The 216,463-nt window shown below is 48.0% G+C and overlaps 2 protein-coding genes and 1 long non-coding RNA gene across 6 annotated transcripts; 2 read left to right on the top strand and 1 right to left on the bottom strand.

Annotated features, from left to right (window-relative positions):
- Nucleotides 1–1,623: 1,623 nt before the first annotated feature.
- Nucleotides 1,624–38,421, bottom strand: LOC130859441 (uncharacterized). The gene is made up of 3 exons (XR_009055200.1): nucleotides 38,275–38,421; nucleotides 5,178–5,516; nucleotides 1,624–1,729 (listed from the first exon to the last, which is right to left on the bottom strand). It is a non-coding gene; the product is annotated as an uncharacterized LOC130859441 (long non-coding RNA).
- Nucleotides 38,422–47,885: 9,464 nt separating this feature from the next.
- On the top strand, nucleotides 47,886–58,781 carry NEU2 (neuraminidase 2). Of its 3 annotated transcripts, XM_057746769.1 has the most exons (4): nucleotides 47,886–48,240; nucleotides 52,750–52,954; nucleotides 54,177–55,118; nucleotides 57,336–58,781. In XM_057746769.1, exons 2-3 carry the CDS (start codon nucleotides 52,754–52,756, stop codon nucleotides 55,113–55,115), a joined length of 1,140 nt encoding a protein of 379 aa, XP_057602752.1. In that variant the 5' UTR covers nucleotides 47,886–48,240; nucleotides 52,750–52,753; the 3' UTR covers nucleotides 55,116–55,118; nucleotides 57,336–58,781. The 3 variants fall into 3 exon arrangements, with proteins under 3 accessions (XP_057602752.1, XP_057602753.1, XP_057602751.1); XM_057746770.1 differs by having other exon boundaries at nucleotides 52,778–53,551; nucleotides 54,177–58,781; XM_057746768.1 differs by having other exon boundaries at nucleotides 54,177–58,781.
- Nucleotides 58,782–80,091: 21,310 nt separating this feature from the next.
- INPP5D (inositol polyphosphate-5-phosphatase D) lies at nucleotides 80,092–202,910 on the top strand. Of its 2 annotated transcripts, none has more exons than XM_057745968.1 (27): nucleotides 80,092–80,325; nucleotides 95,442–95,505; nucleotides 132,048–132,198; nucleotides 134,522–134,690; nucleotides 137,939–138,079; nucleotides 145,809–145,896; nucleotides 151,206–151,286; nucleotides 151,436–151,507; nucleotides 152,540–152,663; nucleotides 162,027–162,133; nucleotides 164,087–164,189; nucleotides 166,436–166,632; nucleotides 167,036–167,153; nucleotides 170,967–171,063; nucleotides 171,611–171,749; nucleotides 173,250–173,358; nucleotides 173,527–173,615; nucleotides 177,887–177,968; nucleotides 181,028–181,117; nucleotides 183,832–183,945; nucleotides 185,264–185,346; nucleotides 187,785–187,872; nucleotides 191,675–191,824; nucleotides 193,914–194,010; nucleotides 195,928–196,194; nucleotides 200,018–200,657; nucleotides 201,701–202,910. In XM_057745968.1, exons 1-27 carry the CDS (start codon nucleotides 80,192–80,194, stop codon nucleotides 201,701–201,703), a joined length of 3,597 nt encoding a protein of 1,198 aa, XP_057601951.1. In that variant the 5' UTR covers nucleotides 80,092–80,191; the 3' UTR covers nucleotides 201,704–202,910. The 2 variants fall into 2 exon arrangements, with proteins under 2 accessions (XP_057601951.1, XP_057601950.1); XM_057745967.1 differs by having other exon boundaries at nucleotides 134,519–134,690.
- The last annotated feature ends 13,553 nt before the right edge of the window (nucleotides 202,911–216,463 follow it).

The raw sequence follows: 216,463 nt of genomic DNA, 5'->3' as shown, positions 1-216,463 counted from the left end.
CAAGAAAACACATATCTCTGTCTTGCCTTTGGTGTAGATGCCCCTCACTCCCTGCTCAGCCTCCTCCCTTTGTCTCCCATGCAGACCATCAGCCAGCTCACCTCTAGAGGGCTCCAGTCGCTGTATCCCCCAGATTTGAGATTTCAAAGCCCCCCTACCTCTTGAAGCCCCCTCACCGGGGTCAAGGTGAGAGGCGTGATGGTTAATTTAATGTGTCAACTTGGCTGGGCCATGATGCCCAGATATTTGGTCAAATATTACTCTGGATGCTTCTGAAACGGTGTTTTTTTGATGAGATTAACACTTAAGTCAGTGGACTTTGAGTAAAGCAGATGACCCTCCATAATGTGAGTGGGCACCAATTGTTGAGTAGGCTTCAGGGAAGCTCCTTAAAGGAGGGCAGACTAGGCTGGCATGTGTCCCCCTGTCCCCCACTTTTCTCCTTCCCTGCACCTAAACTGTGGCTCTGATGGCTGGAGCTCCGGCAGTCATTTTGACAGATGGCAGAGGAAAAGCTAGAAGGAGCTTGGGTCCCTGATGGCATGAGAAGCTGCTATCACAACCCTCCAGACTTCTTTCACACAAAAGCCAAATAGACCTCTGCCTTGTTAGGCTGTGATTTTTGGTTACAAGCAGCTAAATTCAGTCCTGATATAATATCCAAACATCCAAACAACAGGAGCATGATTAATTAATCACAATCCAACCATTCTATAGATTATTTCATAGTCATTACATGATGGTGAAGAAAACTATTTAGTAACATGATATACAGGCATACTTTATGTTTTTGCACTTTGCTTTATTGTGCTTCGCAGATATTGGGTAGGGTTTTTTGTTTTGTTTTTTTTTTGGCACACGGGCTTAGTTGCTCCTTGGCATGTGGGATCTTCCTGGAGCAGGGATCGAACCCATGTCCTCTGCAGTGGCAGGCAGATTCTTAACCACTGCGCCACCTAGGAAGCCCCAAGGGTTTTTTTTTTCTTTTACAAATTGAAGGTTTGTGGCAACCCTGTGTTGTGAGATGATGGTTAGGATTTTCTAGCAATAAAGTATTTTTAAATTAAAGTATGTACATTTTTAGACACAATGCTATTGCACACTTAATAGACCGCAGTGTAGTGTAAACATAACTTTTATATGCACTAGGAAACCAAGACATTCTTGCGACCTGCTCTACTGCAACATTCATTTTACTGTGATGATCTGGAACCAAACCCTCAATATCTTCAAGGTGAGCCTGTATTGTTAAGTAGGTTTCAAGACAGCATGTATATAAGATCCCATCTTATAAAGAGAAAATATGCATAAAACATATAGAAAAAAAAGACTTAAAACAGTTACAACACAAAAACCTCTGGTGGCGATGCAGTGATTTTTCTTTTCTACCTCTCCATTTGTGTAGTATCTAAAGTTTTCTAGTTTTGTGAAAGGAGATTAAGAGTGGGGCTATTTTTTTTAAAGCAAATTGTGGAGATTTTAAAAATATGAACAACTTAAAGTTATTATTATTTTTTAAACACAAGACACCCTTGTAGCCCCATTAATACTTTGCAGAATGATGTCTATTATACTGTATCATGAACTGGCCCCTCATTATTTGCTGTCTCTCACCTTGCTCTCTTGGCTCCTGGGTCTGTCCGTGTTGGTATTCTCCAAGGATGTGTTCTGCTCTGTGAGCAATTCAAGTTCAGGGGCTCATTTACAGATTTCCCATTTTCCAGTGAATCTGTGATGTGTGAGAAATGTAGGAGTTAGGAATGGGCATCTCCCCTCCTCAGGCAATTCTCTCTAGAGACTAGGAAAGTAGCAACTGTCACCCTGAGAGGGAGTGAAGAGAGGTGTCCTTCCTCTCACACCCTGGAAGGGAAATTTGCCACTCCTTGTGCCGTATTCAGGGACCTGGAATGCCATTGCCATGAAAATTATAATTACCACATGAGAAACTTCATAGCCACGGGTGTATCCATCCACCCATCCGTCCATCCATCCATCCATGCATGCATAGTGGAGAAAAAAATATTGGAAATGAGCTTGAAAACTTGGATACAAACCTGGTTAATGTCTTAGATTCTAAGAGTCCTCTAAGAGACTATAGAACCATAACCACTGGTGTTATTGTTTCTACTGGACAAAAATCATTTGCAGCTTATCAGTTGTTTAACATCTAACTTTACAATGTCTGAGTCCTAATAGATACTACATAAGTCACTTCCCCTAGAGTGTCAGATCAGCCATAGATGGGGTTGTTAGTTAATGTTCTAGCATGACTTTGAAAGGACAGTCCTTGGCAGATGAGATGGAGATGGTTCTCACCTTCCAGACCCAGATCACAAACCGTGAACCCAAAGTGCCAGCCTTCTTTCCTTGTTAGGGGGTGAACCGGAGAAGCCCAGTGCTGGGTGGCCTATTCTGTCTGCTCCTCAGCAGAACCGTGTTTTCTCCTTGGACTGTGGATCAGGGGATGCTGGGCTGTCTTGAGAGTTAACTCCAGCGAGGTGAAATGAGGAAGTCACTTTACAAATAAAACTTCAAGTCTCTTGAGAGTATTTATTATGGTCTGAACATAAGTGGCATCTTTGGCTGCAGGAGGGCGTGCCGTGGTCCCTGTGTCTATACTGGAGTCAGCAGCCTCCACTCAGTTGGAGGCCACAAACTTGAGGCTCTTCCCCCATCAGCCCTTTTTCCCTCTCCAGCCTCATCCCAGGCACAGCCCCACACCCACCTTTTCTCCTGCCCAGAAAGACCCCCACCCTGCCCTTGGGCAGCTGTATCTGCTTTTCTCTCTGCTTGCAACACTCTAACCCTGCGAGTTCCGATGGGGTAGCCGCTAGACATGTAGGGCTGTTACATACTTGAAATGTGGCTCGTGTGACTAAGGAAGTAAATTCCTCATTTTTTAAAAACATAATTTAAATTTAAATGTAAAAACTGATAGTCAATTTCATTATTGGAAAACTTTTGAGGATATTTAGAGTAATCTGGGGATTATTTCTACTTTAACTTTTCTGGCTGTACATTTAATAACTTCTTTGGCTGTAAATTACTTCTTTGACTGCACATTTTATGAGATCTATATCCAGATCAGGAATTTCCACTGAAAATTTAGTATGCAAATTGAGAGAGATTATATGTATAAAATATGCAACAGGTTTCAAAAACAGTACAAAAAAAGACTATAAAATATCTCATTACTAATTTTTATATCAACTATTGACTACAGGATAAAATGACAATATTTTGGATGTATTAGGTTAAATGAATTGTTAAAATTAATTTTACTCATTTCTTTTTATTTTTTAATGTAAAAAAACTTTAAATGACATATGTGGCTTGCACTATATTTCTGTTGGACAGAGCTACTCTAACCCCCTTCTCCATCTGCGTGGGTTTTGGGACTAGAAGAATCTGAACTGTGGTTCAAGCCATACCACTCACTAGCTGTGTGATTTGGGGTAAGTGATTCAATCTCTCTGGGCCTTGGTTATTTTTTTTTTACTCTGTAAAATGGGTAAGGTAAGAACCACCTTGAAATGCCTGCCTACCTTAGGCACTAAGTACCCACAAGTTCTCAGCCAAATTAGCTGCTATTCTTTCTGGCCATGTCCTGATGCATCCTGCCAGGCTCACCTAAAATATCATCTTCTTTGGGGGTGGGGGGACCTGCCAGAAGGGTCTAGGGTCTAGTTTTTTTCCTTTACCTCTCTTGTAAACTTTGACACACTGCTTGCAGTAAAATGACATCATTATAATATTTTGGGTTTTGCAAGAGCAGAGACTTCTGCTTACTCATGTGTGTGCATTTAACTCTTATGGAAATTTTCAAACATACACAAAATTTGAGAAAGTAATATAATGTACCCACCACCCTACCCCCGTGACTATAATATTCCCATCATTGTATTTCTCTTGCTTTGCACTGTTCTCAGCACAAAATTCTGTGTTTGTGGTAGGTGGCAGAGAACCACGCTTTCTTTGCTGCTCCTCACATCAAGCAGTGGAGTCATTTTCTCCATCTGCTTTTATCTGGACTGGACCTGTGAGCTGCTTGGACCAACAGAAGGTGGTAGAAGTGACTGTGCAAGCTTTGACTACAGGTCTCAAGAACTGGTGGCTTCTGCTGCTGCTGCTCTCTGGGAACCCTGCTGCCATGAGGACAAGCCCGAGCTAGCCTCCTGGAGGATGAGTAACCACATGGAACAGAGACAAACAGTCCCAGCCGAGGTCCTCATGGACCAAGCAGCTCACTAGTGGCCAAAGAGGCTGTCCTTGACCTTCCAACCCCAGATGAGCCATCAGCTCACTGCAGAGGTCAGACAAGGTGGCCCAGACAGAGAAGCCACCCAACCAACCCCCTGAGTCAAGAGAAATAATAAATATCGTTGTCCTGTCTCTATGTTTTACGGGTAGTTTAACATGAGGCAAAAGGCTACTCGATAGAGTTTAATGAAAGTTTCTGTACCAGTTCATGTCTCCCCATCACATGCAGGGCAGCGTGCTGTCTGTCCAGTGGCAGCTGCCGTACCCTAGGGACTAAGAAAGTGTCACACACTCCGCAACCCCAGCATGCTGCCTGCTCAGCCACGTGGGTGTCACAGGGGAAGAAGGCTCAGCTCTGACAACCCCCATTTGTAAACGTTTCTGGACCCTATTCTCTTCAACAAATATGCTTTGAGCAGATAAAATGTGCTAGGAACTGGTTTAAAAGATTAAGGGTTCCTGCTGCAAAGCTATTCCCAAGGTATTAATCTCTCCTATTTTCAGGACAACAGAAACTCTAGCCATCACGGCAACGGTGAGAGAACAGGATAGAACCTCATCTCTCAGGAAACTCATGTTCCCAGATATCCTTACATGTAGATAGATCCAAGCCTCCCTTCTAGAATGCATGGAATCTGGGGGGTTTGCTGAGTCCTGGAACAAGATGTCTCTTTTAAATAGAAGCCAGTCTTATTGTATCATTTGGTTCAGCACTTTCTCCTGAAGTATCCACATTATCTTATTGGGGGAATTTGAATTCTTTGGATAACGGCTTCAAAATGTTTCACCTTACTGGACCTGTCCTTGATAATTTTCAATGCCTTTGATTCTCCTTTCATTTAAGTGGGGGTCTTTCAGTCCCGTGGACTCCAACTGGATGTCAAGGAGCAGCTGTGACAGCCATCCCTGGTACTGACCTGCTGGGTGTCCGGCGTTCCACTCGGGAGTGCCTGTGGCTTTGCCTTTGCTTCTGTGTCTCACAGTGCGATTGAAGATGGAGTTTCTCTGGATTGGGGTGTAGCAATGGGATGCTTTGTCTTGCGTCTCCTGGTCGGCATGGGGCTTCCTGTCTTCTGAGAGGACCTCAGATTTCACACTGACCGGCTCATCAATCTCCCGTGAACCACTCACTGATTTCTTCTGGGGCTTTTCCAAATCCTCAGAGTCCCTGGTCTCCATGGAAATAAGTCTGATTGCTTCTTAGCAAATGACTGGAGATCAATAAGCTCCCTCAAACGTACCTGGTTTTGAGTGCTCTAGAACAGAAAGAGAACAGTTTTCAGTCACAGTCGTCAGGCTAAATTTGCCATTCAGAGTATGGAATTCCACACCCATTCAGATCTGAGGAAATTTCAAATAATCTGTGCATCCCGGCGACTACATCTTTGTCAATGAAAATTGGAGTTTAATCACTGCAATTTGGGTGCATTCATGTATCATTTTATAATTGAGGTTTGTTAATTCTATTCAGAGGCTATACTTGTGGGGAAAATGCTGAAAGTGGCTTGTGTAACTAACTTTCAAGTCCTGTAAACATTTGCTGAATAATTCAGGAGAGGGTAGCAAGCACAGTGGGGGAAGCTCCGGGAAGCCAAAGCAGGGGAAAGGAAGGTGTGTGGCCACGAAAAGGAAGAGTTGTGGGAAGAATAGGAAGGGCTCTCCGTGAGTGACAGGTCCCAGGACAGTAAATTTAGAGATGGGAAGTCTTTTTTATTTTCTCATTATTATTTACCTATTTTTTTAATTGAAGTATAGTTGATTTACAATGTTGTGTTAATTTCTGCTTTTTAGCAAAGTGATTCAGTTATACATATACATATTCTTTTTTTTTTTAATATTCTTTTCCATTATGGTTCATCATAGGATACTGAATATAGTTCTCTGTGCTGTACAGTAAGACCTTATTGTTTATCCGTTCTATGTATAATAGCTTACATTTGCTAACCCAAACCTCCCACTCCATCCTTCCCCCAACTGCTTCCCCTTGGCAACCACAAGTCTGTTCTCTGTGTCAGTGAGTCTGTTTCATTTGTGTCATATTTTAGATTCCACATATAAGTGGTATCATATGGAATGTGTCTTTCTCTTTCTGACTTACTTCACTTGCTATGATAATCTCTACTGGCACCCATGTTACTGCAAATGGCTTTATTTTGTTCTTTTTTAAGGCTGAGTAATATTCCATTGTATATATGTACCACATCTTCTTTATCCATTCACCTATCGATGGACATGTAGGTTGTTTCCATGACTTGGCTGTTGTGAATAGTGCTGCCGTGAGCATAGGGACGCATGTATCTTTTTGGATTAGAGTTTTGTCTGGATATATGCCCAGGAGTGGGATTGCTGGGTCATATGGTAACTCAATTTTAATTTTCTGAGGAACTTCCATACTGTTTTCCATAGTGGCTGCACCAACTTACATTCCCACCAACAATGTAGGAAGGTTCCCTTTTTAGAGATGGGAGGTCTTGAACCTTGCGAGGACAGCCTCTTGCCGTCCACCGGGGGCCAAGTCTGGTTGGTGGCTTAGAGGCCTCTCCTATAGGACAATGTTGTATGGCAGCTGCAAGAAGGAGAAGCCCTCCTGCATCCCACAGCTACCTCAGCGGTTGGAGTCACAGAATGGTTACCTCCCTCCGGGGTGACCCTAAAAGATATATCATCTGAACCAGGACACTTTTCATAGGAAAAACGGGTATATTAGGAATACACCAGGACTCCCAGGCAAACCCCATTTCCCTCCCAACACAGGCCTTATTCGAGGGTACGGGTCTTAGAGTGGAGCGGACCACATGCATCCTTCGAGTCAGGTATAAGCTGGTAGGGGGGCTGCCAGACAGGGGGGCCACGCTAGGAATTCTTTGTGGTTCCCCACCCATCTGAGGGTTCAGAACCTGGGGTCCCATGGGTCCTGGGGAGGTTTAATGGGAACACAAAATGTGTGGAGAGGCTGTGTGTGTATGTGTATATACGTTTTTCTTGATTACAGGTCCAGAACCTCTATCATGTTCTCAGAGGGCTTAGAGACTCTGGAAAGAACCACCTTAAGAACCAACTTCTGTCTCTGTTTTCTTTCTGAGAACAGAATGAATGGACCCTGGACTTGAGGGCACACTCCCCTTTCCCACTGCACCCCTCTACTTACAACCAGGTGCCCTGGCTACCTCAAGCCCTGCCCCTGGAATTCCCCATAGGTGGGTTCTCAAACACTTCTCCTCCCCCACCCCAGGCCAAACACATACCAGGATTTCAGGGCAGTTGTTCAGGTGATCTTAGAATACTCAGGAGGGGCGTGGGCTTCCCCCATCCCTCAGGCAGAGAATATCCTTAGTTATCTAAGGCAGGAATTCAGACTTTCTGGTTAGAAGAGATTTGAGGATCCAAGACCATTCTGCTTCCTAGAACTATCTGCATAACAGTGCAGAGCAGAAACTCACTCTGGGATACTGCCTACCTGCCTGCAGGTCTGGTGATATGAGATTAATGACCTGCCCAAGAATAATCAGCCTAGAGAACCGAGCATTCAGGTGTTAGAGACTGAGAAACCTTAAGACGGGGTCCTGCCCTGAGGCATCTTGGTTGGGAGCATGGAGAGCTTCTTCACTGTCAAGATCAGCTGTGCAACCCCAACAAGCCTCTTGTAGACCTGCGTCCATGTCCTGACTCATAAATGCTGGGTGTGCCCTGCCCTATGGGATCTGTTGGACAGGTCCCCATCCTGCTGGCTAATCCAGACGTCACTTGGAGAGGCAGGCTGCAAATTCTGGCAGCCAGAGAGGAGAGCACAGTGAGTAAGAGGTCACATTTAGGTGCTGGATAATTAATAGGACACCCCTCCCAGGAGCACCTGGGAGGGCATCGCTTATAACAAACTTGGCAAGGAACCCACAGCTGGTGGGCAGGATGGGCGATTTTCATTGAAAACATGTTTAGCCTGAGTCAACAAGGAAATGTCACTACAAAGAAAGCTAAACTGTTCTTGGACCACGTCATGGAATGAGAGAGATGGGGAGGATGCTGTCCTGGCCAGATGAGTGGGGGACCCCTGCTCTATGCTCTGGTGAGAACCTGCCCAACCAAAAAGGGGCTGGGTGGACAGGCCGAGAAGACCCAGGAGTGACAAGGTCAAGGTCGTCACACATATGCCCCCTGGGGTCTGGGACAGGAGGGGGTGGGATTAGGACCGCCACGGGCAAGGACAGACTTCAGCTTTGGATTTCAGAGCTATCCAAAGGTGGCTTTGAATTCCTTGTCACTGGAGATGTCCAGAGAGAGACTGTTGGGATTTTAGGAATCAGTGATTCTGACCTATGCCCATGACATATTCTCTTTTCCCTGCCCTCTGGGCCTCCCAACTGGGTCCAGACTCCTATACTGAGGCTGTTCTCAGCTCAGAATTGATCTGGGGGCAGTAAGTGGGCAGGGATCCCCTGGGCAGGTAATGCAGGAGTTAATTCTGTGTTGGGGGGTCAGTCTGAACTGGGTCCGGGAGTTCCTATCGCATCCTTGATGACTGTGGTGAGAAGGTAGCGGGATCCCCCGGAAGCTCTGGGCCGGCTGGGCCGGGAGGCATCACACAGGTGTATCACCCAGGTGTGGCAGGTGGCGGCGAGGGTGCGGAAGATGTGTGAGAGGAATGACTGGATCAGTGACTCAAGGTGGTTTTGGGAGGAGCAGGGAGGGGGCCGTCCCAGTGGCAGTTGTGGGCCAAGGTGACGGCGGCTGGTGTGGAGTGGGAGAGGAGCCAGCCTGGGGTTGGAGCACACTGGTTTCAGGGAGGTGCCGTTGGAAAACCTCCCAGGAGGGGAGTCTGCCGTTGGAAATCCTCAGCAGAGGCTGCCCGACTGTTACACACAGGGCATCTCCTGCTCTGACCACAAGGCACCTCGAAGTCCCCTACCGCATCCTGGCCCTGAGCACGTACTGTTTTTGGCGTTCAAGGTTATTATTTTTTAAAAAAGGTTATTATTTCTGTCATTATTGTGACCATTATTATTTTAGGCTGTTTGAAAAAATTAAGATAGGGACCTCCCTGGTGGCACAGTGGTTAAGAATCTGCCTGCCAACGCAGGGGACATGGGTTCGATCCCTGCTCTGGGAAGATCCCACATGCCACGGAGCAACTAAGCCCGTGCACCACAACTACTAAGCCTGAGCCCTAGAGCCCACGAGCCACAACTACTGAGCCCGTGCCCTGTAACTACTGAAGCCCACAAGCCTAGAGCCCGTGCTCCGCAGCAAGAGAAGCCCCCACTTGCCACAACTAGAAAAAAACCCATGTGCAGCAATGAATACCCAATGCAGTCAATAAATAAATAAATAAATAAAATAATAAATAAATCTTTAAAAAAATGAAGGTATCATTTATATACAATAGAATGTGCCTTCGTTAAGTGTATGGTTCTGAGTTTTGACGAACACATCACAGTTCACATAACCTCAGCTGGGATACAGGACATTCGATCATCCCAAAGTTCCCTTGTGCCCTACTGCAGGCAGCCCTTCCCATGCCCCCAATACCCAGAGACCACCGATGTGTATCTGTTCCTCTAGTCTGCCTTTTCATGACTGCCATGTAGACAGAACTATAGCCTTCAGTATCTGGCTTCCTTTGGTTGGCGTGATGCACTTGCCACCCAGCCTGGCTGTAACAGCAGTGGTCGCCAGCGTTGTGAATTCATGGACACCTGCACAATACATCGTGATGGGCACTTGGCTGGGAGTCAGGGACTTGGGTTCGCATCTCCATTTCTTGCTGCCTGTAATCACCTACTTACACTGGGCGAGTCAGGGCCTCAGTTTCCTGTCCAGGAAACGTGGGTTTGGGTGGGTGTTCTTGGGGGTTCCTTAGCCAGCTCTCAATTGCTGTGACCCGGGGAGACTCTGAGAGCCCTAGAGGGAAGCTCGTGGTAACAAGAACCCTTGGGATTGCTCCCAAATGTCCCTATCATTTTCTTTAAATGAGGGGGCTCTGAAACCCTGAGAAAATATGTTCCATCCTGAGGACATCACGCGTGCGCGCGCACACACACACACACACACACACAGTTTGTAAAACCTAGAAAAACAACTCTGATTCCACCTCAATTATTGCCTATTTCAGGCAAATATGTTCTAAGTCTACAATATGTTTATAATCATTACCATTCTTCTAATCCATTAACTGCTGGAAAGACCAACAGCCCTCTCCCATCTTCTAATGTTATTCTTAAAGTCCCAGTAGCAGAAGTGTGTGGGGGAGGCTTTATGATGAGAAGGGGGCTTATCGCAGAGCTGCGTCTGCACGGTATTCGTTTGTTCACTCACTCACTCACTCATTCACCAAGCATTGCTGCCATGTCGTGGCGTCTGGCACCTGCTGGCATGGTGTACACATCTTTGTTCCACGTCTGCCCACATTCCCTCGTCAGGAAGCTCCAGAAGGGCGGGTCTCGGTCTGTTTTGTTCTCTGCTGTTCCTGGTGCTGGGCACATAACAGCACTCTGTGAGCACGTGTTGCTCATAGCAGTGAGTGAATGGATGAGCTACCTCCATGAGGCTGTTGTGATAACTAGCAACATTCATAGATAAGGAAGCTTTGGTAGCTCGCCTGGGATTGCGCAGCTGGTAAATGTACAGCAGAGATCACACCACATCTGTCTGGCTTGCTTGCTGGGGGAACCTGTGATGTGGTCAAAAAATATTATTGTAAATACTGGCTGAAGGCTGGCCTGGGTGAATGAGGCAGGAGTCGGGCTTGTAGTCTTCGCTTTCCGTGCTACCTATGCGGCTTCAGGCACATGAGTCAACGGTGACTGTTAGGACTTCCAGCACTGGGCCGAGGGCCAGGGGGCCTCCCTGCATGAGTCAGTTGCCTGGGAGGTCAGGACCCATGGGAGTAGGTGGTGGGGAGGGGAGTGGGGGAGCTGTCTGCAGGCCCGGCTGGGACGACGCAAGCCAGGGGCCAGGGGCCGGGGTGGATGACTGCATGGTGGGCACGAGGAGACCAGTCCCCTAGATCAGGGTTTCTCCGGCACGCATATGCAGGGGCTCTTAGGATGCAGATTCTGGCTTAGGAGGCCCAGGGTGGGGCGCAGGAGGCAGTGCTGCGAGTCTGAGGACCAGCCTTGAGCAACGTCCTAGTGGAGCGAAACCACAGCACCCTCGACAGCTGTGGGAGCGGGGCCCTGGGGTGCTCCGCCCCTGCTGCCCTGCACTTTGGCCAGGTTTAGGCGGCATTGCTGCAGGTCAGAGGCAGAAGACAGAAGTCTTGGTGGAGAGCAGGGCTGGGGCAGGGGTAAGGAGGGGGGAGGGGCCCTGAAGCAGGTGCTGTCCCTTCACTGTCCCCTTCTGCCTCTCATAAGGGAAAGAAGTTGGGGCAAGGAGCGGTGGTGGAAAACAAGAGGATATGGAGGAAGAGCTCTCCCAGGGGCCAGGGGATGAAGCACATCTATGCTCTAGATGAGAGAGTTGGGCACCTGCTCTGAACAGTCTCTCTGGGTGTTGGGATGGTCCAGTAGGACCTGGTCATGCCTTTCTGCAGCTAACAGGGGCTACGGGAGGAAGAAAATTCTACAGGGCAGAGAGGCAGTGAACAAGGAGGCCAGTGGAGGGTCCTTTGCAGGGAAGCGTTGTGGTGAACAGATCACAGGGAAGCCTGGGTGGGGGAGGTTCGTTCCCACACCAGTCAGAACATCCTGAAGGGCCGCGCAAGGTCAATGTCTGGAGCCGGAGCCTCGGGCTCGGGCTCGCGCTCAGCCAGGCAGGGGTTAAACAGGAGGAGACCCCGGCAACTTCAGGCAGAAACACTTGGGAAAAACTCTCAACAGATGACACTAAAGACACTCTCATCTTCAGGGAGGAGCCAGGGCACTGTGACCATGGGATGTGTTAGCTGTCCACGTGGCGGGGTGGGGGGAGTAGAGCTGGGAAATGTGGGCTGCAAGGGGTGGGAGGATGAAGGCCCTTCAGCTGTGACATGGCAACAGGAAGGGCCTGGATGCACTGACACACAGGCAGGTGAGATGGAGCCCCTGAAAGGGAGGCAGGCCTGGCTCATCCCAGCTCACCTGCATCATCTCATTCCTGTCCTAGAACTGGTACCTTAGTCTCTTCCCAGGTAAACAACAGTGTTTGACTTGAGCCATAAACCATAAACGCTTTTTTTTCCCCCCTTTCTTTTCTTCCTCTCTCTCTCTCTCCCTTCCTTCCTTTCCTTTTTTTTTTTTTTTTTTTCTGGAGCAAAGAAGGAAAGCTACTGAGGAAGATTTTGGGTAACAGAGGAAAAACATGAAGTTTCTGGTTTGGTAAAAAAGCTCCAGCAAGAAAAGGAGTTAGGAAAGCTGCCCCAGAATCTACTCTGCTGTCAGGACGACTTTCACTGTGAGAATCACAAGTGTAACACATGACAGTTGTAGAAAATATGGAAAAAGCAGCCGACTGCACAGAGGACAGCTGTTGCCCTGCCCTTGGAGATGCCACTGGGAACGTTTTGGTGTCCTAGAGGGAACAGAGGAGAGGAAGGGAGTGGGAGACCCAAAGAGAGCAGGAGCCTGGGAAAATCTGAAGTGGGAATTCAGAAATTGGGGAACAATGGTGGGAGGGGCCAGATCTGAAAGGGAGTTTGAGAAGGGCAGCTGGGAGCCAGGCCCAGGCGCCCAGAGGGCTCTGCACACCGGGTGAGGTTCAGCTGCGGTGTGGTCAGTTGGCTTCAGGAGGTGTTGGGGAGGGGGGTCCCTGCAGGACTCAGACCAGGACGAATAGGAAAAACAAGTGTATAGAAATAACCATGTGGGGCGGGGGTGGGCAGGGTGGGGCGGGGGTGGCTATGTTCAGTCGGGTGGCCTCCCTGAGGGCATGTTTGGGCAGAGGCCTGGAGGAAGCCAGGGAGCAAGCCCAGGGGGAGACAGGACGCAGAGCTTCCAAACTGGATTTGTTGACTTACTTTTGGCTCAAGAAGGAGGAAAGTAAAAATGAACCCTGGTTTTCCTTTAAGGCTGTTGAACTGAAACACTGGGAAAGGAAGCAGGAGTTTAGGGCAGATATTGGGCCTGAGATCAGAGAGAAGGCACATTTGGCAGGAAGCTGGACTTGAACATGGTCCTCCGTGACAGGGGCTGAACCAACCAGAAGTGACCAGGAAGGCTGAGTATCAATTATAGTAACGACTCACTGAGCACCAACTTAACAATAACAGTTTCTAATCCAAACAACCCTCTCTTTAGAGACAGAGAACACTAGAACACAGTGAGGTAAGGAATGTTCTCAAGGCCGCGAGGCTGCTGTGTTCTTCTGGGGCAACCCGCTTCCCACGGCGCCACCATCAGCGCTGCATCCTAGTAGCCCAGGATACACACAAAAGACGGGAAGTGCGTTAGACACAGCGACAAAATTCATGTACAGGGTGAAATAGATTGTGATAGGTCAAGTGTGAATGGCACTTCTTTTCCCAATGATGGAACAGAAATTGGTGAGATTAATCTTAAACCTGGGAACTGGGCAGTGGTATAGAGAGGGTGAGTGCATTTCTTTTTTACAGGGTGGCATTTACATGCCAGAGAGGGGTGTGGCATGTATATGCATGCAACTATCTATCTATCCATCTATCTATTCATCTATCTATCTATCATCTATCTATCTATCATCATCTATCTATATATCTATCTATCCATCCATCCATCCATCTACCTATCTATCCATCTATCTACCTACCTATCCATCCAACCATCCATCCATCCCTCCCTCCCTCCATCCATCCCTCCCTCCATCCATCCACACACACTTAATCTGCAACACGAGGGAGGAAGAAAGCCAGAGACTAAAAAACCAAACTAGCTATTCATGCTGAAAAAAAACAGTCAGTGACAGCATAAGGGAGCAGAGATCCAAGTGCGACTGAGCTGCGTCAGTGGGGGCGATGGAGAAAGGAAAGGGTCAGCTGAAAAGCCTCCAGGTGATGCCTGCAGGTGGTGGCAGGCACATGGGAGGGCAGAGAAACTGCAGATAATGGAACTTAAAAAAAAAAAAGAATAATCCTTTCACTTTAGAGTTACAGAAAAGTTGCTGACAATGGAACTTTTGGTTCCTCCTAAAGGAACCAAAGAGCTCTGAGTCCAATATGAAGTAGTTCACTCTTTGGAGGTCCTCACCATTCAGTGGGTGTTCAGAGTCAGCAGTCAGCAAGGAATTGGGAGAGGAGCGTAAGGGAGCGTGCAGCGGCGGGTGAGAAACCCCAGCCACAGCACCACTGGCTGGAGGGGCAGGGGCTGGTCTGGGTCGCAGGGCTTGAACAGCCAGGAACGGAACCTCCCCCGTGGCTTGAGGTCTGCTCCACGTGCTCTTTCCTGCTCTCTTCCTGGCTCGTGTAGAGCAGAATTTTTCCTGTTGTTCTGGAATTGCTGCTAACGCCAACCAGGGCGTAGTCCTATTCACATTTCCGCTGCAGCTTGTGCCAGCCAGCAAGCCACCCCAAGGGATTACTGAAGGATATATGCCTCCTCACTGCAACCCACCTTGATAAAAGAAGAAGAGGAAGAGGGGAGGAGCCTGGCCTCTGGGGGCACCGCATTCCATGCAAAGAAGAAAGTGGTTCCAAGGGAGCCTTGGAAAAACCCAGGAAGGGGAGGATCCCAGCTAGGAATCGCAGGGCTGTGGCACCCATGGGCCTGCTCCAGAGTCTATTGCGAGAGGGTTCTGAGAGCCTGCGGTGATGGTGCCTGGTCCTTTTTGTCATCCCACCTGTTCTTCCTGAGGTTTGGGGTTACACTGAATGTGGGACTGGAGATGGCTTCGGGTCGGAGGATTTCTGAGGGCAGGGGCCTCACACTGTGGGGCTTGAGGGGACCGTGACCTGATGTGTCCTAGAAGGAGGTGAAGCATGCCCACTTCATCCTTGTTCTCCATGGTGTTCAATGCAGCCCACGAAGAAGACCCCAGAGTTCCCTAAATTCCTGAGAGCCCAGAGGTTGGCAAGAGGTAAGGGTGGGGGGCTTCCCAGGTGGCCACTTGGCCAAGCCATGGGATACCCAAGCTGGAGAAAAGGTTGGGAGCACGCATGTACCTAGAGGACCAGAGGGGGATAGGGTGGCCTCTCTGGGAGGGATGGTCTCCAGGTGGGCAGGAAAGGAAAGGGGAGGAGTTTCAGTTGAACACTAGCCCAAGCAACCTCGAACATCCCATCAGCAGAGGCGTCAGAGCCAGGCTGAACCACAGGGATGCCTGCTAGCATGAACAGGCAGCCATGGAAGGAGCCCTCCGCTAGCTGACCCCTGCTCCCTCCCCGGCCCCTGAGGAAGGGAAGAGGGTGTGGAGGTGTGGAGGTGTCTCCAGGCCAGGCCTCCCACTCCACACAGTCTAGCCTGCGCTAGAGGGAGGGGAGAGAAACTCTGAAGAGTGTGATGTTGAACTTTGAAATTTTAAACACAGGTGAAATGGGTAAAGTATACAAACAGATAGTTCACAGAAAATACAAATGCCTCTCAATAACCGGTGAAAGATTTTCAACCCCATGTCTCGCAAGAAGAGGGGAACTCCACTGAGATCTTTTTTTTTTTTTTCACTTATTATGTTAGCAAAAAACAAAAATCAAAACTTTGAAAAGCGATTGGCGAAGCTGAGGGGCAACAGGTATCCCCTTCCCCTCATCATTGCCGGTGGGATTTTTACATTGTTTCCATCCCCATGAGGACAGTTTGGCAACCTCTATCAAGGTAAAAAGCAAGTATGCTTTAGCCCAGCAATCCCACCTGCAGGAATTTGGCCCATGGATCTGCTTGCAGGGAGTGGCCTGTATACAGGTGACCCCCTGCAGCATTGCCTCAAGGAAAGAGATTAAAGATGGTACAATTTCTTTCAATCAGGAACTGATCATACCAAGTAGAAAAGTCTAAACATTTCCATCAATTGAATAAAATGCAGTTGTACTGATCAAGAAAGAATCCTAGGCTATCTCAAGAAAGCAAAAGAGCAGAAGAGTATTATGTTTCCACCAGCGTAAAAGGGGAAAATATATTCGAATTTATTTGGATGTACCTAAAAATTTCGGGAAGGGGTTACAAAAAGTTAGTGTCAAAGTTTACCTATATACATATTTTTATTAGAGGAGGTAGCCTGGGCAGATGGGAAATAGGTTTGGGAGGGAGGCAGACTTTAAAGTACATACCTTTTAATAAATTCTGATTTTTAAAGGTTATGTCAATGTGTTAACATATTTGAAAATTAAATATATAAATCTTTTAAGAAAAAAATGAGGACAGAATCTTAAATACAGAAATAAATCACTTCTAAAAACTGAAAGAGACAGGGAAGTTATGGGATCTGACCAAGAAGCCACTGAGAGCCCTGCTAGGCAGCAGGGCAGTGAGTGTGGACAAAAGAAAATTGGTAGCCATAGCAGGGAAAAATAAAGCTGTTTTATGTTTATACCTTCAAAAACTGAGCTTTCCAAAAAAATCAGATACAGAATAAGAATGAACTGTTAAATAGAATGTTTTAATTCCTGAATTAAAACATTTTTGGAGTAATTTAATAAAACAGAGGCAATTCATAATTATTAGGCAATCTTAATATGATGTAGCATATCAGTGGGTTAGCGACACAATTAAACACGAATCTCCAGGAAAGACCCTGAAAAATAAAACTAGAAGGAAAATTCATCATGATAAAGAATACTGTGTGTATCTCGAATGCAGTGATGCTGAAACGTCAGAGCTGGATGTTGCTCTCATCGTTAATAACCTGTTTCTTGGGGGTTTAGCCAAAGTAATGAGACATAAAACAAATGTTGTCAGAAAGGAAGATGAAGTAACCATTATTTGCAGGTGATTTGTATGCCTAGAAAGCCCAAAGAACCAATTAAACTATTGGAATTATGAAGAATTCAGCCCAGGGCCAGAATAGGATAGATTTACTATATGTCAAAAATAACAAGAAAATAGAGAGCTTCCAATCATAGCAGAAAACAAAACCAGAAAATACGGGATAATTGTATAAATAAATACAACCTATATAAAGGAAAAGCTTGGGAGATGGAAGGAGCTTGCATCTTTAGAGAAGCACTTAAGCTATGGGTTTTTCTTGGATAGGAAAATGGAAAATTAAAAATATGTCAATTCTCACCAAGTCAATATAGAGTTTTAGTGCCATTCCAACTAAAGAATTCTAATTAAAAAAACCCTCATTGGGACATTTTGATAAAACGATTATGAAGTTCATAGGCAAGATTGGAAGAAAGGCAACACTAGCTCAAACTTTTTGAGAAATATGGGTAATAAAATCTGCTTCTCCTAAATACCGTAAAATGCTACAATAATAAAAGGAATGTGGTACTGGCACAAGGTAGTCAATCAGTAAAACAGAATGGCCAGAAGAGGCATCACAAACATAAAAAATGGAGGGATTGTAAAACCAGACAAAAATGTCACAAGAAAAGAAAAATATAGACCGATATCTGTTGTTAGTATAGATGAAAAGGACCTCAACACCAGGCTAGAAAACTGATATATAACTAAGATATATCAGCTATATCTTCTTATAATCAAGTAGAATTTATCCTTGGAATGCACGGTTGGTTTAACACATAAAAAGCAATTAATGTAATGCACCATACCAAAGAAATAAAGGACAAAATTACATGATCATCTCCATAATTTGGCATCAATTAGCAGTGGACAAAGATCCAACAATCTTTCCTGATAAAAGTAGTCAACAAACCATATAAAGAAGAAAACTTCCTCAACTTGATAAAGGGCGTCTATGAAAACCCCGCAGCTAATACCATGCTTAGTTGTGAAAGACTGGATGTTTTCTTATAAATTGGGAGGAAGATAAGGATGCCCACTCTCACCACTACTGTTCAACATTGCAATGCAGGTTCCAGCCAGAAAAATTAGCCAAGAAAAATAATTTAAAGACAGATTGGAAAGGAAGGAGTAAACCTCTATTTGCAGATGACATGATCTTATATTTGGAAAGTCCCAAGGAATTCCCTAAAAAACCTGTTGAAAATAAATTCAACAAGGTTTTATGATATAAGATCAATATACAAAAATCAATTGTATTTTTATACAGTAGGAATGAATATACCAGAAGCTAAGAAAAGAATTCCACTTGTAATATCATCAAAAAAATTTAGGAATATAATTTAACAAAAAAAAGCACAAAATTTATATTCTGAAAACTATAAAATATTATTGAAAGAAATTAAGGAGTACCTAAGTAAATGGAAAGACATTCCATTCTCATAGATCAGAAGAATTAATATTGTTAAGGTGGTGTTGCTCACCCCAACTGATCTACATATTCAACACAATCCAAATCAAAATCCCAGCTGGCTTCTCTGCAGAAATTAATAAACTGATCATAAAATTCATATGGAAAATTCAAGAACCCACGCCAAAACTATCTTGAAAAAGAATAAAAGACTTACATTTCTTGATTTCAAAACTGACTACAGAGCAACAGTAGTCAAGACAGTGTGGTACTGATACAAGGACAGACATATAGATCAACAGAATAGAATTAAGAATCCATAAATAAACCTATCCCTCCATCCGAGATTAACTGATTTTTTAAAAAATTTTTTAAAAGAAGTTTTATTGAGATACAGTTAACAGACAATAAACTGCATATATTTAGAGAGTACTATTTGGTATCCCAATCTCCCAATTCATTCTCTCCCAACCCTCCCCGCTTTCCCCACTTGGTGTCCATATGTTTGTTCTCTACATCTGTGTCTCTATTTCTGCCTTGCAAACTGGTGATTAACTGATTTTTGTCAAGAGTGCCAAGGCCATTCAATGGGAAAACAATAGTCTTTTCAACAAATGGTGCTGGGATAACTGAGTATCTGCAAGCAAAAGAGTGCATTTGTGTCTCTACCTCATGCTATATACAAAAGTTGACTCAAAATGGATCAAGGCCTAAAGGTAAGAGCTAGAACTATAAAATTATCAGCAGAAACCATAGGTGTAAATCTTCTTGACATTGGATTAGGCAATAGTTTCTTAGATATGACACTGAAAGCACAAGCAACAAAAGAAAAAATAAATTGGATGTCATCAAAATTGAAAACTTTTATGCTTCAAAGAATATCATCAAGAAAATGAAAGAATACCTCAGAAAAGAACAAAAATCTTGCAAATCATATATCTGATAAGGGTCTTGTATCTAGACTATATAAAGAACTTGTACAACTCAATAATAAAAATAAATAACCTGGGCTTCCCTGGTGGCTTAGTGGTTAAGAATCGGCCTGCTAACACAGGGGACATGAGTTTGAGCCCTGGTCTGGAAAGATCCCACATGCCGCAGAGTAGCTAAGCCAGTGCGCCACAACTACTGAAGCCTGCATGCCTAGAGCCTGTGCTCTGCAACAAGAGAAGCCACAGCAATAAGAAGCCTGTACACTGCAAGGAGGAGTAGCCCCCGCTCTCCACAACAAGAGAAAGCCCGTGCACAGCAATGAAGACCCAATGCAGCCAAAATAAATAAATAAATAAACAATAAATGTATTTAAAAATAAATAAATAACTCAATTAAAATGTGGCAAAGGATCTAAAGAGACATTTCTCCAAAGAAGTACAAATGGACCAAATGCACATGAAAACTTGCTCAACATCATTAGTCATCTGGGAAACACAAATCAAAACCACAGTGAGATACTACACCACAGGATGGCTATAATCAAAGAGCAGTTAAGTGTTGGTGAGGATGTAGAGAAATTGAAACCCTATACACTGCTGATGGGAAGGTAAAATGGTGCAGGCATTTTGGAAAAGAGTCTGGCAATTCCTCAAAAGGTTAAACATAGAATTACTGTATAACCTAGCAATTCTGTTCTTAAGTATGTTCTCAAGAAAAATGTAGGACTTCTGTGGTGGCACAATGGTTAAGAATCCACCTACCAAGAATCCACCTTCCCTGGTCTGGGAAGATCCCACATGCCGCGGAGCAACTAAGCCCGTGTGCCACAACTACTGAGCCTGTGCTCTAGAGCCTGCAAGCCACAACTACTGAGCCCATGTGATGCAACTACTGAAGCCCGCGGGCCTAGAGCCCACGCTCCGCAAGAAGAGAAGCCACCGCAATGAGAAGCCTGTGTACTGCAATGAAGAGTAGCCCATGTACTGCAATGAAGAGTAGCCCTTGCAACTAGAGAAAGCCCATGCACAGCAAAGAAGATCCAACTCAGCCAATAATTAATTAATTAACTAAACTAAAAAAAGAGAAATGCAAACATTTGTCCACTCAAAAAGAAGTTGTACATGAATGTTCACAGCAGCATTATTCATAACAGGCAAAAAGCGGTAAAAACCCAAATGTCTATTAATGGATGAATGGATAAACACAGTGTGGTAAATCGGTGCAATGGAATAATATTCAGTTACAAAAAAGAAATGAAGTATTAATATATGCTACAACATGAATGAACTTTGAAAGCCTTTTGCTAAGTGGAAGAAGTCAGTGATTTCCAAACTTTGAAGAGCCTGTTTAATGTAAGGATACCTGGGGCCTGGGACTGAGTAGGGCTAATGTGGGTCCCAGGAATGTGCGTGGCAGAGACTGTCCTGGCTGATGCATGGGTTCCAGCCTGTTCATTCTAGTAGATGGTCTTTCTCCTGGACCCACAAGGTCACACATGCAAACAGGGTTCATCAGACTCTTTTTCCTCTGTGCCTCCTTCCGTGTAGGCTGATGGCTTCACAGAAAATGCAACCAAGCAGAAGTGATTCTGAAGGGGACACGGAAGGCTTCTGCCTGATTGGAGGAGATTTTAGAGGAGTTTTGGAAGGAGGTGTGGACTTGCCACCTTCTCCTTGGTGGAGTGTACGATAAACTTTTGGAGGGATCGTCTGAGCTGGAGCTCCTGGGTAAGTACCTAGAGGTGGCGCGTCTGGTTGTCTGTTAGCTTCCTACACAGACAAGGGGGTTGGGGAGACCTGACATCCTTAAGGGTAGTATCCCTCCAGGAGGGCCAAGATTTTCCTCATAAAGAACACTGCTTTGAGTCTACTCTAGCCCACAGGCAGATGGGCCACAGAGCCACAAAGCTGCATTCTGTGGTTGTCAAGGTTCCAAAATGTCTGGCCTGGAAAATTCCTTGGCAGGTGAGGCAAGATTCTTCTTTTGGCCTCCAACCCACCCCCCAACCCAGAGTCAAACATCCACAGAATGTCTTTCCTTGTGCAACATTATTTCCTGGTATCTCTTCCAAAATAAACGCTTTGTGAAGGTAGCTGAATGAGGGAGCTTGTTCTCTGGAAATATTACCTATAAACCAGGGGCAAAATTGGGAGCAGCAGCATTGACCAAAGACGGCAGCATTAGTTTTAGACATGTCGATCTACAGCTCCTTTCTGCTTTTAATTAGTCAGCTTGTCCTGTCGTCTGTTGAGGCCACTTTTAGGTTGAATTCATAAAACCTTATTGGCCAAGGATCTAAAAAGGCCCAGCTTTTTATTCTCTGGAGCCAGGAGTGTACCCCCCACATCATCCAGAAGTGACTTCAACCAATTGTTAGGCTGTACCATGAAGAGGGAGGTGACATTTCTATTTCACCCTGTCGTAGCGTTAAAAAAATTTTTTTTTTAAATCTAAACACAGTAGAATACAGAAAGTGCCCATATTCTAAGTATAGATGTACAGTGTTTACACACTGTAACCACACCCAGACCCAGAAGGAGAGCCTCACCACTGCTTCTGAAAGCCTCCCTGCCCCTTCCTTCCCAGCCTCTGAGGGTAACCTCAGACCTCTAACAGCATGTACTAGCTTTGTCTGTTTGGTCTTTATGTAAATGGATTTATTCAGAATGTGCTCTCTTGTCTGACTTCTTCCTGCGACGTGAGGCCCGCGAGACCCATCCATGCTGTTCCACAGCAGCGTGTGGACAGTTTGCTCTCATGGCTCCGTGGTTCTCACGCGGCAGCGGCCTCAGAATCACCTGGAGAGTTATGCCCAGTTTGCTGGACCCCAGCCTGGAGTTTCTGATGCAGGAGGTCTGGGATGGGGCCGGAGAATTTGTGTTTCCAACAAGTTCTCAGCTGCTGCTGCTGGTCTGGGGACCACACCTCGAGAACCACCCCTTTAATCCAGCAAGTCCCCTTTCCCCTGGAAAAGGACACTATTGCTGCCTCTGGAAATCATGGAGAGGCGACACTGACCCACAGGCCTGGGAGTGGGACAAGACAGTGAGGAGGCCAGAGCTGGTGTCCTGAGCTGTCGCTAGTCGTCAGCTGGGGTGGGGGAAAGGATTTAGATCCTCTGCTGTCCTGTTCCTGACGGGGGCTGCTGTGGTTTACGACTCTTGGTTTACCAGCTGGGCACATCCAAGCCAGGGCCTTCTGGCTCCTTCAGCAGTGGGAGGAATACCGTGGAGGTTTCCAGACTGTCAGCTGGTCAGACACTGGCCAGAGGCCCCAGCATCCAGCCACACACTGCGCCAATCTTCTTCTTCCCTCCCCAACTCGTGCCACTCTCGCGGACTGGACACCACGCCTCCCCAGCCCTCAGAGGGGCCTCAGGGGAGGGCGCTGCTTCTTCCTCTTCCCTCCAATATCTGGCATCCCCCCCGCTGGAGACATGAGTGGACCAGGGTCCTAGGGCCCTGCCTCCCTCTCTGCTAACAGGTCACGTCCACTCCTGTTTCAGCATCGTCCTTGACCTCTTCTCCTGCTGCCCCTTCTTGGGATCTTATCTGCTTCTGGGGCCTTACCCGCTGCTCCTCCCAGAGGCAGCTGTATCTGATGGCCTGAGGCTCTGCCTGGAATCACCCTGCAGCCACCCACAGGTGGACCCACATGGAGACCCACAGGCGGACCACAGGCCGCAAGTCCTCCCCTATGTCCAGGAGTGGCTGCCCGACAGGACAGGAGGAGGCTCCCGGTCACCCCCAGCCGCCGCCCCACCCCGCTCTCTGAAGAGGACAGGACTTGGGCTTGAAGGGCGGAGGAGGACAGCGGTGACCTGGGCCAAGAGGTGGTGACTGAGGCAAACCCTCCCGGAAGGGAAATGCTCTGAGTTGCAGACACCGTGTCCTTGCGTCTCAGAGAGGATCAAGTGTTGTTTTGTTTCAGGCACTTTCCCTTTAACTCATTTGATTCTCACACAACCCTGGGGAGGGAGGGTACTATTTATTAGTCACATGTTAGAGATGAGGACTCCGAAGCTCAGAGAAACTCAGGAACTCGCCCAAGGTCACACAGCCGGTACGTGTCTGAGGCAGGATTTGAACTCTGGTCTTGCAGGTCCCAGAACCCTGTTGCCCCTGGGAGGAGAGGAAGGAGTGCAGGGGAGGGTGTAGAGACTGTCTTGGGAGGCGGAGCACGTGCTTCGTGAGCAAAGACCAAGGACAGAGCCAGGAGCCAGGACAGACCAGCCCTGTTCTGTCGGGGGGCGGGGCCAGCAGGCTCCCTGGGGGCTCACGTCTCCAGCCACACTGTGTGGAGCCTTCTTCGTGGGGCACCCTGGGCAGTGTGGGGGCAGAAGCTCAAGCCATGAGCAGAGGCACCTTCCCCAGAGTGGCTGTGGCCCACAGCTACACATTTACAGGCTTCTCAGGGAGCGGTTGGTGGGCAGGGTGGGTGGCCCCCTACCAGCTCATTTCTTGTGCATCCCAACTAGTGTTGGGTGGTCTCCTCCCTTCCTCCGGGTAAAGAGGTGTGCCCTCCCAGCACATCCTGGCAGGGCTCTGGGGACAGGTCTCCCGGGGCCCTCGACACACCCTCGACCCTAAGCTCCCCGTCTGGAGGGTGATGGTACACGCCAGGCTCACATGGGCTGAACTGGTCAGTCACGTGCTCGGTGGGTTCCATCCACTCACACACCAAGCCCGTCTGCGTCTGCCCTGTGCTGGGCTCTGGGTCATGAGACAGAGGGGGCCCCCTTGCTCAGGGCCGCAGAGAGCAGGCAAGAGGGAATCTCCTAACATCCCCTGTCATCCCAAACATGAGCTCGCCCCTCCTCTGGCTTCTCTTTCCTTCTGGAAGCATCTCTTATTTATGCAATGATAGTGCAGGAATTAAATGGGATTATAGCCGCTGGCATCACATCTACACCCACAGGGATACTCCCAGGCTGCTCTTTCTACTCTTTGCAACTAAATGAATAATCCACTTGTTTAAATTGTTTTTACATTTTGGTGTTAAAAAGCCTCCAAGGTTATAAAATGTATACAACGTTCAAAATAAAAAACAGGTATAGAATTTGAAAAGAACGGATCTAGGGTCCATGAGAGCCTTGGCTCTGTCCGGGTGAGCGGAATCTATGCCTCGTCTCCGGGGACCGGCTGGCGGCAGCTCCTCAGAGTCCTGTCCCCTCTGGGCACCACAGTGACAGCAGCCGCTCTCAGCTCAGCGGGGGAGGAGGGAAACCTACTTTCTCCGAGTGAAGCAGAAGCCATCTGCTGCGGGGTTGTCCCGTGGTTAAGAGGACTTTTACCTATCTCGCGGACACGGACCCTCTGTCCCCCTCCCCCGCCACCAGACAGGCTGTGAGCAATAGGAGACAGTGAGCTGGGGACACGGGCCACTCCTCCCGGGGTGAGTGGCCTTGGTCGGCCACCGCCCTTGGCAAGCTCCCGCCCGCCTGCGGGCCAAGGTCTGTGGACCAGCCAGAGGGAGGCGGGCCAAGGCGGCCGAGCTCTCAGTCACAGTGCACAACAGACACTGCATAAAAGTGGGCAGTGTCATCTTGGCGGCCAGACAGGGCTCTTTATGGGTGGGAGCTGCCCTCTCTACACGGGGTCTTTGTTGGGTTCCAGCAGTGGGGCCATTTGCACGGTGGAGCTGCCGTGAACTCATCTGTCGACCCGAATTCTAGGAGGGTTTATAAAAAGCCCTGCTAAAAATGACAAGACCAACACTGCTGTCTTAGTCAGCTAGGGCTGTCTTAACAAAATAACATAGGCTCAGGGCTTAAATAACAGAAATTTGTTTTCTACCCATTCTGGAGGCTGGAAGTCCAACATCGAGCATGGTTGGGTTCTGGGGTTCTAGTGAGGGCCCTCTTGCTGGCCTGTGGATGACCACCTTCCTGATATGTCCTCCTGTGGTCTTTCCTGGGTTGTACATGGGGAAAGAGAGACAGAGAGAGAGAGGAAGGAAGAAGGGGGAAGAGAGATGGGGGGTGAGAGGGGGAGAAAAAAAACCTGTGCTCTTCCTCTTCTTATAAAGCTACTAATCCCATCATAAGGGCCCCAGCCTCGTGACCTCATTAACCCTAATACCTCCCAAAGGCCTCCTCTCCAAATGCGGTTACATTGCAGGTTTGGGCTTTAACTATGAGTTTTGGACATGAATATTCAGTTCATAACAACTGGCAAAGGGACGAAGAGGGCACTTGCATCTCTGATTGGGAAAATCTCAGTCCTAACCCGATTTCTCAAAATGGTTCTGGGGAGCAGGTATTTGTACAGAAGGCAGCCATCCTTCCCTCCTCCTGCTCCAGAACCTCTTCCTAGGGTGTTTGCTCCATCCTCAGCCCTGGAGGGGGAGGACCCTGAGTACCATTGCCCCCAGCCTCCTAGCCATAGCTGACCAGAACAGAGTGGACCTTTGACCCCGGAAGAGTCAAGCCAGAGGCTGGGCAGAGCCAATCAGATTCCCTCTCCCAGAGATGAGGACTGAGATGGAGGTCAGTCCAGTTAGCAGGGGATCTGGGCTGGATGGCCACGGGGCTGGGGGAGGTATTTTGAATTGGCCACGACGGGCCATGTATGTGTGTAGCAGGGGCAGCTGGCATGGAGAGACAGACAGATAGACACACACACACACAGAGGGAGGGAGAAGTAAATTTCCCATTTCCCATTCCTAGTTAGCCCTCAGCAGGCTGGGGTCTTTGTTTTATTCCACAGTTCCTTGTGCTTTCCCAATAAAATCTCTTAAAATTGTTTCTTATTGTAGCTTGAAGGGTTTCTTCTGCATTACTTCTCAGTCGTCAAAGCCGGACTTTCCTACTTATGTAGACCTGGGTTTTTACGCTTATTTAGGACATGAGGTTGAACTGGTAAGTGTGTCCTTGTGGGTTCCGTCCACTCACTCGCCGAGCACGGCTGTGTTCTCCCTGTGCTTGGCCCAGGATTTTGAGACAGACGTGGTCTCCTCTCTGACGTGGGCCCCAGAGGCCCGGCAGGAGGGAATTTCCCGACATCCCTCATCTGTCCAATGTGCCCCTCCTTTGGCTTCTCTCTCCCTCTGGCACCTTCTGTCATCTATGCGATGCTGGAAGCATTCCAAGTGCCTTTGCCCACCTGCTGGCATGACCCTGTGATCTCCCCACAGCCCTGTAGGTAGCAGGAAGGTGATGCAGGCCCCGAGGAGGTTAGGTAAACTGAGGCACGTGGCGGTGTGGGCTGTTGGGATCAGGACCCTCAGAGAGTGCCTGAGCCTTGACGGTGGGCAGAGAAGGGGTAGGAACAACCAAAGAGAGCAGAGGGCTGGAGGAGGTGGAAGGCCACAGAGCCGTGGGGGCAGCCAGGGCAGAGGGGCTGGGGTTTCCCTTTCCATTTGGGTGAATGAGTAATTCAAGAAGGAGATATTTTAAAAAACAGATAACAATGGCAGAGTCATTGGGGGACTGTGATTTCTTCGAATTCTCTCTTATCCAAAATATTCATGGGATTGGCATGCATCTAGACAGTGCCTTCTGCTCCTTCCAGCTGCATGGGATTTGAACCAGCGGCTGATTTTTAGGAGGTACCACAGTCAAACATGCAAAAACATTAATGGTTACGTGTTTTATGTATTTTAAAAGAAATCCAATTAGCACATCAAAGCTGCGACTTCATAGGTGTCCATGCTTAGGAGGAAAACGAATAGAGAATTTAATTTAAAGCCAATCTGCAGACAGTCTGAATAGCGCAGGTGGTACATGGATGTGTTAAGAAATGTAAATGTGGAAAGTAAATGATTGACATTCCAGGGACACTGACTTGAAGTGACTTGGGTGAACCAGACACCACATAGTTCCTTTTTCTTTGAACTGAAGCTTTCTTCTCTCTCTCTATGCCCGTGGTTCCTAAAACATGGTCCACTTTGAGCAGCAGCAGCAGCAGCATCTGGGAAATGCAGATTCTTGGCCCCAGCCCAGACCTACTCCACCAGAAGCCCTGGTAGGGGAAGGGTGCAGGGGTGGGGGATGGGCAGTAACAAGACCCCGGGGATCTGATGAAGCACTGCTCCCCCTCGGCGAGCCTGGAAATCTGGAGTCGTGTTCAGGAGTGTCTGTCTGCAGGGTCGACCCAAGTGGACCGTCTCCTCCAGCAGACCAGGGCCCAGGGGGTGTGGACGCAGACTCAGAACAATATCAAGTGAAAGAACTCCCAGGCCCTCTCACCAAAACAGAAGTGATGGGCCAAGGATTGCCTCGGGGCCAGGTCACTTGGACCTCTGCCCCCAAATGAAGGCCTGGGAAGTTTGTGAGGGTGACACCCTTCCCATTTGCTGCCCCATCACCCTCTAGGGGAGCTGGAAAGGGCTTCAGCAGTCTCTCCCATTTTAGAGATGAGGAAGCCAGTACTCCACCAGCAGACCTGTTCAGGGGCACACAGTAAGGCACAGCTTTTTCCCTGGGTTCCCAAGCATCGATGTGCTTGCAAACCTTCTTTCCTATTGAGAATGGAAGGTCAGGTGTACACGGACCACCTTTTCCTGTTCCTTTGCCGCGCCAGACATTGCTAATCAATCATGGCACTTTTCTCCTCAAAGCCTAGATTTGGCCTTGTCCTCAGTAGGTTCTTTGGCAGTTAACAGCATGGATCAGAGCCAACATGTAATGGATCCTGCCTGCCATTTCTGGAATACGGACCTGTAAGCTAATCAGCCCTTGGACTGCCAGAGCCTCGCACTTGACTTCCTCATCCTCTCCTGAGGCTAATGGGTAAACCCCATCAGCCTGGCCTGAGCCTTCAAGCTTCCCCTCCAAGCTTCCCTGTTTGTTCTGGGCCTCCGAATGTCCTGTGGTTACAACAGGGGCAGCTGAGCTTGCAGGACAGCTCCTCTGATGTGTCGCCACGTGGGGGATGGAGTGAGGCAGCAGTGCCCATGAAGCTGTCCCTGCACACTGTAGGCACAGCCTTGAGCACCAGGAGGAAGCAGGCACACTGCCACACACTTCCATCCAGGTTCTTAGTGAGAAGGAAGGCTTTCCTGACCCCATGGATTGCTCCTCCGAGGTTGGAATAAATGTGCTTTTACCGCACCCCCTTCTCTGAGAGAACTAAACCCTAGAGGTGTCACAGAAAGACCTCTTTGGGGCTTAGACTGCTTGGGATTGGGCAGAAACATGCTCTGGGCATGTTCAGATGTTCAGGGGACAACAGGGTCTCAGACATAAACACTGAAATTGCCAGAGGGTGTCAACAAAACAGCAGACAACACAACCCACATTTGTCAGCCAAAGTTAAAAAATACAGATCTGTGTAAACGTGAACGTTATGTGACGCTCATTGCAAACAATCTATATTACATGCTATATTTTATTTTTGACTGCATGGCTTTAGCAATTTAAAAAATTTCAAAAAGTCATCCGTTGTTTCCAAACATGGCAAAGAGATATTTAAGAAAACTCTCGTTCTCTTAATGTTTTGATGAATAATGCCCACTTGCCCACCCCACACCAGAATGTTCATGTCCGCATAGCTGGGACCTATGAATACCTTACCTTATATGGCAAAAGGGTCTCTGCAGATGTGGTTAAGAATTTTGAGATAGGGACTTCCCTGGTGGTCCAGTGGCTAAGACTCCACGCTCCCAATGCAGGGGGCCTGGGTTCAATCCCTAGTCAGGAAACTAGATCCCACATGCCTCAACTAAGAGCTTGCATGCCAGCAACTAAGAGATCCTGCATGCCACAACTAAAGATCCCACATGCCACAAGGAAGATCCCGCACACGGCAATGAAGATCCCACGAGCCATAATTAAGACCCAGCGCAGCCAAATAAATAAATAAATATTAAAAAAATTTTTTAGATAAAGAGATTATCCTGTTTTATCCAGATGGGTCCAGTATAATCACAAGAGTCTTTATAAGAGAGGTCAGAGAGAGATTTGAAGCTGCTACGCTTCTGGCTTTGAAGATGGTGGAAGAGGCCACAAGGCGAGGAATGTGGGCAGCCGCTCAAGATGGAAGAGGCACAGGAAGGTTCTCCCCTAGAGCCTCCAGAAGGAAAGCAGCCCAGCTGACACCTTGATTTTAGCCCAGTGAAATCCATTTTGGATTTTTGTCTTGCAGAGCTATAAGATGACACATTTATGTTGTTTTAAGCCACTAAGTGTGGTCATTTGTTATAGTAGCAGTAGAAAGCTAGTACAGATGGTTCTTCCACTATTGAGTTCCTCAAATTCCTTTCACACCAGCATCTACTAAAATAGTTTTTTTTTTTAAATATTGGAGCATTGGAACATCATACTCAATGGTGAAAAGCTGAAAGCATTTCTTCTACAAAGGATGCCCACTCTCACCACTTTTATTCCACATAGTATTGAAACAGCACATAAAACATTGACTACCTTAAACTGGTTTTGCTTCCTTAAAACAGATTGCATAATCCCTGGAGTTATTTTATAGAGACAGCACTGCGCGTGTGCAAGACAAGAACCCATGTCTCCAGGAGGACCCCAGAACCAAGAATATTTTGTCTATGGAACTCAAAGAATAGAAATGTTGTCACAAGAGCTCTTTACAAAATGAGAAGTCCTTTAATAAGGAAAATCTGGCTTCCAGCAGCATTAGCAAATTATACGGACTGATTCAAGACCAGCCAATTAGCTTCCAAGTTTGAAATTCCCCTAACTTCTTAAATTTCACCCCAAACCCTGGATAGGGCAGGCAGATTTGAGACTTGCCTCCTGTCTCCTTGTGGGGACACCTTGCAATAAAGCTCTTTTATCAAAAGCCAGTGCCAGAGTATTGGCTTCTGTGTGCATGAGGCAGCAAGCCCTTGCTTAATAACACTATTGGAAGTCCTAGCCAAAGGAATAAGATGAGAAAATGAAATAAAAGGAATCCAAATTGGAAACGAAGAAGCAAAACTATCACTGTTTGCAGGTGACATGAAGCTATACATAGAAAATCCTAACGACACCACAAAAAAACTACTAGAACTCATCAATGAATTCAGTTAAGTTATAGGATACCAAATTAATATACTGAAATCTGTTGCATTTCTATACACAGCAAACTATCAGAAAAATTAAGAAAACAATCCCATTTACAATTGCTTCAAAAAGAATAAAGCACCTAGGGATAAATCTAACTAAGGAGGTAAAAGACCTGTGTGTGGAAAACTATAAGACATTGGTGAAAGAAATTGAAGGTGTCACAAAAAGATGGAAAGATATACTGGGTTCATGGAATGGAAGAATTAATATCGTTAAAATGACCATACTACCCAAAGCAATCTACAGATTCAGTGCAATTCTATCAAAACACTTATGGCATTTTTCACAGAACTAGAACTAATAATTATAAAATTTGTATGGAAACACAGAAGACCCAAATAGCCAAAACAATCTCAAGAAGGAAGAACAAATCTGGAGGTATCACACTCCCTGATTTCAAACTTTATTACAAAGCTGCAGTAATTAAAACAGTATAGTACACATAGATCAATGGAACAGAATAGAGAGCCCAAAAATGAACCCACATTTGTATGGGCAATTAATCTACAACAAAAGAGGAAAGAATATACAATGGGGGAAAATATAGCCTCTTCGATGAATGGTTTTGGGAAAACTGGATAGCTACATGCAAAAGAATCAAACTGGACTACTCTCTCACATCATGCACAAAAATAAATTCCAAATGGATTAAACACTTAAATGGAGGACCCAAAACTATAAAACTTCTAGAAGAAATCATAGTAAGCCCTTTGACATTGGCCTTAGTAATATTTTTTTGGATATGTCTCCTCAGGCAAGGGAAACAAAAGCAAAAATAAACAAATGGGACTGTGTCAAACTAAAAAGCTTTTGCACAGTGAAGGAAACTATCAACAAAGTGAAAAGGCCACCAACTGAATGGGAGAAGATACTTGCAAATGATATATCCCATAAGGGGATATAAAAATATACACAGAATTCACACAACTCAACATGAAAAAAAAAAAAAAAAACAAAAACCCAAACAACCTGATTAAAAAATGGGCAGATGATCTGAACAGACATTTTTCCAAAGACATACAGATGGCTAATAGACATATGAAAAGATGCTCAACATCACTAACCACCATCAGGGAAAGGCAAATCAAAACCACAATGAGATAGCACCTGTCAGAATGGCTATTATCAAAAAGACAAAAAATAACAAGTGATGATGAGGATGTGGAGAAAAGGGAACTCTTGTGCCCTCTTGGTGGGGTTGTATGCAGTTCCTAAAAAAATTAAAAATGGAACTACCATACAATCCAGGAATTCCACTCCTGGATATTTACCTGAAGAAAATGAAAACACTAATTCTAATATGCACTAGTATGCACCCCTATGTTCATTACACCATAATTTACAATAGCCAAGATATGGAAGCAATCTAAGTGCCTATCAATAGACAGATGGATAAAGAATATTTGGTATGTGTGTATATATATGTATATACATATATATATACACACATACACACAATGGGATATTACTCAGACATAAAAAATGAAATCTTGCCATTTGTGACAACATCGATGGATCTGGAGAGTGTTATTATGCTAAGAGAAATAAATCAGAGAAAGAACAATAGTGTATGATTTCATCTATATGTGGAATCTATGAAACAAATGAACAAACATAACAGAAACAGATTTATAGATACAGAGAACAAACAGGTGGTTGCAGAGAGGAAGAAGGTAGGGGAAGGAAAGAAATAGGCAAGGGAGATTAAGAGGTACAAATTTCCAGTTGCAAAATAAATGAGTTGGTACAAAGGTACAGTATGGGGAATACAGTCAGTAAGTATATAATACCTATTGACATATTGTAACTAGACTTATCACAGTGATCATGTTAAAATGTATAGATCAAATTATGTTGTATAAGAGGAACTAACATAGTGTTGTAGGTCAATTATACTTCAAAAACAAAAGACAAACTCATAGGAAAAGAGATCAGATTTGTGTTTGCCAGACGTGGGGGGTGCGGAGAGGGGGAGTTGGATGAGGGTGTTGAAAAGATACAAACTAGAAGTTATCAGATGTAATGTACACCATGATAAATATAACTGCTGTGTGTTGTATATGAAAGTCGTTAAGAGTAAATCCTAAGAGTTCTCATCACGAGGAAAACTATTTTTTATTCTATGTCTTTAATTTTGTATCTATATTAGATGATGGATGTTCACTAAACTTACTGTGATAAACCTTTCGCAATCTAACAGAAGTCACATCACTATGCTGTCCACCTGAAACTGACACAGTGTTGCCTGTCAATTACATCTCAATAAAACTGGAAGGAAAAAATGTTGGAGCATTAGGTTTTTGCCAGAAACAATGCCTCCCCTTACCAAGAAATATTTACTGGAGGAAAATAATCATTGAATCTAATGCGCTGGCACCTTGAGGGAAACTGCTGAGTGTGTGGTCTTCCTAGCTGACCGCAGGCAGCGTGAATGATGGCGTTGAGGAGGGGAGTTCCCCAAAGTTGGAGGAGCTCAGAGCCCTTGAGGCAGATTGGGACAACTCTTCAAAGGAATCCCGTTCTCTTCACATTTGAGGGTTCTCGTGTATGCACTCGTGTTTTGTGCTCAATTCTCTAACTATGTGAGCTGACAGATTCTCTCCCTGCTACTTACTTTTTTTTCTTTCTTTCTTTGTTTTTTTTTTTTTTTTTTTTTGGCTGCACCGCTTGGTTTGTGGGATCTTAGTTCCCTGACCAGGGATTGAACCTGGGCCGCTGGCAGTGAAAGTATGGAGCCCTAACCACTGGACTACCAGGGAACTCCCTCTCCCTGCTACTCAAAGTCAACCCCTACATTGGAAAAAAAAAAATCCATTTTCTTTCTCAAGGCCTATTGGGATAACAGTAGTGAGAACCACACTCTACTCATTGAGTAGTTCATCATCCATTCATTCATCGTCTCACTGAACACTCAGGGTGAGCCTATATGATCATTACTGTCCATGTTCCAAGTCCTCCATTTTCACAGTAGAGAATGTGGAGGTTCAGAGAGGTTAACTGACTCAGCCAAAGTCACACAGCCAGCAAATGGTGGAGGCAGCCTGGCTCTGGTAAAGTGATAGATATTGACCCAGCCTGGGCCCCATTGGTTACACGAGTGCCACCTTGGCCTCCACACTCTGTGGCCACCATTAAAAGATGCTGCACATCTACCCAGGCTACTTTACTTTGGCAATTTCTGTGATATTTGGCCAATGGATACACAAATCAGCTATAATAATGTTTTCCCAGACATAGCTCAGGTGGATCTGTTTATCTTCAATTGAGCATGAAGATGGCTTCATTTTGACCCTGAGCTGGAATCTCTCCCTGTCACCCTTGAATTGGAACCCATATTGGCTGACTGCAGGTGACTTTGATCTTGACTCTGAAGCAGTTCCAAAGAAGCCAGAAACTGTAGAAAGTTCCAGGCGACTGCCCGGATATTTCAGGCACTAGGAAAAATTGTCCATGGACCAGATGTCTTTTTAATCCAGAAACAAAGAACCTTAAAATCATTTTTAAGTTCAAAGCTAACTTCCTAAAAAGGAACTCGGCAGAAAAGAGGGCTTTCCTCCAGCATTCAAGAATCCGTCAAGGAATGTTGTCACTCAGATGAGAGCAAAAATATCTGTATAGATGTACTCACTTTCATGAGCGGATTTATGTTTAGAGAGCATCATGAAAAATAAAGCCCATTATGCCAAGGTTTTATAAATTTAAAATACTTAGAAGCTTTCATCCCATTAGTGGGATTTAATGGGAATCTGTTTTGGCTCAAGAAAGCCAAATGAATCAGCTGTGAGTAGGAAACTGGGTTTTTGTAATTTACTTATTTGGACAGCAGTAAAGGGGCGGAGGCAGCTGAGGGGCCTGGAATGAAGGTGGGGAGCTTGGGAGAAGGGCAGCGGCTCTGCCCATCTTATCACATCTTATTGCTGCTGGCCCAGGGCAAGCGTGCCGCAAACACCGAGTGGCTGGATGAGCACACTCTCACAGTGAATTGAAATACGGAGAAATATGCAGGTCGTACAAACTAGCACGTGGGATTGAACAATGCTCCCTGAGTCAGCTATCCACGACCGACCCTTGCCACTTCCAGACGGAGCTGGGGTCAAGGTCCTCAGGCTCAGCTTGCCTGCCCTCCTCATCCCAGCAGGTCCCTGCCCCAGGGGCTCCCAAGCCTCTCTAAGCCTTTTAAGGCATGGTCCAAGCTGCTTGTCCACTGGAAAGCCTATGTTTTGAAGGGTTTATTTCTGATAGGAAACATAGTCATTAAATAATAATGAATCAAGGTCCCATTTTAAGTTCCTCAAAGACCTGGATGATTGCTCAGAGCTCCTAGCTGTGGGAGACACCAGTGCTGGTGCACAAACCTCCAGCCAAAAGTGAAGGCGTTGGAGACAAAGCCAGCTGGTGCTGGAGTGTGGAAGTGAGGCCTGGGTGCGCCCTAAGGCATGCTGGCCATATGGGCCCCTGCTGAGATATCTGGGGAACTTCGGGGTCCAGGACTCATGGATGGGGGACACCCCCCTCCACCTTCCCTTTGCTCTAGCAAACCTGTTCCATCAACATCCTTTAAACAGGCCTCCTGCTTCCTCAGGTCCAGGCCCTGTGGGGCTCCCATTTCACCTTATTAAAACCCTGCTGTCCCTTCCTTGGGAATGTGCTCTCAGTAAAAGAGAGCTATTTAAAGAACTTGCAACGTTCAATTAGGGTTAAGTGCAGAAAAATTACTACCTTATTTTCCAAGTTAAGGAGACTTACTTCATAATACATAAAACTCTATTCATCAGCTCTTCTCCTCTCATAAAATAATTAAGAAGTGATGTAAGGTTGTTTAGTGATGCCCAGCTCAAAGGCCACCTCCTCCATGCAGGCCTCCCTGATATCCCTCCAATGATCCCCATTTTTTTCCATTCCAAAGGTAAGGCCAATTAAGGTAGACAGATTGAGAGGTGGCCTGACCCAGGTTCCTAGACACCCACGTCCTTAATCAGCTTGCCTGAACTGTTCTCCCAAAGGAAACCCATTAAGCGATTCTCCAGGCATATGCCCCTCTAGTGCTCAAGGCTTTTGCCCAGACCCAATCTGATCTCCCAGGGAGCTGGGCCTCAAGAACCGCTGTCAACCAAGGAAAGGAGTCAGAGTCCTCTAGATCCAGAGGCAGAGCCCCACCCGCTGGGCCTGACTGCTCCAAAGTGGTAGAAAGTGAGGCCAAGGTGAAAATTCCTCCTGCAGCCAAGCTGCTCTGCCCCAGCAGTGCCCTGAAGATGCCAAGAGGGGCTCTGAAAAGAAATAGCCCACAGTCTCAGGCTGAGATGTAACTCCTGCTCAGTTGGCCAAAACGCCTCTTAGCCCCAAGACCCCATAACTGTCCTTGCGTGGGTGGGGGCATCTGTGCCTCCTTTATGGAAGAGGGGCCTCTATCCTGGTTCTCCTCTGGCAGCCTGAGGGCCACCTTGGTCCCATATGCGCCCCCAGCCCCTTTCCAAACCCTCACTTGCCTCAGGTGCTTGGCGATTATTTGATGAAAGAACAAAGGAAGGACTTTTGTCATTGTAGCGTGGTGCTGGGGTAACCTTAGAGCATCAGCGCTGACCCCTACTTAGGGAGCCAATGGGCTCACGGAGGTGGGGAAAGGACCCGTCCTGGGAGATGGACTATCTGATGTAGGACTGGCGGGCTTGCTAACTGCTGAGACAAACAGTGGCTACGGTGTCCATAGTGGAGCCAGCAGGGCGAGTTTTGGCCTCCTCCAGCCTCTGGGCTGGTTTGTCCACCGGTATAAGCTTCCTGGGCTGTGCTTGTGGAGGCCGGTGACGTCTTCCACGGGCAAGTTCTTAAAGCAATGGTCTTCCTCCATTTCTGGTCACTGTCACTAGTGTGACCCTTGCCTTTCCTGTGGGAAGCCCCTCCAAGAGAGGTTTTTCAAGACCCTTTGGACCCCAGGAAGGGGTGGAGTTGAGAGTGTGGTCAAGGAAGATGGTCTATTGTTTTTTCTCGTGGGCCAGAAAGCTTAAGACACCTCTGGAGATCTTGGTTTCTACTGCTGCAAGGCTAAGCAATGCCAAGGGCAGCCAGGACAGGAGTGAAAAGGGAAGAGAAAATCTGAGTGCAAAAGCTGAGAGGGAGAAAGGAAGGGGAGGACAAAGATGTGATTGGGGGGTGGGTGCGTTGGGACATTCCCACCAGCCTTAACATAAGCATTTTTCCAATTACCATTGTCAGAACTCGGCAGAACTGTTAGAAGTACAGGAATCACAAGTCCCAGTTCTGTTTAGCCAGAGACTGTGTGAATATCCCAAATTTTATTTTATTTTATTAACATTTTTTTTGCTAGTGCAATTGATACAATAGATCTCTTTCCAAATTGAAGTATAGTTGATTTACAATGTTGTGTTAGTTTCAGGTGTACAGCAAAGTGATTCAGTTATACATACATGTATATTTTTTCAGATTCGTTTCCCTTATAGGTTATTATAAAATATTGAGTATAGTTCCTTGTGCTATACAGTAGGTCCTTGTTGGCTATTTTAAATATAGTAGTGTGTATATGTTAATCCCAAACTCCTAATTTATCCCTCCCCCCTCCTCCCCTTTGGTAAGCATAAGTTTGTTTCCTATGTCTGTGTGTCTATTTCTGTTTTGTATATAAGTTCATTAGTATCATTTTTTTAGGTTCCATATAAAAGCGATAGCATATGGCATGTGTCTTTCTGTCTAGCTGACCTCACTTAGTATGATAATCTCATGATCCATCCGTGTTGCTGCAAGTGAACATCCCAAAGCTCAGAAAGAACAATGACCATTGCCACATCCAAGGAAACCGTGTCTCCAGACATTTGAATTGCTCCAGGCTTTGGCCTGATGCCAGCTGGGGGTGCACGTCTGGAAGGTTGGGAGGGTGGGGCCCTCTGAGATGGGACCCTGAGCCGCAGGGGGGATGGCGGTGGGGCAGCATTGCAGTGAGCTGTCACTTCACTGCGGTGACTTCTGTTCCCCAGGTGTGCTTCCTGACCCTGAGATTTGAGCCATGGGCACAGAGTAATCACAGTTTGTTTAGCACGTGCATTTATGTTTTAGGGCTGGAGTCGTGGGCATGTGACCTGTGCAGTCACACAGGGCGCTGCCCTTAGAAGGACCCTTCACTTAGTTTAACGCTCTGCTGTTGCAGTTCTTAATAATTTTAAGGGACTTCCCTGGTGGTGCAGTGGTTGAGAATCCGCCTTCTAAAGCAGGGGACACGGGTTCAATCCCTGGTTCGGGAAGATCCTACATGCCTCGGAGCAACTAAGCCCGGGTGCCACAAGTACTGAGCCCACGCACTACAACTACTGAAACCCGCATGCCTAGAGGCCATGCTTCACGACAGGGAGAAGCCACCGCAATGAGAAGTCCAAGCACTGTAACAAACAGTAGCCCCTGCTCTCCACAACTAGAGCCCTGCGTGCAGCAATGAAGACCCAAGGGAGTCAAATAAATAAATAAATATTTAAAAAAAAATAATAATAATTTAAAAATTCTTCATTCTTGAAATTCTTAATAATTTTTGAACAAGGGGCCCCCTTATTCATTTTGCATGGAGGCCTGCAACTTCTGTAGCCAGTCCTGTTCATTATCTCACTTGCTCCTGTAGCCTTCACAGGAGAGGAGCCTGGAAGGAATCATTACTCCATTTCACAGACAGTAAAACTGAGTCCTGGAGGGGAGAATGGTGAGATCTGGGGCTGCTTCCTCTCTTGAAGCTCTCTCTCAATAAAGGGGTGAGTGGGGCTGCCTCTTCCTTCACACACCTGCCTGGGGTCTTCCCTATGCTGCCTGGGACGCAGCCCCCATTCCAGCTCTTGTTTCCTCTCATTTCATTAAAAAAAAAAAAAACAAAACCATTTGCTTACCTGCCAGTGAGGAGCTCCTGGGGGTTGGAGCCTCCTGGATGGCTCTTGCTCTCCTGCTCTGTGTCCTATTGGGGTCTCAGAGTAGGCCGGTGTGCTCGGAAGCCCTCCACTCTGTCCCAGAGAGCCCTCAGCCAGAGGCTTGGCCTCTCCTGGAAAAGGCTCCCTGGGAAGCATTCCTGACCTTCAGACCCGCCTGACCCAGTGCTGGCCCGATGCCTGTGACAATTACTTCCTGCCTGGATGTTTACCTTCCTGGGTCCCATGGGCCCAGCCAGGGTGGCAGCCACACACCTGACCCAGAGGCTGTGCAGGAGGAAAGGCAATATCCACGGTGAAGGCCTGGAGCAGCTGGTGCAAGGTAAGCTTGGTGGTCCCTGGGCACCTGACACCTCCCCTCCCCATCCCCTGGTCTTGGCCAGGCAGCCACACAGCACTCGACTTGAGACTTGGAAAAGGCTTGTGGTCCTCCAGGGTTCCATTCGCTTCTTGCACGTGACATCATGACTCAGCTCCATCCCTTCCAGGTACGGGACACTCACTGCTTTGTGAGGCATTTGCTCTGTTACTATTACTGTAGTTATTATTATTACTTTACATAATCATTTTATGTAATCCTTGTACTATCTCTATGAGCAGAGAATTATGCCCATTTTAAAGACAGAGAAACAGAGGCTCAGAGAAGCTGATCATCTTACCCAAAGCCACACAGCTAGTAAGTTGGGGATCCAGGATTCAAACCCCATCCAATCAGTACCAAAACCTGGGCTCTTAACCCCTACCATCATTTGCCAAGTCTAACTGCCAGACTGTCTATTTTTATATTAAACTCAAATCAGCCATTGTATTAGCTATCTGTTACTGGCAACAAACTAACCTAGCATGTTGTGGCTTGAAGCAACACACATTTGCTATCTCACAGTTTCTGTGGGTCAGGAATCTGGGCACAACTTAGATGGGTTCTCCGCTCAGGGTTCCTCCGAGGCTGCACTCCAGGCACCACGGGACGGAGATCATGGCTCAAGGCTCCACTGGGGAAGGATCTCCCTCCATGTCCCCGAGCTTGCGGGCAGCACTCACTTCCTTGTGAACTCTTGGACTGAGGGACTCAGCTCCTCACTGACTGTTGACCCGAGGCCCCCACAAGGGCCCTTCCGCTGTGGCAGCTTGTCACCAGCTTGTCTTACAATAAAGAGTCCGGGAAGATGGAAGTCACTGGCTTTTGTAGTCTACTCACAGAAGTAACATCCCTTCACTTTCACTACATTCTACTCGTTGGGAGGAAGTCATCGGGTACAGCCTGCACCCAAAGGTAGGGGATTACACACAGGCATGAATCCCAGGAGGCAGGGATCGCTGAGGGCCAGCTTTGAGAGCTGTCTACCACAGTCCTCTGACTGCCATGAAACTATGCTTTCAGTTTTGCCTCTGAAGCCAGATAGACTTGATCTCTCATCCACCCACCCACCCATCCACCTACCCATCCGCCTATCTGCCCATCTACCAATCTATCCACCCATCCATCCACCCACCCATCCACCCACCCATTCACCTATCCATCCATCCATCCATCCATCCATCCATCCATCCATCCATCCATCCATCCATCCACATACCCCTTCATTCATTCAACAAACATGAGCAGGACTCTATAAACCAGATGCCACATTAAACTCCGAAGATACCAGAATAAATGCAGTTATTCCCTCCTCCCCTCACTGTCCCCGACCACCGAAGGCTCCCAGTGGAGCTTTTGCATGTGCAGGGTTTGGGGGAGAGGTGTCCGTTGAATGTTCTGTTCTTCGAGAGGATCAGCTCTCTTTCCTGCACCCGCTCCTCATGTGCCGCAGTCCTGACTCCTTAACCTCTTGCTAACTCTCCTTCATTGTCTCACGCATGTAGAAAACCTATTTTAAGCACTCCCTAAGTGCACAGTGTTATGATGGCAGGTGCATGCATGTGCATGCGTGAGTGTGTATGTGTGTGCAGGGTTATATCTGATTTCCTTGGGTCTCGTTCCCCCTTTCCCATTAGTTTTCCTGTCTCCCCTTAGGTCCCGAGGGAGGCCAGGCCCATGGCTTTTTGGAGACACCCCTTCCCTACCACATATGCACAGAGCCCAGCTCAGAGGGCGCCTGCAGTGTGGCAGGCTGTTGGTGGGGGGCATGGTGGACCGAGGGCAGTGGGGCAGGGCAGGAACGAGTGCTGCACGCCTGGGTGGGCAGGGCCAGAGGGGCACAAGAGAAACATGGGCCCTGGCTTTATCTGCCTGTGGACCCTGTCCCCTGACCCTGCCTCCCAGAGCCCAGGGCTGGGTGAGCAAACTCAGAAGAGGGTCACAAGGTCTGTGGGATTAGTGTCTTGAGTTGCCCAACAGATGGCTGTAGGAGCTGGTGTTCTAAGTCTTCTACACAGGAGACCATTCATTCTGTACATTTTTGAGCATCTAGCAGGTATAGGTACTGTGCTAGGCCCTGGGGGTACCACTGGAAGCATCTCAAAAATAAATCTAATTTCTTTTTTCCTTCTTCAGTGTATCTCACTGCTTTAGAATAGGCCCCCATCAACTCTCACCTGTACCATTGCCACGTCCTTTAAACAGGTCTCCTGGCTTCAGTTTCTCCCAATTACTTCCAGTCCTCCCCACCCCATCCCACGCAATACGCCTTGTGAGCCTGCTGACACAGGCCTGAACCTGTCACTTCCTTGCTCAAAAACATTTTACATAACCTCTGTTAACAGTTTCATGTGTATCCTTCTAGAAATGTTCTCTCTATACATAATCTCTCTCTCTCTCTCTCTCTCTCTCTCTCTCATGCTGAGGCACACGCGCGCACACACCCACACACACGCCCACATCTGTATCTTTGTTTTACTTAGGCAGGGCCCCAGCATGTACATACTGTCCTGTATCTCTTGGTGGTTTTCCAATTCAGCACACTTTAAATCCTTCAGTCTTTTTAACGATTGCCTACTATTCTGCTATGGGAATATTTGGGGCCGAAACTGAGTATCATAGACTGAATGTTTGTGTGCCCCCAAAATTCATATGTTGAAAATGATCCCCCAATGTGATGGTATAGAAGATGGGGCCTGTGGGAGGTGATGAGGTCGTGAGGGCTCCGCCTATAAGGAATCTATGGGTCCTTATAAAAGAGACCCTGGAGAGCTCACTTGCCACTTCCACTATGTGAGATACAGAGAGAAGACATCCACCTATGAACCAGGAAGAGGGTTCTCACAAAACACCAAATATGCCAGCACCCTAATCTTGAACTTCCTAGCCTCCAGAAGAGAAGAGAGAAATTTCCGTTGTTTCTAAGCTCCTTTGTCTATGGTATGTAGCAGTCTGAATGGACTAAGACGCTGAGAAATCCCTTTCAAGAACTGGGATACCCTTGACCAGAAGCTTTTGTGATATTTTCAGGTGATTATTTCTGATAGATCATTCATGGACTTAATAACCATAAGCCAATTATTTTAAAGTGATCATTATAATTGTGCATTGGCAGGAATTGAATATTCAAGTGTAGGAAGTTCAGTTCATTATAAGAGAATTTCTTTTAAGATTATCTAATAATTTCCTGTATTGAGTTTGCTTTTGGGAGTGGGGAGAGGAAAGGAATTTAAAAGTCTAAAGTTAAAAAAATTGTTGTGGTTATTTGAAAAATATTTGAGGTATATAAAAGTGATGGACTAGGTCTGGTCAAGAAAAGAACAGAGCAGAAGCAGGAATAATTATCATAGCATTTATTGACCACCCCTTGGCTAGGTTCTGTTCTAAGAACTTTACATGAATTAATTTGTTTAATCATCACTACAAACCACCTCCTGGAGTAATGGAAATAAAAACAAAAATAAACAAGTGGGACCTAATGAAACTTAAAAGCTTCTCCACAGCAAAGGAAACTATAAATAAGACAAAAAGACAACCCTCAGAATGGAAGAAAATATTTGCAAATGAATCAACAGACAAAGGATTAATCCCCAAAATATATAAACAGTTCATGCAGCTCAATATCAAAAAAACAAACAACCCAATCAAAAAATGGGCAGAAGACCTCAATAGGCATTTCTCCAAAGAAAACATACAGATAGCTAAGAGGCACATGAAAAGCTGCTCAACATCACTAATTATCAGAGAAATGCAAATCAAAACTATAATGAGGTATCACCTCACACCTGTTAGAATTGGCATCATCAGGAAATCTACAAACAATAAATGCTAGAGAGGGTGTGGAGAAAAGGGAACCTTCTTGTACTGTTGATGGGAATGTAAATTGATACAGCCACTATGGAGAACAGTATGAAGGTTCCTTGAAAACCTAAAAACAGAATTACCATATGACCCAGCAATCCCACTACTGGGCATATAACCAGAGAAAACCATAATTCAAAAAGAAACATGTACCATAATGTTTATGGCAGCACTATTTACAATAGCCAGGACATGGAAACAATCTAAATGTCCACCAACAGATGAATGGATAAAGGAGACGTGGTACATATATACAATGGAATATTATTCAGCTGTAAAGAGCAATGAAATTGGGACGTTTGTAGAGACACGGATGGACCTAGAAACTGTCATACAGAGTGAAGTGAGTCAGAAAGAGAAAAACATATATCATTTAGTAACCCATATATGCGGAATATAGAAAAATGGTACAAATCAACCAGTTTGCAAGGCAGAAATAGAGACACAGATGTAGAGAACAAACATATGGACACCAAGTGGGGAAAGCGGGAGAGGGGTTGGGGTGGGATGAATTTGGAGATTGGGATTGCCATATATACATTGCTAATAAGAAAAAAAAATCATATTGTACACTTTAAATACATGCAGTTTATTGTATGTCAATTATATCTCAATAAAAGTTCTGAAAAAAAATCATTACTACAGTCTTACAATGAGGAAGCCAGACATAGAGAGGTTAAATAGCTTGCCCAAGATCACATGAAATTTCTTAAACACACAGAAATGCTGTAAAAATATAAAACCATATATATGTAATATAAATATATATTTAATCTCAAGAGCAAGAAAGATAAATCTCCAGGTGTCATAAGTAAATAGGTTATTCTTAGGTCATTCTATATCTACCCTGGTGATATTGTTCTTTAGGGACTATTACTCACATGGCCAGGAGATGTGTTTGTTTTAATTTAACAACTATGGGGGAATAACAATCAAAGCCTTTAGACGTGAACACAGCAGGAAGTTTAGAAAGAAGTTACGGCTCAGAAGTTAAAAAAAAATGTCCAGGCCATGAGTAGAAATAAAATCCTTTAGAAACAGAGGATAATCTGGGTTTGCACATGGGGTCCAAATTTTTACCACTCACAAAGTACAGAAAGTCTATGATAGAAACTAAGAAAGAAAGTTGAGAAACTGAACCCTTGAGACTTAGGTAGAGACAATTAGGGGAGATATTAATCTGAGGCACTAGTGGGAATGCCACCACCCCATTACCCAAAAGATAATTCCCATTGAGGGTGAGCTCACACACAAAAATTATAAAACATTTGGGGAAGTCCAGTATGAAGAATAGCATCCCACAAAAATGGGAGAGGTGACACATGAGGAAACAGAAATAATAGAATATAGAAGACTTAAAAAATAAGTATGTTTGGAACTTCCCTGGTGGCGCAGTGGTTAAGAATCCACCCGCCAATGCAGGGGACACGGGTTCAATCCCTGGTCCAGGAAGAACCCACATGCTGCGGAGCAACTAAGCCCATGCACCGCAACTACTGAAGCTCACGTGCCTAAAACCCATGCTCCCCAACAAGAGAAGCCCGTGCACTGCAACGAAGGGTAGCCCCGCCTCACCACAAGTAGAGAAAGCCTGTGCACAGCTAGGAAGACCCAACGCAGCCAATAAATTATTTTTTTAAAAAGTATGTTTAAGGTGCTTAAAGAGAGAAAAGAGTAAAATTCATAAAATAAGAATAGGAAATCATTTTTTTAAACTGACTTTACTTTTTAGAGCAGTTTTAGCTTCACAGCAAAATTGAGGGGAAGGTAGAGAGATTTCCCATATGCCTCTTGCCCCCAGCAACTTGCACAGCTTCCCCCATTATCAACATCCCCCACCAGAGTAATACCTTTGCTGTAATTGATGAACCTACATTGACATGCCATAATCACCCCAAGTGTATAGTTTACATTACAGCCGACCCTTGGTGTTGTATGTTCTGTAGGTTTAGAAAAATGTGTAATGACATGTGTCCATCATTATGGTATTATACACAGTATTTTTACTGCCCTAAAAATAATCTATGCTTCTTCTATTCATTCCCCCACCCCCATCCCCACAAGCCCAGGCAACCACTGAACTTTTTACTGTCTCCTTAATTTGCCTTTTCCAGAATGTCACATAGTTGGAATCATACAGTATGTAGCCTTTTCAGACTGGCTGCTTTCACTTAGTCATATATATTTAAGGTCCCTCCATGTCTTTTCAATGGCTTGATAGCTCCTTTCTTATTAATGCTGAGGAAATTAATTTTTAAAAAATTCAAAGAAAAACTAAGTAGAAATCATAGAAAAAAAATATTACATTTAAAAAAGTCTTAGCTAGACACAACTTTAGATTTAGTGATTTGGAATATGTATCTGAGAAAATCACACAGAATAAAGCACCAGAATGTGAAGAGATGGAAAATGTGAAAAATAAGTCAAAAGACATTTGGCGAGCAAATCAAGAAAACCCAAGTAACATTTCATAGGCTATTCTGAGGGAGAGAAGAGAGAATGGAGGAGAGGTAGCATTCAAAGCATTCATGATTGAGAAATTTTCAGAATGGAAGAAAGACACAAGTTCTGAGTTTGAAAAAGTGTGCTGAGTCCTAGACAAGGTAAATAAATTCACACTTGGACAACCCGTATCAGGACTGCAGAATATTAAAGATAAAGAAAATTCATAAAAGCCATCAGAGAGAAAAAAAACTGCATTCAAAGTCCTGATGGTCCTGACAAGCCAGGTGCCCTCCCACTGTCCCCACGCACATTCATCTCCGGACATCCTCTGCCACTTCTTCCAGCGGAGGAACCCACTAAGTGCTTTCTGCTCTCCTGCTAAGATGTTCTAGTTCTACCCTGTAGGTTTCACTTTTCCTCCTGGCCCAGCCGAGGTCCAGAGGTCTCCCTGGCTACCCCCATTCTCACCACTCCCCCTCCATCCCTTAGTCACCGCCTTCATCACAGTCTGCCTAGCACCACCCGGTTCCTGCCTTCACTGGCCTCTGTTCCTTGTGTGCTCAACTTGTTCCCCCACATAAATAACAATTGCTGGGAGCTCTGGGACCGTCTCCATGATCTTCCTCTCCATCTCCTGCCCAAGTGAGCATGGTGTTGGCTACTTAGGATGGGTTTAACAAATATTTTTCAACACTTCATCAAGTGATCCTTTGGAGTCAAATATAAGCTGAATTTGCATGCTGAGTCAAGCCCATTTTTACAAGTTCTTTATTTTAGGGCCTTTTGAAAGCATATTTCCCTACTTGATGATCTGTCCAGGACAGAGTTAATAGGCACTATTAAGCCACATTGAAAGCCTTTCATTATATTATGTACCATTATTTTTAAAATAATGCCTTTTTAAACTAATAAAATTCATATGTGCCTGAAAGAGTACAAGGAAGTAAATAAACATCACTTGTAGTCCTCCTAGTCAACATTAATTACTGGAAATTATTTATTCATTCTACCTTCAACAGATATTTACTAAATATCTGTTTTACTCCAGCCATCATGCTAAGTTTTGGGGGTGGAGAGATACATTATTTTGATATAATTTTTGTTTATTTTTTAATATAGATTTCTGAGTATATGATATACACATTTACAAAAGTGGGATCCTTCTATGCCATCTTGTATCCGATTTCTTATATTTTACAGCAGCCCAGCATTTTCTCATGCATTGTCTAATCTTTAAAATGTGATTTTAATGAATTGGTGCCTAAGATTCCATTTTATGGACATGTTACAATCCCACCAATGAGTCACTACCTCTACACTTCACCCACTTTTAAAACACCTCTTCTGCAGCCCAGTGAACTAGCTGGAGAAAAACAAGAATGTAAAGGCGTTGCCTTCAAGGGCATTCGTGGGCCTCTGGTGGCATGTGAGTCAGAGCTGGAGGTGGGGGTTTATCTGGACTTCACAGTAGGCTGGTCTTTGGGTGGGGCTTTCAAAAATAAACTTTGAGGCCAGGTGACCGTCTCTCTGAGAACTAGTGAGAGGGCCAGACCAGAGCAGAAACAAGAGGGCCCCAAACCGCCATCCAGGGGGACACTCTGACCTGGGGAGCTGACCTCTCAGGAGAAAGGCGATGGGGTATGTCTGCACTTGACTCTGAGCCACAGGAACCGTCTAGAGCTAGATACGGAGAAAGGACTGCGCCCAGAGGAGGGAAGGGGAAAAAATTAGGGAGACCGCCCTCACCTCTGGGTTTAGACTAAGGCAAGAAGTGCACTCTGAAGTGAATGGGACTGGCTTTTGACTTTTCCAGCTCCTGCAGCCTCACCTACAGTGGTGGTGAACTAGGGTGAGAAGGGTTATATTTTCTGGCTGTGGACCAGCAAATGACTCCTCCTCACGGCCCCTGGAGACTTAGACTTGGTTGTGGTGGGTGCAGAAGGAAAGGGCTCATTGCCAGGTACCAGCGTCTGGTGGGCCCCTGCCATATGCCGGAGGCTGGGCTAAGAGATTTGGCTGGGTTTTCACGTGCAATCCTCACGTTGTCGGCTCTGCCTGGGAAGGCAGCACCACCCGTTCCCTCAACTGATGAAGAGCACTGATGAAGTGTCAGTGATGTATCAGAGGCGCTCTTTTTTTTATTTTTTTTATTTTTTATTGGAGTCTAGTTGATTTTCAATGTTGTGTTAGTTTCAGGTGTGCAGCAAAGTGAGTCAGTTACACACATCCTCATATCCACTCTTTTTTAGATTCTTTTCCCACATAGGTGATTACAGAGTATTGAATAGAGTTCCCTGTGCTATAAAGTAGGTCCTTATTAGTTATCTATTTTATACACAGTAGTGTGTACATGTCAGTCCCAATCTCCCAATTCATCCCTCCCAACCCCCTTATCCCCTGGTAACCATAAGTTTGTATTCTACATCTGTGACTCTATTTCTGTTTTGTAGATAAGTTCATTTGTACCCTTTTTTTATATTCCACATATAAGTGATATCATATGATACTTGTCCTTCTCTGTCTGACTTACTTCACTCAGTATGACAATCTCTAGGTCCTTCCAGAAATGCTCTCGATTCTCTTGTAGTAGCAGACGAGACGTGTGCTCTGTACTCATGCAGCTTGGCGTCCACTGTGATATTTTGCTTTAATTTTGCAGAAGAGGAAACTGAGGTCCCATGAGGTCAAGGAGTTGTCCTGCTCACCCAGCTGCAGAACCAGTACGGGAGCTGAGTCTTGCGTGGCTCCAGCCCTTCGCCTTCCCCGTCTCTGCACTTCCTGACTCTCCCAGGCCCTGGGAAGTCTGTTTCCTTCCGTGTGCACATTTTCCCCGATGCATCCATTTAAGAGGCAAGCTGGACTCATGCTGCCTGTAGCTCATCCTGATTCAGCACGACTGGGTAGAGAACTGGACAGATTGCTTCCCGGCCAATGAGAGGCAGCATCCTAACTAGGCCAAGCCTGGATCTGTCCAGGAACATTGCCTTGGAGCAATGAGTGGTGAGTGGGTGGCAGAAGTCGGGACCTCCCTTAGGTGTTTATAAGCATAAGCAGGACAGAGGAGGCCTTGAGACTCCAGGTGAGGCTGGAGGAATACCGAATCTGCACTGTTCTAGAAGCTGGGTTCCCATGGCCTCTGCTCTCACCTGCTGACGTCCCCCCAGGCCCCGGGATCCACGCTGGAACACAATCCTAGAGATACAGCTCCTCAAGGAGCTGACCCACCTGTTTCTTTGCTGGCCTAAAGAAGAGTTGTTCCGTACCAGGTAACTATGGGGCGGAGGTGTGATATTTGGGGAGGCCTCGAACGATGCCAGTCTTAAATAGCGTGCCCGCTCCCAGCCCCCAACCCCCTGCTGTGGCACCCGCTCTGCTCTCGGGGTGTCTGGAGGACAGGTCAGAGGGTGAACGTGGGGAGCAGGCTAAGCTCAGGAAAACTCCTAATTCTGCCCTCGAGTTATCGCTGGTCTGAACTTCCAGAAGGATGCTCGGTGTTCTTGTACTCAGCATCTTTCTGGAAGGAGCCTCCTTGTGGCTGTTGAGACAGCTCCTCTCAGCTTGGGGTGGAATCCCAGCAAGCTGGGCCCAAGTGGAGTTGTTGAACCCTCTGGAAATGGGGTTTTCTTGGGCAGAGGCTGCCCAAGCTTCGGGCTTCCTGCCCCACAGCCTTGCTCTGCTGGTGCTGTTGGCAGATAGGTGCTCCCAGCTGCCTGCTCTTTGGAGAGAGGCGTTATTTCAGGGTGGCAGCCAGCAGGCAAATGACCCACCCCAAACTGACCGAAGACCAAGGCTCTTCCTCTGGAGGAGCAGCAGTGTGCCTTTCTCCTGCTCCCCAGGTTTACTGGCTCTCATTGTTCTGGGCTCCCGGAGGGCAGGGACAAGGGCTTATCTGTTTATCTGTTTCTTGGCACATGTAAGGAACTCAATACAGATTTGTAAACTGTCAAAGCATCTTCCTAAAGTGGGCAGGTGAATGCTGACAACAGGGCGCCTAGATCTGGACGGTGCCCATGAGGCTGTGCCCCCAACAGGAGAGAGAGAGACAGGCAGGGACCCTCCACTGCTTGTTTTTTTCTGAGGAAGACTTTCAGACCTCAGAGTCCTGACTGCGGGTCTTATGGCAGGCAGTCCCAGTGGTTAGCAGCATGGGTTCTGGAATCCGGCAGATCCAGGCTGAAATCCACCCGCCTCCACCGACTCCAGGAAGTAAGGCATCCACTGCCTCCCTGACCCACTTCTCAGCTCCGAGACGGCAGCGCTAAAGCCAGCCTCGTGAGCTGTGTGGAGACAAGTGAGCTTCCTTGTATGAGATGCTTCGCTCTGGGCTCAGCACCCACAGGGCCACAAACCACGCCAGCTGTTGGTAGCCTCAGGTGGGACCATCTGAAATCGCTGCTCTTTAACTATTTTTGACATATGAAATGGCGGGTTCCTGAAGTTCAGCCTGACGCTGTCCTCTCCCTGATTACCGGATGCTGGAGGGTGAGACTGGGGTGTGCTGAGGGCATGCCCCTCCCCCAGGAGTCAGGTCCCAGCTCAGCCCCCCTCCCTGGAGACGGAGGGGCCAGCACGGCATCCCTTACAGGTCCCTTCTTGCCAGGCGGGGCGAGGTAACCCAGGGAGGTGGGTTTTTACCTGAAGATCCACACCTGTTAGGAATGGACCTAGGACCAGAATTCACATTTTTTGACTCCTAATTCAGTTCTCTTTCCACTAAGCCAGTCTGAGGCCGCTGCCAGTTTGGAGCCAGAGCTGGCTCCAGTGGGCCAGCTACCTATACAAGTTGCCAAACCATCACTGGAAACATAATGAGATGCAGGAAGATGGCATTTTCCAGAACTCCTCTCAGAGGCAATATTGCATGGGGTTAGAAGTGTTTTTAGCTGGATGAGCTCAGTTTCATCATCTATACTATGGGATAATAATAATGCCTATGCCATGGGGGTGCCATAGCATTAAATGAATAAATATTTGTAATTTGTGTTGTAAATAAGACAGTTTGTAAATACAATTTACAAACCATTTAAAAAATATTGTAGGGTATTTAAAGAGTGTCCGGCACTTTGTAAGAGCCACTTAAGTGTTTGCTGTTATTATTATGAATACATCTGGGGATTGGTGTTGCCGGTGGGTGTGCGAGTCTGGGCTAGTGGTGAGTTGCTAAGGGTAGAGAAGAGTCCTTAAGTGGACACTGAGGGCCCCTTTTCCCTCCTTACCCCCGTCCTGTGGCGGCTTTGGTTCTAAACACGCACATGACAAATACTTACACTAGCAGCTCGTAGGGGCTGGGTTCAGTGTGTGTCCACAGCTATCCTGTTCCACGCCAAAATTTCTTCCACAGGGGCATCGCTGTCGGCCTCACAGGTTTGACAGAGCAGGTCATTTTTGGGCGTTTGTGAGGTCAAATAAGGCCATCCTTGTCAGGTGCTTGGACAGATCCCAGCCCTGGTGACCACTATTTGGTTTGGGGCAATAATAGTAACCCGCCCATCCCTGCTAGAACACAAACTCCTCACGTTCAGGGATCGCTGTTTTATTCACGAAGCATACCATGTTCCTAGAACAATGCAAGGCAAAAGGTAGGAACAAAATACACTTTCTCAATATGAATGAGTAAGTTTGTCCCCGCCCTAAAAGAGATTAGAGTCTAAAAGAGGAATCCAGAAAACAGTCACAGACTGTGGAAATCAATTCAGACTGCTTTAAACTGGGACATTCTCAACTCCTCCCTGATTTGCCCTCCCAATCCTATTAATTCTACTGCTTCCCATCTCTAAGAGTCAGGCTCCTCATCCAGTGGTCACTGTCTCTGCTTCATCCTGGCTTTTATTTTATCTCACCTGGAAAATGGCAACAGACTCACCTTCTGTCCCCTTGTCCCCTGAAGCCAAAAGACAGACTTCCTGAAAAGTATCTATAAATCAAGTGACATCACTCCCTTGTCTAAAGGAGTTTGAAATCTTCCCATTGCCTCCAGGCAAAGTCCAGCTCCAATGGCCAATAAGTACATGCAAAGATGCTCAGCACCATTAGTCATCATTGCATCAAATGCCAAGCAAAACCATAGTCAGATACCACTTCACACCCACTGGCATGGCTGTTATCAAAAAAGACACAATAACCAGCATTGATAAGGATGCGGAGGGATTAGAACGTGAATACATTGCTTGTAGGAATGTAAAATGGTGCAGCTGATGTGGAAACAGTCTGGCAGCTCCTCAAAAAGTTAAACATAGAATTACCATATGACCCAACAACTCTACTCCTAGGTAAATACCCAAGAGCTTAAACAAACCCTTGATCAATTTTCTAGAGGACACCGTGGACCTGAGTCTTTCTCCCTTGTTTTCATTTCCATTTTTAATCATATGTCTTTCATAACGAAATGTCAAGTTAGCCACTGTTATGTCTTCCAAGCCCCATTTTCTTGGACTGCCCTTTGCAGGTCTAGATTTTATTGTGAAGACCTTTTTCTTCTACCCGTGTTTATGCAACCATATATTTTTACACTGTCTGAACAATAATATTCATAATGGATTGAGTAAAATACTGATAGATTACATTTCTTTCTCAAAAATGTTAAGTTTTAAATAGCAAATACATGTGCACGGTAGGGAAAAATGCAAGCAGTTGGAAAGGGTATACAAAAGAGAGGCTGTGTGACTCTTAGGGCTCACCCCAATTTCTACTTTCCCTCCCCAAACTTGCGTCATAGGTGGGGCTCCCTAGGAAGCGGGCCCTGACACAGGTAACCTGTGGGGGAGCCTCCTGGGGTCAGTGCCGTGGAAAGCAAGGGAGGGCTGCAGGAGGGACAGAGGGAGAAGCTGTCTGTGGGTCTCAGGGAAGCCTCAGCTGAGCCCACAGGGAACCTTGGAGCTGGGACCCTTCAGAGCATCCAAATTAGGACAAGGGGGCTGGGTCTTTATACTCTTGGCAGGCCAACCATCAGATATAGTCCTTTCTGGGGTATGACCAGGAGGAAGCTATTTTCAGCCCCCTGAGGGGCCACAGGTGGCCCAGCACAGAGTCCACTGTCATGCATGGTCACCAAGTTATCTCCAGCCTTTGCCACCCTTTTTGGCCAAATGCTTATTTTTAATTTTTATTTTCTTGTAGCTCTGAAGGATCCTCTTGAATCTGGGTGAGCTGTCAGGGGCCTCCCTTTTCCATTCCCAATGCCTGGTCCCTGCCCCAGGGGTGGAGCCCACACAGTGGGGCAGCTGGGCCTTAGCCTCAGGCGGCCTAGGGAGGAGAACCTCAAGAATTAAGGCTTCCCCCCACCCCACCCCACCCTTTTTTTTTTCTAAGACAACTTTCTAGGGCTCTGGAGTTATAAAAAGCTCCCGTGTGTCATTTTCTGGCAGTTAGACAGCTGTAAAACATCACTCGGCAAGCCCTCCCATCCCACCAGAGCTCAGCGTGTGATTGATGTGTTGGGTTTGGCAAAGCAGTTGCAGCTTATCACAAATCTGTCCTAACGAAGTTTGTCCACTTGTAATAAAAATACAACACAAGATACGCGTTTCCAAATACGCACTCCTAACATCTCATGGACAGAGGTGATACCAAACTTCGTGGGAGGCACGTGAGAGTCAGGAAACAGGGGCTTGCGATGTAGTAAAGCGGAATGAGCCCCATGTGGGAGGAGGACAGGCCACCCAGCCTGGGTCAGCTTGCCCATGGGGTGAGCTCCAACTGCCCGGGAGTGTGGCTCTGCCCCATCTCAGGATGTGACTGCAAGGGACTCATTTTCTCTTCCTGTGCCCTCCTGCAAGCCCCATGGCGTCCTGCTCTGTCCTGCAGAGGGAGAGAGTGTTCCACTCTGGAGCCTATGTCTACAGGATTCCCAGTCTGCTCTACCTGCCTCAGCAGAAGACCCTGTTGGCCTTTGCAGAAGAGCGGACAAGCAAGAAGGATGAGCATGCAAAGTTAATTGTCCTGCGCAGGGGAAGCTACGACGCGTCCACTCACCAGGTCTGGGTAAGGCAGGATGTGGCTGCAATTGCTCTGCCAGGAATGTGGAGACCAACCCGTCCTTAGATGGCTGAGGTCTGGTGAACAAAGGGACCCAGGGAACCATCAGGAATGGGGCAGAGAAGGTATCCCCAAGTGATCTCCCGGATATCACACGAGTTCACCCTGAACAAGTCCGGTTGGCTTGGCTGCATCTACTTTATTACAAGTCAGTTGGGGAAACCGACTTTGGAAAGGTTTCCTACATCTTTGAGAAACTGAGGGAGAACTAGTTCAGCATCACATAATTGGGAGGAAGTTGATCCTTTGAGTGAAATTAACCTGGGGTGGGCGGTTGGGGCAATTGCTTGCATCCTGAAGTTCTAGCATGTAGATCAAGTAATTCTGATGAAGACACCCAAGGCTGGCTATCACATGTAAGGATTTAATGTTATTATTATCTTTACTTTGTGGTCATTATTTCCTTGTAGTTGTTTAGAGCATGGGTTTGAAGCAGATGGACCTAGATTCAAGTCCTGGTTCCACCGCTTACCAGAAGTATGGCCTTGGGCAGCTCATCTACCTTATCTAAGCCTCTCACTCTACAGATGTAAGATGGAGATGGTAATACCTGTCCCCCAGGAGTTAGAAGTTAAGGTTAGATGAGACCGTGGACATTAGACTCTTGGCACAGTGTCTGCTCTTAGAGTCGCTCATTGGGGGATGGCTGTTAATGAATAGGGATGGACAGCAGAGCTGCAGCATCTGTGACATAGACCCAGGGACTAGGGAAGTTCACTTTGAGTCCTAGTGTCATGGTGCCGCCCCTTCCTATGCTGCATTATTAGAGGATGATGTATAGAAAATGGGAGGTGATTGTCATATTCTGTCCCACACTGGCAGACTATTGTAGTTATTCCTAGGGCTTTACTTTTCAAGTTGAAGGAGCCAGGGTGGAGCTGGAAATGGTTGGTGCCTGAATCATCTTTGTATGTGGGGTCTAGCACATCGTAGTTGCCCTGGATGTATGTTGGTGGGATTGGGTGGGGTTGGGCTATCTTGAAGGGAGTGAGGTAGAGCCCCGGCTCCCACTCTGGGAGGCGTTGTGAGGGTGAATGAGCGCTGGACCAAGAGTTATCCTCCACAACCCTTGATCCTAACCTCATGAGACGCACCCACCCCCAGAGTGCAGCCACTATCACTGTCACTGGCCATTTCCAGGCTGTACTTCTTCTCTCCTCACCTGCAGTGGCACACGCAGGAGGCAGTGGCCCAAGCCCAGCTGGAGGGCCACCGGTCCATGAATCCGAGCCCCCTTTATGACGAGAAGACGGGGACCATTTTCCTCTTCTTCATTGCCATCCCTGATCAGGTGTCAGAGCACCACCAGCTCCACACCAGGGTCAACGTGACGCGGCTGTGCCAGGTCACCAGCACTGACTACGGGAGGTCCTGGAGCCCTGTCAGAGACCTCACGGAGTCCGTCATCGGCCCGGCCCACAAGGACTGGGCCACTTTCGCGGTGGGCCCGGGGCACTGTTTGCAGCTGCACAACCAGACGCAGAGCCTGGTGGTGCCGGCCTACGCCTACCGCAACCCCACATCCCCGCAGGTGCCTTCCCCCTCTGCCTTCTGCTTGCTCAGCCACGACCATGGGCGCACGTGGGTGAGAGGGAACTTCGTGGCCCGGGACACCCTGGAGTGCCAGGTGGCCGAAGTCGGGGACGTGAAGCAGAGGATGGTGTATCTGAACGCGAGAAGCTCCCTCCGAGCCAGGGTCCAGGCCCAGAGCACCAGTGACGGGCTCGATTTCGGGGAGACCCAGACAGTGCGGAAGCTGGTGGAGCCTCCCCATGGCTGCCAAGGGAGCATCATCAGTTTCCCCAGCCCTCACGCTGGGTCAGAACCCCCAGACCGATGGCTGCTCTACACTCACCCAACTGACCCACGGAGGCGATCCAACCTAGGCGTGTACCTCAACCGGCGGCCCCCCTCACCCTTGGCCTGGTCAGAGCCCACCATGCTGGCTCCGGGCAGCTGTGCTTACTCAGACCTCCAGAGCATGGGCGCCGGCCCCGACGGGTCGCCCCAGTTTGGGTGTCTGTACGAATCGAATGATTACAAGGAGATCATCTTTGTCATGTTCACCCTGAAACAGGCCTTCCCAGCTGAGTTTCTGCCACTCTGAGAGGTGAGCCTGCGGGGTGCTGCCCAAGAGGGCTCCCCCCACTGAGAGGCTGGCGGTTTCCTTCCTCCCGGTGCCCTCTGGACCTGGGAGGCCACTCTTGGTTCCCTTCATTGAAAGTGCGCATGTGCGCATGTGCCCCTGGGCTCCCTTCCTCCTGTGCTGTCTCAGCCTTCCCAGAGGATTCTATTTGCAGCCCAGAAGCTGAAGGAACCTGGCTTCCCGGAGCCCCTTGGTTCAGCCTGCCTGCTCCCCACCCAGCCCAGGTTTTCTGCATGTCTTGATAAATTATCTAGTCCAGCCCATTTCTTCTCAGCAAACGCTCATCATGTTTCTGGGCAAAGGCTGAGACAAAGATGTAAATTAGCAAAGATGTGTGTGTATGTTTGCATGTCTGCCTATCTGTCCACGTCTCTGTGTGTGTCCTCAATGCCTTAGAGCTGGGAGCATGGGGAACAGCTCTACAGGGAGGCAAGGCAGAGTCTAGGAAAATTAAGCTGGTTTATGTCATCGTGTTACTTTCCCAGGGCTGCTGTCACAAAGGACCACCAACTTCGTTGCTTAAAACAACAGAAATTTATTCTCTCACAGTTCTGGAGGCTAAAAGTCCAAAATCAAGGTGTCCAAAGGGCTGTGCTCCCTCCCAAGACTCCACGGGAGAGTCCTTCCTGGCCTCGTCCAGCTTCTGGCCCTTGGCTCGTGGCCGCATCACCTTCCTGTTTGCCTCCATCTTTATGTAGCTTCCTCCTCCTTCCTCTCTGCTTTCTCTTCTACATCTTTTGAGGACACTTGTCATTGGATTTCGGGCTCATCTGGATAGTCCAAGATGATCCTTCACTTAGTTACATCTGCAAAGACTCTTTTCCAAATAAGGTCCCATTCACAGGCTCTGGGGTTAGGACAGGGATATGTCTTTGGGGGCCACCACTCCACCCACAACAGCCATCTTAAGTTATTCTTCCATAGGCAATGTGACTAAAGGTAGGAATGAAATTCCAATGAATCAGATAATTCAGAAGAATGAAGAGGGCAGGAGGGGGTGGGCTGTGGATGTACATCTGTGGCATGGAGGTGCTCTAGGGCCCTCAGTCTTTGGGGTGACATACCTGTGACATACCCCCTCCCCTCTTAGCCTCATGTGGAGGCTAAGAGGGGAGGGGGTGCTGTGCTGTGTAAAAAGAGCAGGAGAAGTCTACTCCCTGTCATCCTGAGGTGAGAAATCGAGAGGACCCCTCCTGAGTGGAGGAGGCTGACTCTTGTCTGACGTCCGGGGTCTTCAGGGACCTTGGTCACTTGTGCCTGTGGAAGAGTGGACCTGCTCCCTATCCCCATCAGAGCCCCTCTAATCGGCTCTTTTATTGATGACACCAGTCTAATGGTTTGATGATGGGGATCAATGGCCAGTGGCCGTGGGTTCCTGCGGCTTAGCTGCGGCTCTGTGTGGCCAGGCAGTGGTTAGATGGAGTGTTCACAGCGTGGGGAGCTGGAGATGTGGCTTTAGTTCTGGGTGCAGCTCCTGCACTGGCTGCCCTGGTGCTGCTTCTCTGTGTGGGATTTTCTGGCTTCTAGCTGGAAGGATGAGGAATTAGGGCCTGGTCATTGCTGAGATGGAAAGTTAGGCCCCTCTGTTTGGGCGATGCCCACCTGGTGGCTTCCAAACCCCACAGGGTAGCTGTAAGTGGTGGTTGGGGGGCGCTGAGGCCAAATCAGGAGGATGAGGATGAGGGCTTGCAAGCTGGGGGCAGGGTACCTTCAAGAAGTTTAAAGGTGGGGGAGGACAGCCCTGTAATGCATTATCCCAATTGGGACAATCTTGAGAGTGAAAGGATGATGCTATCAATAGTTATAGCAAGACAATGGGCATTAACCAGGACTGTACCAGGCACCCCAGAGATTTAAGACGGAAAGACCCACTAAAAATTGTGCCTGAGGCTGACCTCTGCTTATCATCCTGGAAGAGTCAGTTATCTGTTGAGGTCTTGAGATGAGGCAGGAATAAGATAAGGCATCTGGCCACTGCCAAGCAAAACATCACTCTCTTAAACTCTCTTCTTTCACAGAGGTCAGTGGGAATCAAATCTAGCTGCTTATTAGAATTCCCTGGGGAGATTTTAAACTGTGCTGGTGCCCAGACATCGGTATTTTTTCAAAATATCCTTGTTATTTTAGTGAACAAAAAGATCAAGAACCACTAGCACAAATAATCTCTAACATTCCTTCCAGTTCTAAATGTATACAAATGCCAAAGTCTCCTGATTTGAATGAAAAAAAAAAAAAAGCAACAGTTAATCAAAGCTGAGCTGACCTACTCATCAGAAGACACTATCAAGAGAGTGGAAAAAAAGGCTATAAACAGGGAGAAGATATTTCTAATATGTGTATCTGACAAGGGACTTGTATCCAGAATATATAAAGAGCTCCTACAAATCAATAAGAAAAAGACAAACAAGCCAGTAAAAATGGGGAAAAATCTTGAACAGTCACTTCACAAAAGAGACGTCCTCATGGCTGCCAAACACATGCTCATCAGGGAATGCAATTTAAAACCAGGAGACACTTATCACTAGAACGACTAAAATTACAAGGGTTGACAACAGCAAGGATTGTCAAGGATGTGAAGCAACCAGAACACGCATACATCTCTGGAGGAAGCGTAACTGGTACAACCACTTTGGAGAGCTGTTGGTAATATCTAATAAAACTGAACGTGAACTACTCCATGACTCAACAATTCCACTCTGAAGTATATTTCCAAGAGAAATGAGTACATACAGCTGCCAAAGACTTATATACGAATGTATTTAGTGACTTCATTCATGAAAGTACCAAACTGAAAACAACCCAAATGTCAATCAAATGTAGAATGGATAGCTAAATTGGGGAATATTATACAACAATAAAGCAATGACCTGCTGGACTTACTAGGTGGCGCAGTGGTTAAGAGTCTGCCTGCCAATGCAGGGGACACGGATTTGATTCCTGCTCCAGGAGGATCCCACATGCTGCGGAGAGACTGAGCCCATGTGCCACAGCTGTTGAGCCTGCACTCTAGAGGCCGTGCACCGCAACTATTGAGCCCGTGCACCGCAACTACTAAGGCCTATGCACCTGGAGCCCGTGCTCCACAGTGGGAGAGGCCACCACAATGAGGAGCCCGCGTACCACAGTGAAGAGTGGCCCACGCTTGCCGCAGCTAGAGAAAGCTCGTGTGCAGCAACAAAGATCCAACGCAGCCAATAAATAAATAAAAAAGAATGAACTGCTGCACACAATAGCATGGATGATTTTCAGACATTATGTTGGGTGAAAGAAGACAGACTTAAAAAAGGGTACACACTTTATGATTTTATTTGTAGGAAATTCAGGAATAGGCAAAAATAATCTATGTTGTATAAATCAGGAGTGGCCAGCTCTGGTGGAGGAGAGCTGCTTACTAAGAAGGGGCTAGAAGGAGACTTCTGGGTGCTGGGGACATTCTCGTGTTTGATCTGGTGCTGGTTGGGTCGGTGAATCCATATGTTAAAAACTCAAGGATCTGTGTACCTTACTCTATGTATGTTATATACCTCAATAAAAAAAAAATTCAACTGAATAGTAGATTTACTAGTTAAACCTCCAAATCAATATATTGTATTCAGCTGTAAAACTTCAGAACTGTATATTTTTAATAAACTTTTTTGGGGGAATAATTTTAGATTTACGAATTTGCAAAGATAGTATGGAGTGTTCCTGAACACCCCACACCCAGTCTCCCCTAATGTTCACATCTTACATAACTGTGGTACAGTTGTCAAAACTAAGAGGTTAACATTGGTACATTACTATGAACTAAACTCTAGGCTTATTCAGATTTCACCAGTTTTTCCACCAATGTCCTTTTTCAGTTCTGGGATTCAATCCAGGATTCATTTAGTGAAACTGAATTTTTGCTGTAACTTGTGTCCTTAGAGGTGCACACACACACGATTGATACGCAGTTCCAGCAGGCCCCTTCCCTCCTAATTTCCCCTAAAAACCACTTGTCAAACCGATGAATAAACAAACAAACACGAAGAATGTGTGCTTCAGACCTGGACTGCTGGGGTGAAAATGTTAGAAACAGTTCAGACTCTGAAGGCTGGGGAAGGTGGCCCCCAAATCAATTTCACAGGGCCAGGCTGTGCCACATGGGGGGTGGGGGCCTTGGCCAGTTCTGAGCCCAATACCAGTGCCTGGGACACCTGGTGGCTAGTGCAGTGTGTGTGTGTGCACACATGCAGGCCCTTGTGCATGGTCATTGTATATCCACTGATACAAATGGCGCCCGTGGGATTTAAGGCCTGGACCCCAGATGAGGGTGGTGGAGGGAGGGGTTGGCAAAGCTTCTCCTAGCTCAGGCTTTTTCTCTGCCTGCAGAGAAGGTACGGCTGGGCACTCCTGTCTCACTTGGTCAAAACAATGAGAGAAGGAAGTTCTTTGGGCCTGGAATAAAGGTCCACGGGGTCTCAAGGAAACTTCCCTTGGTGTCATCCGTGGGTGTGTAGCCCACTCGTTTTCTGCTGATCTCTCACAGCTGTGCTGACCTCCCAGCACCTCTTCTGTTAGCTGTGGTCCACCCCTCCCCCTGGTTCAGCCAACGCCTTTCCTCTTTCACAAATCCTTGTGCTGAACTACAACATCTGTGGGCCCTTGGCAAGCAAGTCTGGTCCTGCCTTGGCCATTCTGTAGCTGAAATATACATTTCTAATTAGCATAGCCTGACAGAAAGGCGGACAATGAATTTTTACAAGATTCTAAAGTCATGAAGCTATGCAGAGAGCTTCTGCAGTCTTTGTGTGTGAGTCTGGGGTAAAGCCTGGTGTGTAAGGCCTCCATCTGGGGGCCAGCCCCTTCCGCTCCTGGCAAGTCCAACACCTGCCTTTGTTCCTCTTACAAACACATGTGCCAGGTGCAGGAAGACCATGGGACAAGAGCTTAATGAAGTCAACCACTGGACAGCCTGTCTCATGACAGTGGATGGCTGTCTGAAATTTGTCAAAACCCAAAATGAAAAAGCCGCAAGAGTCATCTTTTGGTGTGGCTACGGCAGTCTGCCTCCTCCCCTAAGAATTTTAATCATGTCAAAGCCACACACACACACGCACACATGCACATACACATGTACCTGTATGCAGACACTCACACAGAGTTTCTCTGCTATCCTCTCCTCCCCCAGGGACCAGCTCTTCATGTTGACTTCCTCAAGACCAGGGGTCCCCAATCCCCAGACCACGGACCAGTAGTGACCCATGGCCTGTTAGGAACCAGGCCACACATCAGGAGGTGAGTGCTGGGTGAGCAAGCAAAGCTTCCTCTGTATTCACAGCTGCTCCCCATCGCTCCCCATCACTCACCTTACCGCCTGAGCTCCGCCTCCTGTCAGGTCATGAGAGTGTGAACCCAGAACTTCCTAGGTGGTGCAGTGGTTAAGAATCCGCCTGCCAATGCAGGGGACACGGGTTAGAGCCCTGGTCAGGGAAGATCCCACATGCCATAGAGCAACTAAGCCTGTGCACCACAACTATTGAGCCCATGTGTCACAACTACTGAAGCCCACACACCTAGAGCCTGTGCTCCACAATAAAAGAAGCCACCACAATGAGGAGCCAGGGCACTACAATGAAGAGTAGCCCCCGCTCGCCACAACTAGAGAAAGCCCGTGTGCAGCAATGAAGGCCCAATGCAGCCAATAAATAATAAATAAATAATATTTTTAAAAAACACAAAACTTAAGCTCTTAATCACTACCCCCTGAAAAAAAATAAGAGTGTGAACCCTACTGTGAGCTGCACACGCAAGGGATCTAGGCTGTGCGCTCCTTATGGGAATCTAATACCTGATGTTCTGAGGTGGAGCTGAGGTGGTCCCATCACCTCCAGATGGAACTATCTAGTTGCAGGAAAACAAGCTCAGGGCTCTCACTGATTCTGCATTATGGTGAGTTGTATAATTATTTCATTATATTTTACAATGTAATAATTATAGAAATAAATGCACAATAAATGTAATGTGCTTGAATCATCCTGAAACCATCCCCCACCCCAGTCCATGAAAAAATTGTCTTCCATGAAACCGGTCCCTGGTGCCAAGAAGGTTGGGGACTGCTGCTCAAGACCACACAGCAAGTTGGAGGCAAGGCCAGCGGAGCAACTGGTTTTCTGAGCCCAGACCAAGGTTCCCACATCTGTTCTGAGTCGTCCCATCATCTCTTCCTGAACATCCAAAAAGTTCAAAGGGGTTCGTGCGTGTGGGTTCTGGGACGTGGAATTCTGCTTGGCCCATCTCCAGAGCCTGTGTCCTTAGCCCCTGGGCACCGTGCCGCCATCCCCAGCATTCCCCCATCGCCTGGCCAGAGCAGGCGGGAGATGGGGCTGGGAGGTCAGCCCTGGTCTGCAGACTTGCCGGCCTGGGGTGCCTGAGAAGGCGGCGATTCATGCAGGGCCTGGAGGAGCTGGAGAGCTCAGTGCTCAGAGGCCCCTATGCTGCATCGTGAGAATTCAGTGACGGGGCCACACTGCCACCCGCATCTCATCCCCACCACGTGAAGATGAAAGGAAGGAATTCAGCATTTAAATGTGATACTTAAATCACGCTGCTCCAAGAAGAGGTGAGAAAGCTGACTGTACTTTTGGCAAGGTGTTGCTTTTTCAAATTCCATTTTTGTACTGTTTTTAGGGGAGGGTTTCAAAGTAATAGATGCCAAACATTTGGAAGAACAAAGAAGCAAGAAAAAACCCACCCATAATCCCACTAACCGGAGGCACATTTTCTTCCGGTCTTTTATCTGTGAACTTTTCTTTTTTCCCCCAAACTGAGATCATGCTGCAAAATCAGTCATGCTTTTCACCCCACTTGAGGTTATATCATAAGCATTTCTTCCATATCATTTTCTTGCAAAGAATAATCCATTAGAGAGGTGTGCCACAAATTATTTAATCATTCCCTGATTATAGGAAATTGAAGTTACATTTTTTCTGTTATAAATACCCTGAGATGAATACCTTTGTGGGTACATCTTAGTCCCTATCTATGGTTATTTCAGTAAATTGAATCCCCTGAAAGGAATTACTGAGTCAAAGATAAACAGTTGAATTCTTCTGAAATGTGTAGTTTGTGAATGTAAAGCACAATCCCTACTATAAGCTTAAAATGCCCTGAAATGGCTTTCTTCTTTTATACTTTTACACGGCTGAGCTCCCAGAAAAAATGATTGTCATGCGTTTGTTCTTTAATTCATAAGTTGTGGTTCCTTCTTTCTCCCTGATGTGGTTTACAACCTGGTTAAAGACCAAAGGTAGACACACATATAGAAAGTTCTAGAATTGCAGGGGTCAGAAGGGCCCTGCATATTTTCTGTCGAACTTTGTTCATCTGATGAAATCAGAACAGAGACCTGAGGACACAATGACTGGCTCAGATTCGCACAGTCCTAGCCTGGGCTGTATCAGGCCCCTGAGGGTACCCCCACCCTGACCCCTGTCTTAGACCAGAAGTTCAAGGGTCCCAGCAAAAGAAGGTGGCATCCTGACCACTGTCACCATGTTTCCTTTTCCTTCACACCTTAAGGGCCATTGGTTGAGCCATCAGACCCTCCCTTCTGCCCAAGGAGGCTCTGGGTCAGAGGGCACTCAGCTAGCCCTTATCATCTGAATCACATTCCATCCATGTGTGAAGCATTTTCCTTCTTTCTAGATCTTTCAGTGACATTTTAAGTGTGGTTTTTGTAACATCAGAGCCAGTGGTTTTCAGTGAGAACCTAAATTTCAATGCACTAAATACTTATATTTTTTCTTCTTTAATCCAGCGAGAGAGCAGGTATTGCATACTCATTGTGTGTTCGGCACTAAGCTGAGGGTATGTAACAAAAATGAACGTCTTTTGAGGCCTGACTGTGCAGCAGGCATTATTCCAAGCCCTTTGCAGGCATTCACTCATGTAATCCTGTGAGGCAGGTCACTGTTATCAACCCCTATTTTACAGAGGAAGAGAATGAGGCAGAGAATTAAGCCACTTAACCGTGATTTTTCAAGTTGGTAAGTGGCCAAGCCAGGAGGTCAGGTTCCCGGGTCCGCCCTTTTCCCACCTGGCTGGGGAGGAGTTAGACTGTGGGTGTGTCACAGCACAGGAAGGGTCCCAACCTAAAGCGTACGCTCCAGGACGGCAGAGGGTTTGTGCCCTGGGGTCTGGGACAGTGTCTGGGCACATGGCAGGCTTTCAGTCAATGTCTGTTAAGTGAATAAATGAAGGAATGAATGGACACGTGCGAGGTCCCGATGTGTTCGTAGCAGAGCTGTAGCGAGTGGGGGAGAGGATGAAAAAGACCAGGAAAAGTGGGCAAGCCAGAGACCTTGAAGGGCTTGGTGTGACCTGCCAGAAAGCTTCCGTTTCATCCAGCATTATGTTATTAAGTTATCGGGGATTTCACCTGGAGGAATGGCATACTCAGATTTGCATGTTAGAGAGAAAGCCCTGGTAGAAATGCAGAGGACAGAGCAACAGGTGTGGGTGGGGTGGGACGGAACCTGAGGGAGGACAGGCTGGTGAAGGCCCTCTTGAAAAGTCCAGGGGACAAACTGTGCAAGAGTGGAAAAAAACCAAGGCTGGGGGGGGCTGCACTGAAGGGAGTGGATTCCAGAGGGTTCTATGGCTCAGGGATCCATCAGATGTGGGTGGGGGGAAGATGTCACTTGGATTCTGGCTTGGTTTGGAGACAGTAATCTAGATAGATAGGTGATGCATGTGGAAGGACAGCTTTTTGATATAAAGGTGAAGAACTCAGATGGGGTGAGGCTTGCACATCCATTGGATATGCACGTAGGCAGCAGGGAGTATGGACACCAGCTCAGGAAGCAGGTCAGGGCGGGAACGGTAGCTTTGGAAGCCATAAGTCGGGAAAATGCTCTGAGAGTATGCAATAAACAAAGAGAAGTTCAAGAACGCAAGCTGTGGAAATAGTGTATCAGAGGGTGGGGATGAGATGGGAGGGTCGGAGAGGAAGACAGAAAGCTGGAGGAGCAACCAGAAGAATTGTAGGGAGGTGGGAGAGGCCTGCAGGTCATGTGCTGTGACGAGGACTTGGGAGAAGGAAGTCTTTGGAGGTCTGCATGAGAAGGTTTCAAAGGGAGGCGATGACAATGTGACAGTGAGTGAGGACAATTTATTCCAAAAATTCGTGCGTTAAGGCAAAGAGACAGGGTGATACCCAGGCAAGGAGGAAGCAGGTGGGTGCCTAGTGCTCAGTCGTGGTGCCCAGGGGACTAGCCAGGGGATGTCTGCTCCCCAGCAGAGAGATTGCTATTTAATTGGTCTGGGGTGGGGCCTTTCAAATACACAGTCAAGGCTGGGAACGATTGGCAGGGAAGATTGCTGTGTGTGTTTTTTTTAAGATGGAAAAATGTTAAGCTTGCTTATAGGGGGAGAGGGGGAAGTGAGATAAAGGGAGAGGAGAAAATTCAGGAGGGTCAGGGTGCCTTTAGGAGCTGTCCCAGTGGGTGACTAGGGAACCCTGGAGAAGTACGGGAGGATGTTGGGGCTAGAGGCAGACGTGGATGCGTTGGAAGGTAGCCTGAGAGACCCATCTGCTGCTTGGGAGCAGAAAAAGGAGGCTGGTTTTGTGTGTTTGTTTGTTTGTTTGTTTGTTTCTAAGTTCTTTATTGGAATAGAATTGCTTTACACTGTTCTGCCAGTTTTTGCTGTACAGCAAAGTGACTCAGCTGTATTTATACATATATCCCTATATCCCCTCCATCCTGAGGGTGTTTTTAACGAGCTGCTCTGAAGAGTGTGGAGAGGTGAGGTAGGAAAGCAAGGTCAACTGGAAAAATGCAGGATTTGGTAGGGCAGCCAAAAGACAAGGTAGAAGTGATGTCTGAAGGCCCTGGCCACCGTGCTGGTTGGGAGCTGTGGGTTTGTCCTGGCGCTAAGCTGCCTGGAGGGGGATTTGTCTGGTGAGGGTCAGCAGCCCCATCAGGAGGGAGTCTGGCTGGAGGTTTTCTGGGAGGTGTGGCAGGAGGAGAAGGGTGCCGAGGCGACTGAAAGCCCGAGGAGAGGAGTCTAGGGCGATAGAGGCTGAGTGTGTGGACGTGGGGAGGGGAAAAGGTGGGGTCAGGGCAAGAACTGGGGCTTCTGAGACGTGGAAGGGAAGGAGATCTTGGTCTGAGGGGTGGAGCTAGGTCCAGAGGTCAAGGTTTAGGTTACATGCATTTCAAGCTCTGCAGCTGTAATGGGCAGAGTGGGAGTAGATGCCAATCCAGACGTGGAGGAAGGAGGACCCTTGCTGGGCCCCCGGGAATGGGATGGGAATAAGAAAGAAGCAGGTAGTGGCCAGATTAGAGAGTCTTTGCAAGAAAAGGATTTTGGACTTTGTCCCTATAGGCAGTAAGAAGTGTTTGAAGATTTTCAGCAGAGGAGTGATGAGACCAAAGCAAGATTTTAGGAAGATGCACCTGGAAGTTCTTTGCAAATCATGACTTGGAACTGTAGATTTGGGACATCAAATGGGTCACAGTTACAGTGAGAACAAGTACCTTCTGGTGGGAAGGGATTTGGAGTTTGATGGTCTGGTGGCCAGCCAAGGCCCCCTCTACCACACCTCTACCAGGTGGTCATCAAGTCATATTTGAGTTCACAACAAAAAGCGCAGGGGATTGGATAAGACTACTTCATCAGGTTCTATTTTACCAGGAACCTGTTCTGATTCCATCATCCACACACATCTCCAAGGACCCTTAAAATGGTCATCTGAAACTTTATGCAGGGGACCATCACCCAGGCCTGGAACCCAGCTACTCCTGCATCTGTGCTGCTTCTAACAATGGCCTGGGTAATTGTTGCAACGGGGGCCCAAGGGGCACAGAATTCTGAGCTCATCTAAATCAAAGTGTGGAGCATGCATAGTGGTTATGAGATTGAGCAAATATGAGCTAGAATCTCAGGTCTGCCACTAACTTGCAGGTGGATTATTTCACCTCTCTTGTTCTCAGTTTCTCTACCAGTAAAATGAAAATAATGATAGGACTTCCCTTATGGGGTATCACAATGATTGAACGAGGCAGTTCATACTGATAGCTTAGCACAGTATCTTACATGTGGTCGCCAGTAGAAAAACAATCACAGACTATTGTTATAATTCAGCAAATATTTAGTGGGTACTGCTATGGACTGAATTATTTCCCCACCAAATTCATAATGTTGAAACCCTAACCCTTGATGTGACTGCATTTAAAAGTGGGGTTTTTAGGGCTTCCCTGGTAGCACAGTGGTTGAGAATCCACCTGCCAACACAGGGGACACGGGTTCAATCCCTGATCCGGGAAGATCCCACGTGCCGTGAAGCAACTGAGCCCATGTGCCACAACTATTAAGCCTGAGTTTTAGAGCCTGCAAGCCACAACTAATGTGCCCAAGTGCCAAAACTACTGAAGCTCGCATGCCTGGGGCCTGTGCTCCGCAACAAGAGGCCATGGCAATGAGAGGCTCGCGCACCGCAGCAAAGAGTATCCCCTGTTCGCCACAACTAGAGAAAGCCCACGAGCAAAAACGAAGACCCAGAGCAACCAATAAATAAAAATAAAAAATAAATTAATTAATTAATTTAAAAAAGAGAGAGAGGGAGAGACGTGAGAGACATATATATATTACCAATTGTAAAATAGCCAGTGGGAAGTTGTTGTATAACAAAGGGAGTTCGACTCAAGGATGGAAGATACCTTAGAGGACTGGGAGGGGGAGGATCGGGGGGACTCGAGGGAGGGTGGGGGGGGGGAGCTGAGGGAGGGAGGGAATACGGGGATATGTGTATAAAAACAGATGATTGAACTTGGTGTACCCCCCCCAAAAATAATAAATAAATAAATAAAATTTAAAAAAATAATTAATTTTAAAAAAAGAAAGAGGGAGAGACATGAGAGATCTCTCTGCAAGAAAAAAAATGGGGTTTTTAGGAGGTGATTAAGATTAAATAAACTTTCAATTCCACTCCTGGGTACATATTCAAAAACCCCACTAATTTGAAAAGATACATGCACCCCAATGTTCATAGTAGGATTATTTACAATTGCCAAGATATGGAGGCAACCTAAATGTCCATTGACAGATGAATGGATAAAGAAGATGTGGTATATATAGACAATGGAATATTACTCAGCCATAAAAAAGGATGAAATTTTGCTATTTGCAACAACATGGATGGATTGGAAGGGTATTGTGCTTAGTGAAATAAGTCAGACAGAGAAAGACAAACACTGTATGATATCACGTATATGTGGAATCTAAAAAATCCAACAAACTAGTGAATAAAACAAAAAAAGAAGCAGACTCGCAGATGTAGAGAACAAATTAGTGCTTGCCAGTGGGGAGAGGGGAGAGGGAAGGGTCAAGATAGGAGCAGGGGATTAAGAGGTATAAACTACTGTGTATAAACTAAATAAGCTGCAAGGATGTATTAGACAGCACAGGAAATATAGCCAATGTTTTATAATGACTATAGATGGAATATAACCTTTAAAAATTGTGAATCACTATGTTGTCACACCCAAAACATATAATATTGTACATCAACTATACCTCAATTTAAAAAAAAGATTGAATGAGTTCATAAGGAAGTGGTCCTAATCCTGCTGGGATGGTGGCCTTATAAGAAGAAGAGAGATACCTCTCTCTGTCTCTGTGTCTCTCTCTCACTTTCTCTCCATATACAGGTACTGATGAAAAGCCATGTGAGGACGCAGAGAGAAGGCAGCCATCTTGCGCGTCCTGACCTTAGGCTTCCAGCCTCCAGAACTGTGAAAAAATAAACGTCTAGTGTTGAAGCCCTGCAGTCCGTGCTATTTCATTACGGCAGCTCACGCTGACTAAGATATCTACTACCTGGCAGTGTGGGCCGGATACTGCAGCCCTGAGGGATGAGAAAGAGAAATGGGGATTCTTGAGGAGGTGATAATTAAGGAGGAGATAAGAGAGGTACACACAAAACAGTGCAAGTCGTGATAGGAACTGCTCTGAACAAGAGCAGGCGCAGTCGTGCAGGCTCCAGGCTTGGGCTCGGAGGGATGCGATTCAGCAGGAGCGTCAGAAAAAGCCTGGGCTTCCAGCAGCCTGGAAGTCTGGAGCAGTCAGGGAAGAGGGGGTGCAGTGGGGGACGGTGGAAGGAAGAGTGGGGCAGACGGGCAGTTCAGAGATGACTTTCATGCAGTTTTAGGAGCCGATTGAAAGGCAAGGATGTCGTTAGGACCCCCAGGGTTTCCTGAGACCAGGGATGACCATGCAGGAGGAAGAATCTCACATGAGGACACTGGGCAGAAGATTCTGTTGGGAATAAAGCTGGAACCAACAAGGTGGTTTTGGTTTTGGTTTCGGAGCATCAGCTAAGAGAACTTCTGGCTGTTGAGGCAGAGAGGAAGAGGAACAGAACAGGAAGCTGGGAAGGAGCTGACACGTAATCACCGCAGAAAGCAAGCGGCTGTGGGCAGAAGACGTATTCAGGAAACACGGTAACAGGCCCTGCCAAGGGAGGGTTGTCACGATTCAGGCCTGGGAAGTGCCCGGGGCCAGAACAGAGGTTGAGCTGGCACGGGGGCCTAGGCAGCGTAGCTGCCCCCCCAAGACATGTCAGTGGCAGCCAGGTGGCAGGGTGGCCCAGGCAGGTGTACCCGAGTCTGAGGGCTGGAGTTGCTGTCTCCAGAGTCTGGCAAATCTGACCCTGGTGGCAGAGAGCCTGGAGGGGTGGGCAGCTGCTCTAGCAACTCAGTTACTTTAGTCACTGGCTGCCTGGCTTTACACACTAGGTGTGGGCTTAGTACAAGGAAGGTGCAAAACTTCTGGGGCCTCTGAGGCCCGTAAAGCAAAATAAAAATGGAGTTGGTATTGCTAAGAAAGCCATCTAAGATGGAACCAGGAGAGTTCCCTGGTAGCCTAGTGGTTAGGATTCCAGGCTTTCACTGCTAAGGCCTGGGTTCAATCCCTGGTCAGGGAATTGAAATCCCACAAGCTGTGCGACATGGCAAATGACATGAAATGAAATGAAGTGAAATGAAATGAAATAGCCAGGAGGCCATTAAGGAGGTATGATTTAGGCACATCTCAGCCTGGATGGAATCAGAACTTTCGATCTCATGAAGTCATCAGAACACGTGCCAGAAACTCAAGATACTTACCGGACCCTTACCCTAAAGTTGGTCTTAATTTCGGGGTATATATCTTGCAGATACCTGACTGCACAGAGCCCAAAGACGAATGGCCAGTGTGCAGGCTGTCACGTGGTTTGTGACAGCAAATATTGTTAACAATCTAAGTGTGTGTCAACAGGCAATTGGTACAATATGCTGTTGCTGGGGTATAGGAATAGTATGCTGGCTTTAAAAAGAGTGTGGTAGATACAAAAAAATCTCCATGAAATGTTCAAAAACTTCATTAAGTGAAAAAACCAAGATATACAACAGGGTAAAAAGAAAAGAAAAGAGGCCTTGCAAAAATATGCTTCACGTGTAGGGTAGAAAGTTTTGCAAGAATACATAAGATGCTGGCCCTGGGGCAATGGGCGGGGGTGGGGGTGGGTCTGCAGTGGCGGGAACGCTTACTTTGCATTGTGCTGGTTGACTTTTTACTCTGCATATAGTACTTTTCAGTTAAAGAAAAGAGGTCAGTCGCTTCCTCACGAATCCCAAGGGAGGCGCGCTAGGGGAGGTGTTGTCTGGAATGTGACCAGCCGTCCACATAAAGCCAAGCTGTCCCTCAGGATCTCACACACACCATCCAGAACCAGTGCTGTCTTTTTATTTATTTAACTTTTATTATCATAAAAGTAGTATGCGGTCCTAAAGGATAAAGTAGAAGGAAGACATGCTGCCTAACTCCGCATTCTTCATATTAGGTGATTTCCCAAGATAAAGCTTTTTCCCTAGTTTGGAATCAATATCTCCAACCAGTTTCTTGAGTTGTTTTTGTTTTTTTTTTCCTTACCCTGTATTACGAATATTTTCTGGTGTCCTTAACAATCTTGGCAAAAGACACAAGTTGTTTTTTGTGGCTGTCCCTCGCCCAGTTCTTCCCAAAGTCGAGCTCATTCTCCTAGTTGCAGTTCAGGTCCATTGGATTTTCTGACCCCTTCAGTGGAAGGGGAGGGCGGCTCACTGCCCGGCCTCTGGTACTCCCGGGACATCCTGGAGCACAGTTCATGGATGCCGTGGGCCCCTGGACCCTTGGGAAATTGTTTCCATCCCTGCTGGCATCGTTACTATGGGAACATGTGAGTTGGGGCTCTCAGAAAGTGACAACCCCGGCAGCAGGTCACACATGAACTCATGGCTGGAGGGCAGAGTTCGAGGCTCCCCCTGGTGGCAGGGAATCACCAGGCTCAGAATCTGACCCATTTAGGTTATTTTTAGTCTCCGGTGAAAAGCACTTTTACAGAATCCTGTCCTCTTTCAAGCCAGGGTTGATAAACCAGCAGCGAGCACCACTGACACCACCTGCCAATTGGAGCCCACCGAGACTCTGCCCCCCACCGCCAGGCACCTTGTAGACCTGCAGGATTGACAGCACCTACCTCGCCAGGCACGTTGCCTAAATCCACAGACACTCTTCAGGTGCCAGGTATTTGTGGCAGCGTGAGATTCAGGCCCTGGCCTTGCCCCGATGTGTGTAATTCAGGGCCTGATTTACACTCTGAAACAGAGTTGTCAGAGACGTGGGGGAAAGAGGGTGGGCAGTGCTGTGAGATGAGGCGTCACCTTCCTACTCTTCAGGAGGCCCGAGGCTCGAGAGCCTGGGAGAAGCCCAGCAGAGCGTTCAGAGGACTGTTGAACCAAATGTGAACCAAACTCTTGTCTGCAGGGATTCGGGGAGAGGATCTGGAAAGGTCAACTCAAAGATGCCAGTAGCAGAAATGGAGGAAAGGCAGATGGGGGGAGCCAGGCATCCTGACAGACCCCAGAGCAACTGGGGAGGGAGGTTAGGAGAGAGAGGGCTGAGAGGGCAGCAATCGTTCCTTCCCAGCAGAGGATCAGGGGGTATGATACCTCAGCAACAGTTGTCCTTGGCCTTTGACTTGGGAGGGGCCAAGGGGGGGAGGTAAGTTCTCAGGACAGAGGAGGGTGTCACTCCTTCGAGGTGTGGGTCTGACTCCCTTGCCTTGGGCCCCTGGCACTGGGAGGGATGGTGCTTGATCACTGGAGGCTCGGGCCTCCTGGTCTTACCTGGTTCTCTGTGAGTGGTCACGCCATCCCCTTCTCCAGCCTAAGATGCCTTTCTATGAGGTCTGGGGTGAGGGAAATTCACTCCTGATTACACTAGCCAAGTGAGCCACTTTCAAACTTCATAGTCGAGTATATCCTGGTCAGGTATTAGGGTTCTCCAGAGGAATAGTGTCAACAGGATGCATAAAGAGAAGTATTTTAAGGAATCGGCTCACATGATTGTGGAGGCTGGGCAAGTTCAAAATCTGCAGGGTGAGCCTGCAGCCTGGGGACCCAGAGAGAGTTGAGGCTGCAGTTTGAGTCTGAAGGCAGTCTGCTGACTGAATTCCCTCTTCTTTGGGGAACCTCTGTCTTTTTCTATTAGGGCCTTCAATGGATTGGGTGAGGCCCACCCACAGTATGGAGAGTAATCTGCTTTACTCAGAGTCTACTGACTTAAAGGCTAACCACATCTACGAATATCTTCACAGAGATATCTAGAATAATGTTTGACCAACTGTCTGGGTACTGTGGCCCAGCCACATTGACACATAAAACTGACTATCTCAGCTCCCTTTGCTTTTGGTGACTCAGTGACTAGCCACTTTCACTCCCTGACTTCTTTCCCACAGGAATCAATGGCTGACATCTGTTCTGCCCAGGCTGGTGGGGACTGGGGAGCCCTGGGGTACAGTAAAGAGCTTTGATGCACACAGGAGGGAAAGGGAAGCATGGTGATTAATACTTAGAAGTATTGTCCCACCATGTATGGAGTGACCCTGCATCTCTGTCTCCTCCCTACCCCCTCATCCCTACAGCTGGAACTTCATGGTCCCTCTCCTTGTTTGACCCATTCTCAGACCTTGAAACCCACTCTGTTTCCTGTCCAGGGTGGAGGAACCCCTGAACAAGTAACTTGATGGTCCAATGGGATCGTTGCACCTCTTTCTTGGTACTAGCCTGTCCCTGTCACTGCCCCCACTTGAGATTTCAGAAGCAGAATCCTTCCTATGCCTTGGTACATGTCATGTAAGTTCGTTTCTTCAACACGGAGGTTTTAGTCTATCCTTCCCAGACCTTCTAGAGATACTCTATTCAGACCTTCTGCCCATTTTTTAAATTGGGTTGTTTGTTTTTTTGACTTTGTATATTTTGGATATAACCCCTCATAGGATATATTGTTTGCAAATATCTTCTCTTATTTTGTAGGTGGCTTTTTCATTTTGTTTTTAGTTTCCTTCTCTATGCAAAAGCTTCTTAGTTTGATGTTGTCTCATTTCCCTTGCCTGAGGAGACAGCACCAGAAAAATTACTAATACCAGCGTTAGAGAGCATACTGCCTATGTTTTCTTCTAGAAGTTTCAGGTCTCACATTTAAGTCTTTAATCATTTTAAAAGGTTCTTTCTGCATGGTGTGAAAGAGTAGTCCAGTTTGATTCCTTTGCATGTAGCTGTCCAGTTTTCCCAAAACCATTTACTGAAGAGACCATCTTTTCCCCATTGTATCTTCTTGTCTCCTTTGTCATAGATTAATTACCCCTATAAGTGTGGGTTTATTTCTGAGCTCTCTATTCTGTTCCATTAACCTATGTGTCTGGTTTTGTGCCAGTACCATGCTGTTTTGATTACTGCAGCTTTGCAGTGTAGTTTGAAATCAGGGTGTGTCATACCTCCAGTTTTGTTCTTTTTCAAGATTATTTTCATCATTTGGGATCTTTTGTGTTTCCATGCAAATTATAGAATTATCCTAGTTCTGTGAAAAATGCCATCAGCATTTTGATAGAGATTGCATTGACTCTGTAGATTGCCTTAGGTAGTATGGTCATTTTAAAAATATTAATTCTTCCAATCTGTGTTCACAGTGTATTTTTCCATCTTGTTTGTGACATCTTCAATTTCTTTCGTCGATGTCTTATAGTTTTCCAAGTACAGTTTTTTGCCTCCTTAGTTAGATTTATTCCTAGGTATTTTATTCCTTTTGATGTGATTATAAATGGGATTGTTTTCTTAGTTTCTCTTTCTGATAGCTTGTTGTTAGTGGATAGAAATGCAAAAGACTTCTGTATATTAATTTTGTATCCTGAAACTTTACTGAATTCATTGATGAGTTCTGGTTGTTTTATGGTGGCATCTTTAGGATTTCATGTGTATAGTATCATATCACCTGCAAAGAATGACAGTTTTACTTCTTCCTTTCCAATTTAGATTCCTTTTCTTTCTTTTTCTTGCATGAGTCCTATCGCTAGGACTTCCAATACTATATTGAATAAAACTGGCAAGAGTGGGCATTCTTGTCTTGTCCCTGATCTTAGAGGAAATGCTTTCAGTTTCTCACCATTCAGTATGATGTTGGTTGTGGGCTTGTGAAATATGGCTTTTATTATATTGAGGTATGTTCCTTCTATACCCACTTTTTTGCCAGTTTTTATCATAAATGGATGCTGAATTTTGTCAAAAGCTTTTTCTGCATCTATTGAGATGATCATATGATTTTTATTCCTCACTTTGTTAATGTTCATGTTAACAGTGATTGATTGATTTGCAGATATTGTACTATCCTTGCATCACTGAGATAAATCCCACTTGATCATGGTATATGATCCTTTTATTGTATTGTTGCATTTGGCTTGCTAATATTTTGTGGAGAATTTTTGCATCTATGTTCATGAGTGATATTTGTCTGTAATTTTCTTTTAAATAATATCTTTGTCTGGTTTAGGTGTTGGGGTTATGCTGATCTCATAGAGTGAGTTCAGAAGCATTCCTTCCTCTGCAACTTTTTGGAATAGTTTGAGAAGGATAGGTGTTAAGTATTGTCTAAGTTTTTGGTAGAATTCAGCTGTGAAGCCAACTGCTCCTGGACTTTTGGATTTGGGGAGTCATTATTATTATTATTATTATTATTATTATTATTATTATTACCAGTAATTGGTCTGTTCATGTTTTCTATTTCTTCCTGATTCAGTCTTTGGAGATTGTACATTTCTAGGTATTTGTCCATTTCTTCTACGTTGTCCTTTTTATTGGCATATAATTGTTCATAGTAATCTCATGATCCTTTGTATTTCTGTGGTGTCTATTGTAACTTCTTTTTTATTTCTGACTTTATTTATGTGGGCCCTCTTTTTTTTTCCTTAATGGGTGGCTAAAGGTGTATCAATGTTGTTTATCTTTTTGAAGAACCAGCTCTTGGTTTCATTGATCTTTCTTAGTTATTTTGTTTGTTTGTTTGTTTGTTTTGTCTGTATTTTATTTATTTCTGCTCTGATCTTTATAATTTCTTTCCTTCTACTTACTTTGGGTTTTGTTCATTCTTTCTTTTTCTAGTTTTAGGTATAAGGGTTGGTTGTTTATTTGAGATTTTTCTTTTGTCTTCTAACATTCCTACTAGCTTTATCAGTGGTTGACCTACTAGCTTTACTGTATGTTTGCCTTTACTGATGAGATTTTTCCTTTCATAATTTTTCATATTTCTAGTTGTGGCCTTTTCTTCCTGTCTAGAAAAGTCCCTTTAACATTTCTTGTAAAACAGTTTAGTGGTGCTGGACTCTTAGTTTCTGCTTATCTGTAAATCTATTGCTCTCTCCTTCTAATTTGAAAGGTAACCTTGGGTAGAGTATTTTTGATTGTAGGTTTTTCTTTCATCACGTTGAATAAATTGTGCCACTTGCTTCTGGCCTACAAAGTTTCTGCTGAAAAGTCAGCTGATTGTCTTATGGGAGTTCTCTTGTATGTAACTAGTTGCTTTTCTCTTGCTGCTTTTAAGATTCTCTCTTTATGTTTAATTTTTACCATTTTAACTACAATATATCTTAACATGATCCTCTTTGGGTCCATCTTATTAGAGACCCTCTGTGCTTCCTGAATCTGAGTGTCTGTTTCCTTCCCCAGGATAGGGCTGCTTTCAGTTGTTATTTCTTCAAATATGTCCTCTCTCTTCTTCTTCTGGGACCCCGATAGTGCAAATGTTAGTATGCTTGATGTTGCCCTAGAGGCCTCTTAAACTATCCTCATTTTTTAAAATTCTTTTTCTTTCTTCTGTTCACCATGAGTGATTTCCACTACTCTGTCTTTCAGATCATTGATCTGTTCCTCTATATCATTTGTTGATTGCTTTTAGTGTGTTTTTATTTCAGTTATTTTTAGTTCTTTCTTATATTTTCTAACTCTTTGTTGAAATTCCGTGTTCATCCTTTCTTCTCCTGAGTTTGGTAAAAGCATCTTCATGATCGCTACCCTGAACCCTTTATGGAGTAGATTGCTTATTTCCACTTCGTTTACTTCTTTTTCCAAGGTTATGTCTTGCTCCTTCCTTTGGCACATATCCCTCTGTTGCCTCATTTTCCCCAATTTTCTGTGTTTGTTTCTGTGTGTTAGGTAGGTTGGTTACATTTCCCAATCTTGGAGATGTGGCCTTATGTAGAAGTCCTATGGGGCCCAGCAGCAAGATTCCCTTTGGTCACCAGAGCTACATGTTCTAGGAGTGCCCCCTATATGGGCTGCATGTGCCCTTCTGCTGTGGTGAGGCCAACTATTGTGGGCACACTGGTGGGTGGGGCTGACCCCTGGCCCAGCTGGCTGCAAGGCCATGCCTTATGTGATGGTTGTGGGTCAACTTGAGGGCAGGGTAGGCTTCTTGTATGGTTGGCTGTGCAACCTGGAGGGGTGTGGGGCTGCTGTTGGCCCACTCGTGGCGGGGGGGGGGGGGGTTAGGTCCCTGCATGGCTATCTGTGTGGCCCAGGGGGTGAGGTGGGTTGGGGCCTAGTACCAGCTCACTGGTGGACAGGGCAGTTCCCCAACACTAATATGCTAGAGGGAGGACTCCAGAATGGTGCTTGCCAGTGCCAGTGTTACTGGGATAGAACAAGCTCCCCAAAATGACTGCTGCCAGCATCTCTGTCCCCAGGGGGAGTTCCAGTTGCCTGCTGCCTCTCTGGGAGCCTCTCCAAGGTCAGCAAATATGCTGATCCAGGCTCCTTTCAAACTACCACCTCTGCACTGGGTCTCAGAATATGTAAGATTTTGTGTGCATCCTTTAAGATCAGAGTCTCTGTTTCCTACAGCCCTCTGGCTGTCCTGAACGTAAGCCTTGCTGGTTTTCAAAACCAGACAATCTGGGGGCTTGTAATCCCACTTTAGGACCCTTGAGCAGGAGAGTCCAGTGTAAGGCTCAGAGCCCGTGCTCCTCGGGGAGAATCTCTATAATTGTGTTACTCACCCCATTTGTGGGTTGGAAACAGAGGTGTGGGTCTTGACTGTACTGCATCTCTGCCCCTCCTACTCATCTCATTGTGGTTCCTTCTTTATGTCTTTAGTTGTGGAAAATCTGTTCTGCTAGCCTTTGGGTTGTTCTGATAGATAGTTGCTCCATAAGAAGGTATAATTTTGATGTGTCTGTGGGAGGTTCAGTGTCTTCCTATTCCACCATCTTGCCACCTCTCTCGTGAGCATTTTCTGGCATGCTCTGGGTAAGACCTGCATTTGTGGGTATCAATGCAGCAAAGGAATAGCCTCAGAGGAAATCATTGGAGGCCAGTATTCACAGGCAGCACAATGGATGAAGCAGTGTCATGAGTAATGGCAGAACCAGCAATAAATGAATGGGGTTAGGAAATGCAGAGGGAAGAAGAGCTATGTTGTCTCGAAATGAACAGGTTCTGAAGTGCCACCGCATTGTGAGTAACGGCCACTGCTACCCTCATCTTGCTGTACAAGATACAAAATCAGCCAGGAATGGTGCATTTGACAATAATAAACAAGACCTGAACAGGAAGAGAGGTCCTGGACATCACAGACTCTTCAAGTGCACTGATCGGACACTGAACTACATAATTACCTTCTCTCTATCCATTACTCTAAACCTTCATTGATAAATCACTACCTTACGGACTTCCCGGGTGGTGCAGTGGTTAAGAACCCGCCTGTTGATGCAGGGGACACGGGTTCAATCCTTGGCCTGGGAAGATCCCATGTGCCGCGGAGCAACTAAGCCCGAGTGCCACAATTACTGAGCCTGTGCTCTAGAGCCAGTGAGCTGCGACTATTGAGCCAGCGTGCCACAACTACTGAAGCTCGTGTGCCTAGAGCCCATGCTCCACAACAAGAGAAGCCACTGCAATGAGAAACCCGCGCACTGCAACGAGTAGCCCCTGCTCACTGCAACTAGAGAAAGCCCATGCACAGCAATGAAGACCCAAAGTAGCCAATAAATTAATTAATTAAAAAAGAAATCACTACCTGACATGGTTCCCTGAATTTTAAAATACAAGTTTTAATTAAATTGTTTATATAGACAGGGGCCCTGCAATATGTACTGAGGCTCCATTCTCCATAAGTGCAGCCCTAATCTAGAAGTTGGAGTTTTCTGAATGTCAAGGGCAGAAGGGCAAGTGAACAAGGAAGCTGACCGTGTTAGATGGCTTAGGAAATTGGGTTGGGAAGGAAGTGAAGATGGGATGGACCTTAAAAATTAGGGAAACGTGTATGACATGTATGTGTCTTGTATGTGTTGTGTGTGTGTCAAGGAGAAATCACACTGGATCAAATGTCAAGGACAGTCCCACTGGCCACCCTAACCCTGCTGAACTGTGGGACTCAGTGGGAATAGAGGTGTGGAAGGCAGGGTGGGAAGCTGGAGAGTGTTGTGGGGAGACAGTTGTAAGTGGAAGGGTCTGGGATGTGATAGAGGTTCCCTGGGGATGAGCTGGTCAAGGTGCTACGGGGCCAGAATTGTGGGTGGATCCTCCTGGTGGGCCCTGGAGTGACCCCGGGGGCTTCGAGGCAGATAGCAGGGAGGAAGTTGGTAGAGGTCAGTAGGGAAACGAGAGGAAGGCTGCAAAGTATATGGCGGGAGCTTCTGAGGAGCAGGGCTCTTAAGGAGAGGGTAGACTCCTTAAGTGTAGAGCTGAGCTGGCATTCAGGGAAGGAGCACTCTCCCCGGGGCTGCTGGGGGGTTGGCATCCAGGGCTGAGCCAGCTTCAGGAGGCCAGCTCTTATTTCCTCCTCAGTGTCCCCATGCCTAGCTCAGGACCTGGCCAGAGGGCTGTGATGCATGCTTGCTGAAGGCTTGGGAGTTCGTCCCTGGGTTCAGTGGGAGGAGCCAAAGGAGGGACCAGTGGCTGGGGAGAGGAAGCTCAGAGCCGCCTGGGAGGAACTGGCTTTGGGGAGGTGTGAGGACTGGGCAGTTTGCTGGGCTGAGTTTCCAAAAGGAACTTCATTTGGAGCCAGAGAAGGCCTGAAGCAGGGCGGTCACGCCTTGACCATGCTGCCCCCACGCTGAGCCCCCTGATTGGGCAGAATTTCCTGGCCTCAGGCCTGAGTTAACCACCTCCCCGGCCCCGCCCCCCATCTTCCCTAAGGCGGGAGGTGAGACCGGTCCAGGAGTCAGTCCACCTGAATCAGAGCGCTTTCCTTTGATTTTCAGAATCAGCTGTTGCACGTGCTGTCGCAGGCAGCAGGGGCTGGGGGTCCTGGCACACACGAGCTCCTCTGGGGGCTTCTCACCTTAAGGCGGAGAAAAGGAAACTGAGGCTGGGAGAGAGAAACCCAAGCAGCTCCTGCAGCTCGAATACAGAGGAGCTAGATTTGAATGGAGGCTTGCCTGGGCCAGGCCCCTGGATGTGGCTTCTCTTGTCGGGGGGCTGAGGGCTGAGGCAGGACAGGGCGCTTTGTGCAATAGGTCAGCACCTGCCCTTTTATCCTGGTGCACTGACCCGAGGACTGAGGACACTTCGTCTGTGGTCCAAGCCGCGTGTCCACTTCAGAGCCCTCAGAGTCTGCTCATCGTGGATGGTGGTCCCCCTACCCCCCCCAGAAGGCAGCTCCCTTTTGAGCTGTGGGCAGAGGCAGCCCTGCCCAGCCACCTCCAACTCTGCGGACATGTGGGACTCAGGAAGGAACGTCGTCTTTGCCAGGTGACCAGCTTTTCCCTGGGGATGTGTGAGTTTCCCAAGGGTCCCAGAAAGACCCAGAGGGGAAAACCCAGCCCCCCGCATCACCTTGTAAAAGGTCCATGTCTGAGACCCCCACGCTCCCTGTGTGTGTCTCTAAGCTGGGCTGCAGGGGTCAGAAAGCACTGCCCTGGAGAAGGGCTGCTATGGGTTCCTTCACAACCACTGGCCCCAGGGATGAGTGTAAATGTGTCACAGAGCTGTCACCTGGGCCCTGGGAGCCTTAGGGTGGTGTCGCCTGAGGTCCTCCCAGTGCCCAGGGCTGAATGATGTCTGGATTGCCGTGAGTCTCCAATATGGGGAGGGGGCTTGGCTGTACCCTTCCCCTCAATTTTGCTTGGCCCTGGGGCAGGCCTTAGTCCCAGCTGAGAAGCTCTGCCCTGTGAGCCTCTGTTCCATGGACAGGGAGTTGAAAAGTTCTGGGGCTGGGCAGAGGGCTGAGGCTGATGTCCAGGGCGTGGCCACCCCACGGGGGCACTGGGCCAGGCCTCAGAATGGCCGTTGCTGTGGCCATGCTCCTTCAGAAGCCAGCCATGAACCTCCTGATGCCAGAGGAGCTGACAGTTTCCCCCAGAAGGACTTGAGCCAGTGTTGGCCCCTCTGGGGACTGAGACCCATTAAAGGAAAGAGAGAGGGCGGGGGTGCGGGGGGGTGCGGGGGGGATGGAGAGGGAGGGGGTGGCGGGCAGTGGGCAGGCGGGTGGGGGGAAGGTGGAGGACCTCTTTTGCTTGGTCTCTGCAATGAGGAAGTTCTCTGCAGCTCGTTTCCTCTCCCTCACCGAGTGCCTGAAACAGGAAGTCGGTCAGTGCGCTGGTGGCAGCAGCTGGGGCGGCCGAGAGGGGACCAACGGCGGGTCGCGGTGCAGGGGCCCAGCTCCCCTCGGCTGTGTAGGTCCTGTGGGGAGGCCTTCGGCCCAGCCTGGGGAGGCCCACACCCGCCATGATCCCCTGCTGGAACCATGGCAACATCACCCGCTCCAAGGCGGAGGAGCTGCTCTCCAGGACGGGAAAGGATGGGAGCTTCCTCGTGCGCGCCAGCGAGTCCATCTCCCGGGCGTACGCGCTCTGTGTGCTGTGAGTACCGGGCCCTGCCCACCCCTGCCCCTCGCCCCGGCTTGGCCTCTCCTGCCCAGGCAAGGAGGTGATGGAGGTGCCACTCGGCAGAGGGGAAGCCGGCTCGGGGCTTAGCCAAGGGCCCGGCTCCGGGATGGGTTGTTTTTATGTCGAGTGACCTTGCACGCACCCTAGGTTTGTTGGTGGGTCCAGCTGAGGCCCATCGTGGACCTGCTCAGCCTCAGAGTTCAGGTTTTGCAGGGCTGGAGCCCTCCAGGGCCAGCCTGGGGCCTGGTCACACACTCCAGCTACTGGTGAGCCATGGGGTCAGGGGCTTCCTTGGGGTTCCATGGTCCAAGAGACGTGGACCAGGCTCTTTGAGCTGGGCGGAAGCTCAGAGCTCCATGGTGGTGGGTGTGTTAGAAGGCAGCTCTGTCAGTTCAGGTGTTGGTCAAAGATGCCCAGTTTGGAAACCCTCCTGGAAGAGCAGAATTGGCAAGAGGTGACCATTCCTGTGCCAGGCTTTGGGCCTTTGGAGGAAGCTGTTGTTTGGGGAGCCATGAGTAAGGTGCGGGGGGTGGGGGGGGGATTATCAGTTCACCCAGAAGTTGTATTTGGGGCCCTAGGAGCAGAGGAAGTCACATCACCAACAGCAGGAGCCTCTTCTCTCCCCTCCTTAGCCCTTGGCTGTGTACCCACCTGTTTGGGCCTCTCTGCCACCAACTCCCCCACTTCTCCCAGCTCCGGGGTGTTGCTGAATGCACCAGTTGTCCTAAAACCAGGGAACTGGCCACTCGCTGAAGGTTCCTTTTTAAAACACCCTTCTCAACCAATGTCTGAAAGAGGCCCTCGGCCCTCGACCCTGCAGCCCTGCGGTCTAACCATCCCCACTGGGGCCTCGGGCAGCTCCCGGTGCGGTGGGGAAGGGTGCGTCCCCCTGCACCTCTCAGGTAGTGCCCCTGGGCTTGCAGAAGGGTCCTTCCGAACAGGCAGCTCCTGCCGCTGTCCACGCAGTGGGGGGACGTGGGTCATGGACATGGGACTTGTTTGGAGCGTTGAGTCTGAGCAGTTGTCTGTGCATCGACCCATTTCATCCTCATGACAACCTGAAGTGCAGGTCCTTTGGTTGCCCCAATTTGCAGATGAGGAAATTGAGGCTCAGACAGGTTAATCGAATGATGACAGTCAAAGCCAAGGCTGTCTGCCCCCAGAGGCTGCACCCAGACAATCAGACTGCTGCCACCCTACTCCTGTGCCTGTCAGGCGGGTGTGAGCATGGGTTCCAGGTGACAGCAAGAGAAGGCGAGGCGTTTACAGGGGCAGCTGGGAGCATTTAGAAAATAACCCTGGCTCTCAGCTGGCCGCCTGGCCTGAGCTCTGACTGCATCAGAGCCTGCTCCCTCCCAAGGCCGGCTTCCTGAGCCCCCCATTCTCCCACCCGAGGGAAGCGAAGCAGACCCTGTGGGGACCTGTCTACGGGGCTGTAGAAATGGTGGGGAGAGTCTGATCTGTCTCTACTCAGCCCTCGTGGAGCTCTCCCCCTCCCCTGGGGGCCTCGAGAGCTGCCAGGCTCCAGCTCACTAATCTTCACAGCAGCCCTTTGACCAGGGAGCTGTGGTCGTGCTCAGGCTACAGATTGGAACGTGGGTCTCTCTGACTCCAAACTGGAAGCCTTGTCACAAGCAGGACTAGCAGAGGCCTTGGAACCTCTAGTCCCACCGCCCCTGACTTTGCAGGTGGGCAGACCTCAGAGAGCTTGAGGCCTTTGTCCACGCTGCCCTGCTGGCCAGTGGCAAACTGGAATCCAGGATGGTGTGCAGTACTCGTTCCTCCAGCTCGCCTCTTCCCCCCGCTCTCCCCTGCACTGAGTTACTCTTGGAGCCTCTTAGGGAGGGGGTATCCGTGTTCCCCCTGATGTCCACCATCCTCTTAGCCCTGGGCTGGGCTTCTTGTCAGTCTCCTAGACCCCAAGGCCCCTTTAGCTCCAGACACCAGGGCTTGGAGCCCCACCTAGCACGCCCGGCCTTGAGGCCAGGCTCTAAGCCTAGGCCCAGGGCTCCCCTTTCTCCTCCACTCTGTGGGGGAAACCACCCTTCCTGCAGGGTCAGGAGCCCCAGTAGGCTGTGGGATACCACGAATCACCAAACTTTCCAAAGCCCTGGGAGACCTAATTTTGCCGCCATGCTTAAGGTTGCCAATTAAGGAGATTTAAAAAAACTAGCTGAGTGACAACTAACTGCAACCTTTTAGCATCTCATTTCATGAAAGAAAGTGTCCTTTAACACCAAAAAGGCAGGAAGAACACGTTCTTAAAAAAAAAAAAAAGAAAAAAAAGAAGCCAAAAAGCCAGTCCTTTAAATCATATAGGTTTAACTTCCTGAAAAACACCGCCACCCACTCCATCCTCACTTTTCTCTTTTCCTGGGACTGTGAAAACCTCACCCCACACCCTCTTGGTCTACAGCCGGTGGTGGGAACCCCAATGGGGTTTCACAAGCGTGAGTTTCACAAACGTCAGGCTTCATCCTCTGCTGTCTCTCTGGAAGTTGCTGAGAGTGCAGGACCCCGAGTGGGGCAGCTGTGGGGTCGGGGCCTTTTAACGACCCTGCTGCAAAGTGAGCCAGGATGCAGAAGGAAGCCTTCAGGACGGACCGCCTGCTCTAGAAATCTCCATATGGGAAAAGACCTCGGGGCCCAGGTGCCCAGACCTGTGCTGCCTGGACCCCAGCAGCTGGAGTATCTTCCCGGCCTCTCCAGCAAGTGAAGGGATCGTGGGGGGCTTCCCACCCCTGGTTTAGGCAGGTGTGTTTGGAGCTCGAGGAACTGAGGGCAGCTTCCTCGGGAGTGGCCTTCGTGCTCAGGAAAGAAGACAGAATTTGACTATTTAAATGGAACTAGGGAGGGGTGAGGGAGACACCAAAAGACAAGGCCGCGATTCAGTGTGGCCCACGTGACCTAGGAGTGCACGTTCGCCCCGGGCCTAGCAAACCCACACTTCCTCTCGGGAGGTCAGCCCTGCCACCTGCCACTGGGCAGGAAAGCACAGATCTCTCCTCAGCCACTCAGAAAGCCCCACTTTAGGGAGATCCCGAGGCCCATCTCGGGGTGCAGAGAGCTGGAGGAGGAAGACCCCAGGAGCTGACCGCATGGATTGAGTCTGGCTATGCCTTCTTACAGCGAGTGCCTGAGAACGTGAGGGGCAGCAGGCTCTTCTGCGTGGGGCCTATGTCATGCTCACCTGGCCCCACTCAAACCCACCAGCAGAGTCGGCCCTGCTCAGGGAGGCTTGGGGGCTCCTCAAGGGGGCCACCCGGCCCCTCTTGTATGGAGGGTGCTAAGAGGCCATCAAGCTCGTATCCTCCTCTCTGGCGAGAACTGTGCTTCCACGTAGGGGCCAGCACACCTGTCAGGTCCATCAAGGTGAGGGGTCACCGGTCAGCCAGGACCAGCCTCTCCTTGCCCTGGCTGTGCAGGCAGAACTAGAACAATGGCGCAGTGGTGTTGGGGATACACCTCCCTCTCTGTAAGAGCAGCCTGGGCCCCGAGAGCAAGCCTATATACGACTGGGTCCATCAGCCACCATCCAGGATGGAGCTGCTCGGTCGGGTGGCGTTCCCACCAAACCACACCAGAGAGAGTTGGCTTCTCTCCCAGGGGAGGGGGCAGGCTCGTGCTGCCTGTGACTCAGAAACCAATGCCTGGTCCAGCCAGCTGTGGTGGGGATACGGTCTTGGTTTCCCTCAGCACCTGGCCCTCCACAAGCTGCCCAGGAAGACCTATGGGCCTCTTTCCTAGGGACGGTACACCAGGCAGCCTGGACTTGGTAGCTTTGTGGGCGCAGCCAGAAAGGTGAAGAAGCACCAGAAGGACATTTAGTCACCAAAAGTGCCCTCAGAGAAGGCGTTCTACTTGTTGGGAATAATGTGACAGCGCACTTGCGGTACAGCAGGCCATGAGACTTGCTCCACAAACCTAAGGTAGTTGCTAATCTGCTCTGCCTAAAAATAACACCAAAAGACTTACAAAGGGCACCTGTGTGCCGGGTTCTGTTCTAAGCTCTTTGCACATATTAACTCACTCATGGTCCACAATGGCCTTTGGAGGAAGTGTGGTTATTATCCCCACTTTACAGATGTGGAAACCGAGGCCCAGGGAGTTTAGGTAACATGCCATGTCTACAGTACTAACAAATGGCAGGGCGGGGACTTGAACTTGCTGTTCTTGGAAGGGAGAAAGAGAGAGAAGCCAGCAAGTCTGGGTGTGGGTAGGAGACACAGAGAAGGGACTTGGAGAGCAGAGGTGTCCAGAAGGGGCGTAAAGCCATTTATTGCGGTGCAAATGGGTGTGATGTAATCCACCTTCCTCCAATCCCCTTTCAAAGTTTAGTAAAGTTTACACAACTCATGAATTACTTTTGTGCAAATGCAAAGAAAAACACTGTTTTTCCTATCTGGTATTGACAAAGCTGGGGGGGAAAGGCTGGCACAGACAGCGCAGCTCCTGAAATCTGGTTTACATAAGAAATTGTCCAAGGACAACTGTTCTGAGCATTCCTTCTGTGGGCAAGACTGGGAGGGAGTGATGTGCCCTGGAAGGCCTATGTGTGTGATGGATTCCTAGTACCTTCTATGTGCAGTGATTCAGAAAACCTGTGGTAAATTAGAATGTCTCCAGGTTTTCTGTGCCTTTGTCTAGCTCCCTGGAGCAATCCTTCCAGAACCAGGGTAGGTTCTGGCTTTGGTGTGTTTTGCAAGCTTGCCTACCTGACAGGTGAAATTCACCTGTGCACTGACATCGGTGCTTCTCCTCTGAGTGGTCCCATCTCCTGGGGTGTGAACACCAGCATCATGATGAGAGGTGATGCTTCCTTCCTCCCTGCCCCAGCGATGGAGTGAGATGAGCTCCGCTCTTCCCTCCATAATTCAGGCCGTGTGATGCAGTCCTAAGGGGCAAGCACTCTGTGGTTGGCTAGACATAATGTGAATTCTAGCCTTTGGGAGATACTAACCTCCCTGTGCCCACCCAGCATCCTCATTGGTGAAATGCCCACTCGTTGGGTTAATTTTTTTATTGCAGTATAGGTCACATCCCACAAAATCACCTTTTGGGTAGTGTACAGTTCAGTGGTGTTTAGTACCTTTGTGATATTGTCCAACGATCACCACCAGCTAATTCCAGAACTTTTTCATCACACCCCACCCACCCCCGCAAAAACCCCTGGACCCATTAGTAGTCGCTTTCCATTCCCCTTCCTCCCAGCACTTGGCATCCGCTGATCTACTTTCTGTCTCTGACCATTTGCCTATTCTGGGTATTTCATAGAAATGGAGTCATACAATATGTGGCCTTTTGTATCTGACTTTTTTCACCTGGCATAATGTTTCCAAGGTTCAACCATATTGTAGTATGACTACCATTGGTTTTTATGGCTAGAGTTTAGCCCATTATATCAATCTACCACATTTTCTTTAGCCATTTGTCAGTTGATGGGCACTTGGGTTGCTTCTACTTTGGGGCTCTTACGAATGGTGCTGCTCTGAGCATTCATGTACCAGTTTTTCTGTGGATGTGTGTTTTCAGTTGTCTTGGGTGGAACTGCTGGGTCATATGGTAATTCTATGTTTAACTTTTTGCTGAACTGTCAAACTTCCATGGCAGCTGTGCTGTTCACATTCCCATCAGCAGTGTAAGAGAGTTCTAATTTTTCCACATCACCACCAACACTTACCTTTTTGATAATGGCCATCCTAGTGGGTGTGAAGCAATATCTTACTGTGACTTCGATTTATATCTCCTTAATGATGAATGATATCGAGGGTCTTTTCGTGTGCTCCTTGGCCATTTGTATACCTTCTTTGGAGAAATGTCTATTCACATCTTTTGCCCATTTCAAAAAAATGGGGTGAATTGTCTTTCTGTTGTTGTCATTGGATTATTGAGAGGATAGAATGGGAGAATGTGGGCAACATGTGTACAGAGTCAACACCCGCGGAACACTGGCTGTTACTTTTTTACCAGCTACGAGGTGAGTGGTGACATCTCAGAAGCAGAGGCGTGCAGGGCCATCTGTGTGGAGCATTCCACAGCAGACGGGAGGAGCAGAGTGGTGGCTGAGTGTCACTTCTGGAGCTTCCTGGAGGCTGCGGGAGCCTCCGGGAGACACTGAGCTGTCATGCAGGGCCTCCTCAGAGGAAGTGCTCAAAGAGATGAGGCAGGAAGAGGGCTTGAGTGACACCCGAGTGGCCAGCGGCTGCTGGGGCCCAGGGCACGCACCTGGAGGCCTGAGGGAGAGAGGGGTCAGGGGCACAGGTGCCGGGAAGAACCACGGAATGAACAGGGAGATGAAGAGAAAAGTTGAGAAGCGGTGGCCATCTTAAGAGTGATTACCTACCAATGTAGGGGGTAGGGACTGAGGGAACTAAAGTCCTAAGGGTCTGAGGAAGCTCGACAGCCCAGCAGGTGGATGAGGTGGGGATGGGTGTCGACAGCCCAGGCCCTGGGCAGTGGGCAGGGCACACCTGCAGCTCTGTGGACCAGATCCCTCCTCTCTCCCCTGCTCGTTTCACACTCCCTTTGTTCCATTGATTTGAAAAACGTTGCGTTTTCAAGTGCCAGGACCCAAACCATTTGGGTTCAATTACTTTTATCATTAACACCAGACAGGACTGGACCCCAAAGGATCAGCTGGCCCAGCCCCCTCACTTAAACCAGAAACCTGCCCTCTTGAGGGGAGAGGCTTGCTGAGGCCATTTCAGGCATCAGTGGCGGTGCAGAAATAGACCTTCTGATAAACAGGGCGTTCTTTCAAGTAACTTTAAAAAATACAGTATTAAGTATAACATACAAAGAGTTCAAGGTGTAAGGGAAGAAAACAATCACCCAGTCACTGAGATGAGAGACTAACATAAATATTGTTAATTTGTTGGTGTATTTTCTCATTCATTTTCTCTCTCTCTGTCTCTACACACACACACACACACACACACACACACACACACAAGCTCCATAATAAATATACCTAAAGCTATGTGATTTTACCCTGTATCATATCTATAGCAACATTAGCATTTTCCTACGTAGTTAATCTTTCTTCCTAAATATCATATTTAATGGAGGCACAAATTCTATTACATGATGTGCTGTAATGTATGGAGTGATTCTATTGACAGACATTAAAGTTACTAACAGTGTTTTGTTGTTATAAATATGACAGTGATGAAGGTCTTTGTGCAGATATGTGACATTTCTGGTGATAGATTCCCAGGGGTGGAATTACTGGATCAAAGGATAATGTTTTTAAGGCTCTTGATGCAAAATGACAAATTGCTTCCCATAAAATTTGTTACAATTTATGCTCTGGTAAGCAGTATCAGAGGGTCCCCACCTCATTCCAGTCTCCCTACACTGAATATTTTCATTAAAAAAAAAATTATTAAATTGCAAGGTGAAAGGTGGCCAATTTCTGTTCTTTTTGATTTGCATTTCTTGATTGCCGTCATGGTAAACTTGTTTGGATTACCTACCTTCATCATTTCTCTTTTTTCCATTCTCTTTGCCATTTTTCTTTTGAAATTGTAGTTTTTCTGTTATCTATTTGTATGAATTCCTTATCTCACATTTGAGGCAAATATTTTCACTGTGGTTTGCCTTTAAACTTCATGACTTTTTTTTTACATTCAGAAATTATAAATTTTTGTAAAGTCTATCAATCTTGTTCTTTTGTGACTTTTTCCCCCTTTGCTTTCCACTGTAGGGCGTCCCTCTGCACACAGAAATTTTGTTCTTTTTCTTCCTGTGGGAGGCAGGGCCTTTGGAGCTAATAGGATTGGGCTAAGGGATGACTCTGCCTTTCCAAGCTCTGGCAGCTTGTCTAGTTCAGCGGGGCCTTGGTTTTCTCATCTGAAAACCTGGGATAAGAATACCCATGTGGCAGTGTCGTTGGATGGATTGAATGAAAGTGTGTATCACATGCTCAGCATAGTATTTGGCAAGAGCAGACAGAGAGAGTGTAGGTTTTTTGGTTTGTTTGTTGCTGTTGTTGTTTTACATTGAGCACTTTAACCTCTCTGGAATTAATGAATGGTGTAAAACAAAGGTTTATGTGTATTTTTCTCACGTAACCATCTTTCTCAAAACCTCTTATTGAATAACTTGTTCCTCTGCCTTTGTGATTCCTCTCTTACCATGTATTAAGTCTTAAATACCTCTTTTTTGCCTGTTTACCCTGGTGCACGTTTTTCTGCTTTTCTTACACCAATTTCATACCAAATGCATTACCACAATTTTATAAACTATTTTATTTTAGGATTTGCATATCTACTCTTTTTTTTCCAGGTGAAATGGATAATAATGTTGTCAAGTTGGAAAAAAATAGTATTGGGACTTTGTTTGGAATTGCATGAAATCCATAATACAACTTGTGAAAAATGAACATTTTACTATTATTTGGTCTTAACAATAAATATAGCTATCTCTATTATTTTAAGTTTAGTAATTTTCTTTATAGATCCTATGTATTTCTTTTTATGATTACTTCGGATTATTTTATAATTTTGTTGCTATTGTGAATACCTTTTCTTCTAGGCTTACTCTTTTGGGGTAACTGATAACATACAGAGAAGTTGTAGATTTTATAAATTCACCTTTTATTCTATCACTTTACTCCTCATTATTTAAAATTGTTTTCATTTACTTCTCGGATTTTCTTGCTAAACAATCAAATCATATAAAAATTATAATTATTTTGTGGTCTACTTTCCAAATACTTGTAACTCTTATTCAGATTTCATAACTTATTACATTGGTCAATATTTCTAAAATATTACAGTGAAAGGTATTGGGAAGAGAAAATGTCTACCTCAGGCAGAACACTATGAGAATCAAACATGATACTGCTTGGGGGGGCTTCATATAGTATCTGGCGCATAGTTAGCAATTGAAAAAAATTAGCTGTTTTTCTTTACATGTCATAGAAGGAGCTGTCTTTTCCTAGTTTTGAAGAACTGAGTATTAAATTTTATCAAATGACTTTTTGATAATCAATTGAGATGATTAAGCTGTTTCCCTTATTTCACTAACTGGTAAATAGCTTGATTATATAGATTTTCTAATATGAACCATTTTTTGTGTGATTAAAGTGAACTGTTCTTGATTATGATAATTTTATTGTACTCTGAATTTTATTTAGAATTTTTGTATGTGTGTTCATAAGTGAGATTGACTTTTTTGATTTTGATCATGTTATGATTTAAAAGTCTTGTATGTTTTATAAAATATCCTGGAGACATTTATGAAGAGTCATCACTATCTGATTTTTTTAAATATAAAAGAAATTGGCAAAGGTGCCTTTCCTCAGAGCCATTTATAGAGATAATTCTTTAATATTTACTTCAGTTTCTTCTTTGGTATTGATTTATTCTTGTTTTCTATCTCCTCTCATGTTACTTTTTAAAAAATTTTTATTTTATTGGAGTATAGTTGATTTATAATGCTGTGTTAATTTCTGGTATACAGCAAAATGATTCAGCTATACATATATACACATTCTTTTTCATATTCTTTTCCATTACGGTTTATCACAGAGTATTGTATATAATTCCCTGCTGTATACAGTTGGACCTTGTTGTTTTCAGGTTACTTTTGATAAGTTACATATATTTTTCAGTAAACAGTCCATTTGTTGAGATTTTTCAAATTTCCTGGCATACCGTAATGCATAGTTTTCTGTAATTTTAAGGTTTCTCTTTCACTGCTGTTGTTACCTTCCTTTTCTCATTACTGGTTTTGCTTGCTCGTTGCGTTTTCCAGGATCCCAGCAGGAAATAGATGGCATAACCCAAAGGGGTGCTAGGCATGGGGTCCTGAAGCAGCCTGGGGCTGCAACCACGGGAAGCCATTCCCACCCCTGGCCCTGAAGAGGCAGGGCCATCTGCCTTGAGCCGTGGCCTCCCGTGGAGGAACTCAGCCATTGCTGACCTTCAGTGGGTAGCATGGGGTCAGGGGAACATATGCCCCCATCTCACCATCCTCTCACTCTGCCAATGCCTCACATTAGCTAAATGCTGGTAAAGCAGCCCACACGGGTCAGCCTGCTGGACACAGGGCAGGTGGAGAAGGATAGAGAGCGGGTCTCTTGGGGGTTGGAGGGCAGGGTGAAGGACGATGTCCAGCTCACTTGCATTCTTTCCTTTTTGCTATTCTGTTTGTCAGAGGGTTGTCCGTTTAATTTTCTGCATTTCAAGTCATATGCTCTTAGCTTTATTTTTCTGCTCTGCTTTTTCTTTTTATATTAGAAAGCTCCTATGCGTTCAGGGACCCCTGCTGTATATATGTTTGAGAACAGAGTTGTGTCTTCTGTATTTCTCATCTTCCCTCTCCTTCTGTACCGACTTCCTCAAATTTATCTTCTTCCTTGCTAAAGTGCTGCGGAACATGAGCTGCTATTCACTACCTATCTTGGGGTGTTAAATGCTGACCATAGACCTCTAGGTTTTTCACTTCTGATCAGTTTTTCTTGTCTCATGTTGCTCAGTTTCACAACTGATTTTTCCAGTTTCAGAGATGCAATTGTCTCTTAAATCTTACCAAGTTCACAAGTCAGACTTCTCCAGAATGTCTTTTTCCTTTTTTCTTTTTTCAGTGATTCTGTGTAACATGGAGATATCACTTTGAGTTCTTGAAAAATTATCCCCTCCTTTTGAGTGGCGATGTTTTTGATAGGTCTGGTGATTTTTCTTTTCCAACAAAGAACTGTCAGGAAAAATTGGATTGGATTTTCTTTTAGAGATTGGACTGGGTTTCTGCCCAAATCTTCTTCCCAAAGATAAAAGGATCAGCAGAGATGGGGGTGGGACCACCGGATCCAAGAACCACCTGATGGGGTTGAGAGATGTGGGGGTGGTGTGGTACCCGGATAGGTGGGCTTCCCCCCAGGGGTCTCATGCCAGGAACCTGCTGGACCCCCAGGCTGCTGGGGGAGGGTGCTCGGCCAGCCCCGAACTACACTCTGGATGTCTCATCCCCACCTCTCCCCTGGCCCCCTGGGCTGCCTCCTCTTGCTTTCTCTTCTGACCCGATGGCCTCTTTTTCTTACTCTCTTTAGCTGGGATTCTTTAAGGTTTGGGTGGTGAACTGTGAACACCATTGGCTCTTAGGGCATGCACAAGTTTTCTCTTCTTTCTACATTGGGTCCAAGTGGCTTTTTGAATGCAGAAGTTCCAACCCTTGTTCTCCCATCCTGTCTTGTCCAGATGTCTGCAACGCTCAAGAAGAAAAAAAGAGAAAACACGAACAATTAGAAATTTGAACTGAAATATAACAAGTTACAAAGAGGTTTAAAAACAATTATAGAACATGCTAAGCTGATCAGCATAGTGAGACAGACACTGATGAGGTTCTCGAATTTCAGAGTTTGTCCCCCCCCCCCCATGAGACTCACCATAGTAAAGGATGCTTCTGGGCACACTTGTCAGTGGTTATTTGGCTAGGAAGAGTCACACTATGAAATAGTAGTATTTATCGGAGAGAATAAATAAAATGCCATGAAGTAGCTTCTTCCTATTTCCATTTGCTTATCCTCTTATATTCAAGTAAAACTTCCCAAACCATGATCTGAAATTGCCCCTCTGGGGAAGCATCTTCCTGCTTAGAACAGTGTACGCACCTATAGTCTAGTCACCCAACAGCTGTTGGGAGTCACATGGGAAATTTGCTGTAAACGCCACTGCACTCGCAAGTGGAGGCATCTCACATGCACCGGGGACGCGGGAGACTGGGATGGCCCGACACCATCCCAACCTGGGTCTCCAATGGGAGCATTCCGAACACACTTGCCCTGAAATGTGACCCAGTCACTGGAAGGAGTAGCAGCTGAGGACAGTGTTAGCACCCTAAATGGTTACTAAGTCACCATAAAGAGGTGGGAAATTGCTGGAGGGGACCATTGCCCCCAGTGAGCACTGGAACATTATGTTCCAGTGCAGTAGTTGTCAAAGATGATTTAGTTGTGGCATCTTCCCTTGAAACATTTTACATGTGAGATTTTATGGGGGGGGGGGGGGTGTGTGTGGTGTGTGTGCATACGTGTATATGTGTACACACATGTATGTGTATGGATATGTTTATGCATGTAGGACCAGGTGAAGTGCAGCTGCTGGTGAGTGTGGAAGGCCGAGGGGTGCCCGCCTCCATCTCCCTGCAGAGCCCCCAGCATTCCTGGTATGCTCTCCCAGGGGCCGTGTGTGGCAGGGTGAGTGGTGGTGGTGGTAGTGGTGGTAGTGGTGGTGGTGGTGATGCTCTATGCTTTCCCTTAAAGATCTACTGATTCTTCCCCAGGGATGATGTGTGGGCCCCATGCCTTGGAGATGCTGAGATGTGACTACCCAAGGGGAAAGTATCCTCTCTTCCTGTTGTGCTCCCTTTTGAATTCTGATCTGTTTGAGTAATACAGCATTGTTTCTTTGTTTCAGTGTTTCTAGAACATCTTTGAAAAAGCCATAAAGTCTTGTCTGCCACACTCGATTAACTAAAGGGCCTTCCTGTTCTGTGCCGCTGTCTCTGTACCTCTCCTGGTGACTCTGTGTTCCTTTCTTTCTGTTTACAAGCTGATGTTTGGGGCCTGTTCAACCTCTTCCACAAATTAGCTGCCCTCAGCCAAATAAGAGACGGTTCTCGCCCTGGCCTTATTTGCATATCTACAGGAGGAAGTGTCATGAGAACAAGCAATGAAAGATAAGAGCAGAGCAGGCTTCCAGCTGTCCTCCAGCCCGGCATGTGCCTGGCAGGCTCTGCAAAGGGGGTTGAGGCTGCAGGGGATGGGGATGGGGGAGTTAGGCTGGGTCTGGGATGGTTCCCTGATTCCGGGGACATCTCCTGGAGCTGAGGTGGTCCTAGACTACATGTCATCCTGGCCATCTCTGAGATAAGCCGATTGTGGTATCAGTTCAGGCTCTAAAGACAGGAAGGGGAGCGGAAAGATGGGAATTAAAGGGATCAGAGGAAGAGAGGAAATTTTCCTATGAGAAGTGAAGAGACGTGTGAAAGTGAAATTACCCAAAACAGTCTCCAAAATTTTCTTTTAACATTCATTGTTTCAAAAGGCATTAAAAATTGTAAAATTAACCACATAAAATTGTAAAACTTCTAAACAGCTAAAAAAGAAAATAAAATCAATAAACATTGTTAAAAATAAATAACTTCAAGATATATTTTAGCATACATCAAAGTCTTAGAATAAATAAGCAAGAGATAATTTTTAAAATGTGAGCCAAAGAAATGAAAAGGAATCCACGGAAAAAGAAATACAAGTAATGAAACATACGAGAACACGTTCAACCTTTCTCATAAAGAAAGGCAAATTAAAGCAAGCCATCATTTTTTTTTCACCTCTCAGATTTGCAAAAGATTGAAATGTCTGATAACAGCCAGTTGGCAGGGTGTGGGGAAATAGACACTTTCATATCCGGTTAGTAGGAGACACAATGTGAGAACTTCACTGGAAGGCAATTGTTCATCTCTATCAAAATATAAAGTGCCTGCATCCTTCAGCCCAGCTGTTCTCCTTCTGGTGATTTATCCACAATCTCTAACAAATGTCAGCACCTGTAGTGTTTGGTGTGTTTCGGGTGCTAGTCTAAATGCTTAATCTACACAACAGGCAGATGCTGTGTTATTATTCTCCCCTTTTTACTGATGGGGAAACTAAACTCCAGATTCACCAATGTACACAGGAGGTTGGAACAAAGATGTTCACTGCAGCATTATTTATAATAGCAAAAAGCCCAAAGTAACTACCTGTCCATCATCACAGTCTACTCAGATGATGGCACGGCTACATGGTGGAACGTGACTTGGGCATATTGCTAATATTTTTTTGGAGAAAAACAGCAAATTTCAGAACGATGTATATAGTATGATGTTATTTGCATTTAAAAGATATGCATATATAAGTTTGTGTGTATGTTTAAACCTTTTGGAATGATTTACAAAAAGGAGTAGAACTCTAAGGAACTCACAGGAGTCAGGGAAGGAGACATTTATTTTTCATTTTTTATCTTTCTGTGTGGTCTTACATTTTGTAAACTAGTGTATAATTTTAATATCTAGTTAAACAATAACATAAATGTTTAGTGCCAGGCACATAGGAGGGGTTAAATGACTGCAACTTTTGTACTGAAGCATTGCCTTCACCACAGAAACAACATGAGCATCTGTGAGTTGGAGTGTGGCCCCTGCCTGGGGGTCCAGCAGGGGTGGGCAAGTTTTCAAGGTCTGTAAGAATCCCAAGTGGGGGAAATGGGGGCGGGAAGTTTATGGTGGGTGAGAAAACAGGCCAGCCATTTCAACTGAGAGTGTAAGATCCAAGTAGCATTTCCCCCAAACTCTTATGCCTGTGGGCTCAGCAGCAGAGCCAGTGGACCTCCATGGCCACCTGCTGCCACCAGGCTCTCTGCAGGCTGGGTCCTCCAGCTGGACCACCCACCAATAGGTCCCTTTCCCAAGGTGCTCAGACAAGACAACGTTTGCTTCCTCTCAAAGCTTTTAGGAAAGTGAAAAATAGCTCTTCTTCCTGGAGACCTCTAGACCAGAGAAAGAGAAGAGAATCTGAGATTCCTTGCACTTCTGTGTTAGAAGCAACCCTAAGGCTCACCCACCAGCTGCTAGGAGAATCCAGATCTCTGAAGGGATGAGGACCGGCCTTTGGGAGAATGAAGCTATGGGGCAAAGTCTCCAGGGGAGGCAGCCACAGGGAACTCCGCCCAAAGCTGAGTGATCCTGGCCCTGGCCAGCGCCGCCCCTCTGTGGCCGTGCCCACCATGCATTTGGCATGTGCCCACCGTGCTTAGCCCCACTGGAGTCTCATTTCTTCTTGAAACACCCCCTCTGGCTCCATTCATCTGGCCAGCATGACAGTCCAGAGGTGGAGGAAGCCCTTTCAGATGGCAGCCTCCTTTACATCAGACCACACAGCTGTCAAGAGCCAAAGGAAATCATGTCCCAAAGACCCCACCTGCCTTTCCCTAAGGCTCCTTGAATGCTGGGGGCTGGAGGAAGGGGAAAAGCAGTGCCTCTGCCCAGGATTGCTTGATGTCCAGAAAAAGGAATGCATAGGTTCTAATTCAGCGTTTGGTCTATTTCAGGTACCGGAATTGCGTTTACACGTACCGGATTCTGCCCAACGAAGAAGATAAGTTCACTGTTCAGGTAAGCCTTTTATAAAACTTGAAACCTGACTGTGACTGGAACCTGTATTGGCAGAGAAAGAGTGAAAGAGAGGAAGAAGGGAAGAAAGCAGGTGTCCCAAGCAGCCTAGACCTGGGGCTTTGGCTAAGCCTGTCTTTCTCCTAGAAGAACCTGCCTGGGGCTGCTTAGCGGGTAGACTGTGACCTGCCTGGGACATGATGGAGCAGGCACGACAGACATTATTTGTGTTCATGGCTGTGAAGGGGCAATAACGGGAAGAAGAGTGCTCAGAGATGAAGGAAAAATGACTGTGGCTTGTTGATTATTTTCTTCAGTGCGTTCAGATGCGTGAGAGTAAGTGGGCCAGGAGGAAGAGAAGGGAAGGAACTTGCAGGAGAACAGATCGTAGTTTCTGAAGGGCTAGAAGAGTGTCCTAAGGATTAGCACAAAAAATACCTCTCAATCCGTAGAGATCTGTTCTGTCAAAGGCTGATGCTCATGGCATCTGATTTCACCATGTAAAGTCCAAACGTATAAAACTTGCACTAAAGGTTAAAGAGGGACTTCCCTGGAATCCAGTGGTTAGGACTCGGCGTTTTCACTGTTGAGGGCCTGGGGTTTGATCCCTGGTCAGGGAACTAAGGTCCTGCAAGCCGTGTGGCACGAACAAAAAAAAGAAAAGAAAAAAAAAGTTTAAAGAAAGTCATACTGGGTGCTTCAAGTCTGGGAAGACCACCCCCGCATGCAGTTTGACCGACACCACAGGTGTTGTGTGACCACAGAGCGTGACAGCTGAGTGCTGTGGGGGCCAAGGGAGCTATTTTTAATCTGGCTGCACCAAGAGAGCGTGGGTTGGGCAGAACAAAGGGGGCGATGCTCTCAGTGTCCCCCGTGGGGGCAGAGGAGTCACGGTCAGTTCTTGGGCCCTTGGTCAGAGGCACCAACAGGCAGAGGGCCCCACTGCATGCCAAGCAGAGCAGCCTGAATAGACGAGGGTTGGGACACCATGTCACAGAGGAGCAGCAACAGGGTCTGTGGGGTTTAGTTGAAAAGAAAGTAGAAGTGGAAGGGGTGAGGTGGCGCATAGTCACTGATTCCGGAGGTGAAGGGAACGATGCCTTTTGTGCAGAACAAGGATGCAGCGGTACAGATGCAGCTGGACTCAAGGGCAGGACCACAGGTTGGTCCCTGGGGCACAAGTCACTGGAAATGTGTCAAGAGGGAGAAGTTGTGTTGAGAAGGAAGTCTTTGGGAGGCTATTTATGGGGATCAAAGAAATCACTTCAGTGAGGCACTAGGGACAGAGACTGAGACCCTCAGGGCCATGCGTGAGCCAAACCAGGTGCTCACGAGGCTGCCTTCTCAGGAGAGTGGGGCTGTGCTGCAGGGCTTCCCTGGGGATGCAAGTTTGGGCTCAAGCGGAATTGCTTCACCTCACAGAGGTCAGGCTGAGCATCGCCTCTGGCTTCTTCATCCTTCCCGTACATACGTGCATCTGCACCAGCATCTGAAGAACATCCATTTGAATGGTTTTGGATAGTCCGGGACACCCACGTGTCTCAAGGAGCACATGTTGGTACCCTGCTCTCGGACGGTCCTTCCAAGACCCAGCAGCCGTGTCGAGATGGTTGCCTTTCCTGTGGGCTCCTCACCAGTCAGGGATGAGGCCACCTGAGGGGAGACCTGCCTGGGCCAGAGGATGGGGCTCAATGGCCTTGAATTTTTTCCACGTCTAGGACTGCATGAACTTTCCCACAAAGGTTAGCATCCTTGATGGGTGGTTTGCTAAAAGGAGTCTGAACTCTCTTAAGTTAAAAGTTAGTCGGTGCTTTTGATCTTTTTTTCCCCTTGTGGTTTCTTCTATTCCTTCAAAGGGAAGAAGACTTTAAGTATGACTAGGCCTTAAGCTGGAAAAGGCATGACTTTGTAGCTTCTGGTATAGGGTTTGTGCTCACGTCTCATAAAGCTCCAGACTGCGTCGGAGTCTGTGCCCTCCAGCCCTCACCTCTTGCTGCTGTGGCGCCGCGTATTCCTGGGAACAGCTGCCCGTCCTGCAGCAGCCGGGGCCTCATCGAGCTTTGGGGGTCGAAAGGAACAGAGACTCACTTCAGCTAACTAGTGCAAGGTGGGTTGAGCTCGTGCAAGGCGGGTTGGCGGCCTTGGTACGTTCGGGGCAAGGAGGGAGAAGGCTGGGGCCTGGGACCAGAAGGGCTTGGGGCCCTGCAGCCCAGGGGCTACCTGTCACGACTCAGCCCTTCTCGGTGGGTCTGCCCATCTCCCTCCAACAAGCTCGCTCCTGAGTTGCCAGTCCCAAGAGGGAACGTGGTTGGCTCAGTCATCAACAACTTTCCCTGCAGGGGCCCCTTCAGGTCTGTGTATGAATCGGCTGTCTTGGAGCGGGGTCCCTCCCACGGCTTGGAGAAGGGGGTAGAGTTGTGGGGACAGAGCATGGTCACCTGAGGCCCACGCTCAGCCAGGGTGATGGGCAGAAAGTTTTCATAGAAGAGCTGGCGCCCTGCGGGACGCATCTGCCCCCAACCCCGGCACTGGGCCTGGGACCTCCTCGGGGGCCAACACCAGGTAACCAGGATACAGAGAGCTGGGGGACCTGGGCAATTTCCACTCCTAAGGGTACGCCTTCCTGTAAAAATACAACACCTCACAAGGTGATCAGAGTAGCTGTGCACCCAGGAGCAGGTTAAAGCACACGCACAATTAGGCCGGGGTTGTCGGAGCTTCAGCAGTTACCCATCAGGGTTTATTTTAACTCCAGTTCCTCTTTTCACGTAGAGGCAAAACCTCACACTCTTTTCTGAGCTTAGCCACAGTTTCTAAATAACTCACTCCCTACACCTGAGTCTGTTTGGTGCCACCAGAATAGGAGGCTCCCCCAAATAAGAACCTGGCCTGAAACATTGCCAAGTGAAGCAGCAAAAGCTTTCATCTTATTCTAATTACCTTAGCTCTTCTCACTGGGGCCTCTGGCTTTTTGACAAAACCAAAGAGCCACTCTGTCTTCGTTCCCTGCAGAGTGACCTCATGAAGTTGGCCGCGCATCGTGGCCGGTCCACATAGCTCAGGACGAGGAGCAATCCTGACCCTTGGGGACTTTATTCTCACTCCATCTTTTTCTCAGACTTACAAAAAGTCAGGGATGGGAGGGAAGCATGCAAGCTGTAACTTCACTCAACCCCCGTCTTTAAGTATGAACGTGGCTGAGCCCTGCGGAAGCGGGGCCTCACACCCAGTCTCCAAACCTGCCCAGCTAAGCCTTCTTTCTTCGACCCCAGAAAGTGTGTCCCAACCTGGCTGGGTGTTGAATCCCTTAGAAGAAGGACAGACTCTGCGCCAGGAGGACAGGGAGGCAGGGAGATGTAGCCTCAAAAAGAGAGAGGCCTCTTTTTCTCCCATGGTTGTAAATAGCATTTGATCACATGTCACATTTGGCCCTTGGGGTAAATCAAGGAGGCACCTGGAACTCAAGCAGATCACCCTGTTCCCAGTAGGTTCAAGTCAAGATTGTGCCAACTGCGTGGCCTTGGGCAAGAATGTGCCTCTGCTGGAAAGTGGGAATCACACACACACACTCCTCCCAGGGTGCATGTAAATTACCCAGCACAGGGGAGTGGCCAGCATGGGGGAGGCACGGCATGGCCCTGACTGTCTTTCTTTGCTGTGAGAGGGAACAGACCTCTAACGAGACGATGGAATCTGAACCAGCGAAAGTCAGTTCTACCTTGTGCTCCGGTGAGGGAGGAGGGAAAAATAGGGGGAAGTGGGATGGAACGAGAAGGAAAAAGACAATGAAGAGAGAGGAAAGAAGGAAGGAAGGAAGGAGGAGAAAGGAGAGAAGGAAAGAGAGAGCTAAGAGGGAGGAAGGGACAAGGAAGAAAGAAAGAGGGGGGTAGAGGTGAGTGCAGGGGTGTTCCGACAGAAGAAAAGATGGAGACAGGCCTGGGGCACAGAGGCAGCAGAGGGGGGAGGGGGAGGCACACAGGCCGCGTCTAGACGATTCCAGGCAGTGCCTGGGGGTGGCGGGAAGGGGGCGGGTTTAGTGGTCATCAGGCTCCTCAGCTCTGCTCCTTGGGCCGTGGATTTCCACAGTTTCCTCAGCAGCCCGTGGATTTGTTAAGTAGTTGTTCAATAAACACCCTCGACCCGAGAACGTTGTGGACTGGAGGCTGAGCTGCTGGTGCTGGGGATGGGAAGGCTCTGAGCAGCCTGTGAGGCCAGAGGAAGGAGGATGGGCCCAGCCCCTCAGCCCTGAGCTTCCCACACCGAGAGAGTGGGTTTCTTGTAAGGCCTGGACGCCCTCCCCGCCTGGAGAGGGAAGTGACTATCCTCAGGATGAGCTGTGAGGCTCCCGCTCTCTTTGGCAATGACCCTCCTCCCTGGGACGTCAAGGCCAAGTTCAAGGCAGCATGGGCCGTCTCGATGGGCCAGCTTGAGTGGGACTGAGGGAGGTCCCAGGGCTGCCACATAAACTACCAACGCCTCAGTCCAAGTGGACGTCAACCCTTGCTGCTTCTCTGACAAACTTCCTACCGAGAAGAATAAAGCAGAAAATAACCGCTGCCCCTGGTCCCCCATCATGGTGATCTCTGCAAACTTCCTGTCTTTTCTGGGGCTTGAGAGTCTACACAGGATATTGACTGTCCACGTCAAGACAGGAACACACACAGGTTTTAAGGCAACTTTAGGTGAAGAGGGAATTTGAAACCATCATCCTCATAGATTCCTGGTCTTCTTTCCTCATTCAGAAGAAAACCCCCGTGGTTTGAGCCATTCGGGTGAGAGACTCATGACTCAGTTCCTGGTCCCTGACGGTGGCCGTCACGTTGCTCTGGTCAGTGTGGCTTTTGGAGAGAGAAAACAAAACAACTTTCTAAAAGCCGTTCCGTCACAAATGTCCGGGAGGTTTGACGGTTGAGCCATTGTTATAAAGCTCAGGAAGAGGGTGGCAGCTGTTATTGTTCTGAGTGGTCACCAAGTGAAGTAAAGATTCCGTCTGAGCCGCCGGGCGAAGGATGTGGCTCGAACACACACTTCCTGACATTGCACAAGAGGGAGCTGAAGAGGCACAGGCGACAGAAGCTATACACAGCCAGGGCCGCCTTGCAGGACTCTGCAGCCACGCTGAGGGCAGGGGGCCTGGCAGGGTCCACAGCAGCCAAAGAGTCCCTTTAGGCCATGACTGCCACATTCTAGAAGCCTGTAATAATTACATTACAATCATTTCATTTCATTTCATTTCATTTCAATCTGCTGTAGAACAAGGACAGGTCTGTTTTCCAAGCTTCTGAATATCTCAAAATGTTTTCCAGTTGCCTTCAGATTCAAAAGGAAATTTGATGGAGGTAAAATTCTTGGGGACCAAAATTTCCCTCAAAATTCTATAGAGGTGGTGTTCTACTGCCTTCAGAAACTTACAAAATACAAATAGCCCCAGATACAAAATCCAAGGCCAAGCTGATACCAGTTCCGTTATAGGGAACCAGGTTTTTTTCTTTTTCTGCATTGAAGCTGGTGGGAATTCTTTAGCACCCTTGTCATTTTCCTTTCTTCAGTAGTTCCTGGAATGTGTTCAGCCTGTTCACTTTGCAAACCTGGGTCTTTCTTTGGCTCAGAAGGCTTTCTTCTGTTTGGTCTCTCAGTAAGTTTTTATTCCAGCTCTTGTGGTTTCTACTCCAGCCCTCTCTACCTCCAAATGACTGTCTTTACTCTTTTCCCCTCCCCCTGGCCATCTTATCCCTGCTTCTCAGGCTCCAAGCCTTCTGGTCCACCTTGCCCCAGGACATGGGCCCATTTCCTCTGTTTCCCAAAGCAGAGCCCACAGTGGGGCCAACACTAGCTGTGGCTGGTAAGTTTAGGCACAGTGATAATGTGATATGTTGTACTTGATATGGTAGGATGCAATCCTAACCAATGAGATGTGAAAGGAAGTGTTCCACAGGGCTTCTGGTAAAGGGTTTTTTTTTTGTCTTAGAAGGAGACACAAGGGTGAAATGGTCCCTCTTCTCCCTTTGGAAGCAGTTGTAGGATGTGATAGCTGGGCCTGCTGCCCCCATCCTGCAACCAAGAGGGGGAGTAGCTGGAAAGTGAGGCCAATATGCAGAGGACAGAGCAGAAAGAGCAGAAAGATGAAACAAACCTGGGTCCTCAAGGATGCTGTTGAATTAACTGAGCAGAATAAACCAGCCTGGTCATTGCCTGGCCTCTAGACTTCCTGTTTGTGAGATAATTAATTCCTTTTTGTTCAACTAGTTGAATTGGGGCTTTCTGTTACCTGCAGCTAAAAGTACCTTAATATGCAAACGTTTGGACTATCCAAGGGGGATTTCAAAGGAGAAAAAGAAAATTTTAAGTTGACCATCAAGTTTCGCTGCACCAGAAACTCACAATCCATCGTCTGGCACGCGTACCCCTGACTCTCCTCTGTCCTCAGCCGCGGCCTGTGCTGTGTTGCCAGGACCACTCACGCCCCACCCAGACACTCACAATGACTTGTCTCCACACCCCACATCCTAGGGTTCAATATCCCTTTCTCCAGCTCTAACCAGAAAAAGCACAAAAACCAATCAATATTTCAGCAATTACTTGCTTCTTACAGAATGGTTTAGCGTCTTCTCTCAACTTTGCTCTCAAGATCAGGCTCTGGGTCTACCCTTAGTACATGTGAGAGGCTACTTACAGCTACCCAACCCAAGAGAGGCTTTCCTCTAAGAAAACAATCCCTGATCACTCCATAAAAATATCTACCTGCCTCCTGCCCCCCACTCATGCCTCCCGAGCCCCTTACCCTGCTTTATCTTCTTCACGGCACTTGTGACTTTACACATTTATTACTTATTTATTTGTTGTCTGTCTTAGAACTGTTCCTGGCATATAGTGGGCACCCAATAGATATTTATTGAATGAATTAATTCTGCTGCCACCCTTAAGAATGTAGAAAGACTACGTGTTTCACTTAAAATTAGGACCGTCTTGCCCTTGCTGCTGCTATCCTTCTTAACTGGGTCCACACTACCACTGTATCTACGGACTCAGCCCTTGTTTCTCATGCCTTGTCAATTGCCTCCGCATCCCGGGCAGGTTCTCTGTTCCACAGTCTTGGTTTTGCTGTCACTCCCTCCAATGTGGATTTTAATGTTGCCACAGAGTTTTTCCATTTTGGTGCAAGCCTGCATTGTTGACTGAGTTCCTTCTTTAACTGGTCCCGTTGTCTGTTCATCTTTCCCGTTCTCTTCTTGGGGGTTTTCATTCCCGGGTCAGAAAGACCTTGCCTTTTCACATCCACGTGAGGACGTCAGGTGCTTCCCAGGATGTTTTACTAGTCCCTGCAGGATTGGGAGAAGGCTTCCTCTGTGTCTTATTCTCTCCAGCCCCCATTTCCTCATCTGAAATATGGGGATGACGGCAGTACTGCTCACATAGGGAGGTTTCCAGGACCAGAGATGGTTTACGTGCCGCGCACAGTGGCAGACACATATGCCATCCAGGGAATGACAGTTGTACGATAACTAGTACGTGGGCAGAGAGGCCCGGGGGCCCGTCGGCTAAGCAACAGCCACTCAGAGTTACACAGGCAGAAGCCCAAACCCGTGGACGCGCTCGGGGGAGGGAGGAAGTGCTGAGACCTGGGGACACGACAGATTCGGGAGTTTGGGGACTGGTGCGTGATAGTCCGGGAGGACTTGGAAAGAAGCACAAGTGGCCAGGAATCCTGACTGGCCCCAGATCATGGCCCTGGAGCAGAGAGGGGATGGAGGTGCCAAGTTGGGGCCCCTCTGTCCGCTTTGTATCAGGACACACTTAAGAACTGGAGTTGTCCTGTGTCTGCTCTTTGGGCCAGTTGAAGAGCTAGGGAAGACAGAGGCAGGGGCTCAGGGCAGGGGCTGGGCCCTGGAATCCCACTAGGCTGCAGTAAGAGAGAGCTTGAGGATACCGGAGGGTCCAGGAAAGGTCCAATAACCACCCTGCGGGGCTTACCTTATCATCTCTTCTCCCCACTGCCCCCATTTATTGAGCCCTTCTCGGGAGCCAGGCACGTAGGATACATTCTTTAATCCTGGGAGGGAGGTATTCTTAACATGATTCCCATTTTAAACACAAGGAAACTGAGGCTCAGATGAGATGACACTGTTTCCTTGGTTCATACAACTGGTCAGTGACAGAATAGGGATATCACTTGACCGGCTGTGCTTCGGCTTAAGGACGAGGCCACCCTCCCCTCCTTGGCTTGGCTCTTAGTCATGGAGGCATCCAACAGGGCTCCCTGGCCGGAAGGTGAGCACCAGAGGCTACTGGCCTCTGCTTTCCCAACCACCGAAGGTTGGCCCCAACAGCTGTGAGCTGTGCCGCATTTGAGCCATTAACCTTCTTGAATGAGGTTCAAGGTGACCCTACTGTTAAGCTGAGTCCAGACAGTGTTACGGCCGCCCCTGCGGACCACGTTCCTGAGTGACGTAGCTGAGGCTGCCACATCCATTTATTCATCCACTCGTTCACGCAGCAAACGTTAGTTGGGACGGGGGGCCAACAATCAGCCTCACAGACACAGTCCCTGCCCTCACGGGACGTTTAGTTTAGAGACGGACGGCAAGCAATTAGCAAGATGATCCCCGGAACCCCAGATTTCTAGAGCTTGGAGAAGAGGTGTTTTAGGAACCTTCTACAGCAAAAGGCGCTCCCCTTAAATGGGAGGAAATGAATGGCCCAGCCAATCCCTCCAAAAAAATCATCACCCTCTCTTCTATGCTCCCCAAACACTTCCCCCCTTCCCCCTACCGTGCCCTTGCCATGTGAGGTGGCACTCAGCCCTGTCTGTCTACCCCAGTGGGCTGTGGGTGCCTCGGGAACAAGGCGAGGGTCTCATTTGCCTCTGTGTCTGCCCTAGAGCCCAGCCCAGGGCAGTCTTAATGACCACTCATCAAATGGAAGGCCCAACGGGACTTGGCTTGACAGTGGTGCTCTGATTACCTCTTGGTGCTCAAGAGACCTTTTGAGGTCAATCTTAACCCTGCTGCTCTTGGCAGAGTTGTGCCCCATTTTGAGCAACTCCAAGATAGAAAAATCCAAACTTGTCCTCCCTCCCGGATATTGAATTAATTAGTAGGTCGTCAGCTAGTTATATTTTTACAAAGAGATTTGCCACAAGAGATTAAGGAAGGAGTTCCCCAAGTCCCTTCCTTTCAGCTGCTCCTGACTGTCCAAGTCAGAAAACTCCGGGAGGCTGACAGCCATCAGTGTGTCCGCCTGTCTCTCCACCACATTTATGCTTCCTCATGACTTGGCGTGGGGGTGGGTGGGGGGGAGACGACATTCTACAGTCTTGAAATAAAGAAATATGTTGTCCAAAATCTAACGTCTCTGGCAAATGTCTGCTCTTAAGACCCTATGAAGAGGACTTAGTACCTCATACTGGGACAAGGAGAGGTCACAGTGCCAGGCTTTAAAGAGGGAAACCAGACATTCAAACAAGTAGATTTAAAGATTACTCAGACGTCTTCGAGAAAGACCACTGGCTGCTCGGGAAACCAGAGAATAGAATGGCTCTCTCTGCCTGGGAAGGCATTGAGAGGATAGTTAAACCTGTCAATGCCAAGCTCCTCTCTGCCCCAGGATCTTTGCACTTGCCCTGGCCTCTGCCTAGGACTCTGTCCCCCCACATCACCATGTAGTTGACTGCCCCAATGTCATTCCCAGGTCTCCTGATCTAAAGTCATGCCCTTCCCCCATGGTCATTCTCCATTATACTCCTGTTTTATTTTTCTTTAAAGCCCTTATCATTGTCTGCGATGGTATTAGTTTCCTATTGCCCCTGTAACAAATGACCACAAATATAGTGGTTTAAAAACAACAGATTTATTATCTTACAGTTCTGGGAGTTGGAAGTCTGAAATGGGTCTTGCTGGGCTAAAGTCGAGGAGTTAGCGGAGCTGTGATCCTTGGGTCATAGTCCATTTCTCCATTTTCAAAGCCAGAGATGGCCGGCCAGGCTTTGTCACCACGACACCTCTCTGCATCTGACTTTCCAACCTCCCTCTTTCCTTTATAAGGACCCCAGGGATTCAATCAGACCCACCTAAATAATTCAAGATAATCTTCCTATCTCAAGGTCAGTACATTAGCAACCTTAATTCGCTCTGCATCTTAATTCCCCCACACCATGTAACAAAACACCTTCGCGGGTTCCAGGGATCAGGACGTGGGTGTCTTTGAGGGGCTGTGGTTCTGGCCACCCCAGCGACTGTCTTTGTGATTTATTGGCCCACTCGTTTGTCATCTGTCTCCACCATGAGGATGGAGGACCCAGGGGAGCTAAGACTTCGGTCTGTCTTGTTCACCCCTGTGTCTGAAGCTCCTAGGAGTGCACCTAGCACAGAGTAGGTGCTCAGTTAGTATTTGCTAAACATTTGAATGAGGTGTACATTTGTAATATGAGTGAGGGAGCAATGGCTTCCATTTCTTCACCTGTAAAATGAGGAGAGTGGGCTAGAGACCTCCAAATGCCTAAGTGCTCTAGAATTCCATGATTCCTTCTATAGCGATGACAGCAATGGAGAGGAGAGGGGAGTGATGGGGACAGCTGTTTCATAATTTGCTCTGCATGCAAGGGCACAGTGGGTGCAGCAGGACCAGTCTGAGATGAAGTAAAGGCAGCAGGTGAGCTTGGGGGCAGCCTGCAAAGTTAATCAGGAGCTGCCCTGGGCTTCACCTGCCCAGAGCTTCCTCTGCAAGCTGACTCCCAGGCTAAGGACACAGAGCTTGTCTGCCAGCTGTCATTTCTGTCTCCCTCAGAGTACCTCGAGAGTTTCACAAAAAGAAAGGAAAAGCAAGCTGGAAAGAAGAGCATCTCAGGGATATGTAATTAAGGATAAAAATATCCCTCCTAAGCTCCCAGTGATGGGGAAATGGAGAATGCTCCCGTTCCCGGGGTCACTGGGACCATGAAGCTTTTTGAAAAATGATGATTAGTCCAGGTTTTCCGTCTCGATGAGCTTGTACAACTACAATTACCAGCTCTATCCAAGCAGTGCCAAGAGATGTGTGGTTCAGTTCTTGCAGGGGAGGAGTTTAAACTGGGCAGCCCCTTAAATACAGGACCTTTGCTAGGGGTGAGAGAAAAGGGGAAATGGAAACAGTGAAGAAGAGGAGCTTCCTTCATTGCATGTGTCAGAGGGAAATGGCTATTTTAAAGGCAAATTTTGCATAGTGGAGGTGGAGGAGGACTTAGAAACCCCCCTTCTTTCCCCATCTCCCACCCCCTCCTCAATCTTGAGATGGACTGAGCCAAGTCACACAGCCCCAGGCCTGTGACAGTCACCCCCAGATGGCCAGAGACACCTCCCCCACCACTCCCTGTCCCCACCCCACACCCAGCCCTCTGTACCCCTCAGCCCCACCCCAGGCTTTGCACCTAAAAACGTTTATTTCTGCTGGCATGGGTGAACAAATTTGAACCCCATGATGAAAATGGTTACACAGGAAGAAGCAGAAAGACAAATCAAGTCTCATGTCCTGAGAGAAATGAAGAAATAAGCAGATTTCCAATTTGAGTGCAGCACAAGGTCCTGTGGTTTACACGGCCTGGCTTGGACCAAAAAATTACTCTCTGGGCTAAGTCTTCTTTTTTCTGTATTAAGAAGGATTCCTGCTTTTTCTCTTAGGAAAGTAGCAAGTAAGGGTGAGGAAGTTCAAATCGAAAATACAAAACAGAAATAAAATCTCCTGACGTTGAAACATGCCTTGCTTCTTGGGAAACTGTCATTGTAAATGTATTTCTCTAAAATTTAACTTTAGAAACTGTAATATGTTTGGTATCATAAAAATAGTCTTAAGGACCTTATGTTAAGCACTTTGAGTACTCACTGAGGCAATCTTTAAATGTCAACAGTCCGACGATATTTGGGGGAGAAAAGATATGCAAAAATCTGGCAATAACAGTATCATGCCTGGTCAGCTAGAGTGAAAGCTGCACAATTTTAAGTGTACTGTGATTCCCTTTAAAAGTGAAGGTAGGGACTTCCCTGGTGTTGCAGTTGTTAAGAATCCACCTGGCAATGCAGGGGACATGGGTTTGATCCCTGGTCCAGGAAGATCCCACATGCCATGGAGCAACTAAGCCCGTGCGCCACAACTACTGAGCCTGCACTCTAGAGCCTGCAAGCCACAACTATTGAGCCCACATGCCACAGCTACTGAAGCCTGCAAGCCTGGAACCCGTGCTCTGCAACAAGAGAAGCCACCACAATGAGAAGCCCCTGCACAGCAACTAAAAGTAGCCCCAGCTCACTGCAACTAGAGAAAGCCCGCACACAGCAACAAAGACCCAACGCAGCCAAAAATAAATAAATAAAATTTTTTTTAAAAAGTGAAGATAGTCAAAAGGTACGAACTTCCAGTTATAAGACAAGTCCTGAGGATGTGATGTACAGCGTGGCAGCTATGGTTTCATAATACTGTATCGTATGTTTGAAAGTCGCTAAGAGAGTATATCTTAAAAGTTCTCATCATAAGAAAAAAAATTGTAACTATGTGCAGTGATAGATGTTAACTAGACATATTGCAGTAATCATTTTACAATATGTATATCTAATTGTGTACACCCAAAGCTAATATAATGTTATATGTCAATTATATCTCAATTTTTTTAATGTAAAAAAAAGTTACTGGGAATGTTGCCTAGGAACAGATAGTAACGATAATAATAATAACAAAAATAATAATAATAATAGCATCATTGCTTGGAGCCCTTAAGCCATCCAGAATCCCCTCCTACTGCCTGTCTGACAGTGGCTTCAGGCCGTCCATCCTTTGGTGGATGAATATATCCTCACTGCTGCCTCCTGCCTCCTCTCTCTTCTGCCTCCCACCCTATTAGCCCAGGGCTGCTCCCTGGGGTCTGAGAAACAGAGCTTGTTCCCCAATGTGGCAGAGCCCAGGAGATTCTCTAGAGCTGGGTAATGCAGCAGCAACTGGCCACATGTGGCCATTGTGCACGTGAAGTATGGCTCGTCCAAATTCAGATGGGGAAAATGTAAAATAGACACCAGATTTCAAAGACTTTTTTGTAAAAACAAAAAAGTAATATATCTCATAATAATCTTTATTGTCCATTGAAATCCTAATATTTGGGATCTATTGGGTTAAAAAAAATCTAAAATTAGTTTCACCCAATTTTTTTAAAATTCTTTTTACCGTGGCTCCTAGAAAATTTGAAATCACATATAAGGCTCACATTTTATTTCTACTGGACAAGCATTGCTCCAGAGCCTTGCTACTCAAAGTGTGGTCCCCAGACCAGCAGCATCTGCATCATCCTAGGGTGTGTTAGAAACACAGAGCATCAGGCCCAGACCCACTGATTCAGAATCAGCATTTAAACAAGATCCTCAAGTGATCTGTATAGATTGATGTTAAATTCTGAACACCATGTGGAAGTGGGAGAAATGGCAACAAGTGGCACATGGAATGGGAAGGAACATACATCGGGGCTCATGCCCTGGAGAGCAAATTGTCAATATCCATGAACATCTGTGGCTCCTGGTCCCTGTGAGGAATGACACCCCCCCCGCCCCCCCGCCTCCAGGAATGTGTCCAACAGGTCACATGGGCAAAGATACCTACCTGTACAAGGACATTCACTGCAGTATCACTTCAAAATGGAGACCGAGAAGAACCAGCATGTTACGTAAATGTGATGAGTAGCGAGCAGTCACACGAAGTGTAGTCTGACCAGTTGTTTAAAAAGTTAAGGTAGAGCCGTGTGTAATAGTTTGGAAACACCTCCAAAATTTAAAAGAAGAAGGTGCAGGATGAAATTATCATATGCGAGTTTTGGGTTTTGTTTGCTGAGGGATAGAATATATACACAGTATTGCACATACATCAGAGTTGACAGGAAAGATATCTGAGAAACTGTTAACAGTGGAGCAAGAATAGGGGTCACCGTTATGGGTTACCAATGGCAGGAGGGCTTCTACTTTTCAATTTATACCTTTAGAACTGAGTTTGGTGTTTTGTTTTGTTTTTTTGGTTTTTTAAAATAAATTTATTTATTTATTTATGGTTATGTTGGGTCTTCGTTGCTGTGCCCGGGCTTTCTCCAGTTGCAGGGAGCAGGGGCTACTCTTCATTTCGTTGTGGTGCGCGGGCTTCTCATTGCAGTGGCTTCTCTTGTTTCAGAGCACAGACTCTAGGCACCCAGGCTTCAGTCGTTGTGGCTCACGGGCTTTAGAGCACAGGCCCAGTAGTTGTGGCGCACGGACTTAGTTGCTCCGCAGCATGTGGGATCTTCCTGGGCCAGGGCTCAAACCTGCGTTCCCTGCATTGGCAAGCGGATTCTTAACCGCCGTGCCACCAGGGAAGCCTCTAGAACTGTTTTAATTCTTTTAAACCATGGCCAAGATATAACTTCTATAATAATACTTTATAAAAATTTTCATTTCTTCTCTTTAAAATTTTTTTATTACGGGGAACAGAATTGTCTCAGAAAATTTTGGGGTAATGTTGCTCTCACAAGGAGTCCCAAACAGGAGTCCCAGGAGAGAAAATTAGGGAAAAAAGGTTGAGATCAAATTGATACGAAGGGCTTGAGCGCTGGGCTTGGAGTTTGGAGTCTGTTCTGTAGAAGGCAGGGTGCCCTGAGAGGGGGGTTGTTGTTCGTTTTTGTTGTTTTTTGTACAAATTGAGATGAAATTCACATAACACAAAATTAACAATTTTAACAATTCTGTGGCACTCGGTACATTCACAATGTTTTGCAAAAAAAAAAAGAAAAATTTTAAGTTACCTTTCGTTCCCTGCACCCCTCTGGGAAAAGCATATGTGTTGAATTTAAACCACTCAAGGCAAAAACTGGGCAGTGGGGTAATTTTTTAGTTTTTTGAAAAATTTGTTGTCATTATTGCATAAAGCTCTACTAGGGGTGGCCATACTATGTGAGCAGGGACAGAGTCCCCAAAGCAGGACCCCCAAAGCCCCCTGCTTGTTCTCGAGCAGGAGCTTTTCTGGGTCACCAGGTTAGGGGCAAGTGGAGAGACCCCAGTATCCAGACCCTTGTCCGAGGATGGCAGCACTGCTTATGACAGATGCTACTGTTTTCTTTCTCTCTTTCTCTTTCTTTTTCTTTCTTTTTCTTTTTTTTTTTTTTTACTTTCTTTTTCAACCCAGGGGAAACATGAATATATATATTTTAAAGCATTCAAACAAAACAGAAGCACAGAGAGTAGAAAGTGAAAGTCTGCCCTTACCATCCCTACCCGCCTCTCTCCTCTGCGAGGGGAACCACTGCCAGCCATGTGGCATTTGCCATTTCGGGTGCATTTACATAGAAACGAGCCTGAACAAATATATAGGGTTTTTTTTTTTAAATAAATGGAATCATGCTGTTCATATTGTTCCACAATTTGCTTTCTTCCCTTAACAATCTGTCTTTGAAATCTAGCTGAGTTAGTTCGTATACATTTGTGCTTTTCAACTGGCATACAATACAGTTCATCCTCCTACTCAGACAATTTCCTTTTTGTTTTGGGGGGGTTTTTTTTTTTTTTTTTTGGTTATTACTACAAAAAGCAATACTGTAATAAGCAGTAGGTTTGTCTGTGCTGTGCACATGTGCAAGCTCGCTTCAGGATGAGATATTACTAGGTTGAGGGAAGGCATGTTTTTATTGTATTGACAGATATAGCCAAAGCACCTTGCCAAAGCCTCTTGCAATGAGCCTTCTCCCACCTGAAGCCACTTTGTACCCACCAGTCTTCTCAATACTGGACATTATCAGTGTCTATTTTCACCAAACAGTGGATAAAGTATGCAATTTCAATATTTTATTTTGCATTTTCCTCATTAGAAATGAGGATAAGCGTATTTTCATGTATGCATTGGCTATTTGTATTTCTTTTCCTGTGAATCGGCTATTTATATTCTCTGTCAGTTTTTTCCTTTTTAAAAAACATTCTGATTATAAAAAGCTCTTCATATGTTTTGCATATTAATTTTTGGTTAGTTCTAATGTAAATATTTTCTCCCAGCCTGTCATTTTTTAAAAATTTTGTTTATGGTTCGTTTGTCATATGGAAGTTTACAACTATTTGTAGTCAAATGTTTTCATTTAAGGATTCCAGGTTTTGTGAATCACTTATCTCAATATTACTTATCCAGGGAAAGTATTAGTTTCTCCTAACACTTTTACAATAAGCTTTTATGTTTAGCTCTTTATTTTTTGCATTTGGTACAAAATAGAGAGTATAACCCTATCCTCTGAATGGATAGCCACACTGTATGTGAAGTAATCCATCCTTTTTCCATTGATTCACAATGCTATCTTATCGCATGCTAAATTCACGTAGTCCTAATCTAGGGAATCTTCCTTCTGTTCCATTGACTGAGGAATCTGTTCCTGCCCCAGTTCCATAATGTTTTTGTGGTTGTGGCTTTATTGTGTGTATCCAGTAGACTGGATTCTATTTATTGTTCTCTTTATTCTTCAGTGGTTCCCATGCATTTTCTTTTCCAGGTGAATTTTACAATCAGCTCGTAAAGAGCCCTAAAAAAATCCAGTTGGAATTTTTATGTAGTTACACTGAATTTATAGATTAATGGGAAGATAGCTCATGTCCTTATGTTATCGAGTCCTATTGGAGAACATGGCATCTCTTTCCATTTATTCAGATTTTCTTATTTATCTCTCATGTGCTGCCTTTTGTATTTTCTCCATTTAGTTCTTATATCTTCAGTGTTACTGGGTGTGATGTTTTAGTTACCTTGGCAAACAGAACATGTTTTTTTCCATGACATTTTCTGGTTGGGTTTTGTTGGTGTCTATGTTACGTTTTTTGTAGGGTGGTCTTACCTGTCTTTCTGAATTATCTTACGAGTTCTAATCATTTTTTGAACATATTCTTTTGGCTTCTCTAGGTACATGATCTTATTGTCTGCAAATGATAATAGTTTGGCCTCTTCTTTTCAATACGAGTAATTTGTGGGGAGGGAAGTTGCTTTGGCTTGTTTCGTGCTGGCCGGGACCCGCAGCACAGGGATGCAGGTTAGTGGCAATGGCATGTTGTCCTAATTTCTGAGGATGTTTCTGCTCTAGAAGGAGGATGCATAACAAAGACAAGGAAATAAAAATTTCAATTAAGGGGGAAAAAAGGAGGAAAATGGCAGTGCCAAGAGGACAGCACCAACCAAACGATGCCCAAACGGGAATGGCAGTGTGGATGGGACACTGATAAGTATTGCTAGGTGGTCAGTGCCCAGCAGGGCCTTCTCTCTGACCCAGCCCCTTGCTCCAGACCACTAAGCTCTGCTTTGACCTGGTTCTGTCTGTCACCCAGCATCTTTGAGATGCCACCTAGCTTGGTGATAACCACACATTGGTAGGTCCACCTCCTGGATCCTAATCGGAATCGCTGATGTAAATGAGAGGGAGACCCCAAACAGCAGCAGAAAACTGTGTCCAGGCTGACGTTGGCATCCTCTCACCCTAGCCAATATTCTTCCACTGTGGTTCTCAACACAAGACCACAGATGAAGATCATGAAGTACTTTACTGCAATCTACATAGATTATACCAGAGATCACAGACTGGTAGTCCCTGCATTGGATTTAGTGTCCTGTTTGCCTGACGTATGCTTTTTTAAGATTGGGAACCAGTTAAAAGCATTTTTTAAAATTCGGAGATTTTGGTAATTCCCTGATGGTTCAGTGGTTAGGACTTGACACTTTCCCTGCTGGGGCCCAAGTTCAATCTCTGGTCGGGGAACTAAGATCCTGCAAGCCGCGCAGCATGGCAAAAAAATAAATAAGTAAAATAAATAAGTAAATAAATAATAAAATAATTTTTAAAAAGTAAAAAACTAAATAAAAATTTAGAGATTTAATATAATTTATTCTGAATTTTCAGGTTCCTGTGAAAATTTTGAAGATCTAATAACCTTAGACCCACATTACCCAGTGTGATGTAACTGGAGCTGAGTGGAAGCTTCCACCTTTCCTAGAAGCATTTCTCTTTGATGTGCCACAGTCCCCACCTCTCCCTACTGCTCACTCCCAGCTGATTCCTCTCATTTACATCACCTGCCTGGCCTCTGTAGGCAATTGAGCCATGACCTCTATCAGATGTAACAAATGATCTAATTCATTAGGCTAGCAAACATACACTGACCTTCTACTATGTAAATAAGTAAGAAAAAGTCCACCTGACTTGGTCTCTCCCCAGTGAACTCCTGCTGGTTCTGAGAATGGCACTTGCTTTGGCATATCTTACAAACCAGGCTTTTGGTAAGCTGATTTTTACCTTGTGTGGGGTGAACACAAATCTCACTAAACTGTAAGCTACAGAAGAACCTACCTTACCCATTGTGCAAATCACAGCTTCTGGTCCCCTCCTCTTTGCCCTTCCCCACAGTTAGGCTCTCTCCTGGGATTCTCTTCCTCCCCTGGGATGAGGCTTGGATTTTGTAGAAGCAGGTATAGTTGCATTCCCCTTTTCTCTCCGGGGCTTTGGTCCCATGATGTAAGGGTGCCTTTGTCACTTCCTCAGCAGGAGCCTGCAAATGGTGACTTTCAGTTCCCCTGCAGGGCACGGTGTCTACCCCAGCTTCCCATCCACTCCTGTCTACCTAAACTGAGCCCCTCTCCCCCAAGAGGTCAAGGATGAGCGCAGCTGGGGATCTGGAGGACCCACGTGTGTCACTGTACCAAGCAGAACACTTTGCTCTTCTTCCTTTTCAGCGTCTCGTAGCTTTAGACAATTCCACCTACCCAGCAAGGCAGGCTGAAGGCTTCCTGTTTTGATCTGTGCCTTTGCCATCTTCATTAAAAAATGTTTTTCCTCACTGAACAGTAATCCCCTCTGCATTCCCCCAAAGAAACATTAACCGTCGTGTCAACGGTAATTCTTCCTGATCCAATGTTGCTTCCAGAGATTGGGGCTGTGCAAAGAGTGAGGCAAGTGGGCACGTGAAACCAGGCCTCTAAGAATTGAATGGATGATTTTGCCAAAGTGATAAATGTCAGTGGGCCCCCTGCAGTGGCAAACATTTGACAATCAGTTCTCCAGGGAAGAAAGTAGAGCCCTGATTTGCAGTGTTTGTCAATTTCTGTGGTATAAGTACTATAACGGTGGCTACTATCATAGTGGCCACATGTAACAATCAGCTCTTGGGATGCCGGAAAAATTGGGTTTTGAGCCAGAACAAGTTGGAACGAGTGTGTGTGAGCCAGCCTCAGCACATCACTGGTCTGTGTGTTATAAATGCATACCTGCTACTGCCCGGTTAGGTCTACTGCCTCTGGGACCACAGATGTCTTAACTAGAGACTCTTGTAACTTGTTACGGGTCAGGCAGATTAACAATCACTTCCACTTTACTTAGAGCCCTTTTAATCCCCAAACCCTTATTCATAAGTTGTTTCAATCAAGCTTTACCCATTCCTTTTCATCACATTTAGAGAAGATTTTTTTTTCTGCCTGATCTTCTTAGTTTTCCATTCCTCTGAACTTCAGGTTACTCGTTTGAAAAATAGGAGTTGATACTGATTTTGCATATTCAACACACAGCAGGTGCTCCCTGATGGTAGTGGAGCCATGTCCTGGATTTATTATACCAGCCCGTTTTAACACCTGGCTGAGCAGATCTGAGAGTCTGCATCCATGAACAAGAAAATTGGCTCAGCCTTAGAGAGCTGGATGCCATACCTCCAGGTCACACCATTACTCCATGGGAATATAACTGGAGCTAAGTGGAAGCTGGTCCCTTTAAAGGGACATTTCTCCAATGTGCCACAGTCCCCACCTTGCCCTAGTGTCTCACACCCTGCCTGCTTCACTCACACACCAGGCTTCAGATTTTGTGCTTTTTCTTATGGGCCACATTGCTTCTAACTGAATATTACTTCCCCTTGCCCACTTTTTCCTCCCCGCTTGACCAAGGAAGAAAATGAGACCCAGAAGATTTTGCTAATTAGTTCAGGTCGAATCAGAAAGGCCACAACAAAGTACCCAACTTTTGCAATCAGGTTACATGATCAAAGCCGCAGCACCTTCTCACTATAAAGCAATGTCTTCACACACTGTTTTAATCCCTTCCAGCCCCACACTGTGTTTTCATAACCCTCCCTTTAAGAGGCAGTCTTTGAGTGGGTGTCTTTTTATTTGAATAGGTTCTTACAAAATATGTATTGTTGTTTTGCATGCATGCATTTCTAACATACTGAAGTGATACCATAGCCCTCATTCTACTTTCTACTTTCTCCACCAAAGGATCCTTCCATGTTGCTATGTACACATCCAGTCTGCTTCTGGCTGCTGCATAACACCCCACTGTACACCTTGACCACACTGTACACCTGTCTACTCTCCCCATGATGGGCACCCAGGTCCCCCCAAGATCTCTGCCACCACAAACAAACCCGTGATGACCATCTACATAGGTGGCCCAAGGTGAGCCCTGGGGCATGTGCCCAGGGGTGAAATTGCTGGGTCATAGGATATTCACATATTTAATTTGTCTAAATGGTATCTGATTGCCCTCCAGAATGGCTGCACTGGTCTACAATCCTAGGATTCTTTATACAACACAAGATGTTGAGGGAGGAGAGGAGGGAGAGAGGTTTTTAAATATATAATATCCATTAGCAAATAAGGTCCTTCGGATGGAGTTCAAAATAGGCTTGCCTCACACCAAATGTACCAGAACACACAGGCAGAGAAATTGGAGGACAACAGCCTTTCAGAGTCCAGGAGCACAAAACTTAGAGTAAGGGACCTGAGACCTGAGTTCAGGTTGCGGTGCTGCCACTTACAGGGCAAGTCATTTGGCCTTACTGAGCCTCAGTTTCTTCATCTGTAAAATGGGAAACCAACAGAAACTTAAGTTTGTTTGGGTTCTCAAAAAAATGTTCATCCTTCTGTTCATTCATTCTCAACGCTCAGGTAAATACATGATGCATTTTGTCACCTAAGTACCGAGTTTCCGAGCATGCCCAGTCTCATTTGTTGCCTTGTTTTCCTTCTTGGCAGCTTTGGAACTCACAGAACCAGAGGCCCAATGACAGTAGGGTTTTGAACTGGTCTGTGCAAAGTGAGTTAGGATGTGTGCTGAGAGCCTGCTGAGCCCAGCGGGGAGGAGTGGGGAGCAGGGGTGGGTCCTCATGGCAGCCATATTTGGGGGAGGAAGAGGAGGAGGAAGCTAAGGACTTCAAGTCTGATCAAGTCCTCCACAAAGTGTGGGTCCAAATTCTTTACTGTTGGTGAGGGGCTTGGGTTGAGGACTTGAGGGTAAATCCATAGATCAGCTGTTGACGGAGGGCTTAAGATAGACAAGTAAAAGGACTGATATGGGGAGCTGACCATCAAAAGTCAAGTTCTTCCAGAAGCAGACCCAAAGCTTGCGAACCAATAATTGATTAAAGAAAGGCTCCCAGGAGAATCCAGTGAGAGAGTGAGGGACACAGGATGGGGAAGAAGGGAAGGCAAGCAAAGGTACAATTTCAGGTAAAGTCTCAGACCAGCCTGATCCTGCAGGGAGCTCTGGAGTATGAATTACTCCTCTGGGTCTGCTCTGCGTCAAGGCAAAGAGCTGGGCTTTTGCACACACACTCCAGGCACAGGTTGGCTGCACAGGGAATCAGACCTCTCCAGTTTCTCCTGGATCTCATATGAATGAGGTATCTGCAGTGCCCAAGAGGAATCATCCGAGGTTGCAGGTTCAAGCCTTTAGCAGCAAAGCACAGAGCCCCCAGCAGAGCGGGGGCTGGGGACATAGTTGGTAAAGGGATCTGGGAACTGGGTAAGACGCCAACCTCTTTCCATGTCAGGACCTAACTGTGATTAGAAACCACACATTTATATTAACACCAATACTGTGCACGTGCCAGTAACTGTCTGCCACAATTCTTCCCTCTCTCTTGGCCTGGGCAACTGCTCTCCATCCTTTGCATCTCAGGTGTGTTGCCTCTTTAATGAATAATTCCCTGACCCACCAGGCCAAGTCCCCTTGTAATAGCCTCCCAAGGCACTGACTTCTCCTCTCAGCACTTTATCGTTATTTATTTAGTTGTTTACTGTATCATGTCTTGCTTCTCTGCTAGACTGTGGGCAAGGCCTGGGTCTGCATTGGTCCCTGCTGAATGCCCATAGCCGAGCCCTGGGTAGGGTGCACGGTAAGAGGTTGGTACATGTGAGTGGGCTGCCTGCTGGCTTGACAAGCCACAGGCTCTGGTCTACTCCAGCCCTGCCCAGGTGCAAAAGGTGGGTTGGGGAGCTCATCCTGGACACTGGCTTTGATGGGTAGGACCTTCAGATGTGCAGGGAGTGGAGGGAGCTGTGGAGACAGGATCTCTGTTGTCACGGTGGGGTTCAGGCTTGTCAGAAAGATGACAGGACCCCAAAGGGCCTGGGGGCCTACACAGAGGATGAGATCACAGGGCAGTGGTCTCTGGAGACTGGAGAACAGATGTGGTGAGAATGAGGGCGTGGAACTTGAAAATGTGTCCTTGTGGCTGGTCCTGGTGATCAAACAAGTTATGTGTCATAGAACAAGTTACCTAACCTCTTAGAGCTTCATCTTTCTCCTGAGTAAACGGAGAAATTATGTCATGAAGTTTCAATAAGAGGTAGAATCTCAGGAAAAGTTCATTCTTCCCTTCAAACTTGTATTTGTCAGCATTTGCTGTGTAATGAACACTCAAAAATCTCAATAGTTTACAACAACAAACATTCATTTTCCTCTCCTGGGGCTGTTGGCTGAGCTAGCTGGGCTCTCTTGGACTCAGCTGGACTAGGCTGGACTCCAGGTTTCTAGTCAGATCTGGGTCTGCTCCTCACCTTTTTATTCTTGGCTCATGCTGGAGGGCTGGAGGCTCCCTGGGGAATCTCTTCTCATCAGATCACAGGGCCCCAGGAGGGGCAAGCAGAGACCCACAATGCCCATTAAGCCCTGAGCCGGGAACTGGCACTTTGGCCCACACTGCATTGGTCAAAGCAAGCATCATGGCCAAGCCCAACATTGGTGGGACAAAGATATAAGTTCTCCATGCTCTAGTGCAATGATGGCACCCTAGGTACCATGATGGGGATATGGCTGCAAAATTCTACAGCAAGGCAGGGCTACTCTGCTGCAGCATTTCTTCCTCATCATCCAGACATCTGTTCATGTGAGTTCTTGAAGAAAGTGTAGAAACCTTTTCCATAGTTAGCTGACAACCTCTCTGTGATGCTGGGTGTGATTCGGCTTCTAAGCTGTCAGCTGTGATTCTATTGACAAAGGACCTATCCTCTCCCGGGGTCTTCACTGGGGGCCTGAGGTCCCCAGATGAGGATTCCACTATTCAAACACACAGACCACATGCTGGCAGACAGCACTGTCATCCTCTGCTCCCTTGCTCTGACTGCGGTGACGCCAACCTCAGACGATGCATCTGAGAACTGACATTTCAGTATCAGCCAGAGGTGTAAGCATCCTAGTCCTCCAGCTTGCAGCTCCTTTGATGTGAGAGATTCAAAGCACTTTATAAGCCTCTCAGGTCTGCGAGGAGAGTGCAGGACTTACTCTCACTGCACAGATATCAGAGAGTGAAAGGCAAAGGTTTGGGGCCTCATTATCTCAGCATCCCAGTGGTGATCCCAGCTCACAGGCAAAAAAAAAAAGCTGAACAAGCCTACAGGACCCCTGAGCCTAGGAGCTGACCCAGCACCCGGGGTTCCCCCAGTGGGAGAGTGCCGTGAACAGCCCTGCCGGGCAGCTGGCTCTGTTGGGTGGGCGGTGGGGTCGGGGGCAGCTTGGGCAGGAGTGGCTATAGGAAACAGAGACTGAGAAGTGGGGCAGTGGGGGGTTACAAGCCCAAGGAGGGGGCATGGGTTGAGAAATGGGGGCGTCAGCTCTGAAACTCAGGGAGGGATGTGGAGTTAGAAGTGACTGTGGAAACTGGCGGGCGAGGGAGCGCATGCCAAGCCGTTCTGGGAAGTCTGCCCAAAACAAGGCAACAGCAAAGCTGAAGAACCCCTCCTCAGGAAGTGGGGGCTGGTTGGAACAAGGTAGAGGGAGACCCCAGCCTACTGACTGGGCGCGAGACAGAGCCCACCCCTGCCAGTGCCAGGCCCCCCAGACCTGGGCAGAAAGCGGCGGGGGCAGCCCAGTGCAGACTCAGAGCAGAGACATCTCACTGGCTACAGCTGGTGGGAGGAGGCTGGGCCAGCCTGCACTCAGTTTCTCCTTTTCTTCCTTTAAGCTTCATGCCTCCCCCCAGAGCTGTCACGTCCCTCCCTTCTGCACGGGAGACTCAGAACAAGCCTGGTGTTGGTTTTTACCCTCTTCAAACCCCCAGACAAGTGGCTTTAGGACCCTGCGGTGGGGCAGGCAGTGGAGACAGGACGGTGCCCGCAGATAGCAAATGCCTGTCTCCCCACTCCCACCACCACCCACCACCGCGCAGAGGGCGCCTGCTGCCACCTGGGATAAGAGCTTCTCCTGCGAGCCGGCTTTCACACCACCCAAGCCACCCGCTGAGCCGCTGGAGGCTGGAGTCTGCCAGAGGATCTCCAACCACCGGGTTGCACCCCGAGCTGGCAGCACCCTGAGTCTGGGCCCCACCCTCCTGTCTAGCCGGAAGGTCCATGGATCCCCATCCACCGCCTCCCACCCCCTTCCTTGTCTTGAAACATCCCCCTGGGTGCTGCTCTTCTGACAATGTCTCTGACCACCGGGCAAGCTGCTCAACCTCTCTAGACTCAGTTTTCTCATCTGTAGAATGGAGCAGTGGCACCCACCTGTGTCATTTGAGAGAATGTAAATTAGATAACATACCTAACACACCTGGCCCTATTGCAGTTTCTTCCTTTTGGGGAGTGGGACCCTCACCTGAGAAGGGCCAGAGAGATTCCAGCAGACCCCTCAGAGGGCCCCCTCCCCTGCCCCTGACACACGCAGCAGGGAACTCTGTCCTTGTCATCATGACTTATCTTGATTCCCCAGATAGGTGACTGAGACCCAGGGTTGTCCACAGTTTCAAAGCAAGACCCAAGGAAAGGAAGCCCCACTTCCCCGGACCCAGACCTAGAGAGCTCAGCTTCCCCACCCACCTCGTCCACCCTCCAGGTACCGCTCACAGCTCTCAGCCTTCAGGCTCCATGAACCCACAACACCAGGCCTTTAATGAGACGTGGCAGCTCCAGAAGGTGACCCCTACCCAAGGTTCCATGAGTAGTCCTGAGACATCCTGGAAGACCCCTCAGCATGCCCTCCACTGGGTGGCCAGCTGTGGTGCTGCACAGAGCATCCTTCCTCTCTCCTGCTTCTGCAGGGCCGTGGCAGTCTAGACACTTGAAGAAGCTGCACACTGCCCTGTGCACCACGAGAACACCAGGGGCCCTGTCCCTGCCTGGGGCTCTGTGCCAGGTGCCAAAGCCTATCTCCCAGCCTGCCAGGTTCTGCTCCCCCAAAGTCCATGCTTCAGTCTCCATCTCTCTCTCGTTCTTCCCAGAAGTTAAACCAAGCCCATGGGTCCTGGCAGAGAAAGATGGTGTGTCAACACCTACCCCAACCCCCTGCCCCTCCTCTTCCACCAGGCTCCCCCGGCTCCTGGTCACAAAACAAAAGCAGCCCTGTTCATCAATGGATGGGACCTTTTCAGGATCCCAGCTCTGCCCTGCCCCCTCCACCCCTCACCATTGCCTGGTGTACCTGGATTTCAGCCCCAGCCTGAAAAGTGTGTGTGACTGAAGCAAGTGCTGCCCCTCCCCCCCGGCCAGTCCTGAGAGCGCACCCATCACGTGGCTTGTTGTAGGGCCACGGCCACCACCTCACCTCTGTCCACTTGTGCTGAGCGACTCTGTGATTGTTTTTCTATTCTTCATGCATCAGTACTATTATGGTTATCTGAGCATCGAAGATGTTTCTAAGATGTACCTTTTGTACAGAGACTTCCAGAATTGTATAGACCAGAAAAGCTTCTGTGCAATTAAAAAAAAATTAGACAGTTTTCGACAGATGCCTTTTTTTAAAATTGAAGAATAATTGATTTACAATGCTGTGTTAATTTCAGGTGCACAGCATAGTGATTCAGCGTTTTTGCACATCTTATTCCATTATAGAGTGTAATTCTCTGTGCTATATAGTATATCCTTGTTGCTTATCTGTTTTATACATAGTAGTTCGTATCTCTTAATCCCATACCCCTAATTTGTCCCTTCCTCCCTTCCCACTCCCCTCTCCCATTTGGTAACAAGTATGCTTTCTATAACTGTGAGTCTGTTTCTGTTTTGTATATACTTTCATTTGTATTATTTTTTAAATACCACATATAAGTGATATCATATAGTGTTTGTCTTTGTCTGATTTATTTCACTAAGCATAATGTTCCCTAGGTCCATCCATGTTGCTGCAAACAGCATTATTTCATTCTTTTTTATGGCTAATATTCCATGGTATATGTATTCCACATCTTATTAATCCAATCGTCTGTTGATGGGCACCTAGGTTGCTTCCACATCTTGGTTATTGTAAATAGTGCTGCTATGAACATTGGGGTGCACATATCTTTTTGAATTAGTGTTTTCATTTTTTTCCAGATATATACCCAGGAGTGGAATTGCTGGATCATACTGTAGTTCTATTTTTAGTTTTTTAAGGAACCTCCATACTGTTCCGTAGTGGTTATACCAATTTACATTCCCACCAACAGTGCACAAGGATTCCTTTTTCTTCACATCCTCACCAACATTTGTTATTTGTAGACTGTTTGAGGATAGCCATTCTGAGAGGTGTAAGGTGATACCTCATTGCGATTTTGATTTATATTTCTCTAATGATTAGTGATGTTGAGCATCTTTTCATGTGCCTGTTAGCCATCTGTGTATCTTCTTTGGAAAAATGTCTATTCGAATCATCTGCCCATTTTTTTATTGGATTTTTTTTAGTTGAGTTGTATGAGGTATTTGTACATCAAATGCAGCCCTTGCCGGCTGCATCATTTGCAAATATTTTCTCCCATTCTGGAGGTTGTCTTTTCATTTTGTTGATGGATTCTTTTGTTGTGCAAAGGCTTTTAAGTTTAATTAGGTTCCATTTGTTTATTTTTGCTTCTGTTTCTTTTGCCGTAGGAGACTGAGCCAAGAAAATATTGCTATGATTTATGTCAGTGTTCCACCTATGTTCTCTTCCAGGAGTTTTATGGTTTCATGTCTTACATTTAGGTCTTTAAACCATTTTGAGTTTATTTTTGTATATGGTATGGGAGTGTTCTAATCTCATTAATTTACCTGTGTCTGTCCAGTTTTCCCAGCACTACTTGTTGAATAGATTTTCTTCTCTCCATTGGATATTCTTGCCTCTTTTGTCATAGATTAATTGACCATAGGTGCATGGGTTTATTACTAGGCTCTCTATTCTGTTCCATTGATCTGTGTGTCTGTTTTTGTGCCAGTACCACACTGCTTTGGTTACTGTAGCTATGTAGTATAGTCTGAAGTCTGGGAGGGTTATGTCTTCAGCTTTGTTCTTTTTCCTCAGGATTGCTTTGGCAATTTGGGCTCTTTTGCAGTTCCATATAAATTGCAGGATTTTTGTTCTAGTTCTGTGAAAAATCTCCTGGGTAATTTGATAGGAATTGGACAAGATGACTTTTAAACCCCTCTCCCTTTGGGTGTGTCTGTGTGTTCTTGTGCGCATATTAATTAAATGAGCTAGGTTACAGCTAATTTTTAAAAAAAAAAACTTTATTACAGTGTATAGCTCAAAAGAGTGTTTACATGTGACCACTATCCTGATTAAGATACAGATCATTTCCACCCTGATTGTCTTCTTCACTTTTTATCTTGAAAATAACTTCAGATTTACAAAAATGGTTCAAGAATAGTACAAAAAATTCCTGTATTCCCTTCATTCACTTTCCCCAATCAATATTTTAACATAAGTTTCTCATTCTCTTGCTTTCATATTATTATTATTTTTTTAATTATTGGCGAATAAGTTGCTGACAATGTCCCATTATTCCTAAATATTTCAATCCGTTTTTCCTAAATGATAACACTCTCTCTTATATAACCACAGTTCAAACATCAAAATCAGGAAATTAACATAGATAAAATACTATTATCTAATCTTCAGACCCCATTCAAATTTCTCCAGTTGTCTTAATAATGCCCTTTGTAGCAACATATTGACAGATGAATGGATAAAGAAGATGTGGTACATACATACAATGGAATATTACTCAGCCATAAAAAAGAACAAAATTGAGTTATTTGTTGTTCAGTGGTTAGACCTAGAGCCTGTCATACAGAGTGAAGTAAGTTAGAAAGAATAAAGTAAATACCGTATGCTAAAGCATATATATGGAATCTAGAAAAATGGTACTGATGAACCTAGTGGCAGGGCAGGAACAGAGACACAGATGTAGAGAATGAACTTGAGGACACAGTGAGGAAGGGGAAGCTGGGACAAAGTGAGAGGGTAGCATTGATATATATATGCTACCAAACGTAAAACAGATAGTTAGTGGGAAGCTGCTGCTCGATGCTTTGTGAAGATCCAAAGGGGTGGGATGGGGAGGGCAGAAGGGAGGCTCAAGAAGGAGGGGATATGGGGATATATGTATACATATAGCTGATTCACTTTGTTGTACAGCAGAAACTAACACAATATTGTAAAGCAATTATACTCCAAGAAAGTTGAAAATAAATAAATATTTGTGTATATATGTTATATATATTATACATATTTACAAATATATAAAATATATATACATATATAATATATGTAAAACATACATACACAAATATTTATTTATTTATACCTTCCCCTCTGGACCAAAGTTCAATCCGGGATCGCATATTGCATGTAATTATCACATCCATTTAGCGCCCATTAGAGGCACAGGTCCTTGTCTTTCATGACCTTGGCGCTTTTGCAGAGAATAGGCTAGTAATCTTGCAGACTGTCCCTTGATGTGGGGTTTTTAGGTGTCTCCATGCAGCTGGGTCCAGGTGCTGCATTTAGGGAGGGGCATCACAGAAGCACTGCTGTGTCCTCTATGACACGTCCCAGTAGAGCACCATGTCACTTTGTCCCATTACTGGTGATGTTAACTTTGCCACTCGGTTAAGGTGGGGTCTGCCAGGTTTCCTCGTTGTAAAGTTACTGTTTTCACCTTTAAAATGATTAACTCTTTCGTGGGAAGACACTTTGAGACAACCTAGAGAGCCGGTTCCTCCTTGGATGCTCACCCGATAGTTTTAGCGTCTTTGGCGTCTGTTGATTCTTTCCTGAATCAGTTATTACTATGATGGTTGCCAAATGGTGACTGTTTCCATCATTCCTGCGACAGTTACTAATTGGCACTTTACTGTGAAAAAGAGCTTTCCTTTCTCATTTATTTACATCAGCATAGACTCATAAATTCCTATTTTATTCAATGAATTATAATTATTTTTATTATTCATTTTGATGCTCAGATTATACCAGATGGTCCTTTCAACTGTCCTTTCAGTTGTCTTCTGACTCCTGTATCCTTTTAACAAATTATCATCATGTTGTAAAACTTACTTTCTGGGGCAACAGATGTTCCAGGACCACCTTATAGCTTTCCTGCCCTGGCCCTAGATTCAGCCTGGCCCTCTCCTGAAGGAGCCTGGTTCTTTTTGGTGGAGGGTGGTATTTAGGTGGGCTCACTGCAGCTGGGGTGCTGTTGCTTCTGGATCCTTTCAGAAGACAGAGCTGGGAAATGTGTGTGGACATACACATGCACTCACACCTGCATCAGTATTTACCTGCATATAGTAAAAACCCTGAGTTCACACTGATGTTTCCCCTTCCAGCCCAACACTACAGACAGAGTTCATTCTAACCCTTCTCTGGCAGTGAGGGGCCCGGCTCCCATTTCTCCATATATTTCATCGTCTGCTTGTTTCCCTGTGTGTAGCCAGTCTCCTGCTGGCTGCCCCTGGGCCCCCGCCCCAAGCCAGGCCGGCTTCTAAGGCCCCGACCACTTTCCTGCCCCAGCTACATCCTCTGCCTGCTGACCACTTCCTCAGCCCCAGCCCCAAAGCCCCACTGGCTCCAGCCACTTCAAAGGAAGAGCAGGGAAAGGAAGCAAAATGATACATGTCTTAAAGGAAAAAGGAGAAGGGACGGGAAAAAGGAAGAACTGATTCAATTTTAAGAAGACACATCCTGGGCTCCATTCCAGGTCAGATGGCTGAAGAGGGATTTCTGGATCTGAAGTTGGTCTGCAGGGCTTTTCCAAACCCTCCTGCCCGCCCCCCTTTCCCATCTCATTAAATGGCACTGACATCAACCAAGTTCCCAAAGTTGGGGGTCTGGAGTCGTGCTCCCTGGTGAGCCCCACATCCTCACCAGCCCCCCCGCCCCGGGTGCCTTAACAGGTCTTTGGGCTGCTCCAGGTCCAGCTCCATCCTGGTCCCTCCCCCTCCCCAGTACCTCCCCGGTTCAAGCACCAGAGTGGGATTGGGGGAGGGAGGGGGGCAGCTTCCACTTAAACCGCTCTGAGAACAAAATCCAAACTCTGCAGTGCCTGCCAGGCCCGAGAGACCCACCCTCTGGTCCCTCTGCCTCTCTCCCCTTCACCCAAGTTGGAGTCTGTGATCCTTAGGAAGAGGTTTGTGGGAGAGGAGGCGGTTAAAGATTCAGACCAGTCCTGAGGGCAGAAGGACCAAGGAAAGCATTTCAGGGGCTGGCAGAGGTCAGGGAGGGCAGAGGCAGGGCTGGGAGGAGATGGCTCCCAGACGGAGAGAGGAGAGAGGCAGAGGCGAGAGAGGGGAGAGGACGGGGCGGGGAGTCCAGCCCCCGCTGAGCTGATGTCTGAGCAGAGGAAACACGGCTGGGGGGGGGGCTGGGGGGAGTGGAGTGAGAGGGGCCTGGACAGCCATCACCCCTCGCTCTGCCGCGTCAGTGCCGCTGCCTGTCTGCACATGTGGGAGCCCAAGCCTGGGGCCCCGCCTCCGCCGCGGAGGCCTCCACCGCCTTCCAGCCTCCACAGGACCAGGGTCTCCTCCCCGGGAGAACAGAAATCGTACCACCACCAGCCCCGCGCTCCCACGCCTCCCTGCCACTCTCGTCACCACGGGCAGTGGTATGGCCTCCCTGCTGCGGTTCTTTCTGGTGGCTTTCCCACTGCCTTGAAAGAAACGTTCTGCTGTGGTGGGTAATGAGCAGACTCTCCCCGCCCCACCCCACCCCCCACGTCTTAACGCTTTCCCATTATGTGTACAATTTCCACAATGCTCGAATATATACTCTTCATTTTAAAACGAAGCCTGGCAGAACCTGAGGAGAGGGTGCCGGGCCGCAGCGTCTTCCTGGCGCCCCCTCGACGGCTTCCTCCTGGGGGCCTCGCCTTCTTTCAGTTCCCCATTTAGCGACAGCAGACGGCGCTGGAGTTAAAATTACCCTCTGGGAAAGTTCAGCCTGCCCAGCGCTCCAGGCTCCCTGGCCTACTCCCGCTTCCTCTGGAGAGCCCAACAACTGGTTCTGGAAACATTTCTCAGAGGCTGCAGCCCTGAGCCTCCAAGAGTCTGGATATCAGCTGTCCTTTGTTTTAAAGACCCTGGTAATCGTTGCGGGGGGTGGGGGGGGGGTTCTCCCCTTGCTCTGCACCTTCCCAGGAGTCTTGTACAAGGGTGAGCACAGGTGCCGAGCCATGGGGTGAGGGGCTCTCTCCCTGCAAGGTCCAGCTCAGCAACCCACATCTCTGTGTTTCCAGCTACAGCTTTTCAGCTGTGAGGTCCGTTTCATGCAGGGCACACATCTCTCAAAACAGGAGTGGGGCCTGTCATTACCCATGCAAGGCGCTTGGGGGACTACATGAGGCTGAACCAAGCAGGGTCCCTTTTCTTCCAAAACTTACAAGCTTGTGAGGGAAGCAGGCACAGCTGGGCTTGATGAGGCACTGTCTGCAGGGACTTCCTGAAATGATCTTGCCGGAAATCACCTGGAAATTTCCATAGACCTGGAAAGGGGAGGCAAGAGAAGAGTTAGGTATTTTGTGTCATAATCTGAACTAACCATGTTTTTGTTTTTGTTTTTGTTTTCTGCATCCCTTTTGGTGATGCACATAAATTCTTGTCCATTCCGTTGATCCTTGAAGGAGGTCTGTTCTTTGCCCTGCACAGCAGAAATGAAGAGCCGACTTACCATAGGAATTGCTGCTTTGTGCTTTTCTCAGATCAAGCTGTCTGCTCTGTGCTCTAGGTGTCTGCTCAAGAGAGAAGGAATTTGTTTCTGGTGGTGGGAGAGCTGGCGCAGAGCAGAAATCCCATCTCTCCCCGGTGGGCACCACCCTGGGGGAGCGTGTGGAACCGTGTGGGGCGCCATCCACAGCACATGGCTAGCGTGGGGCCTCAGGGTCTCCTTCTCTGTTTCAAAATGACTTAGTGAATCTCCTCAGGAAGGCTGTGGCTGCGGAATGAGGAACGACGTCTGGTGGCCGTGAAGGACCCAGGGCAGCCCCCTTCCCCAGAAGCGAGGCGGGTCTGCCTCCTCGTGTGAAGGCTGCCCTTGCCTGCCGGACATGCAGACCTTACCTTCCTACCGCTTCCCTGGGCATCTAGTCACCGTGGGCTCCATGTGCTGCTGCTGTGCTGTGTGTCTCGTGTTGGAGCCCAGATCCCCTGCAAATCCCCGGGTTTCTGGTAGGGTTTGGTGCATTGGAAGCACAGCCGGGTGATAGGAGGGCAGGGGACCTCCCCCCCATCCTGGCTCCCTCCCTGTGGGGTCTGGGGGTTGGGGAAGGCCTCAGCTCCTGCCCAGCAGCCCTCTCTGGGTCCTGCGTCTGCCCTCCCCTGCGGTCGGTCCAGGGTGGAAAGTGCTCCCCCACTTTGCCGGCTGTGGAGGGCTGCATCCCCTCTTATTGGTATTCCTACACCCTGTCCACTAAATCCTTCCCAAATCCCCCAGGTGAACATGGCATCTGCTTCCTGCCTGGACCTCACTGATACAGGTGACAACCTTGTAGTCAGACATTTGACATTTTAAATTGTTGAAAAGGCATCACTTTTGGTGGATCAGGTTGGGGGAAGGGCTGAAGGGAGGGGGTGCTCCCCTGCTACCTACCCTCCCCCAAGCCATTTCTCTGCATCCCCAGTCCCAGGCCCACACAGGGTCCTCTCTGACCATCCGTCTCTCCCCATAACTGTCATCCTGACCCCATTGCTGCAAGCCCATCCAAGCACTAATCCCTGAGCACCACCCTCCCGCTCCCCCAGCCCCCGCCAACAGCCAGGCCCACCTGGGGACACGACGGTAAGCAGACCCGGCCCCTGACTATGGGCTGCACAGGCAAGCAGATATGGACTTGACCAGGTGCCCATCCCCACAGGACCCCAGCGCTCCTGCTGGCCCATGGTCAAGGTGCTGTCCACTTGGAAGCCCCAATTCCCACTCCTGACTTTGACTTGGCCATCCCGCCTCAGCAGAGGGCCTCTCTCAGCCCAGCTCAGGAGTGAGAAGGCCGTGGCTGGGCTGCTCCTTCCTGGGTACACAGAGCCTCCGACCCACCTGTCCAGACTGCGCTCCTCACCCCCGTGAGTGAGGCTGGGATTGGACTCAACCCTCATTCTCTCCCTGCCTGGGGACCTGCGCCACCTGGGCGGCCAGCGGCCGTGGTTCCCCAGGCCCTGGCTCCCGGGCCTCTGTGACCATTCCAAGCACAAGCAGGGTCCCAGCAGCTCTGTCACCAACAGAACTCGGCACCTGCCCACCTCCGCCCTCACTGGATCCATAGGGTTTAGATGAATTTTAGAGTGTTCTGTTCCTCTGCACACTGAGTACCCCATGTATTTAATCAATTCTAAGGTGTTTATTTTGTCATATCAACATCTCTGAAATCAGTTGTACCTGCAGATTGATGGTGTACCTTGGTTTATGCTTTAGCTTTTAGCAGAGCATAAAATAATATGTGTCTCAGCATCGGTGCATCTGAATCGCCACAGCTCATGTGCTCTCTCTCAAACACATATTCTCCAGACATCCTCCAGTTGAGACTCCTTTTCCAGACTCACACATGAGTCATTTCACTTTGACTTTCTTTGATTTTTCATATCCTTTTCCCATAGGCCTAATGGCTTGTCATCCATTAGCTGTAAATTCTTTGACAGGATGACACTTGTCATGACTGCTTTAACTGAATGGAGTTCATCGACCTTGTGTCGTGTCAAATTATTTTTGTTATTCCGCTCACTTTGGGTTTTGAACCTATTTAAGTTACATTTTAGAAGGCCCAGCTGCTGCTGCTCAGGTCTCTCTGGTTCAATAATGCTCAAAGACACTGCTTAACGTGGGGCTTTGTGGAAGCAAGGGAACTGCTTGAAAAGAATCAAAACATCCTTTTGTTAAACTCTCTAGTAGTTTACTAAATAGCTTAAGCTGCACACTCAAACACACACACGTGCCCTCACATACAGATTTATACACGTGTGCATTGCACTGTACACACAAATACATGTGGAGAGAGAGACAGAGCCAAGGCGAGACAGAGAGGCAAGTGTGGATCCTGAGTGAAGGAGAGTGATGGAGGTGGAGTCTTTGAAGGCAAATGCATCCTCGCTGAGACTTGGGGTTACCACGAGCAACAGGGCTCAGAGACAGGTCCTGGTCCATTCCCAGATGTCTGCGTCTGTCTCGATCTGGGTCATCCCACTTTGTCTGCTCTCCCAATCCCACTTACCTGTGGCCCTGGTGACCTCCCACGTCAGTGCCAGCCACGCTGGAGCAATAGGCACCTGACTTGAAGATGGGCGAGTCAAGACCATCCAGCCTCGCTCCGCCCAGACCCCACCAAACTGGGTGGGCTTTCCAACCCTCACCCTATATCCCTATTCTCCTTTCCCATGGGCAATGGGTCCCATTCCCTTCAGTTGAGAAGGCAGCTGGCAGCCCCCAGGGTAGCAGTTGGACCCCTTACCTCCATCTCCAAAGATAGCCCCTTCTCAACTCATTTTTTAAAATTAATTAATTAATTAATTTTTATTTTTGTCTGCGTTAGGCCTTCATTGCTGCGCACGAGCTTTCTTAGTTACGGAGAGCAGGTGCTACTCTTCATTGTGGTTCGTGGGCTTCTCATCGCGGTGGCTTCTCTTGCGGAGCACGGGCTTTAGGCGCACGGGATTCAGTAGTTGTGGTTCGCGGGCTTAGTTGCTCTGAGGCATGTGGGATCCCCCGAGACCAGAGATCTAACCCGTGTCTCCTGCAGTTGCAGGCGGACTCTTAATCACCGCGCCACCTGGGAAGTCCCCTCAACTCACTTTTAAATCCCACGAATGCCATTGACATGATGGCTATTATGATAATGGGGGTGACTGATAGGCACTTAGTGATAGGACCAGGGGTGCTGCACCCCTTCAAGGCCTGGGAAGCCCACCCAGAGGGAGGCGCCTCTTTGGTGCTCATGCCTGTTCCCACCAGCAGCCTGATCCTTTGCTCCTGCCCAACTGCCCCAGGCTCACTGCCCTTCGCTAAAGTCCTGCCACATCATTCTCCTCCACTGGGGCTGCAGCCTTGCTCAGCATCTTCTCGGCTGGGTCAGGAATACCTGACCTCACACTGTCCACTTCTGCCCTCTGTGCCAGGGGGAGGGAGAAGTCTTCTGGGTTTCTGGCAGGGCCAGTGGGGAGACGATGGTGCCATTCCTTGAGCTGGAACACCAAGGAGAGGCAGGTCAGGGGACTGGACAGGACCTTGGGACATGTTAGGTTAGGAGCCATAGGGTACAGCACCGATGAGACCCTAAGTCTCCTGCTCGCAGTTCTCCCATCCTGCCCTGCTGCCTGAGAGCCCAGCATCGGGAGTCACAGGGGTGGTGCCTTCGTGTGGGCGGGGCCTCAGTGGGCGGGGCTGGCTGGGGCAGGCGAAGGTGAGCTTCCTGCTGGAGGCACAGGGCGATAAGGAGACCGGGCCCCAGGGCATTTGAACAGCCCAGTAGAAATAACCTTCCAGTTCCTCTGTCATCAGCAACAGAGATACAAATCAGGGAAGATTCGTGTGCTGCCTCCACCATTTTCTGAGTTTTGATAGAACAGAATCATAGCAAATGAAAAGTATAAAAATAAAAGCAAAATAGTTGCTAGAATAGATGTTTCCCCTGTTCAAAAATAAATGATCTTGGGAGGGGTGGGCTGAGTAATAGCTCCCCCTACCAAGCACACACACACACACACACAAGTAGTCTAGAAAAAATATTCTAAACTATTAAAAATAGGTTTCTAGGGGCTGTGGGACTACAGGTGATCTTTTTAAATTCTGTATTTTACATTTTGTCCATATTGAAAATGCATTACTTGATAAATAATGCTTTTAAAAATAAAAGTTTTTTTTTTAAACTGAAAGAAAAAAAATCTTTAAAACTGTCCTATTTGTGCCTTTTGCAGACTGGCTCTTAGGGGCCATGTGGGTGTGGGCGTGGCGGGCAGGGCCTGCGTAGGAGCCCAGGGCTTTTTCTGGATTGCGGTCACTCCCTCTGCCTCGCTGGTCTCTGCTGCAGGTGGCCTTTGTGGTTGGGTGATGTTCCAGCCATTTCAATGTGCTTTTGTTTGGGATTTGTCCTCAGGCGTCCGAAGGCGTCCCCGTGAGGTTCTTCACCAAGCTGGACCAGCTCATCGAGTTTTACAAGAAGGAAAACATGGGCCTGGTGACCCACCTGCAGTATCCTGTGCCGCTGGAGGAGGAGGACGCAGGCGATGAGCCAGAGGAGGAGACAGGTAGGAAGGGGCGGAGGGGAAGGTGCCTTCGGGACCCTCCTGTCTAAGTCCCATGGTGAAGTTCTGGGGTGTTTCTCTCACTTCAAGTGCTTATAGATTAGGTGGGTCCAATTATCAGAGTGGGTGACACAGTGGTTAAAGACCAGTTAGGAACATGGGCTCTGGGGTCAGATAGACCTGGGTCAAACTTCCTGCTCCCTGTCTTCTTCGCTGTGCAAACTGAGATGAATTACTTAACCTCTCTGAACTGCAGAGCTCTCTTAAAGAGACACTAAAAATAATATCTACCTCTCAGGGTGTCATCAAATGAGTCCATGTAGATCCCAAAGCCTAGTAAATAGTAAACATTCAATAAATGCCACTAAAATCACTGTCGAAATAATTAGCTGTATTTTGCTGTGAAAAGAATGAGGAGGAAGTCACTGGAGGGATGAGGAAGGTGTTTCTCTATGTTATTAAAAGAAAAAAAAAGTACAGCCCCTAAAAGGTATGTGAGAGTCTGTCCTGCTGTTTAAACAATGGAGGGACAGACCAACAGAGCGGGAGTCGGACAGAGAGAGGCAATGCAGCCAGGGAGCTCCCCTACTCTTCCCCTCAAAAGTTCATGTCCTAAAGAAAGCCCTGAGATGCATCATCGAACCTCTCAAACATCAGGGCTCATCCTCAGTCCCAGGGCCTGGAACCCACGAGATCCCCTGGGGTCTCCCCCGAAGGACAGATTAGACCAGAGATGTGGAGGTCCCCGGCCTGACTCCGCCTGTCCCTGGCTGCGGCCAGCCGCGTGCTGGACATCCTTTCACCACCCCTCACCCATGGGCCACCCTTCCTCCCACCTCCCTGGAGACCCACCTTAGTGATTGCGCAACTCATAGGCGGCCTCCTTAGAGGGTAAACTCTAAAGAGCTGCCTCACTGGCTCCTGGAGGAGGTGAGGGCCAGGCAGAGTGTTTCAGAAGGAGCACAGATCTGCAGAGGCTGAGGGAGGCCCAGGCAGCCATGTCCCTTCTCGCCTCCCTCGGCCCAGTAAGAGGCGCCCTCAGCTGTGAAATAGCCAGAGCCAACACGTCCACGCGAGAGTCCAGGGTCGCCCACCAGTGCTGTGCCCAGGCCGCATGTCCCCCAGCTGTCCCCAGGAGCCCAGGCTCGGCCTCGACACCAAGAAGCCATCCTGTAGAAATGCCCTCCACGCTTCCCTCTCACCCACCACCCCTAGGCCAGCATTTCTGCACCTCTGGGCATGGCCATCTAGAGAAAGACCCCAACACTCCAACACTAGAAAAAGACCCCCCAGAAGAGCTGGAAAGAGAAGCACATTCTCATGACGGCTGGCTTCTCGTCCCCAGACAAGGCCCATTGTCAGCCTGAACCTGAGCCTCCCCCTGCCCCCAGTCCAAGGTGTCAGATTTGGCTCAGGTCTCCTCAAGGTGCTGCCCGTCCCCATGGGGCTCAAAACGGACTCATAACCATTGAAAGAACCCCAGGCCAGGTGAGGAAGTGAAGGGCTCATCCTTTAAAGAGAACACCCCCAGGCAGCATTGTGGCCAGGGCCGTGGGGCGGCCATTCCATGTGGGAAGAGGCTGGGACAGGAGGTCGTGGACCTCAGGGGCTCACCACCCTCACCCACTTGTGGTATGTGCAGGATGGACGTTTTCAAGGTGAATGGGCAGGAGTCCATCTCCCAGGCCAAGTCCAAGTCATTTGTTTCATATCTCAGTTCACTGGGTAGAGGGAGCCCCTTACATTCCTTTCATTGTCTCTGAGGGTCAGGAGGGAGAGAGAAAGAACGAGAGGTTAGAGAGCAAGTGCAGAGAAAAGGGGGCCAGGGTGGGAGAGAGAAAGGAGCCGTGTGGCCGGGGCCCCCCTGCTCTGCGCCCCAGCTCCTCCCGTGACGGGAAGCCAGCCTCTGCTGGTCCAGGGCCCCTGCTCAGCCCCGAAGCTGACTGTCCTGCTGAACTGCTGGCTCCACCCATCCAAGGTCAGCAGCCCTGCCAGGCATGGCCATCTGACCACACAGGTGTTTGCAGAGTGTCTCAGTGGGACAAACTCTGTGCTGGGCCCCCAGGCCAGAGACCACCAAGACTAGGTCCCTGCCCCCAGGAGGCTCCCGGTCTAGTCCAGGAGTCAGCTGGCAAGGGAGCGGGGATGGGAAGGGACAGTGTGGGCACAGATGGGTCTGTAGCTGGATGCAGTGGCCTGGACCCCACATAGTGGGTGGGCAGGGTCACCACACACAGGGCACAGGGTGGGGGTTGGGGGGGCAGGTGATCCTGAGGGAGGGAGCACTCAGCCTAGACGGCACTCCTGCTCTTGTCTTGGGTAGAAGGTATCCTGTCTCCACCCGAGCTGCCACCCAGAAACATCCCTGTATCTGCTGGGCCATGTGAGGCCAAGGAGGTCCCTATTTCCAATGAGAATCTTCGAGCCACCGAGGTCAGCCGGCCGAGCCTCTCGGAGACCTTGTTCCAGCGACTGCAGAGCATGGACACCAGCATGTGAGTCCCTACCTTGGCGGGTCCCACGACACCTGGGGAGCTCACCCTGTGCTCTCTCCGGAGGTGCCCCTTCCACCCCAGGAGAGATCGCTGTGGAGCCCACCAGCCACTCGATGGTGGGTCTGAGGGAGCCTGGCTCCCCGGGCAGCTCTGGCTGCGTGGGCACTGGATGGCCCTGCTCAGATGCTCGGTGTTCACCAGGACCTGGCGGCATGGCGGGAGCTGGTTCTGGAATGATGAATAGTTCTCTGCTGCAAACAGCATGGCCCTGCTTCAGACTTCAGGGGTCTCTGCTGTGATTCCCTTGCTGGGGCTTGCTGTGAACTCACATGGCATCTTTTCCCATCACAAAGACCTCTCCCACCATGTGGTCCACTGACTCAGAGGGTCCCAGCGGAGGAGCTACCTGCACTGCAGCCTGGACCTGCTCTGGGCCCCATGCAAATGAGGCCACCTTCCTTGTCACCAGGAAATGGGTCAGAGCAATAGTTCCATGTGTGGTGTGGACTGTGAGGTCCACACAGCATGCCACTCCTTTCTTTGTGGTGGAAGGTGTGCGATGCAGTCCTTTTAACACTTTCTTTCACTCGCCCTGATCCAGGGTTCTCAGGATCAGGTCCCATACATGGTACCAGACTGGTCCATGCTGATGAGGTCCTGCAGTTTCTCCGTCTCCTTTAGCAGGCCCAGGCTGGATGATGGGAGGTGGGGGTGTTGCCGGGGAGGGGTGTTTGTTATTGTGCAAATCAGAGGCCCTGACTTTAAGACAGGCCAGGAGATGGCTTCCACAGGGAGGAAGATCAATGAGGTGAGCTGTGTCCCCAGCACCGAGCACATTGCCTAGCATGGAGTTGGCCACTCCCTAGGTCTGTGTTGAATGAATTAATTACTACACAGTCATTCCCATGCATTGATAATTTAAAAACACTTTTTGTTTCTTCTTCAGAAAAAGGTCCCACAAAGAATATCTTAATGGCAGGGCTAATGTAACATCTCCAACTTGAAAGATTAATTTGAGACAGCCAGGGCTGCTCACCTACCATCTGATTTGGCAAAATACAAAGGAAATGCCTGAAGGTACACACAAGCCACTGGTTGCTAAGATACCTGGTGTTTTTATATTTCCACTTTGACATATCCTCTAATTCTTCTCCAGGCCCACCAGGTTATATTCTCTGCACACTCCTGGAGTTCCTTGTGCTATTTATCAAGAAGCTAAATATCCAGAGCTTTGAATATGTTGATCCGTCATCATGACTATCCTGATATATGTGTCTACAGAACAAATGCTTATTCAAACAGTTCATGCAGAGCCCATTGTTTAGTTTCCTTGAGATTATATTTCTCTCCAGGTTTAGGTGCTAAATGCAGTGCAGTCCTTGAGGAAATAGTCAAGGATGCTCAATGGTGCCACCGCTGCCCACCTCCTCCCGACTCTCCCACATGTCCTATTGGCTCCATGTCCTTGTTAGTCTCTCCTCTCTAGGGACAGGTCTTCTCTAGGGACTCAGGGCCTAGTGGGGCAAGATGAGGTGTTCAGCCAAGCCTCCACGCAGCCTTCTGAGAGGGAGCGGGACCAGCTGGGGGCTGGCGAGCTCGGGAGGCCCAGGTAACATAGGCAATGGAATTCGCCTAAAACTTCTTCTTGGAGATGGGGGTGTGTAGATGGAGCACAGTGGAGGGACCATGGTGCCTGCCCTCAGTTCTCTTCTGGGTCATGAAAAACGAAGAGTCTGCCTTGTGTTTGCAAGTTAATCTGTATTGCTTGTAAAATAGCTTTGTACACTGAGGACTGCCTTTAGGTTATTCTTAATTATGACAACCTGCACAGTCTTTTGTGCAAGTTAATCAGATCTAATCAGTTAGGTCATAGTTAATACAAGACTGCTAGGTAAAATCAACCTTTTCTGATAAACAATTTACATCTTTATGTCAACACTTTTCTACAACAAACGTTTTAACAAATATAGCTTCCTAAAGCAAGTACTGATGGTCTCAAAGTTACAAGTCAATAGGCATGAGAACTGTTCAAGTATTGATACATATTAATGCTATAGGAGAGACTTTTGTCCTTTTTAGTAAAAGAGACTGAGGCAGAAACTGGATTTTTATGATGTCAAGACTCAGAATAAGTATATATTAAACTTAAATATTATGACAACTGGTAGGTGAATAGCTGCAGACTTCTCAAGCTGAAGAAGTAGAAGTGGCTAATTCACAGCTTTTCAGTCTTAAGAGCACAGCCTTTCATTCTATCCAGGATCCTACAGAAAAAAGCCTGTGATGTCTAGTTTCAACTTGATTGCCTGTTAAGGCTGGAACAAAGTTATTTAAGGCTTGTCCTAATTTTTTCAAACACATAAATCAACATCCTTGAGCCTCTGTTTCCTTGTTTGTAAAATAGGAATAATAGTCATATCTGCCTCATAACATTGATTTGTGGATAAAAGGGGAAAAAATGAGCATAAAGTGCTAAGCAGAGTGACTGCTATGTTACGCTTAGAACATACTTGCTGTGATTATAATATGCATTATTATAGGAAGAAAAACTCAAAAGTTATCCAGAGAAAAAAGGTGCTGGGAGATAGAATGTAGAGTTGTGATCAGACCTCGGGCGGTGGCCCTGGTGCAATGAGGCCCATCCTGTGCGTGGTGAGGGCAGGTCCTGCCTGGGGCCCATGTGCTTCATCCATAAATTGAGAGGGACTGGACCAGACTGGGAGCAGGGTAGGGGGTGCAAAGGACGGGCACCTAGGCTGCCAATACCATATGCCCAGCCCGTCACTCATCACAGAGACTTCCCCACAGAGCCTCAGATGACTAGGAACCTCCTTGACACAGAGCTCCAGGTGGCCCTTGGCTGTAAACTTGTAGTTGGCCTATGAGTTGGAGCCATTTGCCATCTCTGGACTAGAGCATTGCTCAGCCCTCAGATCCTGTCTTTAGGAAAAGATGAAGCAGGAAGACAAGTCCTCTGTACAGTTGCAAAGCTGTTCTGTCTCCTTTTCAAAGGATAAACATTTCCTGTCCCCAGCCAGTATCACTTCCTTCCATGTACCGGAAAAGCCTTTATGGGAGGGTTAAGAGGCAGCCTCCCTTGCTGGGCACTTTGCTCTTGCCTGACCTGTTCTCCACCCCTTCAGTAAGACCCAGGGGCCTGTCCAGGTGTTCGAATGTTCTCCTGGAGGCTGGTGTCTCAGCTGGAAACTCTGAGAATGCATGTTGTTATTTCTACCTTTGTTTTTCAGGGTTCCAGAAGAGCATCTGAAAGCCATCCAAGATTATTTAAGCACTCAGCTTACCCTGGACTCTGATTTTGTGAAGTCAGGCTCCTGCAGTCTCCCTCATCTGAAGAAACTGACCTCGCTCCTCTGCAAGGAACTCTATGGGTAATGGCTGCCCGTGGGGGCAGGAGGGAAGGGGATGGCCAGGCAAGGGAACCAGCTCAGTAGGGTGACCCCTGCACTCCGCCCAGCTGTCCAGCTCAGGATAATTGGGCAGTTGGTGGGGCTTAGAAATCTGTGGTTGTTGGAGGGTTTTTTTTTCATGATATTTGAACTTGGTGGTTGTTGGTTTGTTTGGTTTTTTTAAATGAAAGTTAATTTGAGGCCAGTTGCTATGGAAAGGGGTGGGTGGGAGTACACTGCCAGCCCTTCCACACTTGCTAAGGATCCAGCGGTTAAGACTTTTGCTGCTATTTGTCCTTCTTGCTGCAGCCAGCACATTTGATAAGCACATAAGGGCACCAAGAGGAAGTAAATTAAAATCGGCCTATTTTCTGCGTGGGTGGTGATGGCCCAAGATTGCCAGTGTTGGCAGGTTTTTAAAGTGAGCCAATTCACCAAAACTTCAGCTTTCTGATACTGAATTCACTGAAGTATCAATTGGTAAAAATTCCAATTTCTTTTAGATTTTTTTCATTATGTGTTTTAATTTCATTATCATTAAAATTAACTGTTTAATTACAATTTAATTGTTAGAAGTACAAAATCAAGGCAGATACACCATCTGAAGAACTGACAAAAGAATATTTTAAATGCTTGAAAAAATAGAAAATAACATTCAAAAGCATCTGAAGATGGGACTTCCTTGGCAGTCCAGAGGTTAAGACTGGACTTCAGTGCCGGGATTGTGGGTTTGATCCCTGGTCAGGGAGCTAAGATTCCATATGCTTTGAGGCCAAAAAAAAAAAAGAAAAAACCCCACATAAAACAGAAGCAATATTGTAATGAATTCAATAAAGACTTTAAAAATTTAGCAAAAAATTTTAAAAAAGCATCTGAAAGAAATCACAAGGACCCAAAACACTCGCATTGCAAATGAAAGGTCAATATTTTGGATGCGAAAAAAGCATTTCATGTGGTTGAGGTTTTAGCAGCCTATACTGTTTTGTGTTTTATTATACATATAGCAGTTTCAAAATTCTTTTGTCAATTTCTCTAGTGCCATATCTATCTTAGCTTAGTTAATGTGCAAAAAAGAATCTTTCACCATCAGTAACTAAATTGAACTTTCCTTTGAAAGGCTCTTTAAAAGCACAATTAGTACATCTGGTAAATTTAACAAATAAATCCTCTGACAAATTGAACACATCAAATTGGCCAGTCAGGTTTAATTTCAGTGAATTGGCCTTCAACTGATACAGTTTCAGCCAATTGGATCCAGAGCCATCGTTTTTGTAGATTTCCACAGAGAGATATTTCTCCATGTGATGCTGTTGTTATAAATCATTTATCACTAGGAAAAACACACACACATGGCACTTTCTTTTCAAGAAACACAATTTCATGATGACTGGCAGTAAGCTTTCATTTCTGCACCAGTGGAGATCCTGTACTTTGCTGCTTCCTTGTCCAGGAGGAAATACACCTTTAAGTCTCACCATAAGCTTCATCCAGTCACTCAGCACGTTTCCCCAACACTGCTTTGCTACCTGGACTTTCCTAGAATCTGGGTCACCTCACCCTTATGGTGACAGCAGCTTCCTCAGCATAGCTAGTTCTCTAGTTTTCCACACCTTTATTTACTGAACAGTTAAATGTGAGTTAGAAGTAGAGACGCTGTGATGTTCTAAATTCCCCCCACGCTTGTTTGCCTTCGCTTCATAGGCAAAGCGAGAGTCAGGCTTGGAGACAAGATTAGGGATTGAATTTTAGAAAATCTTAGGACCAAATTACGTTTCCCATCCCCCTGCCACCCCTACAGATGTTGTTCCATGAAACTGACTATAAACCTGTAGTTTTCAAGCTGCTTTGATTGGAGCAACTCTTCAGTGCATTCATTCATTCATTCACTCAGTCACGTAACAAATATGTATGGAGAGGCTGCCCTGAGCTCTGTTCTGGGAGCTGGGATGCAACAATAAACACAATGCACAAAGTCCCTGATCTGTAGACCTTGCTGGTGCTGATGTCTTAGTAAGGAGTACAGCAGTAGACTGTCTGTAAATAAACAAGATAATTTTAGTAAACATCATGACAAAATAAAACAGGGAAAAGTGATGGAGAGACATAGGGTGGGAGGATGCTAGTGTCCTTTGGGAGTCAAGGAGGTCTCTCTGAGGCAGTGACAGAGCTGGGACCTCAGTGACAAGAGGGAGCTAGCCATCTAGCTATTTGGCAGTGGGATATCAAGTGCAAAGGTCCTGAGGCAGGAATGAAGCCAGCCTCGAGGAACAGAAAGTCTGTGTGGCTGGAGCATAAAGAGCAAAGGAAAGCATTAGGAGTGGAGGTTGGGAAGAGTCAGGTGTATGGTGGCCAAATATAGCAAATAAAAACACAGGAAGCCCAGTTAAGTCTAAGCTTTAGATGAACAGCAAATACTTTTGTAGTATAAGTATATACCGTGCAATATTGGGATATATTTACATTAGTAGATTGTCCATCGTTTATCTGAAACTCTAATTTAACTGGATGTCCCGTGTTCTATCTGGCAACACTAACACGAGCCACATGATGCAGGCCTCCCAGGGCCCAGTAGAGATTTTCAGGATTGTGCCACAATCCAAGTCAGGGCTGTGGAGACTGCGTCTTAGGTGGCAGGCCCAAAGCAGCAGACAGTTGGGAGCTGCTGTGTCTGTGACATGATGGTGGCCCACGAGGAGGGAAGCAAGAGGAGGCAGGGATTTGTGTCTGTTCTGCATCCTGCTGTGTCCTGGGTTTGGACAGTGTCTGGCACACAGGAACAGCTGATGGGTATTAGTTAGAAGACCCAAGGCTTGGGAGCATGTGGGTGCAGAGAGCTGATGTGACCCTGGTGGAACTGGCAGATGGATGTAGGGTGAACGGACGACAAATAGAAGGTGACCCCTAGGGTTTTGGGGCAAGCAGCTGAGTGGTGGGTGATGCTAGTTACTTAGATGGGGAAAGTCAAGGAGGAGGGGGTGGAGGAAGGGCATCTTCCTCTGAGCTACCATTGGCTTGAGGCACTATTAGACAGCTGAGCCACCAACCAAGGAGTTAGTTCTAGAAGTTAGTTAGAAGTTAGAGGTCCAGGAGACCTCAGGGATAAGGGTATAAGTCTGGGAGTCATCTACATGCAGTTAGCACTTGAAGCTGGGTATGGTCACCGCAGGGGGAAGTGCAGATGGAGGGGAAGGGGGCCCAAGGTAGACGTTGAGAGGTGGGGTGGAGGAGGAGGAAGAACTGGAATAGGGAGCTGAGGATTTGTCCACTCAGACCACTTGGCCCAACACCAACACCAGGGTGAGGATGGGAAAGTCACAGAGAACCGAGGAGTGAGAAACAGTGCAAGAGCCTCCTCCACAAAAATGTCATTACAATGTCAGTACCTGCATCTGAAAGAAAGAACTTTATCAGCACAAAGGCTCAAGGAAGATTTGCAACCCTAAGTTAGTTTATCTAGAACCAGACAGAAACTTTTCCAGAGAAAGAGATTAAAGAATTAAGTCTCCAGAGTCTGGAAATACTTGATAACCCCTGAAATGGAGAAATGAGAAGAATTGTAAGTAGAATTTTTAAATAAAATGTCAAAGTGTGGGAGAGGGTATTTTATCAATTAAGTGAGAGCAGGGTAAGGATTTTAATAAAGAAACCAACCAACCAAAACAAGCGCCTAAGGTGTCTTTGCAGATTTAAAAAATTGGTGAAAATGTACTAATCACAGGCCCTCAACTTCAAAAAGTTTCCAAGAATTTTTTCCTAGAAATTTTAGAGTGCTGGTGATCCTAAAAATAAGAAACCAGCAGCCTATTGAGCAGCTGGATATGAATATACCCAAAGCAAAAGTGTTCATTCTGTGCTCCCAGAACATAGTATGATGAAAACAGAAATAAATAAAAAACTAGCCACAACCACCCAACCATTTGGACATTTTTAGATCATCTCTAAATCACAGCTGAATTAAGGAAGGAACTTGACACAATAATAGCCTATGTGGGATAGGTTTGGGAAACAAGCCTCTGTATATCAGAACTCTAGGTGATGCAGCCAAAGCACTACTTGGAGGAAAAGCCATAGCTTTAAATGCTCTGTTATGGGGGGCGGGTGGGAGAGATAGAATAATGAGTCAAGCATACAAACTTAATCCAGGCTCTCAGTCTCCTGAAGGCATCATGGTCATATCTTGGTTGCCTTGACATTTCCATGGTCAAGCAAAGTACTGGAAATGGTAATCTATTCAATAGTCATGAACAGAGATTGAATCTGTGCCAACTATGAGCCAACTACAAGCCAGGGGCTAGAGAGACACAGCAGTGAACAAAACAGAGTCTTTAAGAAATCTCTGTTAAGTGAATGAACAATGACAACAACTGGAAAGGAAAAGAGTAGGGGAAAATTTTATTTTATTTTAACTAAAATAAAAACAGAAATAAATTAGGAAAAAAGTCTATTAAGGAAATTTTAAAAATTAGAAATGTAGATTTAATAATTTATGTTAAAGATTTACAAATCAATAAAGAGTACAGTGTACAATTATGTGGCAGCAAAACTTCAAATTATAATTAAATGAAACAAATATTTTATGTGAAATATGAAATGTAAAAATTACCTTCCTTTGAACTTTCAAGGACTAATGACCATAATTTATAAATTATTTGAGAACGACAAAAATCACCTAATTCAATATTCAAGAAAAGTTCAGTTCAAATCCAAAAACCTAATCAAGATAATAGACTGAAATAAACTATATCCAGTTTCATTTATTAATATAAATGTGTAAATTTCAATAATATTCTAGCAAATATAATTTGGTGATGTGAAAAATGTAGGTTTTATCTAAGAAATCACTCCAAAGGTGAGTCAACATAAAGAAAACATTGTAATTTAGCAGCAGATTAAGAGATAAAGGAATATTTGCATAGATGTCCTAATAGACCTGATAAAATTTAAAAGTCATTTCTAATTTCTAAAAATCATTTTTAAGAAAGAATAGAAGGATACTTCCTTAATAATGCAATATGTGTCAGTGTAAAACCAATTACACTTGAGAGGGAAACATTAAAATTATTCCATTAAACATTTTAAGAAAAGAAGAAGAGATGCCCATTATCACCTGATTATTTCAAACTGTATGAGAAATTTTTGCTAAAGCAAAAGGAAAAAGAAGCAAAAAATCATAGAAAAAAAAAATTAAGAAAACAACAAAATATCCTTCTGAGTCTGGAGTTCTCAGTTGGGAGATATTGGATATGCTAACTGGAAACTCAATGGTAGTCTTGGGGAGATTAACCAGATCTCTGAGACCAAGGTGGGAGGCGGCTCTCTGTCTGGGAGGGGTCCTTCAGGGGGCCTAGGCCCCTTCTGGGATGTCTCTGGGATCTGACCTGCCTGAGGACAGTAGACCTCCCTGTTTTTGTTCCCTGTCTTCCCTTGAGCTGGTGACCTGAAGCTGAGACAAGTTCCTGCTGATGGTAACTTCCCTAGACAAATCCTTTCTCTATGATAAGACCAGTTCTTAAGTCTTCCAACTCAAGTTCCTATGAGTCATTTGTCATTTTGACCCTAATCAACACCTCCAGACAAGTCTGACAGCCAGATTTCTCAAAATTTTACCAAGGTTAGAAATACAGAGAATAACAACATTATTCTTTGAAAATCCTAAGGATTCAGTTTGTGTATATGTACTTGTGTTTTTAAAATAACATTTTTAAAAAGGAGAACAATGAGGGAGATCTATTTGATATTAAAGCATGTTCTGAATTAGTGCTTTCAAATTTTTTTTTTTGCCTGGAATTCTTTTTTGAAGTGACAGCTTAAACAGAATACCACTATGTGAACAGAGCAGCTCTGGCAGAGGTGGGATAGAAACCAAGAACCCTGCCTTCCCAGCACTTCCCTCCCTACCCCCCGGGCCAGTTACCTCCCCCCACCCCATCCTCGGCCCCCAGAGGAGTCCCAAGGATGGCCAATTAAAGCCAGTAAGCTACAACACCATCCTTGATATGGAGAGATGTGTCAATCTGTGAACATGGCATTGCCTCATACACGTGAGGCACTCCAGAGTTTTCGTTGAAGTGTATGGATTCTGGAAATAAATCCTATCATATTTAAGATGAGCTTGTGCAATGATCTAGCCCAAAAGAACTGTGGAAAAAAGAGTAAGTGCAGTTGAGTGAAAATGAATAGCAATATGGAAAAAAGGTGAACTTATTTCCACCACACATTTTTTTTAAATTCCAGATGAAGTAAGGAATTAAAAACATGAAACAACCCCCCAAAACCCTGTTTATAACATAACTTTTAAAAGAGTGAGAAACCAATTTAAAATGAGTTACTAATTGCTCACAAGTAAATACTGATGATAAATTTTTAACTAAGGTAAGCAAAAAAATTTCCAAGGAAAAATGAAAAATAGAGCAAAAAAAACTATAAAGCACTTTATAATGAAATCCAGCCTACCTTGGGTGAGAACAACAGAATGGGGAAAAAAAATACAACACTGAGATTAAAGAAAAAGCAAAGCAATAAGTAAAGAGTTTATACCAATGTATAAAAATACCAACAAAATCCCCAGCAGAAGACCAGCAATGGACATAGTATATGGGAAGAGAAATACAATAGAAAGCAACCAGGTCGAAAAATACTTAGACATTAGAAATTAAAGATATGCAAATCAATTCGTTAGTATTGAAATACACCGTTATGCCCACTAAAAGAGAGAGAGAGAAGAAAATAACAGAATTCAGATAGTACAGAGGATGAACAGGCTGGGAACGGTGCCCTTGGCCTCGTAATTGGTACTGTCACTCAAAGGTTTAGCAGTATTGATCAAGAGCCAGAATCTCTGGTTATCTTAAAACTGTAATTGAAAGGAAGTAAAGAACAAAGCTGTTCACAGCAGCCTTTGCTTATAATTGCCAAGATCTCAAAATAACCCAAATATCTAGCAATTGATTTTGGCAACATTTACTTGACAGAATATTTTGAAACTACTAGGAATGTTAAATGCATAAAAATATGAATAGTTTTTGATCAAATAACAGATGAAAAATAGAACTCAAGATGCCCACCATGCCCCAAACAATGGGAAAATAGGAAAAGATGAGAAGGGAACACAGAATCAATAAAGCCCTGGCATTGGAATTGTCGGCAGGTTAGACAATGACAGATCTCTCCGAGCATCCACCTTGGCATCCACCTCAGCTGCTCGGAGGGGATTTGAACCTGAAAGCACAGACTGCCAGCACTGTAAGCTCCTGGGGCACGAAATTAAAATGCAGATTCCAGACCAAATCAGGTTGAGGCCCAGACATACTCATTGTTAACATTCGGTGAGGGTGTGATTCTTACAAACACTAAAGGTTGGGGAACCATGGATTACTAAATTATTTCTAAGTAGTTTTGTGATTCTAGCTTCAAATTTTCTGCTGGTTGCATAGTTGAGTGTGACTAAACAAAGGTAAATCAGGTCTATGCATCACGGCTCCAGTTTGGTCTGGTGGGGGATGGGAAGGAGTGGCGGGGGGTGGGTCTCGGGAGGTGGACCAGTGCTGGCAGCCCTGGATCTTTGCCTGGGCTTGTCCTTCTGGGAAGGATCCCTGCCTTTGCCAGAGTGAACGTGAGGATACCGCGTCTCCAGCTGGACCCTGTGTGCGGGATGCCTTACTGGGTTGGGTTCTCACTAATCCTTGACCTTCGCCCTGTCCCCTGCCCCCAGTGAAGTCAGCCGGACCCTCCCTTCCCTGGAATCTCTGCAGAGGCTGTTTGACCAGCAGCTCTCCCCCGGCCTGCGTTCACGGCCTCAGGTAAAGACTATGGGATTGGAAAGATGAGACAGGTGGGGGAGGGGGCTGGGGGGGGTCGGAGGGTGGGGGTGGGGAGAAGAAGTAACCAATGTCCCAAGGGCTCAGCAGGAGGCACTGACTTTGTTGGACCCCCCAGAGTATGGAGGAGTGGGGGAGCCTCAGGACCCTGCCCCCCAGTAAGGTTTATCCCCCTCACCCCCACTGGATTTTGATTTGAGGAATAAAGATTTCAAATTATGCAACCGCCGTATTAGTGCTAAATTAGGAGGCAAGGCAGGGCCTTTCCCCATCATGTCTCATCATAAACTGATAAAAACATGAGGTGCCTAAAGTCTTGATTCTGCCTCTTGCCCCAGGAAGAGCAGGTGAAGGCGGCCCCTGACACACACACACACACACACACACACACACCCCCCACAAACACCTGCTCACAGCCTGGCAGGGGGCCAAGGCCAAGTTGTCTGTGTCACAGAAAGTGTCCTCGGCAAAGCTTAAAACAAGCACAGGCAGGACCTCCAGAGAAGGCACTTGCCAGGGATAAGGGATTAAAAACCCTTCCACACGTGATTAAGTAAAAGCAACCAATTTTTTCAAATAGGGAGAGGATTTTCAAAGGCTGTTTTACTCAAAGAGGGACTGGGAATAGCCAAGATACCCTTGAAAAGATGTTAGTCACATCTCATTAGTAACTGGAAAATGACCTGCAAAGCAGGGACACCTCTTCTTGCCTTTCAGATGAGAAAATTGGATTGGTGAAGCCAGGACTTGGCACAACTGTGGGGGTCAGGGACTCACACGGGTTCCTCATCGCTCACAGTGGGCAGCGGAAATGGGTTTTCTGAAAGGCAGTTAACCGTCTGCATGAAAATGTTAAATGCCCAGTATCCTTCAAGCAAGCTGCCTTAGGGTCTACACGTTTGCACAGGGATGTTGACAAAGATGTGTATTGTAGTTTTGTCTCTAAAAGCAAAAGCATTGGAAACAACACAAACGAAGAGAGAGGGTTAAATTAATGATGCAGAATTCTGTTCTAAGATGGATGCACTGACTTCAAAGCATACCATTGGGTGAAAAAAAAAAGCAAATGACAGAACAATATATAAACCAGGATGTAAGTTTACACATGGAAATTGAACCGGAAGGATTTATCCCCAAAAGGCTACTCTGCTCACCCTGAGGAGGGGGTGAAATTGAGCAGAAGGGGCCTGGGTCAGGGGAGCCTTCAGGCTTGCCCAGATGGTTTTTTGGAGTTTTTTACTGAGAAAATGTATTTGTGTTCTATTTGTACAACTTAAAATTTCATCAGGAAAAAAAAAAGGTAATTTTGCTTTCCTCAGAGTGAATGATGGGTTAATGTCCTGAAAAGTAAAAGCAAATCTAGACAAAACAGAGGCCTTACAAGACCCTAAAATTTAAATCATTTGAATACAAGACCACACACCCCATCTTTGAAGTAGATTAGAAGAGGGAGAAGCTTCCAGATAAACTGACAGCAGTCACACCCCGGCACGCTGCCCTGTGTGCCAAGGCCGAAGTGTTTGCATTTGGTGGCAGGACAAAGTAGTGACAGAAGGGGGAGGGTGGGTGGTATCAGGATTTAGAGAAGGTGTTCTGGCTGCCACCTTCCTGTCTGAGACCTTGGTTTGTTAAGAAAAGCAGACAATGTCTTGATGCCTTCAGAAAATCACAAATGGAAGATGGAGCTCCAAGCCTGCCTGAGGTAGAGGAAAGAACCCTGGCCTCTGGATCAGAAACACCCAAGTTCAATATCTGACTCACCACCCACCCCCAGACCCCGTCCTTAGTTTCCTTATCTGAGAAACGGGCATAGTCATATCTGCCACTGCAGGGTTATGCGAGGGAGTAAATGAAATTGCTTGGGTAAGACATCTGGCCAGGGTAGCCTCCTACCAGCACTTAGGCCCTTTCCCTTAGGTAGATGAGACAAGATGCGGACCCCTGCATGGAATTTATCTGAGAACTGCTGGGAGGTGCAAAATGCAACATTATCAAAATGCCTGCTGGTTTGAGGTTTGGGGAGAGCCCTGGGTCTGTCCTATGTGAGAATGGAGAATTATTAACCTTGGAGCCCACATCCTCTGAAGTTCAATGGAAAGCTAAGTGAAATAACCAGGTCAGCTTCTGTAAACCCACAGGTGGCACTCAGATCAATTCACCCACACTGAGGCTGAGTTGTGAATTTTGCCCTCAACCTCAACGCTAGTGACATTTGGGGCTGGGTCACTTTTTGCTGTGGAGGACTGTTCTGTGCTTTGTAGGATGTTAACACATCCTGGCCTCTACACTAGATGCCATTAGCATCCCCCAATTTTGACAACCCAAAATGGTCCAGACGTTGTCAAATGTCTCCAGAGGTCAAAATCTCCACCAGCTGAGACCTACTGGGCTAGATCTACATTCAAATCTCAGATCAACACCAGCTATGTGACCTTGGACAAGTGACTCACCACCCTGACTCACTTTCCCCATCTGCAAACCAAGGCCTAAAAGAGTCAATACATGTGAGGAGTAGATGAGTGAATACATCTTAAACATGCTGGGCAGAGCCTACGAACCCATCACATGGTCATGTGCATTCTGCCTAACAACACACTAGAGGCAAAGCTCCAGCTTTCTGCTAAAACCTTTTGTTCCAAGAACTAACTCCCACTTTGTCAGCAGCTTCACTTACACTTTTGTACGTCTTTGCCAAACCTGCCCCAAAAGACATGGATTCAAAGAGAAAGTAGGAAAGATACCATCCTACCACCAGAAGACAGCCTGGGTAGCAAGCAGGTGACCCCGTGTCTGAGGCAGGATGAGGGGGCTTGAATCTATCTTTTCAACCCTTTACAAGAAAACACCCCTACAATAAGCGATCCTGAACTGTCCCGCCTGTTGACCTGCCGTCCTGCTCCATCCTTACCTGCATCTCAGCTGTACTCCTTCGAGCCCTTCCCCTGGTCAATAATAACTGCAGACTGAAAGGGAGCTTTATCAAGGAGCAAGGGCCAAATTGAAAAGGATGAGAGAAAGTTTTGACAAATATTAACTGCCAGGATGATGGCAGTGATGGTTATGGTGGGGGTGGTCGTAGTGGAGGTGCTGCTGATGGTTAGAAGTGATAGTGGTCAGTGACGGCAGAAGGAGTGAACTAAAGTGGCTGGTGGGAAACTGAGGTCAAAAGCCTGTGTAGGGACTTCCCTGGTGGTCCAGTGGCTAAGACTCCGTGCTCCCAACACAGGGCAACTGGGTTCGTTCCCTGGTCAGGGAACTAAATTCCACATGCATGCCGCAACTAAGAGTCCACGTGCTGCAGCTAAAAGATCCCGTGTGTTGCAGTGAAGATCCCGAGTGCTGCAACTAAGACCCAGCGCAGCCAAAATAGATAGATAAATAAAAATAAATCTTTAAAATAATAAAAATACTAATACTTATTAAAAAAACAAAAGCCTGTGTAACCTGGCTGACTTATTCAGTAAGGGGTGGGGTAAAGGGACATTGCCTGGCTGGTGATAACCTTCATTCCACTCTGCTTGGTGTTCAAGATTGTCAAGTCTGGTTTTCTTGTCCTAGTGGAGGGCAAGGATGGTGTCCTTTTAACTCTACTTCTCCAGCACCTTGGCAACGTTTCTGGGACCGAATAGATGCTTTGTAAATATCTGTCCTGTGAATAAATGCTTGAGACCGTGGACTTGGTGCCAAGCAGACACAGTTTCATGGCCTGCTGTGCCTTTACTAGCTGTGTGGCTTCCGACAGGTAACTTCAGCTCTCTGGGCCTCATGCATGCATTGAACAACTTTACCAAGCATCTTCACTGGCCAAGCACCTAGGTCACAGCCCTGGACACACTTTTCATGGTCCCAGTTCTCACAGAGTTTAGGTCCCAGCAGGAGAAACGCACAATGAACAAATAAACACACATGGTGATTGGCATGAATCAAAGCAGAGAGATCTAGTGGAGGTAACATTGGCTCGTGTGGTCAGGGAAGACCTCTTTGTGGCTCTGACACCTGAATGACAAGGAAGTGGCCTCCCCAGGTGACATCCATGTTTCTAGGGATTCCTCAGAAAGTGTAGCTCAAGGCCAAGGGCAGATCAGACATAGGGATGAGCACGGCTGGGGGTTAGGGGTAGGTCATACAGAATCTAAAGAGTTTGGGTCATTTCCTCTCGGTGGTGGGAAGCAGCTGGACATCAGGTTTTGAGCAGGGGATGGCTGTGTTTTGGCAGTAGAGCAGGAGCACTGATGCAGTACACATAGGAGGGTGGTAAGGTTATAATCAAGGACAGGCCTCAAGTTCTGTTTAAGCAACTGAGAAGCACCAGGGAAGAAACAGATTTAGAGGGAAGAAGAAAGGAAAATGTGTTTTTTGGTCATGATAATCTTGAGATGATTGTAGATATTCCTGATTTCCTTGTCTGCAAAGGGGGACAATAATCGTACTTGCGGGGTTGTTGGGGAGATGAATCAAGATAAAGCATGGGAACGTCCCTGGTGGTGCAGTGGTTGCGAATCCGCCTGCCAGTGCAGGGGACACAGGTTCGAGCCCTGGTTCAGGAAGATCCCACGTGCCAAGAAGCAACTAGGCCCATGCACCACAACTACTGAGCCTGCACTCTAGAGCCTGCGAGCCACAACTACTGAGCCCGTGTGCCTAAAGCCTGTGCTCCACAACAAGAGAAGCCACCACAATGAGGAGCCTGCGCCCTGCAACGATGAGTAGCCGCCGCTCACCGTAGCTAGAGAAAGCCCATGCACAGCAATGAAGACCCAACACAGCCAATAAATAAATAAATAAATAAATAAATAAATAAATAAACAAATGTATTTTTTTTGAAAAGTTTTTTTTTTAACTTATTTATTTTATTTATTTATTGTCTGCGTTGGGTCTTCGTTGATGCACATGGGCTTTCTCTAGTTGCTGTGAGCGGGGGCGACTCTTCACTGTGGTACGGAGGCTCCTCATTGTAGTGGCTTCTCTTGTTGTGGAGCACGGGCTATAGGCACGTGGGCTTCAATAGTTGCGGCACACAGCCTCGATAGTTGTGGCTCACGGGCTCTAGAGCACAGGCTCAATAGTTGTGGCGCACGGGCTTAGTTGCTCCGTGGCATGTGGAATCTTCCCAGGGCAGGGCTCGAACCCGTGTCCCCTGCATTGGCAGGCAGATTCTTTACCATTGCGCCACCTAGGAAGTCCCAAATGTATTATTTTTAAAAATGAAGCATGGAAAGCACTCAACCTGACACCTCTTGGTGGCAGCACTTAGCATCCTGTCCTTATTTGCTCTTTTTCTCATGTCCCAGGTGCCTGGTGAGGCCAATCCGAACAACATGGTGGCCAAGCTCAGCCAACTGACAAGTCTCCTGTCTTCTATTGAAGATAAGGTATATGGGGGATCCTGCAGCTTCCCTGGGCTTCTCTTTGTCCCCTGCTTCGCTCGGAGAATGACCAGGAGCCCCCGTGACTCTGTCCCAACCCTACTGCCTTCCCTTCACCTCCCAGCCTGAAGGGTCCCATGCGTTCCTGCCCACAGGTCAAGGCCTTGCTGCATGAGGGCCCCGAGTTTTCCCATCGGCGTTCCCTCATCCCACCAGTCACCTTTGAGGTAAGTGGCTGAGCACTTGTGCTCCACAGGTGGGGGCTGCCAGGCATTCTGGTCCCTGTGGAAGGAGGGCTTTGGGCTCAACAGGGAGCCCAACAGCTAGCTGAGATTGGTGGTCAGCGGACCCGACTCCCTGAGAAGGTGATTACATGTTAGAATGGATGCCCAGGTGAATCTGTGGAACATTCTTCGTGGGGAGGCTTCTTGGGCCATTCTCATTGGCCCAAGATGCCAAAACTTCGTCCTTCTCCAAAAGGGGGTCAGTGAACATCATCAAACAGGGCCCTCCCACCCCACTGGCTGCAAAATAGTGCCTCAAGGGGGGATTGGGGAAAAAATGTGATTCCTGTGATTTCCCTGAAAGTGACTGAGTTAGAATCTCTAGGCCCCCAAATTTGTTTTTCTTATGATCCCAGAGATCCTGGAGCATCTCACCCAGCACTGGTTCCACGTTCAGAAACAGGACGGGATGCCCACCCCAAAGTCCTTTCTAGCCCTGATGATAATTCTGTATTAAGATGCATTTTTGTCTTCTGAGCATGCCTCAGCAATTGTCTTTTTCCTAATTATTATCAGAAAGTGTTCATTTATCGGTTCTAACAAGGCCCAGGAGCGTAAATCTATTGCTAAAATCCTTTCTGGAAGTAGATGACACATCAGATTAATGAGTGTTGTCACATTAAGCAGTGAATAAACCATCTTCCCGTGGTTTATCTATTTCGTCCACCAAACCTGTTAGCGGAACAGCTGATGTGCACAAAATGGACACGCTGGGCTCCTTCCACGTTTTAGCGGTTCTCAGGAGCTGCCAGTGAAAACTCCCTCTGGGGCAAGGGAGGCTCAGAAACAGAAGCCCAGTGGTGCCACACGGGAGGGACACCAGGGCTGGACACACGGCCAAGGGCTGCCCAGTCACACGGACAAGGGGTCACGGACTGGAGCTGTGAAAGCACAGAGAAGGGATGGCCCACATCTCTTCCCCCCTCCCTCCCCCAACCCTTCTCTTCTCCCTCCTCCTCTTCCTCCTTTCCACAGGTAAAGTCAGAATCTCTGGGAATTCCTCAGAAATTGCAGCTCAAAGTCGATGTTGAGTCTGGGAAACTGATAATTAAGAAATCCAAGGATGGTTCTGAGGACAAGTTCTACAGCCACAAGAAAAGTAAGGCCCCCTCATGTCTGTAAAGTTCTCCTTCTGCTAGTGCCCTTACTGTGTCCGGTCAGCAGCAGGCTGCCGGGAAAGCGAGTGCTGCCAGGCGACCTCCACCCTCTGCTGGGGTACCAGCGCTCACCCTGCCTGTGGGAGCCCTCGGCTCTAAGGCTCCCCTCTCGTGGCCCCTTGAGGCACATTGAGGCCTGCCCTGCACACTCCACCTGCTTCCTCCCACCCTGGGGAAACAAGCTTACACCTGGCCCTGGGTGGCGGTTCTGCTTGTGTGCATGCTCTTCCTTGCTAGGAGCCAGGTTGACCTGATGTGCGTGGTCATCATTGTGCCTGGTTCAGGCCCTGCTGGCTGAATCAGGCAGCACCTCTAAGGTTGCACAGACAGAGAGACAGTTTAGCATGGTGCTGAAGTCATGGGCTCTGTCTGAATTCACATCCCAGCTCCGTTTCTTAGCACCTGTGTGACTTTGCACACGGCACTTAACCTTCCCAGGCCTCAGTTTCCTCATCTGTAAAATGGGGATGATAAGGCTCACGTGAATGAATCTACATCTAAGTCTCCTGAGAAAAGCCTAGCGCATAGGAGCCGCTCTGGGCAACTGAGGCTTTGGATTTCAAACAAACTCATCAGTAAAACTGGAAAATGTTCACATACCAAAGGCTCATGGAGATGCTGCTGTGGCTCAGGACTGGGGATCCAGGGCGAGCAGAATGGCCAGGGACTCTGTCCACGTGGAATTTATATTCCAGTGCATTGAAAGGCCAGTAAATATGTCAATATGATGACTTCAGCTACTACTGAGTGCTCTGAAGAAGGCCACAGGTGATGGATGGAGAATAACTGGGGAGGGGGTGAGGCAGTTTTGGGGGCAGAGTCTAGAGTTGGCAGCCTTGATAGTGAGGACAGCAAGTGACAGCCTGCAGTGTGGTCAAGGTCAGGGAAAGAGAAAGGCTACAGAGAGGCTCCTAGGGGAGGGACCTCTGGAGGACAGCAAGGCTTTGGGCGGCAACCAAACAGAATGGTGGAGAATGCTCAGATGTGCCCTTGGTATCACTGGCCTCGGAGGCTGGCCTGCCAGGGAGGGAGCAGCTCCAAGCCTCAGTTTCTCCATCTGTACAATGGGGAGGGGAGCTTACGTATCGTAACATGATATTTTCTGCACCACATTTCCTTACTTGATCTCATTTTATCCTCACCTGGCCGACAGATTCCCCACAGCACTTGATAAGTGTGGTGGACTCTCCCCTCAGATAAATTCCCACCTTCACACTGCAGTTTGTATTCCAGTTCAGGTTTTGAAACCCCTGAAGACAAAGTCCCTCTGGTCTGTAAACAGTATTTTTATTCTGCAGGGACTCAACATTTATTTAGTAGCATATAACTAGGGACACCAGATGTAGCAAATGAAAATACAGGATGCCCAGTTAAACTTGAATTTCAGATAACAGTGAAAAAGTTTTAGTATAAGTATGTCTTGTGCAGTACTTGGGACATACTTATAGTAAAAAGGTTGCCTTTTTCTGAAAAGGAATCCCAGGCATCGTGTATTTTATGTGACAATTTCAGGCATGATCAGCATATTTTGTTCTTAATAAAGTAGTATGAGAAGAGACAAAGCAGGGAAGGATAAAACAGAAAACATCAAAGTGGTTTTCTAGAGAGTAAAGGTAAATATTTTCTCGTGCAACTTGTGTTGTAGTCACACACGCACAGAGAAATTTGTGTGCGTGCAGTCACCATGTAAAACCTTTTTTCTGCTATTGGGAAGCAGAGGACTCTCCTCTGGTTCTGTTAGAAGCCTGACTTGTGGAATGGAATGTTCTGGAGGCAGGTTCTAGTTGGAGACTATGGCCAATGGCTGGAGTTGAAAAGTTGGGAAAATCCAGCTGCATTAGCCTTGCTGAGCAGGTGCCCGTAGGGAGCATGGGCTGTACTTCCACGCTGTCTGCCCACTATCATTTAGCCCATGATTTGGAGCTGCCTCCAGAGGTTGTCCTTGGGCAGCACCATGCAGTCTGAAGCTCTCGCCAGCAGAGGTGGCAAATGGAAGCAGATCACAGCACATCCTACATCCCACATCCCACATGGTGTATACATCTCTAGGGTACACGACACGAGCCACAGCCTCACCCCATCAAGAGCACTGGCCCGAGCTGTCTATTCAGATGGCAGATATTTGGCCTGACAGCCAAGCCCTGCAGATACCACCCATCAGCCCTAGAACCCCTAGGGCTGGACCTCCAGGAGGGGCGGGAAGGGGGTTGTGTGTTCAGCACTAACTTGATGCCAGACACTGTGCTGGGAACAGTAGGACAGAGGATAAGAGCACACATGGGCTCCAGGGCTAGACTGTCCAGGTTCAAATCTAGGCTCTGCCACTTACTAGCTGTATCATGTTGGCCTAGTTGCTTAACTGCTCTGTGCCTCCATTTTCTCATCTGTAAAATGGGAATAATAGTAATAAGATGTCTCATAGGCTTGTCATGAGTAGACGAGTTAGTGCATGTGAAAATACTTCCCATGTGCCCAGCAACAGCACTGACCCCATGGCAAAGTGTCCAGGCAGAGGCCAGGGGAGGCAGGGTGGGGAGACTGCCCCACATGGGCTTGCCCTGTCCTGCAACTTCCTGCTCCTGAGTCCCACCTGGGCTGCGGCACCGAGGTCCAAGGGATGCCCTCAGGGCAGCTGGGGGGATGAAAGTCTGGGTATCAGCCCCGTGCAGGAGGTGGGATGTAGCTAGGAGGTTAGCCCTAGAGGAGGATTGATTAGCTCTGTTGTGGTGTAGTGCAGGGAAGGGAGGTGTTAGAAGCCCAGCCTTGAGTCCCAAGTCAGACACTTGTGACCTTGATCTAGTGCCCTCTCTCTGTCCTCAGTTTACTATTCTGTCAAATCGGTATAGTAGTATCCTGTAGGGCTGCCACGAGTCTTAAATAAGTAAACATCAATGTACACAGTGTCTAGCGTCTAGTAGAGGCTCAAAAAATTGTCTGCTGCCACCATCATCACATAACTATCCCTCCAAAGCAGCTTTGAGGAAGGCAGAACTGAGCAGTGAGGAGGACATATCAGGAAGCGAAGCCCCTAGACACTGGAGTGTGATTAGCTGTCATCTTCACACAGCATTGGGATCGCAGTGCTGGGGCAGGACCGCTCTGTCCACTGCCAAGTTGGGCAGGAGAGCTGGGGACTTATTGAGGGTGTGAGCAGGGGAGGGCTGCTGAGAGTGATCGGCTTACCATACTTTCCTCTTAACGGTCACAGAGACTGACTTACAACTGAAAGGGGTGGACCCAACTTTGACAAGAGGAAATGGAAACCTAAGATGGGTAAAGAGATTGTCAGAGAGTGCCTGACTGCTCTAAAACACTTGAGGTTTCTGGACTGAAAGAAATGCTTCTCAGTATTCTGAGAAGCACTGTGAATTCTTGTCTGTTAATTCGATGGACATTTTTCTTTCAAGCATTTTCTGTGGGCCAGCCCTGAGTTATAGCCCTCTCTCAAAGAATCTGCACTTTGGGAGGGAAAGCTGACATGTGAGCATGTATTAGAATGTGTGTCAGATGCAAGGTTAGCCCTGGAGGAGGATTGATTAGCTCTGTTGTGGGGTGGTGCAGGGAAGCTTCACACCACAGAGGTGGCTCTGTCTGGGGCTTTGAAGGATGAATAGGAGTTCAAGCATGTGGTAGGGGAGGACACTTGGAATAAGAGAATGGCACATGCAAGGAATGCAGGGCGTTGGGGAAATCAGATGTCACTTGTTGTGGCCCTGGAGGGAGGAGCAGTGGGGCATGGCCTCCTAGAGTTGGGTAGGGCCTTGAATGCAAGGAAGGGTTGGAGATGTTCTCCCAGGGGCTGGGGAGCACTGAGGGGTTTACCACCTAGTGGGGTGAGTGTACAGTTTTGTGGGAAGATGGGCAGTGGGGAGTTGCCATCAGATCCTGGATGGGGGATACAGCCAAGCTGGAGATGAGTGGTCCTGAGAGAACCTGGCTGGACTCCAGACTGAGCTATTAGAACCTGGGTCTGTGAGCCCTTAGAAGAGGAGCACAGATGCCAATGGCCCGCTCCCCAGACTCTCTGGGGCCTCACCTGCCTGGCTCCTGTCCTCCCTCAGGGTCGATGGGGCCCGGCTCACCCTCTGTCATGGCACCTATCATGTCAGAACACCATTACCTGTTCACAGGTCCCCTCTCCCAGAGTGGGCAGGGTCTTTAACTTCACATACCCTGGAATCCACAGGCCTTGTTCTCAGCAGGTGCATACTCGGCGATACTGATGGGCTGAGTCCTGGTGACGTTGCTCGTAAATCCCCAACCCCTCCTCACCAGCAATGTGGGCTCCACAGAGCCCAGGAGGTGGCCTTTGTTCACTGCTAAATTCCCAGAGTCTAGAACAGTGCTTGGCACAGAGCAAGCGATCAGTAAATACATACTGAGTGCACAAAGGAGTGAATGAATGAAAGAATTCGAGGCCAGTGAAATAACACAGTTCATATGGCTGTGTGTTTACGTGGCTTCTTTAGAGCTGGCACTGAGAGGCAGTGTGCTTCAGGGCTGAGGGCCTCTGGGTAAACTGCTTTCTCGTCCATGGCTAATAATGATGTGACCTTGAGCGAGTTACTGGACTACTTGAAGCCTCCATGTCCACATCTGTAAAATGGATTTCTGTAGGGTTGTTGTGAGGGCCAGTGGGATGAAGCATGTCCGGTTTCCAGTCGTGGGTATTATTGTAAAGTGCTGCCCACTGGGAGGAAATCTTTGGTTGCAGGTATTGGAGCTTCTTTGCCCTGCTCTGGTCACCATGTTCATTAGTTGCTTTGGCATCAAGGTCTTCTATATGCAGGAAAAGCCGGTTGCTATGTGAGCAAATCATGATGTGCTTGCCCACCGAGCAGCTATTACATGAGGGGTGCTGGGGATGCAGAGATGAACTAGCCCAGGGAGATTATGTGCAAGTGAGAGCATCAGGGAGAAAAATAAACGAGCACACAAATATACACATCAGGAAAGTGGCAGGGAGTGCTGAACTCTCTGCTGGGAGCTCAAATAGGAGGATGCGACAGTAATGGAGGAAATGACAAAGTGCCACTTGAGTTGACACTGCAGCATCGAGAAGATGCTGGCCACGCAAAACTAGGGATAGAGGCCCTCAGGAAGAGGTTCCAAGGTGCGAGCAAGTTCAGCGTGTGAGGAGGCGGGGTGGCTGGAGCACAGATGGTGCAGAGATTGGGCACTGGTCATGGGGCCTTGGTGACCCAGGGTGTGTTCTAAGTGCAATAAGCCACCATTAAGAGGTTTTAAGCAGGGAGATGGTGTGATTCCCCCTTTAAAATGAACTTTGGCTCTTGTGCTGAGAATAAACGAAGGCAGGTGGAGACAGGGAGACCAATTAAAAGGCTGTGATAGTAGCCAGGCAAGAGGTGGTGGTGCCTTGAGAGGGGGAAGGATAGGCAGATTGGGAATGTTCTGGAGGTAGAACTGCTCATACCTGCTGATGGATGAGAGGGAGGGGGCTAGGGGAAGAAAGATTCTATTTAACTAGGTGTGGGGAAAAGTGGGCCACTTACTGACCCTGCTACGAACACTAACGTTAGTATTATTGATGCTGATTCTGAGCAAGCAAGATGTCACCTCCCGGGAGCAGCCACACCGTCCTGCAAATAGAAGTGAAGGAAAACCAGAAATTCAGAGGGAAGGAGACATAGCCTAACAGCAGCAGATTTGGAGAAGTTGGGGCACTCCAGCTGGCAGCAGCAGGAGTCATGCTGTGGGACGCTGACTGCTGCTGACAAGGCTGAGGGGGCTTCTGAGTGCACGGGACCCCCGTGATTTCCCATGAGTGAGACTTCAGCTCAGGATGGTGGCTGAACACACACACGACTGTCAGTTCCCTTCCTAATGGCAAAACTCACAGGGACAAAGAAAACAGGAGAGAAAATGATGGCAACACAATTCTGAATGCAGAAAAGCAGACGGAAAATGGTAAACAGCTTACAGGAACGAAAAAGCTACACTTTAATATGTCATAGGAAAAGCGGAGACGCCTGACTCACACCGCAGAACCACAAAGGGCACAGGAATCAATAGCATCGGGGCCCCTGGAGTGAGGGTAAAGCTGGGGTTATAAACAGCAGGATTGGATGCAAATCTTTTTAAAAGAGTTATACCCACCAGATCCCTGTCCGTTCCACACAGGCAGTGGCTACCCCACACGCATTAGGCAGAAGACCTGAGGTTTATCCTCTGGAGGAGGTTAAGGACTGGGAGACACCAGGCCTGGTGAGGGCAGAGGAACCTACCAAAAACAGAGGACTCGATAACAGTTACTTCTGAATGCTCAGACGCCAGCCTTCACCCCTGTGCAGCTTGGGATACTGCCACCCAGGCCCACACCCTGCAGGCAGGAGGTTGGAAGATTCATCCTGGACCACGTGGCCAGCTCAGGAACAAGAATCTAAAGACATGCCATGAAGAGGTTCCTCACGAATCAACCCATGAGACCACCCCGCGGAGAAAGAAGCCTTGCTGGACAGTCCACCACTGTCACTGTTGGCACCCACAGCCAAAGACCACCAGATATTGGAAGGAATCCTTAAACAGGAAACAATGAGACTCAAGGCAGAAATAAGGGGGAAAAAAGTTTGTTTGGAGGAAACAAATTATGACAGTTAAAAGAAACTGGACCATGAAACCAGAAGAGAATGCTATTAAAGGGACATCCCAAGAACAAAATAAAAATGAAGAAAAAGGAGGAGGAAGGGAGCAGGAGACTGGTAAGGAGAAACATTATTGCAGATTTTTTTTTCAGAAATTTTTAAAGTAAAAACTCAAAGGGACCATGGAAAGATAAAGTTGAGGAAAGCTCCCAGAAGGCAGAACGAAAGGACAAAGTGAGGAGAAATAGGAGAGAAGGGATCTGTGAAAATTAGAAGACCAGTCCAGGAGGTCCAATACCAACATAATCAGAGTCAGTAAGAGAAAACTGAAAACAGTGAGAAAATACATTAAACAAACAATTCAAGAAAAGTTCTCAGGACTGAACACCAGTTTCCAGACTGAAAATGGGCCACCAAGCATCTAGCACACCCTGAGGCACATGCAACATTGGAAAGTCTCACAACACTGGATTCTGAGAAAAGATCCTAAAAACTTCAGAGCAAAAGATAGATTACAGACTGTGTCAGGGGTCCCCAAGACAAAGCCCAGGTTCAGTGATTCTCCAGGCAAATTCCCAGGACTCAGCATAGAGTCATATAGCTGTGATTTATTATAGTGAAAGGACACAGCACAGTCATCAAAGGGAAAAGGTGCCTGGGGTGAAGTCCAGGAGAGACAGGGCACAAGCTTCCAGGAGTCTTCTCACTGTAGAGTCACACAGGACGTGCTTAACTCCTCCCCCGGGAGTTGTGACAACACATGTGAAATGTCATCTACCAGGGACGCTTGTTAGAGACTCAGCATCCCAGGATTTTACTGGTGGCTGCTCATGTAGGCACCTTCTGCCTGGTACACACCCAGTTCCAGACTCCCAGAAGGAAAACAAGTATTCAGCGTAAACCACACTGTTTGTACAAACATTGCAGGCACAGTGAGTTGTTCTTAGTTCCAGGGATGCTGGGAACCTTCCCCAAATCCAAGGTCCTAGATGCCAACCAAGGGCCACCTTCAAGCAGACTTTCCAAGGTTAGCAGTCAGGCCTGCCATGTGAACTCTTCTGCGTGCAGGTGGGTCAGAATGACATTTTATTTCTCAGCAGCAGAACCACAAACTAGAAACAATGGAGAAAGCTCTCCAGAGTCCTGAGGAAAATTATTCCTAACTTAGAATTGTGTTAGTAAAGTGTGAGGCTAGAGTTTTCAGACATGAAAGGCCTCCAAAAATGTACCACCCATCCCCTCTTTCTTCAAAAGCTGCTAGAGATGTTGCTTTCCCAAAATGAAGGCATAAGCTGAGGAAGAGGAAGACATGGGATCCAATACAAGACAGACAGTGGAGAATGGATTCCCAGATGATGGAGAGGGAAGGCCCTAAAGTAATGGCTCTGCATCAGGCCTAGAGGTCACCAGTCTGGAGAAGAGAAGGCCCAGAGGTTCTGGGAGAGGCTTCCTCAGGATAATGAAACCGATGAAAGTGTTTGACCGCACGGACAGAGTTACAAAGTGAGAGAGGGACTTCCCTTGTGGTGCATTTGTTAAGAATCCACCTGCTAATGCACGGGACATGGGTTCAAGCCCGGGTCTGGGAAGATCCCATGTGCGGTGGAGCAGCTAAGCCCGTGCACCACAACTGCTGAGCCTGCACTCTAGAGCCTGTGAGCCACAACTACTGAAGCCCATGTGCCTAGAGCCCGTGCTCTGCAGCAAGAGAAGCCACTGCAATGAGAAGCCTGCGCACGACAATAAAGAGCAGCCCCGCTCTCCGCAACTAGAGAAAGCCTGCGTGCAGCAACAAAGACCGAATGCAGCCAAAAATAAATAAACAAACAAACAAATAAGTAAATAAATAAATAGTGAGAGAGTTAGGACCGCTGAAAAAAATGGCAGTTATTAACGCCAGGAAAAACAGAAAGTTGTAGAGGAGAAAGAAAGCAATCAGGGCTTGTCTGTCAAGAGTATTCTCATAATAACAAACACTGAATGCTTATCTGGCCAAAATGATGATGTAATTATTAGAAGGATGATGGAGGGACTGAAATCATACATTGGCAGGGGGAGGAGAATGGGGAGGGTGGGGGACAGGTTGTATATGAGAAAGAGAGTTAAACCATCTTCTATGGTGGGAAGTCAATATGTGATAGGAAATACCTAAGACTGAAACGCCAGAAAGTAGCAATATAAGCGTCTTATTTAGAAACACATAGTAAAATTCCAAAACAATCCATTAAGAGAATTGAAAGTAGTTGCCTTTAGGGAGCAGGACATTGGAAGGAGGTGGGATTGAGGAGTACTACTGTTTGTAAAAATCTTATAGAACAAGTTGAGTCTTTTAATCACTGATAGAAGTAAAAAATACTTAATTTTTCATTTAGATATAAACTCAAAACAAGCACAAGAAGGAAGGGAGGAAGAGAAAGAAAGGAAAGGTAGGGAGGAGGAGGAGAGAGAGGGAAGAAACTAAAAAGATGGACTGTCACTCTCTCTCTGCTCCGGCCAGGCCACCTCTTCCTGTTCCAGACACCACCCTTCCCAACCATGAGCTCCTCCCTGGAAGAGGAGCAAGGATCTGGGAGACCAGGCACAAATTTGACGCTCAGCCTGGGCACGGCAAAGTCAGGATTGTTGATGGTCAGGTGGCAGAGTATAGTGGAGACTCTACATATTAGGTGATGAGGAGAAAAATGAACTTTCATCTCTCTTAAGTCCTGCAGCTCATCAAGTCTCAGAAGTTTCTGAACAAGTTGGTGATTTTAGTGGAAACAGAGAAGGAGAAGACCCTACGGAAGGAATATGTTTTTGCTGACTCCAAAGTAAGTAACAACAAACCACTAAGACGGGCCAAGAGGGGAGTGAGGGACGCACGGTTTCTGAGGCTTGCTATGTGCCTGGAAGTTGGTACCATCAGCTCACTCAACTCTCACACCCCATTTCCCACCTGGGAAAGCCAAGCCTAGGAAGGTGAGGGGACGTGTTCCAGGCTAGCCAGAATTCGAGCATCACAGCTCCGTCCTCTCCCTCTGCCACCACGCCCGCCCCTGAGATGATGCCTCCTTTATCAACCACGTCTTACCAGCCCTGAGCTCCATTGGGAAGCTTTGAGCCTCCCTGGGATGCAGCTGGAGGCCCTCAGGGGCACCCCAGATTTAAATCTGAGTCTCAACCAGCACCCCTCCATTCCTACACTTTGCCCCACCCTGCAGAAGTGAGATTCCCTGCCAGGTCTGGCTGCTGGAATCAGAGGTGGGTGGGCTGATGGAGAAACTTGGGATCTGGACATAGTGGTGGGCCTCTGTACAGATGGTGTCTCTACGACCTGATCCTTCACCTCAGACATGCCAACCAGGGGCTGAAACCCACCCTCGCAGCCCTGCTGTCTATCCTGCAACGTACAGCTCAGATGAGGCAGAGCACAGAGATCTCCCAGCATGTCAGGGATTGGCTGACAGTGTTAGCACTAAGGCTGAGGGACAGGGCTCCTGGCAAAGGCTTATGGGGACAGCCTCACTGAGTGCCGGGACCTGGCTCTTTCTACCTGTGTGGCAGGGGTGGGCTGCTGGGAGGCCAGTGGGGGGCCCGGGGCTGCCCAGAACTGGCTGAGAGGGTGAAAAGGACTGTGAGGAATGACAGAGAAGGACCTGGGAGAAACAAGGAAGTGGGGGCCAGACAGATGGGGGAGGCAGAGAGAAAGAAGTCCTGGCTGGGCATCGTGCTGGGCACATGGGCAGTGTTCCAATACCCAGTTCTGCTCTGTGCTGAACTGCTCATCAGAAGGATGAGGTAGAGCAGTAAGCCAGGCACTGAGTTGTGAGCCATCCGTAACTAAAGGCAGGTTTCTATAAAGGCACAATTCTTTGTGAGCTACCTTCTTCAGAGGGGACTTCAATCTGCAATTACAATTAGATTGAATCATATGAAATTGCCATCTGTGTAGGTATGCGACAGTCAAACATTGGTAATTTCATAGGGTGCAGCCTAACACTTTGGGGCATGTTTATTTGGTCAGCCTGCCCTGTTGAACTGTGAGCTGTGAGGGGGCTGTGTCCACATGTGCCCTACTATGTACCCAGGACAACTAAATGAAGACTCTTAAGAAGGGAACAACAGCCTTTGTGTGTTCTTTTCTTTTTAATTAGTCTCTTTAATTTAAATTTTCTTTCTTTACATAAGTAATCTAATTATCATTGGTGAAAAAGTAACTGATACAAATAAGTAAAAAGTTTAAAATAGAAACACCCTTACACCACTAGTAATCCTTGGACTCATCTTTCAGGATGGAGTTTGTGTTGTTTTAATGTAAAGGCAGTGATGCTATTCACAGTGTTATTTCAACTGACTTTTCATCCTAAACAATGTATCTTGACCTCTACCCTTGTTGATGAAATATTTCTGCACCCAAATTTTTAAAACCTGTGGTCTTCTAGCATGTGGATGACCCTAATACAGTTAGTAATTCATCTCTTAAGGTTGGACATGAAGATTTCTAATATTTTCTGTATTAAAACACGTGCTGCGGTCCCCACAATGTGGTCAGATCCCGTACAGTCCCTGATTCTTTCCTTAGAGTCAGGTCCTTGCAAAGGAAGGGCTGGGTCAGAGGGAAGCCACTCTCTTAAGACCTCGGACACGTATTTCCAGATGGCTCTCCAGGAAGTCCGCGCTGATCTGCGCTCCCCTCAGTTTTCTCAAAGCTGACCAGTCCTTTGAAAGTGTCATGTGCAGGGAGGCAGAGGCCTTTCTGAGTCTGTCTGCCCTTCAATCCCTAGAAGAGAGAAGGCTTCTGCCAGCTTCTCCAGCAGATGAAAAACAAGCACTCGGAGCAGCCAGAACCTGACATGATCACCATCTTCATTGGCACCTGGAACATGGGTGGGTCCATATGCCGCACCTCCCCTTGATTCTGCTTTGCTGCCTCTTGCATCCTCACCTGTCTCCCCCTGCCCCCAGTCCTAAGACACAGGCACCCATCCTGAGACAAGGGATAAGAGAAACAAGCCCTGGGATTCTCATAATCCAGGTGCAGCTGAAATGGGTTACTTTGCTTGTCAAAACTGGAAAGTATGAATATATAGGTGAGGAGGCTCTTGGGCACCTGCCAGCCTTGGGCAGCTCACCAAGGGGCTTCAGGCCTGGAAGAAAGAACTCCCTTTTTGATTTGGGCTGCCAGATTTATTGAGCGAGAAAGAGAAAGAGAGATGATGCCTAGTTGAATTTGAATTTCATATAAACAACAAATTATTTTTTAGCATAGGTGTTTAGCTAGAAATAAATATATAGATACTAAATATATAAACTATATATATATTTACATGCTAATATAACATCATAAATATATAAATATAATATGCTGAATATAAATTATATTAAATAATTATTTAGTATAACTATTAAGCTAGAAATAAGTGCAAATATACACCAAATATACATTGTACTAAATATACATAGTATATACTTAGATTTTCATACTAATATGAATTATTCTAATTATTTACTGTAAATATTCAGCTAGAAATTTTTAAAAATTAAGTAGATACAGAATATCCAGTTAATTTGAATTTTAGACAGTTATTGCATGGGACATACTTATGCTAAAAATTACCCACTGTTTACCTGAAACTTGAATTTAACTGGGCATCTGTCTCCCCCACTTCTGTCTGGAGCAGAGTCAGGACCACCTCTCGATGCAGCACACGGTCACGCGGCAGCCCCTGGAGGAAGGGGCTGAGCAGAAGCCCTTCACGGAGGGGGAGGGGGACGACCTGAAATGAAAATGCATCACGGGACTCCTGGCCTATCACCGGGTGGGGGATGGGCTTGGGGTTCTGGAGGGAAGTCAGGAGAGATGCCCACCCCAATTCCACCAGCCCCAGGCCTCCCCGGGCCTCCACGCCCAGAGATTCCAGGGGCCACAACAGTGCTGAAGTAGAACCCTGACCCAGTTCCTGTTCCCTTATCCCCCACCAGTGTTTCTTACTGGCCACCTGATTTCCTCAGCTCTCACACTTGGGGGTTCACGCATGTGGGCACCTGGCCCCTTCCCGTTTTTCCCTCCGTGAACATGGATGTCTTAGATTTGGCCAGGCACGGTTCAGGCTGTCCAGGTGCACAGCTGCAGGGGGTGCCCTTCCCACGGCGTGGAAGGAGCTGGCCAGGGCCCTGCTGCGCCAGGGCGGTGGGGGAGGGTCTCCCCGAGTAGAGACGACCAGCCCCCAGGGCTTGTGCCCCCACCCTGAGCCATAGCGGGAGTAGAGCTGATGGCGGTCAAGTCACTTCAGTGCTTGTGAGCCAAGAAGGTTATCTCTTTGGGAAGAAAGTTTACTCAGCCTCCAAGGGCATAAATCTTTATCATTGTTTCCTGAGCTGTCTCAGCTCAGTTTCTGAAATGGTCCTGGGGGGTTGCCTCCACACTCCCATTTCTCTGGCTGACTCCTACACATCTCTCGGTTTTCGGCCGAGATGTCTCTCGTGCAATGAAGGTATTGTTGTCTCCTAACCATGGGTTAGAAGCCTCCATCCTAAACCTGTAGCCCACGGGTGTTGTCTCACCACCGAACGTAAATTCCTTGAGGCCCGTGTCTCAGCTATCGCTCTAGCCCCAAAGACTAGGACAGTGTCTGACACCTTGTGCTACTAGTTCAAGTTGCTGTACGGAATCTTCGAGTGTTTCTAGTCTTTGAAACTCAAGGTTATCTTTACAAAGAAACATAACTGAGGAGAATTCCCTGGCGGTCTAGTGGTTAGGACCGTACACCGTCACTGCCGAGGGTTCGATCCCTGGTCAGGGAGCTGAGATCCTGCAAGCCTCGTGACACAGCCAGGAAACAAACAAACAAACAAAAAAAAACCAAATCAAACCACACAGAAGCATTATTTTAATACATCAATATAAAAAAAAAAACTAAAAACGAAATGTAACTGCGTTCTGACGCTACCTGACATCTGACACCCCGGGGGATGTTAGCACCTCGTTCTTTACCTGAGGTGTTTCACTGGGTGGCCTGAACAGGTTTCAGTGACTATGTGACCCCACCCCGCCCCCCATGCTTCCCCCACATCTGTTTTGAATTCTCCTGATGTACCTGTGACTCACTTGGTGTTGGGTTTTGCTGTTGAAGGTAACGCCCCCCCTCCCAAGAAGATCACGTCCTGGTTTCTCTCCAAGGGGCAGGGAAAGACGCGGGATGACTCTGCGGATTACATCCCCCATGACATGTATGTGATCGGCACCCAGGAGGACCCCCTGGGAGAGAAGGAGTGGCTGGAGATACTCAAAAACTCCCTGCAAGAAATCACCAGCATGACTTTCAAAACAGTAAGCAGTGGCCACGACCCCGGGCGGGACTCTAGGGGGATTAGCGAATCAGGAGCGTCTGAGGCAAGTGTGCGCTTGGTGGTCCCCTGCCTTCCAGGGCCAGAGAGGGGCATCTGTATCCAGAAATTAATGGGGTCCATGGATATTGCTAACCACTGGGGTCCTCCCTCTTCTCTGCCTGAGCTTGTAGGTCATTTTTACCTCATCGAAGTCTCATCAGTGCTGGCTCTCATCCTTAAGCCTCTGTCCCGTCTGTGCGGCATCCTTAGGTGTCCCCAGCAGTGTAGGGATTACAGACGGGGCGCCCCACACCTGGGGCGAGGGCTGGGTGTGAATCTCCTGCTCTGGGGTCAAGCACCATGTCCTGGCCCAGGGTCACAGCATTGTCCCTCCCTCCCCCCAGATCGCCATCCACACCCTCTGGAACATCCGCATCGTGGTGCTGGCCAAGCCGGAGCACGAGAACCGGATCAGCCACATCTGCACCAACAACGTGAAAACGGGCATCGCCAACACGCTGGGTGAGCAGAGGGGCATGTTCTGTGTCTACACGCACGTGCCCATCCCGTCGGGGAGGGGTGGTCCTCCCAGCCTAAATGCGCTCAGGGTCTACACCAGGCATCTGGTGTAGCATGCGGCTTTCAGGCATCTGGCAGCATGCGGCTTCTGACTCAGCACGTCCCACGAGGAGCCCGACATTCCATGTTTCCAAAGAGTTCCCGGTGGTGTTGGCACCGCTGGCCCACGGACCCCACCTTGAGTGTCAGGGACCGAGGAGAGGGGTCGACAGACATGCTGTGAAGGGCCCGGTGGTAAATATTTTAGGCTTTTCAGTCCATGTGCAACTCCTCAGCCCTGGTGCTGTCACACGAGAGCAACCGCAGACAGCACAAACACGAATGAGCCCGGCCGTGTTCTAGAAAACTGTACTTATGAACAAGGCGTGGGCTCGATGTGGCCACAGACTGTAGGTGTGACCCCTGGTCCAGATCTAGACAGACTCAGGTTGGAGGTGGAAACGTTGGTATCAGCCATGAGCCTGTGGGGACCAATCGGGGTGTTTCAGGGAACTGAAAAAGAGAGGAGGGCTATGTACACGTGAGTATGAGTGTGAATCTGTGAGTGTGAGTGTGTGTCTGTCTGTATATGTGAGTGTGTTTGTGAGCCTGTCAGTCTGTGTGTGTGTGTCTGTCAGTCTGTGTGTGTGTGTCTGTCAGTCTGTGTTAGCCTGTCAGTCTGTGTGAGTCTGTCAGTCTGTGTCAGTCTATCAGTCTGTGTGTCTGTCAGTCTGTGTGAGTGTGTCTGTCAGTCTGTGTGTCTGTCAGTCTGTGTGAGTGTGTCTGTCAGTCTGTGTCAGCCTGTCAGTCTGTGTGTGTCTGTCAGTCTGTGTGTGTGTGAGTCTGTCAGTCTGTGTGTGTCTGTCAGTCTGTGTGTGTCTGTCAGCCTGTGTGTGTCAGTCTGTCAGTCTGTGTGAGTGTGAGTCTGTCAGTCTGCGTGTGAGTCTTCAGTCTGTGTGAGTGACGGTGAATGCATGGAGGCAGGTGCACCCACACGGGGGCCTTGGCCGAGGTGAGGGCGAGGCCAGCGGTTTCTGGTGGTTGGCGTCAGGGACAGGACAGAGCCCCAGAGGTAACAGGAAATAGAGGAATTGCTGCCATTGAACGAGAAAAGCTCTCTCAGCCTTTCTGCTGGCAAACCGCAAGCTGCCCGCATCCACGCCCACTTGCCCTCCTTCCTTCCTGTGGCAGCAGCTGCCCTGCCCTGAGGCCCACGCCCTCTGCTGCCCAGGAACCTCCTTCTAGTCCTGGGTCCACTCTGCCTGGGCCGCCCACCCCTTCCCACCAGCCCCTTCCCCCCAGCCTGCCACTCGCCCAGACCTCCCGTCAGGAGACGAGACCACACCTCAGCGGGCCTCCCCTGCTGCTGGCCCAGCCCTGGTTCCCGGGCGGAGCCGACGGTGCCCCCAAGCCCGCCTCCAGCACGGTGCTGGGCCCTGGGCTCCTGACCGCTGCACGCAGGGGCCTTCTCCCACGCAAGCACAGGCAGCGGGGTGGTTTTGGGAGTGAGCATGCCGGTAAAGAGTGTGTGGCGGGGGCAGAGCAGCTCCAGGGACTACTTGAGATGGGGTCCAGGGGCCTCTCTGAGAAGGGCCATTGGGACCCAAGCCCGAGGGCTGAGGAAGGGTCCACGTGGGAGGAGAGTTCCACGCAGGGGAAACAGCAAAGCAAAGGCCCCGTGCCCCCTGGGCTCAGCTCTCGTGGGTGATGGGACAAGGCCAGAGAGGGAGGCAGGAGGCCTGGGCAGTCTGAGCTTTACGGCCCTCGGAGGGCAGCTGGGAAGCCAAGGAGTGCCATGCACCTGCCCCTCCCCCTGGGGCTGGTCTCCCCCCTTACCTCCCAGCCATGGTAAGCACAGGGCAGGAGCTCAGTGAATGCTGGCTGACTGGTGGAAACGCTAAGACCTCTTGGAGAGCTAAGACCTTGTACCCTGTGCAAGGCCTGGTGCTGAGTGCTCTCGAGTATTAATGCAGACGCCCTGTGGGGGCAGGGACTGTCATTAGCCCCATCCACAGACAAGGCTCTGGAGGCTACAGTGATGTTCCCTAACCTTTCTGAGGCCTGGGGGCAAGGAAGTGGCGGGCAGGCCCCACCACAGGATGGGGAGAGAGCTGAGGGGAGGTGAGGGAGCAGGGCTGCTGTATTGCCAGGGTGCGGCTCCTCGGAGTCCCGAGGTGGCAGAGCTGGGTGATCTCTAGGGCCCTTTCGCTGTCCAGCCCAGAGGGAATGTCAGCCACCTGGGCGGTTTTAAATTTCGAGTACCAAATTAAAGAAAGGAAAAGGAAACAAGGGAAGTCAATTTTAGTAATATATCTTATCAAACCTCATATATTCAAAATATTACCGTTTCAATAGGTATTCAATATAAAAATTTATTAGATATTTTATAGTCTAGTTTTCTTACTGAGGCTTACAATTCTGATGTGTCTTTTTTTTTAATTAATTTATTTATTGGCTGCGTGCTGTACATGGGGCTTTCTCTAGTTGCAGAGGGCAGGGGCTACCGTTGGTTGCAGTACATGGGTTTCTCATTGCAGTGATTTCTCTTGTTTCGGAGCGTGGGCTCTAGGCTCTCAGGCTTCAGTAGTTGCAGCGTGTGGGCTCAGTAGTTGTGGCTCTCGGACTCTTGAGTGCAGGCTCAGTAGTTGTGGCGCATGGGCTTAGTTGCTCCACCGTATGTGGGATCTTCCCAGACCAGGGCTCGAACCTGTGTTCCCTACATTGGCAGGCGGATTCTTAACCACTGTGCCACCAGGGAAGTCCTTCCGATGTGTCTTTTACAGTTACAGCCCATCTCAGTCTGGACCAGCATGTCTCAAATGCTCAGTACATACAGCTTACAACTGCTGTGATGGGCAGAGCAGGTTCCCACACTTGGGCATGTGTCAGAACCACCTAGAGGAAGGTTGGCAGACTTTTCCTCTAAAAGGCCAGGTAGTAAATATTTCAGGCTTTGCAGGTCATGCAGTCTGTGTCATGACTACTGGACTCTATCTAGGGGCGTAGCTGTGTTCCAATAAAATGTTATTTATAGACTATGAAATTTGAATTTCATATCATTTTAATGTGTCACAAAATATTCTTCTTTTGATTTTTCCCCAACTATTTAAAAACGTAAAAGCCATTCTTTGCTGGTGGTGGGTCAGTGTTTGCCTAATCCCTGACCAAGAGGACTTGTGAGACACAGGTTACTGGCTCCCACTCCCGAAGTTCTGATTCAGCAGGACCAAGGAGGGGCCTGAGATGTGCACTTCCAACAAGTTCCCACGTGGTGCTAATGCTGCTGGTCTGGGGAACACACTTTGAGAGCCACAGGTCTCAGCGTGGGTTTTGGTCTCTCCAGGAAGCTGGAGTTAGCTGGTAGAGGTCAGCCCCCCCCACCCCCAGCCCTGGACTCCTCCTTTTGGATCTTCTTCTCAAGGTTTCTGGCTGCTTTTGATGGTCCTGCTTGGACATGTGGGGAAACTGACAGCCCCTTAGAGGGAGATGCCAGGATGAGTTACACCAGCAGCCTCTTCCCTCAGCCCTGCTGAGAACACCAAGGTTGCTGGCCGTTCACCCCCTTTTTTTGTTGTCCTGGAGGAATCTCGCCCCCAGTCCCTATCACCTGTCCCATCTCCCACCCCAGACAAAGCTGTTCTGCTTTCTTCCTTGGCCTCCACTTTCCCACACTGGCTCTCTCCCTCCTGATGAATACATTGCTTCACCTTGCTTTCCCGCCACTTGGCAACTTTGCCTGTTTGATGTTCTGACTTCTTCCTTCTCCCCTCCCTTTAGGGAACAAAGGAGCCGTGGGGGTGTCATTCATGTTCAACGGAACCTCCTTGGGATTTGTTAACAGCCACCTGACTTCTGGAAGTGAAAAGAAACTCAGGTAACGGAGCTTATTCCCCAAGAGCCGGTATTGGGGTTATTTACCCAGACAGACCTCAAACCCTAAACACCATAAGCACGGCTCAGCCCTCAGCCAGGACCCTGTCCTATCGGCCTCGAAGAGCTTTTCCCCTGTTCTCATCAAAGGCAACTACAACACAAGTTTGTGGATGAAACACTTGCTTAAAAGACAGAACAGATATTTCCTTGTGCCACTGACCCAACAGACACCTAAACACCACTCCATTTCTCAAGGGAAAATCTCACCTGGGGCACCCTCACAGATGAAAGCCCATTTTGCCTGTTGGTGGCCCGGTCATGCAGACAGCCATCTAGAAGACTGATGATTCTGAGTCCCTGCGGAACGGATGCTCCTGGGGCCCCACCCTGCTTTCCCAGTTCAGCCCAGGGACTACATAAGGGTGGTTTGCTGCAACAGGGCTGGAAACTTCAGTCTCACTTCCCCTCATGTCCCCGCTGGCTTCCTGGCACATGCAGCAGGGAACCAATGACCCTGTGCTAAGCTGGCTGCTTTTTCCTTTACTTAGGCGAAACCAAAACTACATGAACATTCTCCGGTTTCTGGCTCTGGGAGACAAGAAGCTGAGCTCCTTTAACATCACTCACCGCTTCACCCATCTCTTCTGGCTCGGGGATCTCAACTACCGTGTGGAGCTGCCCACCTGGGTACGGGCTGTCCTCCTGGGGCTGGGGCTGTGCAGCACAGAGGCTCCCTTGAGTTAGCTCAGGGCCGAGGGTCAGGGAGACACACGACCAAGCCGGGCCGAGGCAGCCACTCCTCTGGGACTCGACGCTGTTCCCATTACGAAGTCGCTGTCTTTCTCTACGGTCGGCCTCTGCTCACGCCCACCTCCCGCATAACTGTCCTGGCCACCCCTCCTCACCACCTCTCTGCCCCTCTGGTCCTCTAGCTGACCAGGAGCAGCCCCAGGTCCCCAGAAAGGGCTGAAGTCTGCGGAGACCAGCTCCATTTTCTCCCCAAATCGGGGGTCGGTGGGCAGCCTGAGGAAGACACTCCTGAAGTTGGATGCCCATCCAATGAGCAGCAGGCAGAGGGCCCACGTGGCACAGATGGCCTTGCTCACTCAGGGAGGGAGACGGATTCCCTGGGAAGAGGTGGGCGGTGGTGTCGGCATGGCCACTGGACACGTCTAGAGCAAGACGTGCTTGCTTTTGAGCCCCTGAAAGGTGGAGCAGAGGCCAGGCATGGGAGCAGAACCACACCCGTCTGCCCCCGTGTAGCAGGAACACTTCAGCGCTGCTGTCTGTGAGGGGAGAGGGGACGGCAGAAACAGACTTGATTATACAGAGGAGAGAGGCTCCTGGGGCACAAACTGCCTGAGAAAGTGGCCTTGGGTCAGTTACAGGTCGCTGACATTTGGGATCGAACCCGGGCCTTCGGACTCCCTTCCCAGACATTTTCCCAGCCAGCCCACATCCCTCAGCCTCCTCGGCCTGTCCCTGCCGCAGTGGCTCTTAGGGCCCGTCTGTGCCCCGCTCACCCTCCCTGACCATCCTCTCCCTCACAGGATGCTCCTCAGGAGCTTTCCTCCTCTCCCTCCTGACTGAGCAGGCAGAGGGGAGAGGGTGGGCGGGGCCCTGCAAATCCCGACCCTTCACAGTTTAAGGGGCCATCACAGCCATTCAGTCCCCAGGAAGCTGAATGCTTCCCAGAGTGGAGGTAACGACGTACGTCTCGAGAGGGAGGACAGCTGGATTCCAAGGCCGACACACCCCACCCATGTCACACCAACTCTCGGAGTCCGAGCCTGGATCACAGAGGCCTGATGCCCACAGATTCAGGGGCTGGAGTTTCCGATCCTTTCGTGGCCTTACAACAGGCTGTCTCACAGAGAGCAAGAGAGACATACCTACCCTTCTAGGGAAGTCTTATAAAAATGATGCTGGAAGTCGGTGTGCAAAAATAGTGTCCCCTTGCAAATTTAGAACAGCCAGGAATTTACATTATCTAGTTGATATTTCGATACACTCACCTGGTTTTCCTTATAAAACAGTTGAGAGTAAATAAGCACCAACTCAACATCCCTGGAACAGCTTCAGGGACTTGTGGGTCCCCGTGTGGCAGGCAGGCAGGTGGCGATGTGCCTCTTACTAGGTTAGTGAAGGGGTTGTCTTACCAGTGGCCTGGCCATGTCTTTGCTCCAGGAGGCAGAAACCATTATCCAGAAAATCAAGCAGCAGCAGTATGCAGACCTCCTGTCCCACGACCAGCTGCTCATGGAGAGGAAGGAGCAGAAGGTTTTCCTGCACTTTGGTGAGATCTGCCATCCTTTTCCCATGGGCCCTCTCCCTCCATCATTCTGTTTCCCCTTTTCCCGAATATCCTCACTGGGGGAAAGATTATGCCTGGAAAAGAGGGAAACTTGGCCAGACGTGAAACATGGGAAATCAGAACTGAAGCCATGGTTTTGTTTGGTTTCAGAGGAGGAAGAAATCACATTCGCACCCACCTACCGTTTTGAAAGACTGACTCGGGACAAATATGCCTACACTAAGCAGAAAGCCACGGGGGTGAGTCCTCTTCCCTGCCCTCCATCTGCACCCCCCTTGCACACCTCATACCTCTTTTGTCCATTCCCATAAAGGTGAACAGGAAGTGAAGAGCACCCTCATCCACTAGGTAATAAAAAAAGAAATAAAACTAGAAATCACATGTTGATCGTGTCACAGAGCAAAAGCCTCCCCTAAGGAGAGGCTGGGCAACCAGACGTGCACAGTGCAAGGAGCTGACTCATGACACTTCTGTCCAACTCTGTGTGTGTGTGTGCACGTGCCACATCTTCTTTATCCATTCATCTGCTGATGGACATTTAAGTTGCTTCCATGTCTTGGCTATTGTAAATAGTGCTGCTATGAACCCAGGGGTGCATGTGTCTTTTCAAATTAGAGTTTTCTCTGGATATAGGCCCAGGAGTGGGATTGCAGGATGATATGGCAACTCTGTTTTTAGTTTTTTAAGGAATCTCCATACTATTCTCCATAGTGATTGCACCAATTTACATTCCCATCAACAGTGTAAGAGGGTTTCTTTTTCTCCCTTCCCTCTCCGGCATTTGTTATTTGTAAACTTTTTGATGATAGCCGTACTGACCAGTGTAAGGTGATACCTCATCGTAGTTTTGATTTGCATTTCTCTAATAATTAGCAATATTGAGCATCTTTTCGTGTACCTGTTGGCCATCTGTATATCTTTTTTGGAGAAATGTCTGTTTAGGTCTTCTGCTCATTTTTTGACTGGGTTTTTTTTTTTTTTTTGATATTAAGCTGTATGAGCTATTTGTATATTTTCTGTCTCTTTTTAAAGTCCTGTACTCAAATATATTTGCTAATCTGTCAAGTGAATCATCATTACACAAGCTTCTTCACTGCAGGACTTATCAGTGCCTTTACAGGTTTATGAGCATGTGGTTCCCTATGGGAAAATTCATGTGCTAAACTCAATTGGTCACAATATATCAATTAATATCTTATGAGACCACTTGTGTTCCATGGAGCAGTGTTTGGGGAAATTGTGATTCATTCATTCTTGTTCAACAGATATTTACCGATGACCTATGATGGGTTGGGCACTGTCCTGGGTGGTGGGAGATCAAAGATGAGTCAGATGTCTACCCTCAAAGAGTTTATAGTAGGAAAGACAAGACAACATAAATACACAAGTAAGTAACCAGAGATAGAATATAATGTGATGCCCAGTGCGATGAGGAGTAGACACAGAAGGAAATGACCATCAGGGCAGGGAAGGATCAGGGAGGCTTCCTGAAGCGGGGCCACTTGTGGTACCTGAAGGGCACTTGGATTTCAACAAGCAGACAGGATGAGGGCTTAGGGGTTCTGATCCACTTCAGGTAGAAAGAATTGCTGGAACAGAGGCCAGAGCAGGAAATTCTAGCATCCATCCCCTTCTGGGGCCCAACCCAGGGGAGGCAGCCCCATGCCTGGTCCTGGGGGTTAGAGGTGCTGCAGTGGTGAGCTTCCCTGGGGCCACTAGAGGCCTGGGGAAATGGAGAGCATTCTGGGCATGACCTGGGTTCAGGGGCAGTTGGGAGACTGGATGGAAGTGGGACAGAAAGGCCAAAAGTTGGGGAGATGCCAGAACAAAGCAGGAGTTAGAGGGAAAAACACACTGAGAGGAGGAGAGCAGACCCAGGACTGCTGCCATGAGGAGGCTGAGACCCGGGCAGGACACCTTGTGAGGTGCCCCTTGCTGCTGTGTGGCTGGACTCGTCTGGTTTAAAGGCACCCTTAGGGCAGCTCCGTGGGGGTACATTTAGAGGCCGTGAGGGGATGGTCTGGTTGGATTTGAGTGTGAGGAGAAAGAGACTGGGGCCTGAGATGGCAGAGTGGGGGGTCCTTGATGCCAGGTGAAGCATCTTCACCTGTTGGATGAGCACCTGTCTCAGGAAGCCACTGCAAGTTCTGCTGAGGGGCTGGCAGCATCACAGTGACACACAGAGGAGACTGGTCTGCATCAGTGTAAAGGATGAGGGTGACGCAGGGGACCAATGAGGAGGCCAGTACGAAGGCTCCAGCTGAGAAATAACTGCACCTGAGGCAGGAGGGGAACCAGAGAAAATGAAAGAAAAGGAGGAAAGCAGCATATATTGATCAATCTGATTGACACTGATACATGAAATCAGAAGGCAGAGCTGGCTCAGAGGGGAAAAATAGAGCCTGTTTTCACACTTACTGTATGACATCATAGAAAATCCCAGAGAAAACATCCAGAAGGCAGCTGAAAATACTAGACTGACACTAAAGAGAGATGCCAGGGCTGGGTTGTAGATTTGGGAGTTGTCCACTCAGTGAAGATGGTCAGACCCATGGGAGTAGGTGAGGTTGCCAAGGAGTGCACGGAAGATGAAAATAGAAGAGCTGTGGACAGATTTGGGGGTCATCTCCATTCAGAGTGGAGAGGAAGGAGCAGAGACAACATAGGAGACAGAAAAAGAGTGTGTGTAGGTGGTGGGGGGACCCAAGAGGCAGCTGGCGGCATCACAGAAGCCGGGGCTGAGAGACTTGCCAGGGTCAGTGGTCACCGGCATGGAATGTGAGTCAAGGAGAATGTGTGTGTTTATGGGACCCTGCACAAGCAGCTGGACTTGGGTTCAGAGGTTGGATGGACTCTAAAAGAACAGTTGACGTAGAGTCTTGGAGGTAAAATCCAGACTGCAAGAGGGTAAGGGTGGCTCTTTACTGAGAGTGTGCAGGTGAATTGCTGATGAAGCTTTTCAGAAATACAGATGTCTGGGCCTTCTCCCCAGAGATACAGCTGCAATAGACCTAGGGGTGGGGCCCTGCTTTCTGGGTCTTTGTAAAGCTCCACTGGTAATTCACCAGAGCAGCCAATGCTGAAAACTGCAGTGTTGAGAAGTAATAGTTTGGTAGCATCTATGAAATCTATTCAGCAATTCCACTTTGGTATACTCGGGAGAAAGTAGTGCATTTGTTCACCCAGCGACAGACACAAGGATGTTTATAGCTGCTTTGTTTATAATGTCCAAAAACTGGGAACAACCCTATTTCCAGCAACAGTAGAAGAGATCAATGTGGCTTATACAAACAATGGAATACAACTACGCTATAAAACAAAAGAACTTATACAAGCAACAGAGTGAAGAAGGTTGAAAGAAGCTGAACGCAAAGAATATATACTGAATGAGTCCATTTATAAGTTCAAGAGTAGGCAAAGTTAATCCATGGAGATGCTAGTCACAGTGGTCTTTACCTCTCGGAGGACAAGGAAGGGGCCTGAGGGAACACTTTGGGATGATGGACATCTTCTATACCTCGATCTGGGTAGTAGTTAAATGGTCGTATACAAATGTAAAAAACCCCCAAGCCATACAGTGCATTTTACTACACTTTACTATACGTAGGTTGTACCTCAAGGTTAAAGAGAGTAAATGGGCAGTCCAGAAGTAGAGGCAGTGAAAACAGAACATTCTTGAAAGAGAACTGGCAAAAAGAAAAAAAGAGAAACGTAAGTGAGGCGATGTCAGGGATAGGCTCTTTTAGGATGAGAACTTTTATGTTTGTAGACAGAGGAGAGAGAGCTAGAACTTAAGTGGAAAAGGATATTTGTTAAGGAGTGTTGTTATCGTTGCCAGTTTGTCTTGTCTGTCACACTCAGTGGACATGTTGCTCACAGTGTAGCTTGGAGAGGGCTGCTCATAGTACATGTTGTTTGAAAGATGAGATGGGTAGATGGGTGTGTGGAGGTGGATGGATATGTGGATGGGTAGGTGGATGGATGGATGGATGGGTAGGTAGATTAGAGATGGATATGTGAGTGGATGGGTAGGTAAGTGGCTGGATGGATATGGAATGCCTGTATGGATGTATGGGTAAGTATATCGGTGGATGAATACGTGCAGGGTGGGTAGCTGGAGTGTGTTATTAAAGTAAGTAGCTGGAGAAAATAAGCAGAGATTGGGCTGAAAATACAGGTAGAGGGGTTCATCTGAGTCAGAAAAAAAAGTAAGAGAATGAAAAAATGCAAGACATTCTGAAATAGTGAGGAGGGTAAGTAAAGGAGCACGGCCAGGCAAATCAATCACATTCTAAAGCAGGAGTTCAGGTGTCTGAAAATGTGGGGCATGGCGGTGGAGCCAGGACTTAAGGCAAGTGAAAAGGGTTTAAAGCCACCTCTGGGGAATTCCTATAAAGAACCAGAAGCAGATGAATCTAAGGATTACAGATGCAATGACTCCAGCTCTTCTTTTACGATATATTTTTTTAGAGTAGCATGCATTTTACAAAGCTTTGACTTTGACTTACAGATGAAGTATAACCTGCCCTCATGGTGTGACCGAGTCCTCTGGAAGTCTTACCCCCTGGTGCATGTGGTGTGTCAGTCCTATGGTGAGTGGCAAGTTGAGATTTGACTGCCCTAAATTAAAGGGCTGCAGTCTGTCCATCTGTAAAATGGAAGAACTCCCTGCACTCTATAAAGTGACCTGAAAGTGGTGGTGCGTCCTGTCCTGTCTTGGGCTGCAACATAGTAAATATCTTCTGGTTTGGGAAACATTTGGATTAAGGAGCACTTTTTAAGCTAAATCTAGATTTACTCTTTTGAAAAGAGCCTATTAGATTTGAACCATATGAAAGTGGTGTTTTCATAGGTCAAAAATAGTTAACTATTGGAAACTCACATGTTTCAACCTAATACGTATCATGAGTACACACACGTATCTGAGGAGATTTAAAGATAAACTGGGTTACACTGATGAAAAACACATAAGATGCAATATTAAAATAAACAGTTATGGAAGAGTTATCCAGGCCTTTTTCATCCCCGCAGGGTGGGGATCTTGCTGCTGCCCAGTGGCCAGCTTCATGGCTCCCACCCTCTGTGGGGACCAGCAAATCCCCACATTCAATTCATGTCCCATAAAGTTGAACTGGTTTCCATTCCCTTCTTTTGCACATACCTCCTGCTGCCCAGAGGGACCAGAGCAGCTACCCTGGGCCAGTTTAAGGCACACACCCTGCAGTCCCCTGGCCTCTGAGCTCTATCTCCAAGAGGGACTTCACTCCCCTTTAGATTCACGGAAAGGCAACCCACCCCCACAGCCACAGCCAAGGAACTATTCTGCCTCAAACCCTACAGAGTCTCACGTCCCACCCTCTGCCCACAGCCTCCTCACTTGCATGTTCCCTCCTCATGCCTCCTCCACACCCACACTCTCCAGGCCTGTGACACCTCCTGCCACTGGCAGTCACCCCGGTCTTCTCTCAGTTGCCTCCACCGCTAGTCCTGCAGTCCTGATTCTCCAGTCAAGTCTGCCTTCTGGTCAGCCTCTGCAGAGATTCAGAGAAAGGGGTGGCTTGTGGCATTACCACTTTTTGAGCCTAAGCTTGACATTCAAAACGACTCCATTGTGGAGGTTTTTCGAAAGAAGGAGGAAGACTGGTCTGGAAGTGGCATGGAAGAGCAAGGAGGACACAGCTGCCCCCTGTCTGGGCCGTGTGTAAGGGAGGGGTAGGAAAGCCAGGCCTCGCCTGGGAGGCTGCAGTGTTTTCCAGGAAGGGCCAGGTTTGAAACATGAAGGGAAAGTTGAAGAGGTAGGGAATTTTGCTAACAATATTTCATGGAATGCCAGAGGAGGGTTTAATGAGTTGTGAGTGGGCAGGAAATTGGGAAAGAACAGGGGATGGATGTCCAGAGCTCAGGAAATGGGGGTAAACTTTGAGCTTGAGTCTCATGGTGGTGACATCAGTAGCTTGTATCAGTTATTTGTTGCTGCATAACAACTACCTTAAAATTCACTCATCACACAGCAGGCTAGTTCAGGCTGCTGCTTCCTGGTCCTGGGACTCCCAGCTGCCAGTCCCAGATGTGGAAGTACTTTTTAGGTCTCTGCTCACCTCACATTTACTAATGTCCTATTGGTCAAAGGAAGTCACCTGGCCAAGCCCAGACTCACTGTAGGAGGGGGGACCCACAGGGCGTGGTTACAGGGGGCCACGTAGGTGAGAGTCCACCTCCCAGGTTTCAGGCACAGTCACTGTAGTGCTAATGCTATCACGTTCAATACACATCTAAAATATTTTTAAGAACATTAAAAAAAAAATCTGCTTGTCCACCCTTTAACTTCTCCTCTTCCGTTGCCACCACAAACTTGCAGCCCTTCACTCAGACTGACTCCCGATCCTCCATCATCTCCTGCTTCTCAGAGCACCAGACCCTCACTGACTTCTTCCTGCCCATGGCCTAACATGGTTTAGACTGGGACCCCTCCTACCCTTCCCTCCTGTGTCAGGGAAGGAGTGCCCTCCTTCTTACCTGGATGAGCTTTTCACCTGGGCCCTTTGCTCCATGCGCTCCTCCTCCCCAGTACAAACACCCCCACTGTCCCACTACCAGCACCCCCACTGTCCCCACTACCAGCACCCCCACTGTCTTTCTTCTCCTCATTCTCTTTCTCCATCCATCTCACTGTTGGTGCAAGTTGTCTTTCTGATGGTTGTTTGTAAATGAGCATTTTCTCCCCTATTTATTGGCCATCTATATTTCTCTTGTGAATTTTCTGCCCACATCCTTTGGTTGGTGGTGGGGTGGGAAGTTTATCTTTGTTGATTTGTAAAAGCTTTGTTGGGAAGGGCTTATATCTGTGTATTGCCTTCTTTGTCCCCTGTGCTGTGTCTCCTTTGCCCACTGATACTGGGTGTGTCCTGGAGTTTCATCCTCATCTCTTTTCATCCTTCATGTCTTCCCTGCGGTGCCCAAACATCCTCGCGGCTTCTGCTTCCACCTAATGTCATGACTCCAAATCTGAAGATAAATCTCCAGCACTGAGTACCCAGCCAGACATTTCCACGTGACATATCAAAAGCACCAAGGACTCGGGATTCCTAGACCTCTGCTCTTTCTCTTACCCCCTCCAAACATGCTCTGTTGCCTTCCCTTCTCATCTAAGTGCCAAGCTCCTTAAAAAGAGTTGTCTACACTCAGTGTCTGCATTTCATCACCTTCCACTCTCTCCTGATCCTGCGAGGCATTGTGGTTGGGGAAGGTGCCATCTCTCATGGATGGGCTCAGTGACCCTAAGTCCCCATCCCACGCTGGGCCATGAGCTCCTCATCAACACAACAAAATGCTTAGACCAGAAAAACCTCCACACAATGTGTGAACTCCACACAATATAGTTCACACACAACGACCTATATATTTAAAAACTCACAAGTCTTTAGGAAAAACTATTACAGGCACATTTAGCCACAGAGGAGACAGGGTCCCACGCTTTCACTGAGACTTTCAAGTGTGGTTATGGAAGGTCAGTGGAAAAACAGGTACGAAACCGTGAAACTTCTGGAGGCTTCCATAAGTGCAAGTTGATTTCTGCTGTGCATTTGCCATCTTTGGCTTGACCAGAAGCGTTTCTCCTTCCCTGCTCAGAAATTCCTTCCCTCCCCTGCAGGCAGCACCAGTGACATCATGACAAGTGACCACAGCCCTGTTTTTGCCACATTTGAGGCAGGAGTCACCTCTCAGTTTGTCTCCAAGAATGGTAAGTGGTGGGTAGCGTCCGTCCCTCTGTTCTCCACGCAGTCAGGAGGCCTGGGTGCTCATCTTCTGGTTGCAGCAATCAGTTGTCTGTGTTAGATAAAGGCTTATCCTTCCAGGCAATTCCACAGTCCATCCATTGGGTCCCTTCACGTCCAAACCACATCATGATTTCCACCCAGGGCATGTTCTTGCTCTCTTTGGCAAATGTGCCAGTTCTTTTAAACTTTGATTTAAAAAAGAAAAAATTGAGATACAATTGACATACAATAAACTGCATATATTTAAAGTGTACAATTTGATATTTTTTTCTTATTAGTGTTGTATATATGGCAATCCCAATCTCCCAATTCATCCCATCCCATCACCCCCCCACCCCCCACTTTCCCCCCTTGGTGTCCGTATGTTTGTTCTCTACATCTGTGTCTCTATGTCTGCCTTGCAAACTGGTTGATTTGTACCATTTTTCTATATTCTACATATATGTGTTAATATACGATATTTGTGTTTCTCTTTCTGACTCACTTCACTCTGTATGACAGTCTCTAGGTCCATTCATGTCTCTATGAATGCCCCAGTTTCATTCCTTTATAAGCTTCAATCTTAGTACAGTCTTTAAAATTGGGAAAATGAGTGTTTTCCAAGGTGTGGCACATATGCCACCAAAGACGATTCTGGTGGGACATGGATGAACATTTATTAGTAACACATTTATTTTAATATATTTTAAATATGACTTCTGTGTAAGGCAAGCAGCACTGGTTTTCCGTTTAGTCTTGTGATATACTTTTTTATTTAAATACGTTTATTTAAGTTTTAGAAGTGAATCTATTTAAAGAAAATCTTAAGTCAATGCCTGGTGGGCGGTAAAAATTGTGAAGATGGGATGCGGATGGCTGAGCTTGGGGAAACGCTAGAGTAAACAGTACTCTGTAGATTTGCAGGCAATTTTTCAAATAATCCAGCTCAGCCCTGGTTGCCGGGCCAGCCTCATCCCAGCAGCGGTCTGGGTGTTGCCTGTGGCGTGTCCAGCCCTGGGCCTGGGTGACCAGGGAGCCATGTTGTCACCTCCTCTGCCCACCCCCCACGTCCACAGTCAGCAGACAGCGCAGGCTCATTTAGGAGGGCTGAGTGCAGGGTCCAGTACAGGTTGGAAAAGCCTGTATTGCTCTGTGTCCTTTGTGCCATGAGGAGTGTAGGTGAGGCTGGAACCCTGTCTTCCTGAGATGCTCTTGCCCATGGGCTGTTGGGTCTAACATCCATGGCCCCAGAAATGTGACCTCCACTCTCCACACAAGCCTTGACCCACCATATCTCCTTCCTAGCGCTGGCCACTCTGCCTTTCTAGACCCTTCCACCTCTTCCCCAGCTCCCACTCATCTCTCCTGTCTCTGAGTTCCTGCAGCGTTAATGGGGTGGTCCATGCATCACACCCTTGATGAGGACCCTCGTTGCATCCCCAGAGTCAGCCTTGCCCTCCCTCCACTGGGACTCGGCACACAGCAGATGCTCACAAACACCCATTCCCAGGACTGAGCGTTGGCTGAACAACTACCTAAGCAGAGCCTGGCCTTGGCAGGGCGGGGATGCGGGGGATGCGGGGGATGCGGGGGAGGAGGTTAAAAAAAGAAAGGAAGCCTAAGTGAAGTGAGCCAGGCAGAGAAACAAGTACAAGATACACATTTGGTATCACTTATATGTGGAATCTTTTTTTAAAAAATGCCAATTTCATACAGAGAGTATAATGGTGGTTGCCACGATCTGGTGGCGTTGGGGGTGGGGAGGAGATGTAAGTCAAAGGGTACAAATTTCCAGTTATAAGATGAATAAGTTCCAGGGATCTAATATTCAGCATGGTGACTATAGGTAATAATACAGCGTTGTACCCTTAAAATCTGCTGAGAGTAGATCCTAAGCATTCTTACCACACCAAACTAAACAAACAACAAACAGTTAACTATGTGAGGTGATGGATGTGTTAATTACCTTGATCTTGGTAATCATTTCACAGTGTATATGTCTATCAAGTCATCTCGTTGTACACTGTAAATATACACAGTTATGTTCATCAGTTTGTCTTCAGTAAAGAGAAAAAGAAAAAGAAAAAGAAAGGAAAGCAGGAAGGATGGGAGGGTAGATGAAAGGAATGTGTGTTCTTGCCCTCAGGTGGCTCTGAATTTCTATGGGAGGACAGAACATTGTTCAAAGCCAGCCTAAGGATGCTTGCAAAAGCATCATCTAAATGAAGAGCATACCTGCAAGTTACCTGGGTACAAATGGGCATAAGGAGCTCAGAGTTAGGAGCAGGAGTGACTTTGCCTAAGGAAGAGCGAACAGGTATCCCTCACTACGTGAACTTAGAAATGAGACAGATTTAGGTACCAAGCACCTGAGCCATCACACAAGCTTTCTTTGCAGGAACCCCTGGGGAGGCTGAGGCGCTAAGGGCGTTGCCCAAGGCCACACAGTTTTAGCGGCAAAGCTGAGCATGGAACTCTCCCCACCCTGCTCTGCACCAGCTTTGATTCGTCAGAGAGGCTGTCACCATCATCGGGGATGCTTGGTGTGGCTGGTGGGATTTCAGGGGAAACCTCTCCTTTCACTTAGCTCTCGACTTCCCTGGACGCTAGGAAGGAGCCTGGTGTCGGGGGGGTTGGGTTGAAACACTCCATCTCTAGACACATTGTGGAACCGAATCTCTGTTCTCACCTATTCCAGGCCCCGGGACTGTCGACAGCCAAGGGCAGATCGAGTTTCTCAGGTGTTACGCCACACTGAAGACCAAGTCCCAGACCAAATTCTACCTGGAGTTCCACTCGAGCTGCTTGGAGAGTACGTGCTTGCTGAACTGCCTTTGCGGGGGCAGGCACAACTCTTTCACAAAACCCTTGTCATTGATGGTGCTTTCCTCCTCTCTCTGGGAAGACTAATGGATGGGCCTCAAAGGAAGGGGGTCACAGACCGGGGCTGCAAGTAGACAGTACAAGGGGATACCCAGTTACTGCAGGGGCCCCCCGGTAACCAGCGATGCTGCTGCTGCAGCCCCAGGGATGGAGCAGTCACGGGTGCCCAGAGCCTCAGCCCCTTGTAGGCAGCTGGGCAGCTGGTTCCTCTCCTTGCCCCTTAGGGCAGAGTTTAGCCCACTCAAGGGTCCCCCAAGCCGGGGCTCCAACTCAAGCAAAGAGTCCTGGGCAAAGGTCCCAACCTCGTGGAGGCCAGCACCGGGGCCAGAGCAGCTGCTGGTAATCGCCTGTCCTTCCCCGGGGTCCTCTGCTCTTTCCTGCATCACAGGCATCTTTCTCAGGTGGTCTTGAGCATCCGAAAGTGGACTAGAGATAGACGGCCGCCTGTCAGCCAGCAGCAGTTTGCACAAACTGTGTTTAGGAAACACCCTTTCTAGGTGACAGTTCTAAGCATATTGTCTAAAGCTGTTCCACGGTGGATCTGTGTGGTTTCCAGCTTTCCTCACTGAGATGGTCTGGATGGGGGGGCAGCAAATCAACCCCACAAAAGGAGGCATTTTGTGATGGGAGGACAGATGCTTCCAGAAACTGGGAACAAGACCTGTGCCACCAGCTGTGGTGCTGCCTCACCCCCTACTTCCTCCTCAGACTCAGTCTGGGCTCCGTCCCGGTGACACACCTGTCTTCTCGATGACGTCTCCGAGTCCCAGTTCACCTAGTAAGGGCAAAGCACTTCCAGAACTGATGAGGATTTTTGTGCGGGTGTTTTTAATAAACTATCGAGACATTTGCATACATTTCTATGGAAACAGCATATTAGGAGGCTTAAATTAGCATTTCAAAAGGCTGCTATCTTGAGTGGCGTGGGAGAGCCGTCATGCTTCCTAATCTCCTTGCCTGTGATGTGATGATTTCTTTGTTGCCTGGTTTGTTGCAAAGAGGAGTCGGAAAGGAGGGGAATCTCTCTGAGTCTCCTAAAAATAATTAGACTGTGTTGGCAAATGACCATCCCCTGCACCAAAACAGAATCCCCAGCAAGCCTGACTCCTAAACGATGCTGTGGCCCCTACAGATATATATGAGGAGGGAGGGTATCTTCATTCGTCCTGGTGCCGCAACCCTAGGGGTCTTCTCTGTCTGATTCTTGTGCTGTTTTTCTGAAAACCAGCCTTCTTGTCCTCCGACAGGTTTCGTCAAGAGTCAGGAAGGAGAAAATGAAGAAGGCAGCGAAGGGGAGCTGGTGGTGAAGTTTGGCGAGACACTTCCAAAGGTAACTCGAGAACAGGCAGGATTTTGCGTTCAGCAGCCAGCGGTGCTGGCCAGTGGCAGAGCTCCGGCCGGGCCTGACCAGAGGGAGCAGGAATCCCACACGCCAAAGGCAGGAGAGGCTGCCTCTCTTTCAAGGTGGTTTATGAACCCTTCCCAGTGGGGCTTAAACGTGGGCCTGGGCCTAGTGGCCCCGATATTCCTAAATGGATTTCGATTCCCCTAATGGATCGTGGAAGGGATCTAGAAGGCTTCATCTGACCACGCGAATTTACAGGGAAAGAACCAGAGGCAAATCCCAGAGGGGCTTGTTCATGGTCACACGCTGCAGTGACAGCTTCAGGACCCACCCCCCGGGGCCCCAGTGCCCCTGCAGTGTTCCTTCTGCTCAGCCCTGGCTTGGAGGATCAAGCGAAGGAGGCACAAAGAACTTGACGTGTCTGTGGCCCGGGGCAAGCAGAGGGTAGAATCACAAACACGCAGGCAAACCTTAGTGGGAACACGTTTGTCTTTACTGCAGAAAAACTGGTTTTCTCTCTGGGACCCAGTACTGCTTTTGTGATGTTACGTTGATGATGGACGTGTCCAGTGTTCACTCTGGGAACACGCGGAGTAGGGACTCCCTTCCTTGTCACTTAACATGCATGGAGGGGGTGTCCAGGGCCGGGCAGACCTGTCACACAGGGCAGGGGTCTCAGGCTCCCCTGGAAGTTTCTCTCTGATGTGACGTGAGAGTTTTGAAGGACGGCCTCAGACTGGTGTGGGCAGGCAGGGTTCAGGCGCCTGGGCTACCCACACCAGACTTAACTGTTGATTGGAACCTACTTTGGGGCCACACACAAGAGTCCCAGAGTCTCCTAATCTGGGTACATTTCTGATTGGGGCCCTCCATGAGGCGAGGGCAGAGCTGTCAGAAGTCCCTGTCCTGGGGCTGTTTTCAGGCACTCAAGGCCTGGTGGCTCTGGGCTCCAAGGTGACATCCCACCTCACCACCCACCCCACCCTCCTGCATCCTCTCCCGCTGCTCCCACAAAGCACCTGGACAGCCCGTTTCTTACTTCCGTGAAGTCGGGGACGATGCCAGCATCCCCGTCCCCTCAGCCGTCCCCACGTGCTAAGTGCTGCCCGACCCCACTCCTCCTGCCTCTGTCCCGTCCTCTCCACCCCACTGCCGCCTCCCAGGGGTCTCCATCCCTCCTGTCTCCCTGCTGACGGGTCCTCCTGGAGCGCCCATCTGATCCTGGCATCCTTTCCTTTATCCGGTTCGGTCCTGCGTGTCAGCTCCTTGGTCTGGCTCCCAGCCCCCTCCTCGATCTACAGCCTCTTCTGCTCCCGCGGCACCTCAGGGACCCTCACTCCCTCCTCCCCACCTCTGTCACCTGGCATCCGCCTCTCTTCACCCTCTAAACCCCGCAGAGGCACCTGACAGAGGTTCCCCCCACCCGCACCAAGGCGGCTGTGTCTTTCACAGACCATCTCTGTTCAGGTTCTGCCTCCCGCTCCCACTGCTGCCTGGAAGGGGGGGTCTTCTTCCTGCACCTCGGGCAGGGTGCTGCCACTACAAGTCAGTGAACCGAGAGCTGGGTGTGGCTCCGGGGCCTCAGAATGGCCCAGGGCTCCCCCTGTGATTTCTAGTCATCTGTTCTAGAACTTTCTGAATGGCGATAGATCCGTCCTGTTGGTCAGCATGCACCCAGAGGCCTGCACAAGGGCTGTCTTGGTATCTGTGGGTGGGAAGGAAGGAGACAGCCCGTGACCTCTTTATTAGGCCCGTCTGTGTTGGGGGATCTGCACGAGGAACAGCCTTACGTTGTGAGAAAGTCGCAAGCTGTAGCCGGCACGTAGGAGCGAATCGAGATCTGTGCCTGTCCCCCAGTAACTCACAGGAACCTCCGGGCCCACCCGGGAGGGTCCGCTGCAGGTGGACACAGGCCTCCACCTGTCCAGGGGGAGGGCAGGCCCTGTGGTGCCCCCTTCAATGCAGCTTCTGTCCCGGGAGGGGCCCAGGAGAGGGCGGCACCCCGCTGGGGAGCGGGGAGTAGGGTGCGTTCAGACCTGGCTCCTGGCCCCACCAGTGTTCGCGTATCGGCCTGGCCCCAACCCCCCTGGCCCCAACCCCCCTTGATCCTGGGGTGTGAGAGGAGGGGGAGGAAGGGAAGGGAGGCAGTGGGGGGGTGGCATGTTTGGGGTCAGGCCTTCTCCCTGAGGCCCGGGGTGCAGTGTGATGGGCTTGCGGCGTGGGAAAGGAAGTTAACCCTGCCTTGCTGGATAGCGTGGACCCTACCTGGGTTTCTTCCTGCTTGCTTGGGCAAAAAAGTAGAGATTTGTTTAGAAAGGACACCTACAGTCCTTTGTCTCACTCATTCCCCTCCTCTGGGCTGGCAACCCTCACGCACCTGTCCCCCACCTGTGCATGCTAATCCCGTGCCCTTCTCTCTGCAGCTGAAGCCCATCATCTCTGACCCCGAGTACCTGCTGGACCAGCACATCCTGATCTGTATCAAGTCCTCCGACAGTGACGAATCCTATGGTAAGGGTCCCCAGACAGGTGCTGCCAGTGCCACACCTGCTGATCGAGGCCTCTGAGGCCAGGGAGGTGATGGTATCTCCTTCACACCTGCTGCTCCGTTCCCCATCCCGGTGCTGCCAGAGGGATAGTTACTGGAAAGCCATCCTCCCGACCCCATCGGGCTCCCGGGAGTGACGGCCAGCAGTCACAACCCCTCCCATCTAAGGAGGAGCCTTTCCTGTGTCAGGTTCCGTGCCAGGCACTCGCAAGCATTACTTGGTTTATCCTGACATGACCTTGTGGAGCAGATACTATTCTTACAATTACTCGATGAGTAAACTGAGGCTCAGAAAGGTGAAGTGCCTCGCCCAAGTCACACAGGTAGTAACTGGCTGAGCCCTTATTTGAACCCAGGTCTCCCCAGCATTGCTCAGTGCCCAGACCAGACAGGCCTGTAGAGGAGGCCTGTGGCCCCACCAATTCTCCTCCCAGAGAGACACCATCTTCTGTGAAATCTTCAGCCTGTCCCTGGCTCCAGCCCACTGTCAGGTTTGCTCTTTCATTTGGTACATTCAGCGCGGCGAGAGCATGGAGTGAGGGGACAGGTAGCTGGAGAGAGGCTAGTGGCAGGAACCAGATCAGCAGCCAGGCTGGGGGTAAACACCGTATCCTGGGGGTGGCGGGGAGCCACTGAAGAGTCAGGCAAGACGGTAACATGGTCAGCTTCGCATCTTAGAAATATGTTTGCAGTGATCAACACGAGAGATGAGGGAGCCGGGATGAAAGTAGTGATGGTAAAAAAGAAAAAAGAAAAACAAAGGAGAGAAGGAGGGAGGTTAAAACTGAGAGGTACTGAGAAGGGAAATTGTTGACCACAGGAATTGGGGGAAGAGGGTGGAGGATGGCCCTGCACTTGTGGTTTGAGTAGCTGGGCTAATGTTTCCATTTCCTGAACTGAGTCAGCTGTGGGAAGGAGCAGGCGAAGGAGACTAAAAAGGCTGAGAGAGAGAAGTGGGAGGAAAGCAAACGACCCGGGTCGCGGACGCTGGCAGAGCTGCTTTGGAAGAGGGCATGGTTATGATAGCAAACATGGCCGAGAGAGACAACCAAATACAGGCCAGTGTCCCGCAGACAGAGCAACTTGGGGACCATCGGTGGCCTTGGGAGAGCCATGTGCGTGGTGAGGGAGTGAGTGGGGCTGAGGAGGCCGAGGCATGAGGCCGATCAGGATGGGCAGCTGGGTCCAGGGAGGGCGTGTTTTCAATGGAAGGCATTTGAAGGTGGGTAATGCTGATTGGTGGAAGCTGGGAAGCAGAAAGAAGCTACAGACAGGAAGGGTGTCCATGTGTGTCTGTCGCCCCCTGTACGGGCTCTGCCCAGAGCCCTAGGACGAAGGTACCACCACCACCCTCGCTGCAGAGGTGAGGAAATGAAGTGACTTGTCCAAGATCACCCAGCCACTGAGTGACTTTGACAAGCTGCTATGTGACCTTAGACTTGAACCCAGGCAGCCCAGCTCCAGATTCATGCCCTCCACTCCCTCCCAGTGCAGCACTGGAAAGAGGGTCCTTGAGTCAAGGAGGGGTGGGCAGAGCCTGAGGAGTGTGACAGGGCAAAGAGAAAGGATCCATGTGGGTACCAGAGTGTCAGGAGGTTTCCCGGCAGGAAACGGGGACACAGGTCGGACAGTTCCATTTTCTTTTCAAACACTGTAGTCCTCCTGTGTTTCCTCCTCTTGGTATTCATACTGACAAAGAGCATATCATATTAAGAACTAGGAAAAAACCATCCAGCAGTCTCATCCCTCACCACAGCAATCATTTTTACTTTGCTTTCACACTCCCGTGTTCATCCATAGATACACGCAGATTTCTACATGAATAATTGACACAGAGACACCATTTATATTCTGCTTTTCTCACCTAGAATTAGATAATACACATTTTCCATGATCCTCCTACCCAGCCTTCGTGATTCTGCTTTTAATGGCTTCATAATATTCCATGGATTTACTACGAGGGTGAGGCAAAAATTATCCACACTCTGGCTGTAGAATTTACAGAAGTTTTAGTATAACCGGAGTGTGGATAATTTTTGACTCACCCTTGTATGTCCTCACTTTTAAAAGTATTCCTTACTACTACTATTGAGGCTCTGCTGATTATTTTTGTTACTGTTATCAACAACGCTGAGATGGATTTCTTTGTGGACCTTTTTTATTTTTTGTTGTGGTATACTCGATTTACAATGTGTTCATTTCTAGTGTATAGCGAAGTGATTCAGCTACATGTAACCTGTATATTCTTTTCCATGTTGCTTTCCATTATGGTTTATTGTAGGATATTGAACATAGTTCCCTGTGCTATTCAATATGACTTTGCTGTTTATCAATTTTATATACAGAATCAATAGTTTATATCTGCTAATCCCAAACTCCTGATCTATCCCTCCCCCACCCCACCTCCCCTTTGGTAACCATAAATTTTCTGTCTGCAAGTCTATTGCTGTTTTGTAAATAAGTTCATCTGTATCATATTTTAGATTCCACATATAAGTGATACCATATGATATTTGTTTCTGTCTGACTTCACTCAGTATGATAATCTCTAGGTCCATTCCTGTTGCTGCAAATGGCATTTTTTTTTAATGGCTGAGTAGTATTCCATTGTATATATGTACCATATCTTTATCCATTCATCTGTCAATGAACATTTAGGTCGCTTCCATGTCTTGGCTATTGTCAATAGTACTGCTATGAACATTGGGATGCATATATCTTTTTGAATTAGTTTTCTCTGGTTACATGCCCAGGAATGGGATTGTTGGATCATATGGTAGCTCTTTTTTTAGTTTTTTTAAGGAACCTCCATAGTGTTTTTCCATAGCTGCTGCACCAGTTTACATTCCCATCAACAGTGTAGGAGGATTCCGTTTTCTTCTTTGTGGACACTTTTTTATTCTCCTTTGGCTACATTTGTTATTCTTTCGGATCCTCTCTTTAGGACAAGTTCCTGTGTTTGGCAGCTAAAGGGTATACATATGTTTGTGATTCTTGGCACTTGTTATCAAACTGATGGCTGTGAAAGCACCGTCGTGCCTTATTGACCTTGCCGGGTCCCAGTGCACAGGTTTCCCCAGATGCTTGCTGGCACTGAGCATTCTTTGCTTCTCTCTACTTCTGTTAATTTCATGCCTGTGGGAGTCCCTTACTGCTGCCTTAATTTGCATTTTTGATGGCTCAGAAGACTGAACTAGTTTCTATTACTGAAATTAACCAGCTGTACTTCTTTTTGTGGAAAATGTCTGTGGGGTTAGCTGCCCATTTCTCTGCTGGAGATTTGATTTTGAGGAGTTCAGATAAAATACCCTCTGTGTGAAGCTGGCTGCAACTAATGTTCCCAGTCAGTCCTCTTTCCATTTTTTTTTCCTCTGTGCAGAAATTTTAAACTCCTATATCCTCTTACCTGTCACTCTTGTTTTGTCATTTCTCACAATGCTTTAAACCTCAGTAAGTTATTCTCTCCAGCAATCAGGTTAGTATTTAATTCTGGTTTTATGCTGGACTTTCTATGATTTAATTTTTTACATCCACTAATCTGTGTGGAGTTCATTTTGCTCTAAGGTTTGAGATGTTTCCCCCAAATTGCTGAGGAGCTGTTCTGAAAGGTTTGTTCCATAATCCCTGCCTTGGCCATCGTTGCAGTTGCCAAGGATCATCTTTGGGCAGGAGCTAAATCTCCAGGCGAAATACATGGTGTTTCTCCGGGGGGGGCGGGGGGGAGCGAGTGGTCTTGACATGATGGCTTTCCCCCTACCTCCCCAGGCGAGGGCTGCATTGCTCTACGGTTAGAGGCCACGGAAACCCAGCTGCCCATCCATACGCCTCTCACCCACCACGGAGAGATGATGGGCCACTTTCGAGGGGAGATTAAGCTGCAGACCTCCCAAGGCAAGATGAGGGAGAAGCTCTATGGTAAGTGGGCACAGCCCCTCCCCCGCTCCCTCTTCCACTCCACTGGGTTGGGGACTGGAATGGAATCGTCTCTCTGCTGTGGTCTCAGAAATGCAGCATCAGAGGGGATCTCAGAGACAACCTGTCCCAACCCTTAGCAGATTCGAGAATTTCCCTACAGAACCACAACACCCCACAGCCACAAATCACCCTTCCCCCACCCCAGTCAACTTACATCTTTAAGGATGTGAAGCTTGCGAATTTTCTAGGTCCTCTGCTCTCACTTTAGGCTTTTAGGCCTTGTCACTCCCTGTCATCGCCTCCACCAGAAGGACCAAGATTGCACAGTAGATCTACCTATTACTGACTAGCTCTTTCCAGGCTAAAGGGCGAGGGAGACTGACGCTGTGGCTGCAGCTGAGGTTAGAATTTCCCATGTGGTCCCTGTTCTTCCTCGCGGCCATATGGTGCTCACTCGTATATACACATATGCCCTTTTATGTGTCTACATCTGCCCTCGTGGTGCCTACCCAGGGCTTCGGTACCTTCTGTATTGCTTTCGTGCACCATTTACATCTAGAAGCCCCATTCTCATCCTTAGCACATTGCTTTGGCCCCTCCTGATCCTAGTCCCAGCCACCCTCCAAGATAGCAGCATCCCATGGCCTTCTCTTCCCTGGCAGAGTCCCCTAGCACCTCTTTGAACTTGAACTCAATCTTTCTGTCCCGCTATTTGCCACTTGATTATTTGTCTGGCTATCAGGAGGATGCATTTATTGTGGCTCTCAGAAATAACACCAATGCAGCCACACCTGGGAACAAATGCTTCATTGTAGGTGTTTCCTTGCCCCATGTGAAATGCCAGCCTGAGGGAATCATCCCCTACCTGTCCCCAAAGGAGACCCTGCTGATTCCCATTAGGCAATTTCAGATGCCACATCTCTTGGATAAGAACTGTCACTACTCCATTGTGAGAATATTGAAATGTGGTGTGAGACCTAAAAACACAGAGAACACAAGGAAGTATCTAAATGCAAATTGGTCATTTCTCTGAATCCTGCTTAAATTTTTTGAAACCTGGAAATTAACACGTCCTTCTCAATAGTATCCATCACATTAAAATCTCTCTGCTTGAAATAATAAAAGATTTGAGAGGCACAGAACTGCTCAAAATTTGTTAATCAAGTCTTTCTTCCTTTTCACACAGGCAATAGGTCATTTTTTCCTTTTCCTCTTCACTTTAATTCTTGCTCAAAAGCACTCATACAACAATGCCTAAAATGACTTGGGCTTTAATTTTATACTTGATGTATGAAATGATCCTCTTATAAATGTCATCTCATTTATCTCTCACAATGGCTCTGAAAGCCAGGTATTATCCTTGTTTGGTAGATGGGGAAACTGAGGCACAGAGAGGTTAAGTGATTGGCTGAAGGTCACATGCTGAGTAAGTGGCTGGCCCAAGGTGAAAGTGCAGGTTCACCCACATAAATTCATAAAGGTGATGGGGTCCTGCCTCTCACGTGAACAGGAGACAGCACCTCACTGCATGTGGACGGTCTGGCAACCCCTGCTCGTGGGAAGGCCCTGGGCCATCATAGGTGCTGCCTCCCATGGATATGGCTCCTCGTTCTGCCCTCTGGGAGCTCCTTTCTCTAGCAGGATCCAGACCTGAGGGGGACTTGGCACCCTTGCAATCATAGCCAGAGTCAGATACAAAGATGGGGTCCCAGTTCCCCATCCAGCTTGTGAACAGGTTGGCTTTGGGCACCAAATGCTCTTGTAGAGCCACCTTGTTGTATGTCTTTTATTCAGATCTGCCAAGAAATATTTGCCTGTTTTATCCCTTGCTGACACCTGCAAGTTGGAAATGTTGCATGAAATGACAACTCAGGGTCACACATGCCAACTCTCCTCCCTCTGGAGCCATGCAGGCATAATTAATCCATCACCAAACTCACACACGGTCTCAGAATCTAACCCCAGGCAGCCATTATTCACTGTCCAGCTTCCACTTGGCAGTGGAAACCTCTCAGCCATCCTGGCCCAAACCCTGGGAGCTGGGTTCTTACATGCTCTCACGTGCTCTTTCCTGGCCCTTTTCTTGCAGACTTTGTGAAGACAGAGCGGGATGAGTCAAGTGGACCCAAGTCCCTGAAGAGCCTCACTAGCCAGGACCCCATGAAGCAGTGGGAACCTGCCAACAGGTAGAGTTGGGGGAGGGGGCGATGCCAGGGGTGTCTGCAAACTAGCGTGGCTTTGCAGACCCACGACCAGGAGTGGAGAATCGCAGCAGACAAGAAAGCAAGGACCCAGAGGGAAAGAAAGCACCGGCCAGAAAAAGCCTGTCCTGCCTCCAGCTCCAAGGCTTCTGACCACAAACCCCTGGTGTGACTGTGACAAGGCCGGGGAGGTGCTTCTGTGTTGCAAAGTTCAGTTCAGTTCAGCAAACACTGGCTGAGCCATGTGTCAGGTTCTAGAGAAACCAAGGAGAACTAGGTACAGCCCCTGCCTTAGGAAGGCACAGCTACTAGGAAGACACCCAGTGCAGGAGGAAGCTGCTGCGGAGATGACCGCGTGGAGCAGCTGTTGTGTTTCCTGAGGACCGAGGACACCGGCAGTCACAGCTTCCGGGCTAAAAGCCCCATCCTGTGACTAAGGGGGAAGATCACGGGGGCAAAGTACACACAGGTTGCTCTTGGCAGAGGCTGGGCTGGGAAGAATCTGGACATCAAAGTCTAGATTACTAGGGGGGACAGCAGTCCCCAAATAGCAGGGTCACCTCAGCTCACTGATGTCGTCCTGAGTTCAAGCCAGCGAGGGTTGTCACGGTGTCTGGGCCAGCGTACCTGCCGAGGGGGCAAAACTATGCCTGCCAGGTAGCCGAGCGAAATTCCAAAAGCCCCCACAGCGCCCAGCTTACTCCTCTCCTTTTGGCCCCCACTACCTGTCCCTCCAGCCCTCGCCCACCCCCCACCCCCACCCCGTGCACAGCAACTCCCACCCCTTCCAACCTCTGACGGTGGTAGCTGTAGCCATTAAAGTATCCCTTTCAATCTTTTTCTCCCACTACTGTCCCATGAATGAAAGTACTGCAGCTCTCAAATGTCTGCTTGACTCCAGAGTCAGGATCAGTGTCGGTCAACAAAGTATTTTCCATTTGACCAGCATTAGAATTAACACTCATTTTTGAAGCAGGCTTGATGGACGGGAGTGGGCCGTGCTCAGAACCAGGCTGGTTGAGCAGATGGGCGCATGTTACAACCTGTATAACTCAGAACTCCACTTACTAGTTCGTTCTCCTGAGAGCCCCATCGTACAAAGAAGGATGAGACTCCTGTCGCCAAGAGGCAGCACAGTGTGTCTCAGGGTCACCCCACCAGGTCTGGCCACCCCCTCGACAGCTGTAAGCTGACTCCCCCACAGTGGAGGCTCCGGGCTGGACTCTGTGACCTCCACACTCATCTTTCCAAACGCCTGCATGGCTGTCTCCATCCTGACGCCTCACAAACATGCGAGCCCGCCGTCCCCAGTGCAACTCTCTGTTTACCATCAACGACCCCCACCACCACTGACCCACACAGTCACTTGGCCCTGACAGCCACGCCAGCCTCTCATTCCATTCTCCCCACTTGCTCATGGGCCTTCAGACCATTCCTGAAACAGGTCAACCCCTTGTACCACAGGGCCTTTGCACTTACCTTTACCACTGTCTCCCCTCCCTGCCTTCTCAGAAAGGCCCAGGGTGGTCCCAACCCTAGTCTATCTCTGCCCCTGTTGTTACTCTCAATCAGACTTCATCAGTGTGTAAATATCTCGTCTCTCAGTCACTGAGCTTGTTTTGTTTGTTTCCCCATCATATGTTAGTTCCACGGGAACACAGACTGTGGCCGTCTCATTACAACCATATTTCCTCCTATGGGCCCTGGTGTTACCAGGCACTCAGTAATTATTTTGTTGTATGAATGAATTAATGAGTCAATCAGTCAATCAATCCACTGCCCCAGAAGTGAAGGAACTGAGGAGAGCCTTAGGAGCCCCACAGGACATCAGAGGACACTGTCCTCGGGCTGGTGCTGACCTGGAGGAGCCCGGAGGTGTGACTTTGTATGTCTCCCCCACAGGGTCCCTCCAGGTGGTGGCCCCGGCATCACTGAAATCATCAACCCCAACTACATGGGGGTGGGGGCCTTCGGGCTCATGAAGCAGACCCTGTCCCCTGACCAGCAACCCACCGCCTGGAGCTATGACCAGCCGCTCAAGGACTCCTCCCTGGGGCCTGGAAGAGGGGAGAGCCCTCCAACACCACCCTCCCAACCGCCTGTATCACCCAAGAAGTTTTCGTCATCGACAGCAACCCGGGGCCCCTGCCTCAGAACGCAGGAGTCGAGGTGAGCAGCCTCTTCATCAGGACCTCTCCCTTCCCTAGGTTTTCACTGCCAGGAATCCTGGCCCTAGAGTAGAAGCCACATGAGGGTGGGGATGTGTGTCCACCTTGGTCACTAACTCATCCTCAGGGCCTAGAACACAGTAGGTTCTGAAGAAATGCTTGTGGAATCTCTGATTCTTACCCTACTGGTGTAAACTTGAAAGGTTTTTTAAAAACAGGACAAAAAAAGTTAAACATGCTGCCAAAGAAAAACACGCTCCTGTAAAAACGATCTTCATTGAAAAATACATCTCTATAAGCAGTGAACCCTCCTCAACCTCCCACTCCCTGGAGGGCCCTACAAACAGAGGTGGGAATTTTCACATAGGAGTCCCTCCCCAGCTCCGACTTCCCCTCTCTCTTCTCAACCAGGAGGGTTCCTGTTCCCGCAGGCAACTTTCCCGGCTGTCCTGTTGAGGCCAATTCGAAAAAGCAGCAGCTGGGATTGGGAATTCCAAAGGGAGGAGAGAGAGCAGTCAGCCTGCAGAGCGAGGGGGCTTGGCCGAGAAACTTCAGGAAAAGCCCAGCGCTTAGAGAAAGCTGACCTCCATCTAGAATGGGTCCAGGCAGCACATGCCCCGAGGCGGGGAGTGGGGAGGAGCGGGCACCGCCGCCGCCGCCCTAACCAAGGAAATCCACGCATGCGTGCCTCGTGCAAACGCAGGATCGGGAGCCCTCCACGTGTCTAGTAACCACAGGGTGACAGATGGAAATTAAAAGTGCAGATCTTATTTAACATGATTGAAGATGTGCAAAATATCGTTAGCATCGGCTTCCTATGGGGGCTGCCTGTATTCTTTATGAAAATGACTTCAGGGCGCTGCTCTGGGCCTGTCTTCCCCTCTCTGAGGTCCTGTGTTCCTCGTGGCATGTTCTCTCCTGTATGAAGAGCCAGGGAAGGGCGTGTTGTCAAGCACTGTTCCCCTCATCTCCCACCACTTCCAACCCTCCCCGCCCCTGGCCTGTCTGGGGATTCCTCTGGATCGAATGGCAGCTTACAATACTCTTTCTTAAGCTTTTCCTCTTAAAAAAAAACAAAACAAAAAAACAAAAAACAAAAAAACTGGACAAACGAATGGAAGGAAGGGATGGAGGGAAGGAGGAGGCTGGGACAGGACAGGGCCTGCCCCTGAGCTCAGCCTTGTCTGTCCCTGTACCTCTCGTTTTCAGAATTTGTTGATAACACTGTAGACTCTGGTCTTTCGGTAGGAAAGCTGGGAAAAGGAGAAGCAGCCTCAGTTTCCTCTCCTGGAAAAATGAGGACAAAAGCCACTGTATGCTGGGTCCTGAGGCACCTCTTTGCAAAGGTCATCTCTTTCGCGACCCCAGGGAACAGAGCTGTAAACAACCACAAAGAATAAGGGGATCGTTTAAGTGAAATGTTCTAAGCTCCCAAAGTAAATGTCTCTTCGTGCCTACTGACTTGAACACAGCACACAGCCTGGAACAAGGTGGGGGAGCTGTTCTCCCCGGTTTCACAGGTGACAGCTTCAGAACGGGGACATCTGTAGGCAAGGGGCTCAGGGTGGGTTGTAAGCTCACTTCTCAGCAAGGAGGTGATTACAGAAAAGAAGCTGGCATCTCCTCCACCTGCCTGCAGCCCTCTCTGCTGCTCCTGACCCCACACGGGGCCTGAGAGAAGGCTGTGGAAAAGGGGGTGTCACCAGTCCTCCTGTCACTGCCCCACAACCAAGTAAGTGACCAGCTGTCCCAGGCGGCCCCTTTTTTGCACTAAGAATCCCTCATCCCAGGAAAGCCTTGAATCCTGGGCAAATTGGGACGACTGGTCACCCTGGATGGAAGTCATGTGGTTAGAAATAGGGCTCTTCTCAGACCCTGCCCATGCTTCACTCCTTTAGGAAAGAACAGACTCCAGAATCTGAGGAGTGAAGTCATTTCGCCACTTTCAACCTGCTGCCCTGGGAATGGGTTCACTTACTCCACAGCTGTGGCTACCATGGGAGCCAGTGTCCCCACTCCCCCTCCAAGCCTTCCCCCCTAGAGCTGAGAGTGACGGAAGCCCCCTCCTCTAGGAAAGACTTGCCTTGCCCCATCGTCTGCTCTCTTCCCAGGGGAGTGAGCTTTGCAATCGCCAGAATGCTTGCAGCTGGGGTCCTCTTCCTGGCCCTGCCCCTAATTCTCTGAGGCGAGACCCCTCCTTATCTCCTCATTGAGCATGGGCTTCAGGTGGCAGGCCATGCATTTTTCTTTTCTCCTTCTTGCCTTTTTCATCAGAAACTTCTGGTCAGTGCCACTTTCACTCTCTGCCCCTTCCTCTCTGGGCTAACTCATAGCAAAGATCTTTGAGGATCCAGAGGGGGTGCAGAGGACGGCCCGAGGCAGAGGCTTCCAAAGTCTTTGTTCAAGGCCCCAACATTTCTGGTTACATAACTGCTTCCAGGTCTTTCCAAAGAGTAATGAGCAAAAGACCAAGTCTACATGTCCCTGGGGCTAGTCTCCCAGACACCCTGTATCATCTTGTCCCATTGGCACCTGTGCAAGGATGACACCTCATCTCTGTCCCCTGCCCACGCCTGCTCCCCGAAGAGTCCATTAGCCATGGCTTTTCAGCAACTTTTGAGCAGTGTTTCAGCACATGCTCCATCAGTACGAGGCGTCACAGCCTGAACGGTTAGTTCAGTGCATTTTCCAAGGGACCCACATTTTCTTCTCAACAGCTTCCTTATTTTGCAGAAAACAGAACCCAGAACACTCCCCTGGGAGATTATGCTGTTGGCCAGAAAGTAAAATGTGTACCCATTCCTGGTTCTCATAATTTGCTCAGCAGGAAACCACCTCCAGCAAGAGCTGTAATAAATCAGGAAACAGACAAACAAAGGAAGCTCTCACCTACTTTCGGGACAGCACAGAGCTCCTTCTCTGTCCATGAAGCCAAACAGGCCTATTTTCTTGCTACTGGCTTATTTCCTGATGCACCTCTCCAGGTTGCTTCTGATTTTCAACATGAACGCCATTCTTTTCCTTCTCACTCTGAGTGAGGATGTGAAGGAAACCACACTCACCAGGAGCTCTCCAGGGAGAGGACTTTATGCAGAGGAAAGAATACTGTGTTGAGAGGGAATGCCGGTCCCCGGTGCACAGATTTTGTCTGGTTCACGGCCTCCTGTGCCTAGGGCAGCATCTCACACTTGGGGGGTTCCTACATGTCTGTGGAGCTCCTTGACCTGGGACGCTCGAATAGCAGAGGTGGTCACTGAGCAGGGGGCCTGGTCACCTGCAAGGCTTCTGTTCCCCTGAAGGTCAGAGCAGAATTTGCTAAAGACACAGAGGAGAGGCTGCGGGATTCTTAGGGGAAGCCAGGAAGGGAGGTCTGTTAGCAGGCGTGATGGGGGGGCGCTGGCTATGGAGGGGCAGGCTGCTCTGATGAGGATGGAGCCGGGGTTTTTGGTATTGGGGTGCCATGTAAGTCCCCTCATCCCTTCTGTGAAGTCCCCTTTACTCACTAATGCTCTGGTGTGGACAGTTTCTATGGTGGAAAAAGTCCAAAGCAAGAGCTGTGGTTACCTATGAGATCATCAACATAAGAGTAACAGTTCCTTCTCCTGTCTTTAAAAAAAAAAGTTTTCTTTTTAATCACGGTGGCATTCACGTAACATAAAATTAAGCACAGCATTTTTCAAGTGAACAACTCGGGGGCGTTGAGTACATTCACAGCGCTGTGCAAGCACCACGCCCATCCAGTTCCAAAGGTCTTTATCACCTCAATTAAGCAGCCATTCCCCACGTGTGTTTCTTTCCTGTGCGTCCTCTTTCCCACCATCCAGGCCCGGCGACGTGGGGAAGAGCACGGGGGACCCTTTGCCTCCGGAAGACCCACAGCTGTCTAAGCCCGAGATGTTTGAGAACCCGCTGTACGGGTCTGTGAGTGCTTTCCCTAAGCCGGCTCCCAGGAAGGAGCAGGACTCCCCCAAGATGCTGAGGAAGGAGCCCCCGCCCTGCCCGGACCCAGGAATCTTGTCGCCCAGCATCTTGCTCTCCAAAGCCCAGGAGGCCGAGGGCAGCAAGGGGACCGGCAAGCCTGCGCTCGCCCTCGCGCCCACGCCCTTCCTCAGCCCCACGCCCCGGCTCCGCTCCTTCACCTGCTCGTCCTCCGCCGCCTCCGAGGGCCGCCCACCGGGTGGGGACAAGGGAAGCCAAGGGAAGCCCAAGGCCCCGGCCGGCTCTCAGGTCCCGGTGCCGGTGCCAGTGCCGGTGCCGGCCAAGAGGCCCATCAAGTCTTCCAGGTCGGAACTCAGCCAGCAGCCCCCGCCCACGCCGGCCCAGCGGCCACCCCTCCCGGTCAAGAGCCCGGCTGTCCTGCACCTGCAGCACTCCAAGGGCCGCGACTACCGCGACAACGCCGAGCTCCCCCACCACGCCAAGCACCGACCTGAGGATGCGCAGCTCAGCAGGGCCACGATGCAGGTGCGCTCCGGGCACACGCGCGCGCGGGGGAGGGCAGCGGGTGCTCATGTACGGGCGAGTGAGTTCCCGCCTCTGTGTGCGCGTGCGTGTGATACAGGTGCACGTCAGTGTGCGTGCGTGTGCGTGATACCACCACCGTGGCCGGGAGCATGCTCAGGTGCACATGCACGGGTAGTGCATGCGTGTGCACGTGTGTGATGCAGCCCACCACGCTTAGGAGCGTGCTCGGGGTGCATGAGCTCTCATCCATGCGCGTGCGTGTGCGTGTGCGTGACACAACCACCCGGCCCAGGAGTGGGTTCCTAGAGATGGTGTTCTGGGAGCTGTGAATGGGAAAGGAGGTGGAGACAGAATTTGAACCCAGTCTGTCCCCAGAGTCCCTGCTCCTACATTGAAAGGGTTAAAGGAGGGGCAGTGGGTAAACTCTGAGCCTCTATGTCAGGCCCAGAGGAATAAGGCATCATAAATACAAAAGAGCCCAGATCATTGATATTTCATTATCATCGTTAGTGTTAGTACTTAAAAATGTCCCAGAATTTTAGGGACTTCAGATTCAATGTCCCCTTCCTTCCTATAAAATAGATATCTTTTTGAGCAAAACTACCAGTGGTGAAGAACAGATTCTGAGGCCACACCATCTCGGGTTTGAATCCCAGCTGTCCTGCTTTCTGGCTCTGTGCCTTGAGCCTCAGTTTACTCAGCTTGTAAAACAGGGGGCAATCAGTGGAGCCTGCTGTATAGGTTTACAGGGAGGATTAAATGTTATTATACATCATTACCGTACGTTACAATTTATATGTAAGATCTATGAGTCGTCTATTACATATTATTTCATATATATTATATATTACTCTGTATGCATATAACATATATGCATATATATTAGAATAAATGTAAGTGCTTAGGGCAGTGTGCTGGCCCTCTGCAGCACTGTGTTAGTGGAAGCCTGCTCTAGCCCAGGGCATGCAGGGACATGGGGACTGTTAGTTAAATCTGGCCTGGCGAGAATGTAGCACTGACAGTCTTCTGTGCTTGCCCCACAGTGAAGCCCCTGGTGAGCTGCCAGCAAGACGGGAGCTCAGAGGAGCAGCACGAAGCTGCTGGGACCCTCTCCCAGGACCCCTGTTTGCTCCTCCTACCCAGCTTCCTACGCAGGGCTTCGTGTTTTTCAGGAGAGGGCCTAGCTTCTGTGTGGTCAGCAAGGTGCACTGGCTGTGAAACTTGACACCCAGTGCTGAAGTTGGAAGGAAAAGCGCACCTGATGGGCACCAAACAACCTGCACACCTGGGCCCCCAGCTTGATCTTGGTACTTGGGACCTAAGAGCCTTGTTCCAGCTGCCGTTTTGAAGAAAGGAACTAAAGCGCTGATTTGTGGGTAGAGATATAAATAATAATAATAATAATATTAATAATAATAATGGCTACATGCATGGGGCACTCAGCACCTGCCGGGTACCGTGCTAAGTGCTTTATGAACATTGTGAGTTGAATCTTCGGTCGACTAAAACCACATTCCCAGACCCCTCAGTTCAAAACAGTATGTCCTGAGTGGTTTGGACAAAGCATTAAAAATTAAGGCCAGTGCCCTCCTGGAGTGAGACAGCGCTTGGCCTTTAGGGAGCTCTGAGGAATGAGTGGTTAGTTTAGGGTACAGTGAACCTGGCCTTGTCTAGCTTCAGTGATGCAAACTGCTTTAGCTAAAGCTGCCGGGGTCTGGCAGAGCCACCGTGGAGAACAGGGATCCCTCTGGGTCCCTAGTTCTTTAGTCAGAAGAAGAAGGAATATCAGCTCCTACTCTCCAGCGAAGAGATCCAGCTTTAGCCTGGACTGACGACGCCCAGGCTCATGCCAGGTCCCCCATGCCCTGCTCCAGGTGGGTAGGCACCGCCAGGCCATGGAATGAGCCACGCCCCGAGCCTTATCTCAACATGCTGAAAGAAGAGTCTTTGCTGTTCCTTAGTTGCTCCAGAAAGCTGGCTTTCCCACCTGGCTGCCGGGGAGGGCCAGCCTCTTGGTCCCCGGCTCTCAAAGCAGTGTAGCCTTCTCTGTCTGAACTCTGTGACTTTTGTCCCTGCTTCCTTGGTTACTAGGAGAATGGATTGGTGATGTTTTTTCTTGTGTTGCTTTCTGACATAATGAAATTAATGTAGGAAACCAAATCCAGAAGTGTGTGTGAGTTCAGGAGGATGGGTACGCACCCCACATCCCCATGTATGACAGTCTGTGTGACCAATAAATTGTGCCTTTCTCAGCTCCCATCTGTGTGGCAGTTTTTTCCCGACATTCAGCCACAGACATGCTTCTAGGCTGTCGGGGATGCAGAGCGGCAGCCCGGGGAGGGGAGGATATCGAGGTTCACGGTGGAGATGGGCCAGCATTGTCCTGACCAGATAGGACACTGGAGAATGAGTTTGAAGCTGGGCATGGGCCAGGAACAGCGGGAGACGTCACACATCTTGGGACTCCGGGCACACCCTGCAGCCACCCAACTTCCATCAGTATCGTCCCATTGCCACGGCCACCACCTGCTGTCCTGCAGCCGCAGATTCCTCCTGGCTATGGTAAGTTTCATTGCTGAGCTCCAGGGACAGTAAACACATGGAAACAATCGCCAGGTCATGGGCCTCCAGCCCACATTCAGGGGAAACTTGCAACTGCTTATGGGTCAGGGAGCAGCACGCAGCCCAGAGGGCCAGTGTGGATGCTGCCTGGCCCTCCTTCCAGGCTGCCTTGGCCTGGGCTGCTGTCCCCACAGCCTCAGGCTACTTGGCCTCTGCTCCAGTTCACAGACACCAGGCCTGGACTCCAGGCAGAGCTTAAGAGAGTGGTGTTCTTGGCAGCCATGGAGCAAACCACTGCCCTTCACTGCCCTTCAACGATGGCACATGGGGACTGGCAGGGGCAGGGCTGAAATCCCAGTGCAACTGAGGCTTCTCATCCACTCAGATGGGATACCCTCACTCTGCAGGCTCACTTCCTGGTCCCTACATAGAACTTGACCTGAGTCCCCCGGCATCTGCCTCCTGACCCTGTAGGCCAAGGGCCAGGATGGAGGAACAACTGGAGACACCCAGACATCCTTTACGCCAGCCCTTCCTGCATCTATCACCCCACAGCTGAGGACTGGGGCACTGATGCCCATGGCACATGGGAATCCACTGCTGCCAGGGTGGGCTGGCATGCTGTGAGGGGCCTGCAGCTCCCACCCCCACTGGAATGGACATCCAGGCCCTCCTCACCATTTCTAAGGGGTCCCAAGAGAAGTGAGTCGAGGAGCAGCAGTGCTCTGAGTTCTGGCGGCCTGAGCAGGCCCAGTGCCCCCCTCACCTCTCCCCCAGGCTCCAACACCAGCTGTGTCAGCACCAAGCCAGCTTGGACTCTTAGTAGATGGACAATAGGGCCACTGTGTTGCCTGGAACTGGAAACCGGAAATTGTGAAATTCACGGCTCTTCATCCTTGTGCCTTCAACTGCTCAGACCTGCGCCCACTCCTCGCGGTCCCTGGCCACCTTTCTCCCCGGGCTGGTCCACCACCATCTCTTGCGGCCAGATTTTCCCACCATGTCTTCTTTGCTGCCAGTCCTGGGCCTCCCAAACTCCCGATTACTCCTCCAGCAGCAGCACAAGAGGGGAACCCAGAAATTCCCACCTCTTTATCACCTAAGTAATTTACCTCTTTTCTTTCAGCCATTCTTCACCAAGCTCCCTATCCAAGGAGGCAGACTGAGATTTCCTCACAAAAGTGTCCCCTACCCCAAAAGTGAATTCTGTGTTCCCCGAGGTTACGGAAGCTGCCACAGTCACTTTACTTTAAGAAGCAAATTTTTCCTTCTTTGCATGATATGAAAGCTGGTTGAAAACAGCAGATTTTATGGCAACAGGAAGGTGCTGTTGTCCTGATGGCCTTTCTCTAACAGCAGCCTGCGGCCACCCCCAGTGTGGCTGCTGCAGCTGCGAGCCGTCCGCCCAGGGACCAGGGTCAGGGTCAGCTGTGCTGCTCCTCCTTCCTGGGCTGTGATTCTTTCTCCATGCCATTTTTTCCACCTGATAGGAGGGAAATTAGTGAGTCATTCAGAAAAGCTCTCTCCCACAGCTACCTTCCCTATCCCAGCCTACAGGGTCTCTCTTCGCACATCCTTAAAATAGCTTCTTTCTCTGGCACACTAATTTCCATGGAGATCCAGCGATCTGAAAGCCTAGAAGCTTTCTGCAAGGCAGCAAGCCCAGCTCAAGTCTTCACTCCAGTAGAAAGAGACCCTTTATCATGCAAATGTCTGGTCTTACCCCCCACAGACACCTCACCACTACCCCAGCACCCCCATCCTGCCAGGTTCCTTTTTGGGAAACCTGCACTTTGCAGGGAACAGCCCTGGCAGGTAGAATCCGGGCAAGAACAGTCTTCTTTCTGGTCTGCACTGGTCAACTCTTCTTGCTCAGATCCCAGCACACAACCACTTGGCCACGCTGGGAGTGATTTCACACCAGTGTGGACAGCTCGTGGTCTTCGCTCAACCACGTGTTGACAGTGGGTGCCGGGCCTTGGGATCGGCACGTTTATCAAGGGGGACCATGGCAGGGAGGGCTGGTGTATCTTGGGCTGTGGTACTGGAGGGAATGGGTTTAAATATTTTGTCTTTCATTTCTTAAAAGTATTGGTCTTGCGCCAGGCACTTAGCTTTTCTGAGCCTGTCTCCTTGTCTATAGGATGGGGAGAAGGGAGCTTTCAGCCTGGTGCGGTTGTGCAGATTCTGTGAGCTCGCGTCTGTGCCTGGCCCATCATAGGCAAGCATTCACTGAACCTTAGTCCCCTCCCTCTTCCTGGGAGACAAGACAGTGTGAGAGAGCCTCAAGGGGATTCTCCACACGGAGCAGGAGGAAAAGGTCCAGGCAGCGATGAGGGAGACAGCTGGGCTGGGCCTTCAGGGACTGTAGGGTTGTCCTGGAAGGAGGTGGGTAAAGGCTTCCCCCACGTGGGCAAGAGCATCACTAACAAAGAAGGCTGAGAACCGAGGAGCAGGGCAAGCCTGGGCAAGCCTTGAAGACAAGAGGCCTTGAGGCCAGATGGGCTAGTTGAGACCAGATAGACAAGTTGAGGCCACGGAGACTAGCTGGGTCACTTTAGCTACACAGACAGAGCTGTTCTGAGGACCTGAGCGAAGGGGAGCAGCCCTGGGGACAGGTAGGGAGCCCCTGAGCTGGCGCCTGGCCGTACTCTGCAGCAGTGCTGGCCGGTGCTCCTGGCCATGCGGGATGAGCTGGTGGTCAGTCACCACACAGCAGCTCTGTGACCCACACGGTCCTGGGCCGGCCTGACCTGATGAGATTCAGCTCCGGCACATCTGTTTCTCCCTCCATCAGCTTCTTCCTACTTCCCTAACCAAGTAAAAGACTCACAGCCCAGGCTTCATCCTGCAGGGACTTGAGCAGACAGTGACACGCGGCTGTTCACGTGTTTAGGAAGGTCACAAATGGGGTGAGGCACCCAGCGCAAGAGGTAAGAGGCGGCCACTCTCAGATGCTCACCTGGACTTGCTCCACCTGAAACTTAGGGCCCAGCACCTCACTTGCCTCCCCCTAGCCCTGGTCTGCAAAGCAGGTGGACAAGGGAGCACTGGACGCCAGGAGGAGTGACAGGCAGCGACACACTGACTGGCAGCTCTGGCTGGGCCTCGGGGAAGGAGCGGGGAGGGGCAGGGGGCAGCCGGGCAAGGCCATCCTCTGCATTACGCGGAAATTGTGTTGTATTGCACGGGATGTAAATCAAATTGTCCTACCTCATTTCAAGCATATCCCCAGAAATGGTGTGTCTTGCTTCAGTTATTTTAAAAGAGCGTTCAGTGTAAGCAGGGGCTGAGAGCACAGACTCTGGACCGGGACTGTCTAAATGGGCCAGGCTCCGCGCACGCCCTGAGGAGCTGTGAGGAATAGGGAATAGCCCTGGCTTCCAGGAGAGGCAGAGGCACAGGCCAGAGGTTATATTACCACACGTGTGGACAAAGGGTGTGCAAAAAAAAGACCCTGCCATGATTTCCTCCAGGGCTTACTGGGAGAGCGGTTTGTGATTAGTATTTAGAATGATCGTTGCTGTGGTGCTAAGGATCTCAGACTCTGGGGAACCCCCAGCCCCACTGCCGACTCACTGTACGACCTTGTCTAAGTGCTTAACCTGGCATTGACTCCTTTCTCCATGTGTACAAGGGAGAGAATAATTACATCAACTGCATGGGGTCCTTGTGAGGATGAGAAGACCTACTAGTGATAAATAACCCTGGCTGCACGTCCACCCTCAGCAAATGTCAGTTGTAATCAGTGTGCTCATCTGACAAAACCACATAATGCTTCATGTTTCTGTCTCAGCCTCGGATGCTACAAAGGTCACTGATGTAGACGCTGCTACAAGCTGGCTTCTCAGGCCAGGTCCTGGCTCCAGATCTGACGAACTGCACGGTGTTGGCCACATCACTTCTGTGAGTCACACCCTTGACACCTGGGACAGGAGAACCCAAGCCCTGGGCCTGGCAGGAGTAGCCCAGACCACCAAGCCCAGCCTCGGCCCCAGCGCTCGGTGCCACAGAGGCTCCGTCAACACCCGTCTCCTTGCTCTTTCCGCAGTCCTCCTATGTTTTTTCCAATTTTTCCTGTCTGAGCATGGATGGACTAGAACAGAGCAGCAGTAGCCCTGACACTAGCAAGCCTCCATTTGCAGGTTAACTCAGGAAGGAATTAACACCTCTGAAACCAAAAGTAGAGGAAAGGGCTGCTCACCGCAGGGCCAGGTTCCCGGCCTCGGCGCTATTGGCATCTGGGGCCAAATCATTCTCGGGGGGGCGGGGGGGCTGTCTGTGCACTGTAGGATGTTTCGCAGCATCCCGGGCCTCTGCCCACTAGAGGCCGGTGCCCCCACCCCCACCAGACACTGCCAAATGTCCCCAGGGGAGGGCAAAGGGCACATCACCCCAGAGGTGAGTAACTGCTGTACCACACTCCCCTGAGACTTTCTTTTTTTTTTTTTTTTGAGATAAGAACACTACTTCTGGGATTTCCCTGGTGGTGCTATAGTTGGGAGTCCACCTGCCGGTGTGGGGGATGTGGGTTCAGTCCCTGGTCCGGGGGTATCCCACCTGCTGAGGAGCAACTGGGCCCATGCACCGCAACTACTGAAGCCTGGGCTCTAGAGCCCATGAGCCACAACTACTGAGCCCATGTGCCACAGCTACTGAAGCCCACGCACCTGGAGCCCATGCTCCGCAACAAGAAAAGCCACCACCATGAGAAGCCCACGCACCGCAACGAAGAGTAGCCCCCACTTGCCGCAACTAGAGAAAGCCCACTCGCAGCAAGAGACCCAACACAGCCAATAAATAATAATAATAATAATTATAATAAATAAATCTTTGAAATAAAACACTAATTCTGACAGCTAACAACAATTAAAAGCAGGAAACTAGGAGAAAGGAGGTGCACCTCCCCATACACATAAAATTATAGACATATCACCAGGGCAGTTAGGTTCCTTCCATTTCAAGGGACAAAGATGTGGAGGTCACCTAAGGGGATGGGGCCTGTCACCAGCATGTGTGGGACGGGAGAAAGCTGCACAGCCCTGCCTCAGGGGAATAGAAACAACAGCCTCTGAGCCAGCAGGGTACAGAAGAAACTTGTGAGCCCAGGGTCGGCCCTGGGGCCCTCTCCCTGATTGATGGACCAGATTCTGCTGCTTTTTGCCTCTCCTTGGTCCATAGCCCTGGCCCTCACTTGGTGTATCCAACATTCAAAACTTTTAGGGAGGCCAACTTGGGGTCAGCTAGTCTCTATTAGCTGTCTTACGAGTTTGGGTTCCCCAGAAACAGACTCTGAGACAAAGCTTCAAGTGCAAGGGAAGTGTATGGGAATAACTCCTGGAAGCACTAGAAAGGGAGTAGGGAATTGAGACCAGGAAGGGAAGGAAGCCAGTACAGGATGCTCTCGGAGCAGCTAACCACTTTGGCCAAATGGGGCTTAATCTGTGGGCACCAGTGTGGAACACACACCGGTGCTATCCCATCCAAAGAGAAGAGAGTTGGGTGCTAACACACCCGATCTCATGAGCCGTGAAGGGGTGTTACATCCTCAGCAGATAATATGGCCTATATAGCAAAGCCGACTCCATCTGATGGCCAGAGAGCGCTCTCAGGCCTGAAGAGCCACACGTTGGCGGTGGGACTGACAGGCATGACACGGGTGGGGCCCCAGTGTGTCTGTTCTGCCACCTGATAGGATTAGTGCTAACGGACAGAGTTCTAAAAACATGCCAGCCCACCAGCACCGGCCTCTCCTGTTTCTACTCTGTGCTGAGATTCCTGAGTGTTCAGAGAGACATCTCTGAAGAGACATTTAGTGTAAGTATGTCCCAAATAGTACAATGAGAGACTGAATGTACACACAGGCAATGGTCAGACCATGTATAAAAATAGATCTCTGACTCACAACCTGCAGCAACCTGCCCAGGAAACCAAGCCCTTATCTACAGTGATCGGCCCAGGAAGGCAGCCTGCTGTAAGTCAGACTTGGGTGAAGTGAGACAGCTGTCTCTGCTGGCAATCCAAGAAGCCAAACAGCAACTTCTGGCCCCAAACAGCCAGAATTTGATTAATAACTGACAGCTTCCCAAATGTTTGTCCCCATTTCCAACTTAGGACCAACCAGAGAAAGCCAAACATGGAGCCCTAACCAGCCACAGGGGACACCTCACTCGTAGTTTGGCCACCTTCAGCTTCCCCAGACCCATGACCCCTGTCAGTCCCCCTCCCAAAGCCCTCCTTTCTTCCACCAGAAAGCTTTCCCACTCCTCTTCCTGCCTGTGAGTCATGCCAAAACACAGGTGATGGTGGCTGACCCTCTGGCAGTAGCAAGCTCTGAATAGACAGTCTTTACTTTTCTTACTTCATTGGTCTTTATTTCTGCAATAAATGTGCCTCAAATAATTTACACTAAAAAGTGATGGGGCTTTATCTGATATTAAGATATAACTGGGGGACTTCCCTGGTGGCACAGTGTTTAAGAATCCACCTGCCAATGCAGGGAACACGGGTTCAATCCCTGGCCCAGGAAGATCCCACATGCCACAAAGCAACAAAGCCCGTGCGCCACAACTCTGAAGCCTGTGTGCCTAGAGCCCATGCTCCTCAGCAAGAGAAGCCACCGCAATAAGGACCCTGTGCACTGCAACGAAGAGTAGCCCCTACTCGCCACAACTAGAGAAAGCCCATGCACAGCAACGAAGACCAACACAGCCAATAAATAAATAAACAAACAAACAAATAAGTAAAATAAAAGATGTAACGGGGCATCCTGAATTTTATCTGGTAACCCTAATGCTGCTTCATCTACATGAGGATTCAGGTCAAGGCTCCATTCCCTCGAGTTGGAGGACTACCTTGCTTCCACAGCTAGAAGGAGGCACTTTGAATCTGTAAGGTACACGCTTGTAGCAAGCAAAGAGCAGAGACTGTAAACACTGTCAACTGCAGACTGGCTTCCCATCAAAAAGAACCAAGTGGAAGCTAAGGAAGTGTTTGTTTTAGGGTAGAATTTTTCAACATAAATGAAAACTTAGAGAAGTAAATATTCCCTGTCAAAGATGCATTTAACTCGTAAGTTATCTAATGTCAGTTACCTATTGGCTGCATGACTTTGGACAAGCTACTTATCTCTGGGGAGACAGGTTTTGCGATTTGAGTTCAGCCACATGAACTACCGTTTTTAAAAAAAAAAAAAAAAAAAGTCAATACTCTTCAGAGGAATGTAACAGAATTCTAAGGATGTGCAATTTATCATTCACAATATCCAGGATACAATAGCATTCGTCATGTCCAGGATATAATCCAAAATTGCTTTATATAAAAAGAATCTGCAAGACATGACCCGCCTTAGAGGAAACATAAGCACCAGAGATCAACCCCATTCCAAATATTGAAATCAGCAGGTAAAGATGTTACAGCAGTTATTATAATTACACCCGAGGACATAAAGGAAAATATTCCTGAAATAAATTTTAAAAAGACAGAAAATCTCAGCCGAGAAAGACATTTTAAAAAGTCTACCCAGAATTCTAGTCAGAGTAAAAATATCTTTCAAGAAGGAACATGAAATAAAGACATTTTCAGATAAAAGAAAACTGAGAGAATTTGTTGCTATCAGATCGACTACCAAAAAAAAAAATGCTAAAGGAATTTTTTAGGCTGATGGGATGTGATCATAGGTAGAAACTCAGTTCTTCAGGAAAGAATGAAAGCAGTGGAAATGGTAAATATATGGGGTAAATATAAAAGACTCTTTTTCTCTTAATTTCTTGAAAATTTGACTGTCTAAAGCAATAATTATTATAAGTTTATTGTAGGGTTTATAAAGTATGTAGATGAAATACTTATGATAATTGTAGCATAAAGAACAGAGGAGGGTGGGAAATGAAGTATATGATTGCCAGGTTTAAACATTTCACATGAAGTGGTACAATATTAACTCTAGACCGTGAAGTGTTACAGATATGTACGCTTTAATCTCTAGAACAACCACCAAAGAAGGAGGTTCTCAGGGAGCTATGTATCTTCCAGTGGTCTCCAGTTCCACCTCCAGATTTCTTCCATATTTCCGGGTTTTGACCCTTTTCTGTCCCGTGCTGGTCCCTACCTTTGCTCCACAAAACACCACCCATGAGTGAAAGCCCATGTGTAAGACAGGCGTCACTGAAATTTGGGGGCAGCGTTTGGTTGCCACATCACAGAGTATCACAGCCAACAATTTACAAGTAACTCGTAGACATCTTTGTTCTTAAAATTCTTCGGTCACCTAGCCACCAGAAATTTCTCTCTGAGCTACTTTCTCAGGGACGCCTCCTGTGCTGGCCCTCCCTCTGCTCAGAACTCTCCACAGCCTTCTTACTTTGTCCTGTGGAACAGCGTGGTTCTCCCTCACAGTCAAAGCCCATCCTCACCATGATTGGGGGGCCATCACTTCACAATAGCCATGACCTTCCAAGGTGCAAGAAGACAGTTTTCTCTCTGAAAAACTGCACTAGTAACTGTTAGACCCACGTTTTCCTCCTTTTTACGTATAGATATACCACTGAGCTGTCTCCCAGCTCTCTTCTCTATTAAACAGAACAAATGAACTTGAACCCAAACTTGTGTCATCCACTCATCCTGGTTCTTTTCCTTTTTTCCCATAAGTTTATTTATTTATTTTTGACTGCGTTGGGTCTTTGCTGCTGCGCACAGGCTTTCTCTAGTTGTGATGAGCGGGGGGCTACTCTTCACTGAGGTGCACAGGCTTCTCATTGCGGTGACTTCTCTTACTGTGGAACACCGGCTCTAGCCACATGAGCTTTGGTAGTTGTGGCTCATGGGCTCTAGAGCGCAGGCTCAGCAGCTGTGGTGCACAGGCTTCGTTGCTCTGCAGCATGTGGGATCTTCCCGGACCAGGGCTTGAACCTGTGACCCCTGCATTGGCAGGAGGATTCTTAACCAGTGGGCCACCAGGGAAGTCCACTCACCCAGGTTCTGAGACAAACAAACCCTCCCTCAACGGCCATTGTTACTGAAATAACCTCCCCGGGACCCCACTGCCCACCCCACGTGGCTTATTTGCTCAGACAAAATATAAATGTATTAAGCACCTCCCACATGCTAGGCACACGGTGCGTGTCATAATATTATCATAATAGTATATACATAACTCTTCCTAAGAAGGGTTTCTAGGGAGGCTGCTAAGAATGTAAAAAGTCTCTCCATATCATCTCCTTGTTACTGATAAACACTTAAGGCCAGTTTAAGAAGCCTTAGTCTGACCATCCTAGTCATCCATTGCGCCATAACGAACCACCCCAAAGTTGGTGGCTTAAAACAACAACGACACTTATTTGGCCCACAAATCTGCAATTCGGGCAGGGCCTGTCCCAGGTCCATGCACCATCAGAAGGTGGGCTTGGAGGCTGGGGGCTGGAACCACCTGAACGTTCGCTCATTCGCAGGTCTGGCCGTCAGCTGGGACCTCAGTTGCAGCTGGGACACCTGTGGCCTAGCCTCAGGATCACTGCTGCTGCCTTCTAGTCAAAGTAAGCGGACGTTCCAGAGGAAGAGAAGGAGATTCCACATTTTCAAGGGAGAAATGTCCAAGAACTCGTATGTTTCAAAATTCCACAGCCTTGTAGAGAAATGTGGATTATAAGCAAAAGGTTTCTTGCTGGGCAGCAAGGTGTCTACTGTGTAATCCACAGAAGCTGCTTTAAAATCCTCAGTGTCATCCTCCCCCACGCTCTCCACTTCCTGGCAGCCTGCTGTTCCTCTCCTCTCTCCCCCCACTCCCTCCTTCCCCCCTCCACCACCCACCTCTACACCCATCCTTCCTCACTCTCCTCTCTCTGTCCTAGCTCATGCAATCCCCTTTTTATCAAGTTAAATTTAGACTCTCACATTTTTCCTTTCCCCGTGGTCCATCTCTGTCTTTCCTCAGTGGAACCAACAAAGTCTTTCCTCCTTAGGATGATAGGAGAGGGTAGGTCATCACTCTTTAATATTTTTTGTATATATATATATATATACACACACACACACACACATATACATATATATGTATATATATTTGAAAATAAACCCAATAATATTAACTCAGTAATTATATTTGCAAATTAACTGAGTACTTTGGGTGGATGAGACATCTCTGTATGCACATAACCCGTGATTGTAAATAGATGCACCTGAATGTACAGAATATGGCACACTCGAGAGAGACATTCATGGAGAGACTATAGGGGTAAAGGCATTGAAGACAACTAGCGAAGAATGTTGAGGCAACAGCAGAAAGCCATCACTACCCATAGACCTGATGTGCGGTAGTGTTACCCAAGGCAGTGAGAGCGGAAGCCAGGAAGAGGGGTCCCTGCCAGAAGCTGTAGCCATAAAAACAGCAACAACAAAAAACCCACCAGTAACAATAGAAAAAGGTGTGGGTTAAAGACACCCTGACTTCCCTGTTCTCCTGCCTTTTCATTTCCCTCTGGTTCTTCCCATTGGTCAAACCCAACAAGAGGCCAGAGGGCAAAGGAGCTCAGGTGGTGATACTGTCCACAGGGGTGGGCCTCCAGACATGGAACACACAGAAAAGGGCAGAGAGGGGATGGGGAGGAGGGTAGGCAAAGGGAGAAAAACCAGCAAAGGGAGAAAAACAACCATTTTTGTTACAAAGATGAGTAAGATCATCTTTTGACAGCAACTCTCAAACTATGCATACATTGGGAGTAAAAGAAGTTGGCGGGGGGTGGGGGGGACGTGTCCAAACAATTAAGAAAAATAGATATCGACACCAATTGGCATGACAGTCATTCTCAATTACATGAGCTAACAAAATGGGATTCCTGGCATGACTTACTCCAAAGTAATTTATATTTGGCTTGGAAAGCAGAATGGTTTTTATAACAGATTTTTCTAATTATGTTTTGCTTATGTTAATACGAGGATTTGATTCCTCAAGTAAATACCACCTGATCACAAAGCAAGACGGCTCAGATTTACACTGAGTGCCAGGTGGAAGCCAGGCTGGGATTTTGCCATTTGCTGCAGATGATGCAAAAGTAAATGGAAGTTGTTACATTAAAAGGATCATACACCATGATCAAATGGAAGTTGTTACATTAAAAGGATCATACACCCTGGAATGCAAGGATTCTTCAATATGCACAAACCAATCAATGTGATACATCATTTTAACAAATTGAAGGATAGAAGCCACATGATCATCTCAACAGATGCAGAAAAAGCTTTTGACAAAATTCAACACCTCTTTGTGATAAAAACTCTCCAGAAGGTGGGCACACAGGGAACCTACCTCAATATACTAAAGGCCATATACAACAAACCCACAGCAAACATCATTCTCAATGGTGAAAAACTGAAAGCATTCCCTCTAAGATCAGGAACAAGACAAGGATGTCCACTCTCCCCAATACTATTCAACATAGTTTTGGAAGTCCTTGCCACAGCAATCAGAGAAGAAACAGAAATAAAAGGAATCCAAATTGGAAAAGAAGTAAAACTGTCACTGTTCTCAGATGACATGATACTATACATAGAAAATCCTAAAGATGCCACCAGAAAACTACTTGAGCTAATCAATGAATTTGGTCAAGTTGCAGGATACAAAATTAACACACAGAAATCTCTTGCATTTTATACACTAACAATGAAAGATCAGAAAGAGAAATTAAGGAAACAATCCCATTCACCATTGCAACCAAAAGAATAAAATACCTAGGAAAAAACCTAACCAAGGAGGTAAAAGACCTGTTCTCAGAAACCTGTAAGACACTAATGAAAGAAATCAAAGAAGACACAAACAGGTGGAGGGACATACCATATTCCTGGTTTGGAAGAATCAACATTGTGAAAATGACCATACTACCCAAAGCAATTTACAGAGTCAATGGAATCCCTATCAAATTACCAATGGCATTTTTCACAGAACTAGAGCAAGAAATTTTAAGATTTGTATGGAAACGCAAAAGACCCCGAACAGCCAAAGCAATCTTGAGAAAGAAAGACGGAGTTGGTAGAATCAGGCTTCCTGACCTCAGGCTATACTACAAGGCTACAGTGATCAAGACAGTATGGTACTGGCACAAAAACAGACATATAGATCAATGGAACAAGATAGAAAGCCCAGAGATAAACTATGGTCAACTAATCTATGACAAAGGAGCCAAGGATATACAGTGGAGAAAAGGCAGCCTCTTCAATAAGTGGTGCTGGGGAAACTGGACAGCTGCAAGTAAAGGAATGGAATTAGAACACTCCCCAACACCATACACAAAAATAAACTCAAAATGGATTAAAGACCTAAATCTAAGGCCAGACACTATAAAACTCCTAGAGGAAAACATAGGAAGAACACTCTTCAACATAAATAACAGCAAGATCTTTTTTGATCCACCCCCAAGAGTAATGGAAATAAAAACAAAAATAAATAAGTGGGACCTAATGAAACTTCAAAGCTTCTGCACAGCAAAGGAAACTATAAGCAAGACGAAAAGACAACCCTCAGAATGGGAGAAAATATTTGCAAACGAATTGACAAAGGATTAATCTCCAAAATATATAAACAGTGCATCCAGCTGAATATCAAAAAAACAAACAACCCAATCAAAAAATGGGCAGAAGACCTAAATAGGCATTTCTCTGAAGACATACAGATGGCCAAGAGGCACATGAAAAGCTGCTCAACATCACTAATGATTAGAGAAATGCAAATCAAAACTACAATGAGGTATCACCTCACATCAGTTAGAGTGGGCATCATCAGAAAATCTAGAAACAGTAAATGCTGGAGAGGGTGTGGAGAAAAGGGAACGCTCTTGCACTGTTGGTGAGGATGTAAATTGATACAGCCACTATGGAGAACAGTATGGAGGTTCCTTGCAAAACTAAAAATGGAGTTACCATATGACCCAGCAATCCCACTGCTGGGCATATACCCAGAGAAAACCATAATTCAAAAAGACACATGCACTCCAATGTTCATTGCAGCACTATTTACAATAGCCAGGACATGGAAACAACCTAAATGTCCATCAACAGATGAATGGATAAAAAAGATGTGGTACATATATACAATGGAATATTACTCAGCTGTAAAAAGCAATGAAACTGGGACATTTGTAGAGACATGGATGGACCTAGAGACTGTCATACAGAGTGAAGTGAGTCAGAAAGAGAAAAACAAATATTGTGTATTAACACATATATTCAAAATATAGAAAAATGGTACAAATCAACCA

Source organism: Hippopotamus amphibius, chromosome 8 (assembly GCF_030028045.1).
Source record: "Hippopotamus amphibius kiboko isolate mHipAmp2 chromosome 8, mHipAmp2.hap2, whole genome shotgun sequence".
Classification (NCBI taxonomy): Eukaryota; Metazoa; Chordata; class Mammalia; order Artiodactyla; family Hippopotamidae; genus Hippopotamus; species Hippopotamus amphibius.
The sequence above is the reverse complement of the archived record's forward strand: the minus strand, read 5'-3'. Positions and strand labels throughout refer to the sequence as shown.

Bases quoted from the DNA above. Each gene is read 5' to 3' on its own strand.
- NEU2 (XM_057746769.1), top strand. From the start codon at position 52,754: ATGGCGTCCTGCTCTGTCCTGCAGAGGGAGAGAGTGTTCCACTCTGGA. The intron at 52,955-54,176 runs GTAAGGCAGGAT...CCTCACCTGCAG, and splicing joins CGTCCACTCACCAGGTCTGG to TGGCACACGCAGGAGGCAGT.
- INPP5D (XM_057745967.1), top strand. From the start codon at position 80,192: ATGATCCCCTGCTGGAACCATGGCAACATCACCCGCTCCAAGGCGGAG. The intron at 134,691-137,938 runs GTGAGTCCCTAC...TTTGTTTTTCAG, and splicing joins CAGAGCATGGACACCAGCAT to GGTTCCAGAAGAGCATCTGA. The intron at 173,616-177,886 runs GTGAGTCCTCTT...TTTGACTTACAG, and splicing joins CTAAGCAGAAAGCCACGGGG to ATGAAGTATAACCTGCCCTC.